Source organism: Muscardinus avellanarius (genome assembly GCF_963383645.1).
Source record: "Muscardinus avellanarius genome assembly, chromosome: 6".
NCBI classification, from domain to species: Eukaryota; Metazoa; Chordata; class Mammalia; order Rodentia; family Gliridae; genus Muscardinus; species Muscardinus avellanarius.
The window spans coordinates 92849055-93137412 of NC_137791.1; the positions used below are offsets into that span (position 1 = coordinate 92849055).

Sequence of the window (288358 nt, forward strand, 5' to 3'; positions counted from 1 at the left end):
CTCCTAAAAGTTTATAGTCTTAAGATTTATATTTAGGTCTTTTATCTAGTTTGAGTTAATACTTGTATGTGGGATTAGGTAAGGGTCCAATTTTATTCTTTTCCATGTAATTATTATTTTTCAACAATATTTAGTTAAAAGATTATTATTTCCACCACCAAATCTTCGTGGAAACCTTGTCAAAAATAACTTGACAATATAGGGAAGAAGTTAGCTCTAGGCTTGTATTTAACTCCAATGGTCTATATATCTGCCTTTAGAACAGTACTACACTGTTTCAATTATTGTAGCTTTATATGGTTTGAAATCAGAAAATATACATCTTCTAGCTTTGTTTTTGCTTCGAGATTGTTTTGGGTATCTAGAGTCCATATTCCATATCAGGATAGATTTTTTTCTGAAAAATAAATATATGATAGTTTCACCTAAAAAAAAGAAAAAAATATTCTCTGGTAAGAAAGAAAGCAAAAAGAAATATTGAAATGTTATCTTTAAGTCATCAAAAGCTTGGTATCAGACAAATGAAACTGTTATGTGAGATTATCATTTTTAATTTTGGATAAATTGCTATAATACTAGATGTCAACCACTAAGCCAAGCATGGGAGGGAGGGATGGGGAGAGAATGGGGTGGGGATCGGGTGGGGGCTGACTGGGCGATGTGTGCATGTATGTCTACAAAAGTTTGTATCCCACTATGATGTATGAATACAGTGCACCAATAAAATAAAATTTAAAAAAAAAAAGAGATTGTAAGAAATGGGCTCACATGATTATGGAGGCTGAGAAATCCCAAGATCTGCAGAGGGCCAGGTAAAGGCCGAAGAGTACTGATGGGGTCATTCCAGTCTGAGAGCAGACCGATGTCCCAGCTCGAGCGGTGAGGCCCCTGAAGCTCCCTTTTATGCAGTCTTCTATCAAGTCCCATTGTAACCTCATGCAGAAGCACCCTCAGAGACACACTCAGAGTAACACTGACCCAGATATCCTGAGCACCCCATGGCCCAGCCAAGAGTAGCTATGACAGTGTCCACAGCCCCTGCCAGGCTACAAGCTCCCCAAGGCTACCTACTATTTCTTTCTCACTCTCAGACATAATCCCAGAACCTGACATCAAAGTCCATCACATAGTAAATAAATGGTACACAAATATTTGCTGAATGAGTGAGGTATGGTCCCTAGGGGGCTTCCTCACTGCTGCAAAACTGCCAAGCCCCCTGTTGGCCCCAGTCAGGACCACGCTCACCTGAGTGTGAAATGGCACTCACACCGTAAGCTACCTCACAAATTCCAAGGTCTAAAGATGGCCTGGCCAGTCCCCACCAGGAAGAGTGATGTACAAGGAAGAAGCAGACGCCAAAAACCAAGGGAAGGCATTCAGGAACATAGGTGAGTCTATAGTCATCCAACAGAAATATCATGCAAACCATGTGAGCATCTTGAACTTTCTAGTAGTAGCCATGATTTTAAAAAAGTAAGAAGCAGCGGGCATGGTGGCTCATGCTTATAGTCCCAGCATTTGGGAGTCTGAGACAGGAGGATCGTGGTTCACAGACCGCCTCAGCTACTTAGTGAGGCCCTTAGCAACTCAGTGAGACCCTGTTTCAAATATAAAGAATTTAAAATAGGGCTGTGGGTGTCACTCGGAGGTAGAATGCCCCAGGATTCCATCCCCGGTGCCACAAAAAAATAAAATAAGCAAATGAAATTCATTGTAATCATGTTTTATATTTTAGAAATGAAATTACAATGGCTTAATATAATTGTTATTTCAACATATACTGTTGTGTATACTGAAAATGATTAATGAGATAGCTGCTCACCTTCTTTTTTTTCTTTTACTTTTTCTTTTTTTTTTTTTTTTGTAGTAAGACTTTGAAATTCCCATCACACCCCATCTCACTCAGTAGCCATGAGGCTAATGAGCACAGGCTCAAGGCCGGCAGCAGGATCCTGAACACTTGCCAGCAAGGACAGGTGGCATCTTCTGAAGCCCTGGTCATTGAACGAGACTGACTTGAAATTCCACAGGAGTAAGTGTCTTTGTTCCCACGTCTTCTCTAATTTGAGAAAAACCAGAACTAGCGTCACCAGTACCTGATGTCTAGAGAGCCAGATGAGGTGGGAACTCAGCCTCTACCCTGCTTTTACTGCTGGTGAGACCTGGGGCAAGTCACTCCGTCTGTGAGTGCAGGTGTCCTCACAAATGATACCGGACATTGCTGGGAGACTCTCCTGTGTGCACAGCGAAGCCTGTGCTGCTGGCTTCCTGCATGGGACCCTTCGGGATTCCAGGCCAAACTCATTAGACCTGGCACTAAATCAGGGTCCTACCACTGGACTGAGCCCAGGGTCATTCTACCTCTGAACTACACCCCAACCCCTTTTTATTTTAAAAGAGGATCTCCCTAAGTTCCTGAGCAGCTGGCTAAGTTGCCAAGGCTGGCCTCAAACCAGCAATTGTCCTGTCTTAGATTACTAAGTGCTAGGATTACAGACATATGCCTATAAGGATCGTGTGCCTAATCCTTTAAGTAGATCTCAAGGGAGTTCCACTCCTCCAGGACTTCCTGGATCCATGAAGAAGGCTAGTCCACCAGAGGCCACCATACAGTGGAAGCCATGATGGCCATCTGTGGAGGGAGCTGGTGATGTTTTCCAGACCTTGACGTGGGTTTACACACCAGCCAGACACAAAAAATTTCACACAGAGCAAATGTGTGTATGTCAGCACATAGAATCCACAGTGCTCTCTTTAACAGGGCCAAATTCTCTCTCTCTCTCTCTCTCTCTCTCTCTCTCTCTCTCTCTCTCTCTCTCTCTCTCTCTCTCTCTCTCTCTCTCTCTCTCTCTCTCTCTCTCTCTCTCTCTCTCTCTCAAGCACGCACTCACGCACGCGCGTGTGCCATTTGGAATGATCCCAGTGCTCAAAGGGAAGGAGACCCGGACACGTACAGATTCTGGCATCTCCATGGAATGATGTGAGGGTTGGCCATGCTAAGAAGACAGCCCTCACAGCTACTTCAGATCCTCTGTCTGTGGTGTGAGTTCCCACCTCCTGCTCACCTTCAAGTTCTAAGAGCATCTTCTGAATGCCATAGATATTTAGAAATCTACCATGTTCTCTGAGTGTGTAATTGTACATTGCTTTCCTATTGCCCCTGACACTCACCTCTCCCAAATGTTATTAACTCCGTGTCCCCATTCATGATCTGTCAGCCTCTCTCTCTTAGAATGTTAACAGAGGAAGAAGAAATATGCCCAAATGGCCTTTTGGCCGCCATTGTGTTTGTGGAAATCTGTTAGTAATGCACCTAAAGCTTTCTCTCCTGTCATGGGCACCAGCTGGCAACGAGGGCTGGCGTTGCATTTGCCAGCGTCGCTGTGGTTTTATGCTACAGAATAAAGCCTGGCTGTTCCCTCCTCTCTCAGAGTAAAGGAGGAGTTAAACTTGTACATTATCTGCATGATACGAAAGTAGGCAAGGTGCTTCCTGCTGCAGGAGGACAGTGGAGGACAGCCCCTGAATCAGGCTCCGCTTCAGGGTTCATGCTGGGTGGTGAGGAGGATTGCTGGGGAGGACAGACTCCAGAAAGCAGCTGCAAGAGAGAAGACAGGGAGGAAAGAAAGAAGGTAGAGAAAAGGTTTTAAAAAAAAGAAAAGAAAAAGAGGCTAGCTCGGAGACATGCTTGCTGAATGCCTGTGTGGTAAACATGAAGATGAGCTCCCAGGCCCAGGCGTCCACCAGGAAGGACCTGCTGCCCAGCTGCAGGGCTGTGACCCGAGAGGGCCCCCAGATGCCAGCTCAGGGTCTGCCCCTGCTCAGGAGCTCACCCTTCCCAGGGCAGCCACACCTAGTGACTGAAAGGCAGGGATGTGAAGGGTTGGCCACCTCTGCGCTTTGTGGGACAAGGCAGACAGGCAAACCCCGCAGCTCTCCTGGGGCTCGCCGAGCTTCACAGGCCTACTCGCCTGCCCTTTCTTCCCGTCCTGTGAGCTGATTCCCTAATAAACGTCTTGCACATGTGCCCCAAATTTTACCTCAGCATCAGCTTCCCAAGACCCAAATTTCTTTCTTTCTTTCTTTCTTTCTTTTCTTTTTTGGTGGTACTGGGGGTGGAACCCAGAGGCTTTCTACCTCCGGGCTATACTCCCAGAGACCCATTTTATATTTTATTTGGAAACAGGGACTCACTAAGTTGCTGAGAGCCTCACTAAGTAGCTGAGGCTGGCTTCGAACCTGTGCAATCCTCCTGTCTCAGCCTCCCAAGTACAGGGATTACAAGCGTGCGCCACCACGCCCGGCTTCCCAAGACCCAAATTTCAATGGCCTAAACTTCAATTATCCTGGGTACTCCACGTGCACAAATCCTTTTAACTTGTGCTTTTGTGTGATATAGGCATAGATTCTGATAGAGATAGAGACAGTGATGGTGATAAAGACAGAAATGTTGTTAGTCCTCTCCTGGTGAATTTTCTGTTGCTAAACAGAATATCTGAGACTCAGTAGTTAGTAGAGAAAAAGAATTTTCTCCAATATTCCTTCCAATTCTGGGGGCCTGGAAAATCCAAGGTCGGAAGGCTGTGTATGGCGAGGGCCTCCTTGCTTGTGATCTTGAGTCCAGAGCAAGTGTGCTGGAGAGAGCTGCCTTTAGAACTAAGCCACCCCTCAAGAATCCATCACTCCATTAATCTATGGATGGATTGATTCATTCAGGAGGATCTCTAGGACCCAGTCACCCCTCTAAAATCCTACCTCCACATACCATTATCAATATAACTCTAGGACTTAGGTTTCCAGTACACAAATTCCAGGAAACAAACGCTGAAACCATAGCAAGTCCCTTCGTATGACTGAAGAAACTAAGACTGTGAGAGGTTGGGTACCTTGGTGTCGGGTCCCTGAGTACCAGAACCAGGGTTTAGCTGGGCCGATGCAGCTCCCCTTCTTCTGCACCCCGCACCCTGGGCTGGCTGATCAGGAGGCCCTGGGGATGAACTGTCGATGACCTGAAAGGCACCAGAAAGTCAAGAGGAGCAAGTCTCTAAGAGAACAGCGAAGGTCAGAGAAAACCTCACGCTGAGCTTCCAGTGAGATTTCGGGGTTTCTTGGAGGATCCCCTGACTGGAAAATACTCCCCCTACCTGGCCAATTGCTGACCACAATCCTCTTCCAAAGTTGGAGAGGAGCATTCTCACACTCAATGCTGCAAAAAACAACCACATCACTCCCTATATTGTCTGCATTAGAAGGCGGCACCGGGGCTCCGGTCTGAGCTCCCACCACCCTCTGCCCATCTGCCTACTCCTGGGCTGCCCTAGATTCCTCCCGATAAACCAGCTCCTTCAGAGTGACCAAGTGTGTTTATATTTTGCAAGACAATTCAGGAAGGAGACGAAGTTTAACCCAAGCCCTGGGGCTCTATTAGGGGGGAATCTGTTAAGGCAGGAGGGTCATGATGCTTGCTGTTGCTTTATAGATTTGTGTTTGCAAACCCAGCATACACCCCAAACTGCTTATTTCCTCCTAGTTATGTTGTCCATAATTGGGATAAAGTAGATAATGGCGCTTCAGTAATTGTCTAGTGGCAAAAATAGCAATTCTTTACACAGGCCTGGTTAACACAGATATTTCCTAAAAGCCAAAACAGAATTCTTCATTAAGCAGCATCATTAAGTACTAGACTGTAAAATACAATACACAATTAAGGAAAGTTTTTAATAAAAATAAAGTGATTTGAAATCTAATTTCACCAGTTTCTTTAGTAAGAGTATGTTCGAGGTCTGGCTTCCCCTGGGCTTGTAGAGCCCCGACTATCACCCTGTCACACTGCAAAGGTGTCTTGGTATGCATGTGAGTTGCACCAGCCCTGGTGTTTGCAAGTCTCAATCCTTTGTCCAGGGAAGGGATCTGGAATACGCCACCTCCAAATATGCCACTGTGTGTGTGTGTGTGTGTGTGTGTGTGTGTGTGTGTGTGTGATACTGGGGATGGAACCCAGGGCATTCTACCTGTGAGCTACACCTCCAGCCCTATTTTTTTGTTCTTTTTTTTGAAACAGGGTCTCACTGAGTTGCAAAGGGCCTCACTAAGTAGCTGAAGCTGCCTGCGAACCGCGATCCTCCTGACTCAGCCTCCCAAATATTGGAACTACAAGTGTGCACCACCACGCCCGGCACCACTTTAGCATAAGATTATTTGGTGCTGAAGAGATGAGAATGAGTAGATACAGTAAGAGTTTTCTGTGGACCCTTTATCTGCCTAAAATCAAGGGCATTCCTCTTTGGGAAGGTGCCCATCCCATCCACATACCAGGAGAAGAGAACATTCTTATCACTGAGACTGAGAGTCAACATCCAGACAAGTTTGCATAAACAGAACTCATTGAAATAACTTCTCTTATATTAGTTCCTCATACATTTTCTCATCACTTCCCTGCCAATTCTCATCACTTATGGTGTAGCCTTCCCCCATTCCTAAAATTCTATATAAGAGAGCCAGGCATGGCGGCACACGCTTGTAATCCCTACACTTGGGAGGTGGAGACAGGAGGATCGCACAGGTTCAAAGCCAGCCTCGCTGGCTAAGGAGACCCTGTTTCCAAATAATATATTATATATTATATATTATATATTATATATTATATATTATATATTATGTTATAATATATATATATATTAGGAGTCTGGGAGTGTAGCCCAAAGGTAGAAGGGTTTCCAGGAACCCCAGTACCACCAAAAAAGAAATTGTATATAAGACCTGGAGTCTTACCACTTCTTTGGCTTTTAATTCTTTTTCATAAACACCCATACATATAAAATATTAATAATATTGGGTTTGGGACATAGCAAGGGTTGTAGAACGCCTAGCATGTGAATGGCCCTGGGTACCACACGCAGCACCACAGGAAGAATAAATAAATAAAATTGTATGCCTTGTGTCATCCTGTTAGTCTGCCTATTCTTAGATTAATTGCAGGCCCTCAAGTACTAAATAAAAAAGGTAGAAGCTGGATACAGGGACTTATGTCTATAATTCCAGTCCTATGGAAGCTGAGACAAGAGGATCATAGGTTTGAGGCCAGCACACGGTCACTGGGGGAGACCCTGTTTCAGAATAAAAATTTTTAAAGGACTGGAGGAATAGCTCAGAGATAGAAAGCCCCTAGGTTCACTCTCTAGTATAAAAAAGAAAAGAGAGAGAAAGACTTTCCTCCCTTACATCTACTGTAGGTATCTTTCCTCCCAAATCAGAGAGTCTTTTGATTACTATTGACAGTATCCCTCTGTCCTGGGGCTCAGGATTCATTCTACCTAACAATGTACACCCTCCTTGTTCTCTGCTTCGAAAGAAAACACCTTCTGAGTGTCCTGGCTGCAGAAAGGAAAACCCCATAATCCCTGCATGGCTACAGGGGTGCAGATGACAGAGGGGACAGCAACCGGAATCGGGAGGTTTGGCTTCTCTCCTGACCCCACTCTGTGACCTTGGCAAGAACAAATCTGAAGGAAATTTTATATTTCCTTGCAGAGAGAAGGCAGTGGAAAGGGGACAGCACAGGAGGGAAGGCGGCCAAGAGAGGGGTTCTGGCACCAGCTCCTCAGCTCACTCTCAGTCACCCTGAGCCCCACCTCACCCCTCCAAGTCTCCACTCCCCTATCTGCACAGAGGGAAGGGAAGTGTCTAGATCCTGGCTTTCGGAGGGTGGTCCACAGCTCGCAACCTCAGTAGCAGACGACTATGGAATTTAGTGGAAATGCAAGTCCCTACTAAACCAGATCTTGGGATGCAGCCCAGAAACCTGTGTTTTAACAAACTCTCCAGGGGATCCTCGCTCACATTTGAGAAGCACCAGCCTCAATAATCTCTTAGGTTTTTCCCAGATTAAAAAGCTTCTAACTCGCCGGGCGTGGTGGCGCACGCTTGTAATCCCCGGGCTTGGGAGGCAGAGACAGGAGGATCGCGCTGGTTTGGAGCCAGCCTCACTGGTTTAAGAGACCCTGTTTCCACATAAAGTTAAAAACTAGGTCTGGGAGTGTAGCCCGTAGGAGTGTAGCCCGGAGGTAGAAGGGCTTCCAGGAACCCCAGTACCACCAAAAAAAAAAAAAAAAAAAAAAGCTTCTAACTCAATTTGCCCCAACCTTCGGTCTCTTCTCCACCCTCCCGCCCCACTCTGTCTCAGTCCCTCTCTCCCTCTCTCTTTGTCTTTCTCTCTTCTTCCTTTAAAAATAAAAAATATAAAACAAAAATTCTCCCAAACTTCTTTCCTCTCTACAGATTGCTAACTTGAAGGAACTTAGAATTTGTACTTAGTCATATCCATGACAACCTCAACAAAGCCATTAAGATGCTTTTGTTCTTTAATACACCTGTTCCTTCTCTTAAAAGTACTGTCTTCCTTTCTCAGCCATGAATCTAATCTTATCTAAGGATACCTTAAAAGCATTACACTATTACATAATTATAGTTCCAATCAGCAGTGCAAAGGATGTCATTTCATTCTTACCACCTAACTGATCCTCTATGCTGACTCTCATGCAGACCGACGCTCAGGAGGGAACTAAGCCTCAGCTTCTGAGCCTTCGCCAAAGAATGGGTCTAAAGAATGGGTCTCTGGGGTGTTCGATCCACCTTTACAGACTTCACACGCTAGCCACTGACCTTACATCCACAACTGACCGCCACCCAGACCAACTCAGTCCATGTCGGTCTGACTCTACAGCCAGCTCCAGGGTTGACCAATAAAATCCTGAGGCCATGGACACTCTAGTTGATTCAGAGATGGGCATGTGATCTTTCAAAACAAGTGAGACATTGAAGTTTCTGGGGTATAAACGTGAGATGTTTCTTATTGATCTGGAACCTGAAATAATGAAACATAGCATGTCACAGCTGTTTTAATAGCAGGAATAAAACGTGTCTGAGAAAAAGTAACCTTGACAAAGAAGAAAGAGAGAAAAACTGGAACCAGGTGACAGTGTTTCTGAGTCTGTATACAATCATGCCTGAAACCAGGTACCCTGTGGACCGTTGATACAGCATTTAGTAGGCGACTGGTCAGTGTCTATTTTGTCAGGCCTCATTTATGAGTTTATAATGTTGATTCAGAATAAAACACAATCCCAATCATAGATCAGAGACTTTAGGATCCGGGCGTGGTAGGCCACACTCATAATCCCAGTACTTGGGGAGGCTGAGACAGGAGGATTGCAAGCTTTTGGCCAGCCTCGGCAACTTAGTGAGGCCCTCTGTAACTTAGTGAGAGCCTTTTTCAAAGTAAATAATAAAAAGGGCTGAGGGTGTAGCTTGACGATAGAATGCTCCTAGGCTTAACCCCCAGTACCCCAAAAAAATTAAAAAGAAAGAAAGAGACCGTAGGTCAATAGTCTATGTCTACTTCCTTACAGATGCAAAAACTAAAACTGGGCGAGATAAAGTGGCTTAGCTAAGTGTCACACGACTAATTCTTCACAGAGACAAGACAAGGGCCTTTGTCTTCTGGCAGACTTTCTTCGTCTACATCATGCTGGGTCTGAAATTCTGATCATGCTGGTCATTGTTAGTGGCTGCTATCTGGCTTTTTATTGCAAAGTCAATAGTCTCAATGCAAGTGTTAAATTAACATTGTACTTAGTGTCGATGAGAGCAAATTAAGCGGCCTCGAGCTAACAAAAATCGCCTCTCCCTGGTTTTTCTTTCCTGCTCTTCTTCCCTTCCCTTCAAAACTCACACTTGTCCAGGATACCCCCCAGCAAATGGCAGTTCAGAAAAACCTCAGCAGCTAAACTCCAGTCGGAGCAAAACCCTGTTCTTAGCCACCGTAACAAAGCAGTTGAAAATGCTGTGCATTCAGGTCACAAAAGGTATGATTTCTGCCTGAGATTGTCCGATAACAGAAATGAATAATGGTTCTTTGCCTGAAAATACATATTGATTGCTGGCTGTGAATTTCACCATGGATAATGCTGAAGTCACCATCCTTCAAGTGTGTGTGAATTGAAGTTGCTATTGCCTAATCCTTGCAGGGTGATTTGTGGCAAGAGACAAGACAGGGCAGGAGAAATGTCTATACCCAGGTCAGGTTGGACATTCTCCAGCCAATTTTCCATGCTAGATTATTTGAACTTCACGTCTAAGGTCCCAGTTTATGGCACAAAGGACAGATTGATTGCCTATATTTGACGAAGATGAAAGCACCTCCATATTCTTTAATCTTTGGAAGAACTGAATTCTTCAAAGATCACCCCATATCTCCAGCACCAGCCGCTCTCTGATGGAGACCTGGCCAAGGCTGTGCACACTTCCTGCTTGCTGCCAATGGCACCGGATGGAAGGCGGCACATACGCCAAGTGTCATCATCTCTCCCCACACTGACCAAACCATCCTAGCTCCCCAAAGGCAGAAATGTCTGTTTCACTTTCTGATGCTTAAAACCACCAAGCATCACTAGCCAAGGTCACCACCAGTATACGTTTAAACTCTGCAAAAGGTTAGTTGGTTAGTCGTTGCTAGTTAATAGAAGAGGACAGTCTGGCTGAGCCTCAGCTCCAGGCCACACTGAACCTCTAGCAACTGGGATATTGGGGTCTGTCGACCTCAGAAATTCTAAGACCAAGCCAGGCGTGGTGGCGCATGCTTGCAATCCCCGCGCTTGGGAGGCAGAGACAGGAGGATCTATCGCATAGGTTCGAAGCCCACCATGCTGGCCTAAGAGACCCTGTTTCCAAAAGTAAAAAAAAAAAAAAAAAAAAAGTATAAAATTGGTCTGGGAGTGTAGCCCGTGGGAGTGTAGCCAGAGGTAGAAGGGCTTCCAGGAACCCGAGTACCACACACAAAAGAAGAAGAAGAAGAAGAAGAAGAAGAAGAAGAAGAAGAAGAAGAAGAAGGAGGAGGAGGAGGAGGAGGAGGAGGAGGAGGAGGAGGAGGAGGAGGAGGAGGAGGAGGAAGAAAAAAAAGAAATTCTAAAACCAAAAGCTGCTCAAAGGGTAGAATTCAAAAAGCACCTAAAAGTTTCCCCTAGCCCCAAACACTTCCCCAGCAGTCTATCATAATACCTAAAATGTCACCATTAAAGATATATTTTATTCGCATTCAATCAAATTGGCTCTTATAAAATCCATATTGAAAACTATATAGATTCACTGAGAGGGCCAGATATTATCCCTCCGGCTTACCACAGATACCTTCTGACTTGCCAGACACTGAACACAGTGTTTTAGGAGCATCAAAAACATCCCGGCTGGGGAGGGGCACCAAGGGCAGGAAGAGAGTCATAGATGGGAGGAGGTGCAGAAAGGCCCTCCAGGAGCCACTTCCTGAGCTTGCCAAGGGTAGGGTCAAGGAAAACACCCGCAGGGGCAATGAGAGAATTCAGTCCCAGGGAAATGTGCCAGAGCAGAGCGATATGACTGTGCACCCATTCCTGGAAGCAGACTGGGTTTCTGACACCTTTCCAGACCCAGGACTCCCATCATCAGTGCCGCCGGGAAACAGGACCAGCGAGTAGCCACACTGGAGGAACAGAGGACCTAAAATAAGAAATGTAATAGTCAGGATAACTGAGTGTCGTTAAGAAGATTTTTGGTGCTTTATATAGTTCAGCAAGACAAATCAGCCGACTTTACCTACTTTGTTTAAGAGTATAAAATATCGCCATTAGACCTGCACACAAAAAAAGTCCCCTTGGCTCTACCAATGCTTCACCACTGTCACTTGCTCTTGCTTTGCCCTGACGACTTAATCATCTTCCTCTCTCTGACTTGATCATCTTTCTTCGTCTCCCAAGTTAGAGAAAGTCGATAGTCCTGTGATCCTTGGGCCATGTGCGTAATCCTGGCCTCCTTTTCATCTCTCCTCAGGAAGGTCTCTGCTGACAGATTCTTCCCATCCTTGCCCAGAGCTCCGTATTCACCGACTTTCTATTCAGGCTGGTTTGATGTAGCTTTTCTAGATCAAAGTGATACTATAAGCTCTCCTCCTACTCTTTATCTGTATCTATTTTACTTCCTCCAAGTTTTGCTACTAATAGAACCAATTTTTCTCTTGTGTTTTAGAATGCCCAGACCTCTCAGAAGTTCTAGCATGCCTTCACCACTGGTGCCTGCAAAATCCTGCCTGGGGACCAATCTCCAAACTCTTTCTTCTCAAGATTTAAATGTATGCATCTCGTTATCATTATCATTATGGTTCTTCAGAACCATCCCAGGGTAAATACTATTCCTCTTCCTTTCTGAGAAAAACGCCACTTTCTCTTGGTCTTGTCTGTTTTGCTTTCTGCTATATGTTGAAATATTAACTTTCTACCCCCAGCTATCACCCCATCATAAATTCTCCCTCTTATAATACTTCTTAAACTTCTAAATCCACACCCAACTCTCCCAAGTAAAAGAATATCTCAATCCTCTCCCCAGGCAGAAAGTGCAAAGGGCATGTCTAAAGTGACAGACACAGCAGACGATGCTGGGAAGGAGGTAGTTCTCTTTCTGCCAACTCTGATGGATTTTCTCCTCCGCCTTCCTCTATGTCTGAGACTGAGCAGCCTGGTAGGAAGAGAACAGACAGAGCTGTGGAGGCAGACAGATCTAGGTATCTGTATTGGTCAGCTTCATGTCACTATAATGAAATATCATGGGCTTCTTATTAAGTAAAGAGAGGTTTATTTTGGCTCTTGTTTCTGGAGGTTCCAGAGCAGATTGAGCAGTCCCATTGGTTTGGGCCTCTGACAAGGGCAGCATCATAATATGAGACAGCTGGAGGCCGCTCACACACCACAAGCCAGGGAGCAGAGAGGAAAAGCAGGGTCCCACATTCTCTTTTGAGGATACACTGCCCCAAAGACCTAGGGAGCTCCCACTAGGCCCCACCTCTTAAAGGGCCATGGCACCTCCCAATAGCACGAGCCTGGGCCTAAACCTTTAACACAGTCTTTTGGGGGACACTACCAACACTCAAATATAGCAGTGTCCTTACAGTGTCTACCACCAAATCTCTACAGTAGTGTGGTTTGTTGACAACACAGTGGATTCTGCATAGAGAATCGCGTTTCCACCTTCAAGGCCAGGAATCTTTGAGCCAATCTCCGGTCCCAAGAGTCCAGCCTGGTAAATAGGAGCTGTGTATGTGGAACGAACATGCAACAGAGATAACTAAAGATAATATTAAATGATAGCAGACACCATGGAGATGGAGGTGGGAGATGAGATATGCCAAAAAAAAAAAATCCCTAGGAGTCAAAAAAGAATGAGAGATAAGGGTAAAGAAGGATGCTCATGACCACCCCAGGAAAAAAAAGGAAGAGACAAAGTACCAGGGACTCTGCTGTTTGTTTCTCTGGTCCTTTTTAAAGAGGGATACTTCTACTTTTTCAAAGGAATGGCTCTACAATATTCATATGGGCATCTTTAGTCATAAACTGTGTTTTATGTCAACGTTTATGTATGTTTTATGTCAACGGCAAAAGGGAGCTTTTGTCAAAAAGCAACAAGACAAGCCGGGCATGGTGGTGCACGCTTGTAATCTCAGCATTTGGGAGGCTGGGACAGGAGGATTGCAGGTTTTGGACAGTCTCAGCTACCTAGTGAGGCCCTTTGCAACTCGGTGAGACCCTGCTTCAAAATAAAGAATAAAATATAGGGCTGGGGTGTAGCTTGGAGGTAGAAAGTTCCTGGGTTCCATCCCCAGTACCACAAAAAAAAAGCAACAAGACTTTTAAACTTTCCCTATTAGGTGCAGGGAGAAGAGAAGAGAGAAGTGGGAGAAGGGATTAAGTACCTGGATGAACATCAAAGAGACAAATTCAAGCATGAAATTATAAAAATGAAGAGGCCTCTCACCATAGGTCTGAACAGGAGTACACCTGAGGAAAGGTCCTTCCAGTCCTCTCAAAAGAAGTAGAAGAAAATTGAGCTCCTATTTTAGCCTTAATGTTGTAAATTGTGTATAATTTTACACTCCCAAATTTTTGTTCTTTGTTTGTATGGGTGAAGGAGTCTGTAAAAATTTACAGAGGGGAATTTATACATTATTTGAAACTAGAAGCCCCATATAGTTATTTATATATCTACATATATATCTACATATATATATATATATATATATATATATATATATATTTTTTTTTTTTTTTTTTTTTTTTTTTTTGCAGTACTGGGAATGGAACCCCAGAGCATTCGACCTCCGACTACACACCCAGCCCTATTTTTTATTCTTGATTTTGAAGCAGGGTCTCAGTGAGTTGAAGAGGGCCTCACTTAAGTAGCTGAGGCTGTCCACAAACCTGTGATCCTCCGGTCTCAGCCTCCCAAATGCAGGGATTACAAGCATGTACCACCCTGCCCGGCTTTTTTTTTTTTTTTTTTTTTTTAGCATGGTTTCTCTAGGTTTCTGAGAGTCTTGCTAAACTGGTGAAGCTGGCCTCAAACCTGTGATCCTCCTGTCTCAGTCTCCTAAATAGCAAATTATAGGCATAGGCCATCACACTTGGTGAATACTTTTTTGAACTCTACCCTTTCTCCTCTCCCTCCTCCCACTGCAGTGCCCTGCCCTGGGATTTTTTTTTTTTTTCCAATTGCACTTCTCTCTTTTAACTAAAAAATGTCTCTTCTTTCTAGTTCTGCAGCTTAACAATTTCTCAGCTCAGCAAAACACTAAATCCTGTCTTCCTTAGAAAGAGACAAGAATGGGAGAAGCTATGATTACTGCTTTTTAATGTAATATATTCTAGCATATCTGTTCTTTCCAACTTTTTACTGAACCTATACAAATTTGTAATCAGAAAAAAGCCATTTTTCCTTTTTTCCAATAAAATATAAAGCATCTTTAAAATGTACTTTAAAAGAGTTGTACCCAGATTTTAGAATTTTTATAAACAAGTATAATTTTAATAAAAATCTCAAGCACTAACACAATAATTTTAAATGTTGTTTCAGAAAAAAAAATTAACTTCTATTCCCATAGTTTCATAAGAGAAGAGACATTTGGACAACTCCAAGTAAGGTACAGCTGGGATGTGGCTCATTGATAGAGCTCTTGCCTCGCATGTGTGAGACCCTGAGTTCCATTCCCAAGCACCAAAAGAAAAAAATAAGGTAAACATAATCTCATAATACAGCAAAATGTTTAAGTAGAATAATTTGGCTTGCAAAACCTTTCTAAGTTGGCCGGGTGTGGTGGCGCACACTTGTAATCCCCGCGCTTGGGAGGCTGAGACAGGAAGATCACACAGGTTCGAAGCCAGCCTCAGCTACTTAGTGAGGCTCTCAGCAACTTAGTGAGACCCTGTTTCCAAATAAAGTATAAAATAGGTCTGGGAGTATCGCCCGAAGGTAGAAAGCCCCTGGATTCCACCCCCAGTACCACCAAAAAAAAAAAAAAACTTTCTAAGTTGTGCTTATGTGTTCACCGTATGGTAGTGTGAGATTCTCTGGGAATGAGAGCTGCCCTGATCACAGTCTTTGAGAGCCACCAGCTCACACATGGTCAAAAAGCCAAGAATGGGGTAAAGGTTGGCGAATGGATGCAGGAAAATGACTGGAGCCAGGAGTCCTCAGACAATGATCCAGTAGTGTGCTTTTTCCAATCACATCATCAAAGGAAGCTAGAGCCATGAGGAAAAGATCTAAAGCTGTGGGCTCCAGTCTCGGGCTTACCCAGAGGGGACCTACTCTTTTATTTTTATATATTTACTGGAAATTGAACCCAGGGGCATTTTATCCCTGAGCCACAGCCACCTCCCCAGTTCCCCAATCCATTGGGGGGGGGGGCAGGGTCTCACTAAGTAACTGAGACCTACGATCCTCCTGTCTCAGCCTCCCATGTACTGGGATTCACAGGCATGCACCACCACACCCAGCTGGTCCTAATCATAATTAAACAAATGCTGGGATTCCACTGAATCAGCTTTGTCCGAGACACATGTATATTCCAGACTGGCTGAGAGTTTGGGCCAATTCTTTAAATATTGATTCAACATCTTTTAGTGAGAGTATAGAGAAATGAGCTGGCTTCTCTTGACAAGAATTATACAACTCTTTATGTTTAGAACAAGAGACAATTACACACACCTATCATTAGCATACTATTTAAACTTACTTGTAATCACCGTTCATTTCACTGATTTTCCATTATTCTTAACTACAAAACACTATCCACTCACACCCCGTCCCTCAGAGTCAATGCAATAGAAGCAGCTTACGTAGCTCTTTTCAGTGTGCTTTTATTGTGTTTGGTTTTGTCTTTCTGTTAACAAAGCATGCTCTCTCTTCTGAAATGTGTGCTCTTATTTAGAATGCGCAAGATTTTCCAAACCAGATATGTCTGAGCAGACATTAAAGGGCTTAAATTTTATGATAAAATAAATCATTTGTTCTCAGTAAGCAGGAATAAGCAATGCAGTGCTGGGTTTCAGGATTTCAGCTGACTGCATCTGGCAATCCCAGGCCACCATTGGCTGGCCGGCCAGGGCTGGGGCAGCCTGAGCCGCACACAAGCTGGAGCCATCAAACATTCGGACAGAACTGGCCACCGCCATCCAAGAGGGCTCTGCTTTCATTTCTGTTTCCACGTGATGGCCTCTACTTCATTAGGACTAGGAGGAATGTATAGTTTGGTGCTCTTGAAAAAAGTAGCAGGTGGAAAGTTGAGTTTAAAAAGTACCACATTTCAAACTTATTCCAGCCTCCCTAGGAAGTAGCTCCACTGACCTGCTTCATAGCCAGATCTACAAAATTCACTTGACTAAAGGATTTGACTTTCACAGAAAGTCCATAGAAAGGCCACGAAAGAATAAACATGTGCATCGGGGTACGCCAGAGGGTTACAATACATCTTTGTAAAATGAAGAGCATCTTTAGAGTCTCACCTAGTTATTGATTACCAACCTGTTTCTCAACAGCACCGCCCAGCCCAAACTGATGTTAGTTGTTTTACTGTTGAAGGTCAGCTTTGATTGCTGCCAGATAGAGGAGGGAAAGGGAGAGGGAAGGGAAGGACGACACCAGCTGATGTTTGCCTGCTTATCCTCTCTCTTCCCCAGGGCCAAGTATGGAGAGATGGGCCTCGTCCCCTCTTCTCCACCACTTGTGCCTTCTCAGTGGGCAAGTTGCTCCCTGTGCAAAACACGTGCCACTCGCCAGTCTCTTCCCCTTCCCCTCACCAGTCTATGCCCAGTTCATTGTGTACAGAGATCTCTGGGGAAGAGAGAGGATAAGCAGGCAAACATCAGCTGGTGTCGTCCTTCCCTTCCCTCTCCCTTTCCCTCCTCTATCTGGCAGCAATCATTTGTTGTGCCAAGGAGGAGCCCGGCTCCCCTGACTGGCTGGCAGCACACTCATCTGGACGGGAGCTCGGGGCCAATGGAACTTGGCACTCCCCGGAACTGCCCTAAGAACCTCTTCCAACAATCCAGCCCACTGAATGCGGAAGGTGTGGAGATAATGACTATTTCCTGAATGCCACGCTGTTTAAACAGCCCTGCTGTGGAGTTTGGAGAAATCCAGGATGTTTTGCATCCCAGGTGCTGTAGGAGCTGCCTGGCTAAACTCAACACACCCCGCAGGCACCGAGAGCAGGTGGTGGTGGCCAGATTGCTGGCGGCCGGGGTGGTGGTTGTTTTTCTTGTCCCCACAGTTGGCAGGGGACGCAGGCTTCAGTGCCATCACGGCTTCCCTGACACCAGAGCATAGGAACACTCCACGCTGCTCGAAAGCCCTTTCCGAGGCAGAATGAGGCCCCAAACTGCAGGCTGCCTGCCACTCAGGGGCTTCCCCAGTTGATCCCTGTTTTCAAGCATTTCGACATGCAAAAGACCCACTCGAGCTAGCTCAAGAGAAGGGGTGTGTGTGTGTGTGTGTGTGTGTGTGTGTGTACACTCACATGCATGTGAGTGTGCCTGCAGGTATTGTTGAAAGAACACAAGAGAAGAAATGGCTGAGGTGTGAAAGAACCAGAAATCCACCAAGAATCACCTGAGGCTCCCTCAATCTCACAGAACCACACAGCTCCTTCATCTCCAGTTCCCTCATGAACTCAGTGCCCTCCTCAACTATTTCCTCACATGTTGGCTTTGGCCATTTGCCTGTTAGGCTCTGTCACCTTCTTGAAAAGACCTCTCCTGGTCCCTCCCACAATTTATTCTATCTGTCCCAGTCATACCCTCTCAAATGGCTGTTTCACTCATTCCCCTGAAACTCTCTTATGCATTTACTTGCCCATTCCCCACCGTATTGTAAACTCCCTGAGGGCAGGACTTTGTCTTGTACATAACCATAACCATGGACCCTGGAACAGCATGAAACAGACAGTAAAGGCTCTAGGTAAAGGCATGATGCTTCTACTCCTGCCTTCTATGATGAAATAGCTGTGCTTCTCGGATAAGTTCCAGAAGACATCATCTGATTGGCTCTCCAGCCAGCAAATGGACTTGTGCCTTTAGTGTGAGCCATTGTTCTTGGTTCGACAGCCAGGTCAAGGAGAGGGGTCCTCAGCGGCCCTTTCCAAGGGTTCTGGGAGGCGCTGGGTCTCTCAAGGGATCTATGGACAAAGGAGACACGGAAACGTGCCTCAGAGGGGACCTGTCAGTCTTCACAGAGCTGCTTCTCACCACATATGTATGCACAGGTGTGTTCCTGCACGTCCACTGCCCCACTCACCATCGAGATACCTGGCTCACATGAAGTGCTCAAAATTCCTCTAGGTCACCTGTAGTTCCTGTTTTCAGATCTCACCTCAAGCAGTTCCTCTCTTTCAGAAAGGCTCACCCTGAGTTAATCCAACCCCCACTGTCAACCCAGAGATGTGAAAGCATTATTTCAGGATTCAGTCTAGATTTTATCTCTGCCAAGATTCTGCCATTCTGAATTTGATACTCCTTTCCCCAAACTCAGGCACCACCTTGTGCCAAGACATCCTGCTGCCTCGGCATCTATGTGTTGAGACCCCACTCCACATAGTTAATCGGCAAGGACGCCCCGAGAAGGAGGTATCGTCTCTGGCTAAAGTACCCCCCACTTTTAGATACCCTTCACTATTATTTCTTTTAACTTTCTACACGAATTGCTCCAGTGATGTGAAATTAGGACTATAAAAAGAAACTGAGTCCGTGGAGATAAACTTTCTAATAATTTGTTTAAACGTCCTTGGCTCTGCTCAACAATAATGAGAGACTGGCCAGAATTCAGGTACTGTGATAAGCACCCCAGCTGCAGCAATCACAAATGGCCTCCGACCTTCATCGTTAACTCTGGCAAATCCTGCCAAGAGACAGAGAAAAACCTTGTGTGTGACCTTAAAGAAACAACTTAGCTGCCCGAATACAATAGACCCAAAGAAAAAGACTGTTAACTTTTACCTCAGTATGAGCACTCCAGGAGACAGAAAAAATGGCCACATAGTTAGAAATGAATATGACAAAATAAAGGACAGACATTCTAAATATATATATGTATGAAGGAAAAGAAATACCGTAAGAGTGGGAGGAGCATTTTTGCATGAGGAAGAGCTTATCATAAGAAAGTCCCAACTGGGAAAGAAAGGAATTAGAAAGTTAGAAGCAGGTTGCAGAGAGTTTGTGACAGGGAAGTAAATTATTAAAGATAAGTGGATTTTTTTAATAGGCTTGTTGTTTAAAGAAGAGTGCTCAGCAGTTAAGAAAATACATCTGACAATTAGAACTAAAAACCATGTGGTGTTGTTTGTGGTATTTTGTCTGCCAAATTGTGTTGTGAGTATGCTTAAGCTTTCAGATTCAGAAGATAAGATGCCAATACCTGAATTACCAAATCTCCCCACACTTGTTATATAAACTGAGCCCAAAAGATGGAAAGTTCCAGGAAGGGTTAAAAGAAGATTTCCCTGAGAAGCTCCCAAGCCTCGACTATCCTGGGAGGCTGCCACCTGGAGCTGCTTATCTGCAAGACCTTGGAGAGAAACAGAAGTTAATTCTTCAAAGGCCAACAGCCAGCTGAAAGACACCCGCCCCCCTTTCTCTTAACTTTACTGGTGAAGTGTATAAATTTCTTGGGTTTTCATAATAAAGTGTCATTGGCTCAAGAAGCCTTTGTCCACTTCAGGTTTCTTTTCCAAAACGTCGTAACTAAAAAACTTGAGGAATTCATAGAGGGAAAGGAACCGCTGCAGATAAGGATCTGCAGAACGCCGCCTGCCTTTTGACCCATCTTTTTGAGGCCCCCCGACCGCTAGTGGACTTGCCCCCCACAGGACTGAACCCCGCCGGTAACAACCTTGGTTAAACATCCAGGGACTCACCCTCAGCTTCTTTTCAAGAAAGGGTAAGAATCAGATAATAAAATGCCACACAGAGACAGGAGCATTGATAACTCAAAGTTTTATTCACAGCAGGGCAGAGCTGAAGCGCTATGGCTACAGCAGGTGCAGGAGGCTGCATGGAGTGTGTTCACACGGAGGGCACAGGTCCTGGATGACCGCTGCAGCAGCAAGAATGGCACAGAGGGATGCGGCAGGCTGATGAGAATAAATGTTGCCCCCTTGGTGATCAAAGAAACCAGCTCTACCCAAAAGCAGCTTGTTGCTAGACTCGACCTGAGGCCAGTGGTTCTCAGTCTTAGCTGCACGTTAATATCGCCTAAGGCCCTTTGGGGAAATGTCCAATGTCCTTGGAGAAAACTGAAGTGCATTCTGTGAAGTGAAAGAAGCCAATCTTTGAAGGCTATATACTGTATGATCCCAGCTCTATAACATTCTAGAAAAGGCAAACCATGGGGACAGCAAAAGGATTACAAGTTGACAAGGCTTAGTGGGGAAGGTGAATAAACAGGAGGGACTTTAGGGTAATGAAACTGCTCCACTTGGTACTGTAATGACACAAGTCACTACATACGTATCCAAACACAAAGAGAGTAGGACACCAAGATTGAGCCCTGCTATAATCTGTGGACTCTGGGTGATGAGGCATCAACGCAGGATCATCAATTATAACCAGTGTTCCACTCTGCTGAGGGATGTTAATAATGAGGGAGACTGTGCAAGTGTGGGGCCAGGGGTATATGGGAACTCTTTGTACACTTTGCTTAATCTGACAGTGAGTTTTAAAGTGTTAAGACTAAAGTCTATAAATATATCTCCATGTCCAGAGCCCACCTCAAGATTGTGACTAAATTACTCTGGCACGGGACTTAGAACTATATCAGGACTCATACCATAAGAAAAAGACAAGACCTTTGGTTCCAAAGGGACCTGAGCATAAATCCCAACTCCACTATCCACCAGCATCACTACCACTACCTCTGTGCAATTTCTTTCTTTCTTTCTTTCTTTCTTTCTTTCTTTCTTTCTTTCTTTCTCTCTCTCTCTCTCTCTCTCTTTCTTTCTTTCTTTCTTTCTTCTTTCTTTCTTTCCCTAAATACAGGGGAATGAAGCCAGGGGCATTCAACTTCTGAGTTATACTCCAAGCCCTTTTTTATATATTATTTTATTTTATTTTATTTTGCAGTACTGGGAATGGAACCCAGGAGCATTCTACCTTCGAGCTACACCCCTGGCCCTATTTTTTTACTCTTTATTTTGAAACAGGTTCTCACTGAATTCCAAAGGGCCTCACTAAGTAACAGAGGCTGTCCGTTAACCATGATTCTCCTGCCTCTGCCTCCCAAGTACTGGGATTACAAGTGTGTGCCACCACACCCAGCTTTATTTTTTTTATTTTAAAACAGAGTCTCCCTTAATTCCTGAAGGTCTAAGTTGCTCAGGCTGGCCTTGAACCTGCAATCCTCCTGCCTCAACCTCCCGATTACTGGGATTACAGACATGCATTGCCGTGCCTGGCTTCTTTTTAATTCACTTAAAATCTCTAAGTCTTGGACTGGAGGATGTAGCTGAATGGAAGAGCACTTGCCTAGCATGTGCTAAGGCCCTGGGTACAATCCCCAACACTGCATTGAATAAATAAGTAAATAAATTTGAGTCTTTCCATATAAGGACAGTGTCAATAACCCCTAACCCACATGATTACTGTAAAAACTAGAAAAAAAAAAACATAAAATTCCTCTTATATAATAAACCCTCAATGAAATAGCCTATAGGTATTAATTCCTTCCCACAACCCATTTGCAGGGTAATGTTTAACGCTCTATCTGAAACATGAAGGACAGTGTTGCCTACACAACAGAATATCTGTGCCTTAAGAAAGAGGACCGTTTGTCCTTGTTGTGGCCACCTCAGCCCTGCATATAGAAAAATCATTTGGCAGGCATACGTGCCTACTCACCTCTGAAATTAGTATCTCTAGACTCCCAGCTTTTCACGGAGGCCCTAGCTTCTTAATAAGTAACATCCATGTCAGCAAATCTGCCACAAGTCAACTGACATAGAAGTCAGAACTGTGCTTCAAGACAAATGTGTCTACAGGAAGCTGTGGGTGGCAAAGGCACCATGAAAACATCACACGAACATGGGCCAGACGTGTATCCCATTTTTCCGGCACATTAGTATATGAAGGGCAGGAGCATCACTATGCACAAAAGATGAGGAGAAATAACTTTGCAAATTTTTATTAGCAAAATGATAGTATTCAGCTTCTAAATTTCAAGAAGCCAGTGCTTCTTAGCTTTGCCACTGTACTTGAGCCTCTTCCCACTCAAAACTGGAGCTAAGTCAAAAATGCCATACAGTGAGGCTGAGAGCTTGCAGAGTCTGGCCTGAGTCAAGTTTGTGTGTGAGATAAGTGGGTTGCAGTTATAGTCTGAGCCACGAAAAACAGGAAATCACAAATTCTAATTAGGATAATTATTTGGCAACCTAATTTAGACTTGCAAAAATGTTGATGAGCCTAAGTCCCTGCTCTAACATACAAGATGAGGGGGAAAAATTCCAATGTGGAAGTCAGCAAATTAAATTGCTAAAAACTATTGCAGGACAAACACAAAAAAGTATATTCAAGACACTCGTTCAAGAATTGACCTGTTGATTTTTCTGATCTGTAAACATTACCGAGTATTTGTTCATTATCCTTGAGGATAAGGGTTAGAAGACTACAGCCCGTGAGTCAAACACATCTCCACCACCTGTTTTAAAAACTGTAAATAAAAGCATTATTGGAACACAGCCATGCTCCTGTTTACATAGCATCTGTGGCTGCTCCCATATTCCCTCAGCAGAGTTGTATAGTTACGAGGCAGTTTGGCCCACAAAATTGAAAATATTTACTATCCAGACCTATACAAAAAGTTCATGGAGCCCTACTCTATAGAAACATGGCACAATATCATCTTCCTGTCATAAGTACTTAATTTAAACCTGATAGCTTGAGTAAAAATGTATTAAAATATGTGTTTAAGTCAGACATAGTGGTGCGTACCAGTATTCCCGATCTTGGGAGGCTGAAAGAGGAGTATCTCAGGTAAGGCCAGCCTCAGCAACTTAGCGAGGCCCTCCACAACTTACTGAGACACTATTTAAAAGTAAAATAAAAACGGGCCAGGGGTATAACTCAGAGATAGAATGCCCCTAGGTTCTCCAGCAACACACACACACACACACACACACACACACACACACACACACACTGCGTTTAAGTAAAGTGTGATAGCACAAGCCTATAATTGCAGTCTTGGGAGGTTGAGACAGGAAGATCAAAGGTTCAAGGCCAGTCTCAGAAATTTAGTGAGGCCTTCAGCCACTTAGATACCCTGTTATTTTTTGTTTGTGGTACTGGAGCTTGAACTCATTCTATCCCTGAGCTATAGCCCCAGCCATATTTTATTCTGCTTTTTTTTTTTTTTTTTTTTTGGTGGTACTAGGGGTGGAAACCAGAGGCTTTCTGTCTCCGGGCTATACTCCCAGACCTATTTTATATTTTATTTGGAAACAGGGTCTCACTAAGTTGCTGAGAGCCTCACCACGCCCGGCTTTATTCTGCATTTTGAAACAGGGTCTCAGCCAGATGTGGTGGTGGACGCTTGTAATCCCCGCATTTGGGAGGCTGAGAAAGGAGGATCACAGTTCGTGGGCAGCCTCAGCTATTTAGTGAGGCCCTCTGTAACTTAGCGAGACCCGGTTTCAAAATAAAGAATAAAAAATAGGGCAGGGGGTGTAGCTCAGAGGTCGAATGCTCCCGAGTTCCATCCCCAGACCTGCAAAAAAAAAAAAAAAAGGAAAGAAACAGGGTCTCACTAAGTTGCAAAGGGCCTGAGGCTAGCTACGAACCTGCAATCCTCTTGTTTCAACTTCTCAAGTACAGGATCACAAGTGTGTGCCCCACATCCAGCTGAGACTCTGTTTCAAAATAAAAAAATAAAATAGGACTAGGGGTATAACTTGGCAGCAGAACTCCACTGGGTTCTATCCACAGTAACACACACACACATACACACGCACACACACAAATACATATATATATATGTTTAAAAATTCATTCTTTATATGGAGTACATGGAATAGAAATAATGTGTTTATTATTTGCTACATACCATTTGGGGAAAATTACTAAATAGCTTATACTTCTAAATATTTATTTTATATGCACAAGAGTTACACTAAAAGTAAAGATTTCTTTTCAGTCTTTATTAGTAATCACTTGGTGCTTAGTTATTTTCCCCTGTCAGAGAAACTTAGAAAAGGAATACAATTCATATTATTTCTGTCTTAGTTTTTGCGCAGATTAAATGTAAAAGGAAATGGAAGTGGTGTGTTTAATTCAACTCAGCACTTTCTAACAGAGATGAAATAGTGTCAATTACATGCACTGCAGTTGTTTTAAAGCAAACTGAAACATAAAGTATACTCAATTTAATTAAAGCATAAAAATGAAATGAGGTATCAATAGTAAAAGAGTGAGAACAGCAGTATTGGTATGGTAATCTTATTTATGCATCTCGATTTACTGCATCCGAAATCGTGTGGGTTTTAAAAAGTCATTAATGGGAATCTAGTTAAAATAAAGCAACAGAGGAGAGGAAAAAATGCTTTAAATAAGTGACATTTTTCTTCTTTGCATTTAGCCATCTTCTAGAGAAGGGGCTGTTAAATTTCTAAATCAGTTTTTAATCAAAGTTTAGTGGTACAATATTTAATTGAAAACAACAGCAGATGTTCTTTATCAAAACATCTCTCATAATGGTTGAAGGTCTAAGGAGTTATTTAATGAGGTAATTGTTGGCCTATGGATACAACAGCAATTTCGTCTGTGCTTGGGACACTAAAGCACACCGGTTTGGAAGCTGCCTGGGCTTCTGTTGGCTTCTTATCTGTCTGCTTCTTATCGCCTGTGTGGTCCAGGCAAAGGTGGGTGTTCCATATACTGTAGAGGCTTTGCCCTTAATTAGACCTAGGTGTGAAGAAGAAAAGCAAAGGAAAGCTAACCAGTAGGAAATGTATAGAGAAATCATTTGTCCAATCAATCACTTAGGATGGCTTTGGTGAGTGCTACCGATACAGCTGTGCTAAATCAGCTTTTAAAGTGAGCCATTATTCTTGCGATCTCTCAGTCTGGTCATCAGGCACCAAGGAGAATGTGCCGAGAAGGTGCCAGACCTGAGGGTTACAGACTCTTCCAGCAGAGAGGGCTGCTCTGAGCCCCAAAGATGAGCCAGAATGCTCCGGCCAGAGCGGAATGCCTTTGCCCTTTAGGAAGAGTTTTTGCATCTTGTAGACCCTGCATGGTATTTATTTGTTTATTTATTTATTTTGCGGGTCTGGGATGGAACACAGGAGCATTCTACCTCTGAGCTACAACCCCTGCCCTATTTTTTTTTATTCTTTATTTTGAAACAGGGTCTCACCGAGTTGCAGAGGGCCTCACTAAGTAGCTGAGGCTATCCGCGAACCGCGATCCTCCGGTCTCAGCCTCCCAAATGCTGGGATTACAAGTGTGTGCCACCACGCCGGGCTCCTACATGGTATTTAAATAGATGGTTAAAAAAAAAAATAGGAAATAGGACAGCCAGGTTTCAAATGGGCTCAGTCATGGGGTTTATTTTTTCTTCTGCACTAAAAGCCCCCAGGAAAAGAAAAGGAACTTGACCCAGAGTATGTCCAGCACAGAGGATAGACTGAGAAAGGCTAGATGCTGGGATTTGAGGGGCTCAGAGGAAGGGAGGGAGGAAGAGAGGGAGGGAGGGAGGGGAAGGAAAGGAAAGGAAGATGGAAGGGAGGAAGAGAGGGAGACACAGCTACAGAGGTGGGAGAGCACAGCCTGGTGTGCGGACATGAAGGTGGCGGACCTGTCAAGAGACAAGCAAGAACAGTACAAGCTTCCACCAAACCCCTGCGGCCTGGGGGAAAAGGCGAAAAAGGCGTGGCTTCCTGCGCAGTCTCCGCGGTGGGCGTGGCGTCAGACAGGGTTCCAGGCTTGGCTGGAGTTCTGAAGCTAGACGATTCCCAGAAGGGAAAAGGGCAGAGGAGGCAGGGTTCCGGTGGTAAAGAAAACAGGACTTTGGGGTGAGGTGCGCGATTCCTACGACAGATCCAAAGGCTTAGTTTCTCCGGAGAATTCCAGACAGAAGAAATAGCACTTGAGAACTCTAGAGAGGATGGCTTTCAGGAACTGGAAGGCACTCCACTGGGCATATCAGGAAGGTCAAGGGAGAAGGCTTGAGCAATGCAGAATAGGTCTCTAAAGGCTTTATTTTAAAAAATGTAAAAAGCCAGGTGCAGTGGTGCATACTACAATTCCAGTAACTGGAGAGACTAAGTCAGGAGGATTGCAAGTCCAAGGCCACCCTCGGCAACTTAGCGAGATCCTGTTTCAAAATAAAAAAGGTTGCGGGTGTAGCGCAAAGGTAGAGGGCCCCTGGGTTAGATCCCCAGTATGGAAAGAGAGAGTAAGAGAGAAAGAAAAAGAGAGAGAGAGAGAAAGAAAGGAAGGAAGGAAGCTGTAAGAAGCCTGCCATTCTTCTCATCAATCTGGGAATGGTAAATCAACAGTATTTATCTGGGTATTATCTGAATCAAGCAAAGATATAGAGATAAATCTCCAGACAAAAAGAACTTTTATTTGGGGATAAATACAAAAGTGTGCAATTCCAATTTGGGACATACATGCACAGCCAGAGTGGACTCAGGTATGTCCGAAGAACAAAACAGAGAGTGGGGTTTTACTGAGACAGAAATCTACGCAGGTTATTGTGCAAAAACTTTTGTTGGCACTTGCAGTGGACTGCAGAAGCTGGCAAGCTCTGACTGACCAGTAGCAGCAGTTACCACATGAAGCTAGTCTTAAAGTCATGGCTTCATCAGTTGCTAAGTAAAATCAGTATTAAAGTCATAGGTCTTAAAGTTTCACTGGGTTGGTCTTAGGAAATAGTTTCTGGAGCCAACTTCAGTGACCTCAGTGTTTCCCCTCTAACCCCTCAACTTCATAGTGGAGTATCAAGAATGATTTAACTTTGCATAATAATGTTTTTATTATAAAAACTGGACTGAATGGGGTAGGAATTGGGGAAGGGCTAATTGAATGATGTGTGCATGTATGCCTCTACCAACTTGTACTCCATTCAGATGTATGACTACAATGCACCAATAAAAAATTTTTTAAAAGCCGGGTGTGGTGGCGCACGCTTGTAATCCCAGCATTCGGGAGGCTGAGACTGAAAGATCGCAGTTCACGGACAGCCTCAGCTACTTAGTGAGGCCCTCTGCAACTCAGTAAGACCCGGTTTCAAAATAAAGAATTAATAAAATAGGGCAGGGGGTGTAGCTCGGAGGTCAAATGCCCCTGGGTTCCATCCCCAGACCCTCAAAAAATATTTTTTTTAAGTAAAGCACAAATCAAAAATAAATAAATAATCCGGGTGTGGTGGTGCATGCTAGTAATCCCAGCATTCGGGAGGCTGAGACCAGAGGATCGCGGTTCGCTGACAGCCTCAGCTACTTTGTGAGAACGTCTGCAACTCAGTGAGACCCGGTTTCAAAATAAAGAATAGCCGGATGTGGTGGCACACACTTGTAATCCCCGCGCTTGGGAGGTGGAGACAGGAGGATCACACAGGTTCGAAGCCAGCCTTGCTGGCTTAAGAGACCCTGTTTCCAAATACAAATATAAAATAGGTCTGAGAGTGTAGCCCACAGGTAGAAGGGCTTCCAGGAACCCCAGTACCACTAAAAATAAATAAATAAATAAACAAACAAACAAACAAACTCTGAACTGGCCAGAACTGCCTTAAGAAGCCCAGCTTGAGAATTTCATGTGTTCACAATGAAATTCTACTCAGCAATAAAGAAGAACAAAGTTGTGCCATATGCAGGAAAGTGGATGGACCTGGCGAACGTGTTAAGTGAGATTAGCCAGTCACAGAAAGTGAAGGCTCGTGTGTTTTCTCTCATATGTGGAAACTAGGCAGTAATCAGGATCCCAGAGGGACTCCAGATGATGGAAGAGAAACTTCAGTGGAGCCAGGGAGGTGGTCTAGGGAGGGCGGTGATGGGGAGAGATAATTGAGGAATCGCTTCCATTGATGTGTTATACATAGGTAAGAATACTAAGGTCAATCTCAATATCCGGCATGGGGAAGGGGAGGGAGGGAGGGAGCCGGGGAAAAGCCCGCCAAGGGCTGTGCGCTTGTATGTCACTACCACAATGATTTACATGATGCTGTGAGACTATAATGCACCAATAAAAGTATATTTAGAAAAAAAAGAATTTCACGTGGTCATTTTGACTCTAAGCTGTTACACCTAGAAATAGCTTCGATCTGCTCCTGAGTGAGCTGCTTTCCAGAAACACTATTAATTTAGAATCATACACTAAGCACTATTGCTATAGAACTGGTAATAATGAGATGGAAAAGGATTTAGCAAGGTGGTTTCTGAGAGGCACACAACGTTAGAAAGTGTCACTTTGCGAGGTCAGTCAGTTTCCTGGCCTGGTCCGTGTTCATCACCCCATTTCATGGCTAAAGAGGTAGAAGATTTGCCAAGGCAGTGTAAATGCCACCACTGAGCCCCTCCTAGCACCCACTGAAGGCCTCCCAGGACACGTGAATGGGTCGGTGTCCCATTTTAGGGGCCGTTCAGGCCTCCGTGAGACTCCCTGACTATATGCTAACTTGCCTAAATTAGCATAAATTTAGATGGATTCCTAAAACCATGCCACACACAGGACATCAGGGATGACACTGAGGCCCAAGGAGTGACTAGTTCTGTCTTCCTGGAGCTGTGTCTTCTCTCTCCCCTCTTGAACATCTCATCCCCAAATCACATGCCTACAGTAGGAGAAACCTGCCCGCCCCTGAAGACCTTGGCATTTAAGTCAATGACGTCTCTATGGAGACTTCACTTGGGCTTCTGGGACCAGAGACTAAGTAACACAGGGAAAATACGTCACCTCTGAACCTGGGGAACGTTGAAAGATGTTATTTCTTAATAAAGCATAATATATATGCTTTATTAAATAATGACCTGTGAGGATGCCACTGAGCAAAAATCTAAAAGAAGGACTTAAAGTGTTCCAGGGTTCTCTCTATTCTAGCACGTCAGCGTTTTTCTTTAAAAGCAAGCATTTCTGTAACCACTGGCACTAGGAGACGCCTCTGCCAAGGGTGGGAGCGTGGTGTTAAGGGCATGAGACTTGATCGTGTGAAAATTGTCAGAATCCAAATGGAGTCCCTTGTGTGAAGTCCTAATTAAAAAATAAAATCAGAAAGCCAGGCAGTTGTGAAGGAGGGGATCTCATGAGCACATGTCTGATAAGAAGAACCATCACAAAGGACTCTGCCAGCCCCACAACCTTACGCAAAGACCACAGCAGACCTACACGAAAATGCTTCTGCAAGGACATCTGCCAACAACTAACAGTTTAATCTTGGACTGATACCACCCTGTTATTGTTCCTTATAGCCAAGGATTATTTTTTCAAAATATCATATGCAATCCTCCTCAAGCTGCCTTTTAAAGCTTTCCCCTTGCTCAACTTCCTTGAATAGCTCACACTTAAGTGTGGCAAGTATATTCTCATTGGAATGCTCATCTATTCCCAAATCAAGAGTCCCAAAGAAAAACATATTCCCAAATAAATTCCTTAGAAAGCCTCCCTTTGCTTGCAATTTAGGGTGACTATAGCTATAGACTAACAATACTAGAATTAGCTTGTTATTCACCTACCAGACCGACACACCAGCCAGGTAGCTCTCCTGACAGGACAGATAACCACATCTCTGTTCTTCTCATATCCCTGAATCTCTTTTTTAAAAAGTGAATCTACAGCATCAGTGAAAGGAATGTTATTATTGCAGCACTTTAGCAAAGTTTAAAACACACAGTGTCAATGAAGGAACGTTAAGACCTGACCCTTCCAACTCGTCATCTGCTCAGAAGGGATAGGAAGGATGCTTTCAGCACAAAACAGTCACGAACTTTCAAAGGCACCAAAGAAACCTTTTCCTGCACACTTTCACTCAAAGTTTCTGGCCGAATCACTGAAAATCCACCCTGGTTTGTTGCTATCCAGGCTTCTTACAAAAAAGCAAGAGATGGTTTTTATTTTTTTATTTTTCTGCTTTGCCAAGGTGAATTATGGCATCAGGCAACTGGGAGATTAATACAGGGCACTGCATCATTTACTACCAAATGAACATATTCTTTCTCCATCTCAAAAGAAGGATGAAGCCTAATTATGGAGTAACCTGATGACATTCTTTTTCTACTTGTTGTCACAAAAAAAAAAGCTTTCCAATTTATCTGATAGGGGAATGTAAATGTAAAACTCTGTGTTAATTCAAAGTGTAAAATAATGAATTTTGAGCCAGGAAATGAAGCTCTGAGAGGTTTAACAGCCTCACATGCTATTTGCAATAGAGTGAAGGTTAGAGTTTAAACTCTAAATTTTCTTTGCAACCGCATATATTTGGGAGTTGGCTATTATGCAGTGACCTTCTGAAATCATCCTGATGTGAAAGGCTGTCATATATTGGAGCAAATACAAGGCAGACTGCAAAACAACCTCCTCAGTGATCCCCGACAGTTCTTCAGGTTGTTCTGTGCCCTGACGTCCTAAGACTGGGGCCAGAGCCACGGCTCCAGTGCCATTTAGCTTCACATGACCTCCAGAGAGTCCTTCAAGTTCTTTAATATTGAATTTTATAGGCTATTAATGCCTTTTCAATTATATCATTAGCTATTTCCCTGCATAGGGTAACTCTTTTAAAAGAGCAGATACAGAATACTGATAAGAAGTCAGCTTCTGTCCTTTATTACACAATGAGATTTTATCATTAAGGGATTTTGAAATAGGGAAAGAACAAACATCAAGGGCTTGCTCCGAGTCCAAAGCTCTGCCCTGTCTTTAAAACAATGCGATGTAATCACAAGATCACAAGAGAGACACCCCCCCCAGCCCCTCAAAAACTGTCCCAAAGGACAGACTAATTCCAGCTGGCCACTTCCCGTAACACAAACCCCTTTTAGCAGAAGCTTCCCCCACACCACCCCCCATTCAAATAATCTCAGGGGTTCTCCACTTCCTCTCAGAGCTACCCACTTTGGGAGGGGTACAAAGACTACTTTCTCAAGACCCCTTGTTCATCCCTGCTCCTCTGTTTAGGATGTCCTGATGCCCAGGGCAGCCTTAAGTCACGTCTACTGTCCCAGCATACTCATGCACAGCATCCCTTTCACTCACAGAAGTGTCCAGGGGTGGACACCGACACAGTGTTGGCATGGGGGTGGGGAGTGCTGTTCCTGTGTGGCACCAGGTAGGGAGGACGCTATCACTCAGCCCTCCCTCCACCTGCTAGACTCTGATGCAGGCTGGATCCACCTTGCAGGAGCAAAGGTGCCTTTCTCACCGTGCAAAGCCACCACTACTTGCTAAGTCTTGGACCCTCTCTGCTATATCCTCTGCAGTAGGGTGCTTTTTTTTTTTTTAATAGGGTTTAAGTTCCTGAGGGTCTTGCTAAGTTTTTGAGGCTCATCTTAAACTCTCAAGTTCTGGAATTATAGGTGTGAGCCAACACATATATCTAAGGATGCTTTTTGCTACTTCCTATAAAAGCACTACATAGGCTAACATTGGCCCCCACGGAGTGAAAATTACTTCCCTTCTTTGAGTTTACTCCTATTTGAATTTATTCCCATCTTATCTCTCTAATGATCTTCATACCACAAACCTAATCTGGCCTCTCCCCTGCGTTTCTCAGTAGCTCACTGTCATGTACCTATCAGATCCAATCCAAAGTCCTGGGCCTGGTGTGCAAGGGCCATGGACACTGGCATCACAGGAGGAGGAGGAGGAAGAGGAGGAGGAGGAGGAGGAGGAGGAGGAGGAGGAGGAGGAGGAGGAGGGAAGAAACAAGGTGATGATGACAGGTAACTACTTTAATAGACCATTAAATCGAACTTCTTTCCTCTTGCCTAAAAATGGCACTAGAAACCATACCCAAACACTCCAGGGGCCATGTGTTCCTATATTCTAAAAAAGAGCAAGAATTGGACCAGAATGCACCTTAGTGTTACATGTCCCTGTCACAATCAACCCAACCACACACAGTGTCTCTCCCTCCTATAAAGGCAGGTTGGGGATAAATGAGAGCCCAGTCAAGAGTGAGAGGACGTCTCCTCCCCTCCCATGCTTCCCTCACCTGCTGCCAGCCCCAAAAATATGTATGAGAAGGAAGGAGCCAGGAGATTTGTGATGCTTACAAGAAAAGAAGGTAAGCATCACATTCTCCAGATAGACATCTGCTGGAGAAGCAGGCTTGCACCTGCCCTGGTGCTGGTCAGGCTTAGATAATACATGCTGCAGGGCTCCCTGGGAGTCCCATGGGCACCAGGCAGTTTGCTGGCCTGAGAGGGCTTGGCATCACTCCAACAAGAAAGATGTTCACCAAGGACAAGGATCCATCAGTAAAGGCTTCTGAGAGTGCTATGGGTCTAGGTGGATGAATATGAGCTGATATAGGGTAGACAAGATGAAGCCAGGGGGCAAATCTCTCAGGTGCTGTTGCCCTCAGCCAAAGATACCAGGAACACACCAACAGTTGAATAGGCCACGCTTATTAGTCATAACAAGGGAGCCTGGACACCATGTTGAACCATGGGGTGAATTGTAAGGAAGACAGAACCTAGTATATGGTTTGGACTTTGGCTGAGTGCTTTTGGGGAAGACCTAAGGAATCAGGATATTGCTATCAGAAAACAGAGACAGCTGGGTGTGGTGGTGCACACTTGTAATCCCCGTGCTTGGGAGGCGGAGACAGGAGGATCGCGCAGGTGTTAAGTCAGCCACGCTGGCTTAAGAGAACCTGTTTCCACAAAAAAAAAAAGTATAAAATAGGTCTGCTTCCAGGAACCCCAGTACCACTTAAAAAAGAAAGAAAGAAAGAACAGAGACAATCCCATGACTGAGAACAGGAGTTCCCTTTATCTAAAGGTTTTGCTTTCTATAATTTCCAATACCTCAGCCAACCAAAATATGAAAATATTAAATGAGACATTCCAGAAATAGCCAGGTGTGGTGGCAGATGCCTATAATCCTAGTACTTGAGAGGTTAAGACGGAAGGATCACAACTTCAAGGCCAGGCTCAGCAACTTAGCAAGACCCAGTTACAAAATAAAATAGGGCTGTGGCTGGCCCAAAAATAATTTCCATAAATAACTAAGTCAAAGTCTTAATTAACTATTATTGTAGTATAGTGTTACATAACTGTTCTATTATTAGTTATTGTTGCTAAGTTCTTACTTTACATAAATAGTCATTGAACTTTATCATAGAAATGCATACATAGGGAAAAAAACATGGTAATATATAGGGCTTGGTACTATCCAAAATTTCAGGCATTCACTGAGGATCCTGGTAGACTGCATTCTCTGTGGATAAGAGGTGGGGTGGGGTTACTGCATCTCAGGCAGATTGGAGCAAAGTAAAGGCATAATGGGTAACAGCAGCTTATTTAGTGAGGGAGGCAGGTGCTTGATGTTTTGTGGGTGGCACAGTGACCTTGTCTAAACTGAATGTTCTGTGAGATTGTTTATGTCCAACAGGAGAACAGCATGGCTTAGCTGTAAGCATCAGATGTGTTTACAATAATACCAAAGTCTAGCTGTTAATGTCAGGTCAATTTTCAATAACACTGTGGTCTGGCTGTGATGTTGGATCAGTTCCTGGACATCAGGGGCTGCCTTTGTCCTCTTTCATGTGCCAGTGAAGAGGCACCAATGATCCTTCAAAGGATCAATAGCTGGACTCGCTAAGAGGACTCGTCTTTAGAGACCTGCCTCACACCAATTACCCACAACTAGTCAGATTAACCAGAAAAACAGCAACAACCAATTGTGAGATGATGATAAGTACCCAGATTTATAAAGAGACTCAGCACTTCCTCCCCTCCCCCAGTTCTCCTCAGCCCTAGCCTTGAGAGTAGACAGGGTAAGGTGGAGATGCCAGAAGAGGGAGGGAGCCTGGTATGTGGCAGTAATTCCAGTACTCAGGAGGCTGAGACAGAAAGATCACAGGTTCCATGTCAGTTTCATCAGTGTAGTGAGACTCTCAGCAATCTAGCAAGACCCTGTTTCAAAACAAAACAAAAATTAAAAGAGCTGGGGGTGTAGCTTGGAGGTAGAATTCCCCTGAGTTCAATCCCCAGTTAAGGGGAGGAGGGGAGGAGGAGGAGGAGGAGGAGGAGGAGGAGGAGGAGGAGGAAGAGGAGGAGGAGGAGGAGAAGAAGAAAACAACAAACTTTCTCAATTCTACCTCCCTAAAGTTAATAGACAATCAGTGGTAACTTAAACAACAGAAATTTACTTCCTCCCAATTCTGAAGACTAAAAATCTATACCAAGGTGCCCAGAGTCCTAGTCTCCTTGGAAGGCCATAAGGGAAAGATCTGCCCCAGGGTTCTCTTTCCTTGGTTTGCAGATAGATACCCTCTTGCTGTCCCTTCACCCGGCCATCCCTTTGGACACACACAAACTACTGACTGATTCCAGAAGAAATAGGAAACATGAATCGACCTGTTTGGGGCTGAACTTGTGTTCCTTGCTCCCCTGAGTTCGTTTTCTATTGAAGCCCTAATCCTTAGTACCTCAACATAAGACTGCATGTGGAGAGAGTCTTTAAAAAAGATGATGAAGTTAAAATGAGACATTAAGATGAGGTCCGAAAGCCAGGCGTGGTGGTACACACTTGTAATCTCAGCATTTGGGAGGCTGAGACCAGAGGATCGCAGTTGGTGGACAGCCTCAGCTATTTAGTGAGGCCCTCTGCAACTTAGTGAGACCCTGTTTCAAACAAAAAATAAATAAAGAAAGAATAGGGAAGTATATCGGAAGATCGCAGAGGCTGGCAGCGGCCGAATAGGACATATATTCCTCTGAGAAATCCCGGACAACAGATTTTGGTTTAATATCTGATTGGAACAACAAACAAAGACATGCCCAGCCATGATTTCCTATCTAAAATAGAACAGAGAAGAGATGGACCAAGATGGCGGCAGCAGCGGCAGTGGTGGCCAGTATTCAGGAGAGGCAAACAGATCCAATCCAATTCACCTTGAATTTTTTAAGAAATCTCCCCAAAAGTAGACTGCTCCTGCCCCACATGCTCAGAACTCTGGACAACAGACTGTATAAGAAAAAGGTTTGTGGAGACAAACCAAGTTGGCGCGGCCACTATTCGAGAGAGGCAGAAAGATCCAATCTAATCCACCTTGAAATTTTGAAGAAATCTCCCCGAAAGTAGACTGCTCCTGCTGTACATCCTCAGGAATGCTGGACAACATGCTATGTAAGAAAAATGTCCGAGGCGAGTTGGAGGGAGCCCCACCCACATGGCCAGGCCAGCTCGCTGCTGCACCGGGCATCTGGGAGACCTCAGCATTCATGGCTGCTGCGCTCCTCTGCAATGCGCTGGGGGCGGAGGTGTGCTTGGAGCAGGATCCCGCTCTCCGTGGTGAGGCTGTGGGCCTCCGCTTTCAATGGGAAGATAAAATCCATTGCTGCTAGGGAATCGGGCTCCCAGCTTCTGTAAATGACATGTGCTGTTTTCTCCTACTAAAATAAATATATATATATATATATATATATATATATATATATATATATATATATATGGAAGAAAAAATGGGAACCTCTGTAGACGTCCTGCCCACGGTGATGGGGACCGGAGCCAGCTGCACAGTCAGGCTGGGTCTGGAGCCAGCAAGGCCGGGTCCGGAGCCTGTTGCACAGCAGGGCTGGGACCGGGGCCTGCTCCACAGCAAAGGGGCAGCAGGTCCCCACAACCATGCGACCAGGAAGCACTAGAAGCTGCTGCTACCTCATCTCTCAGCAGATTCCCAGATCCAAGTGATCTCTATTAAAAAAAAATTGGTTGTGAGTGGATCATCTTGTCAAAGTTACTCACCTTCTGGCTTTCAGAATTTCAGTAAGTGGGAATCAGTGTGGAAATTAAAAGAAGGACTTCCAAGGAAGAAAGAAACTGTAATTGATCACATGTGGAGAAATAGAAGCTCTAATACATTATTGGTGGGATTGCAAATTAATGCAACCACTTTGGAAAACAGTATGGAAGATCCTCAGAAGAAGGAAAATGAACTTACCATATGATCCAGCAATACCACCTCTGGGTATCTAGCAAAAAGAATGAAAATCAAAATACTAAACTAATGCATGAGCAACCATGTTCATAGCTGTGCAATTCACCATTACCAAACTATGAACCAGCCAAGATGTCCTTCAGCAGACTAGTGGATTACAAAACTATAGGATGTGTATACACAATGAAATTTTGCCCAGCCATAAAGAACAAAATTATGGAATTAGAGTGAAATGTCACAAAAAAATAAGAAATGAGATGCTTTCCTTAATGTGTAAAAACTAGGGAGAAATGGGTAACAGAAGGAACTCTGGATGAAGAAGAAATCCTGTAGAGGAGCAATTAAGGTGACCTATCTGAGGGGGTGGGAGGGGGGAAGAGGGAAGCTCTCTAAAGCACATAATGTACTTAAACATATCAGAGTTACTCAGGAAACCAAGCATGGGAAGGAGGGAGGGGGAGGGAAAGGGTTAGCGATTGGGTAGGGGCTGACTGGGTGATGCATGCATGTATATTTCCACATATTTTTATACCATTAAGATATATGACTACAACACACCAATAAAAAACTATTTTAAAAAATTTAAAAAATTAAAATTAAAAAATAAAGAATAAAGACAAGGCAGGGGGTATGGCTCAGAGGTAGAATGCCCTGGGTTCCATCCCAAGTACCGCAAAAAAAAAAAAAAAAAAATAGATAGGGTCCTAAACTAATATGACTGTGTCCTGCTGAAGATCACTGAAGAAAGGGGAGGAGACTGCAAGATGTGTGCACACAGAGGAAAGGCCTGTGAGCACACAGGGAGAAGGCGGCCTCTGAAGGCCAGCCAGAGAGGCCATAGGAGCAAACCAGCCTGTCCTGCCTTGATCTTGGAGTTCTCACCTCCAGAACTGACAAGAAAAGTTTCTTGGGGAAAGAAATTAACCAGATTATGTAGATGCATGTACAAATATGTAACAAGAAATCCCACTATTGTATGTCATCACAGCTCACTGAAGAGAGGAAGGAAGGAAGGAAGGAAGGAAGGAAGGAAGGAAGGAAGGAAGGAAGGAAGGAAGGAAGGACTATCAGGTTATGGGGTGGCTGTATTCATTGGCTAGAGCTGCTATAACAAAATACTACAGACAGGGTGGCTTTAACATTAGAAATTTATCTTGTGTACCATGTCCAGCTGAGACCCTATTTCAAAATAAAAAATATAAAGGGCCAGGCTTGGTGATGCATGCCTGTAATCTGAGTGGAAGCTGAGACAGGAGGATAGCAGATTTGAAACCAGCCTCGGCAATTTTGGGAGACACTCTCAGCAACCTAGCGAGAACTTTTTCCAAACACATAGAAATAAAAGGGGTTAGGATGTAGCTCACAGGTAGAATGCCCCTGGTGCCAATCCCCAGTGTCTGTCTGTCTGTCTGTCTGTCTGTCTCTCTCTCTCTCTCATCACTGAAGAAAGATCACTCTGAAAGAGAGAGAAAGAGAGAGAGAGAGAGAAAGAGAGAGAGAGAGAGAGAGAGCGCGAGCAGATGAAGGGGGAAGGAGGAGGAGGAGAAAAGGAGGAAGAGGAGGAGGTCTGATATGCCTGGAGATAAAGTTCAATGGCAGAGTGCCCTGGGTTCCATCCCCACACCACAAAATTAATTAACTATCTAATTATATGTACCATATTAATCAAATAAAATGCATCCTTAGTGCTTATCCCAATAGATGCATAAAACGCATGTGATAAAATGTAATGAAAGTCTCATGATTTAAAACGCTCACCAAAATGGAAAGAGAAAGGAATTTACTCAACTTGCTAAGGCTGTTTATGCAAACCCTGTACTTAACTGCTACTCAGTGGAGAAAAACTAAAGCCTTCCCTCTGAGGTGGAGACGGCAAGGACGTCCCCTCTCACCTCTGGCAGCTAGAGCGCAGTGAGCAGATCTGGAAGATCAGGAGGGACCTGCGGGGAAATTAGGTAAGCCCTCCGGAAAGAAAATTCAGGGACTCCCACCCAGCGCAGTCAGAGAACCATAGCGCTATTGGGAAGCTTAACTCAGGTGGCCTCCAGCCGTCAAGCGTTGTCTACAATGCCGCTTTCAGTACACACCTGCCTGATTTAGGCAACAATGGAAGACTTTCTAATAATGCAACAAGAGCACAGACACACTAAGTGGTATCTGGAGAAGCGACCATGGCCTGCTCCAGTGCACAGGAAGAAGACAGCTTCCACGCTGAATAAAGCGCAGGGGAAACTCACAGTGCTTTTCCACTCTGGGAAGTGGCCCATCCCAGATCCTTTCTTTGAAACATAACCCCTTTATCAGAGCCTTCTCTTAAACTGTACCCCACTTCCCTGCATAATCCTCTTATACATCCCTATTCGTGCTTTCTGTTTGAAATATTTTTCTTGGGAGACAAGAACTGAAGAAGAGAGATCACCACCCTATAATATTTATCGCTAGGAGAGATTATCACCCTATAACATCACCACTTCTATTCGACATACTCCTGGAGAAACTAATCGGCTCAATTAAGCAAGAAAAGGAAATAAAAGGCACCAGTTTAAACAGGAAGAAATAAAATCATGATGTGACTCAGTGACAGGGTCTGGTGCCCACATCCAGGCGATTTAGCTGCTCCATTTCCCTCCCTTTCCTCCATTCTCTGGATAACCACATCTCTTCCCGTGCTCAAGTCCTCTAGCTGACACTATCACAGAGGAGGCAGAGGGGGCGCTGTTGCTGCGTTTGCTTGTTGGACAGTGAGGGGTCCCAAAAGGAAGGACTCGAGGGTCTTACATGCTTGCATTCTCCCTGGGGGCTGCAATGTCGGTATCCACACACACTCTGCACACACACACACACACACACACACACACACACACACACACACCCCATGTGCATGCACAGACATTTGCAGAGCATGTGGGCTTCCTTTGAGCATCAGGATAAGCATTTCTATTGGCCATCTTCCCACCCTGTTCTCCTCCTGCATGCACCAACCCCAAATGGCATGTCCTCAAATCCTTGTCTCATGGCGGCTTCTGAAGCACCTTAAACTATAACAGATAGTCGAAGCAGTTGGTGGAATCAATTTACTGGATCCTGGCCAACAAAACGATAAAACTGAAATAGTGTAGAGGCAACACCCGGCATTCATGTTGTTTCCTTACATTCCTAGGTCATGTAAACTGTATTTCTTACTGCAGAGAAACAGCAGAAATATTTAGGAAAACTCTGATCTAAAGAATTTTATTGTTTTTAAAGGAATTGTCCTGTAAACACATATCATTTTTTAAAAGGTGCCATAGCCAGGGGTGGTGACGCACATTTGTAATCCCAGTACTTGGGAGGCTGAGACAAGAGGACTGAAAATTTGTGACCAGCCTCAGCTACTTAGCAAGACCCTATTTCAAAATAAAGAATAAAAAAAAATAGGGCTGGGTGTAGCTCAGAGATAGAATGACCCTGGGTTTAATCCTCAGTACTGCCAAAAATAAAATAAAATAAAATAAAATAAAATGCAGCACACACACATACCTATAGTTAGAGTACTTGGAAGACTGAGACAAGAGGATCGAGGGTTAAAGGCCAACTTAGCAAAAGCCTGTTTCAAAGTGAAAATGTTTAAAAAGAGCTGGGGGTATAGCTTAAAGGTAAAATGCCCCTGGGTCCAAGCCCCAGGACCAAATTTAAAAAAAATAATAATAATAATCTCATCTTTAAAAGGTACCACTTTTCTAGACTATGCTAAAGAAAATCCAAAAAGCAATGTCAGGCTTTCTGAATAGGAGGGTGTCTGCTTCCCCCAAAAAACTTTGTAATTATTTAATTTTTTTAAAGTTTACAGTAATAATCCTAGGAAGACTACTGAGAGTGATTCCTGTGCATTGCTGATGGCAAACAGAACTTCCATCTTTGAGCTAGCAATCTTCAGCTCTATCACCAAAATAAAGCCACAAAAGACCTAACATGTGACACTCGGAATGATACATTCTGCAACTAAAGCCTTCCCTCTGAGGTGGAGATGGCAAGGATGTCCCCTCACCTCTGGCAGCTGGAGAGCAGTGAGCAGATCTGGGAGGAAAAGCCTGTGAAGTTGCATGAGCAGAGCGCGTCATAGCATGGTTCAAAACTCCCATGGGAACGCCAGTGAAAACTGAGGGTCCTTTAGGCTCCTCCGTGGCACCTCCACGGACTAGCTGGGATCCCTGCGACCCCAGCCCTGCTCAGCTGGCCAGAGAGGTTTATGTACTTAAGACACGGACACAGTTCTTCCGTGGAAAGCACAGGATTCTGTGCAATGTGAGAAGGTGACACAAGGTTATGAGGATCTGAAAGGAAAAGCGATGGGCAAAGATTTGTCCTTTCAACCTGTAGCCCAAGACCACACTGGGCCTGTGACTAATGGAGACTTAAAACCCATTTCCCATCCTTACCCCCTTCTTTTTTTTTTTTTTTTTTCCCCAGTACTGGGAATGGAAGCCAAGAGCATTCAAGCTCTGAGCTACATCCCCAGCCCTATTTTTGATCCTTTATTTTGAAACAGAGTCTCACTAAGTTGCAGACGCCCTCCCTAACTAGATGAGGCTGTCCGCAAACCGAGATCCTCTGGTCTCAGCCTCCCAAATGCTGGGATTACAAGCGTGCGCCACCACGCCCGGCTTCCTATCCCCTTTCTTAAAGGCTATTCTTAAAAAAAGGCTTCCCAACACAAAAAATAAGAAATCAGATGCTCTCCCTAATATGAGAAAGCTAGGGAGAAATGGGTCATAGGAGGAACTCTAGATGGAGATTCTATAGATGAGCAAATAAAGAGACCTATCTGAGGGGATAGAAGGGGGAAAGAAGGAAATTCTCTAATGCATATGGTATACTTTAACAAACATATCAATCACTGAGCCAAACCTGAGGAGGGAGGGGCAGGGAATGGGGCTGGAACTGGGTAAGGGCTAATTGGGTGATGTGTGCATGTATGTCTCCACCATCTTGTACCCCATTAAGATGTATGACTACAATGCACCAATAAAATTTTTAAAAAATATAAGACACAGACACAATAAGTTTCCCAAACCAGAGGGGGGGGGGGAGTACCCAGGTGCTCCTGGTGCACAGAGAATTCAATCAATTAAACATCAGGCCATCTCCAAGTCGTCCTTAGGGTTAAAAAGTATACATTTCAAATGGGGTGTGAATTGGACAGGGGCTAAATGGGCGAGGTGCACATTATGTCCACACAAGTTTTTTTTTTTTTTTTACCCCATTATGATGTATGAATACAATGCACCAATAAAAAAAAATTTTTTAAGTATACATTTCAGCCCTGCGTGGTGGCGCAAGCTTGTAATCCTAGCTTTCGGGAGGCTTAGATTAGAGGATTGTGGTTTGCCAGACGGCTAGTGAGGCCCTCTGCAACTTAGTGAAACCCTGTCTAAAAATAAATAATAAAAAAATAGGGCAGGGGGTGTAGCTCAGAGGTTGAATACTCCTGGGTTCCATCCCCAGACCCCGCAGGCTTGTAATCCCAGCATTCGGGGAGGCGGAGTTCGGAGGATCGAGGTTCTCAGACAGCCTCCGCTACTTGGGGAGGCCCTTGGCAACTCAAGGAGACCCTGTTTCCAAAATAAAAAGACTAGGGAGCACCGAGCACCGTCTGAATGCATGCCATTTTCAACGTGATCCACATAAAAATAAGTAAAACTGCCTTCCCTCGAGATGAAAAAAATAATACATAGACTAAAAACTAGGGCTAGGGGTATAGCTCCCAGATACAGTGCCCCTGGGTTCCAGCCCCGGTACCAAAATTTAAAAAAAAAAAAAAAAAAAAAAAAAAAAGTGTGCACTGCTGGGCTGGAGGCGGGGTGGGCGGGGCGCGGGCGGGCTCCAGGCTCCAGGCTCCAGGCTCCGGCCCGCGCCCCGCTCACTCGCGCCCCGCCGCCGCCCGCATGGAGCGCCCGCCGCTGCGCGCCCTGGCCCTCGGCGCCGCGGGGCTGCTGCTGCTGCTGCTGCTGCCGCCGTCCGCGCCGACCGCGCCGGACGCCTGCGGGCCCTGCCTGCCGGCCGCCTGCCCGCCGCTGCCCGCGCAGGGCTGCCCGCTGGGCGAGACGCGCGACTGGTGCGGCTGCTGCCCCGAGTGCGCCCGCGGCGAGGGCGAGCCGTGCGGGGCGGGGCGCGCGGGCCGCGGCCACTGCGCGGCGGGGCTGGAGTGCGTGAAGAGCCGCCGGCGGCGCAAGGGCAAGGCGGGCGCGGCGGGCGCGGGCGGCGTGTGCGAGTGCAAGAGCCGCCACCCCGTGTGCGGCAGCGACGGCGCCACCTACGCCAACCCGTGCCGGCTGCGCGCCGCCAGCCTGCGCGCCCTGGCCCGCGGCGAGAAGGCGCTCTCCGCGGTCAGCAAGGGCACCTGCGAGCAAGGTGGGCACCGCGCCGGCGCCGCGCTCCTCCCCCGGGGTGGCTCTCGGCTTGGGTGCGCGTGCCCAAAGGGCGAGCGCTCGCACCACTGGGTGCAGACGGGGAGAAAAGGTTTCCCGGACCTCGGGCTCCCCCGCCCACTGTGCGCACCCAGCTGGGGCGAACAGCTGGCAAATCCCAAGCAAACACCGCGCCCCCGCTCTTTGGGGACCCAGAAAGGTCTTTTTTTTTTTTTCCTTCTTCGTTCTTGGCTTAGGTGTGTAGGGAGGTGACCTAGAGAAAAAAGGGGGGTTTGTCGGTTAGAACAAAGTAAGAACTTTTAGAAAGTTGTTTGTCCTTCTAACTGGGTAGATGGAAAGACTTTTTAAAAATTGGGTTTCATAGTTCTTAATATTCACTTACTGGGGCTTAGCAATTTTCAAACAGTAATCAAGCTGGGTAGTTAACTTGTGGGTAAACATAAAACACAAACTCTGAAAAAAATTCATTTTAGGATGTAGTTTCTGTTGTAAACCTTAGGGCCATTTTGCTTTCCTTTCGGGTTCTTTTTGGTACACAGTTTGTGGCCAGGATACACTGTTCAACAAGATACTTTTGAGATTATGCTTGTTTATTTCATACAAGTCCAGGCTTGCCATAAATACAGTGGGAAAGAGTCTAGATTTGCACACACACATACGAAGGGGGGGAGAAAGTTTTAACTCTAATGCCTGAAATAACTTTTTCCATGGGCAGTGTTTTCAAAGGAAGGTTAGAAATGCAGTGTTGGCAACTCCTGTCTTGCTCTCAGCCAAGGTAGAAGAGGGACGGACGGGAAACAGTTCTACTGAGAAGACAGAAGCCATTGCTCTTGCTCTCTTTAACACAGTCCACTCTTCCTCCAAAACTTCTAAATAATACTTCACTAGAACTTTTCCCGTAAGCCTTTATACTAATAGGTTATATGCTATTAATTTCAAAGTTTGCTATAGAAGTCTTATATAGTGTAACTCCATGTTAGCTATTTATGGTTTTACTAACTGAAGGTTAGAAAATCACAACTCCAAATAATTCATATATATGTTTCCAAAAGAAACAGCTGTTTGTTCCTTTGGATCTCATTTATCAGTTAACCTCGCCAAAAGAGAAATGTGCAGTGTTTAAGAATTCGTTCCAGATATTGAGATTTTCTCCTGGACACACCAAGGGAAAATTTCCCCCATAGTCTTTCATGATAACTGGTACTTGCCTTAGAACAGAAGTTTGTATTCAAGTGCTTTTGTCATTTTCTAATTCATAGGTGGTCTTATCCCCTTTTCTTTCCTGTTAACTTACTTCTCTCAATACTCACGTGGCATAATGGTAAAATATGAAGCCTGATGGTCATACAGAATTATTATCATGGACACCTCTCTCCCCAACACCTCTCCAGACCATAAACCTCCCGAGAGCATGAACCTGGATTTTCCTAATGTTGGAAAAATATTAGAAGAAATAGCATCTAGAGCTGGGTGTGTTGGCGCACACTTGTAATCCCAGCATTTGGGAAGCTGAGACCGGAGGGTTGTGGTTTGCGGACAGCCTCAGCTACTTAGTGAGGCCCTTTGCAACTCAGTGAGATCCTGTTTCAAAATAAAGAATAAAAAATAGAGCAGGGAGTAGCTTGGAGGTCGAATGCCCCTGGGTTCAATCCCCAGACCCACACACAAAAAAAAAGCATCTAAAACTGAAAACCTTAACAGAGATTAGCCTTTCTTTCCAATTTAAACAGAGGTGTGAGATTTAGTTTCTGAAAGGGATTACAAGAAAATACCCAGAGAGAACAGAAGAGATTATGAGGTCCACCAGAGTGCCTTTTCACAGCAGAAACTAATGGTATAAAAACCAGGTCTTCTGCTATATTTATTCTGGTCCCTGAACATGCTTTGACACTTGTAGAAACAAACTGAACAGAGCATCATTTACTTCTCTACCACTTAGTACTAGGGCTTTGCAAAGAATAGGAAATACATTTTCTAACTTCTTCCGGCCATTTCTGTCCTCAACAGAAACTTGGATTATGCTTGTGTATTGAAGGGGAGAGAACTTGTAGGACTCAACCATGATGGTATGATTTAGTCTGCATTCTGGTCTTTTGGTCTCATGAACATAAATTTAATGAGCAGCTAGCGGGTGTTGACACTGTGCTAGGGGCTGTGTAGACAGGAATGCACAAAATGAATCTGGTCTTGCTGATTAAAAAAGTATACATATAGCTGGGCGTGGTGGCGCACACTTGTAATCCCCGTGCTTGGGAGGCAGAGACAGGAGGATCTCACAGGTTCAAAGCCAGCCTCAGCTACTTAGTGAGGCTCTCAGCAACTCAGTGAGACCCTGTTTCCAAATAAAGTATAAAATAGGTCTCCTAGTATAGCTCGGAGGTAGAAAGCCCCTGGGTTCCACCCCCAGTACCACCACCAAAAAAAAAGTATACATATAGAGTTAGAGACGTGGCTTGGTGATAAAGTACTTACCTAGCAGACACAGGGCCCTGGGTCAACCCCCCAGAACCACAAATAATAACAATAATAATAATAATAATAATAATAATAAATAAGTAGATAAATGAAAAAGCATGAGTATATCCAGGCACAGTGGCTCATGCCTGTAATCCTGACTATGGGGGAGGCTGAGATAGGATCACAAGTTTGAGGCCAACCTGGGCAACTTAGTGAGACCCTGTTTCTAAAACAAGAAGGGCTGCCGGGCGCGGGGGCGCACACTTATAATCCTTGTGCTTGTGAGGCTGAGACAGGAGGATTGCATAGGCTCAAAACCAGCCTCAGCTACTTAGTGAGGCTCTCAGCAACTTAGTGAGACCCTGTTTCCAAATAAAATATAAAATAGGTCTGGGAGTATAGCCTGGAGGTAGAAAGCCTCTGAGTTCTACCCCCAGTACCACCAAATAAATAAATAAATAAAAATAAAAAATATTTAGCTCAATAAAAATATGTAGCTCAATGGTAGAGCACTTCTGGGTTCAATTCTAGTACCAGTAAAAAGAAAGAGAAAAAAAGTAGGAGCACAATTTGCAAATTCCCAGAGCACTTTCCCTGGATCCCTGGAGCTGCTCTTGGTCTACTTCTTTACCTAGATCAACACTTCTCTCCTTCTGGAGAAATCTTGTTCTGTTTGTTTTCTGTACCTCTGCAACAGAATCAAAGCCATCTGCTTGGAAGATAATGAGCTACTCATCCATCTTAAAACTGTCATCATGAATTTAGTATCTTTAGATCTTCTTGAGGTCCCAGAAGTCATGAGTAACTAGAGGAAGGGACTTCAATTTAACAAAAAGAAGCTGGTATAGTGACTTTGAGATGTATAATAAAATCTCCCTGTGGGAAGAGAGTGTGGTTCTCCTGTATTCCAAATCTTGGTCACACCTTTTATTCATGATCCATTAAATCTAAGGTCATTAACAATCCCATTTCTGTTATTTTGATCTTTTTAGGTACCAATTTCCTCTTTTTTCTCCAAATTAATTTTTACTTATGGGACCAGGTCATTTCTAAGGGTCTTCCTTCTTAAGGAAGTACCTTTAAGACCAAGAATAAGCTACCTATCAGGGCACAGGGGAGGTCTTCACAATATCCCTTCACTCTATTACTTGGGCCCCTTCTCTCCAGCCTCCCTGACACTCCAACCACAATATACTTGTGCACCTTTGTAGACACTGTCCTTTAGCCTGGAATCCCTAACCCCCCCACACACACACCAGTCTCTCTCTCTCTCTCTCTCTCTCTCTCTCTCTCTCTCTCTCTCTCTCTCACTCACAAACACACACACACACACACCCCTGACCCTTCCAGCCTTTGAACTTCTTGCTAGTTTCCAGGATCTTGTCACTTTCCTCGTGAGTCCCCCTGGCCTCCCCCTACCCCAGCATGAGGTCCTTGTTCTCCTACCACTTGATCAACCTCTAGCTGTTGCCACAACAAGTACTTACTGGACACTTGCTATGTCTATATAGGCAAGGGGCACCATCACAAGGGGTGAAGACCATGCACTCCACAACTGGACTCCCTAGCCATAACGCTACCATACACAAACCATGGCTTCATCCTCCTGGGAAGTGGGGATTCCAACCACACTATAGGTTGGTGCAAAGATTATGTGTCATGAAGACTGTCCATAGAAAACACTTGATAAATATTAACTGTTTTCATTATTTGACCAGAAAATAAGTCTCACAAAGGTAAGGAGTTTATTCCCTTGTAGATCACCAAGGGCCCAGACCAGTGCCTGGTGTGTAAAATATGCTTTCATGTCAGATGAATGAATAAATGAATGAATGAATGAATGAATGAATGAATGAATATATTATTTGGCCAGCACTCTTTTAGTTTCAGAGTACGCAGCCTTGAATAAAATAAACAAGGTCCCTTTCTCAGGGAGTATGAGCTTCAGACAGAAACAAATACATAGGTAGTTTCATGTAATTGTATATACAGAGTGCACAGCAGGTTTCTAGGGTGGAAGCTGGGTGAACAAGCAGTGCTTGGTGGGCAGAGGAGCCATGCCAAGGGTGAGGACCCATGAGGACGTCAGCAAGGGAGGAGCAAGGCCATGGCTTCGAGGTGAGCGAGCCCCACTGGTGTAGACCTTTCCCACTGTCTCAAAAGGGCCCTGAGAGTGTCTGTCCTCCCCGCTGGACTGTGAGCATTGTAAGAGGGACTCCATCCTGTAAGTCCTCACAGATTCCGTGGCTGGCTAATCATGGGCACTTTGTCAATATTTGTTGATCAAACAAAGGAATCCTCTTAAGAATGCGCCTTCCCATCTGAGATGCGGGCACCGGACTCTCCTGATACTGGTTCTTTCCTCCCTGCATCCGTCTTTGGCCTTCCTAAAGTCTAGGCCAGGGTTGTCATTGGATCATCTTCTGTCCTTGGCCATCCTGAACTCTGATATTAGATGGCCACTCCTCCTCACAAATCTCAACATTCCTGCATTCCACTGCTGGCTTGAAATAGGTTCAAAGGCTGCTTTGTGAGTGGGAAAAGCTTCAATAAAAATCTTGATTTTGAGAAACCCATTTCAGCTCATGAATTTTAAACATTTGTTCCTTGAGAAGTTCACTTCAGACTCACTTTTAAGGTTGATAATATAACCTTTCAATATCTATATTCTATTATTATCTTTCAGTGAATCTATGAACTTCATTAAACATTAAAAAGGGGTTCCAAAATTAAATGAAACTGTCTGATTCATCTTGGGGGAGGGCAAGTCAATGCAGCGATTTGCTAATTGATCATACCAGCAAAACCGGTGGGAGCCTAGAGGGGAAGACCCAGCTCTGCAGAGGAAGAGCCAGGGCTGACTTTTGGGGAAGTGATGGCCTGGCTGAGGCAGGGCCAAAAAGGAACTGGCTGGAGAAGAGCTAGCGAGGAGGCTGGAGTGGAGCAGGCAGGAAAAGGAAAGTGAGTGTGGTACATATACACAATGGAGCACTATCCAGCCTTCAAAAAGGAAATCCTGCCATTCATGACAACATGGATGAACCTGGAAAACAGTAAGTGGAATGAACCAGCCACGGAAAGACAAATACCATGTGATCTCATATCGTAGAACCTAAAAAAGTCAAACTCATAGGAGCAGGAAGGAAACTGGAAATTAACAGAGGTTGGAGTGGGAGAAACTGGGAAGATGTTGATCACAGGACACAGATTTCAGTTAGGAGGGAAAAGCTCAAGAGATCTGTTGTTACTTCATGGAGACTATAGTTAATAACAATATATTGTATGCTTGAAAATTGCTTTAAGTGTTCTCAACACACACACACACACACTCACACACACTCACACACACACACACACACACTCACACACACACACACACACTCACACACACACACACTCACACACACACACACACACACACACACGTGTAAGTACGTGAAGAAACTTGTATGCTACCTTGCCTGACTTAGCTGTCCTGCAGTGAATACATATATAAAAACGTCATGTTGTATACCATAAATATACACTATATTTATTTGTCAATTAAAAATAAACTTTTTTGTGGTACCAGGGGTTGAGCCCAGGGGCATTCTATGTCTGCACTACACCACTGGCCCTATTTTATTTTTTATTTTGAAGCAGGGTCTCACCAAGTTGTCACACAGTGGCCTCAAACCTGAAATCCTCCTGCCCCAGAAATTTTTTTAAAGAAGGGAGGTAAGCCTGTGATTCCACAGGACTGCCTGCAGGCAAGAGGGCAGAGGGGCAGCTACACACTGCATAGAGCCCGGTGAGGGAGGGCCTCCAGGCTATGAGTGGATGGAGTCGTCAGAAGAAGAGCAGGGGTGGCCACTAAGTGACTGGATCTATGCTTTGGGGAAACCTCTGTTGGCCACCTCTGGGGAAGGGAGCAAGACTGCAGTCAGAGACTCCTTACTCTGGAGGTATTCCCATAACCCCAGCAGGAGATTGCCAGGCTCCTTTTCAAGACCTTCAAAGTCTCAGATCCTACAAACATTGCTAAAGCCAGGCATGGTCGTACATGCCTGTAATCCCAGTACTTGGAGGGATTACAGTGACCTATCGAGACCCTCAGCAATTTAGTGAGACCCTGTTTCAAAATAAAAAGGGCTAGAAGTATAGCTCAGAGGCAGCATGCCCCTGGGCTTAATCCCCAGTACCAAAATAAAAGCATTGCCAAATCCAGTTCCTAGCCTGCTCTGGCAAGCTGTTCCTTGGGGGAGTGAGAAGCTGTTCTTACAAAATGACTGCTCACCGAGTACCCTGCCTCCAAGTCACAACCACTTGTGTCCATTTGAGGAAGTTCTCCACCCTTGCTCCATCCTCACTCAGCTTGCAGATCAGAAAGAGAAAAACACACACAACACAAAATAAGTTAGTTGGGCACTTGTAATCCCAGTACATGAGAGGCTGTGACGGGAGGATCCCGGGTCACAGCCAGCCTCAGCAATTTGTGAGGCCCTCTGCAACTTAGATTCGGTTTCATAATAAATAATAAAATAGGGCTTTCAGTGCAGCTTGGAGGTTCAATCCCCAGTACCACAAAAAAAAAAAAAAAAAAGCTAATGTTTCTTCATAATTTCAGAATTAGTTATTACAATTCCTCAAAGAAGTAAAATCCAAAAGCCTGGAATTAGTCACAAGGTACATTTGGATTGTGCACTAGAAAGAACTTTCCAGTAAAAACTGTCAGATACTCTTAACAGGGCCTTCTGGGAGGCAGAAGACTTTCATCAGAAGGCTGAGAAGTAACCTCAGAGAGAGGGCGGCAAGCCTGGGAGGATTTATTTATAACTTTCAGTTTTTGGTACCGTATTGCTCAGGGACGATAGGATGAAGCTGAGCAGGCATTTACTGACATCCTTAAATAAGATTTCCATCCTGTCCCTCCAGCCTGCCCTTGGGCGCCACTGTAGACTTGCCTTGTAGAAGATGGCCTTATAAGGCTCTCTTTTGGATAGTCAACGACAGAGTACCCTTGGGTAGAATCCAAGGCCAGCGGCCTCCCTCACTGTAGGTCCCTCCTCCCTGCAGATGAGATCGGCATTTCCTTTCTCTCCCTCCAGCTGCCCCACGCATGGTCTGACCTCAGCTGGACTTTTAACTGTAGGACAGACAACATCTTGTTCTAACTGGTGAAAAAGGAACCCCAAGTTATTGTCAAAAAAAGAAAGTTGTTAGGCCAGGAGCTACAGCGAGTGTGGTTTTCTTTGCAATCTGAGAGTGGCACAATTAGCTTTGAAAGGGAAGGAGACTTAGGTGTATATAAGTTAATGAGTTTATTTAGTTACGTGGTGAGTCTGAACTCTTTGTGAGTGCAAGTGGGGTGAGGGAATACTCAAAATTTCTATGAAAATCCCCCCCAAACTAATTCTACATGAATTTTCCAGGTCAATAAAGGCTACACTACTACAACCACCACCACCAGGCCTCTGAGAAAATGTGAGACGATCAGGAGAGGAAAGCCAGGGTTAATAAAGCGTGTGTAGGGGGAGCATTGTTTACTTAAAATTTATGGGTTAAAAAGCTGAACTCTAGCAAGGCATGATGGTGCACACCCAAAATCCAAGAACTTGGGAGGCTAAGAGAGGAGAATCGCAAAATTGAGGTCAACCTCAGCAATTTAGCAGAACCCTCAGCAAACTAGCAAGACCCTGTTTCCAAAGGGGGAAAATAAATTTTAAGGGGATTGGGTTGTGTTCGGAGGTAGAAAGCCTCCAGATTCAGTCCCCATACCAAAAAGAAAGGAAGAAAGCAAGCAAGCAAGCTGAATTGTGTTTTATCCCAAGTTAGAAAGGCAAGATGGTGTGGCCACTTTTCATTCTTAGCTCATTTGTACTGTTTTTTGTACTGGGATTTCTTTTTGTCTCTTCCTCTTTGGTACTGGGGATCGAAACCATGGCATTGGACTTGCAAGGTAAGAGTTTTGCCTTACATTGTCTGAATGTAAATGTTTCCAGTCTTTGAAAAGGCTGATTTGTTGAATTGCTTTGCCGTCCCACAGAGGAAAGCAGGGTGAGGTTAACTGGAAACAGCTGGAGCTGACCAGTGAGCCCCACCCCTGAACGGCCCCACCAGGCAGAAGGTGAATGGGGAGGAGCACCACCCAGGAAAGCCAGGGAGAGGTGGCCGTTTCCCAGAGCAGGACAGGGTTGCAGAGAAGTTTTGCATCTGAAAAATAAGAAGGTTCAGACCAGGTAAAACAGACAGAGTGACCCGGTGTGGACAAAGCACCATTCATGTGGGATGAAGTTACCCACAGTGTCGACAAGACCGAGGGCAGGCAGACAGGTTCAGAGAAGGGTTAGCCACTATGCAGAAGCAACTCTGACAAAATCAGGGTAAAATATAGAATGAACGAAGGTGTGCTGTCGTCTGCCTGCGAAGGATTATTGCCAAGGTCAAATTACCTAACAGACATGAAAGCCCTATGCCAACTGTACTGAAAAATACCTGTAGAGTGTTACTGTGAACAAGACCGTAAGCCCCTCGGGGGCTAGGCGGCATCTACATGATACCCTGTAGGGACTGATAATGGTGACTAATGTTTGCACAGTACTCTGCTGTGCTTTAGGGTTTATGAAGGGTCTGGCAGATGTTCCCTCACGTCAGATGCTACAACACAACTGGGACTTATCCCAGCTTCAAAATAAGGAAACTGCAGGTCAGCCATCACACAGCCAGACAATAGCAGTTCTTATACTTAAATTCAGGTATTCTAATAGAGCTTTGCCAGTCGGTATGCTGCGGAAACTGGTAGTGTTGGTTCTTTGTGATGTCTTCCTCTTCTATAAATCAGAATTTTTTTTTTTTTTTTGGTGGCACCCAGGGGCTTTCTACCTCCAGGCTATACTACCAGACCTATTTTTATATTTTATTTGGAAACAGGGTCTCACTAAGTTGCTGAGAGCCTCACTAAGTAGCTGAGGCTGGCCTTGAACCTGTGCGATCCTCCCATCTCAGCCTCCCAAGTGTGGGGATTACAAGTGTGTGCCACCATGCCCGGCTAGAAATTATTTTTAAATAAAAGGTTTAAGCCAGGCATGTTGGTGCACACCTGTAATCTCAGTATTTTGGGAGACTGAGACAGGAAGATTGCATGTTTGAGACCAACTTCAGCAACTTAGCAAGACCCCTGAATCAAAACCAAAAAATAAATAAATAAAAAAGGGCTAAGGGTGTTACTCGGAGGTAGAGTGCCTCTGGGATCTACCTCTAGTAGCAGATTAGCAGAGAGAGAGAGAGAGAGAGAGAGAGAGAGAGAGAGAGAGAGAGAGAGAGAAGGAATTCAGAAGAGTCAAACCCTTGAGTGTGAACGTTTTTGGAATACCTTAATGAATTCATTTGGTGTGTATTTTCTTTCTGATGAATTAACAAAAGGGATACGACACCGTCATGTCTACATGGGTCTAAAAGAGATCTTTCAATTAAATAGGAATTTTGTACAATAACAAAGTACATGTCAGAGTTTAATTGGCTTTTCATGGCACATGTGGTGTGCCTTTTTATACATGTCATATTGCATTCAGTGGGAGACGGTACTGCTCAAATGAGTGTGTCCAATGGAGATCGACGTGATGTGACTTTTTTCATACAGTTCTCTGAGACCTGTCTAACATCATGCCTTCCAGAGCAGACTGGAAACCTTAGAGCTCACCTGCTTACAATCAGAAGATGCTGGCAGGGTCGGTATGCTGGGGCAGTCAGTGTGCATGTTGCCCCCGTCTTGCGGAGCATAATGCTTCTGTATGCTGTTTGATCACTTGCCAAGCCTTCCCAGTAACTCCTAGCTGGAGAGGAGAGAGATCACTGTCAGTGTGCTCAAGTATTCACTTTCACCTGAGGTTTTAACCCTGAGTATTGTCCCTGACCCCTGACCCCAGCACTACACCATAGTCAATTTTTCCACCTTGAATACTTAAGGTATGGTCCATGGTAGGGCTGCTCTATTGAAGAAATTTGCATATTTTTTGTTTGTTTGAACTGAAGCCTATTTTTGTTAACCACGTGACAACTTGCAAAAGAAGGAAAATGCATGTAGGGGTTTGAGAACTCAAAGATAATCTACTTGGACTTTCTAAGAGGGGAAAAAAGAGTTCTTTAATATTCTAACAGGCAGAGACGCAGCTGCCTCCAGTCACCGTGCCCTTTCAAGATGTTTGTCTTAAAGAAGGGCCATCCCCAGCTTCACGGAGGCTGGCCTCCCCCCTGGGTGAGGAAGGCTCAGGGACATTTCATTGGTGCCACCAGAGATGGCACCAGTGGCTAAGTGGTAGGATCCAGAAGGCTTTAGATCTCACATCTCTTCTGCTTTCCTGTAGTTTGACCCTAAGCAAGAAGGAAAAAATTATCAAGAAATAGCTCTCCCAGAACTTTCAGAAGGTATTGAAAGAGACCACACAAAAAATGAGGCTTCAGGATTCTGTCAGGGTAGCGCAAGTCCACAGGATGCAAAGCCCGCTCCTTCTCCATGGGCGCCTTCAGAACTTTGTGCTCAGGGATCCAAAACTGAATTTCAATAGCGACTTCAGCAATTACACGGCAACCCTGGCTTCCGAAGGACCCCCATCAGGAAGCCATCAGAGCTTTGGGTAGAGAATGAAATGCATACGCAGCACCCCTGCTCTGAGTTAGAGAAGAGTTGAGGGATCTGCCCAGCAGGCCACTTATTAGAGATGCTTAGCCCAGCCGGAGAGGGCAGCAAGGGCAAAGATCAAGACGCTGCCAGATATTTGACAGACCAGGACTTCGGAGCCAAAGGCCGCTCTCTGCCAGGTGTGTCTCAGATTAGAGGCTCAGAGCAGGAGGGAAAAGTGGATCTGAATTTGCTCTTTCTGCCCCACAGAGCCTTTGGTTCACTAGAAAATGAGTGACAGGGCAGGACAGGGCTCTCCAGACCCAGCGGAGGTGGCAGTGAGCCGCCCCTCCCTCATCCCTGCCTCCTGAGCTACTGCTCTCAGCTGAGGCCCCATGTCCCCCACCCTGCCAGGCTTTATCATTGCATGCTGCCCCTTTTTCCTGTCAGGCTGAGCTCAAAGAATTGTAGTTTTCTTTCTGTACCCACCAATCCCTCCTTAGGTACAGAGCTGGGCCAGCAGCTGTATAAACAGTGAGATTTGCTCAGTGTACTCCTTGCTCCATCTCCAGACTCATGAGCGGCTCCTGATGCCCCCTTTAGAGCGCAGATAAGCAAAAACATGGCATGCCACCTCTGAACGGCACCAACTAGGTCTTGGCATACAGGAGAGGCTGTTGCCGCTTCTCTCCTTGACACTAACTCAGAATGCAGTTTATTAAGATGTCTTAGGATCCTAATCTACTTTATACAGCAGGATAAGGCCAAAGGATAGAAGAGGAAGCCTCCACCTTATGGCAACCACAGGTTCCATGGTTCTCCAAGGCTGATCCCAGGCCGACTCTGCCAATTGCCTTCGCTTTTTTTTTTTTTTTTTGGTGGTATTGGGGTTATACTCCCAGACCTGTTTTATACTTTACTTGGAAACAGGGTCTCACTAAGTTGCTGAGAGCCTCACTAAGTAGCCTAGGCTGGCTTCGAACCTGTGCGACCCTCCTATCTCAGCCTCCCAAGTACTGGGATTACAAGTGTGCGCCACCACGCTCGGTTTGCCTTTGCTTCTTGTGCCTGCAGCCAAGACTTGTGGGGGACATCAAGTGTGGTGGTTCAGGATGTGTACTTTAGAGTCAGATCACCTGGTTCAAATCCCCATTCTGCCACTTAATTACTTATAAGACCCTGATGTCCTTCATTCATGGTTTTCCTGCCTGCAAAACAGGTGTAATAATTATGTCTACCACTTAGAGTTAGTGAGAAGCAAGATAAAACACTAAAAAAAAATGGTACCTGGTATGAAGCAAGGTCTCATTTATTTCATTTCTATTTCATTGGTATTACCATTATAAAACCTAGTAGAGTTAGTTTGTAAATATGTTTTCTGTGTCACATCCATGTCTTACCTTGACCAGTCCAAGCACAATACTGCCTTGGGTGTCTCCAGGTTAGAGCTGAAAGCTGTGGTGGTGTGGTCTGCAAAACAGAGTTGCAGGTGATGTTCTTAGAACTAAATTCCTAGAAACTTCCCCCTTGCTCTGCATGGATCCTAGGACAGGGAGTCCCGCCCATCTCCTGAGATATGAGTGCAGTGCAGACAGTCCAAGGGGAGCCATTTGGGTACTGAACCAAGGGTGTGGCTTGCTTTGCAGCATAGAATATTTACACCTGTAAGTTCAATGTCACATACGTTCTAATGGCACCTGTCATTATCCAATGATTTTGGATTCAGAGATCACTCACCTTCAGTAATTATTGGCCTATCTCCTCTCTGCTTACTCCATCAGTATTTTATATGTAAGAGATGTTCAACAATTTTTGTGGGTTGGTACATTTAAAACAAAATTAAAGAGCCAGGCATGGTGGCGCATGCTTGTAATCCCAGCAATTGGAAGGCTGAGAACAGCAGATCGTAGTTCAAGGACAGCCTCAGCTACTTAGTGAGGCCCTTTTCAATTCAGTGAGAACCTGTTTCAAAATAAAGACTAAAGAGTAAGGCTGGGGGTGTAACTTGGACATAGAATGTCTCTGGGTTCCATCCCCAATACCACAAAAAAAAAAAAAAGAAAAATTAAAGTATTGCCTCCAAAAAGGAATGTGAACCAGAATTATAGTTTGGGAAAAGAAGAGTATAATTAATGCTCAGTAGGTATATGTTGGGTTTTATCTTTGGCTTTTAGGGTCTTATTGATAGAAATAACAATTCCTTTGCTGCAACTCATGTGTCTGTTCATTGGCTTTGATGTGTAGCCTTGACTTATCAGGAACTTGTTTCAAAACATTTAACTATAAATGGCCTTAGATTTAGGAGGTACCCACTTAGGCTTGTTCTCTGTATCTGAGAGATAGTAACATCCATCTCTCAGGATAGGAAGGGAGAGCAAAATTAAAAAGGGCAGAGAGAGGAGGTTTAAGAAAATGGATTACAACTAGATGCAGTGGTACATGCCTGGAATCCTAGTACTTGGGATACTAAGATAGGAGGATCACAGATTTGAGGTCAGCCTCAGCAACTTAGCAAGACTGTTTAAAAGTAAAAAAACTAATAATAATTGAGCAGGCGTGGTGGCACACGCTTGTAATCCCCGCGCTTGGGAGGCAGAGACAGAAGGATCCTACAGGTTTGAAGCCAGTCTCGCTGGCTTTAAGAGACCCTGTTTCCAAATAAAAATATAAAAAATAGGTCTGGGAGTGTAGCTCGCAGATAGAAGGGCTTCCAGGAACCCTAGTACCACCAAAAAAAAAAAAAAAAAAACAACTAATAATAATTGAAAGGGCTGGACACTATCTCAGAGGCAGAATACCCCTTGGGTTCAATGAAGAGAGAGAGAGAGAGAGAGAGAGAGAGAGAGAGAGAGAGAGAGAGAGAGAGAGAGAAGTGGAGGGATGGGAGAGGGGAGAGAAGAGAAGGAGGGAGGGAGGAAGGATGGATTACTTTCGACATTTACCCGCATCAGCTAGTTTGAGTAAAATTTGGCTGAATATTGGGACTAACAACTCCCCAGGTGCTAGGCACTTGATGACCTTCTAAAACAGTTTTTCTCCACCTGGGCTGTACGTCAGAACCGCCAGGGGAGTTTTGCAGAGTGCTACTGCCCGAGTTCCACTCCAGCATGCTGATTTCATAGGTCTGCATGTGACCTGGGCAGCAGGGCTTCTAAACACTTTCCAGATGATTTAATATCCATCCCATGTTCAGAACTACTGTTCTAAAAAGATTTCAGGGCCCTTAGGGGGGTGGAGTTTCTCACTCCCTTGGGATAATTCTAAGAACAACCGGCCAATGCTTGCTCAGGAGTCCACTGTAGGAAAGAGAACACACTACTGCTTCATCTCCGCAAGCAGCATGGTGGTTTGGCTACTTTTTACCTCCACTGATACTTCAGTATTTTTATCTGGATCAGATGAAATGGAAATATGTTTACATCTTTCATTGTTGTTGGTATTCTGAAAGGTTTGAGTATCATAACACTTTAAGAAACCTATTTACCCAAAGCTGGGCATGGTGGTACGACTGTAATCCCAATACTTGGGAGGCTGAGATAGGAGGATCACAGGTTCCTGGACAGCCTCAACAATGTAGCTAGACTCTCAGCAATCTACTTAGACCTTGTTTCAAAACAAAAAAATAAGCCAGGCATGGTGGCACACACTTGTAATCCCAGTACTTGGGAGGCTGAGATAGGAGGATCACAGGCTCGTGACCAGCCGCAGCTACTTAGTGAGGCCTCTGCAACTTAGTGAGGCCCTGTTTCAAAATAAAGAATAAAAAAATAGGGCTGGGAGTGTAGCTTGGAGGTAGAATGCCCCTGGGTTCAATCCCCAGTACTGAAAAAACAAACAAATAAATAAATAAAATTTTAAAAAGCTGGGAGTGTAGCTCAGAGGTAGAATGCCCCTGGGTTCAATCTTCAGTACTGTAAAACTAAACAAACAAATAAATAAATAAAAATTTAAAAAGATGGGAGTGTAACTTGGAGGCAGAATGTCCCTGGGTTCAGTCCTTAGTAACATACACACACACAGACACACACACACTCACACACACACTTCTACTAAAGCCACATGATCAAAAAAAATTTTTTTTTACGGTACTGGCGATGGTACCCAGGGGCATTCTACCTCCCAGCTACACCCCCAGCCCTATTTTTCATTCTTTATTTTGAAACAGTCTCGCTAAGTTGCAGAGGGCCTCCTAAGTAGCTGAGGCTGGTCTTGAACCTTCAGTCCTCCTATTTCAGCCTTCTAAGGACCGGGATTATAAGCGAGCACCACCATGCCCAGCTGTTCCATTCAATTTTACCATCTCCCCTAGTCATTTCCCAGGCAGTGGGTATGATATTCTATCAAACACATGGCGTGTGACCTTGGGAGATTTACTTAGCCTCTCTGGGAATCAGTTTTCTCATTAGCACTGGTCTCACAGCCAACAGCACCAGAACCAGGCCTGAACGATGCTCTTCTGACATGTGTTTTCTGTGATGTATAAGGCACATCACAGCCTTCTTGTTCACAGAAACACTAGACAGTAACAACACAACACTCAGGCCATTTTAGACATCTGCAGACCAACTAAGTAGAGTGCAGAAGGAGCACCTGATCACAGTGTGAGAGCTGAAGAAGGTGGAAAGCCATCCTCAGCTGGGAAGCTGCACATTGAGCCACTCAGATATTTTGCTACTCTGTGCATCTCTGCAAATGATTTTATTTGCAATTACTGATCAGTTATAGCAAATAGGGGAATTTACAAATGTGCCACCTGCAAATGAGGAGTTGTTGTATTTGGAAATGGCCAGGAAATTAGCAACTTCATTAGGGCACTTCCAAGAACTCTGAAGACAGAACCCATGGGTGAGTTGTGTTTTTTGTATGTCCAAAGGCATGCAGCAGAGGTCTGGGCATAGAGCAGGTCTTAAGGAAGTAATTCTTGGACTGACTCTTGATCCAATTTGACAAACACATATGCTATCCCTGTTATGAGTATCCCAGCACAAGGATTTGTTGGTTGATTGGTTGGTGGGTTGGTTGGTGTGGTACCGGGCATTCTACCTCTGAGCTATACTTCCAGCCCTTTTTATTTTCAAACAGGGTCTCACTGAGTTTCTGAAGGCCTCACTAAGTTGCTGAGGCTGACCCTGAATCTGTACTCCTTCTGTGTCAGTCTCCCAAGGACTGGGATTATACAAGCTGGTTTTCCCCAGTACCACCCTGCAAACAAAACTTGGACCCCACAGGACATTTCCTGGGGGCAACAGGGAGAGTTTCTCTACCAGTCTTTCCACTAGCAAGCTCAGGAAACAAGGTGACCTTGGATTCCAAGTGTATGTTTTTCACAATTTCCCTTCATTCACATCCACTGCCTGATTTTTGTGAATGTACTAAGTGCCATAAGGAAACTCGGTCTGATGAAAATGATACTGGCCCCTCTCTAAGCAGCCTAAAAGCTATGGTCTGTCCTGGTGGCTTGTGAAGTATAAAAGGGCAGAAGAGGCAGTTAGACTCGAAATAAGAGAACCCCTGTGTAAATCAAGCCAATAGCAAAGGAGCAAGGAATGCAGGTACACACACGTGCTACACACACATTCTCATGTTCCCCTGAACCCTTTATTTTTCATCATTGGGAGCATATTTTCTACTAAGAGGAAAAAATAAACAAGGGTACAGTCACATTTGTGGCCTATGAATACATTATAATTTGATTACAAATTGTAGGTGCTTATAAACAATGGAACTATGGCTAGATGTGTAGTATATCAATGAGTTAGTTTTTACTTAGCCCAGTATGACATTCAGGAATGGATTTGAGTGAATCTTATTTTTGTTTGCTCAGAATTGAGCTAAGAAGAGAAAATTGGTTCAAAAGAATCATAAAGTGTTTAATAACCTTCATATATGCTAACGGGGAAAAATACATGCAGTAAAGCCATATCTCTACCTACTCTTTGGCAAAGGGTTTGCAAAAAGCAAAAGTTTAAATAGGTGCAGTGTGGCCTGTCAAGACAATGAGAGCACTGTCTTCCAGTTAGATTTCAACAACTAATTGCTAATGTTTCACTTTTTAGATAAATCACAATGAATTTTAGATTCTAGACTTAAATATCCTTATTAACTTAATTTTAACTGTCATACAGCTTCTATCTGTCCTGAGAAAGTAAGATAATGGAACTTCATTTTCACTAAAGATCTTCTTTGTTATAAAAAGCTAACATTGTGGAAATTTGTGCAATTTGTTGAAATGAAAGACAATCATTGTTAATATTTTTATGGTATATCAGTCTAGTCTTTTTCAAGGCATATATGGCATGACTATTTTGGTCATGCTATTCACATATTTTTAAATCTTGTTATTAATTTATAATTAACATTTCCATCTATTTAAAATAAGAGAGATATTTTATAAATTTTATTTATAAGTATGCATAATCCTCTAAGTGAACCATCATTTACTCTAGTTTTTCTCTCATAATAAGCTTTTAATTTCACATCTTTCAACCTAAACATCTATCTTCTGTGTGTCTCTTTAGAATAGATTACAAATTGGAATAACCTGATTCAAAGATAGGAATGTTTCTTTAAAATGTTGATATGTAGCCGGGCATGGTGGTGCATGCTTGTAATCCCCGCGCTTGGGAGGCTGAGACAGGAGGATCGCACAGGTTTGAAGCCAGCCTCAGCTACTTAGGCTCTCAGCAACTTAGTGAGACCCTGTTTCTAATAAAATATAAAATAGGTCTGGGAGTATAGCCTGGAGGTAGAAAGCCTCTGGGTTCCACCCCCAGTGCCACCAAATAAATAAATAAATAAATAAATAAATAAAATGTTGATATGTTTTGACACTGGTGATTTTAGTTTAAAAATCAACTTCCAAACAATTTAGACACATTTTCCCCAAAAAACAAAGGGCCAAAATTAAAACTTCTAGTACCCACTAGAAATTACTTTTTACGTGCTCGGATTTGTTTTGTGACTGTCTGTCTTAAACAGCAATCCCGGAGGGTTATACCTACATTCCTGTTCCTATTGATAAAACGTGCAATTATTGGCCAAAATCCAAGGTCCCTGCCATCAGTTACCCTGTGCGTCCACGATTGGCAGGCACTGGCAGTTTCTCACTCAGATAGCATAGTGTTCTTCCGGCAAGAGTATAAAGGATACCTGTTTGCTAAAATAGTTTTCTTCTGTTCAAATCAAATTTGGCCAAATATTTCAAAATCATAGAAAGATGGAAAGAATGTTCTTTTGTATATAATTGAATTGAGGTTCATAAAAAATATCTGCACCCCTAGTAAAGTGGCTTAAAATTGTCTATTCTGATGGCAGCCAATGCTGTGAGACATAAACAGTAAAGACTTGATGAAATGTATAGTTTTTGTATTTAATTTTTTTATTTCTTCTTGTTGGAGGGTTACTTGGATTAAATCCAGGGGCTACACTCTGATTTACCTGTGAGCTCCACTCCCAGCCCTTTTTATTTTATTTTTTATATTGAAACAGGGTCTCACTAAGTTGCTGATGATTTGAGTTGCTGAGGCTGGCCTTGAACCTAGAATCATTCTGTCTCAGCCTCCCAAGTACTGCGATTATAAGCATGCACAGTTTGTCTTTAATATTTTTTCACAGAGGAAAAAGCAGTCTAGTATTCTACTTGACTGCAGTCCATGGTATGTAATAGTCCTCTCTTGCTTTCCAAAGTTTTCAGTAACCTAGAAGTTTCAGTAACTGCAATTTGAAAATATCAAATAAAAAAATGTGGGAATAAACAACTAAGTTTTAAAAAAATTTTATTACAGTATATTGTTATACTTCTGTATTTTACTAGTTATTGTTGTTCATCTTTTACCATGCCTAATTTGTAAGTTTAACTTTATCATAGGCATATATGTATAGGAAACACATAGTAAATATATAAGGCTCGGTACCGTCTATAGTTCCAGGCATCGAGGGGCGGGGGTTGTAACATATTACCTGTGGATAAAGGGGGGGACCAGTGTATATCCAATTGATTTTCAGCACCTCCTTAAATCCAAGTTCCATTCATAATACTCAGTCCATGGTTCACCTCTTGTGACATCTCTACCTCTCAGAGCCTGTGGCCTGCTCCAATATTAAAATGATTAGAGAATCTACAACATTGTACTGTGCATGTCTTTGAACTCTCCTTGGGTCCTTAAAGAGACTGGAAAAGCTTTACTTCTCAAGTCCTTTAATCTCCAGCACATTTAGCAACAATAGTCCTTTGTAAGGCAGTCAACAGAGCTGAGAATGTATGTATAAAATGGAGACACTTCATGCACTTTGAAGGTAGACTATTTACCATATTAGACTGAAAGAGCACAGTATATTTTATTGGAATTTTCACGTACTTGGATCCCCATATCACCTTTTTAACCTTCCCAAGGACCCTATGGTAAAGTCTTACCCCACAGTATAAACTAGGCCACAAGATTCAGAGTGTTTGAGAGCCCAGGCAGAGCCTTATTCAGTGGCAATGGAGTAAAGCTGGAGCAAGTGTGCAGGCAAGGTGATGTGTGCCCAGGATGCACACACATACCTACACACGCACCCACATGCACCCACACACGCACCCTCATGTACACCCACACGTGCACCCATGCTTCAGTCCAAAGAAGCCAAACTTGAGTGTCAGAGCCTCTTCTTACTCTCTGCATTTCAACTTCTGTTCCCGACCTTGTACATGGGTAATTCTGTATTTCTACCATCTCCAGTCACTCTTGATTATTACCAGTATGGAAATGCATACACCTGTGTTTATTTTGTTAAATCATGTATGTGCTTTAGGAAGAAATATCTAGAGAATCTACAGCTGTTGTTTGATAAATTAAAATCATTTAAATTCAGTTGTTGGCATGGCAGTTATCTTATATGACATGATAGACTTGTTCTCCAGGTCACCATGATCAGCTTGGCTAATTACAGGTGATCCAACTCCCAAAGGGCAAACACTGCCTAGACCTGTTAGCTTTGCAGAATGGAATAACAAGTGTAACATCCGATTTTTTAAGAAAAATGCAAAATAAATTAGAACAGGTAATCAGATAAATCACTTCTTTGACGTGTGTTTTCTAAAAATAAAACCTATATCGCTAAAGGGCACAAGAACTTTGTGAATAACAAATTGGGTTCTCAATCAGTTTGAATAAAATTGAGTTATCTGGGGAGATTTTTTCATCCTGCGTGGGTGTGTGTGTGCGCACGTGCCCATGAGCGCATGCGTGCACATTTTACCTCTAAAGGGTGAGAACATGACCCACTGCATCCTTAAAACCAACAGATGCATCATACAGACTAGAAAGCCTAACTTTGGACACTGCCAAAGAAAGTAGGAAGTAGTTTTCTCACTAATAGGTGACATTTATCTCAGACTCAAGAAATCCTTAGGTAGACAAAGTGAAAGAATATGTCACGGCAATTTTCCAAATCAGTTGTATAATTATATTTTGGTTTATAAATACTTCTAGGTGCCTAAGTCTGTACCTGATGTCTAGGTGCAGGAAATGGGTATAGAATAGCACCTTTGATCTGCTATGGACTTATTGAACTTAGGAACTGGTTATATTTGGGGAAGGGGGAAAGAGTCATCACCAAAAATGGCAGTAGCTGGTCTATCAGCAAGGAATGTGTTTGGCTGCAAATAATAGGGTTCATGGTGGCAGCAGCTTGCCCAAAAGGGGGGTTATTTGCTTGCAGAACAGTGGTCCCGTGGTCGACGGCCCCTGGTCTGGGTTTAGCTGCTCAACAATGGTATCAAGAGCACAGTTCTTTCTGTCTTTCTGCTTTGTCTCCTTTGCATGTTGGCTTTTGTATTCCTACCTAGAGGTTGCAAGAAGGCACGTCCAATTGAGCCCTACAGAGACAAAACAGGGAGATGGCTAGTGCCAGCCATGCATCCCATTCTGTCAAGAGAGCATATGTTTCCTAGAAGCCTGCCACTTTGCGAATTTCGGCCTCATTTCGTTGGCCACAAGAGGGTCATCTGTCAACCCCAAGCAGCAAGAGAGACTGAGGAGAGAGGCGGTGGGGACTGAGGCAGAGCCAGCCTGCCAGTGTGCCCTGGCAGGCAGTATTTCCTCTTTTGGACTTTACATTTTAAACACCATTTTGCTTTAGAGAGCAGAGACCCCAGCAGATTTTACTGAACTAGAAGCATTCACTTTTGAAAAACATGACAAATATGTCACGGAACAGTGTTGGGGGGGGGGCTGGAAAATTTCATAGCAATGCATGTCATACCAAAATTCAAACTGGGTATGGTGGTGCATGCTTATAATCCCAGTACTTGGAGGTACTGGGATGAGAAAGGAAGATCACAGACTCGAAACAAACCTCAATAAGTAGTCAGATTCTCATCAACCTAGAGAGACCCTGTTCCAAAATAAAAATAAAATAGGGCTGGAGGTATAACTCAGGTGGAACTGAGTTCCATCACCAGTACCATAAAAAAATCAGTAGGAAGAAGTCCTATCTAAAAGATGTCAAAGATCTTCAGAGAAACTAGACATGGTGATACTCAGTGGTAATCCCAGTACTTGGGAGGCTGAGACAGGAGGATCACAGGTTCATGGTCATCCTCAGCAACTTAGTGAGGCCCTGCTTCAAACTTAAAAAATAAGATAGGGCTGGTGGTGTAGCTCAGAGGTAATATGCCCCTGGGTTCAATCCCACATACCACACACACAAAAGAAATGATGTTCAGAGAGAGACCATTTTGACAGAAATGACAGATTGCTCCTCATGGAAATGATTGCTAATGGATTTGAAAGTTTCTGCCTGTTTTACTTTCATATGTGGAAAGGGATGGTATAAAAATTAACTCCAGCCAGGCGTGGTGGCACACGCTTGTAATCCCCGCTCTTGGGAGGCAGAGACAGGAGGATCACGCAGATTCGAAGCCAGCCTTGCTGGCTTAAAAGACCCTGTTCCCAAACAAAAGTATAAAATAGGTCTGGGAATGTAGCTCAGAGGTAGAAGGGTTTCCAGGAACTCCAATACCACCACCAAAAAAAAAATTAACTCCAAAAATGAGAAGTGCTTTTTATTGTTTGCAAATTTATGCTGTAAAAAAATGCTTAGAAAACAAGCATACTGCCGGGCGTGGTGGCGCACGCTTGTAATCCCCGCGCTTGGGAGGCGGAGACAGGAGGATCGCGCAGGTTCGAAGCCAGCCGTGCTGGCGTAAGAGACCCTGTTTCAAAAATATAAAATAGGTCTGGGAGTGTAGCCCGGAGGAAGAAGGGCTTCCAGGAACCCCAGTACCACCAAAAAAAAAAAAAGAAAACAAGCATACTTTGAGTTTTCATAAACTTCCATTCATCCGTAGGCCTAAGTATGGTGAATTTTGAATTGTTGTAGTGTTTTATGGTTATTTAAATCATAGATATGGCATAGATTAATATTTAGGAGAATATGGGGTTCAATTCCCTACCCCTCCACTTAATGCATGACCTTGGAGAGGATAGTTCTCTGGAACTCCATTTGGTCATCTGTAAAATGAAAACAATATTTCCTACCCAAAGGGTTGGTGATAGCTTAACTTTATATGAAGCTGGCCCACAGTAGGACCTCGTGATCTATTTATGGATTTATCCATAGTAGTAGTGGCTAAGGCTTCTGGAACAGCCCTTAACTGCAGCATGGTACTGTCAGCCCAATTCTTCTGTCCTTTTTTGTAGGCTCTAGAGACATGTGCTGAAGGAGGAAGGCAGAAAGAGAGAGGGGGTAGGAGTGATTTGGGGAATTGTGTAAAAGAAACAAGAGCTGTGCTGTTCTTGCCTAAACTAGTCTGAAACTTTTTTGGTTTTATATATTTACAAACCTATAAATGTGGGATTCTAAGCAATTTATATTGCCAGACTCTTCAAATTATAGCAACAATGTTATAAAAAAAAAAAAACACCAAACTTCAAAGAAGAGTGTGAGCCCTGACTCTACAAAGATTAAATGTGAGTACAGTACTCAGTCTTTCCATCCCTACATTTCTTTCTCCTATACATCGAGCCAGCAGAGCTGCACTGAAGGGCTAGGATTGGGATTATGAAAGGAAACAAACTATTATGTTTGAAAACCTTTGAGGGAATAACGCCCTGTAAGTACATTGTTTACTCATTTTGACCTTACTAATTACAATGGCAACAACTCAGCAATACGCAAGATTAGCTAGCTGTCTTGTGAACAGATTAAATGTTTACTTTAAAATAGGCCCCACCAGCCAGGTCTGGTGGTACACACTTGTGATCCCAGCATTGAGGAGGCTAAGACAAGAAGATCATTGTTCACGGACAGCCTCAGCTACTTAGTGAGGCCTTTGCAACTCAGTGAGACCCTATTTCAAAATAAAGAATTAAAAAATAGGGCTGGGGGTGTAGCTCAGAGGTAGAATGGCCCTGGGTTCCATCTCTAGTACCGCAAAAAAAAAAAAAAAAAAAAAAAAGGCCCCAGGTAGGTCTGAACCACACCTTCCCTTTGAATCACCACCAGCAAGTGGAGCCTGGTGACTGCTATGCCATCATGCTAGCCTGGACCAAACAGTTAGTAAGGAAATCTGCTACACACTTATACATAGTAAAATTCAAGATACTTTTAAGATCAGCCTCCACTTGAGAAAGGCTGCTCCCCTCCTGCCCTTCATCAGCTGGATAATCAGGAGTTGGCAGCATCCTCCCATCTGGAAGCTCCTGTTGCATATTGGCCTGGAAAGGTATAAGGATGTTCTTTTATGTTATCCATCAATCACAGTAATGAGTACAAGAAAGCATCCTATCATCCTGCCAGAAGGTGGAGAACAGAGAACGACTCAGCCTTCCCTTAAGTGCGGAGGACAGGTGCTCTATGGGGATGCAGGCACGGCACAAACTCCACCCTCCAGGGGTGGCTAGTTCTGACGACCTTTCTGAATTTGGTCGCATCATAAAGACAGACAGAGCCACTTATAGTGGGGATGACAGCCCTGGAGGAAGAGAGCCATAGGTAGTTGTTGTTTAATGGGTCTCGAGTTTCAGTTTTGCAAGATGAGAAGATTTCTGGAAATTGGTTATTCAACAGCGTGAATGTCTGGATGCTCCTCAATTTATGATGGGGTCACTTTCATCATAAACTACTGTGAGTTGAAATGCAGTTAATAAACTAACTTATTAATATCACCACATAATAATGCAGTGCCCTGGTGGGGGTCGGTTGTTTCCCTGGTGATGGAGTGGCTGCCTGGGAACTGCTGCTGCCCAGCCCCACCAGAATCACACTGCATAACTCCAGCCCAGGAAAGGTCAAAATTTAAAGGTCAGTGTCGAGTTCCATTGAGAACACATGGCTTTCAGCTGAAAGATCGCAAGTCAAACTTAAATTGGGAACCATTTGCATTTAACACTACTGAGCTCTACATTGAAAATCAGGTGAAGCCCCGCATGGTAGCATATGCCCATAATCCTAGTACTTGGTAGAGGATTGTAGGTTCAAGGCCAGCCTCAGCAACTTGGCAAAACCGTTTCCAAATAAAAAGGGCTAAGGGTAAAAAGTTGAGAGGTAGAATGCCTCTGGGTTCAATGTTCAGCAACACACACACACACACACACACACACACACACACACACACACACATTTGAGATGGAAGCTGGGGAATGCTTACCTAGCATGCACAAGACCCTGAGTTAAATCCCCAGCACCACAAAAAGAAAAAGGAAAAGGAGTTGGTAAATTTTATTTTACCTCAGTTTTTGTACTTGTTCACCCCTGCCCCCTCCCTGTGGGATTTAACCCAGGGCATCACCCATGCTAGGAAAAGGCTCTACCGCTAAGCTATAACCCCAGCATTTTTTATCTTATTTTGAGACAAGGTCTTACTAAGTTGCCCAGCTGGCCTCAGACCTGCAATCCTGCTGCTTCTGCTTCCCAGTAGCTGGTATTCAGGTCATGGCTTTACCACAGTTTTTAAAATTTAAAAGACAAAAACATAAAGCCACTAGATACCAGGACCCTGTGGGCAAATTTATTATACAAAAAGCGAAGAGCTTTCCCCACAAAAGCTAAAGCACAAATACTAGGGCACCCACCTGTGAGGCCTTGCCTGGAGGATGTCTGCAGCCGGGGAAGAAAAGGGTAGAAAGTAACGAGGTGAGGATGGATCTGACCAGACACATCCCTCCAGATACTCACACGTGTGCTTAGTGTGTGGTTAGCGTGAGGGGCCCAGGCTGGGCCCCAGAAGCTGGAACGGTCTGGACCCCACTGACTTTCAAAATTGACCAGCCCTGGCTCCCTTCCAAGACAAGGTTTCTCCCCAGAGGAAAACTGCTATGAGTAGAATCAAACTTGAGCCGGACAGAGACAGTAGAGATGAAGGAACGAGAAGACCAGATAAAAGTTGGGGAGAGAAACTAGATTAGGAAATCAAAGAAGAAAGCAGTTCACTGTTTTTTTAATGCTGAATGTTGACTACAGAAAATGAAACTCGGAGGATTTGCATAAAGGTCTGCTGGATAACGCCTTCAAAAAGTACGGGAAAGCTAATTTTACATAAAAATAAGCACAGAGGATAAAAATCAAATCCACCAGAAAGAAAGCCTGGATAAAGAAAGAAAAGAGCATCCTACCAACAGATAAAAATAACCTACTGTTTTAAAGAAAAGAAGCTAAAAGACATTACAAAAATATCAGTCATGAGTGACAACATAAACTAGAAGTAGGAGAACTCAAAAATGAGGTGAAGAGCTCATAAAATAACTAAAATCAAAAGACATAATTGTGTCAGAAATGAAGGCGAAACCACAAGAAACGCGCAAGAGCCGGTGAGCACAGCAGGTGATCCCTGACAGGAGGCAGAAGTGAACTGGGCACAGGGAGCACTTAAGAATCTGAGAGAGGAGAGCGGCAGGTGTCAGGCCAATGCGTGGTAATTTAGTGAGACCCTGATCCAAATAAAAAATAAAATAGAGCTGGGGTGTAGGTCAGTGATAGAACCTCTCTGGGTTCAATTTCCAGAACCAAAATAAAATTTTTTTAAGAAAAGATCCAATATAGGAAAATTGTTAATTTTTAATGAAAGAATAAAGCAGTTATTGAGGATATGCAAAGAAGATTTAGTATACAAATAATAGAAGAAACTGAAGAAGAAAAGAAAGCAAAACAACCAGTAAAAACTATAATTCTAAAAATCTTTCCTAAAATATAAGAAAAATTTAAAACTACAATTTTTTTTTGTTGGTGGTACTGGAGTTCCTGGAAACCCTTCTACCTCCGGGCTACACTCCCAGACCTATTTTTTGTATTTTTTTATTTGGAAACAGGGTCTCTTAAGTCAGCAAGGCTGGCTTCGAACCAGCGTGATCCTCCTGTTTCCACCTCCTAAGCTCGGGGATTACAAGCATGTGCCACCACGCCCGGCTAGAACTACATTTTGAAAGAGGAGATATTATATCTAAGAATATGAATCTAGAATAGCAGATACAGAATTGCATTCTAATAAAATTGCCATGCTTAAAGAGGAAAAAATACTGTAGATATCAGAGTTAAAAAGTACAAATGAGCCGAGTGTGGTGGTGCACACCTGTAGTCTCAGTACTTGGGATGGTAAGACAGGAAGATCTCAGTTTCAAAGCCAGCCTCAGCAACTTAGTGAGACTCTCATCAACCTAGCAGGATCCTGTTTCAAACACACATACACACACACACACACACACACACACACACGCACGCACGCACGCACACAGGCACACACAGGCACGCACAGGCTGCGTATAGCTCGAAAGTAGACTGCCCCGGATTCAGTCCCCAGTGCCACACACAAAAAATGTGCAAATGACTTATAAAGGGGAAAATTTAAATGGGCATCAGACCTTTTCATAATAGCTCTCTAGAGGAAATTGAGCAGCTATTGGCTAATTGAGGTAGTCTAGGTTTGTGTGCAAGCTGTTCTGTGGGCAGTGCCCTGTGAATGGTGGGAACAAGAATTGCTACAAGTAACCAGAAGAAGCAGCCATCTAGTCAGCTTCAAAGAGGAGGTGGAGTGTCTTCAACTTGAAGAGATTTTGGAAAACTGTTACACAGCTAATATGTTGAAGAGGTTAGGCCTGACAGATGGGTGCTTGTGCACCAGGATTCTCCTTCAACATGGCACAAGACAACACTTCAGAAAGTCTGTGCCAACAAACTATAGGAACAATCACACCAAATTCACAAAAGAGCCATTGAAAATGCTCATCAACACTTTTGACCAAGCCCCTTACCCAGATTATTCTATTAAACAAAAGCTTGCTATGGAAATCAATATCAAAGACACAAGAATCCAGATTTGGTTTCAGAATCAAAGAGCTAGGCACTAATTCCTAATAGAACCTAAGAAGGCTTCAGAATCTAGCCAAGGCCAAGAACAAGATGACAGTCAAGAACAGATGAAAGGTGAAGTCAGAGAAGCCGGAGCTGCACCAGCTATAGCCTACCCAGCCTCGGGTGCTCCTCCAGTCATTTACCAACAACCCTTACCCTGGGATCGACTCCAGAGAACTCCTATCCAAGGAAATCGAGGCTCCCAAGTCAAGAGTCCAGATTTGATTCCAAAATAGAAGATCTAGATTCCATATCCAGAGAAAAAGAGAACCTGATGAGACATTAGAAAAGGACCAGGGACAAAATATTGAAGCCACATCAAAAAGCATGAACTTCTGAGTCCACAGTTGTCAGTCCCTTATAATAATAATAAATAAAATTTTAAGGGTCTGGGAATGTAGCTCAGTGATAGAGTGACTCTGGGTTCAATTCAAAGTACCATGAAAACTAAATTTTAAAAAGGACTGGGTGTTGATGGGGTTGCAAATTAGTACAACCACTTTTGAAAACAGTATGGTGGATCCTCAGAAGAATGGGAATTAACTTAGCATATAATCCAGCAATTACCACTTCTGGGTATCTTCCCAAAGGAATGGAAACCAAACTAATGCATGCATATCTATGCTTGTAGCCACAAAGTTCACAATTGACAAACTATGAAACTAGCCAAGATGTCCATCAACAGATGAATGGATTATAAAACTATGGGATCTCTACACAATGGAATCTTACTCAGCCATAAAGAAAAACAAAATTATGTAATTTGCAGGGAAATGGATAGAACTAGAAAACATTATGCTAAGTCAGAATAGTCAGTCACAAAAACATAAGAAATCGGATGTTCTCCCTAATATGTGGAAGCTAGGGAGAAAAACAGGTCATCAGAGGAACTCTAGGTGAAGAAGGAGAAACCATAGATGAGCAAATAAGGCGACCTGAAGGGAATGGGAGGAGGAAAGAGAGAAATCCCCTAATGTACATGATGTACATTCACAATCATATTAAAGTCAATCACTAAGCCAACATGAGAAGGAGGTATGGGGGGAATGGAATAGAAAATGGTTAAAGGCTGCCGGGCGTGGTGGCACATGCTTGTAATCCCTGCGCTTGGGAGGCTGAGACAGGAGAATTGCACATGTTCAAAGCCAGCCTCAGCTACTTAGTGAGGCTCTCAGCAACTTAGTGAGACCCTGTTTCCATATAAAATATAAAATAGGTCTGGGAGTGTCGCCTGGAGGTAGAAAGCCCCTGGGTTCCACCCTCAGTACCACCAAAACAAAAATGGTTAAGGGCTAAATGAGTAATGTGTGCATGTATAACTCTACCACCTTTTACCCCATTAAGATGTATGACTACAGTGCACCAATAAAAATAAAAAAGAAGTTACATGATATATAAACAGGTGACATCCTCAAAATGGTCAACTACCAGTAATATTGAATTCACTGCATACCATCCTTTGTGACTGTATTTTTTTTCTTTATTTAAAAAAAAATCAATCTTTTTTGAGCTGGACATAGTGGCACACACTCGTAATCCCAGTACTTTGGAGGCTGAGACAGAAGGATCGCAGGTTTACAGACAGCCTCAGCTACTTAGTGAGGCCCTTTACACCTTAATGGGACCATGTTTCAAAATAAAGAATAAAAATAGCACTAGCAATGTAGCTCGGAAGTAAAATGCCCCTGGGTTCAGTCCCCATTACCACACACACACAAAAAAATCTTTTTTTGGCTAAAAGGATTTTTTTTTCCACTATTGGAATTCTAGTGTTACTTTGTTCTATGAACCTACCACATACTGCTATTAAATCAATTGTGTACAGTTCAGTGACGTCATTAGAGAAGGTGAGCAGTATACTTGAATTTTGCATGTCAGTAAACACATTGAAAAGCCAGCCTCTGAGTTGGTTGGTAATTAAGACAAAAGTGATGACGTGTAACTGAGCAAAAATTAGAGCAAAATTAACTGTTCATAACACCCCCATCTTCCTTTATTTGGTGGTACTGGGGTTCCTGGAAGCCCTTCTACCTCCAGACTACACTCCCAGACCAATTTTTATATTTTATTTGGAAACAGGGTTTCTTAAGCCAGCGCGGCTGCCTTCGAACCTGCGCGATCCTCCTGTCTCCACTTCCCAAGTGCGGGGATTACAAGCGTGTGCCACCACGCCCAGCTTTATTCCTTACTTTTAAACAGGGTCTCACTGAGTTGCAAGGGCCTCTCACTAAGTAGCTGAGGCTAACTAAGAACCCGAATCCTCCTGTCTCAGCCTCCCAAATGCTGGGATTACAAGGGTGCGCCAGCACACCCAGCACACCCCCATTTTCTTTGGTACTAAGGATAGAACCTAGGGACATTCTACCTCCAAACTTCACCCCGCCCTTTTATTTTTTTTTATTTTGAATTGATCTCTGTAAGTTGCTGCGGCTAACCTCAAGCTTGCAATCCTCTTGTCTCAGCTCCCCAAGTATTGGGATTACAAGCCTGGGCCACCATACCTGTGTCTTCTCCCTTTTTTTTTTTTTTTTTTTTTTTTTGTGTGTGTGTGTGTGTGTGTGTGTGTGTGTGGTTCTGGGGATAGAACCCAGGGGTATTCGACCTCCGAGCTACACTCCCTGCCCTATTTTTTATTCTTTATTTTGAAACAGGGTTTCACTAAGTTGTGGAAGTCCTCACCAAGTACCTGAGGCTGTCCACGAACCACAATCCTCCAGTCTCAGCCCCCCAAATGCTGGGATTACAAGCATGCGCCACCACACCTGGCTTTCTTTTCTTGTTTCGGAAAGGAATTTTTCTTATGTTGCCCAGACCAGCTTTGAGCTCCTGGGCTCAAGCAAACCTACTGCCTCAATCTCTGGAATAGCTAGAACCACCCATGCTTGACTTATATTTTAGTTAATTAATTTCAGATTTTTAAATAGCATATACAGTGGATTGTAGGGTATGTTTTATCTTAATGTATTAAACCACCTTAAAAATAAATTCTACAAAATGTACTTCACATAGTCGTGACAGATTAGCGTCAGTTTGCCTGTTCACATCAAAAGAAAAACAAATTCCGGATGGATTAGAACTCCAAATGTAAAAAAGAAATAAATAAAACACTGATTCAAGACGATTGAGGAAATAATTGCAAAAAAAGTAAAAATAACAAAATATGATGACCCAGAAAACAGAAAGGAAAAGACTGACAGACTAAACTCTTCACATGTTCATTCAGTACGTGTTTGTACTGAGCGCGTACTACATGCCAGGCACTCTTCTCAGTGCTGGGGACACACAATATACTAAGGAACATCACCGCTGCCGGGGCTTACATGCCGCATGCCAACCAGTACTGCAGACAAAACCGGAGACAGTGACCGCCTGGAGAAATTATTGGCAACATGCATGATAAACAAGGACTAAATACCAGTAACAAACAAGGGCCCATATAAACTGATAAGTATTACAATAGAAAAATGAGCAAAAACTACAAAGTGAATACAATAAAAGGAGGTGGCCCACACTTGTAATCCCCGCATTTGGGAGGCTGAGACAGGAGGATCTGGGTTCACGGACAGCCTCAGTTACTTAGGCTCTTTGCAACTCAGAAAGACCCTGTTTCAAAATAAAGAATAAAAAATAGGGCTGAAGGTATAGCTCAGAGGTAGAAAGACCCTGGGTTCCACCCCCAGTACTGCAAAAAATAAAATAAAAAGAGGAACAACTTCAGATGAACCGCCGATAAACATGCCAAGAGCTGCTCAGCCTCGTGAATAGTCCTGAAATGCAATCAGAAGAGTAGTCAGCCAGTGTTTCCGCCCTTTGGTTTGACCTAATTTTGGAAAATTCCTAACTCCCACTGCTGTGAAAAGTGTGAGAAAACCATCACCCTCGCGCACTCTTGCCATGGCCGGGATTCCTAACAAGCTTCTTGTAAATAATCTAGCGGTCTCTGTGAACAGTAAACATTCTCATACCCTTGGGGGTTGACCCGCAATCTCATTTCTGGGAACTTATCACAGAAACAAAAGCACTAATATGTAAGAACATATGAGTAAGAATATTTATTGTAGCATAGTTTATATGCAGAAAAAAAAATGGAGCATTCTGAATGTTCTTTTAGAAATATAGCCGTGTTATGTAACATTTTGCAGCTACCAAAATGAATGAATTTCATCTACATGCATTGGCCTAATACAATCAATATGATATATTGTTTAGTGAGAAAAGGCTATTGTCAGGGTAATGTGCTTAACATTTTTAATGAAAATTAAAAACCATGCACAATTAATATGTTATTAGGGGTAGGATTGTTGTGGAATTAAAGTGAGTACTTTACTATCTTTTTACACACTTGCCTATTATTTGAGTTGTTAAAATGAGCTTGTAACTTTTGTTATTTTCTTTAAAGACCAACAAAAGTATTTTAAAAGGACACTGTACTATTGCATCATTGATACTCCCTTATGTGACATCATAAAAGCTGCTGAAAATATAAAAAAAAAAAAACTTTCTCTACCTTCTTTTTATTTCCTCTACTTTCTTTTAATAGCCAAAAATGTAACTGGAAGTTAAAGCGATTTGTAAATCTGGAATGACTCTGAAGTGATATTCAGCTTTACTTCCTCTGCCCATCTCCTTACATGACCTGAGTCCAAAGACTTCATACCAGACAGCTCGCTGAGTGCCGGAAGAGCTCTCAGACCACAGCTGGGACCCACACTGTGGAGAGGAAGCTTCCAGAACACTCTTTACAAACTCAGGCTTAGCCTCAGAAAGGCCGTTTATACTGTAACTGCTATCCCTTGGGCTGATTCTTATGTTCATTTGGATATAGAGACAAAGAATTTGAGAGGATTCTGGACCTGACAGGCCCTCTGGGGTCACTGCTTCAACTTTCCCATCTAGGAGATGAAATATCTGAGGACCAACTAGAAAATAGTGAGAACTGGAACCAAAACCCACCTGCCCTGCCAGCCTGCCAGTGCGCTTTCTGACGCTCTCCCTCTCAGACTTGCCCTGGCATCACCTAGTCGGCTCCTAATGTGTCTTTTACCCTCCATCTGAAGTCTGTTGGATGCAAACTCCTCTCATAAATTCCTAGTGTAAACTCATTTATCAATGTCCATGGATCAGGAAGGCAAAGCAATTTGATTGCAACCCCGAGGTTGGAGCATTTTAGAGCCAAGATGAAACTGCATAGTTCCTTATTTTGCACCTGGACCTGGAACTTCCACTTTTCCCTCTCTGGATCCAGGCTCCATGCTGGGCTTTGATTTAAAAATGAGGCCCCACAGAATCAGGAGCTAAGAGGAGTCCCCCATACACCTCCCAAAACTGTAAATATTCAGAAGTGAAGCTCTGCGGCCACCAGGAAGCTCAGGTTCTGCGTCAGCCTCTGCTTGTGTTTGGGCTAGGGGAAAATCCCTGGGTGGTAGCTGATGCTTCCCCGCCTTGTGGTTGCTGCACAAGGTCCAAGCATTCCTCCCGGCCTGATAGGGGGGTCACACCACACACCAAGAAGGACGTGACTAATAAAGAATGTGACTTCACAGACTGCAAGTCCAGACAGCTTCTGATAAACACTTAAGCACAGGTCAGGAATGTTTTCCTTTGTGAGGGGAAAAATATGCGGTCTCTGGTGTGAGTGGGAGAGGGAGAGGGGACCAGATCTAAACACTGGCTTCCTCCCTCATAACTCTTCAGGATTTTAGCAGCAGTCATTTTTAATAACCAGGAAGGCTTTCACCCTTACAGCCCAAAGTTGAATATGGACCAAAAGAGAGGAGGGATAGGATTGGTGAAAAGCTGGCAATTCCAAAGTGATGACCAAGCAAGGTTAAAAGTATCATGGGGGACGTTGGGGGCAGCCCTCCACCCAGAGGCCAGGAATTTTCCAGGCCTCTTTCTTTGGGTACCCGGGTTGGGATCCTCACTTCCTGTGCTGACTGACAAAAGGGGAGGAAATGGGCCTTGGCTCTGGGAGAGGAAAGGTGAGATGGGCCTGATGGCCTCTCTCAGCATTCTCGCCCCACCCCGCCGGGGATTCCAGGAACACTGGGACCAGAGGAGGGTATGAAGAGTGGAGGTGACATTGAGATGCCCTGATGGCAGAAAGGAAGGGACAGAGAGTTTTTGTAACCAAAAGCCCTTTCATTGGTGGCACTGACCTAATGTCTTCTAGCACTTTCCTTCCCATTGTCTATTTGGTGTGTCTTCTCACATTTCCTGGGCCAGTCTGTGTTGAGAGGAAGGGGCTATGGGCAAGACTGGAATTCCCTCTGGTCAATTCTAAGTAAAAGTGAGAAAAATCAATGTCACTCAGAAAGCTCCCCCTAAATGGCAGGAAGGGGGAGCATCAGTATTGGAAGATAAAATTTTGATATGACCTTTTACTAAAGGATAGATTTTATAGATTTTTCTAAATCTTTCTTGTGTGTAAAATTGAGATTCTTTTGAATATATTAGCTTCGGTGATTTCAGCCATTACTCCATAGCCTAGAGCACTTGGGACCAGGGTGGGTGGAATGGAATGAATGGTGTCAGTTCCCTTCTTTAGGCAGGTGGAGAAATTATCTCATTTTGAAATCATAAGAATGCTCAGTGGTGCATGGTGGTGCATGCCTGTAATCCCAGTACTTGTGAGGCTGAGACAAGAGGATCACAGGTTCAAGGACAGCCTCAGCATCATAGTGAGATTCTCAGCAACCCAGCAAAACCCTATTCAGAACAAACACACACACACACACACACACACACACACACACACACACACACACACACACTTAAAAGGGCTGGTGATGTAGCTTGGAGGTAGATTCCCCATGGGTTCAATCTCCAGTACCACAACAAAAAAAGGAGGAAGAGAAGGCCTACACTCAGTTTTAGATGTTTATATTACATTAGATTTCCATTTCTGTAACAAATAGTTCATATGAGATAATCAGCTCATAAAGAGGACAAGGTTGTTTGGGCTCACAGTTTTAGCTCCTGTTGCCTGTGGTGAGGCAGGATGTCACAGCAGGGAATGTGTGGAGGAGAAAAGTCACTCACCTCATGACTGGGACGCAAAAGAGCAAGGTGCTGGGCTCCTGGCACACCATTCAAGGCACACGCCTAGGAATAGAACGAAGAAGAGGGGAGGCCATTACTCAAGGCTCCACCTCTTAACATTTCCACAACCTCCCAGGAGTGCCTTAAACTGGGGGACCAGGCCTTTAACCAACAACTACAAACTATAGCATCTTTCTTTCTTTCTCTCTTTCTTTCTTTCTTCTTTCTTTCTGGAACTGGGGATGGAACCCAGGGCCATTCTACCTCTATGCTACACCCCCAGCCCTGTTTTTCATTCTTTATTTTGAAACAGTGTCTCACTGAGTTGCAAAGAGTCTAAGTATCTGAGACTGTCCTCAAACTGCCATCCTTCTATCTCAGCCTCCCAAATGCTGGGATTACAAGCATGTGCCACTACACCCAGCTTAGCAACATTTCTTGCTTTTGCAACTAAGATAAGATATATTTATTATGAAAACCTAGTCTTTAGAAAGCACATTTGCTTCTTTCATTATTGTAGTCATTCATTCATTCATTCATTCATTCATTCAAGCATCCACCAAGCCCCCACGGTCCACTCTGAGGGGATGGAAAGAGCTGGGCCACAAGGGTGTTACTCAGAAAACTAGCCAGTGGTGGTAGCACACACCTGTGAGCCAGCTACTCAGGAGGCTAAGACGGGAGGGTTGCAAGTTCAAGGCTAGCCTGTGCAACTTAATGAGACTCTGTCTCATAATAAAAAGGAGTATAGTGTGGGGTAGGGCACCTCTGGATTCAATCAGAAGGAAGGGAGGGAGGGAGGAGGAAGGAAGGCTGTTACTCAGCAAACTCTGGGGAACACGGTCAAGATGAAAGTGCTAGAGTCAGACCTACCCAGGAATCCTGGCTTTGTGGCTGCTGCTCTCTGCGGCTCTGTCAAGTTATTTAACCTCTCAGGGCCTCCCCTTCCTCATCCGTAACATGGGGTTAGCAAGCACAGCTGCCTCGTTGGGTTCTTGTAAGGATTCGCTGAGACACTGTATGGAAGAGCCTGAGCTGTGTCTGGGATGGAGTAAGCTCAGCAAACCGTAGTAGAGACAGTATTCATGATGGTGGTCAGGGCCGTGGTGATTTTACTGTTCATAGTTATAATTTTTAATGCAGTTGGTCGGAAAAGTGCTAGGAGGTGTCAGCAGTCGGGAGGTTTCTGGACAAGAGGCACCTGGGAAGATTCCACATGGAACTAAATTTGCTAGCTTTCCTTCCCTGAGCTCTATTTTTTTTTTTCTTAAATTACATCTTAATGGAGAAATTCCCTTCCCTTTGCATTTATTTTCTATTGCATTCCTAAGGACCGAAGCTTCAGTACAGAATTAATCTGAAGGCTCCATCCCAGCCTTGGAGTGCCAGAGTAATTATTCTGTCAATTATTTGACTTTTTAAAGTATGCCTACCTTGAAGAACCTCTGCAAAGGAGGAATGTGTTAATGTGTAACATGGAGATAAGCAAGGCACTGCTCTTTTTATTATTATTCTTTTTTTCATGGCTGTTCAGCTGGAAAACTGAAATGGTTCTATTTGCATCTCATCAAGCAGTGTTGAGAAGTGGGGGAGAAAGGGCTTTCACTAATGAAGTACATGGAAAATTTTAGCAACACGGAAATGCAACAAACCACCTGCAATTTGTTGAGGGTTTTTTTTTTTTAACAAAAAAGAAATCACAAGACAATGTGAGCTGCTTGAAAAAAAAATGATAATATTTAACAAGAAGACAGCAAAGAGGAATACAATTGAGTCGGGCCAAGTAGGTGCATGTGTTGTTTGCAAGTGGAATGACAGCCCCTCAATGCAGAGACAGCACCTTGCTTTCATAGACTTAATGGGAAGCATTAACCATCAGCACTGGAGAACCACATTCAGGACACACAAAGAATGAGCCCCTGCAGCAGGAGGCCTGGAGTCCAGAAGATCAGTGACCCCAGTGGGCAGGAGCAGCTCCGCCCCGGGGGGCGGCTCTCAGCTCAGGGAGGTGGGGGTGGCCGATCTCGTCCTCTCCTGCCCTAACCACTTGGCTGGGAACTTTCCATTGTTAGAGAAACTTAGTTGTCATCCAGGTGCGTTTCTAGAATGCCTGACTGCGCTGAGGGCTCTGTGGGCTCTGGAGTGGCCAGCCCCCCCGGGACACAGTCTGCATTAAAAGCAAAGATCAAAGGGCCATAGCGGAGCCAATTTTTTAACTCTGAAACCTACAACTGAACGGGAAATACATATTTGTAATGCTGGCCCATCAAGGGTAACAATGTCATGAGGAAGAAAAATCAGTCATTAGAAATTAAACTGTTAAGCTGAACATGGTGGCACTTGCCTGTAATCCTAGTCCTTGGGAGGCTGAGACAGGAGGATCGCAGCTTCGAGGACAAGTCGTGAAAGTCTCATCAATCTAGTGAGACCCTGTTTCAAAATAAAAAGAAAATAGAGCTGGGGTATAAGTCAGAGGTAGAGCGCCCCTGGGTTCAAACTCCAATACCACACACACACACACACACACACACACACACACACACACACACACACACGATCTTAGAGGCAGGAGTGTAGCTCCGTGGTAGAGTACTTGCCTAGCATACATGAGGCCCTAGGTTCAACCCCTCATCACACAAAAGTAAAAAACAAAACACAAAGTGCCAAGAGTGAAGCTCTTGGAATCGGGAGGAGTTGTGGCCAAGACTGAGAAGATAAAGCGCAAACGCGGCGTCCCTGCCGTGGCTCCATCAACGTACACATGGGGTACTTGCTCCTCGGTCCACCGTTGAGGCAGAGTTTCAGATCACCCAGGACGTGCTCGGGTACAGAGGCTAGGAGCCTGGGTTCTAGAAACACAGTGCTTAGATTCTGACCCCAGATCTACCTGAGCCTTGTGACTTTGGGCAAGTTATCAAGCTCCCGGCCTCAGATTTCTCCTCTGTGAAATGGGAGGCAGCCTGACTACACAGGGATGTTGAGAAGGTCGGCTGGTCACGCAGGGGAGCAGTCAGCGGTCAGGTATTGTGTAGGTGGTTGTTACATGCGCACTGGTTGTGGAGGGAGCAGGAGTCATCTGAGGGGCTGGGCTGGGGGAAAAAGTATCATGAAACAGGATAATAGAAGAGGATGATTATAAGGAACCATGTCAGGCAGTCCAGCTTCCCCCTTAACCAGGGAAAAAATCCTATAGGGTTTGGGGTTTGTTTGTTTGTTTGTTTTAGTGCTGGGGATTGAACCTGGGGTGTTCTACCACTGAACTATACTCCCAGCTCTTTTTATTTTTTATTTTGGAAGAGGGTCTCACTAAGTTCCTGAGGATCTGTTTAGGCGGCTGACTGGCCTTGAATCTGGACTCCTCCTGTCTCAGCCTCCCAAATACTAGGATTATAGGTATACACCATCATGCCCAGCTCTTACAGATTTATTTTTTGGGGTGCTACTGGGGGTGGAACCTAGAGGCTTTCTACTTCCGAGCTATCCTCCCAGACCTATTCTTAATATTTTTTATTTGGAAACAGGGAATCACTAAGTTACTGAGAGCCTCACTCAGTAGCTGAGGTTGGCTTCGAACCTGTGCGATCCTCCAGTCTCAGCCTCCCAAATGCTGGGATTACAAGCGTGTGCCACCATGCCCGACTTCGGCTAGCATTTTTAAGTAATTACTTTGGAATCATAAATAACAGTTGGCATCTGCTGGGTGCTCAGTGTGTGCCAGGCAGCATGGAAAGGCTGCACACACATCACAGTTTTCCCACAGGCCCAAGGGCCATTTCCCCATTTCATAGGTGTATCACTGAGGTTCAAAATGTTAAGTAAATTGACCAGAGTCGCCTTGGATTTAAACCCGGATCTGTTTGAATCGAGAGATCATGTTAGCACAGCAATTTCTTTTCCTTTACATTTTATTTTTTATTACATTTCTAAAGACTGGCGCTTCGGTGTAGAATTCAATGAAAGGGCACACACCCAGCATTTGCCTCGGATCTAGACAGCCAGAGTAATTCCTCTGTCAGTTATTTGGCTGGTTAATATGTACTTACCTGGAAGAACTTGTGCAAAGGGAGGACTGTTTTGACATGTTCTGTGGCCTCATGAAGCAAATATCTACTATCCTTAAATATAGGCCTTATTCTGCTTTGTTTCTTCCACTTAAATCCAGAACACTGTTCTTTTGAAAAGTATTTTAATCCTGATCTCAAATGAATCATTTTCCAATATTAGCGAGGTTAGTTGTTTAATGATAAGATTAAGTAATACAAAGGTTCTCTTAGGAGTCAATCCATCATTTGACTGGATTTGACTGAAATTGTGAATAAAATGAAGGATACATATGTCCCTGACAACTCTCAGCTGTCACTCATCATATACACGACTGCATTTCAAGAAAGTCTGCTTTGTATGTTGTGTGTGGTACTGGGGATTGAACCCAGGGGTTTTGCCACTAAACTACATCCCTGAAGCTCCTGCTGAGATGCCCAGGCTGGCCTCCTGAGTATCTGGGATTACAGGTGAACCCCACTAAGAAAGTCTGCTTTAGTGTTTTGTTTTGTTTTTTGGTCGTGTGTGTGTGTGTGTGTGTGTGTGTGTGTGTGTGTGTGTGTTGTTTATTTTTTCCAGTACTGGGGATGGAACCCAGGGACATTCTACCTCCAAGCTACACACTAGCCCTACTTTCTATTCTTTATTTTGAAACAGGGTCTCACTAAGTAGCTGAGACTATCCACAAACCATGATCATTCTGTCTCAGCCTCCCAAATGCTGGGATTACAAGCGTGCACCAACACACCAGGATTAGTATTTGTTTTTTGAGAAGGGGTCTCACTCCTGACCCCAAGCACTCCTCCTGCCTCAGCCTCTGGAGCAGCTGGGACTGCAGGCATGACCTTAAACACGAAGTGATTCTTGATCTTGATGTTTCCCTCTGGAGTAACTAAAATCAAGACATCCTAGCCCCAAACATGACATTATTTCAGATGTAGAAGTTATTTCTCAGGGATCTCCCCACCCAGGCTTTCCTTTTTGAGCTAAACACCTCTAGCACTTTCTTGGTCAACATATTCACTGCTATAATCCAAAAAAGACTGACCACACAACTTAAAGGAAGAAAGACGTATCTGCTCACAGTTTTAGGAGATTTGGGGGTTCAACCCAGGTGAGGCTGGAGTCAGTGGAGCTCAAGGCAAGGCAGCAGGAAGTAGAGAGTTTCCTGCAAAGCTCTGCTATCACATCATGGAAGCAAGAGAGAGCTCATGTGGGGAGGAACTATATAATCCCAAAGGCCACACGCCAAAGACTCCTCCTTGGCAACCAAGACCTGCTTCCCACATTGCTGCCTTGTTTCCATGAGGGCTAAGAGGACATTCTAAATCCACAGCGTTACAAGCACCTTCTATCTTGGTGTTCCACTGGTAGCATCCTTTAATGTGTCCGTTTCACTCTTAGCCTCTTGATCAGGACCCAGTACTGCAGGACTGGTCAGATCAGGACAGAGCACAGTAGAGCCCTGTGCTAACTCTAATGCACACCAAGAAGGCTCTTAGCCTCGTCGGTGTCAGGGAAGGTCCATAGTTAAGTAATAAAGGCAAGTGACAAGTGGGAGCCAAGGGAAGAACTGCTAAAACTGTTTCAGAGCGAGCAGTCCATGGTAGAGGCTTCGCAGTGTTGTACTGTTGGTATTTCAATTGAGAAATCCTCCTTATATTGGTTCTAATAAAGACTTCTGTGATGGACTTAAATGTTTATATTTTCCCCTAATTGATATATTCAAGACTTTGTCCCCCTCCCACACACCATCTGGTGTTATTTGTATGTGGGGCCTTGGAGAGATGACTGGATCATCAGGGTGGATACTTCCTAAATAAGATGAGTGGCCTTATAAGACAAGACACCTGAGAGATCATCTCTCTCTCTCTCTTTCTCTCTCACTCTTTCTCCCCTTATCCCTTTCCCATATGAGGATACAGCAATAAGGCAACTCTCTACAAGCTTAAGAAGTGAACCCTCACGAGTACCCAGCCATGCTAGCTGCTAGCACCCTGAGCTTGAGCTTCTCTGCCTCTGGTCTAAATGAGAAATGAATTCTTTTAAGACATCCAGCACATGGTGTTTGTTATAGTAGCCCAGGCTAACACATGATCCTTGGTATTCAAGATTTTTTTTTTTTTAATTGGTGGTACTGGGGATGGAATCCTTCTACCTCCGGGCTACACTCCCAGACCTATTATACATACATATATATATATATATATATATATATATATATATATATATATATATATTGGTGGGGGAGGGTGGTGGTGGTGATACTGGGGTTCCTGGAAACCCTTCTACCTCTGGGCTACATTCCCAGATCTATTTTTTATATACTTTTTTTTTTATTTGGAAACAGGGTCTTTTAAATTCTCAGGTAGATGATCTGAAAATGAAAAGCTGTTTCTTCTTTTCAAGATAGGACCCATTTTTAGCTATAAAGCAAATCCATATCACAGACAACCTTGAGTAGAAAAGGAGATAAAGATATTGAGATACTCAAGTGGTTCCTTTATGACCCACCTTACACTGCCTTATGTTTTCCCCATAATTGATACATTAAAGACCCTATGTAATGGTGTTTGCATGTAGGGCTTTTGAGAGAATTTGCAAACTATCAAATTTATGCTTTTTTTTCAGTTGTGAAAATTATTTGCACCTGTCAAATTCTCTCTCTCTCTCTCCTCCCTCTCTCTCTCTCTCTCTCTCTCTCTCTCTCTCTCTCTCTCTCTCCCTCCTGCACTGACCTTTTCTCTCCTTTAGAGGCATTTGGTTATTTTTCTATGTTTTTGCTTCACTGAAGCTTAGTGTGCTTTTTATGGCTTTATGGTTACCTTGCAGAAATCTCATTAGAAAAGCACTTTAATATATCATTTGGCAAGCAGACATCTGACAACGTTCTAGTTCATTGGTTAGGAAACCTCCCCAAGCTCAGAAGAACAGACATTCCTTTGTGAATGGGGAAGCTTTGATCACTCCTGCAGGGTCCAGGATTTTTTTAATGCATTTTAGAAAGGGGAGAAGGAACTATCCAACACCTAGCAAAATAAAAATAACACTGATTAAGAAACCAATGAAACATTTGTGAAAAAGAAATGTGCTTTAGTTACTACTATTCTGTGATAGCTCCTGAGCCCTTTGAAGACAGGGTTCATATTAGAAAATGGGCCTCCTTTTAAGGGTAAGAGGTTAGTTAAGCAGCCTCACACCAGATCACAGATCACACTGGGATGATCCTAATGAGGGCAGACTCTTCAAAGCTGTATCCATTCTACTGTGAATAAATGGACTAGAGTCTTATTTGTGGCTCTTTAATTTTCAACTCTGAATTTGCAAACTATCAAATTCCTTCAAAGTCATGATGTGCAGCAAAGGCTGTGAGTAATAGGATTGCTTATTTTGAAAGGACGATGCCCTTTAGCAAAGCTCTAAGCTTTGGAAATGTGATCAGCCAAGGGTCCGGTCAGAGGATTTTCCCCACATGACACTGTTTCTTGTTGGTTTCAACCAGATTGAATATCTCTCCTGCAAAGCACAGCTCTACCCTGAGGGTGCATGGTGCATCTCAAGTGGATATAATGCTGTATTGTTCTAACTCAGATTATGCCAAATGCAGTATAATCTAAATTCTTGACGCATGACAGTATTTGGGAGCCGGTCACTGGTTGGATTTTTGTGTTTTGCTGAAACTTTTGAGAGTTATATCTTTTTTCCTTTTAATTGAAAGACTGAAAAGAATTGAGCTATCAGAAAAGGTGTTTAAAAGTGAGCTCAGTTGTTAGATGGGGTCAGTAGGACAGAGGCAAGGGGTATACGAAGGAAGGGCCTTTGTCCAGGTCTACAAGGTAGACGAAAAGAATCCTGCAAAGTGGCCTCACCCCAACCTGAGACTGGAGAGCCAACTTGAGCGCTCCAGGTAGGAAGGAGGAAAATGAGCCTGTAGGACCCAAACTTGCCTGAAGAGAAGCACAGTCCAGGTTCCATGGTAGTTATTTTTACTTTTTAAACACCTTCACAGGCAGGTAAGAATGGGAAAGGAATGAAGATGGCTTAGTTCTTTTTAGCTGATAACATAATACCACACACCACATAATTTATGAAGAAAAACGGTTGTTTGGGCCCATGGTTCTGGTTGGTGATGCCCTTCTTGCTTGCAGAGTTCTGGTGAAGAACAGGGCAGCCCATGGAAAGAGACAGGGAGCACATGAGAGACCTGAAAAACTGGCTTTTATGCAGACCCACTCCCCACGTCATAGGAGAATGGACGATTCCGTGAAGGGTCTAGAGGAGTGCCCAGTGGAGGAAGAGGGGAACACAACTCAGGACCAGCGGGGACCTTGGCTCGTGTTACACGAATTCTTTGTGAGCCAGACAGACATAAATAGATATTGCTTGCTTCCCTAAAGGGAAATGTGGGCCATCTCCTGAGAAAGACACATTTGGGGGATGCATGGCTCTTCCTTTATTGCCGGAGCCAGCCGGCTAGAGTACGGATTCTGAAGTGAGGCGTGAGGATGGAGAATTTTAAATTCTAACGCGGGGGAGCTGCCAGCCTACTATCTCTACGGGTCGACCCCTGTTTGTGGGTCAATATTTCCTATGGGTCGATGACTATGCCTGGGTCAGTATTCTGTATTACGCAGACGCTCCTGGCCAACGCAGCTTCTGGGTCAATCTCATCTTTATTGCGCCGACACCAACTTTGTTTTTCCAGAGGTATTTATACACAGCTACAGGTCAATCAACATTCTCATGCTACCACCACCGGAATACAATACAGACCAATACAAAACACACACATTACAGATAGGCCTATCAGTACCCTAGTGTCATCACCACCTGATCCTCTCTCAGACCTCTTTGAACTTTCCATAACCCCAAACCTTGTTGACTCTGGGCGAAGGACAATCAGCTGAGTCAGAGACACCAATCTAGGGGAAGGCCTTAATGACTCCCAACAATTCCTCTTTTTTTACTATATTCTAAGAAGACTGTGCCTATCTTAGGTTGTTTCCTTCAGGTATCAAGGATTACCCGTCCTTGGATAATACAGAGCTAAGCTGTATATCCTGTCTTACGTTTCCTTGTCCCAAGGAAATCTTACCCGTCATTGACTACCAGTCTCTTAAATGGGGTACCCTTCAAAGGTAAATTGTGCACTTCTGCTGAATAAATGTTCTTACTTTGTCCTGAGACCACACTCTGTCCCGAGTCTCTAACAAACAAGGTATTGGGAATATTAGTAAGATAGGCATTTCAGTAAGACATTTTCTCCAATGAACACAATGATTTTTACATGTTGAATCAGTTTTACAGAGTAAACAAGTTATTAGTGGGCTAACATTTTTTTATTTTTCCCTGGGTAACCAGGGTCCCACAAGACCAAACCTTCAATAGCACAATTACTTATCAGTCTTTGTCCAAAATAATCAAAAGTATCAATTCCAAAATAATACTATCAGTCTTTGTACTATCAATTTTCTTTCCAAAATATTAGTCTCTGTACTTGTCCAAAATATCACGGGTGTCAACTACAGACATCCCATCTTCCCGACATTTTTACCAGTTCTTTGTCCAGCATAACCAAAAGTTTCCGCAATGGGTGTAAAATTCTCGACATTTTTAACAGTTCTTTGTTCAACATAACCAAAAGTTTCTGCAATGGGTGCAAAATTCAAAGCAAGAAGTCCCAGCAATCGTGAGTTGTTACTGAAGACAGCGATCTCCCACTGCTCCTAAATAGCTGGACGAAGTATGGGATAATCTGGAACATAAGCCCGTGTTTCAGTTACCAGCATTAATCCGAGAGTCTTCTATCTTTCAGTCATTAGCATTAATCCGAGAGTCCTCTATCTTCGCTTGATCCATATGTCGCACAAGCCGCTCAGGTATCCACCGTGCATTATCTTCATCCTGTGAAAAAACACAAACATGCCCTCTTCCCCATATTAGTATGGGGTCGGAACCTTTTCAAATTCCTGTGCAAGGATCTTTCCATTTTACTAGAGCAAAATTGTTTTGGGGGGATGGATGCCAATATGTATCTGCTGCTGTGTGACCAGTTTTGTCAGCATTCAAAAAATTAATAACACCTTCTTGACCCAGTTTTGTTGGCATTTAAGAACTCTAATAACACTTCCTTAACCATCAGGGTCTTCAGTATCCGGGAAAACTCTAAATCCCCTAGTATCTTCTCCATTTTTTGCAGCCCAATTTATCGCTGCTTGAAGCGGCGAAATTAAAGAAAACAACTCATCTCTATGGTACTGAGCAGCAGTTTCTTCCTTAGGAAGCTTAACACAAAGCATATCTTCTAACATATATGCAAAAAACAAAACACTAATTTTTTGACCCATTGTATATTACATTTTTTGACCCATTAGATTTTTACAACTCTTACGTTAGGAACTAATCTTCTGACCTATTTATATTACTATTTATACGTTAGGCGCCTTCATTTTCTATTAGTTTCTTTCTTCATTTTCTGTCTTAGTTTCTTTCTTCATTTGCCAGCTTAGTTTCTTTTGCTCAAAGCTTTACTTTAGTGACCGATTATATATTACAAAATTCCCACGTTTCACCGCTACCAAAAATCTTTTGAGTGCACTCCTTTTTTATTCAGCGGTGTCCTTCACGTTATCCTCAGTTTCAGAATTTGTCCCCGTATGGGCCACCACCTGCCGGAGCCAGCTGGCAAGAGTACAGGCTCTGAAGTGAGGTGTGAGGATGAAGAGTTTTAAACCCTAACGTGGGGGAGCCGCCATCCTATCTCTACTGGTCGACCCCTGTTCATGGGCCAAAATTTCCTATGGGTCGATGACTATGCCTGGGTCAGTATTTTCTATTGTGCGGACACTCCTGGCCAATGCAACTTCTGGGTCAATCTCGTCTTTATTGTGTCGACACCGACTTTGTTTTTCCAGAGGTATTTATACACAGCTACAAGTCAATCAACATTCTCATGCTACCACCACCGGAATACAATACAGACCAATACAAAACACACACATTACAGATAAGCCTATCAGTACCCTCGTATCATCACCACCTGATCTTCTCTCAGACCTCTTTGAACTTTCCATAACCCCAAACCTTGTTGACTCTGGGAAAAGGACAATCAGCTGAGTCAGAGACACCAATCTAGAGGAAGACCTTAATGGCTCTCAGCACTTTATAGGAAACTTTGTAAATGGAGAGCATGAGAGGTGCACAGGGAGGTGTCCCCTGATGAGCATGAGCATGATCTTTTGACCACGGAGCACAGAGCAGGTGGCAGTGGTCTGATTTTTAGAACCTTCAGGTTGACATTATCTGCCTGATGGATAGCTCTTGGACTCTACCCATATCTTTTGTCTTTGAACAATATCTTTCTCTAGATGTCTTTTTATCAGTCTAAAAATATATTCTGTAAGCTGACGAGGTATATAGGCACTAAGTAACTGAACTTGTACTACTCTAAGATTATTGGACCTTTTAAGAATTCAGGCCTGGAGGAAAACAGACCTGGGAAGAGCAGGTGAGGGTGTTCATGGAGTCTTTAGACTTAAAGCTACAGTCAGTCCCTCTTTCCTTCCCTGTTTGTCTCCTTTCTACCTATTTCTTTTATTTCTTCTATCGCACCTCATCCAGATAATCCACTAACCCATTAAGGAATGGATGAATCCATTCATGAGGACTGAGCCCTAGTCATTTCTTAAAGGTCCCACCTGATCCTACTTATTTTTCAGAGGCAAGCAATTGGGAGACTGGCTTGTTCCTGTTAGGATAGTGGCTGTGTGATCCAATGGCCTTGGGCAAGTTACTAAGCCCTCAGATACCCGCCCTATCCTTACCTTTGGGTAAAAGGGGTCACTATAGCTCCCAGAAACCCCACCAGACTCTGCCTACGACTGGCTCATCACCTAGCCAGTTGCTGTGTGATCATGAAATCTTAAAGAATACCTTAAAAAGGCCCATCCTAATCTGACCTCATGAGCCACGGACCCTGGTGAGCTTGGACAGTTCTAGGGCATTCTTTATAACCACCTCCTTCTCTGATCCAGGGTTTCCAATCCTCAACTGGGGGAAAGTGGGTTAAACAAGCTCTCCACAGCAGACCCAAAGCCTTGAGGCCAGAGTGGACCTGCTTTCCTGAGTATCCTGTACTCCCTAGCCAGGTATGGTGCAGCCACAACAAGGTAGCTCCCTAGGAGCTGCTATAACATTGATGGTGGCCAGCCTCTTGGGCTGGGCTGATCACCTGACTGGGGGCCTAGTGGCTCAGCACACGCTGTTAGAGGACTCCATCTACACAGAGACTGCCCAGCAGAAAATAGCCTGTCTTCCTTGTCTGTATTGTACCACAGCAAGTGCCGGGGAGCTAGGTTGCTTTGCTTAGTCTATGCTCAAGGGATGGAGAACAAGCTAGAAATACAGGCTGACAGCAAACATTTGTCAGCAGAGATGAAGGAAGGAAAGAGATGCACTGGGTCTGAAGGCCCTGAGCGGGATACTCACTGAGCCTCCTCTTCTTGCACATGGCAGGGCACTCCCGATGTGATAGGATGTGTGTGCCCAGCGGCAGCATGGAATGGACTGTTAGACTACAATCAGCTTTCCCAGAGCACTAGCAGGAAGAGCATTCTTTATAAATACCATGCTAGTATTTTGTGCCCTCCAAATATATCAAAAGAGGGCCTTAGATGGGACCTGGAGTAAAACACAGATGGCCATCGCTTTTGCCCAAAATATATTCATGCAACCAACTCGCACACATTGACCCTTGACACTTTATTAATGGGCAGGGGGGTGAGGGATGGGGATAGGGGTTCAGAGCAGAAGAAATAGGAACTATTCTATAATAGACATGTGTGGAGAAAGCTCATCTTCATATCAACTGGCCTTTTAATTAGCAGCAAGAGTGATCACATTTGTTTTTCAGGGTTAATCAATCAGGGTTAACCAATCAAATAGTGTCTAGTGCTCCTCACACCTCCCTTTAATTTGTGAATGGGTTCAAGTTGTCTTAGATATTCAAAAGAGAAGACAAAGGTTTTCTTATTTAAGCTTTTGGTTTTGCATTTTGCATGTGTGATTTGACAGGGACCACGGTTGAAACCAGCAGTGAGAGATTGAGAATGATCTGTCATTCTAAATGTGGCCTGGGGTGTCTGCCTCATGTAACTGAAGGATAATACAGAGGAGTGATTTGGGACTGACTTCTCCTCCCTCTAGCTAATCTTTTTAAACGGCTTGCACTTTTTTTTCTATCCCCAAAGGGATTTGTTAAATGTGATTTTTTTGGGCAGGAAATGTACTGTTTCAATTTGTTAGCCATAAGAAAAATGCATAGATAAACAGAATCTGTGTTAATATAATGAGACAATTTTTTTTAGTTAGGGATTTGAGGAGGCACAATAGAGGAAACAGTAAAGTTCCATCAAACATGAAAAAAACATGAAATGAGTTCTTTGGCTTTTGTTTTATTTAAACCAGCCTCTTTATAAAATTACTGTGTGTGTGTGTGTGTGTGTGTGTGTGTGTGTGTGTGTGTTAATAGGGATTGAACCCAGAGCCATTCTACCTCAGAGCTACATCTCCAGCTCTTTTTGTTGTTTTGTTTTGAAACAGAGTCTCACTGTGTCTAAGGCCGTCATTGAACCTACTCTCGTCCTCTCTCCATCTCCCAAGTACTAGGATTACAGGCTTGTGCCAGCATCTCCAGCTAAATTAATAAGAAAACATAGTATGATTGTCCCAGTCAACACGTCCTACTCTAGGAGGATTTCTAGAAAAAAGAGGAAAAGACTCACTGAGCATTCTCACAGGAAACCTGCAGAGAACCATGCTACCATCTAGAAAGATAGAATCCTCTGTATTGCCGCCCCTCGGTTTCCACAGGGGATTGCTTCCAGGCTACCCCACAGATACCAAAATCACAGATGCTCAAGTCCCTAAAATAAGATGATGTCATATCTTTACATCACCTACGCAATCCACCCGCATACTTTAAACCATCTCTAGATGACTTATAATACCTAACACACTGTAAGTGCTCCGCGAATAGTTGCTATGTTGCATTGTCGGGCATGACCAGGATTAAAGTCTCTGTGTGTTCAGTACAGATGCAGATTTTCTTCCAAACACTTCTATCTGCAGTTGGTTGAATTCACCCCAGGACACAAAAGCTGACTATAACTGGAAGTTCTCACTGTGAGCTGTGCTTATTGACTATCTTTATTCTTCTGTGAGCATCTTGCTGTCCCACAAATGGTCCAGGACCCCAAGTGGGCAGCCGGGCTTCCCCAACAATGTGAAGGTCTTCACTGGTCAAGTCTGGGGGTCTCAGTGACTGTCTTAGAACAGTGTGAGGGGAGAGCTAAGATCTCCCTTCTGCTAGTGCCTGGAAACATCCGGGGGCAAGCTTGAGAGTGCGCGCCTGGTGGAGCCACGCTGGGGTGCAGTCCCCCAGCTCAGACTCTCTGGAGGCCTGGAGAAGGGGCTCAGATCATTTTTCAGTTCTGCCCTGAAGGCTTCCTTATAGCCTTCCCATTTCTCTGTGTCCTCAGGATGACCTGTGTCCAAATGTGGTCGTGAGAGCCTCTGAGAATTGGCTTTCAGTGGAAAAAAGTAGTAAGTTAAGGAACAACTGACGACAGAGCACGATGCAGTTTTTCATCAGTGCTGAGGGCATGCGTGGATTTCTAAATTTAAGCATAACCTATTCCTGTCTCCTTGTCCTGTTGACATCTAATGTTTTCTCTCGTGTCCCTCAGGGCCTTCAGCTAGTCCCACTCCTGGTTTACTCTGAGATCATGACAGTCAGGTACATGCACCATGAAAACGCAACCTTCTGTGTTCCTTGTCCCTTCTTTTGATACTTTTTTTCCCTTCTTCATGTAGAAAATGATATATTCTTCATTTCTCCCAATCACGTGCTACTGAATAGAAAGTATGTCTGCCATATTTTCTGCTGCCCTTACTGATGTATCTCAAGGCCCCTCTCCTCTGCTGTTAGCTCATTTCTGGCTTCCATTTGGCCCTGTTCCTTGGTTTTCATGCCCATACATCTTTTCTGTAGGGAGAATTTGATAGTGAACTGGTGATTTGGTCCACTTTCTCACTGTGGTGATCCAACACTGGACACAGAGCCTGGCTGTAGGTCATCATGGCATGATGGTGGGGAGAATAGAGCAAGAGGAGAGAGCAAGGGACGTATATAATCCCTAGTGCCACGCCCCAGGGGCCCACCTCTGAGCATGGATGCTTCCAGATGCCCAAAGTTATTTTATTTTCAGACCATAATAACTAGTGACATCAGTCCTTTAGGATTTATCCTTTCAAATCCTCAGGGTTTTTTGTTTGTTTGTTTTGTTTTTGCAGTACTGAGAGCTCAGGTATTTTTTAAAGTCTACCTCTTTTGAAACTTCAAATCTCCCCAAGTGAATGACTCCCAAACTTCTTGGGATTGTTAATACCTCTCCTTATGCATGGTTTAAAGTACATAAACTTCCTTCCCCATCTTGTAAATTCTTCAGGAAGAAGAGAGCAACTTTTTTATACTTTACTTTTTAATTAGATTTTATGTTTAAGCTTTGAGCAGGTTTGAGGTGGCATAAGCTCAGTGCTCTGTTGGACAAGTACTCGAAGGTTGTAAAAAAGAAATCACTGCTTTAAATCTTGAGCCGGGCGTGGTGGTGCACACTTGTAATCCCCGCGCTTGGGAGGCTGAGATAGGAGGATCGCACAGGTTCAAAGTCAGCCTCAGCTACTTAGTGAGGCTCTCAGCAACTTAGTGAGACCCTGTTTCCAAATAACATATAAAATAGGGCTGGGAGTATAGCCCGGAGGTAGAAAGCCTGTAGGTTCCACCCCCAGTACCACAAAAATAAATAAATAAATAAATAAATCTTGGAATAAGATCATTTTAAACTTTTTTGGTACTAGGAATTAACCCTAGGGCATTCTATTTCTAAGCTCTACCCCTGGCTCTTTTTTATTTTTTTAGTTTGGAACAGGGTCTTGCTAAGTTGCTGAGGGTCTCACTAATTTGCTAAGACCAGCCTCAAACCTGTGATCCTTCTGTCTCAGCCTCCCAAGTACTAGGATTACAGACACAAAACACCACACAGGGCTCTTTTCTTTGTTGTGATTTAAAAAAAAAAAAACATAGTAGAAATTTACTCTCTTAAAGCATTAAGTGCACAGCACAGTACTTATCTATATTCACATTATTGGCCAAAAAAATTGTAGAACTTTTTCATCTTGCATGACGGGAACTCTATACCCATTGAACAGCAAACCAACTTCTCCAGGTCCCTTTTACCCAGACACCATTATACTTTCTGCTTCTGTGAACTTGTCTACTTTAGATACCTCAGATAGGGAATTTTTCAGTATTCACTATTACATGACTGGCCTCTTTCCCTTAGTATAATGTCCTTCTGGTTCATCTGTGTTATGTCATGGCAGGTTAATTTCCCTTACTAGTTCTCAAAGTATAAACACAAAACTAACAAGGGAAAAAAAGTTCCTCGTGTTTTATATGGACTGCTTAGGGTTCCCGATGCTCACAATGAAGGCTTGTGCATCGGGAATCCTGGTGAGATACGTTTTAGTTCTTTTTCATGTAATGAGGACGGTGATAAAAAAAAGATTCTAGATGGCAGGTACAAAGGACATGTTTTTAAAAGCCCCTTAAAATATATAATATCATCATGCAGATGTCTCTTTGGAGTCATCATAACCATCCTAACTCAATAAATACCCACCCATGAGGATCCTGTATAGCTGTGTTGTTGACACTTTGTTTTGTTTTGTTCTTGTTTTTACTGTAACTCTTGGGGAAAGGACTTTACAACCAAAACCAGACAATAAAAAAGTCTTCCTTACCTGGACAAATAGATTGTGATTTCTAATTAGAGAAGAACTCCGATGATAGAGAAAGTTTAAAGATGCTGTATTCGTTATTTAGTGCTATCTAATAAATTAGCCCAAACCTTTGCAGCCAAAACAACAATAAACACTTAATTATCTCACACAGATTCTTCTATGGGTTGGAAATTTTGGAGTTGCCTTGCTTGGTGGTTCTGGTTTGTGGTATCTGATGAGACTGTGGTCAAGAGGTCAGCAGGGACTCGGGTCTACTTCCAGACTGGCTCACTCATGTGGCTGCTGTCAGAGGACTTAGATCTCATCACATGGACTTTCCATTGCGCTGTTTGAGCATCCTAACAGCATGGCCACTCTTCTCCCAGAGCAAGTAACCCAAGAAAAAGCAAGAAAGGTGCCACAGTTCCTTTTATGACCCAGTCTCAAGAGTCACACATAGTCATCCCATCATACTCTATCCAAGTGAGTCACTAGAATGAGTAAGTCACTAAGTCCACACTCAAGGGGAGCAGAAGTAGGCTTCATCTAAAGGAGAGAATTGAAGCCAGGTGTAGTGGTGCACGCTTATACTCCCAGAGCTTGGGAGGCTGAGACAGGAGGATCGCACAGGTTCGAAGCCAGCCTCAGCTACTTAGTGAGGCTCTCAGCAACTTAGTGAGACCCTGTTTCCAAATAAAGTATAAAATAGGTCTGGGGGTATAGCCCAGAGGTAGAAAATCCCCTGGGTTCCACCCCCAGTATCACACAAAAAAATAAAGAAAAAAAGAAAGAAAGAAAAAAAAGAAAGAAAGAAAGAAAGAAAGAAAGAAAGAAATTGTTAAAAAGTCAATAGGAGACCAGTACAACAGAAAGGATGAGTAAGATGTTGAACATATACTCACTCCAGTGATGAGGATGAAGGAAGAGAGGGAGAGTGTGTAGAATGTGGGCACAAACTCCTGTCCATGGCTGATGTGGGGATAGGGTGGAGAGGCAGGATGTCAGGGGACCAACTGGCCATCCAACCATGATAAGTCAGCTAGGAGCTATGGAGCAGAGAGAGAAAATAGAAGATCTAGCAGTCTCACTCCTGGGCATTTACCCCAAAGATCTGAAATCAGTATGTCAAAGACGTATCTGCACTCTTAAGTTCACAGCAGCACTATTGACAAAAGTCATGTTACAGAATCAACCTAAGTTCCCAGCAGTGGATGAGTGAGTAAAGAAAATGTGGTACATACTCATGATGGAATACTATTCAGTCTTTAAAAAAAAAGAAAATTTAATCATTTGCAACAGCATAGATGGCATTGGAGATCATGTAAGTGAGATAAGCCAGGCACAGAGAGACAAATACATTGTCTTAGTTATATGTAGAATCATAACAATCCAACTCAAAGAAGCAAAAAGTAGGACAATGGTTACTAGTGGCTAGGGTGGGTAGGGGCTCCTGCTGTGGAATGGGGAGAGAATAGTTAAAGAATTCAAAGTCTCAGTTGGCAAGGCCTGGTGTCACATACTTGTAATGTCAGTACTTTTGAGACCTAGACAGGAGGATCACAGGTTCAAGGCCAGCCTCAGGAACTTAGGCTATCTGCAACATAGACCCTGTCTCAAACTAAAAAAATAAAATAGGGCTGGGGGTCTAGCTCAGAGATAGAATGCCCTGGGTTCCATCCCCAATAGTCACACACACACACACACACACACACACACACACACACACAACCCTCAATTAATCAAGAGGATTGTTTTTTTTTTGTTGTTTTTTGTCTTTTGCTTTGAGTATATTGCACAACATGGTGAATATAACAAATAATAACATCTTGTATATTTCACAATCACTAAGAGACTAAATTTCAAATGTTCTCACCACACACACACACACACACACACACACACACATACACACACACAATTATTTGAGGTGACAAATACGTTGATTGGCTTTGCTTGATTATTCCACGTTGTGTTCACAAATCATAATGTCATTTTGTGCCCCATGAGGATATCCAACAATAGTTTGTCAGTTTACAGTTAAGACACACAGGAAGGGAGTAAATCATTGAAAGATTATGCCAGAGATTTCCTGAGCCCCAGGCCTGCCAGAAAAGTAATACCATGAGGTCAATGGCTTTGACTTGAGCCAGGGTGGATGCTCTAGGTTATCAGACCTTCATTTGCTGCTGCTGAAACTGAGCAGGGCCATCACACCGCCTTTTCCACTGGAAACCTCTGCCAACTCCACAGACCGCTGGCTTAGAACCCAAATCTGCCTCTCTGTGAGCGCTGACATCTCTGCCTCTGAAGCTGCCCTTGTGCTCGGCTGCTGGCAATTTCAGTACTCCACAGTAACAGTGGGCCCTCGAAAGTCCAGGGTCCTAAGGCTTCTCTTATAGGTGGAATCTAGAGAGGGAAAAAAGAAAGATATTAAGAAAGGAAGATGAAAGCCAGGCGTGGTGGCTCACGCTTGTAATCCCTGCGCTTGGGAGGCTGAGACAGGAGGATGGCACAGGTTTGAAGCCAGCCTCAGCTACTTAGTGAGGTGCTCAGCAACTTAGTGAAACCCCTTTTCCAAATAAAATATTAAATAGGTCTGGGAGTGTATCCCAGAGGTAGAAAACTTCTGTGTTCCACCCCCAGTACCACAAAAAAATAAAGGAAGAGAGAAAGAGGAGAGATAGAGAAAGGAAAGGAGGGAGGTGGGAGGGAGGGAGGAAGGAAAGAAGGAAGGAAGGAAGATGGAAGCGGGGGTGGGGTATCTTGAACCTAGAAGGGAGACCAGCAGAGCAGAGGAAGGGGACTAGGAGAGGGAGGGAGGAGGGAAAATAATAATAGCTGGGCATGATGCTGCATGCGTATAGTCCCAGTACTTGGGAGGTTGAGACAGGAGGATCTTAGGTTTGAAGCCAGTGTGTGGTAACTCCTCAAGACCCTGTTTCAACATATAGAATAAAATAGGGCTAGTGGTGTAGCTCAGAGGTAGAATGCCCCTGGTTTCAATCCCCAGTACCACAGATAGAATGAGAATGAGAATGAGAATGAGAATGAGAATGAGAATGAGAGGAAGGAGGAGGAGGAAGAGGAGGAGGAGGAAGAGGAGGAGGAGGAGGAGAAGGAGAAAGAAAAATTCTATTCTGGGCACTTAAAAACAAAAAGAGCATGCTCTCTTCTCTTTTCATTGTGGAGTTAGACGTTAGAGTCTGGGTATGACATCTGTGTTTTCTCCAGAGCTCCTTTCCAAATCCAAACTCTTGTTTGCTCTGTAGGCTGCCCTCCTAACCTCCATAGCCTGGGTTTATTTGTCCTGATGGATGAGTCAAGAGTCCCGAACTCATCTGTCCTGCTCCAGCTCTCTTGGCAGAGAACACAGGAAGATGGGTTTTTGCTTATGCATGTGTTTTGGGAGGAACTGTTTTCTTTGTTTTTCTGTTTCAGCCATCAGCCTCGGGTGAACCCACACCTGGGACCCTAACAGTCCTGTGTGGGCTGAGGCCACAAGGGGGGTTCGCCCAGGGCTGTTTGTGGTGTCTCTGAATTCCACTGCAGCCTGCAGTTTTCCAATTGGAGACTCAGAGGAATTGGGAAATTACTTGCCAAGAGCCAGTCTTATCTTATTTGTCCATGTTTCATTCATGCAAATTGGAAATATTCCCACGACTGTCTGCTGACCATCTGCCTGGGAAACGTAGTTGTGGGTGTATAATGGCTTTTCTCAGCACCTTTCTAATCTCCCAGCTCCGCACTGGTTAGAGGGGAGCCAGCTGACTGAGGACAAGTCTTTGCTGGGTCATTAATCACGTGCAAGGGCACTGCGTTCACAAAGCTCCCTGGGTCCTTTTTTGCCATTACCTAGGAATGCGTAACCCTCAGGCCTCATCTATCAAATGAGTAGACAGGCTGGATCTTAGGGCCCTTCTAAGTCTAAAGTTCATTGGCTATTCGATAATTTAAGAGTGTGAAAATATTAACAGAGAAGATTTTTTTTCTCAGAAGAGGAGAATCTGTACACTCTCTTGTAGCCCAGCCACTAGCAAAGCCCTGTCCCTTAGGGAAAGCTTTCCCTCTACATTACAAAATCAGCAATTTTTTTAATGTTGGGAAATAGACTGTAAATTGATGTTCTTCACTCAAAACCTTGTATAATTTTTTTAAACATTGTTGTATAACTGGGGATTAATGCTTTGCTGGTTGTTACTTTTTTTTTGGGGGGGGGGGATACTGGTGACTGAGCCCAGGGGCATTCTACCTCTGAGCTACACTCCCAGCCCTTACTTTTTATTTAAAATAGGGTCTTGCTAGGTTGCCAAGAGTCTTGCTCAATTGCTGCAGCTGACCTTGAACCTTCAGTCCGCCTGTCTCAGCCTCCCAAGTACTAGGAATAAAGTTGAGCCCTAGTCATTACTTTTAAATTCATCTTTTCCGATATAGTATGATTGTTCATCACCATAGACTTGCTCTTCTGCACTTTTAAACAGTTGCCCTGGCCGGGCGTGGTGCGCCTGCTTATAATCCCAATACATGGGAGGCTGAGAAAAGAGGGTCACAGGTTGGCGGCCAGCCTCAGCTACTTAGTGAAGCTCTCTGCAACTTAGTGAGACCCTGTTTTAAAATAGAGAATAAAAATAAATGGGTCTGGGGATGTAGCTTGGTGGTAGAATACTCCTAGGTTCCATCCCCTATATCAATAATAATAATAATAATAATAATAATTAATAATAAATATAATAAATAGTTGCCTTAGCTGAGTGTGGTGGCACATACTTGTAATCCCAGTACTTGGGAGGCTGAGACAGGAGGAACACAGGTTCAAGGATAGCTTTAGCAAGTAGTGAGACTCTCATTAACCTAATGAGACCCTGTTTCAAAATAAAAATAAAAATAAGCTGGGCGTGGTGGCGCACACTTGTAATCCCCACGCTTGGGAGGCGGAGACAGGAGGATTCTGCAGGTTCGAAGGCAGCCTTGCTGGCTTAAGAAACCCTGTTTCCAAATAAAAATATAAAAATAGGTCTGGGAGTGTAGCCCAGAGGTAGAAGGGTTCCTAGGAACCCCAGTACTACAAGAAAGAAAGAAAGAAAGAAAGAAAGAAAGAAAGAAAGAAAGAAAGAAAGAAAGAAAGAAAGAAAGAAAGAAAATTTAAAAATAGGGCTGGAGGTGTAGCTCAGTGGTAGAAAACCTCTGGGTTCAATCCCTAGTACAAATAAGTAAATAAATAAATTATTTGCCACAAAATTCACTGTGGTTTTTTCCACCAAAAGTCTGATCAGTAACCTCCAATTTTTACATCTTTTAAATAAACTAATAAAGGGATGTTTCTTGACAGATTCAGTCTTCATTTGCCTCTTAGGATTGACCTAAATTTTTAAATGGGATTGCTGCTTTTTAAAAATAGGTCTTAACCTCTGAACTATATTAATATAATTATGTGTAAACATATAGACTTAGCAACTCTGTTTTATTGCTGTAGCTGTGTAGCTGAGTCAGTAGCCTTGGAAGGACTTGCCCAAACATTGACCTATCTGTAGCTCCTAACAGCAAAAAAATTTTAAATAGGTCACAATTAATCAAAACTCTGTATTTTACCCTTTCCCAAATGCTAAAGCATGCTGTAGTAGTCTCTAAAATTGCAGGCGTCCTCACTAGCTCTGTCTAGGACTGTGCAGAACCCCCACCCCGGTCATTTTAATGATCAACGGCAAGAAAAGCCAGTTTCTTGGAGTAGATGCTACACTCCTGCTGTTTAGACCTTTGTAGGAAAACGCTGAGCCTGGTGCGTATTTTGTTAGTGATGTAGTCTCACTCAACTATTCAGCAGCCTGTGGATCACCCACTTAGCATTAGGCCTGGGGACACAGGAAAGAACTAGAGAACCAGATTGGCTGTTCCTTATCAGCATCAGTCTATGGAGTATGCAGACAATAGCGCACTGTGAAAAAATGCCAGGTAAGGGCAAATGAGCCACGTGTGGTGGTGCACGCCTGTAAAATCTCAGTCATTGGGAGGCTGAGAGAGACCTGAGGATTGCCGATCCGAGGCCAACCTCAGTGATTTAATGAAGCTCTCAGCAACTTAGCCAGATCCTATTTCAAAATAAAAATAAAGTAAAATGGGGCCAGAGGTGTAGCTCAGAGGTAGAATGCTCCTGGGTTCAATCCCAAGTACCAACAAAAGTAAATAAATAAATAAATAAATAAATAAATAAATAGCCAGGTACAGTGATGGATGCCTGTAATTCCAGTATTTAGGAAACTGAGATGGGAGGACCACAGTCTTAAGGACAGCCTCAGCAACTTAGACTCTATTTCAAAAAGTGAAAAAGTTTAACGGTGTAGCCTGGAAGTAGAACTCCCATAGGTTTAATCCCAGTACAAAAAAAAAAGAAAATAAAAGATGTTAAAATAAATAAATAAATAAAGGAGGTCGGGCATGGTGACGCACGCTTGTAATCCCGGCGCTTGGGAGGCTGAGACAAGAGGATCGCACAGGTTCGAAGCCAGCCTCGGCTACTTAGTGAGGCTCTCAGCAACTTAGTGAGACCCTGTTTCCAAATAAAATATAAAATAGGTCTGGGAGTGTAGTCCGGAGGTAGAAAAGCCCCTGGGTTCCACCCCCAATACCACCAAAATAAAATAAATAAATAAATAAATAAACAGGGTTGGGTATGGCTCAGAGGTAGAATGCTCCTGGGTTCAACTCCTAGTACCTCCCTAAAAAAAAAAGAGTAAAGATAGCTGGGTGTGGTGGTGCACACTTGTAATTCCAGTACTGGGGAGGCTGAGACAGGAGGATTGCAGGTTCACAGCCAACCTCAGCAATTTAGTGAGACCCTGTTTTCTCAAGATGAAGATAACACATATCTAAACGTAACACATATCTAATGCCAGAGAGAACATATTTTCCCTAATGTAAGGATTGCTGGACTCTGCCTGGCAGAGTTCTTTAAGCCTTAACATTGACTTTTAAAGTTTCCATAGGATTTCTGCCATCAAAGGTAATGTTTATGAATATAGCATCCTCTTCATGATTTGAAAGACAAAACACAAAGCATGTTTTCAACTACTGATTTTCACATTAAACATTAATTGAGATCATTAAAATCTCTTTTTTTTAAAAAAAAAGCTAGAGTTCCTAGATTGTTTTATTCTAAATTGTAGGTAGGACTTGAGCCATTTGGTAGGGTTAAAAATATGCCTGGGCCAGGTATGGTGATGCACAACCAGAATCCCAGTGCTTGGGAGGCTGAGACAGGGGGATCACAGGTTCAAGGCCGGTCTCAGCAGGTAGTTAGACTCTCATCAACCCAGCAAGACTCTGTTTCAAAATAAAAAATAAAATAGGGCTAGGGGATGTCGCTCAGAGGTAGAATGCCCCTGGGTCCAAACCCCAGAACCAATAAATAAATAAATAAATAAATAAATAAGCCGCCTAGAATTTAGAATAAGGAGGATGTTTACCACCTATCCGGGGTTGCTAGTCCAAACTACTTACCCAGAATTAGTTAATTAACACCCGTGAAACATTTCAGGCCACTGTGTGAATGGTAAACCATGATTCTAGCAATTATGTTTGACCTTTTCTCCAAAAACGTTAATTTTTTTCTCTTGTTTTTCTTTCCATCTTGATAAGTATATAATTGCTTATATATTTATCTTTCTATACTTCTTGGACTGAAATCCTGTGTAGAAGTTCAATCCCCTCATCTCTCTGTCCCTCCCGCCACCCAGCACAGCACTTAATTATTGGCAGACCGAATGATCCATTCCATGTTTCCAGCTGCCTAATGCACACATGCTGAGAGGTGTCTTTGTTGGTATCACTGGGGGCCTCCCTCGACTTTAACAGCACTTTCCACAGGAAATGTCCCCTTAGTAAATTCAACCAGATAGTAGAAGGTAAAGCCGTATCTATAGGGATGGACATTAACGTCAATGATGAATATATGACACATTTTTCTCCTTATAGCCTCCAGTTATTAGGAATTGAATCTCTGGCTAGCCCAATTTTATATACGATGATCAGTATTTCTAGGAAGATCTCTTCTTTGGTCATTTTCCAAGCATGTTACATGCCATTTGGGGATGGCCTTTCTAGTGCTGACACTGGGATATTTATGGAATTGCTCTTCCTTATTAGGTAGGTTCAAATGCTGCTTGCGGAAGGAAGGAAGGAAGGAAGGAAGGAAGGAAGGAAGGAAGGAAGGAAGTCCTCACAGAGGCCACCCTCCCACAGATGTGTGGGCAGAAACATGTGGACAGGTTACATGCGCACGGACGTCACACTGTCCCAAGGCTCTTGTTCTTGTTTTCTCTGAGTTAACTTTGAGTTTTCTTCTCTTTGAGTGGCAGATCAGCTGATCTACAGGCTCAAGGACCATTATCCTTTCCGGTGGACTGGATACGCCCGTCTGCCTTTGCGCTTCCTCCTTGTTCACACACAGCTGATGCTCGTGAACAGCATGATCTCCATGTTTGGTCTGCGAGCTTTGCCCAGTTCAGAGATTCATTCCTAAAAGGGTCACACATTTTGCTAAAGAGACTCCCTGACAATGTTGCCAAAAGGCAAGGACTGAGGAGGTGTGTGCTGCCGCTCTAAGGTCAGCTTCAGTAGTATTGAGGACATTTTCTTCTCCGTGTTTATAAAAGTTTCCTACTTTTATGTATGGCTGTGCTGACGAGGCACCGTACTTGTTTTTTTGTTTGTTTGTTTTTGTGGGTCTGGGGATGGAACCCAGGGGCATTTGACCTCCGAGCTACACCCCCTGCCCTATTTTTTATTCTTTATTTTGAAACGGTGGCGCACTCTTGTAATCCCAGCTTTCGGGAGACCGAGACTGGAGGATCACAGTTTACAGACAGCCTCAGCTACTTAGTGAGGCCCTCTGCAACTCAGTGAGACCCGGTTTCAAAATAAAGAATAAAAAATAGGGCAGGGGGTGTAGCTCAGAGGTCAAATGCCCCTGGGTTCCACCCCCAAACCCGCAAAAAAAAAAAAAGAATAGGATCTCTGAGGTCAAAGCTGATGGTTGCTCTGAAAAACATGTGGAGGGAAATGAAGTTTCTAGGAGGCCTACAAATGCAAAAGCACCAAAGCAAAAGATGCCTGGGCCTATAAATACCAATAAGAGCAGCAAAGTATGTTTCCCTGCCCTTGAAACCCCTTCATCTAGAACAGCCATGCCCCCGGTGTGTTGGCATCGCTTTGCTTTACCTGACTCTTCTTTGTCATAACTCATACCCAACAGGATGGGCTTCATGATATCCCCCAGCCCAAAAAGAGTGAGTGCGATTTGCCTCACGAAATGATAAATACACAGTCCTATGCAAAGTCCACCAGTTCCCACTCGATCGATCCTCCTGCCCTGGGATCAGAGAGACATAACTATTTCCCTGCTTGCCAGAGTAGTAAAATTTGGCATTTCTGATCTTCATTGAACAACCTAGTTTTTCCAACACCAGATTGTCCACTGCACTCACATCTAATACACTCTATAGTATGAGTTTCCTTCCAACACTCAGAAAAATAATCTTCTAATGGTGCTGGAGCCCAAAGTAAAGTTGCAGAGGTCCACCAAGCATGCATACAGTAGCATACTCACAAGTACCCAAGACACACACACACACACACACACACACACACACACACACGGCCCACAAGAGGGAAAGAAGGCCATTCTGGCCCAGGTTAAGCCTTCAAACAGCAGCAAAAACATAGAAAATGGGTGAAGAAATACTAAGTCCTACCAGGAAAATGGAAGAAAATCTGAAAACACTCAGCAAAGAGGAAACAGAAGATGTGACTTGAGGCAAATAACTGAGCTTTGGGGTCTGTGGAAATCACAAAAGGATACAGAAAATAACCAGAGACGACAGGCTGGGAAAGGAAAACCACTGAGAACAGGGGGAGCTCAGTTACCCAGGGCTGATTCATGTCTGGGGTTGTCTGCCAAGGAGACCAGGCGCGGGAACCCTGAGCACTCTACATGCAAGCCAGCCTGGCGCCCCAGGGTAAAAATCGCCAAGTACAGAGGCCAGATGCCAGCAAGCGTTCAGCACGCCCGAGCTGTTCCACGGAAGGCTGCAGGGTGGTTCTCACACATGGATCCTTTCATTTCATCCTGCTCCTTGCCCTCACAAAGCCAGATCAACTGTGTCCTAGCAGAGAGAGGCGACCCAACCAGGTCTGAGCACAGGAGAGTCCAGTAGTCAAAAGGAAGAGCCCCACCTCTGTACAGTCCCTCTAAGGGCTGAATTAGGATGGCCAGGAGGAGAGCAGAAGTGGGTGGGCTGTGGCGGAACCAGCTGCTCTGCCTCCTTTTTCATTGTCATGAAGAAAAGACTCAGAAGAACAGACTCAGGCTTCCAGCAAAGGAGAAGTAGAGGCAGCTGCTGAGCCCCTGTGGCTCCATCGCAACCAGCAAGAAAGTGCCCTAGTCATCGTCGTCATCAGATGTCAGCATCCTTCCCCCCAGGACCAGTGCACTGGGTTTTCCCCACTGGCCTTGAGAACTAGTCCTTCCTGAGTGGTGCCCAGATCTGGCTCCCCCAAATGGGACCATATCCTGTGCCATTGTCTCTCCAAATGTCCCCTCTCCTCCTAACTTTCCAGCTGCCTGTCTTTTTCCTCTACTGGGTGTGTCCTACCCTAAAGCCATGTTTTAATTGAGGGCTTCTGCCGGGCGTGGTGGCGCACGCTTGTAATCCCCGCGCTTGGGAGGCAGAGACAGGAGGATCGCGCTGGTTCGAAGCCAGCCACGTGTGCTGGCTTAAGAGACCCTGTTTCCAAATAAAAATATAAAATAGGTCTGGGAGTGTAGTCCGGAGGTAGAAGGGTTTCCAGGAACCCCAGTACCACCAAAATAATAATAATAATAATAATAATAATAATAATAATAATAATAGAGGGCTTCTACCTAGGGAGCTTCTTAAAGCTGCCAGTTCCAAAGCCCACACCCAGACCAAGGAGAAACTGGTTGTGTGGCCCAGCCAGAGGTCTCTTTAACACTCCCAGGTGAGTCCAAGGTACAGCCAGGATTAGCATCCAGGCTTAAGATCCTGCAGGCCTGTCCCCAGGTGGCTGGGACTTGTCCTGTTGACTCTGGGCATCTGCCTGCCTGTTATTTCTGCAAATGCCCCTCTGCCACGTCTTTCCCAACATGAATAATAACCTTCCAAAAGGAAAATAGTCTCTGTTTGGTAACTCCTCCTCTAAGTGTACACCACACTGTCAAACCCCAGAGGCTGGGGATTTCAAGCTCTCAGCCTGGCACTGAGGATTTGCTGGGAATATCTTGCAAATAGTGGTGCTAAAGGCTTTTCCAGTTCTCAGGGAGCCAAAGAACTTCAGTCTTCTACTAAAGCCCTGGTATAGGTCTCTCCCTGATCCTCCAGGAATCCAGGCCTCAGCCTTCTTGAGTTCTACAAATTGTTCCAGGTTCATCAAGTCCAACCCTTCTGAAGTTGAGTGCTACTGGGGATTCCCTTACATCCTGCCTCCCCCAGGGGCAGGGGCCTGGAACATATATTTCTTTCCTTCTTTCTTCCTTTCTCTTTTTGTACTGGGAATTGAACCCAGGAGCAATCCACTCTGAGCTATACCCCCAGAGTTTCTAAGGAACCCGAACCTGAGATCCTCTTAGCTCAGCCTCCCCAGTCCTGTGATTACAGGTGTGCGCCACACCCAGCCAGGATGCCCATTCCTAACCAGACTGCAGCCCTTGTTAGCATAGGGACTGTGCTCTGAGGCTGGGAGAGCCTCCCTGCTCAGGAAGACATCCCCCTTACAGTTGCTAAGGAAGCCCTGCCCTGTCCTGCCAGTGCCAGGAGCCGGGAGTGTCTGTAGGATGTGTGTATACGATGTGTGTATGGGGGGCAGGGACAGACTCAGATGCAGAGTCCTGGTGGAAATCACTGCCTAAGCTTCTAGGAATCCAAAAACCAGGTGTGACTTTCCATATGGTTTGGCAACTAGTATCCTCCATTGGAAACTCCCCACCCAGTTCAGTGCTGTGGAATAGGAAAAAGTGCCTGGAAATGTTAATGCCAACGTGGGTTGAAACTGAGTCATAGTCCAGCCAGGACAGGCCCAGGACTTACAGGGGAAAAAAAAAATATTTCCGAGGCTACATTGACATAAACAAGAAAAGTGCAGGTAGCTAGGGCGTTTCCCTTCTGGAAGGCATTAATTTCTTTGTTTAATGATTCTGGGAATTAAACATGTGGAGGGGTCACTCTGCCTTTGTGCTACACCCCCTCCCCTATTTTCATTTTTATTTTGATACTACCCTTGATCGTAGCCAAAAAACCGAGATACAATATTTTTTTTTATTTGAAACAGGGTCTCATTAACTTCATGAGTCTGTCCTCAAAACTGTGATCCTCCTGACTCAGCCTCCCAAGTACTGGGATTTCAGGTGTTCACCACCATACTTGGCCTAAAGTAAATTCTTTCATGTCCTCAAATCAAATCTAGCCCACAAATTCAACTTTTGTGGGCACGAGTCAGCCAGGTGGAATGATGGTGGTTTGGGGATTCCAACCTCTGTGGAGCTCTGCCAAATAAATTAGCTCATCCCTTGGTGGTGTTGCTGGCAGGACCCTTGTTGACTCACCTACCACAAGCCTCCCAGTGATCGCAGCACCTTGCACATCTGGAACATGCTTTTCTTTTCCTAATGCAGGATCCCTCCAAGGATGGTCAGAATCCCCTGTGGGTGATGACCATATGCACCCTTAGTCAGTACCCCACTGTTTTGTGCTAGATCCACCCAAGAAAGGAGCAAAGAGTAAGAAAACATCATCAGCTGAGCATCACAATGTATACCTGTATTCCCAGTACTTGGGAAGCTGAGACAGGAGGATCTCAAGTTCAAGGACAGCCTCAGCAACTTAGCAATACCCTTAGTAAACTAGCAAGACCATGTTTCAGAACAAAAAATAAGAAGGGCCGAGAGTAGAGCCGGGCATGGTGGTGCACACTTGTAATCCCAGCACTTGAGAGGCTGAGACAGGAGGATTGCACAGGTTCAAAGCCAGCCTCAGCTACTTAGTGAGGCTCTCGGCAACTCAGTGAGACCCTATTTCCAAATAAAGTGTAAGAAAGGTCTGGGAGTATAGCCAGGAGGTAGAAAAGCCCCTGGGTTCCACCCCCAGTACCACCAAAAAGAAGGGGGATCAAGAGTGTGGTTCACAGGTAGAATGCCCCTGGAGTTTAGTTCTCAGTACAAAAAAAAAAAAAAAAAAAGCCTCATCAAGTAAGATTTGCTTTTAACAAGCAACTTTCCATTTGTGTTCTGTGGTTAGTTCAAACCTCTGGTAATAAGTTTGACCTATTGCAAGATTCACAGTTTGAAGGAAGACATCTGAACTATGTCGACTTGAGAAAATATAGGCTAACACACTCTATCAAGCATCCAAGATTGGAGCCAAAATGGGACACCAGGAGTCGGCCAGGAAATGCAGCTCACCAGGGCTGCGTGCCCCGTCACCAGGGCTGCGTGGTGTTGGACCATCAACACGCAGGTGCACTGCCCTGCACATAGGAGGCTGGAGGCCGAGCAGTGACTCAACCATCCGTGTCAGGCTGTGGTGGGATTGCTGAGTGGTCAGCACTGAGGAGGTTCTCTTTAGAAAGAGACAGCCAAAACTACCTTCCTTGCACAAGAAGGAACCATGTGGTTCCCAGCACCTCTAGACCAGGTCCAACCCCTCCAATCCAGTGCCTTCCTCAGACTGGCAGCCGCTTCTGCCCCTGTTCTTCATCCAGCTGGTTACTGGGTAGTGTTAGTTCCTCCTGAATACTCTTGCCTCCCTTTGCTCTCTGTTCTGACTGTTGCGATCTTAAGTCCCTTACTCCCCACCAGGTCCCACTTCTGCTGCCAAGACATGCAAAACCACCTCCTGAGCTGGGACTAGGTTGCTAGGTTGCTCCCACTTTCAGGCCGGCGCTGACTGTAGGGTGACGTCAAAGGCAACGGCACATGAGTACCGGATGCTCACCCTGTGCCAGGTGCCGGGCCGAGTGCTGGATCGTGTTTAATCCTTCTGACAACCTAGTGATTTAGAGATCATTAGATTATTAGCCCACTTCACAAAGGAATAGCTGGGAGAAATGAAATAACTCAGGCAATATTGCATAACTCAGAAGTGACAGAACAGAATCCCTGATTCCAAAGTCCATGGTGCTCCAAACTGGCTATAGTCTATAATGTTCCAGCCATTCGTTCATGGTCCACCCTACCCCAACAGATTATTTCTAGGGAAGAGGAAGCAGTTTCACACATTTTTGTCCCAGTGTTTGGTAAGGTCCAATCATCGTAAACTATAGGTCTTTCATTCAGACTAAAATGTAAATGATCAGAAGCAGCTAATATAAACATATAAATTTTTCCGGGTGTGGTGGCGCACGCTTGTAATCCCCGCGCTTGGGAGGCTGAGACAGGAGGATGGCCCAGGTTCAAAGCCAGCCTCGGCTACTTAGTGAGGCTCTCGGCAACTTAGTGAGACCCTGTTTCCAAATAAAGTATAAAATAGGTTTGGGAGTACAGCCCGGAGGTAGGAAGCCCCTGGGCTCCACCCCCAGTACCACAAAAAATAAAATAAATTAACATATTAATTTTCCTTAAACTGAAATTCTGGCCTCTGCTGCTTAAGGCTTGGTACTTTCACCTCCTCCCCCGGTACTCCGCTGGTACCTTAGAGGCTATGTCTGGACCCCCATCCCGAGGTCCAGCTGCTTCGTCACACCACTTCTGGAAGTTCCCCCAAATGCCTTGGCAGATGGCTCTGCTCCTTAATTAGCTGTACAGTGGCTGCTTCCCCCTTATTTAATATCAGGAAGCTTCTACTTGTTTCATCCCCTTCCCCCTCTTGGCCATAGTGCCTTCCTACTATTCTTTTCCCATTTTGTACTTTTGTTCAGTCCTTCCCCCTTCAATGTGTTATCAGAACCCCATCTTAATCAAAGGACATTTGCCAAGTTGTCTGATCTCCTCGGCTCCATACGAGGCACCTGGAATCTTCCTCAGACACTCCGCTCCCCTTATTAGGTATGAATGCGCGTACCCCGAACTACTCCACGGCCCAGCACCATCCGGAGCCAAATATGGTTTGCAAATCTGCCTTAACTCAGCTGCATTGGCCACATTAATAAGTACTCGGTGAACACCACAATGCCAATAATATAACCCAAGGTGATGCAAAACCCTTTATTTTTGGTGAGGATAATTTGGCGAGCCTCTCTCCCCACTAGACTGATGCTTGTCATTGATATTTGCATCGAGTGATATATATCCAAATTAATTTGCATGCCCTGATCACATACTAATTGGTTGGCTGGTGGGCAGTAGCCCAGAATCATTACTTATGGCAAGAGAAAGCCAAAGGGAAGATTAAATAAAATTATGATGAATCATCTGCCAGTTAATAGATAGAAGCAGCTATCATGCCACTTTGGCCGTCTTCTCCACTCTCTTTGGCAAATCATGGTCGATTCTGAAGTTGCTGCTGTCCCTGCCCTCTGCACACACACAGTCTGGGGTCTCCCAACTTCCAGTGGACACGGAGAACACCTGATCCCACAGACCCTGGCTCAGTTTTGACTCCACCGGAACACTGGCATCCTCAGTGAGCCCAGCCCGGGAAAACATTAAAGAACAATCGTACTCCAAGCTGTGTGGCGAGAACTCTGAGCCCAACAGAACTTCAAAGAAGAATAAAGCGGGAACTGGAGCTATTAAAAAGTGTCGAGGAGAGATGAAACTTCAGTCTTAAAACTTCCAAGAGAGCCAGGCATGCTGGCACACCTGTAATTCCAGTACTTGGGATACTGAGACAGTAGGTAGGTTTGAGGTCAACCTTAGCATCTTACTGAGACCCTGAACAACTTACCGTGTTTCAAAATAAAAGAATAAAATGGTGCTGAGGTGTAGCTCAGTGGTAGAATGACCCCTGGGTTCAATTCCCAGTACCAAAAAAAAAAAGGCTCAGTGGCTTGTCCAAGGTCTTTTGGCAAGATCGGGAGCCAAGTGCTCTGTCCCCAGAAGAGCTTTGTCTCTTTTTTTAAATAGTACCCTGGTGATGACATCTCAGGTCATGGCGGGGAAGTTCTTTGTGCTCTACAAGAGGCTAGGAAATTGTTCACATACTTCTTTAACATTATTCTTCCCTGTGCTTTTTATAGGATAATGAATTTTAACTCTGTCCCCTCTGTTCTATCTTTATCTAAAGTCAGTTGCATGAATTTCCTGGTCAAATCCCAAACTAATTCCATTTCACGTTCTTTCTTCGTGTCGTTTGTGTTTTGTGAGAAGTACTATCCTCAGACTCTTCGGAGCCATCAAGTCCTAATGTTTCGAATCTAAATCCATCTCCAGTACATGGATACACCTAGATTAAAGTTATATATTCCTAAAGTGTTCTGGCAGTCTGTGGGCAATTTGTCTAGAACACAAAGGGGCTCAGGAGGAGGGTTCAGGTTTGGGTAGAAATTCTGTAGGACACTTCTGACTCCTTCTAAGTACTTTTAAGGAGATACGGACTCATTAAGTTCAATTTTAGTTTGTGTTACTAGGGATAGAACCCAAGGGCATTCTACCTTTGAGCTGTTTTATTCTTTCTTTTGAAACAGGGTCTCACTAAGTTTCAGAGAGCCTCACAAGGGCGCTGAAGCTGGCCGTGAACCTGTGATCCTCCTGTCTCAGCCTCCCAATGACTGGAATTACAGGCATAAGCCACCATGTCTGACTTGAAATTTAGTTGGTTTTCTTTTTTTTTTTTTTTCCAAACCTAAAACTTTCTTCCTTGCTACAACTTTGCTTAAAATCTGGTTGTTTTTCTTCATTTTATTTTTCCTTTTTTCTCCTTTTCTACCTCTTCCTTCCCTTATTTCTTCTTCTTTTCCTTCAGTGAATCACTAAAAAGAAGAGACTATCTATAGTTATTGGTCAGGAGTTATTGAAGAATAGTGCAATAAGCTAGGCATGATGACACACATCTGTAATTTCAGTACTTGAGAGGCCAAGACAAGAGGACCACAAGTTTGAGACCAGCCTCAGCAACTTAGTGAGACTCTCAGAAACCTAGTGAGACCTTGTTTCAAAATAAAAAGGGCTGGGGCGGTATCTCTGAGTTAGAACACCCCTGGATTTAATTCCCACTAGCACAAAAAAGCAGAATGAGGCAGGCAGGAGAAAATGAACTTGGACAGTAGACATTGACTACTGGGGAAAATTTGAAGAATCAGAAAAGATTGAAAGAAACCAGACATAGTGGAAAATACCTGTTAAACCAATACTTGAGAGGCTGAGACAGGAAGATTGCAGGTTCAAGGCCAGCCTCGGCAATCTAGAGAGACTCTGTTTCAAAATAAATAATAAAATAGGACTAGGGATGTAGCTCAGAGGTAGAATGTCCCAGGGCTCAACCCCCAATACCAATAAATAAATAAATAAATAAATAAATAAATAAATAAATAAAAGGGCTGGTGGTATGGCTCAGAGATAGAATATCCTGGTTTCAATGCCTAGCTGATAAGAGAGAGAAAGAGAATTAACTGAGTTGTATACAGTAAGAGATGAAAATAAAAGAGCCTCTTTTGGGGATGGTAGAAGGCAGGGAAAGCCTTGGGGTGAACTTTTCCTCACGCCAGCCTGCACTGTGGACAGCGTGGTTATTTTCTGGAGTTGCCTGCGTAACTAAGGGACCAAGAGGGCAGAGGACATCATTCTATAGACAGGATGTTTGCTAGACAGATGTTAGAGCTGCCTAAAACCCTTAATGGAACAAGGGCAAGATAAATAAATAATTAGACCTAACTTCATGTCTGTCGCTACACATTTAGAATGCCTGTGACTTGTCTTCATCAGAATCCAAACACTGAGCTTGATTTAGGTGGCGCCATCCTGAATCTCAACTGGGCCTTGACCACTGACTTTCTGCTCAGAGCAAGTTAAAAATGCCTTTATCCTTAGGAACTGAAATAAATTCTAGATCTGCTTTGGCTTCCTTGGAAGAAAAAGTAGTAGGGAGAGTTAGAAGTCATTTGGTAAAGTGTCATCGAGCTGAGTGCTCTGTTGAGGCAGGATAGAACCTTCTGGAACTGAGTTGCAGGGCCAACATGTGTTTGGAGATGATTTGGGGCCTCGGTTTGGAGCTGGGGGAGCTGCAGCATCACTGTGCTCGCCCTCCTAGCGCTGGTGACATCCTCACTACCTCTCCCTTCCACATAAGACTTGTCCTCTTGGTGTTTCTGGGTTGCCATTAAGTCAGTCTCCATTTGGTAGTGTATCATCACTCACCTCTCTCTAGTGCCGCCTTGTTTCGCCTCCACCAAGAGTCTCCCCCATCCTCCATCCCCTCTGCTTATGCTGCGGAAATGTCCAGACCAGGTGAATGAGTGGCCAGGCAGAGCCTAGCAGGTAGGTGTCCCACTTGGTATCAGCTCTGAACAAAACAAGTGGGAGAATGCCAAGCTCATGGATTCACCCGACACAGAAAGTCTAGTTGGGGCCAGTTCACCTCTACTTACTCTACAAGGTCTACTGATCCCCTCGGGATTTGTCTATCAGTATTTGATTGACTTTTCTTTGCAAGAAGGTGTGTGTCAAAACCTAAATGAGCCTGGCATGGTGGCGCACCCTTGTAAACCCTTAGGAGGCTGAGACAGGAGGATCGCAGTTCAAGGACAGCCTCAGCTACTTAGTGAGGCCTTCTGTAACTTAGTGAGACCCTGTTTCAAAATAAAGAATAAAAATTAGGTCTGAGGGTGTAGCTGGGAGGTAGAATGCCCTGGGTTCAATCTTCACTAAAAGAAGCTGGGCACAGTAGGGCACACCTATAATCCCAGTACTTGGGAGGCTAAAACAGAAGTATCAAAGGTTGAAGGCCAGTCTCTTCAACTTAAGGAGACTCTGTTCCAAAATAAAAAGTAAAAGGGCTGAGAGTGTAGCTTAGAAGCTCAGTGTAGAATTCCCCTGGGTTCCTTCCCCATTACAAAAACAAAAGGTACCTAAATGCCATTTTCCAGAGTAGAACTTTTCAATTTAGATACTGTTTGTTAAACTTTCATTGTGTTATAGCGTCCAACCTTTGTTCAAATGTTTGTTGGGGGTGGGGGTACTGAGGATGGAACTCAGGGGCATTCTACTTCTAAACTACACCACCCAGCCCTGTTTTTTATTCTTTATTTTGAAACAGGGTCTCACTGAGTTGCAAAGGGCCTCACTAGCTGAGGTTGTCCAAGAATGGTGATCCTCCTGTCTCAGGCTTCCAAATGCTGGGATTACAAGCGTGCACCACCACACCTGGCTGTTCAAAGATATTTGAAAAGCAAGTGATTTTTTTAAGTGTTGTGCATCAAACTGGTCCAGTGGCCCCCCCTTCTGACGATCCATCCCATCACCCCATAGGAGCCAGAGAATAATACAGACCTGAACGGTGTCGAGTCTTGTAGAACCCTAGAGAGAGACCGATAGTGAGATCATTCGTGCTTTTAGAATCATCTAAATACTGACTTGGCCCATTTGCTTAAAGTTTTATATGTATCCCAAGGGTTGGAAGAGAGAAAGGAAAATTCATAACATGATTTGTCCTAATCTTGAACTCCCACAGTGCTGGCTCTTATTCAAAGTATTCCTGGCTTTAAATGTTTACTTAATTCCTGAAGGAAAAAAATAAGAATTCTTGCTCCTCCTGGAATGTTCTGTTTCTTGGAATAATGTTGGGAGGGAGGTAGATGTAGTAGGTCTTTCCTCTATCCAGTGCTTCAGTTTTAGCATAAGTAGTCTCTAAATTACACCATGGTTCTTGGTATAAGGATAGATTCACAGACCCATACAATGGAATAGAGTCCAGAAGGGGCCCACACATATATGATCAATGGATTTACCCCAAGGTATTCATTGAAATTCAGTAGGCAAAAAGATGATCTTTTCAACAAATGGTGCTAAAGCAATCAATGTCCTTTTCGGGAGAGGAGAAACCCTGACCTCTGCCTCAAATCACATGCAGAAATTAATTTAAGATAGACCAGTGACCTGAACGTAGGAAAGATCTTATATGCAGTGCAGTGCTTATGAAAGAGAGCAAGAGGTTTTTACAGTACTGGGCTGGGCAAAAGTTTACTAAACAGGACACTAAAAACAAACCATGAAGAAAAATGAGCTACATTAAAACTAAAAACATCCACTTAAAAATTATGTCACAGAGCTGGGCGTAGTGGTGCATGCTTGTAATCCCAGAATTTGGGAGGCTGATACAGGAGGATTGCGGTTTGAGGACAGCCTCAACTACTTAGTGAGGCTCTTTGCAACTCAGTGAGACCGTGTTTCAAAATAAATAATAAAAATATAGGGCTAGGGGGTGTAGCTCAATAGTAGAATGCCCCTGGGTTCCATCCCTAATACCAGGGGAATGGGTCCCGGGTTCCATCACCAGCATCTCAAAAGAAAATAGTTTGTCTTTGAGGCCCTGCAGCAGGCCAGGCTGGCGCTCTCCGTGTGCACTCCAGCAGCAGCTGCCCTTCACCAAGACCAAGGCTCTGGGCAGACAGACGCAGGTTAAAACAAGTTGGCTTTTCAGTTGGGCGCAGCTGTGCATGCCTATAATCCCAGTATTAGGGAGGCTGAGACAGGAAGAGTGCAGGTTCAAAACCCACATCAGCAACTTAGCAAGACACTGTTTCGAAATAAAAAATAATAAAGGTCTGGGGGCATAACTCAGAGGTAGAATGCCTCTCTGTTCAGTCCCCAGTAGCAAAAAAATAAGAAATAAATAAACATGGGGTTTTGTAAGGCTAAGGCACTTCGATCTTCACAATAAAACTGTCTTGCCTCCCTCGTGTAGCTTTGAGAAGTGAGAGGCCGCTTTGTTCTTAAGCCCCTCCCCACACCCAAGTCTCCAGACCCGGGTGTATTCTTCCCAGAACAATCCCTCGAGATCCCCCGAGCTCTGAGGTCAGGCTGCCAAGCCTGTGTGTGGGCAGGACGAAGCTGCTGGGCCCTCGGGGAAGTGGGTGAAAGTAGTTCAAAGCCCAGCAGAGCCGGGTCGGTGGGTTGTGCGGTTGTGGGGTACCCCAGCCCTCAAAAGTCTCACGATCCTGGAGAAAGCCCCGAATTAGGTGCGGTGCAGCCGGCCCTCTGCAGGGCTCTGTATCGGTGCATCCAGACTAGGAAACATCTGAGACAGAGCCAGAAACATCCATAACTACAGCGCAGCCTCGCTCCCCGCCACATCCACACTGGCAGCAGAGAAGCCAAGATATGGGCTTCCTATTCAGACCTATAGCTTGGAGGGAAGGAAGTACAAAATATATTTAGAGCCTTCAAAGCTTTGTTTTACACGTGCTTACAAAGAGAAAAAATAAAAATATCCTGAGGGATTAAAATAAAAACAGCTTCTAGTACTTTAGATGGGTGGGAAAGTCTTACATGCTGGGTCATTTCCTTTCTGTTTCAAGGAATTAATATGTGCTGGAAATAGCCTGTTGCAGAGGGGGGGGCTTTGTGTCCCTTGAATGATGATTATGCCAGAAGGACTTTCCAGGCTCAAAGGAGAGGGTGTCCCTTTCCCGGGACCCTGATGCCAACGACCCTGCCTTAGATATCTGACTCGGTTGGAAGACCCCCCACCCCCAGCAGCGGAGATTTAAAAGTGACCAGGAATCATTAAGTCATTCATCTGAGAAGCGGTGCAGAACACTGGGGAAGGCAGGTCCAGTCTGGAGGAACACGCTGCCCCTCGCAGGGAGCTCGGGCCCTGAAGACGCGTCCCCTCCCTTGGGGACCGTCCTGTGTCTCCGCAGAGGGCCCCAGTGGCTGAACGCTGGCGTTCAGAACTAGCAGAATAAAATGTAGTCACTCCAGTAAAAAGCAGGAGTGCAGGCCTCTCCCAGGCTGAAGCTGGCCCTGCTGGTGGAAGGCTCTGTCAGCAGCTGTTGTCTCCAAAAGTGTGTTTCAAGAGCTGAGCAAAGACTCATGAAGGGGGGTGGGGGGGTGCCACCTCCAGGGAAGGAGTAAGGGGTTAAAGTTCTGAGCCTGTCCTGTGATGTGTGTGTGTGTGTGTGTGCGTGTGCGTGTGTGTTATTGGGGATTGACCTCAGGGATGTTCTACCTCTGAGCTATGCCTCCAGCCCTTTTTATATTTTTATTTTGAGACAAGGTCTGGCTACGTTGATAAGGCTGGCCTCAAACTTAGGATCCTCCTGTCTCAGCCTCCCAAGTACTGGGAACAGGCATGCACCCCTGTGCCCGGCTCTGTAGTATCTTAGTTACAGCAGGAATCAGCAAATTTCTTCTGTAAAGGACCAAATAACCAATACATTAGGCTGCAGGTCTCAGTTGTATTTGCCTGATCCAAAGGCAGGCCACCGTCCTGCGTGGTCTCATACCTGCTGACTCTATTCAGACAGTACCATGGGGGCAGGTAAAAGGGTGGTCAGTGAGCTTTGCTAGCTGGCCTCCCCAGCCTGGACTGGAGGAGACTTCTACTGTCCTTCTTGACAGCCAGGCCCTTCTGTTCAAGATTCCCCACCCAATCCCCCAAAAGAGTGTCATTATCATCATCGCCACCTCTGCCCTCCTCCTCCTCCTCCTCCTCCTCCTCTTCCTCTCCTCCTCCTCCTCCTCTTCCTCCTCCTCCTCTTCCTCCTCCTCCTCTTCCTCCTCCTCCTCTTCCTCATCTCCTTCTCTTCCTCCTCTCCTCTTCCTCCTCCTCCTTCTCCTTCTCCTCCTCCTTCTCTTCCTTCTCTCCTCCTCCTCCTCCTCTTCCTCCTCCTCCTCTCCTCCTCCTCTTCCTCCAGACTGAACCCAGGCCCTTGCCTATGGGAGGTGAGCACTGTACCACTGACCTAGACCCCCAGCCACTTTTCCTCTTTCTTTCTACCAAGGGCTCGCCAGTCCTCCACTCTGTGCTGCCTTCCATCTCCAGTCTGGGTGCTCAGCACACTTGCAAATAAACTTTTTTATTTGTTTTCCTTCTTTCATTACCCAAGAAGTGGGCGTTGGTCATCCCCCTCTCTCAAACAAGTAGTACTGGTAAACAAATGAAAAACAATTAAACATTTTGGAACGAAAATTTCCTTGTATTAATGGAAAAGTCCCAGATAAATGCAAAACAGCTGGGAAATTAAAACTCATTTAAGCATGGTTTGAGAAGGAAGAACATTTTGTGAACAGCAGACTTTTCTTCCTAATTGCTTTCGTTGGCTTGCTTGTTTCTATTCTTCCTTTCCCAAGGTGGAGACTACCATCCTGCCGGTGGCAGGAGAAGCCAGTCTGGGCTTTGAACTTGCTTCAGATACTCCACAGAGGGGTGGCTGCTCAAGCACCATCCCGTATTTATTTCCTAGGATGCTGAATAGCGTTAAGGGCGATTAATAAATGGGCTTGGCTTTGTGCCCTCTCCTGTAGGTCCTTCCATAGTGACGCCTCCCAAGGACATCTGGAACGTCACGGGAGCCCAGGTGTACTTGAGCTGTGAGGTCATCGGAATCCCCACCCCTGTCCTCATCTGGAACAAGGTCAGTGGCACAGAGCTCTGGCACGGCACAAGGCTGGTGATAACTGGAACCTCAGCCTGGTCTTGGGGCAACCGCAGCCTCCTCCCTGGCTCTCGTGCCAGTTTTTACTGACCTCCAAGATAGTTTAGCCCCTGTCCCGCTGTTGTTGGCAATGCTTTACAGGGAACCTGAGAAACTGGAAGAACAGTAACGCAGAACACCCAAATCCATCCTGTGTGTGGGGGGGTGCATGTGTGTATACATGGGTGTGCATGTGTGTGTGTGATTGCATGTGGCTGTGTGTGCACATGTGTTTGGGGGGATTGATTGCGTGTGTTTATGGCCCCCAGGGATACAGTGTTAAGATTAACGGTTAGATTAACATTGTGCATTCAAGCCGGGCACAGTGACACACCTGTAATCCCAGTACTTGGGAGGCTGAGACAAAAGAATCACAAGTTCAAGGTCAGCCTCAGAAACTTAGACTCTCAGCAACTTAGTGAGACCCTGTTTCAAAATAAAATATAAAAAGGTCTGAGAGTAGCTGGGCATGGTACAAGCCTGCAGTCCCAGTACTTGGGGGGCTGAGACAGGAAGATCACAAGTTGGTGGCCAGCCTCACCTACTTAGTGAGGCCCTCTGCAATTTAGATACTGTTTCAAAATTAAAATATAAACCAGGCTTGATGGCGCACACTTATAATCCCAGCATTCCCGAGGCTGAGACAGGAGGATCTCAGTTTGCAGCCAGCCTCAGCTACTTTGTGAGGTCCTTTGCATTTCAGTGAGACCCTGTTTCAAAATATAAAAAAAATAAAATAATAGAGCCAGGGGTATAGCTCGGAGGTAGAATGCCCCTGAATTCTATCCCCAGTACAAAAAAAAAAAAAATTTAAGAAATAAAACTGGGTGTGGTAGCACACGCTTGTAAACCCAGTACTTGGGAGGCTGAGACAGGAGGTCACAGGTTTGTGGCCAGCCTTAGCTACTTAGTAAGGCCCTCCATAACTTAGACCTTGTTTCAAAATAAAGATTTTTTTTAAATGGGGCTGGGGATGTAGCTCAGTGGTAAAATGCCCCTGGGTTCAACCCCCAGTACTACAAAAATAATTAATTAAAAAATAAAAATAGGAGCTGGGCGTGGTGGTGCACACTTATAATCCCCACGCTTGGGAGGCTGAGACAGGAGCATCGCACAGGTTCAAAGCCAGCCGCAGCTACTGAGTGAGGCTCTCAGCAACTTAGTGAGACCCTGTTTCCAAATAAAGTATAAAATAGGTCTGGGGGTATAGCCCGGAGGTAGAAAAGCCCCTGGATTTCACCCCCAGTACCACAAAAATAAATAAATAAGTAAATAAGGAAAATAAAAAGGGCTAGGGACGTAACTTAGAGATGGAATGCCCTGGAATTCAATCTCCAGAATGAAAAAGAAGAAGGAATGAGGGAGGGGAAGAGTCTGACCTCCCCTCTTTCTGCCCAAAACGTTTTCCCCAACTACGTGCCATGCATCGGTCTCCTGGCTTGAGACTGAGGCCCTCGGCATCTGGCTGGTCCTTTGGGTCGTGTCTGCAGAGACCTGCTCACATGTCACAGGAGGAGGTCAGAGGCCTGGCTAAAGGTAAAGAGGCCGGTACTGTAGCCTTCTCCCGTGAGCATGGACTATCTGTATCAGATCCCCTACAGGCTAGAACAGGCCGTGTGAGTTTCAGGGCAATGGGAGGGAGATGGAAGGAGTGGGGTGGGATCTATCCCCCAGGTGCCAAGGCCATGGGACCCTAAGTTAGGGCCAAAGTAAACCACTCCAGAGCACAGCAGTAAAATGGAACAACAGAGGAATATCCAAGGAAAAATGGTCTCCTCTCTGAAGGTTGCTGAATGCTGGCCCCCAGTGGAAAAGCATGGTATTCTTTTAGTAAGACAGCTGTGAAATGACTTTCCACATGGAAAAGTAAAGAATGTGAGTTCCTCAGCCAGGCTGGCTGGGCTCTTTGGAAGCCAGAATTTCTCAGCCTTGGCACACCGCTGATCATTCCTCGCCATGGGGGGAGGAGGGTGCCTGTGCCTCAGAGGATGGTTAGCAGCGGGCCTGGCCGCTCCCCACCAGACACAACAGCACCCGCCTTCTGCCCCCCTCCCCTCCGGGGGAATCAGAAATGTCTGCAGACACACACCTGTAATCCCTGTACTTGGGAGGCTGAGACAGGAGGCTCACACATTCAAGGACAGCCTCAACAAGTAGTGAGACTCTCATCAACCTAGTGAGACCCCGTTTCAAAAATACAAATAAAATAGGAGTAGGGGTATATAGGAGGTAGAATGCCCCTGGGTTCAATCTCCAGTAACACACACACACACGCCTGTGGATGTTGCCAGATGTTTGGGGGGCATCACTCCAGATTAAAGACCACTGTTGTGGGCTGGGGATTTAGATCAGTAGTTGAGAACTAGTCCAGCATATACACTACCCCGGGCTCAATCCCCAGCACTGAAGAAAAAAAAAAATAAGAGGAAAGCCTCAGTTTTTCCCTTTTTACGATAAAAGTAACATATAATTAGTGTGAAGATTAAACAAATTAAGGCAGGTAAAAACACTTGGCTCATCACTGAATAAATACTGATTACTGTTTCTGGGCATTTTTTCCTTTGAGTGGCATGGTGTGTGTGTGTGTGTGTGTGTGTGTGTGTGTGTGTGTGTGTTACTGGGGATTAAAACCAGGGGCTTTCTACCTCTGAGCTACACCCCCAGCCCTACTTTATTTTTTATTTGGAAACAAGGTCTCACTAACTTGCAAAGGGCCTCAGTAAATTGCTGAGGCTAGCCTCAAACCTGCAATCCTCCTGCTTCACCTCCCACGTACTGGGATTACAAGCATGTGCCACCATGTCTGGCAAAAAAAAAAAAAAAAAAAAAAAAAAATTTAAGGCTTAGGAGTGTGGCTGGGAGGTAGAATGCACCTGGGTTTATTCCCCAGAGCCATACCTCTTGTAATCCAGTCCTTAGGAGGCTGAGACAGAAGGATTGCAGTTTCAAGGCCAGCCTCAGCAATTTAGCAAGACCCTAAGCCACTTAGACCATGTTTCAAATTTTTAAAAAGGGGAGAAGCTGGGGTTTGGCTCAGAGGTAAAATACCTCTGGGTTCAGTCCCTCCTCCCCACCCCAAAAAAAGGTGGGGACGTAGCTCAGTGTTGGAGTGCTTGCCTAGCATGCTCTAGGTCCTGGGTTTAATCCCCAGCACCACCAAAAACAAAAGAAAATAAAAACAAAAAAGACCCCAGAGAAAAGAAAGAGCTGCTCTGATTTGCATCTTGGAAACCTTCCACGAGAGCGCCGGACAGGCCTGATCACCTGCCGGCCTCTGGCGCCCCCCTGTGGCCGCAGAGATGATGCCGTCGTGGAAAAACCACCTGGTTTGAGTTGTCTGGGCACAGATACCAGAAAATGCGTGGGGCTGGAGGGGAGCAGAGACGCCAGCTGTACTGCAGCTGGCCTTTGCAGTGGGAGCGTCTGTTAAAGGGGGCGTGAGAATGAGCCTCGACAAAATCAACCATGTTTCTCAGGGGTAGCTTTTGAGAGCAGAAGCGCAGCCCCGAGTGCTCCTCCCCTTCGCTGGGAGCTGCGGCTCCCCCTGGCTTCTTTGGAAGTTACTGGTTTGCCCTGGGGTTGGAGCGTTGGAGAGGCATCGTTGCCAAGGAGCGCCCATAAAAGGCTCTGTTGCGGTTCCCTACTGTTCCCTAGGGAGATTTGCACAAGAGAGGCCAGGGTGACCCGTGTCCTGGGGTGTCCAACCTTACTGGCAATTCTTGGCAGAGAATACTGTCTTCGGTCGCCGCCCCACCGCACCCCAGCTAAAGTGCACACACGCCAGAGGACGATTTGCTTTGGTATTCTTTTCTGTTAAGCTTCTGGATCTTTGTGGGGCAGATACCACGGCCTCCCCGAGAACACCGGGACAGCCAGCAAAGGGGGCAGGGTGAAGGGAAGGGACAGGGTGGGGCGCGGAAAGGCAGGAACAAAAACATAGTTTTCCACAGACTTGCTAGCAAGGAGCAGAAGCCCAGCTGCGCAGCCTCACGCTGCCCTCTGCCTGCGTAATGTGACTGCCTCCTGCCCGTCCTAGAGCGATGGCTTTCCAGGTGTGACCCGCCAGTGAGCCCTGGGATTGGCACAGGGATCACAACCAACATGTTCATTCAAAAATGAGAAGTAGAAGCCGGGCGTGGTGGTGCACGCTTGTAATCACAGCATTCGGGAGGCTGAGATCGGAGGATCGCAGTTCGTGGACAGCCTCAGCTACTACTTAGGCCCTCTGCAACCCAGTGAGACCCGGTTTCAAAATAAAGAATAAAAAAATAGGGCTGGGGGTGTAGCTCGAAGGTAGAATGACCCTGGGTTCCATCCCCAGTACCAAAAAAACCAAACAAACAAACAAAAGAAGAAGAAGAAGAAGAAGAAGAAGAAGAAGAAGAAGAAGAAGAAGAACAGGAGATATATTAAGGCCTCATTTTCATCATTTATCAAAGTATTATTTCATAAAACTTTTGTAAATTTCAGATCACAGTGCAAAATGTACTTCTTGGTAGCTGGGTGCACGCCTGTAATCCTCATTACTTGGGAGGTTGAGACAGGAGGATCACAGGTTTGAGGTCAGCCTCTGCAACTTAGCAAGACCCAAAAACAAGAGGGTTGGGGGGTTTGGGGGCTGTGAGTATAGCTCAGAGGCAGCATGGCCCTGAGTCCATCCCCTGTGCTTTCCCCAAACGTACTTCTTCCCCCGAGCTATAGCAAACACTTGGAATGTTCCTGATCTAGATAATCAAATGGACCATTCCTTTCTCTCTGCTCGCCTGGAAGGAGACGGTTAAGAATACAAGCATGGGCCACCACGCCTGGCTTGGAATTTTTTCTTACCTAATGCTTATTTATAATTACAGGACTCAGGAAGACTCTGTTTTAAGCAAAGTACAACCAGAGAGGCTGCAGTGACTCCACGGCCTCCCTCTGGTTTTTGCCTAGTCGGCCCTCTAGGGGGCAGTGACTGACGCCGAGGCACTTTTTCCTGCCCTACAAACTTCCCACATTTGGATTTGAGGCACTTTCAGCCCACTGGTTAGCGGCAGGATTGTCTAAGAAGGCACTCTTCTCATCCCCCACACCCCCACAATACTGGGGATTGAACATGGGGTTCCTCTGCCTCTGAGCTATACTCGCAGCCTTTTTTATTGTTTGGGGTTTGTGGTTTTGTTTTTTGTTTGTTTTGAAACCATCTCACTAACTTACTGCACACTGGCCTCAGAACCTGGGATCCTCCTATCTCAGGCTCCCAAGTACTGGGATTAAAGACGTGTGCTACCATGCCTGGCTCTTTAAAAAAAAAAAAAAAAAAACTGGCCGGGCGTGGTGGCGCACACTTGTAATCCCTGCGCTTGGGAGGCTGAGACAGGAGGATCTCACAGGTTCGAAGCCAGCCTCAGCTACTTAGTGAGGCTCTCAGCAACTTAGTGAGACCCTGTTTCCAAATAAAAGATAAAATAGGTCTGGGAGTATAACTCGGTGGTAGAAAGCCTCTGGGTTCCACCCCAGTAACACACATACACACACACACACACACACACACACACACACACATCTGGTAAAATGCACACTTATGAACATTTAAACTCTTCTTACTCAAGTAAGGGAGAGTTAGCCATGTAAGAATTTGTCACGTAAAAATTATTGTTTTGTTTGTTTGTTTGTTTTTGTTTTTGTTGTTGTTGTTGTTTTTGCGGGTCTGTTGTTGATGTTTTGCGGGTCAAATGACCCAGGGACATTTGACCTCCGAGCTACACCCCCTGCCCTATTTTTTATTCTTTATTTTGAAACCGGGTCTCACTGAATTGCAGAGGCCTCACTAAGTAGCTGAGGCTGTCCGCGAACCACGATCCTCCAGTCTCAGCCTCCCGAATGCTGGGATTACAAGCGTACGCCACCACGCCCGGCACGTAAAAATTATTGGCCTTTCTGGTTTCCCCACCACCACCACAATACTGGGGATGGAACCCAGGGGCATTCGACCCCTGAGCTACACCCCCAGCTTTTCTTTTAATTCTTTATTTTGAAACAGAGTCTCACTGAGTTGCAAAGGGCCGAAGTAGCTGAGGCTGGCTGCGTATCTGTTATCCCCCAGGTACAGCCTCCCAAGTACTGAGATCACAAGCGAGTGCCACCACACCTGGCACTCTATGCTATGTTTTCTACATGGTGTATAACTTTTTGTAATATGTTAATTAAAATATATCATGAGTCTTGCTAAATATTATATTGATTGATTGATTGATTGATTGTGGTACTGGGGATTGAACCCAGGGGCATTCTACCTCTAAGATATGCCTCCAACCCTTTTTTAATTTTTTTTTTGAAACAAAAATCTTGCTCAATTCCTGAGGGTCTGGTTAAGTTGCTAAGGCTGGTCTCAAACCCGAAAGCCTCCTGTCCTAGCCTCAAGTACTGGGATTTGAGGTGTGTGCCACTACGCCTGGCTAAAAATTATATTTAATTAGAGCAACTTCTCTATGTAGAGTGGGTTGGGTTAATTAGCACAAAATGCTTTTTACTAAAAGCTACATCATCTTTTTTATTGCTTATTCTTTTTATAAATTTTTATTGGTACGTTGTAGTCATACACCTTGTAATGTATGTCCAAGAGCTACATAATCTAAGGACCAACCTCTTCGTTGCTAAGATTTTGTATTTTTTTTATTGGTGCATTATACTCATACATCTTGATGGAGTACAAGATGGTAGGCATTCTGCTTTGCTCATACATAAAACCTTTATAGGATTCTGAAATTTAGTAAATAAAGGTCAAAGTCATATTACTTTAACTATTAAATCAAATTACTACTTGTCCCAAAATATGAAGGCCCATTCTTTGTACATGTGTGGTGCTGGGAATCAAAACCAGGGCATCCCGAATGCTGGGCAGTCGCTCTATCACGGAGCTACATCCCCAGCCCCGAGGCCCATTTTTAAATTACTATTTCAAGAGCTATACAAACATATATTGTTTCTGCCGGCTACCTGAGGAACTGAAGGGAAACCATGCCTGCTCCCTGTTCTGTCTCCATGTTATTTGTGTGAAAAGGACAGGAAGTTACATGGTTTCCTCGCAGTAATGGTGGCAATGCAGGGACATTGCGGTAAAAAACAAATCACAGAAACGATCTCTCTGAAATTGTAAGTCCTTCTAATTACAAAAGCAACAATAAGAAACATCAACTTGGCTCTTAAGAGGCCTAGGACAGAATGAACAAACATTGCTTCCTGTAGCCTTTGATTTTTTAAAAAGCCTATTGTCATAAGCCTTAAAAAGTTGGTTTGTTTGTTTGTTTTTTATTCTGAAACCAGTCGCTAAATGTGTATTTCAAGTGCACCTTTTTCTAATGTGTACTTGTGTTTTTCAAAGCTTACGTAATGAGCTAAGTTTGACCTTTGAAGTGAGAAGGGAAATAAGGATTGATTCATTATCTTAAACCAAGAAGACTGGATTTTTGGTTTTTTGTTGGTGTTTGTGTTATGGTCCTGGAGATCGAACCCAATGGTGTTCAACCTCTGAGCTATACCTCAAGCCCTCCCCCCTTTTTTCTTACCTTTGAAACAAGGTCTAAGTTGCTGAGGCTCTGAACCTGTGGCCTGTGATCCTTCTGTCTCAGGCTACCAAATACTGGGATTACAGGCAAGCACCACCACAGCCTGCTTGGATTTCTTCTTAATCCATCCCCTGCATTTCATCATGACGGGCACAGGAACAGGTGGCAAGTTTTGTCACAGAGAACAGTAACAGCAGCATGTATGTGGCAGTTTGGTTTTTGTTTGTTTGGGGTTTATTTGCAGGTCTGGAAATGGACCCAGGTGCATTCGACCTCCAAGCTACACCCCCTGCCCAATTTTTTAGTTTGAAACGGGGTCTCACTAAGTTGCGGAGGGCCTCACTAAGTAGCTGAGGCTGTTTGCGAACCGTGATCCTTAGGTCCCAGCCTCCCAAATGCTGGGATTACAAGCCTGTGCCACCACGCCCAGCTTTTGCAGTTGTTTTTGACCTTGGTCTTCTGTAAATCATTAGATGAATCCTTAATCCTCAGAAGAAAGTAACAGAATTGGCTTTGGACTCAACCCACTATTTTCTGTGTGTGTGTGTGTGTGTGTGTGTGTGTGTGTGTGTGTGTGTGGTGCTGGGGATGGAATCAAGGCTTTTTACCTTCAGGCTACACTCCCAGACCTATTTTATATTCTATTTGGAAACAGGGTCTCACTAAGTTGCTGAGAGCCTAAGTAGCTGAGGCTGCCTTCGAACCTGTGCGATCCTCCTGTCTCACTGATGAAGCTGTTACAGGAAGAGACCCAGGGTCCCAAGCATCAAACTAGCGCATGGCAGGGCAGGTAACAAAGTCCTGCAGTGAGAGTTTCCCAGGGCAGGAGTGAATGACAGTGTGAGTAGCAGGACAGGCTGGCTGCATGTGATCCTCAAGCCTGCAGAAGAACCTGTCACTAAAACATACAGTCATTTAAAACATGCCGGGCGTGGTGGCACACGCTTGTAATCCCCTCGCTTGGGAGGCGGAGACAGGAGGATCGCGCAGGTTCCTAGCCAGCTGTGCTGGCTTAAGAGACCCTGTTTCCAAATAAAAATATAAAATGGGTCTGGGAGTGTAGCCCGGAGGTAGAAGTGCTTCCAGGAACCCCAGTACCAACAACAACAACAAAAAACCAAAAAAAAAAAAAAAAAAAACGTAGTAGGCAACTGGCATGTAGTAGGCAACTGGCAGGGGAGAGGCCCCATATTTTATAAATATTCAGGAAAAGAAAACATGAGTAAATTGCTGGGTTTAACCAGAGTCAGATGACCGTCTCATGAAGTTCTAAGAATGTGGCCATTTCCAGGCTGATGTTTTGGTGCAGAGAAATGAGGCTTTCCTTTTGCTTTTGCAGATAAAAAGAGGTCAGTATGGAGTTCAAAGGACAGAACTCTTGCCTGGTGACAGGGACAACCTGGCCATCCAGACCCGGGGTGGCCCAGAAAAGCATGAAGTAACTGGCTGGGTGCTGGTGAGTTCCAAGAGCTGGCAAGAATTTCTTTATGATCGCACAGGAAGACCTGGCAGAGGTGCCCAATGGCCTGCCGGCCTAGAAGTACTTGTTCTTCCCCATCTCTTTGGAATAGTCCTTCCAGGGGGTTGCTGCTCCCCTTTCAGATGGAACTAAATCAAGAGATGCAGTTGATGGGATGTCTTAGACACAACCAATGAGCTGAAAACTTTCTCCATTGTTCAAATGACTCTAGCATTGTTTTGCTAATATTTTACTTGACCTTTGAGATCATGGTCATTACTTAGATCATATTCCCACCAGGGTACCCCTCAAACTGATGTGTGTACCTACCCAGTTTTTAATTTACATGATATTTGACAAGTTGTCCATGACGTTTCTTGAGGGTATGAACAGCAGACCTTGTCTCCCAGAGCAGGACTGTTAAACTGCTTCTAGAAGTACCTTCACTATGAATCCTTTGTCACCTGAGGAAATAATGACCTAGTAGTAGGAACCACTGAAAAAGAAGAGACCAGAGAAGCACTAAAGGTCCTTTTCCTTCGCAGGTATCTCCCCTAAGTAAGGAAGATGCTGGGGAGTATGAGTGCCACGCCTCCAATTCCCAAGGACAGGCTTCAGCATCAGCAAAAATCACAGTGGTTGATGGCTTACATGAAATTCCAGTGAAAAAAGGTATGTAATAAACCTCACAGACACTCAAAAAACCAAAGAAAGTATCTGCCACAGCTACGGATGAAATTCTTGTAACATCAGGAACCCACAAAAGCATAAAGTACGGCATTAGAATGTAGCTCCTGGCCGGGCGTGGTGGTGCACGCTTGTAATCCCCACGCTTGGAAGGCGGAGACAGGAGGAGCGCGCTGGTTCAAAGCCAGCCTCGCTGGCTCAAGAGACCCTGTTTCCAAATAAAAAATATAAAAATAGGTCTGGGAGTATAACCCAGAGGTAGAAAGGCTTCCAGGAACCCCAGTACCACCAAAAAAAAAAAAAAAAAAAAATGTAGCTCCTACGGTTCTGAGTATTGAGATGGTTGTTTATAGGCCTGTTATTACTTAGAGGCTCATCCTATCTTACACAGGAGAGTCAAATCCCAAACTTGAGTGGTATAACTTGCATTTCCCATAACTTTCAATCTATATGGCATTCTCCTTGTGTTGTGACTATTATATTAAGTTCCCATTTAAAAGTAAATGATGGCTGGCAATTTGGTTCTTCACTTTGATCTTGTGTGTGTGTGTGTGTGTGTGTGTGTGTGTGTGTGTGTGTGTGTCTGGGGATGGAACCCAGGGGCATTCGACCTCCGAGCTACAGCCCTGCCCTACTTTTTATTCTTTATTTTGAAACAGGGTCTCACTGAGTTGCAGAAGGCCTCACTGAGTAGCTGAGGCTGTTCGCGAACCACGATCCTCCGGGTCTCAGCCTCCCGAATGCTGGGGTTACAAGCGTGTGCCACCACGCCCGGCTTTCACTTTGATCTTTTAAGGGGGAAAGTCAGAGAGTACACTGGCAAATATCCAATTCTATCACTGCCAAGAAGCTTCCTCTGAAAAACCGTTCAGACAGTGTCACAGCAACGCTACTTTACATTTAGATAGTTCTATCAGTGATGGCTGAGTGGCATTCCCTCACGCCAAGTAAGAATGAACTTCACTGTCAGCATTTGTCAGACCATTCCACTATGCAGACCAGTGAGCTGTGGCACAAAAATGTATCAAGTCAAGTCAGGTTCTCTTCAGCCAAGACGTGAAAAGCAAGGGAGGCGATGAAACAGACGGTGCATTTTGAGCCGCCGTTCTACCAGTAATACTCCTCTGCATTAAACTTCAAATGAGAGCTAGAAGTGGGGCGTGGTGGTGCACACTTGTAAACCCAGCAGTTGGAAGGCTGAGGCAGGAGGATCGTGGTTCAAAGACAGCCTCAGCTACTTAGTGAGGCCCTTTGCAACTCAATGAGACCCTGTTTCAAAATAAAGAATAAAAACAGGATTAGGGGTGTAGCTGGAGGCAGAATGCTCCTGGGTTCCATTTCCAGTAACACACACAAGAAAAAGAGAGCTGGACCACAAAGTTCCTCAACCTCTCTTCCAGGCCTATGTAAAGGACCAATAGAGCAAACTTGCCTTCCATACCTAAGTTCAAATTCCACAGAGAACTTATACATTACGCATATAGCCTTCATCTCCATGTTTTTTTTTGTAAGAGATGGGGGGTCTCACTGTGTTGCCCAGCCTGGCATCAAAGTCTTGGATCCAAACGATCCTGCTGCCTCAGACTCTCAAGTAGCTGGGACTACAGGTGGTCACCACCAGGCCCTGCCCTTTCTCCCCTTTGTTTTAACATCTTTATTTATTTGGAAATACTAATCTCCCGAGAATTAGAAAGTCATCTGTGTGCACATAAGTAACTAATTTTTTTTTCTCTTTTTAACAGGTGAAGATGCTAAGCTATAAACCTGAGAATATATTAATCAACAATAGCTGAAAGTAGTCATGGTTAGCTACAACCCCTCTTCTTGCCTAATAACAAGTTTCTTTTACTCCAATCCACTAACACTTTGTTATATTCACTGGTTTTATGCAGAGAAATATAAATTAAAGACAATACATCAAGACTATCTACAAAAATTTATTGTTTATTTACAGAAGAAAAGGCATGCCTATCAATAAACAAAACAAATAAAATACCTTTACTGCAACTCAGTCATTTTGTCTTTTTTGTTTTTTTTAAACCATATTATAGAAACAAGACAAAGATCCTCCCCCTTCCTCCAGTCCTGGGGACTGAACCCAGAGATGCTTTACCACCGAGCTACATCTTCAGCCCATTTTATTATTTTTTAAATTTTGACACAGCATCTCACTAAGTTGCAGGTGCTGGCCTTGAACTTGTGTGTGCCACCACACCTGGCAGGATAGATGTTTACAAGCGTCTTGTTGAGAAGCTCTCACAAGAGCTACACACTCATCATTCGAGGTGCAATACTCATAGACATAAGTTCTTGAAACAACAGTTTGCAGGCATAAGGCATTCGCACCAAAGAAATCTGAAAAGAAAAAAACACAGGTTATTAGCAGAACTGTAGAGAAGTGACCCCACTTCTCTACTAGAGAAAAAAGGTAGCATTTTGGCCCTGTAGATGAAGGAATGAGCACCCCAAGTGCTCGCTCATCCTGCCAACTTGCTTCCTAGTGTTTCTCCTACAGAATTTAGTATTTCATACTTTCTGCCAGACATAACTCATAATCAATTAAAAGATTTAAGAAAGACTCCCTATTTAAAATTCTCTGTGCAAGGTTCGAAGTCAGCCTTGGCTACTCAGTGGGGCTCTCAGCAACTCAGTGAGACCCTGTTTCCAAATAAAGCATAAAATAGACCTGAGAGTATAGCCCAGAGGTAGAAAAGCCCCTGGGTTCCACTCTCAGTACCACAAAAATAAATAAATAAATAAATAAATAAATAAGTAAATAAATAAATAAAATTCCCTGTGCAAAGCCTCATTATTTGAAAAACATGAAGAGCTTAGAGAAATTATCACAATTTTTTTTTTTTTTTTTTTTTTTTTGGTGGTAGTGGACGTCTAACCCAGAGGCTTTCTACCTCAGGGCTATACTCCCAGACCTATTTAATATTTTATTTGGAAATGGTCTCACTAAGTTGCTGAGAGCCTCACTAAGTAGCTGAAGCTGGCTTTGAACTTGTGCGATCCTCCTGTCTCAGCCTCCAAAGTACAGGGATTACAAGCGTGCGCCACCACACCCGGCACAAATTAATTTTTGAAAAAACATAATAATAAAATAGGGCTGAGGGTACAGCTCAGAAGCAGAATGCCTCTGAGTTCAATCCTCACTGCCACAAAAATTAAAACTAGGAATTATAAATTTCAGTTACCAAAACTGAAAATGCCAACCTGTTCCCCCACACTAAATCTGCCTGGATCATTAAACCAACACAATTACATCCTTTAAAAATATATATATAAAGCCTATACACACCTGGGTTTTATTGCGGCAGCCTCTACATTCGTATGTATGGGTCCTGGTGTTAGCAATTGCCATTATTCCACAAAGATTACAGACATGAACCTGATATGGGTCTGATGCCTCAAACAACCTCTCTCTTAAAAACTGGGCCGCTCCATGGGCAATCTGACAATCTCGTTCCATTTCTCCAAAACGCAGGCCACCATCACTATTAAGAGGGAAAAAAAGATTATTTTGTAATTATTAACATAAACATCACTTTGCCCAATAGCAAAAGCAAATAATAATAATATAGGAGAACCAGGCTAAATTTTATGCCCTAGCCTTCTCTCTGTTTGGTGGGAAGGGGAAACATCTACTAATCACTGATGTACATTAGAAGGTCCCAAATGGAGTAGACCTATGTTAAGATTCTCAAGTATAGCATATAATTTTCCTGATTCAATACATGAAATAGATTAAAGCTCACTGAGCTATCGTTTAACTATCTAGAATTCAACTCCATACACAAAAGTGAATTAAAAAATCAATCTAAAGCAGTCAAGCCTGAAACAATAAGTGCATATTGGCAAATGAAACAGAACAGGTAAATGACTGCAGTTTTTCCTCAACACAGAAGTGAAATATTGTTCAGAGATCCACACACAAGCAAAGATGGTTTTCTTTCTTTTTCACATGTGTATGGCACTGGGGATTGAAGCCAGGGGTGTTCTACCTCTAAGCTATATCACAGCCCTGTTTTATTTTGAAACACAGGGTCTTGTTAAATTGCCTAGCCTATAACCTGTGACCCTCCTATCTTGGCCTCCCAAGTACTGGGATTACAGGTATGTGCCTGCGATGGCTTTCTTAATAGGCATGGTGGTACACACCTATAATCCCAGTATTTGGGAAGATGAAGGATGAGACAGATCACAGGTTTGAGACCAGCCTCAGCAATTTAGGGAGACTCTGTTACAAAATAAAAAATAAAATAGGGCTAGTGGTGTTGGTCAAAGGTAGACTGCTCCTGGGTTCAATCCCCAGCACCAAGAATTAGACAACCAATTCATTCATTATTTTGAAAACTTGGCAAATAGAGGGAAAGTATCAAGCAATTATCCTGCCTTACAATAGGAACTTCGTCACCATGTAACTATTTAAAGAAATAAAGTTTTAGTCCAGCCAATACATGAACAAGGAATAATAAATGCTTGAATTTTATCTGTTTGCAGTTCCCATTTAATCAAGGGCTTTAAGCAATGATCATCAGTAGATACTAAAATCATAAAAAAAAAAAAAGCTAGATGCCAGAAGTATATAATACTACCTAGGAAGCAATACTATCAAAAAACCTCAAACTCTAAATGTCAAGTCTGTAAGTCTAAGTAGCTATTTGCAGAAAAACAGGAAAGCACAGCCCAGAGATGCAATTAGCAAAATCCAGACTATGAGAAATGCTCCAGGACAAACAATCCTGTTTCTTCAATGAATTGCGACAAAAAAAAAAGTCAAAGGACAATCTATAGATTTCTAGAAAAGGACTTGAGACATATCTAGTGCAAAGCATTGCCCTTCTTGTATTCTGATTAAAACCAACAAATCGCTGGGCGTGGTGGCGCACGCTTGTAATCCCTGCGCTTGGGAGGCGGAGACAGGAGGATTGTGCTGTTTTGAAGCCAGCCTCGCTGGCTTAAGAGATCCTGTTTCCAAATAAAAGTATAAAATAGGTCTGAGAGTGTAGCCCAGAGGTAGAAGGTTTTCCAGGAACCCCAGTACCACCAAAACAACAACAACAACAACAACAAATCTTTCAAAAAAAATATTAGGGAATAATCACAAGTCCAAACCCTGGATATTTAATATTAAGGAGGCAGTGTGGTATACCAATCTTTTTTGGGGGGGTGGAGTGGGGTGGGTCTGAGGATAGAACCCAGGGGCATTAGACCTCCAAGCTATACTCCCTGCCCTGCCCTATTTTGTACTTTTTTTTTTTTTTTTGGTGGTACTGGAGTTCCTAGAAACCCTTCTACCTCTGAGCTACACTCCCAGACCTATTATATATATATATATATTTTTTAAATTTGGAAACAGGGTCTCAAGCCAGTGAGGCTGGCTTCGAACTTGCATGATCTTCCTGTCTCCGCCTCCCAAGCGCCGGGATTACAAGCTTGCGCCACCACGCCCGGCCTATTTTGTATTCTTTATTTTGAAATTGGTCTAAGTTGCAAAGGGCTACACTAAGTAGCTGAGGCTGTCCGTGAACCACGATCCTCCTGTCTCAGCCTCCCAAATGCTGGGATTACAAGCGTGCGCCACCACGCCCGGTGGCCATACCAATCACTCTGGCCCTCCTGAGGGGCAAAAGCACTTTGATAATAACACAGGCAATGTAGTATTTGCTTCTTTCACTGTGCTGATATTTGTGTTGAAGGCGTAAACGTGAATAAGTGGAACCAAATTTTGCCAGCAGTTGTATTTACCACTCCAGACAAGAAAAGTGAGTTTGACTCAAGAATGTCCTTAATGAAGTAGTAATAACGATGACTATATCCTGACCCTCGAGTATACATCTTTTTAATATTCTGGACACAAAGGAAATCATCTCCATAAAGCCCTTGCTACAGAATGGGCATGGTTGTGTGAGTGGCCAAGCCTCGCATGGCTCTGACAGCCACTCTTCTCATGGACACCGCTTCGACCTGAGAGCCAGATGACACCAACTATGGGGAGTCATCAACATTAACACCAACCGTGACATTCACACCTAGCTATCTGGCAGGCAAAAAATGAAAGAAAGTGAACAAAACAAAATTTTCACCCCAAAGAAAACAATTTTAAGTATCTGTTGAAAATTAATAAAAAGTATCATTATTATTATTTTTAAAAATCTGACCTTCCAAGCAATACTTGGAATTTTAGAAAACTGTCCACCATCATGGGCTTGAGATCCTTCCAATAAACTGTCCAATAACATCAGTGTTTAATCATCGTTTAATAATCAGTGTTTAATAATCATGTTTAACAAACACGATTATATATGTTCAACAAATTATAATGCTACAAATTATGTATCTGTAAGAGATATATTCAAAGTGCAAGATAAATCAATGGATCTTAACATAATACATATAAAAGGTATACTGATGTGTCTTGTTATTTATTTATTGTGGTACTAGGGATTAAACCCAAAATCATTCTACCTCCAAGATACACTCCCAGCCCTATTTTATTTTTATTTGGAAACAGGGTCTCACTACGTTTATGAGATTCTCACTACATGCTGAGGTTGTCCTCAAACCTTCGATCCTCCTGTCTTAGCCTCCCAAGTACTGGGATTACAGATGTGTGCCACAACACCTGGCTCTGATACAGTTCTAAGATTCTACATTATACTTAATTTTTTAAAAAAACTATAATTTGTTGTTTCAGTGACATCAAAGAAAAATATCCATAATTACCAAAAAAAAATCAAAATATTCCTCCCTTTTCCAAGCACTTTTATGTTTGAGGTCAGACTTTCCTCATACACTTAAATATACTTAAACATAACAAATGTTAATAGGCACTATCCTAGAACCTGTGATCCTCCTGTTTTAGCCTACCAAATGCTGGGATTATAGGCATATGCTACCCACTTAGCCTGGCCCAGCTATCTTTTAATATATATCAGCTCATAAAAGAAAGTTGAAAAAATGTAACACTTGTCACTTAATTTGTTTGGAAAATATGTTTATTTTCATTAAACATGTTATTTGTGTTACCATGTAATGGGTTTATTAGGGTATTTAATAAATTATTATTCTAAATCTATCACTTTTAATTTCTAATATGATAAATACTCATACATACAACTCATATGAATAAAGCTTTCTGGGGTCCTGGGATCAAAAAATTTGAGAACTGAGCCGAGCATGGTGGCACACACTTTTAATTCCAGTACTTGGGAGGCTGAGATAGGAGGATTGCAGGTTTGGGGCCAGCCTCAGCTATTTACTGAGACCCTCTGCAACTTAGTGAGACCCTGTTTCAAAATTTAAAAAAAAAAAAAAAATGGGGCTGGGGATGTATCTTGGTGGTAGATTGCCCCTAGTTCAATACCCAATACAAAAACAATTTGAGAACATACTTTTATCAATATAATTTAAATATTTACAGAATAAATTATATTATGATGTTTAGGATTTGCTCAAAGATAACCACAGGTGCTGGGCGCAGTGGTGAATGCTTGTTCCCAGCATTTGGGAAGCTGAGAGAGGAGGATAGAGGCCAGCCTCAGCTACTTAGTAAGGCCCTTTGTAACTCAGTGAGACGTTGTTTCAAAATAAAGAATAAAAAAAGAAAAAATAGGGCTTGGGGCATAACTCAAAGGTAGAATGCCTCTGGGTTCCATCCCCAGTATAGGTTATAGCAAGTGGGGAGATGGATATGGCAAACAAGATTGGCACAGGGGCATTCAATATACCACTATGCCTATTTTATGTTCTTTTTTCAAATAAAAGGCTAATAAATAATAACGCTGATGATGGAGCTCTCTTACCGAGATCGACCCTCCATGGGCTGTCTATTAAGGATCTGAATTGGTCCCCTAGCACGAGAATGAATTTTGTCATCCACCATATGCTTCAAACGTTGGTAATAAGTGGGGCCAATAAAAATTTGTGATGTGATTTTTCGACCAGTGAAGCCATTGTAGAGGACCTGAAACAGACACAGATATTTTGAACCACAGCACTAAAAGTAATAAATTCAAAGAAGAGGTATGCATATACTCTATAATTCCATTTGTATACAAATAAGACAAAACCATCTATGTTAGCAGTCAAGAGTGGTCGGTGAGGGTGTGGGTGAGGGTGAAACCTGGGAGGAGGACTGGGGACAAGGGGCTCCGGGTGCTCTACATCTCGGTATTTGTCATGAAGATGTAATTACTTTGTGAAAATTCAACAAGCAAGTGCTGCATTCATGATTTCTGTACATATCTGAAGAAAATGTTACACTTCGATAAAAGGTTTTACTTTTTAAGGATAAAATCACACATATAAAAATTACCTTCTTAAAAAAATCACTACTGTAAGAGCAAATATACCTCATTTCCTCTGAGATGGTAGCCGTAATCAGATAAAAGATTAGAAATCTTCTGCACATTAACAGCATCATTAAATGGAGTAGCATCGCCAATTTCACCCTTATTAGCTGATACCTTTGAAATAAAAGTATTCATTAAAATGCTGCTTCATTCTGTTCCCTTTGGATATTTTATGTCAACAAAAATACATTCATTTAAAAAGACCCTTTTTATATAAAGGGAAAGATATTGAACTTAAAATCTATGTTATAGAAAGATGTGAAATACCATAGTTCATTTAATTAGTCTCTTACACAGGATATTTATAGTAAATTAATTTACCAAAATAATTAAAACTCAATAATAAGCCTTCAAATATAAATCTATCCATGGGATCAAGTACAGAAAAGAGTGAGTTCCCAAATATTTCTGATGGCTCAAGGGAAATGACACCGTAAACACCCTAAACCGAGCCATCCATGCATTAGGCTATGTCCATTCTACCTTAACAAGATACTTGAAAACACAAAATCTCCCCTGAAAGACTCATATATAGCTTATAATACAGCTACAAAATTACTACATTAATATTGAACTATCCACCAGTGAATTAACTCTTCATCAGTAGAATAAGGTAATTATATATTTATGCAAAGACTATATGCAGTACATCAAAAATTCTGTCTTTACAGAATAAAATAAGACATCCTTAAATCCTATTTTATTCTATCTTCAAACAGGGTCTCGCTAAGTTGCTAAAGGCCTCACCAAGTTGCTGAGGCTAGAGGTGAACATGTGCTTCTCCTGGTTTAGCTCCCCAAGTACTGGTGTGCCACCAGACCCCAATCCTCCTATCTCAGCCTCTCAAGTAATGGTATTACAAGCATACACCACAAAGCCCAGCTAGAATTTGTATTTCTGAAAACAATCTCTTACCTTCCCTTGAAGACATTCAATCAAGTGACCAATTGTCATACGAGAGGGGATGGCATGGGGATTTATGATGATATCAGGGGTGATACCTTCACAGGTGAAAGGCATATCCTATTAGGGAAAATTTTAAGATTTAGAAACGCTGAGATTTCTTACTGTTAGCTACAAAACTAGAAACTGACAGCACCCCCAATCACACTCTTCTACGTGCTACATTCTATTCAGGGTGGTATGTTCATATTCAATGCTAAAATTAAAGGTTGATTGAGAAAAACTGATTTAATACAACGCTTAACAAAAGTTTGGGTTAGAAGTGAGGGAGATCAAAGCCACATACCTCTTGTCTGTACTGAATACCACAAGTACCCTTCTGACCATGTCGACTAGCAAATTTGTCTCCAATCTGTGGAATTCTAACTGAGCGCACCTGAATTCACATAAAAATAGGTTAAATAAAGTGGGTTCAGTTCCTAAAACCAGCTCTATGGAATGGATAAAGCTATACTCACCCTTATTTTACAAAACTTATATCCTTCCTGGTTGAGAGTTATCATAACCTGATCCACAATGCCTGTCTCACTGGTTCTGAGGAAGGTGCTGCAGTCTCTCTTGGTATAGCGCCGGTTAGTGCTCTCCAATTCATCTTCATTTTCAGGCAAGGTGACCGTCTTGCCTATAATAACATCATCTCCTGATACACGAACCCCTGGAGCTATCAAGCCATCATCGTCCAGCTTGTCATAAATGGCATGCCTCATACCTAGGAGACACACATGGAATTTTCTAAAATGATACTCCCAAATATATATAAAAGAACTGAAAATGTCACAAAATCGCCAGCAAATATTAAAAACCACACACATGAATCAGTAAAAAGTTCACAGGAATCTCTAACACCATGAATCATGTTTAATAATAAAATATGCCCTCATTCCAAATATTACAAACTATTCTGAACTCTATAATACCACAGTTTGTTTGTTTTGGTGGTACTGGGGATGAAACCCAGAGGCTTTCTACCTCCAGGCTATACTCCCAGACCTATTTTATATTTTATTTGGAAACAGGGTCTCACTAAGTTGCTGAGGCTGGCTTCAAACCTGTACAATCCTCCTGTCTTAGCCTCCCAAAGCGTGTGCCACCGTGCCACAGTTTAAAAAAAAAAAAAAAGTTTATAAGGAAAAAGAACACTGGACTGAGCAGTAGAAAACCAGATTTTTCCCATGACATGGAAAAAAAATCTATTGCACAGCTATGACTTTAAGTATTACCTATATGCCCTCTGCAGATAATTTTTTTAATAACAAAATTAAAAACTGTGTAATCTCAACTCTACATGGAAATACCTAATGGCAATGGGGTAATAGAAGCAAACCTAAGGAAACACATTCTGCCTTCATGAAATGCTATTAGGAGTCACAACTATAGCACAGATACTCTGTTCCCTGAGCCATCCCATCTATCCCACTGTATATAAAAATAACAACTAGAAAGTTTGAGTTTTCTATCAGAAAAAATGCTAGCCAGGTTTGGTGGCACACACCTGTAATCCCAGTACTTGGGAAACTGAGACAGGAGGATCACAGATTTGAGGACAGCCTCAGCAAGTAGTGACTCTCATCAACCTAAAGAGACCCGGTTTTAAAATAAAAATAAGGCTAGGGGTGTAACTCAGAGGCAGAATGCCCTTGGGTTCAATCCCTAGTACCACATTAAAAAAAAAAAATAAAAACCTAAGTATCCTCTCATTTATTTTTTAAACGTTTACATAGGAACACCACAGTTTGGGGGTGAAAGTGGGGTTCTCATGCGAATGTACAAACTGAAGAACAAGTATAGGCACAGCACGAGTGACAAGGTCAAGAGGTGCGCCCCATGAGATTACAGCCGCTCGGATTTTCGGGAAGGTCTGTAGCAAGAACATGAGTGGACAGTACGAAGACATGTTCTTAAATGTGAGCCCCCAAAATAACATGAAAACATACTACTATATTATGAAATAAGAGAGGTGAGTGGCACAACCTGGCAAAATTACTCAGGAAACCACAGCGAAACTAACCTTGAACCTCATCACTGGCCGTGCGGCTGACTTACCCTGGCATGTTTCCCGTGTGGGCTTCTCAAACACTTCCTCTTGATCAAATCCTTTTTTAGACTCTTGTTCTTTGTATGAGCGATAGAACACAGACCTGAAAAGCACACAGGTCTAAACTGTAACTCCTATTTTCTTTCAATAAAAGGGCTTAAAATATCCCAACAATTTTTCATTTAGTTGATATCTGAAGACAATTGAAACCATGAATCAGGGACAGAAGTAACTTTATTAGGGGTCAGTGTTAAGTCTTAATGGGTTATACATGTTAACATTTGACTCAAAATCTTTTTTGTGTGCATATGTGTGGTGCTGGGAATTGAACCCAGGGGCATTCTACCCCTGAGCTACATAACAACCCCAGTCCAATTTTTTATTTTTATTTTGAAGTAGTCTCAATAGGTTGAGAGCCTCACTACTTGCTGAGGCTGTCCTCAAACCTATAATCCTCCTGTCTCAACCTCCCAAGTACTGAGATTAAAGGTATGTGTCACCATGCCCAGCTTTGACCCATAATCTTAAAACACCTGGAATTAGATGAGATTAGGAAGGACTCAGAGTCAGTGAGTCCAACCTCGTACCAATCAAGAATTCCTTTCATAACAACCCAGCATCTGCTTGAACATTTCCAGCGAAAAAAATTTTTATATTAAACCACAATGTCTACCCTCTGATCCTGGTGCCATCCTCTGAATCCAAACAGGAAGGAAAAAAAATTCCATCCTCAACTCTAAACTCCTGATTTTTTAAACAACCTTCATATGCCATGGATTTGAGATCAATCCTTTTGCAATAAAACAATCAAGATGAAGCATAAGAGAAAAAAGTGAAAAGAAACCACCATAATTTTAACAGAAGGTATTGATGGGTTAAAAAAAAAATCATGGGCCAGCTGTGGTGGCACACGCTTGTAATCCCGCGTTTGGGAGGCTGAGACAGGAGGATCGCGGTTCATGGACAGCCTCAGCTACTTAGTGAGGCCCTTTGCAAGTAGTGAGACCCTGTTTCAAAATAAAAAATAAAAAACAGGGCTGGGGTGTAGCTTGGAGGTACAATGCCCCCTGGGTTCCACCCCTAGTACCGCCAAAAAAAAAAAACCCAAAAAACACAAAAAAACATTATGGGCTTATTTGTATTTCTTCTTTAGATATTTACATAATATCTAAATACAAATTGTATATAAGCTTGAAAATGAAAAGACCCAAATCAAAATATTAGCTTCTGAACATTCAGAGATATACAAGAGGCAGTGTCTTCAGACATCTGTGGCCATCAACCAAGCCTTTTGCTTTTTAGAATGGGACACAGTCAAACCTATTGTAACTTTAATTAAAAAATAACATTTCCACTGCATGTGTGTTCTGACAAATTTTATAAGAAGTTAACCTGAAAAAGCCCCGGTCTACAGCTGAACGATTCATGATAACAGAGTCTTCTTGATTATATCCAGTATATGAGGCGATGGCCACAATTGAGTTGATACCTGCAATGAATTTAAAAGCATACATTTAATCATCATCTTGAAAACAAAGAAAAACTGCCCTGTCTTTCAGGTCCATTACATTCCACAAAGTTTGCCCTATCTGCTTAGTTTTTTATTCCAGGGAAACTGTCAACTCCTCCTGGGAAAGCAGTCTGTAAGGTGACTACTCTGCTGTCTAGATGTTTCATGCAAGCAAATCCTAAAACACAATGTACACACAAGTCTATTTATTTTATATTATAGTCATATTTAAATTGCCTCTCCAAACCAAGTTTCATGACTTTTACACAACAAACCTGTGCCTCAAACAAGATAAGTGTTTTTTTTAACATGGAACTAATTAAATAATTTATCTATGGCTCCAACTAATAAGCGACAGTCAAGCCCCAGCTTTTTTCCTCTGATTTCCAGATTTAGGTTTGAAATAAGAACTACCCTATTCCTCTCACCCTATACCACCAAAAATGACACTGTTATTTCCTACCACAAATTAATTCTTGGTTACTGCTGCCAAAACTACTTTTGATGAGACCAATAAAGTATTAAAGAAAAATATCAAGAGCAAATTATAAGATAGTAAACTGCAATAGTAGAAAACAGTCAATATAAGTGTTTTCCTTTTTTTGTGTGTGGGGTACTGGAGATTGAACCCAGGGTGTTCTAGCTCCGAGCTATATCCCCAGCCCTATTTTTTATTCTATTATTTTGAAACAGGGTCTCACTAAGTAGCAGAGGGCTCACTAAGTAGCTGAGGATGACTGCAAACCTGTGATCATCCTGTCTCAGTCTCCCAAGTACTGGGATTACAAGCATCTGCCACCATGCCTGGCTTTAAGTGTTTTGTTTTGTTTTTAATAGTACTAGGGGTAGAACCCACGAACATTCTACCTCGGAGCTACACCCCCAGACCTATTTTTTATTCTTTATTTTGAAGCAGTGTCTTACTGAGTTGCAAAGGGCCTCATTAAGTAGCTGAGGCTGTCCATGAACCCAAATCCTCCTGTGTTAGCCTCCCAAATGCTGGATTATAAGCGTGCACCACCACACCCGGTTTATAAGTGGGCTTTCAATGAAGACGACTGACATATTAATGTGTGAATCATCAGATTTTCTTTTTGCAGTACTGGGGATAGAACCCAAAGGCATTCTACATCCGCGCTATACCCCCAGCCCTATTTTTCATTCTTTATTTTGAAACAGGGTCTCACTGAGTTGCAAAGAGCTTCAATATGTAGCTGAGGCTGTCCGCAAACCATGACCTCCAGTCTCAGCCTCCCAAATGCTGGGATTACAAGTGTGTGCCACCATACCTGGCTCCTATTTTATATTACATTTGGAAACAGGGTCTCACTAAGTTGCTGAGAGCCTCACTAAGTACCTGAGGCTGACTTCAAACCTGTGTGAACCTCCTGTTTCAACCTCCAAAGAACTGGGATTACAAGTGTGCATCACTACATCCGGCTTACTTATTTTGAAACAGGGTCTCACTGAGTTGCAAAGGGCCTAAGACAGGATCCTCCTGTTTCAGCCTCCCAAATGCTGGGATTACAAGCATGTGCCACCATGCCCAGCTAAATTCCAAGCTTTATTAATAAAACTAATAATGGACACTACCCATGCTCAAAACCAAAATTTCATCAACACAATAAGACATTAGTGTCAAAGAACTATACAGTCTCCTTTACTATCCAACATTCGCATACCCTTCAGACTGCTCTGAACTGCTTCACCTCCTGCCCAGGCTCACTGACAATCTTCCATTAACTCCTGTCATCCTTCTCAGCAGCTACTTCTCATCTCCTCTCCTGATTTCTCTTCCTGCTTCCTAAAGTTCTGTCTCTGGTCTTTTCTCATTCTGAATTCTCCCTAAGCAATTTCACAGTAATCTACAATTAATGTTAATACATAAAAATTTTCACATCTGTAGACTTGACCTTTCTCAAACAACATTTGCAACTCCCTGATGAAAGATCACTTCTTAGTTTTCAGTAGGAACTCAAAATCAACGTGCACAAAACAATTTGTTTTACCTCAAAAACCTCTTCTTCCAACATGCTCCCAATCTTGTCTGCTGGGGATTGAACACAGGGCCTCATGCACGCTAGGCAAGTGTTCTACTAATCTTTGGGCCAAGTGCCAACCCTCAATCTTTTTTTTTTTTTTTTTTTTTTTTTGGTGTCACTGGGGCACTATACCTCTAAGCTACAACCCCAGCCCTTTTGATTTTTTATTTGAAACAAGGTTCCCCTTGGTTGCTCAGAGTCTTGGTAAGTTGCTGAAGTTGGTCTTGAACCTGTGATCCTTCTGTCTCAGCCTCCCAAGTACTGGGATGATAGGTGTGCACCACCATGCCCACCTGATTTTTTTTTTTTGGTGGCACTGGAGATTGAACCCAGGAGTATTCTACCTCTGAGCTATACCCTCAGCCCTATTTTATTTTTTTATTTTGAAACAAGTCTCGTTAGGTTGATGAGAAGTTAGGTCCATGAGAATCTCACTACTTGCTGAAGCCATCCCCCAACCTGAGATCCTCCTTTCTCAGCCTTCCAAGTACTAGGATTACAGACATATGACACCACACCCACCTTGCTCCCAATCTTTTTAATAATACCTCTCTGTCCTCAGTCACTCAAGCTACAAATATCAATGATATTTCCAAACCTTTCCTCATCATTTCCAGCCAATCACCAAATCCTCCCAAGTCCTTTTCGTTTCGTTTTTGTTTTTGTGGTACTGGGGTTCCTGGAAGCCCTTCTACCTCCGGGCTACACTCCCAGACACCTATTTTGTATTTTTATTTGGAAACAGGGTCTCTTAAGCCAGCACACGCGCCTGGCTTCAAACCTGCGCGATCCTCCTGTCTCTGCCTCCCAAGCGCGGGGATTACAAGCGTGCGCCACCACGCCCGGCCTCCCAAGTCCTTTTCGAAGGGTGATTCCTTTGTCATCCTTTTTCACCTTTCAGACGTCATCATTTTGCACTTGGACTCTTGCAAAAATCTCTAAATTATCTCCCTGTGAATACCAGATCATACTCCTAAGACAAATTTCTAATATTGCCTCCCTGCTCAAGAAGGTTCGACAGATCTTCATTCTCAAAATAATATTCAACCTGCTCCAGCTCTCTCCACACTCTGACACCAAGCTCCCCTCCCACATATTTACACTCCAGCCACACTAAATTGACATGACCTCTAACTATTTGCACATCTCATGCCTACAGGCATCTGGGCCTTTGCTCAAACTGTCTCTCAAATTCAAATATGCACTTCACCAACATCACGCCAGTCTAAAATGCCACCTCCTCCATAAATTGGCTCTATACTTCCAACTGGCATCAATTTTGTCCCTGCTTCCAAAGGACTTTGAATCTCCATAATACTTTCCACAGCCCACCGTTTATTATGTTCATGCTCTCCACAGCAGTATAAATTCCATGAGACTAGGCACTATGTTGAATGCAGTTTTTTAACCACCCTAAGCACTGAGTGAAGTGGCTCGACCATGGCAAATCTTAAGGCAGAACAACACAACATACCTGCTGGCAGCTCTCTAAACCGCAGATACTCCATAGACCGTGTAGTCACAAGTGGTTTTTGAGGATAATAAAGAACATGAGCCAATGTGTCCATACGAACATGGAAGTTGGTGATGTACACTCCCATAGCCTGCTTACCCATAGCAGACTGATATGTGTTTCTAGGGGACTAAATGTAGAAATGAACATTAGAATCAATGAAAAATTACTATCTCTAAAGGAGAAGACTAACATGAATCAGAAAAATGATTAACTAAAAGAGAAGTTCCTGACTTTTTTTCAATTAGGACTCTTCGTAATGAAACACAAGAGCAAGGGTGTCAAATTGCTGGTCCTGTAGTGCACAGCCTTTTCAGCAAGTCTTTTCCCTTAAGATTACAGACTAACTTCTAAATTTTTTAACTTTCCCTAATTCCTTGCAAACCGAAAGATAAAAAGTGCTACCAACCTGGTTATGATCAGGAAAAGGAATAATCGATGCACAGACCCCCAGGATCATTGATGGATGAATCTCACAGTGGGTGTATGTGGAACAATAAGCCACTTCTTTCTCCTGTAAATCATCTGGGGTCATTGCAAGCATCACTGTTTCTTCTTCTAGGGTATCAATATATTCTACTACCCCACTGGCCACAAGATCCTGCCAACTTAAAAAGAAATCCACTCAATTTCCTGAAACAGTTTAACTAATACAGCCTCCTACTTGACAGTAACTATTCACATATTTGTTAACAGTGAAAAAATAAACTATTGAAAAATACTACAAACTACCATCCCCTAACTATTACTAGTTTGTTTGGCTTTTTCTTCAAGAAACTGCAATTACAGAGACGGGGGAAAGAGTATATAATACACAGAAAAAGATCTGGTAGAAAAACATATCCAACCATTTCTTATGAAGAGGAATGTATAAACTAAGGGCTTTTACTTTTTAAATTTTATATTAATTTCTTAATATTAAAAACTATATATGTTCCTAAAAATTTGTTTAAATAAGTTCAAAGCTGGGCGCAGTGGCACATGCCTGTAATCCCAGTATTTAGGAGGCTGAGACAGAAGGACTGCAGGTTCAAAGTCAACTTCAGCAACTCAGGAAGACCCTGTTTACAAATAAAAATGAAAATAGGGCTGGGTGTGGTTACACACGTTTGTAATCCCAGTACCCGGGAGGCTGAGACAGGAGGCTCACAGGTTTAAGGACAGCCTCAGCAAGTTTATGGGGATTCTCATAAACCTAGCAAGATGTTATTTCAAAAGAAAAATAAAGCCAGGCAATATGGCGCACGCTTGTAATCCCTGCGCTTAGGAGGCGGAGACAGGAAGATCGCGCAGATTTGAAGCCAGCTGCACTGGCTTAAGACACCATTTCCAAATTAAAAGTATAAAATGGGTCTGGGAGTGTAGCCCGGAGGTAAAAGGGTTTCCAGGAACCCCAGTACCACCAAAAAAATAAAAATAAAAATAAAAATAAAATAGAACTGGGGATACAGCTTGAAGGTAAAATGGCCAAGTTGAATCCCCATTACCAAAAAAAATAATAATAATAAAAAAATAAATAAAATAGGGCAGGGGTATAGCATGGAAGATGCCTGGGTTCCACCCTAAAAAATAAAGTTCATTATTTTATTAAATTTCTTATTATTCCTATTATTACATGTATTATTTACTATACACATTATATGTGTTATTTCTTCTTGCTATTATTAGAGTTTTACATATCACAAATATTTATTTATTTATTTATTTTTGGTGGTACTGGGGTTCCTGGAAGCCCTTCTACATTCAGGCTACACTCCCAGACCTATTTTTATATTTTTATTTGGAAACAGGGTCTCTTAAGCCAGCAAGGCTGGCTCCGAACGAGTGTAATCTTCCTGTCTCCGCCTCCCAAGCACGGGGATTACAAGCGTGTGCCACCACGCCCGGCACTACATCCCAAATACTTTAATGCTTAAATATAACCCTTCAACTCCCCTACATGATAACAAATACTAAGAAAACAAAATGTGATTGCTAATGGTAGAGTTTCTTTTTAAGGCAATGAAAACATTCTGGAATTAGATTACCGGTGATGGTTGCACAATCTTGTGAATATACTAAAAGCCACTTAACTGAATACTTCTTAAAAATGGTGAATTTCATAATCTGTGAACTCTACTTGAGTTTTTGAATGCACATAATTTTCTCAGTAAATGTTTTACCTATAATTGTTATATTCTCTCTCTTTCAATTGGTCAATATGTCTCTTCTTCAAAAGTAGCTTTTGTTTTTCGACAATTAGAAGTGGCCTACAAATACGACCTGCATCCGTATAGATTCGAATCTCCCTCTCTCGAATATCTCTGATCATAGAAACCTACAAAAAAAAGATAAAACAATCTCAAAAACTTTTATTTTTTTCTGTATTATTACAACTTAGCTAAGGAGGGGGAAAAAAGCAGGCTCTAGGCAGGTACACTGGTGTGCACCTGTAGTACCAGCACTCAGGAGGCCAAGGCAGAAGGATCACTTGAGCCTGGGAATTCAAGACCAACCTGAGCAATATAGTGAGACTCCTATTTCAATAAAATAAAATAAAACTACTAAATTTCCAGAGAAGCCACTTATCAAATAAAATGGACAAATCTTAGTTACTATCGTTCAGTCTACTAAAAACTTAGGCATAATTTTAAACTCTATAAATAAGAAACCCTAACTTTGGTAATTATAGAACTGAACAACATCTGGACATAATGCCATACAAGTTAATATAAGTTTAAGAAAATATACTTTGCCCTATAGTCTTTCAATAACCCTGTATCTCTCTGCCTTGACTAAACTTTCCCACTCATAAGCCTGACTTTTCATACTTAACTGTTAAAGAAATGGTCTAGCTACACTGTATAGTAGATACTAGCTACATAGGACTGTTGAGCACTTGAAATGTCATTCTGAATAGAGATGTGCTATAAGTATATATTACAAAAAGGATTTGAAATAATACCAAAAAAGGTAAATATAGCTCATTAGAATGTTTATATTGACAAGCTGTTAAAATTATAATATTTTGGATATACCAGGGCAAGTAAAACATATCACTAAAATTATTTTCTTTTTCTTTTTTTTTTTTTTTTTTTTGGTGGTACTGGGGGTGGAACCCAGGGGCTTTCTACCTCTGAGTTAGATGCCCAGACCTATTTTACATTTTATTTGGGAACAGGGTCTCACCAAGTTGCTTGGAGCCTAAGTAGCTGAGGCTGGCTTTGAACCTGTGCGATCCTCCTATCTCAGCTTCCCAATCGCTGGGATTACAAGCGTGTGCCACCACGCCCGGCAGTATTTTCATTTTTTAAATTTGACTACTAAAACTTTTTCTTTCTCCCTTTCTTTCTTTCTCTCCTTCTCCCTTTCTTTCTTTCTTTCTTTCTTTCTTTCTTCTTTTCTTTTTTTTTTTTAGTTGTTGCAGTATTGGAGATTGAATCCAGGACATTCTACCTCAGAGCTACACCCCCAGCCCTATTTTTTATTCTTTATTTTGAAACAAGGTCTCACTAACTTACAGAGAAAGGCCTCACTAAGTAGCTAAAGCTGGCCTTGAACCTGTAATCTTCCTGTTTCAGCCTTCCAAGTGCTGGGTTTGCAAGCATGTGCTACCACATCTGGCTCTGGATCCTTTTACTAAAGAAAGGATTGTATTTACTTAAGAAAGGGAAAGCTGTGTTAGTTTAAAAACCATGGAAAATCATAAAAGCTTGACTGAAAATACCAAGTTCTTCTATAAAATTAGAGTTAAAAGCAATGAATTAGAAAATGTTCCACATTCCTAGCCCATTTCCTATTCTTACAAAGCAATCTAAGGGTCAGGCATGGTGACCCACCCCTTTAATGCCAGTACTTGGGAGGCTAAATAGGATCCCAAGTTCAAGATCAGCTTCAGCAATTTAGAAAAACTCTTAGCAACCCAGAGAGACCTGTTTCAAAAGAAAAAATTAAAAAAGGGGCTGGGGGTGTAGCTCAGAGGCAGCATGTCCCTGGGTTTAATCCCCATTACTACAAAAATAAAGAAAACAATCAGGAGAAATCACTAAATGTGAAGAAAAATGCCAAAAGGTGGCATTCTAAAGTTCAACAAAAGATACAGCTTTTAAATGCAATTTGAATTCTTAAAGAACTGACATTTTGAATCAAATATAGCTTTGCCATCTTATTAACATGGCATAAATTGAGCTTTGCCTCCTCAGAGGTCAAATGGTATCTTGAGATCCAGAGGAAACAGGCATTCTTCAGAAGATGTAAAGAAGACTGTTGATGAGAAAGCCTATGTAATAGATTCAACAAGTTAGAAGTGGTGAAAGAAGGATCTCTAATTATCAAAAAATACAAAGAATAGGTACTAACCACCTGAAAAATATACACAATTCTCCCACATGGAGAAATATCACTCAATATATTAAAATGTCTAGTTTATGTTCCACAAATATTTACAGAATGTCTACTATATGTAAGGCATTATGCTTAAAGCTATAAAACTAAAGTCATATTAAGACATATTCTCTGCCTCTAAGAAGCTAATACTGTAGTGAGTGAGGCAGGCATATAAATCAATAGTTACTACAGGGTATAATGCTTCTGAGATATTTAAATAACACGTGAGATAGAGTCACAAAGGTCTGAGAAGAGTGCAAAAGGCCTTCGAGCCAAATCTACCCTTATCTGCTACCCTTTTTACAAATAAAATTAAGATTTTTAGACAAGGCATATGATTAATGAATTATTTAGATAATTAGTTATTGAATTAGCTAAGAGCATTTACTTCTTTAATTAGCTAAGCTTAGACACAAGACCCTTGGATTCAATCTCCAGCATATCTACCTACCTACCTACCTAAGTCTATCTCCCCCACCCCACAAACACATAAAATCCTTACCTCAGATACAATGATGTCCATCTGACGTCGCAATTTCCTTAGGGTATTCATAAGTTGTTCAGGATCTTTATGTATTCCAACCCAGCAGCCATTAACAAAAATCTTGGTTGCACTAAAACGAAAAATAAAAAGCATTTGCACTTGCTCATTCTATGCTAAGCTATAAAGATTAACAGTAATTTGAAAAGAAAACTCCTAGCAGAGCATAGTGGTGCATGCTTTTGGGAGGCTGAGACAGAAGGATCCAGGTTCATGGCCAGCCTCAGTTATTTAGTGAGGCTCTTTGCAACTCAGTGAGAACCTGTTTCAAAATAAAGAATAAAAAATAGAGCTGGGGATGTGGCTTGGAGATAGAATGTCCCTGGGTTCCATCCCCAGTACCACAGGAAGGAAGGAAGGAAGGAAGGAAGGAAGGAAGGAAGGAAGGAAGGAAGGAAGGAAGGAAGGAAGGAGAGAAAGGAAGAAAGAAAGCTCCTTCCATACATACTCAGCAATAGCAGCAGGAGAAATTTCTTCTAAATTTTCCATACTCCATTCTTCTAAAAACTCTAGAATTGGAGAAGGTTGAGATCCAACTGAAATATAAGCCATCAGGGCTAAATTCTTCACAAGTCCTACAGCATGGCCCTAAGAAATAAACCAAATAATTACACTGATTTTGTGCATGTCTATAAAAATTATTCTCCATAAACATTCTTCCTCCAATTTAAGATTTACTCGTATTTTCAAGAACAAGAATATAAATAATAGCTTAGCTCTAAACCACAATGTATAATTAAATTCTTAATAGTGATTATCCCTACATAAATATTCTATTTTTTTTTTTTCAGTACTAGGAATGGAACCCAGGGGCATTCTACCTCTGAGCTATACCCTCAGCCCTATTTTTTATTCTTTATTTTGAACAGGGTCTCACTGAGTTGCAAAGAGCCTCACTAAAGAGCTGAGGCTGTCCATGAACCATGATCCTCCTGTCACAGCCTCCCAAATGCTGAGATGACAAGCATGTGATTATCCCTACATAATTACCAGAAGACTTTCTGATCTGAACATAAATTCTAATGTATTACCTCTGGAGTCTCAGCAGGACACACCATTCCCCACAACGTATTATGCAACTGTCTTGGTTTTGCAAGCTTGCCATCTCTCCCAATAGGAGAATTTAAACGACGCAGGTGAGACAGAGTAGATGCAAAAGTCAGGCGGTTTAACACCTACAAAAAATAACAAATCATTAAAAGTTTAGGCAAATTTGTGATTCACACTATCATACTGAAACGATGTCATATTTTTATATATGATCCAATGAGCAAACTGTTCCCATCCCTCCTCTTTCTAACCTTTCTTTGAATAATCTAGCTCACCCCTATAACTGAACTATTCCTTATTATATTGTTGACAAATATGTAATTTACAACTCTAAGATACCACATAAACATTTTATGGTCTGTCTCCAAACATGGACATTAGTTCTACAGGACAAAGATTTTCTTATCTTGTTCTCAGTTGTATTTCAGCACCTAGAATAGTACTTGTTATACATTAGCAATTGAATAAGTGTTAAATACTACCAACTCACAACCCACTGACCACAGGAAACATTAATAATCCACCCCAGTACTTTTCCCAAGCTGAAGCCTCTCAATCTAAGACAGATGCAAATATCCATTACTAATACTTATAAGACATTCAAATTTGTGAAACCAGCATCACAAAACCAAGTATACTCAATAAATCCTTATGGAGTTAAATGGAACTATAAGTGTAATTTTGCTATCAGCAATCTTCTAGAATTTCTTAAGAGCATCTAGGTTTCTAAGAAATCAGAAACTTGAATTTGGTGTCTGAATGCTACATCAGTCGAGTAATGCCACAAAATTCCATAACACTAGGTAAATACACTAGAGGTTATCAATCTTATATAAAAATCAAACATTTTATTCTTTTATTTTAAAACAAGGTCTCACTAAGATGCAGAAGGCCTCACTAAGTTGCTGAGACCTACAATCCTCCTGTCTCAGCCTTCCCAGTCCTGGGATTAAAAGCATGTGCCACCATGCTCAGCCAATATGGAGTTTTTAAAAAGACAAAAATTTAGCCAGGCGTCGTGGCGCACACTTGTAAGCCCAGCATTTGGGAAGCTGAGACTGGAGGATCGCAGTTCACAGCCTCAATTACTTAGTGAGGCCCTTTGCAAGTCAGTGAAACCCTGTTTCAAAATAAAGAATAAAAAATAGGGCAGGAGGTGTAGCTCAGAGGTTGAATGCCCCTGGGTTCCATCCCCAGACCCACAAAATAAAAACCAAAAATTTCACTAACAGACTATTTCAACTCCTAAGCAGTTAGCCTAATTTATTAACTATCTTGAGTTTCCAAACTGCAAGCCAAAAATTTTAAAGTCTCTCATACTAGTGCTAGTCACTAATTAAAAAAAAAAAAATCATTTCCCTAATTCAAAAGCCCCCAGTTATTTTACATTTTACCAAGAAAAGAAAAATCGAAATAACTTACATTCAATAAATGACTCTACTAGTCCTAAAACATTTTTTCTTTGAATACTACAATCACAGTTAACAACCCTACCTGAGATACTCCAGCTCTGGCTTGATGAGCTTTCTTTTGGTCACCCCAGTTTCCAGTAGCTAAAGAATATTTCAGGCCATCGGATATGATTCTTGTTTTAATTGCCAATTCCAAGTTAAAATCCTTTCCTCGGTCAATAAACTTCTGTGCGTAGATTCGTACTTCCTTCAGCAAATTCTTAAACATACTGACAAATAAAAGGGTATTGTTTTAAACAGGTAAAAGTCTACAACATGTGTTCTCAACAAACAACTAACCGAATGGGGTGTGTGTATGTGTATGTGTGTACAATACATGCACATATGGGGCAGAGAAACAGTTAGAAAACGTGTCAAAAGAGGCTCCTTAGTGAGGCAATAACCAAAAAAGGCTGACTAATACTAATCTACAACACACTAGCAAAACACTGCTAATATTAATTATCCCTTTGGAGGCTGGCCCAGGTTCACGGCCAAACTCAGCTACTAAGTGAGACTCCCCGTAATTTAATGAGACCCTACTTCAAAATAAAGAATAAAAAAAAAATAGGGATGGGAATATAGCTCGGAGGTAGAACACCCCTGGGTTCAATTCCCTTTACCACAAAAAAATAAATAAAAAATACAAAAGCAAGCCGGGCTTGGTGGCGCATGCTTGTAATCCCCGCACTTGGGAGGCAGAGACAGGAGGATCGCGCAGGTTCAAAGCCAGCTGTGCTGGCTTAAGAGACCCTGTTTCCAAATAAAAACAAAATAAACAAAATAAAAACAAAAGCAAAACTAATAAATTTCCAAAAGCCGGGCATGGTGGTACAGAGTTGTAAATCCCAGCATTTGGGAGACTGAGACAGGAGGATCACTGTTCATAGACAGCCTCAGCTACTTAGGTCCTTTGCAACTCAGTGAGAACCTGTTTCAAAATAAAGAATAAAAAAATAGGCTGAGAGTGTAGTTAGGAAGTAGAATGCCCCTGGGTTCCATCCTTAGTACTGCAAAAGAAATAAAATAAAAAAGACTAAAAAACATTTTGTAGAAAGCTACCAGAGAAGCAGGGCAGGGTGGCGCATGCCTGTAATCTCAGTACTTGGAAGGCTGAGCAGGAGGATTGCAGGTTTGAGGACAGCCTTAGGAACTTAGTGAAACCCTGTTTCAAACTAAAAAATAAGATAGGGCTGTGGGTGCAGCTCAGATGTAGAATGACCCTGGGTTCCATCCCCAGAATAAATTGTGTTCATGAACATTAGTAGCCATGAATCATAATGAAATCGGGACAAGGAACAAAGAGAAAACAGAAAATTTCAGGTATAGCTAATATGGGTACCAAGATGGTCTAGCACTCTCATGTGTAACCACTAATCTAAAGTGAATCTCCTAAGGCAGAGTGGTACATACTTCTAATCCCAGTACGTGGGAGGCTGAGACAGGAAGATCAGATTCAAGGACAGCCTCAGCATCTTAGCGAGGCCTTCAGCAACTTAGCAAGACCTTGTTTCAAAATAAAAAATAAAACAGGAAGCCAGGCGTGGTGGTGCACACTTATAATCCCAGCATTTGAGAGGCTGAGATAGGAAGATCACAGTTCATGGCCAGCCTCAGCTACCCAGTGAGGACCTTTGCAACTCAGTGAGACCCTGTTTCCAAATAAAATATAAAATAGGTCAGGGTAGCCTGGAGGTAGAAGGCCCCTGAGTTCCATCTTTAGTACCACAAAAAAATAAATTAAATAAATAAAATAATTAATTAATTAAATTAAATAGGGCTGGGGCTGTAACTGGGTGGTAGAATGCCCCTCCCTGGGTTCAATCTCCAGTACTGCAATAAATAAATTAAGTAAATATCCCTACTTGAACAATTTAATTTTGCAATTTCTTACCCTCTAAATAAGAATGCAAGTAGTGGTCCAGCAAGATCCAATCTCTTGTTTCCATAGTGATCTCTGTCATCTAGTTCTCTTCTACCCAAAGCTGCCAGAAGTAATCTATGAACCATATACCTTAAAAAAAAAAAAAAAAAAGAAGGAAAGAACTGAAAAGGAAAACCCTTGGTTTTGGCTTTTTTTTCCTTTAATGTATATAAAAAACAAAAATTTTTATATCTTCAGTTTAAGGAAAATACGTTAACTCAATTATATCTTGGTAAAGAACTAAAAACAAAATTTAACATACCCCAAGAAATAGGCTTTTTTGGTCTCACAAAAATCACTGACACCAACATGAGGGAGCATTTCTTTTTGTAAGACTTCTTTTGCATATTTAATTCTTTTTTCCTTAGTAACACCAGGCTTTGCCCCTCTTGAACCAATGAAATTCAATGCAACATTCTGTTCTTGGATGACAAAAGCTTCATCAAGAGAAGGTTTAACCTATCAAATGATTTACATAAAGTTATTTTCATACATATTTTTTATATTTTCACTTTATTTTTTGGCGGGGTTGGGGACAGAAACCAGAGACTTGTGCATGCTATGCAAGCACTCTACCACTGAGCTACATCCCCAGCATATTTTCACTTTAAATTAAATCAACTATCACTTAACAAACCATATATTCCTATGAACCCAATCAAATGTATAAATATTTTTGGAAAAAATCAAAGAATCACAAAATCGTAGGACCAAAACACCGCAAAGATCTAAAGATTTGTCAACATTAACTCATAAACACAAGCAATTTTACTTCTTAGAGAAATAAAGTAATTCCACTATAGAGAGAAATGTGAGGCATGTGTTCTTTTAATCAATAGAAAAATAAAGTTCCTTATAGGTATCTCAAAAAAATTCAGAGAAATTCTGTGGTCCTATTAAATTTACTGAACTGCAAATGAACAAATGCCAGATTATTTTCAGTCTTGGTATTAAGCCCTTTTTTTTCCCTTCCCAGTAATGGGGCTGAACCCCAGGCCTCACACATGCTAGAAAAGTACTCTACTGCTGAGCCACATCCCCATTCATCTTATTTTTGCATCAGAATCTCAATAAAGTGCCCAGGCTAGCCTCGAACCTGCAATCCAAGTAGCTGGGTAGTCAGGTGTGTGCCATCACACTTGGCCAAGAGATTTTTTTAACTTATAAGTAAAACCATTCAATATTGTGTAAAGGCAACGAATTTAAAAGTGTACAACTAAAGAGCTCTGTATTCCGTACCGGCCACTATTTGTGGCCTTTCAGCTGCCATGCAATTAGTTTCCTCATCTACAAGAGGGTTAGAAAAATAAACTTAATGTCCCATTCTAATTCTAACATTCTGAATTTCCAACTTTACACAATAATGAGGATGAGAAATCAGAGATGGCATTCAGTAAATTTGGCATCTTCAAAGTGCTCCTTAATTTTATCACATGTACTAAAACGCCCTTCTTGTTTTTGACTTCCAATGTCTTTTTAACACAATTATGACACCAAAGATCAGAAGAGGACACATGGCTGGGCATGCTAACACACACCTATAATCCTAGCTAATCAGGAGGCTGAGATAGGAGAATCAAGCTCACAGCCAGCCTGAGCAACATGGTGAGGCCAGTTTCAAAATAAAATTTTATTTAAAAAGGGGCTTATGAAGTAGCTCAGTGGTAGTGTTCCCAGGTTTAATTCTCAGTACTAAAAGAAAAAAAAAAAGTCCTCCAAATTGTAACAAAACATCATGTGACTCTTAATGCAGTGTCCTGGAAAAACATGTTTCTGTATTTTTCCTGCCAAAATGCATAAATTGAATCTAGTCAGGAAGTATCTCAGTTCCAAATTGAAGAAAATTCTACAAAATAAATGGCCTATCCTCTTTAAAATTTTTGGTATTATAAAAGACAAAGGCAGGCCAAGGAAAGAGTTTTTAAAACTAAAAAGATGTCACCAGGCATGGTGGCGCACGCTTGTAATCCCAGCACTTGGGAGGCTGAGACAGGAGGATCGCACAGGTTTGAAGTCAGCCTCAGCTACTTAGTGAGGCTCTTGGAGCAACTTAGTGAGAGTCTGTTTCCAAATAAAGTATAAACTAGGTGTGTGAGTATAGCCCAGAGGTAGAAAAACCCCTAGTTTCCATTCCCAGTACCACCAAAAAAAAAAAAAAAAACTAAAAAGATGTAAAAACAAAATGGAATGAATGATCCTAAATTCGTTTCTTAGAAAAAAATATGCTACTAAAGACATTATCAGGATAAATGGAAAAAAATCTGAATAAGATCTGCAATTGACAATATTATAAATTTCACGATTTTAATAATTATACTGCAATTATGTAAGTGAATGCCTTGGTCCTTTGAAAGCATATGCTGAAGTGTTTATGAGGAAAGCAGCATGATGGCTGGACTTTAATTTCAAATGGTCCAAAAAAAGTAACATGTGAAAGCCAGGCATGGTGGTGCACACTTGTAAACCAATCATTTGGGAGGCTGAAACAGGAGGAACAAGGTTCGCAGACAGCCTCAGCTACTTGGTGAGGCCCTTTGCAACTCAGTGAGACCCTGCTTCAAAATAAAGAATAAAAAATAGGGCTCCGGGGTGTAGCTAGAAGGTAGAATGCCCCTGGGTTCCATCCTCTGTACCACACACACAAAAAAAAGTAACAAATAAGCCGGGCATGGTGAAACACGCTTGTAATCCCAGTACTTTCCCAAAACTTTCTTTCTCATTTTCCCTTTAACTAAATTGCACCAGATTTGTGTGCTTTTACAATTCTGTTTACTGTATCTTCATGCTGCTGCCACTCAACTCTGGTTGCCTCTAGTTTTCATGTCTATTTTACACAGAACTTTCAGAAGAGAAGCGTAGGCAGGGCTGAATGCTTTCACTACACAGTAAATGGCATGAGACTGTAACAGCTAAATTGCTCTTCAGAGAAGCTTTCTGCTACTATATGTTACGGTTAACAACAATAAGTACCTCTAAATCTCTTACAAAACACTAAGAATACATTTAGCTTTCACATTACCATTTCCATCATCTCTGGATCTTCAAAATCGTAAATAATGTGTTCCAAGATATCTCTGTCAGACACAAAACCTAATGCTCTGAACACAATAATGATAGGAACTTCTTGCTTGATATATGGTAGAGTTGCCACAATGCGCTGACCAATAGCACTCTTTTTTGCACCCTAGAAAAACAATCGTCATTAGAACATTAATATGCAAGAGATCAGAGTACCATAAAAACATCAAGAGAGCCATTAAATATATATATATATATATATATATGTTCATTGTAGGCATTTCAAAAGAAGCATGCCTTCTCATACTGACAAAGCTCCTATTTTTCAAAACCACTGGAACAGATTTACTAATTTTACAGACAGCCTAATCACTTACACTAGACAGAACTTCAACTGTCTTCCAACTGCCTGCCAGGAATCTCTAAAAATTATCAAATACTCCATTTGGAAATGACTTTTGCCTACCTAAGAATATAAACACGATTGATACCTTGCCATCCCCACCCCACAGGGACTGGGGGAGATTCTAGAAGAAATAGATGAAGGGTAAAGAGAGAATGAACACGAATAGACAAATATGAAAAAAAAAAAAAGCCAAGCACAAAATAAAAATTAGATATTAAATCAGAGCGGGTCTGTGAGGCTTCTCCTTGTTCAAATGTTTCAGCTTGGCAGCTTCTTATAAGCTTCTTTTTTCCAATTTCTTCTTCTTTAACTGTACACACATAGAGTAAGTTTTCCGCCTTACACTGTCATATCTAGCTACTGAGTTTTAGTCCTTTTTGCCACTTCATTTGCTCTTCCTTCTCTTGGCCTCATAACTCTACAGAATCATGATTCCTCTAGTAACAATTTGTCACACTCTTCCACTTGAGGCTTCCTTCCATAAAAAGTTTATTCCAACTCCTTTGTTCAGTAACAAGTTATCATAAATTACACCAAAGCTTCACCTTAATCTTTTTCCTGCACATTCAACCCTCCTATTTTCAACAACTATGTGGTTGTTTCTACTTTAATGTCAGTATTCCAGTCTATTGTTTCTTTTATAAAAAAAAAAAAAAACTCATTTCAGAGCAGGTGGAATATTCAAAAATAATGCTTACATCATGAACCTGTAATCCAAAATCTTTCTAAAATTAAACTCACTATTCTCTCTCCAAAATCAATTCTTGGAACTTTTCTAAATCACTATTCTTTCAAAATCTCAGGATAGAAATCATGAAATCCTAATTGGTTTATCCTCTTACTATAGCAAACTATTAAGTTCTGATGATTTTCCTTTCTCTGCCTCTAATTCATTCATTTTGTCCAGAGTTGAAAAAAAAAAAAAACACTCCCTAATAAGCTGTCCTTTTCATGGCCCTTCATAAACCAGGCAATTCTCTTCAACAAAGACTGTCCAGCACAATCACTTAGGGACTTATTCCAAATACTTGTAGCTAGGCCTCATTCACCACCACCACCATCCCCTTCATTTATTGGTTCAGCACCTGCAGAGGCAGGGGCTATTTTTTGTACTTTAAATTATCTTACATTTATTGATGTATTGATGTGGACTTCTAGTTAAGAACTCCTAATCCAGAGCCATTGTAATTATCTACTTCTCAGTTACTATTTAACCTATTTTATTCAGCTGGGTCAAAGATATTTTCTAAGGTAATTCCCTCCTCCACCAAAAATACCCTTCCAGTTTCTCTCTGCTTATCTATAAATCCATACTACCTTAAAAATTTTAACTCAAGACCTAACTTTTTTTGTTTTTGTTTTTGGCAGTACTGAGAATTGAACCCACCGAGGTATACCAAACTCTATTTCTCTATTTTTTATTCTTTATTTTGAAACAGGGTCTCACTAAGTTGCAGAGGGCCTCACTAAGTAGCTAAGGCTGCCTGAAAACCTCGATCCTTCTGTCTCAGCCTCCCAAGTTCTAGGATTATAAGTGAGCACCTTTACGCTGAATCTAAAGTCCTAAATTTTTATGGGCCACATCATTCTAGTAATCTCATCCTCCTCCTAAGTTTCTACAGATCTGCTTATATAATAGGTGTAATTTGGCCTCTGCAGTGTTAGTAACATTTAATTTTATTCTCAATAAAACCATTACTCTCATTGGGGGAGAGAAGTAGGTACTGAATCAAAGGGTCTATCTCCAGCTCTTTTAATTAATTGATTAATTTAGTGGTGCCAGGGATTGAGCCCAGAGGCATTTCACCTCCGATCAACACCCCTAGCCCTTTCAGCAACCTAGAAAGACCCTATTTCAAAACAAAACAAAATAAAATAAAATAGGGCTGGGTGCATAACTCAAGAGGTAAAATGTTCTTGAGTTCCATTCATCCCCTAAACCAAAAAAGAATTTAAAAGGGGGGGAGGGTGCTGGACATAGCTCGGAGGTAGAATATCCCTGAGTTCAATCCCCAGTAACAAAAAGAGAAAAGAAAAAAGATTAAAAAAAAATTAAACAATCTGGAGCTAGGCATGGTGGCACATATCTAATCCCAGTACTTGGAAGGCTGAAACAGGAGGATCGCAGGTTCTAGGACAGCATCAGCTACTTAGTAAGGCCCTCTGCAACTTAGTGAGACTGTTTCAAAAATAAGAATAAAGCCGGGCATGGTGGCACACACTTGTAATCCCAGCGCTTGGGAGGCTGAGACAGGAGGATTGCACAGGTTCGGAGCCAGCCTCAGCTACTTAGTGAGGCTCTCAGCAACTTAGTGAGAACCTGTTCCCAAATAAAGTATAAAAACAGGTCTGGGAGTGTAGCTGGGAGGTAGAAAATCCCCTGGGTTCCACCCCAGTACCACAGAAAGAAAGAAAGAAAGAAAGAAAGAGAGAGAGAGAGAGAGAGAGAGAGAGAGAGAAAGAAAGAAAGAAAGAAGAGGGGAGGGGAGGGGAAGGGAGGGGAAGGGAGGGGAAGGGAGGGGAAGGGAAGGGAAGGGAAGGGAAAGGAAAGGAAAGGAAAGGAAGGGAGGGAGGGAGGAAGGGCGGGTGGTATAACTCAGAGATAGAATAACCCTGAGTTCTCCAGTACAGCTTTAAAAAGTTTTTTTTAATAACATAATTGGTACAGTAAATATTCAAACATGTTATCATTAGAGTTCATTACCATATGAACATGTCTTTGACAGGCAAGTTCTAAAATACCCAATGATCCCTGCCTCCTACTGTATTACCCTTGTATAATTCCCTACTAAAGATAGGCTGAAAATACCCAGGTGTGGAGGCACACACTTGTAATCCCAGTACATGGGAAGTTGAAACAAGAAGGATCACAGGTTCGCAGTCAGCCTCAGCTACTTAGTGAGGCCCTCTGCAACTTAGTGAGACCCTGTTTCAAAATAAAGAATAAAAGCCAGGCATGGTGGCGCACGCTTATAATCCCAGCATTTGGAAGGCTGAGACAGGAGGATCATGGTTCAAGAACAGACTCAGGAACTTAGTGAGGCCCTTTGCAGCTCAGTGTGACCCTATTTTAAAATAAAGAATAAAAAATAGGGCTGGGAGTGTAGCTCAGAGGTAGAATGCCCCTGGGTTCCATTTCCAGTACCGCAATAAATAAATAAATAAAATTTAAAAATAAAAAATAGGGCTGGAGGTGTTACTCAAGAGGTAGAATGCCCCTGGGTTCAATCTCCAGTACTGAAGAAAAAAAATAGAGAGAGGCTGAAGATACTGACTTTTGTCTAATAAAAAAAAAAAAAAAGAAAAGAAAAAAAGAAATGTGGTAGGGGCCGGGGGTGTAACTCAATGATAGAGCACATACTTTTCACATACAAGACCTAGGTTCAATCCCCAGCACCACAAAAAAGAAGTGGCAGCTTCTGTGATTTAAAGTTATAAAAGGAAAGTTTCCATTTTGCTTGTATACTCTCTCTCTGGGGCTCTTGTTGCATACAGCCTCTGAAGAAGCAATCTTCCATGCCTTCAGCTGCAGAATGGAGAGGCCCACATGGCAAGGAACTGAGAGAGGCGTCCAACCAACAGCCAGCAATGACCTGAAATGCCTAGTCCAACAGTCAGTGAACAACTCAACTCTGCCAGCAACCTGTGTAAATGAGCCTTGAAATGAGTGCAGGCCACACAAACATGTGGACTGTAGCCTCAGCCAGACAACCCAGCCAAGGGGACCCAGACTCCTGACTCACAGAAACTATGAAATAATAAATGTTCTACAGAGTAACCCGTCACATGGCAATAGGTAAATAAAAAAGCCTAACATATGACACCAACAACATGATCCAGAAGTTTTCTGACTAAGAATGCCATGTGGAAAATTACAAAACCAGGTGCAAAGGAATAAACAAATTACATCTTATCCCAGCCACACATACCTGTCCTCCTCTTGCTAGCATGCTAACCCATATAGTACTGGTTGGTCGGGAAGAATTCTCCAGACATGATCTGCACTCTCCTGTGTAGGCATATTTAGAATCCTTTTTGGCAAACACATAGACTGTGTTTGTTGCCATTTTCTCTTGAGCAATCAGAACCTACATGGACAATAATAGCCATAGCCATGAAAAACAAATGGTCAGTTGAGTAAGAAGAGTAAAATCTGCACCTAAATTTAATTTGATTGCATACGTTCAATAAAAAGAAATTATATTCTGCATAAATGCTTCATAAAAATATATAAGCTCTAACAAGTGACCAAATTGGTATTATATTCAGCCACAAAGTGTTTACAAAAGTTTAACTGTCACACCCTTAATAATTTAACTGTCATTTTCACATTATCCCGTGTGAACATTTACTTTTTTAATTTCAACTTCAATGATTTAAATTAATTATAAAGCCAGGTGTGGTGGCGCACGCTTGTAATCCCAGCATTCAGGAGGCTGAGACCGGAGGGTCGCGGTTCACAGACAGCCTCAGCTACTTAGTGAGGCCCTCTGCAACTTAGTGAGACCCTGTTTCAAACATAAAGAATAATAGGGCAGAGGGTGTAGCTCAGAGGTCAAATGTCCCTGGGTTCCAACCCCAAACCCGCAAAAAATAAATAAATAAATAAATAAATAAAGATAAAAAATTAATTATAATTATTTAATGTCCTAAAATAATGTTGGTATACCTTTTCTGATCCATTAATAATGAAATAGCCACCAGGATCCAAGGGGCATTCATTTAACTGACAGAGATCACGATCTGTTAAGCCATTCAACAGGCAGTAAGTAGAACGCAGCATAATTGGAATCTTTCCTATAAAAGTTTTCTGATGCTGAGTCTGAAGCTGTTCTTCGCCTTCCTTAATGACTGTTTTTGTTATATCAACATACAGTGGCGCAGAATACCTTTGAAAATAGAAATAGGTCACAGTTTAGCAACAGTAGGGTATTTGCTAAAGTGTAAACCCTCAAAGAACACTACATTTTCTGAATTCTATTGCAAAATCACTTGCTTATAAGGAAAATTTTTTTCTTACGTGAGATTTCTTAGTCTGGCTTCATTCGGCATCATTGCTGAAGGTGCGCCATCCCTTTCCCAATGGGTAGGCTTAGAGAGGTAAATTTGTTCAAACTTCAGCAAATATCTCGGCTGAAAATTAAACCAAAACACATAAAAGTGTAAGTGATAATCCATAAAAGTTTTAATAATCCCCCTGTAATTGACATTAACATTTTAAGTCGGAGCAGCTCTGAAAACTGGGACATATTATTCAATTGTACTGACATGAGGACTCTCCAGTGTCAACACCCACCCTGCATATATGTGAAGTTTTACACCTAAATGCTTTAAGGCAGAAGACCAAATTAAAAGAAAAAAAATTTTAATATGCCCAAGTAAGTTAAAATTGCACTCAACATCTGCTCTAAGTTTGTATCAAACTGCCAAATCTAATTATATTAATAACCTACACAGTTTCATATACCTTCTCGTTGGTTAGGATCAAAAGTATGAAGTGATCCAAGAACAAAGAGACAAATTCAGACAATTATAACTGCTCAAATATAATCAATAAAAGTCACGCATGGTGGCACGTGCCTGTAATCCTAGTGCTTGGGAGGCTGAGAAAGAAGGATCACAAGTTTGAAGCCAGCTTCAGCAACCTAGTGCGACCCCATTTCCAAACAAAAATAAAAAAGGACTAGGGATATAATTTAGAGGTAAAATGCCCCTGGGTTCAATTCTCAGTACTGCAAAGAAAAAAGTCTAATCAACAAATTATCAGGAAAACTAAACCTAGTTCTTTCAACTCTGCTTGACTATAACACAGCCCACAACAACAACAACAAAAAAGGATAAAAAGAAGTAAACATCTATTCACTGCTATGTAATAAAGCAAGATCCAAGAGTAGAAATTATCAAGATAAATGGATACTGGATTTCTCTCTAAATCAAATTTCACAGAAGATAGTAGTAAGCAGACACTTATCGAAGGGAAAATTATTGACCCCCAAGTCTCTCAAGCTGGAGTAGGTCAAAGGTAAAGAGAACTGGTAGTAATAATGAACCAAGAGGAAGGCAACCTCGTATTTCCTCCATCATTCTAATCTAGGAAATTACAGTACACTGAGGCGCTCCAAGATCCTCATCTGCCTCCAGCCTCTTTCCCTTCCAAGTAAACACCTTTTCAAAATGACTTTTCTAAAATAATTCTTTATGCACATTTTTAATAAGCTCTCAACAATACCTCATGACACCCAAAACTTTTGACAATCTGGCTCTATTTTATATTCTAATAAAACCTATCTAAAACTGATACAAGCAAGGAGAGGTGACACATACCTATCATCCCGGCTATTCAAGAGGCTGAGGCAGGAGGGTAAGTCCAAGGCCAGCCCTGGCAACTGAGAGAATCTGTCTCAATATAAAAGGAGCCAGGGATATAACTCAGAAGGGCAACTGCCTGGGATATACATGGCCCTCCCTGGGTTCAATCCCAAGCACCACCCCCAGGCCAAATCAATCTTTTTCTTTTAAAAGGCGATTTATATGAGGCTACCATAGCAAAACGCAGAATTATGTAAAACAACATGACATTTCTGGCTCACTTCTCATGATTCATATCTGAGTACCCTTTGCCAACTATTAAACACCTACTATCTGAATAATACTCGGGGTTTTGGATTACTTACAAAAACTCATGCCTCCATTAGTAAGAATCAATCAGGAGCTGATTGAAGATTCCACCAAGTACACTGCTAAAAACTCCAGCCAGGCGTGGTGGCGCACGCTTGTAATCCCGGCGGTCTCACAGGTTCCAAGCCAGCCTCAGCTACTTAGTGAGGCTCTCAGTAACTTAGTGAGACCCTGTTTCCAAATAAAGTATAAAACAGATCTGGAAGTATAGCCCGGAGGTAGAAAATACCCTGGGTTTCACTCCCAGTACCACACACAAAAAAAACCTCTCAACCTCCCCTACCCCCGCCATTCTAGGAATCAAACCCAGGAGCGCTCTACCAACAGTCACATCCCCAGACCAACCTACCTATTTATTATTTATTATTTATTTATTTTGTGGTACTGGTGATGGAATCCCATTTCATCCCACCTTTGAGCAACATCATTAGCTCTATTTTTTTTTTTCCAGTGCTGGGGATGGAACCCAGGGGTACTCAAACTCCACACTACACCTTCAGCCCTATTTTTTTATTCTTTATTTTGAAACAGGGTCTCACTGAGTTGCAGTCGGCCTCATCAAGTAGCTGAAGCCGCCTGTGAACCACGATCCTCCTGTCTCAGCCTCCCAAACGCTGGGATTACAGGCGTGCACCACCACACCCAGCTTTCTATTTTATTTTGGAACAGGATCTTGCTAAGTAGCTGAAGACCTCACTGAGTTGCTGAGGCTGACCTCAAACCTGTGATCCTCCTGTCTCAGCCTCCCCACCCTACGACTACTATTGATTTTTAACCCTTGCGGCAGGCAACAGAAGGGGTGACATTTCAAGCCAATTCTTGGAATAAGGGTCTTACCGGCTCTTCCACTTCTCCACTAGCATGCTGAGCTTCAGCTTGCAGGTCAATAGGGGGAGCATCTTCCACGATTCTTTGAACAGACATCTGAATGAACTCATCAAAGGAATCCAGCTGCTGTCTAACCAAGCCCTTCTCATCAAAATAGGAACTAGAAAAATATTTAAGTTCATAATCAGTTGAAACTCAGTTTGTTTTCTAGCGTATTTCCCCATTTTTAACATAATTCAATTCAACAAATTCTCACATGCCAACCACTTTCTGCCAATCACTGCATAAGATACTATGAGGTATGTAAAAAAGGAATAAGGCCAGCAGTTATTTTCTTTAAAGACCTTATTATTAAGTTTGGGGCAAAGAAACTTAAAACACAATGTTAAGAATTGTAAAGGAAACTCTGATGTACAAATGTCTTTTTTTATTTATTTATTTTTATTTTTGTGATACTAGAGGTGGAACCCGGGGCCTTTGCTACCTCCGGGCTGTACTCCCAGACCTATTTCATACTTTATTTGGAAACAGGGTCTCACTAAGTTGCTGAGAGCCTCACTAAGTACCTGAGGCTGGCTTCGAACCTGTGTGATCATCCTGTCTCAGCCTCCCAAGCACTGGGATTATAAGTGTGCGCCACCATGCCTGGCCAAATGTCTTTTTTTTTAAGTTTTTTATTTTGGTTCAATCCCCTAGGGACTAAACCCAGGGGCCTCCAAACTCCAGGTTACATACACAGCTCTTTTTATTTTTTACACTTATTATTTATATTAGGATCTTAATTAGTTGCTGAGACTGCAATTCTGTCTCAGCTTCCCAAGTATTCAGACTACAAAAGTGCACCAACATGCCTGCCTTACAAATATCTCTTATGGGCAATTTCATTCAACCTTTTTGAAACACTTCTTGAAAAAACTGTTGAAAGAAAATGGATAGTGAAAGCAGGTGTGGTGTCACACATCAATAATCACAGTTCTTGGGAGGCCGAGACAAGAGGATTGAAGCTTTGTGGCCAGCCTCAGCAATGTAGTGAGGCCTTCAGAGGTAGAACACTCCCCGTCTATCCCCAGTAACCTACCCCCCAAAAAGGACAGTGAAAGATAACAAAATTTTAACTTGAATAAGTGTGGGGGGGGATGATGACAGCTAAAATAGAAAATATATGAAAGTGTTCATTTTAGGTTAAAAATTATTAGTTCTTGGTCAGGCCTGGTAACACACACTTGTAATCCCAGTACTTGGGAGGCTGAGACAGGAGTATCACAGGTTTGTGGCCAGCCTCAACTACTTAGTGAGGCCCTCCACAACTGAGACCCTGTTTCAAAATAAAGAATTAAAAATAGGCCTGGGGGTGTAGCTCAGAGGTAAAATGCCCCTGGGTTCAATTTCTAGTACCTAAAAAAAAAAAAAAAAAAAATTAGTTCTAGAGGTACGGGTATTACTCAGTGGAAGAGCATGAGCTTACTCATGCTAAGTCCTAGAATAGAATCCCAGTACCAAAACAAAGACCATTAATTACTTTAAATATGTTAAGAGAGAGATAAAAGTAAGTCATTTAAGTGAAAAATGGAGCATAAATGAGAACTGAAAGCTAAGTGTACAGATACAGAAATTACAAGATGAAAATCCTAGAAAAGAAAATCCTAGTGTTCACAAGGAACAGACATTTGTTCAGGTGAGGGAAGGGGGAAGAAATACTTAGTAAGACACAAATAGATATAAATGCAAAGGGCAGCTCAGCAGATCACTCCCCCACTACCACCCAGGAAAGTCGCACTCACATGTAAAAAACACATGGACATTATTGCCTAATATAAATTGTAATGGTTTTTATGAAAAACTTAAAATGAGGAGTTTTTATGAAACTATATGCTTCATTACTCCAGGAAAATGAACCCTAACTACTTTCCCTAAAATCATTAGAATGGTACTCCACTGGAATGTTATGCTTCAGAGCTAAAAATGTAGATAAGTAGTAAAGCACTTGTCTCACACGGACAAGGCCCTGGGTTCAATCTGTAGCACCACCACCAAAAAATAAAATAAAATAAATAAATTTCATCTAGCCAGGCGCAGTGGCATGTGCCTATAAGTTCTAGCTATTTGGGAAGCTGATAATAAGAAGGGAAGCTTGAGCCAGGAGTCTGGGGCCAGACTAGGCAATATAGATATAGACCTCTATTCATTTAAAAAGAAAGAAAGAAGGAAAGAAGGAAAGAAGGAAAGAAGGAAAGAAGGAAAGAAAGTCATACACAGTGGCACACCCAGATAAACCCAGCTACTCAGGAAGTTGAGGGAGAGGGGTCTCAAATCTGAAGCCAGTCTCGGCTACTTAATGAGACCCTGCCTCAAAATAAAAAGGCCTAGGCATGTAGCTCAGTGGTAAAGTATTTGTCTAGCATGTACAAGACTTTGGAATTAATCCCCAGTACTACAATAAAAAAAAAGAAAACATAAATTTTCGTCTGACAATAAGAAAGCACCTGAAGTCAACTAAAATTTTAAAAATCAATAATTTTTTTTAAAAAAGGGCTAGGGATAGAGCTCAGAAGAATGCCCGAGTTCAATCCCTAGTACCAAATTAAGAGAAAAAGAAAAAAGAGTATGTGTGTGTGTACAGAGAGAAAAGACAAAAGAAAGTAGTATACAGTTAATATCTAAGAAACCCAGGTGAAGTGTATAAATGAATTATTCATGTAACTCTCCTGTAAGTCTGAAATACTTTAAAAATAAAAGCTAAATAAATAATTTTTAAAAACTATCACATAGCATATTCATGGAAAACATCTACCTCAGGAACAAAATAAGTAAGAAATCTTAGATTTTATAGCATTTGGAGGCGAGGGAGTACTAGGCATTCTATCTTCGAGCTACATAGGAACCCGAGCCTTTTCTTATTTTTTTATTTGGAAACAAGGTCTTGCTAAGTTGACGAGATTCTCACTAAGTTGCTGAGGCTGTCCTAAAACCTGCGATCTTTCTGTCCTGCCTCACAAGTACTAGGACTAGAGGTGTATGCCGCCACACCAGGGTACAGGGGCATTTATTTATTTACTTATTTATTTTTGTGTGTGGTATTAGAGATGGAACCCAGGGGCTTTCTACCTCCAGGCTATACTCCCAGACCTATTCTCTATTTTATTTGGAAACAGGGTCTTACTAAGTTCTGAGAGCCTCACTAAGTATCTGAGGCTGGCTTCGAACCTGTGAGAGCCTCCTGTCTCAGCCTCCCAAACTCTGGGAATACAAACGTGTGTCACCACTCCCAGCTGGTAGAGGGGCTTTTAAAGCATATTCAGTTTGATCTAAAAAGTTACCTGATTACAATCCAGCATGCTTCTTGCCACAAATCTGGGGTGATTTCATCATCTTCCTCATCATATTGCATATCTGCAATAACAAAAATGTACTCATTTGAATATGTCACTAGGTAACACCTTCCTTTTATGATTTAATCTCTGCTGAATAAAAAGTAATCCCTTTACCACACTTTTCTAAAATTTTCAGTGATTTACTTTAACAAAATAATGTCAAGGTCACATAGGTATTCTCCCCACATACAGAGATTTGATTACAAAGGTTCAATTTATGTTGTATAAATTTGTAAGTTCTCCATCTTTTCCAGAAAGTTCCTGTAATTTTCATCTATAGCTAATACTAATGGTAACTAGGAGAAAGCTATACACAGTGCTCTAACCAATAAACTCCTTCGGTGGCTGCAGGCTGGGATCAAGGAAATGAGGAAGAACCAGAAAAGGGTTCCAATAGATGAACAATATCCTAAGGTAGGGCGCTATATAACAGTGACATTTCATATACCCACAGGTATTTGGCACATTCAAGAAAGAATGAAAAATAATGTTACTAAAGAATGGAGGGTGAAATGACAAGTGGGGTAAAAAGAGTTTGCTCTATACCCAAAGACTTGAGGGACCATTCTAAGATTTTAGTGGGGATACAACTAGGTCACTGTGGCTGGTGTGAAGAGTGGCTTGGAGAGATTAAACTAGAAGCACACACACTAGAAGTATTCTCGCCAAAAGAGGTAGTAGCATGAACCAGAACTGTGGCAGTGGGGATAGGAAAAAGCAACCATAATTGATGTAATGAGAAGAAAGAATCATCAGGATTTGGTAGCTGATTAGATATGGGGGCAAAAGACAAGAATCAAATATGATGCCCGGCCAGTCATGGTGGTACATGCTCACAGTTCCAGTACATGGGAGACTGAAAACAGAAAGATCTCAAGTTCTAAGCCAAACTCAGCAACTAAAGTGAGCCTCTAAGCAACTTATCAAGACTGTTTCAAATATAAAAAGGGCTCGGGGTGTAGCTCATTTTTACTGGGTTCAGTCCCCAGTAAAAATAAACAAATTAATTTAAAAAAATAAATGATGACCAGAAGTTGGACAAAAAGGTGCAGTCCCAGCTACTCGGGAGGCTAAGGTGGGAGGATCACTGAGGTTAGGTGTTTGGGGGCAGATCTTGCCTCAAAAATTAAAGAAAACAAAAAAATAGAGGCCATGTTGGCACGCACCTATAATCCCAGTACTTGGGAGCCTGAGACAGGAGGACTAAGGTTCAAGGCCAGTATGATAACTAAGGAGACACTATTTCAAAATAAAAAGGACTGGTGTTACAGTTTCAGAGGTAGAATGTCTCTGAGTTCAATCTCCAGTACCAAAACATAAATAAGTAAAAGAAACAAACAAAAATATTGATGCCCTGGCTTCTGGATTCCATAACCAGAAAGGAGGGTGGTAGCATTCACTGAGATAGAAAACAGAAGGCAGAGTTGGAAGGGCAAAGGACAAAACACAGTGAGTCTGGACAAGGATGAATGTGAAGAGTGTGGGTGATGCCCATTTGTCTAGCAGCAGTTAGTATGCAAGACATTTGAATTGGAAATACATATTCAAACGTTACCCACATGAAAACAGTAACTGAACACCTGAACTGGATATATATTCAGAAGTTACCCATATGTAAGAAGTAACTGAAGTCATGGAAAATGAATGAATCATTATATACTCTTTGTTTTTTAACTACTATCTTAGCTGAAAGAAAATTCAAAAATGTTTTTTATAGCTTATTTATTTTTGGGTACTGGGAAAATGAACCCAGAGGCATTTTGCCTTAGAGCTACTCCTCAAGCCCTTTTTAATTTTGAAGCAGGGTCTGGCTAAATTGCTGAGGCTGGCCTAGAACCTGTGATCTTTCTGTCTCAGCTTTCTGAATGTTGGGATTACAGATATACATGTGTCACATGCTAGCTAAACTTGTTTTTGGGTAGGTAATATATTATCATCACTCACAAGCCAAAAAATAGAGAAGTATTAGTTTGATGTCTCAGGTTGGTGTCTCATTTTTATCATCTGTCCAGTTAGAACCCTTCCACGGTATACTGGTAATTACTGTTCTTAACATTAGGTGTTTTTTTTTTTTTTAATTTTTGGTGGCACTGGAGATTGAACCCATAGGCATTCTACCTCTGAGCTAAACCCCCAGCCCAATTTATTTGTTTATTTATTGGAAACAGTGTCTTACTAAGTTGCAGAGGGCCTTGCTAAGGCTTTTAACCTGTGATCTTCCTGTCTCAGCCTCACAAGTACTGGGATTACAAACATATGCCACTGTGCCCAACTGTTCTTAGATTATTTATTTGTTTGTTTATTTATTGTGGTACTAGGGATGGAATCCAGGAGCATTTGACCTCTGAGCTACACCCTGAGCCCTATTATTTCTTCTTTAGTTTGAAACAGGGTCTCACTGAGTTGCAAAGGGCCTCAATAAGCAGTAGCTAGTATTACAAGCCTGAGCCACCACGCCCAGCCTATTATTTATTTTTACATGCATATTTAAGCAAATGCAAATTGGGTTATAGTTTCCTTTATAATAAAGTAAAAATTGAACTTTTCTACAATGTCCTTGCAAAATATCCTAGATCTACTAAATATCTAGGATATTTTCATATCAGTACGTAGAGTATCCTCATTCTTTCCCTCACAGCTACTTGGACTATATGGATGTACCATAACTTAAGTTGTCTCTTACTGATGAATATTTATTTCCAGTCTTTTCTGGTTCAAACTGTGATGCAGTGACTAATCTCATTCATATTATTTTACCCAAATGTGTTTGTAGAATAAATTCCTGGATAAGAATTGTCAGCTCAAGGCCGGGCATGGTGGCGCACGCTTGTAATCCCCGCGCTTGGGAGGCGGAGACAGGAGGATCACGAAGGTTCGAAGCCAGCCACGCTGGCGTAAGAGACCTGTTTCAAAAATATAAAATAGGTCTGGGAGTGTAGCCCGGAGGTAGAAGGGCTTCCAGGAACCCCAGTACCACCAAAAAAAAAAAAAAAAAAAAAAGAATTGTCAGCTCAAATTTTTAAATAGAAGATATAAGACTGAGCCGGGCATGGTGGCGCATGCTTGTAATCCCCGCACTTGGGAGGCGGAGACAGGAGGATCACAAAGGTTTGAAGCCAGCCGCGCTGGCTTAAGAGACCCTATTTCCAAATTAAAAAAAAAAAAAAGCATAAAATAGGTCTGGGAGTGTAGCCCGGAGGTAGAAGGGTTTCCAGGAACCTCAGTACCACCAAAAAAAAAAAAAAAACAGATATAAGACTGAGAATGTTAAACAGATTTTATTTTATTTTATTGTGGTGCTGGAGATGAAATCCAGGGGCCTTCTACCTCCAGGCTACACTCCCAGACCTATTTTATATTTTATTTGAAAACAGGGTCTAAGTTGCTGAGAGCCTAAGTAGCTGAGGCTGGCTTCGAACCTGTGCGTTCCTCCTGTTTCAGCCTCCCAAGTACTGGGGTTAAGCAGCTTTTAAACTTAAAGCTTTAGCTTTTATTTTCTCCCTGAGGTAGCTCAAAGAATAAGAAGAAATGTGAGAGATGGCCAAGGAATTGGGAGCTCAAAGAAAATGAAGTTTGATGTGGAAAAGGGAATATGGAGGGCCAGGCATGGTGGCTCACGCTTATAATCCCCGAGCTTGGGAGGCGGAGACAGGAGGGTCGGGCAGGTTTGAAGCCAGCGCACTGGCTTAAGAGACCCTGTTTCCAAAAATAAAATAGGTCTGGGAGTGTAGCCCGGAGGTAGAACGGCTTCCAGGAACCCCAGTACCACCAAAAAAAGAAAGAAAGAAAGAAAAGCGAATAGGGAGCCTGTGTGTGTGTGTGTGTGTGTGTGTGTGTGTGTGTGTGTGTATATAACTGGGAGTTGAGCCCAGGCGCATTCTACCTCTGACCTACACCCCCTTTATTTTACTCTCTATTCAGAAACAGGGTTTCAGTAAGTCGAGGGGGGCCTCAGTAAGTAGCTGAGGCTGGCCATGAACCTGCAATCCTCCTGTCTCAGCCTCCCAAGTACTGGGATTACAAGCGTGAGCCACCATGCCCACCTGCGAGCTTTTAAAATACATGAGCCGGGTGTGGTGGCTCACGCTTGTAATCCCGGCGCTTGGGAGGCTGAGACAGGAGGATCGCGCAGGTTCGAAGCCAGCCTCAGCTACTTAGTGAGGCTCTCAGCAACTTAGTGAGACCCTGTTTCCAAATAAAATATAAAATGGGTCTGGGAGTATAGCTCGGAGGTAGAAAGCCTCTGGGTTCCACCCCCCAGTACCACTAAAAAAATAAAATAAAATACATGAAAATATACTAAATATGACTAAGAATTCTGTACGTAAAAACTAATAAGACATATTGGTCCTCTTCAGAGGAAAGCATACAATCTGAGAAATGTGTCATTTTGTGGGAAGAGGAAATAGTGTGTGAGGTTCTGTATATTGAACCCTGGAAATGCTCAACTACTGAGCCACAACCCCATCCTTATTAATTTTGTCTTAGTTTTTAAAAGTTTCGATAAATTACCGGGGCTGGCCTCGAATCTGCGATCGTCCTATGTCAGCCTCCTAAATACTGGGATTACAGAAGCCCACCACGGCGCCCAGTTTAGAAAACTTAAAGGCCATCTTTTAAGGCAATTTACTTAGACAAGACAGCATAAAGAAATGCCAAACTAAACTAGCATTCCCCCTCCAATACGCTTTGCCCCTTGAGTATTTCTAGACCCTAGCACAATGTCTGGCACAAAGTCGATGCTCAAAAGTCGAGCTATGCCACAAATCGATTGTGAACTAAGTAAATTTTTTTAAAGGGGCCCTTTGTTTCTAAGTCTAAACAAGGAAACTGGTCTTAAGGTTCTGCGCACATACAACACGGGAAGGTGGAGTCATCTAACAGAAGGAGACGGAGAAGAGATCACTAACAGAAGGAGACGGAGAAGAGATCACTAGTCAACCTGCCTGGGAACGCTACCCCCACGTTCCCGGGCCCTGCGCCTCTCCGAAACCCAGCTCGGCTCCCGGGACCAGAGGCGGGGAGCGCGACCCCGGCTCCGCGCGGCGGGCGAGGCCCCTGGCGTCGATCCATCCCGCCCCCCACAACCCCTGCCTAAATGGGTCGCCGCGGAGTATGTGTCGAGTGGTCACCTACCCTCGTCTGCGTCATACATCTTGGCAAAGGTTTCAGGGGCTCTTAGCTCTTGAGATCACAGACAGAGGAGCACGGCAGCCGCCGGATCCGGGGGACTCGCGGAGCGGCTTCCGTCTCCGGCGTTCCCAGAATCCTCTGCGTCTCACACCGGAGACCGCCGGCCCGGGCGCCGAGTGGGAACTGCGCCTGCGCGAACGGCGGGGTACGGCCGCACCGGGGCCGCTGCGCATGCGTAAAGAGTCGCCGGCAGCAGATTGAAAGGATAATGCCTAAGCACAAGGTTGTGGACCTGCACGCGAGTGTTTGAGTGTTTTGGGGGGGGGGGTGTGATCCTGTGCTATCATCTGAATGTGTCCCCCAAAATTCATGTGTTGAAAATTTCAACAGCAAATTCATGTTAATGGAACTCGGAGGTGGGACCTTTGGGTGCCATTAGGGTTAGAGTTCATGATGGTGAGGTTTTTTTGGTCTGCTTTTTAGTGTAGTTGTACAAACATTGGCACCTGAAAAATAATCAATTTTTCAGATTTATTAATGAAAGGTTGTGGCCACGAATTCGCGGCACCCAGTGCCTTATTTTTCGCACTTGTAAAGACCAAATGTGATTTACTAGGGGTGATCTGTGTCACGCTGAAGCCTGGAAGTGGCCAAGCCTAGAGTACTCACGACCCTCCTCCGCCCACCTAGCGCCGCCTGGACCCATAGGGCGGCCTCGGCGCCGCTTTAAATAGGCTCCCAGGGCTCGAGCTTTCATCGCGAGAACTCACGGGCTGGCCGCGGGGCGACCGACCAATGACAGCTCCCGGGGCCGCGGGCTTTCCGCTCCGGTTTGACGGGCCCGGGAGCGCATGCGCACACGGAGCCCCGCCCGCCGCCGGGGCCGCGTTCCCCATGCTGCCCGCACACCTGGCGCGGAGGCTGCCGCGGCGCTTCCTTCGCGGATCCGCGTTTACTGTAGCGTGCCATGGCTTCCGGGAGTCTCTCCTGCAGAGGAGGTGCGCGGCCGCCTCCTTCCATCACCCATCCTTCTTGGGCCGTGGGCTTTCTCATGGCCCCAAGGCGTCTGGAGACGATGGAGACATTGACTTGGAGGAGCGTTTCTTGTTCCCCGAGTACGTCCCGAAGCCCGCGCCCAGCAGCGAGGAGCAGGTGCGAGAGCTGCTGCAGCGGCAGCAGGAGGAGGAGCGACAGCGGCTGCGGCGCCGGGAGGAGCGGCTGCAGCAGAAACTGCTGGCGGGCCGCCGGGCGCGCCTGGTCGTGGAGCTGCCGGACCCGACGGTGCCGCCCAGCGGCCTGAACTGCTCGGGCTGCGGGGCCGAGCTGCACTCCCAGGACCCCGGCCTGCCCGGCTACCTGCCCAGCGAGAAGTTTCCCAGAGCCGACCAGGAGGACGGCGGGCGGGCGCGGCTCGTGTGCCAGCGCTGCTGGCTGCTGGTGCACCACCGGCGCGCCCTGCGCCTGCAGGTGAGCCGCGAGCAGTACCTGGAGCTGGTGAGCGCCGCGCTGCGGCGGCCAGGACCCGCCCTGGTCCTCTACATGGTGGACCTGCTGGATCTCCCCGACGCCCTGCTGCCCGACTTGCCCGCGCTGGTGGGCCCCAAGCAGCTCATGGTGCTGGGGAACAAAGTGGACCTGCTGCCCCAGGACGCGCCCGACTACCGGCGGCGGATCCGGGACAGGCTGTGGGACGACTGTGTCCGCGCCGGGCTCCTGCCCGCCCCTGGCCACCAAGGGCCACTGCACTGTGGCGGAGAAGAGCCACAGAACCAGAAGGGGAGTTCGAATCCGCCGCCTGGCTCCCGCGCGGTGGTCAGGGACGTGCGGCTAATCAGCGCCAAGACCGGCTATGGAATAGAGGAATTGATCTCCGCACTTCAGCGCTCCTGGCGCTACCGCGGCGACGTCTACCTGGTGGGCGCCACCAACACGGGGAAGTCCACCCTCTTTAACACACTCCTGGAGTCTGATTATTGCACTGCCAAGGGCGCCGAGGCCATCGACAGGGCTACCATCTCCCCTTGGCCAGGTAAGGCTTACCTAGGAGGACCGCTTGCTGATTGGACGTCTGCTTGTGGCTCGGGCACTTAGTACGTCTTTCCTTACGGTGCACTCTGGGCTGCCTGGAGCCGTCCTTTTAAAAATTCTCTCCCTACTTTGGTCACACTTCTTTGTCAGTGTAGTGCATAGATACTGAGGGTGAATTCTAATTTTCTAACAGAAATGTTCACTGAAAGCTTTTATGTTCCAGGCACTGGACCCTGTAGATTCACCAGGCAGCAAAGTTCCTGCCCTCTAGATTTCCCTTGCAGCTTGCTTCGTTATATGTCTTTGGTATTGGGATTGAACTCAGGGGCATACTACCTCCAACCTACACTCCCCAACCTTTTTATTTTTTGTTTTGAAACAGGGTCTTACTAAATTGATGAGGCATCAACCTGCGATCTTCCTGTCTCAGCCAAGTATGGGTATTACAAGCATGTGCCACCAATGCCCAGTTGCATTTTACTTTCTCAGTCTCCCTCAGTCTTACACTTCACATTAGTTTATTTCTGAGACCATTATGTTATACAAATAAGACATTTGAATAATTCATTAATGCAATATGGCATCTCGCTTTTTTTTTAGAAGAATATCAGTTTTGTGACGTTAAGAAACTTCTAGAGCCGGGCATGGGTGGTATACACTTGTAATCCCAGCATTTGGGAGGCTGAGACAGGACGATCACAGTTTGAGGACAGCCTCAGATGCTTAGTGAGGCCTTTTGCAACTCAGTAAGAGCCTGTTTCAAAATAAAGAATAAAAACAAATAGGGCTGGGGGTGTAGCTCAGAGCTAGAATGTCCCCAGGTTCCATCTCCAGCACAGCAAAAAGAAAAGAAAGAAAGAAAGAATCTAGAATTGGGAAATGGGTCTTTCTGTGACACTCTGTATTTAAGTTAACAAATCAACTCCATTTGTCCCATTGAAACCAGAGTTTACCTTTGGCTAGGTGTTCTTTGTCCTGTGCTGTGGTTGAGTTCTACACAGAATTGTCTACAACCATACCATTCTGAATACCCCCAGTCTCATCCCAGTGACACACAGAGTTGTTTTTTTCTGGATAGTAGTGTGAAAATGGGAATAAATCAGACTTGCAGATTCAGATTCAGATCCTTGGGTTAGCCCGTGAGCCAATCTCTAAGCTTATTTCTTTGTACAGTGGGAATAATTTGGTAGAGGGTTGTCATGAAGGTTAAGGGAGATAAGTCACATTAGCCAACAGTGTAGAGCCTCAGAAATGCTCGTTTATCTCTCCTTGTTCCCTTTTCTAGAAACTTATTTATTCTTTGACATTTCAGGTACTACATTAAATCTTCTGAAGTTTCCTATTTGCAACCCAACCCCTTACAGAATGTTTAAAAGACAAGAAAGACTTAAAAAAGATGCAGCTACAGTGGAAGAAGATCTTAGTGAACAAGAACAAAACCAACTCAATCTCTTTAAAAAGCACGGTTATGTAGTAGGTAAGCATCCTTTGAGTGTATGTGGTAGGCAGTCATGCTCTTTGGGAGAACCCTTATTGTTCTATGCTAAAATTTTTTGCTGAAGCCGGGCATGGTGGCGCACGCTTGTAATCCCAGCATATGGGAGGCTGAGACCAGAGGATCGCAGTTTGCAGACCGCCTCAGCTACTTAGTGAGGCCCTCCGCAACTTAGTGAGACCCTGTTTCAAAATAAAAACTAAAAAAAATTGGGCAGGGGATGTAGCTCGGAGGTCAAATGCCCCTGGGTTCCAGACCCATACACACACACACACACACACACACACACACACAATTTTTAATTTTTTTGTTGAAGCTACGGGTGGTAGCACACACTTTTAATCCCAGTACCTGGGAGGCTGAAACAGGAAGCTGACAGGTTTAAAGACAGCCTCAACAACGTAGCAAGACCCTGTTTCAAAATAAAGAATTTTTGAGGGGTGTATCTTGGAGATAAAATGCCTCTGGATTCCACCTCCAGTACAAAAAAAAACTTTGTAGAGAGCCAACAGTACAGCTGTCTTGGGCCAGCCAGATTCTGTGCGAAGACACTTCCTCCCTCATTCTGGAACAGAGGCCCTTTGAAGGCAAAGCTCCCTGTTTGGAAATCTAGATCAATACAGGTGGTAAAGGTTGTTGGCTCCACACAGCAACTTTATGTTAGGTTGTTCCTCTCCCATTGTTATCTCTTTTTGGCCTTGCTTTACTAATAACTGCTTGGTTTTCAGTACCACCTGCCCCTTTGCACATGGCCAGCCACACAGTCATTATAAGAGTCTGACTCTCTTTACCTTTGAAAAAAATAAAAGCACAGGTAACATTGCAGTCTCACTGCCATAAGTCACAAGTCTTGGTGACTTGTTTGAGACAAACATAAAAATTATCTGTCTGGAGTCAAAAGCATCAAAGTAGCAACTAATAATCTCAATATAATCTGTTCTAGGAAGAGTTGGAAGAACATTCTCGTATTCAAAAGAACAAAAGAACAAAGCTGCTTTTGAATTTGATGCTGATTCACTTTCCTTTGACATGGGAAATGAACCTGTTCCTGTGCACAAATCCACCAAACGAGTAGAATTGACTCCACAAGATGTGAAAGATGCCCACTGGTTTTATGACACCCCTGGAATTACAAAAGAAAATTGTGTATGTATTTGCTTCTTTTTAGAAACATTAACTTTCACGTGCAGAAGTGCTGTCTTAAAATTGGCAGAAAGCAAAAAGGTATAGTTTGATTTTAGATTCAGTTCTGATTCATTCAGAAATGCAGTTCAGGGATGAACCTATATGCCAGCAAATCTATTCGTTTGGTAGACTTTGCTGCAGGCAGTCTACTTGTATTATCATTGAGGTTGTCACCTTAATTGGGAAAACACTTAGAGGATCCTAGATTGTGTGTGTGTGTGTGTGTGTGTGTGTTTGTGTGTGTGTGTGTGTATTAGAGAGATAGACACAGAAAAGCAGAGGATTGAATCCAGAGGCATTCCACATCTGAGCTAAAACTTCAGCCCAATTTTATTTCTTACTTGGATTGGATACAGGGTCCCACTAAGTTATGAAGAGCCTCGCTGAGTTGTCGAGGTTGGCTTCAAACCTGCCTCCCAAGTACTGGATTTACAAGTGTGCACCGCCATGCCCAGCTAGGATCCTAGATTTTGAAGTTGGAAGAAATCATAAATGTCCAGCTCCCTATTCCATGTCTGAATTCTTTCTATAACCTAGCTATCATGAGGTCATTCAGCTTGAACTTGAGGAAGGAGTGACTCGTGATTATGTGAAGCAGTGTCACACAACCTCCCAAGTAGCCCATTTGGTCTCTGATCTGCTCTTTAAATTGTGCTGAACAGTCCAAAGTCTCCCTATAACTTGTATCTGTTGTGCTTCAAAGCTGTAAGGAAGGAATATAATACCTATTTCCCTTGCTAGACCTTAACATATTTTAAAGTGCCTTCAGATGAGCATAACTTAGAATAAGATTAATTCACCTGCCATGCCTTTGTGAATTATTTTAATCCAATTTGAGGATCTCATGGTTATCTTTGATTTTGTCCTTTTTTTTTTTTTTTTTTTTTTGGTAGTACTGGGGATTGAACTCAGGGGCATTCTACCTCTGAGCTACCTCCAGCCCTATTTTTTTGTTGTTTATTTTGGTTTGGTTTTTGTGGTATTTTGGTTTGGTTTGGTTTTTGTGGCAATGGGAATTGAATCCAGAAGGATTCTACCTCCAAGCTACACTCCCAGTCTGATTTTCTTATTTGGAAACAGGGTCTCACTAGGTTGCTGAGAGCCTCACTAAATTGCTGAGGCTCGCCAGGAACCTGCTGGCAAGTGTGTGCTGCCAAACCCAGCTTTTGTTCTTTATTTTGAAACAGGGTCTCAGTAAACTGTGGAAGGCCACACTAAGTAGCTGAGGCTGGCCGCGAACCTGTGATCTTACTGTCTAATCTCCCAAGTACTGGGATTAAAAGTATGCACCACCACACCTGGCTGATTTTAAGGGTTTGTGTTTGTTTGTTTGTGTGAGTCTGGGGGTGGAACCCAGGGGCATTCGGCCTCCAAGCTACACCCCCTGCCCTATATTTTATTCTTTATTTTGAAACCGGTTCTCACTAAGTAGCTGAGGCTGTCTGCAAACCCAGATCCTCCGGTCTCAGCCTCCCGAATGCTGGGAGCATTCCAGTTAAGCATTCCCTTAACTGGAATGCTTTCTGATAATGTTCTGTCACTTTCATGTCACCAAATAATGCTTCCCTTTCAGACTCAGTTTAGGTCAGAGATAGCCATAACTTTATTTTTATTTTATTTTTTATTGATGCATTATGATCTCACATCACAATGTAGCCATAACTTAAGTTATACATGCTGTTGTGAAATAGTTGGGTCAGAAAGGTAAGGATTGGCAAAATATTCTTTTTTTTTTTTCTTTTTTTTTTTTTTTTTTTTAATTGGTGCACTGTATTCATACATCATAGTAGGATACATACTTTTGTAGACATACATGCACACTTTTCCCAGTCAGCCCCCACCCAATCCCCACCCCATTCTCTCCCTATCCCTCCCTCCCATGCTTGGCTTAGTAGTTGACATCTAGTATTATGGCAATTTATCTAAAATTAAAAATGATAATCTCACATAACAGTTTCATTTGTCTGATACCAAGCTTTTGATGACTTAAAGATAACATTTCAATATTTCTTTTTGCTTTCTTTCTTACCAGAGAATATTTTTTTCTATTTTTTAGGTGAAACTATCATATATTTGTTTTTTTTTTTTAATTTTATTTTATTGGTGCACTGTATTCATACATCATAGTGGGATACAAACTTTTGTAGACATACATGCACACATCGCCCAGTCAGCCCCCACCCGATCCCCACCCCATTCTCTCCCCATCCCTCCTTCCCATGCTTGGCTTAGTGGTTGACATCTAGTATTATAGCAATTTATCCAAAATTAAAAATGATAATCTCACATAACAGTTTCATTTGTCTGATACCAAGCGTTTGATGATTTAAAGATAACATTTCAATATTTCTTTTTGCTTTCTTTCTTACCAGAGCATATTTTTTTCTGTTTTTTTAGGTGAAACTATCATATATTTATATATTTATTTTTCAGAAAAAAAATCTATCCTAATATGGAATATGAATTCTAGATACCCAAAACGATCTTGAAAAAGAACAAAGCTAGCAGATATATATTTTCTGATTTCAAACCATATAAAGCTACAATAATTGAAACAGTGTAGTACTGTTCTAAAGGCAGATATATAGACCATTGGAGTTAAATACAAGCCTAGAGCTAACTTCTTCCCTATATTGTCAAGTTATTTTTGACAAGGTTTCCACGAAGATTTGGTGGTGGAAATAATAATCTTTTAACTAAATATTGTTGAAAAATAATAATTACATGGAAAAGAATAAAATTGGACCCTTACCTAATCCCACATACAAGTATTAACTCAAACTAGATAAAAGACCTAAATATAAATCTTAAGACTATAAACTTTTAGGAGAAAATCTGGGTCATAAAACCTCACAACATTGAAATTGGCAGTGATTTCTTGGATATGATTTCAATGGCACAGGCAACAGAAGAATATACAAACTCCCTAAAAAATAAAAGAAAATATTGTATATCCAAAGACAATGTAAACAGAGTTAAAAGTTACTAATAGAATTGGATAAAATATTTCCAAATGCTATATTTGAAGGTATATTAATATTCCAACTAGAAATCCTAAAAATTAACAACAATAAAGGCAAACAATACAATTTAGAGATAGGTAAAAGACTAACATAAATAATGAATCTCCACAGATAACCAATCTTAGTTGTCTGTTGGATGGAAACTCTTGTTTCTCTGGTTCTGGTGAGTGTTACCTATTTCTTCTTTGTAGTTAATCTCTTTGAGTATTTTCTCTAGCGCTGGTTTTGAAGACATAAATTCCTTCAGTTTCTGTTTGTCATGGAAGCTTCTTATTTCTCCATCTAATTTGATAGAAAGTTTTGCTGGATAGGAAATTTTTGGCTGGAAGTTGTTTTCTTTCAGAGTTTGGAATATGTTATTCCAAGCCCTTCTGGCTCTCATGACTTGGTTTGGGAAGTCTGGAGTGATTCTAATTGGTTTGCCTCTGAATGTCACTTGGCCCTTTGTTTTTGTTGCCTTTAAGATTCTCTGCTTGGCTTCCACATTGGTCATTTTGACAATTATATGGCGTGGGGATCCTCTTCTCGGATCCTGTCTAAAGGGAGTTCTATAAGTTTCCTGGATCTGTGTATCAACCTCTTGCTCTATATTTGGAAAATTTTCTGCTATTACTTCCTTGAAGAGATTGTTGATCCCTTTGGTATCACTTTCTTTTCCCTCCTCTATTCCAATTATTCTTAGGTTAGCTCTCTTAAGATGGGCCCATATTTCTTCAATGTCAGATTCCTGCTGTTGGATATCTTTTTCTAGATTAGAAACTATGCATTCATTTTTGGATTGCTCATCTTCTAAGAGCGAGATTCTGTTCTCCATGTGGTCTAATCGGTTGTTTGTGCTTTGAATTGAGGCCTTTACTTCATTAATTGCATCCTTTATCTCTTTTTGGCTCTCTCTGAGTTCTTTTCGAAGCACCTCTATTATTTGTACAGTTATTTTCCTGATTTGATCTTCTAGAAATCTCTGATTTTCTGTTTTATCAGGTTCTGGTGTTGTGGGGTTGTGCACATTCATTACTTCAGTGTTATTCCTCTTTCCCATGATTTCGGAGGTTTGTGCCTTCTCTGGGTTCTTCCCTTGGGTCACTATGGCTTCACTTAAGGTGCTCTGGATCTCGAGTCTGTATTATCTCAGACCCCACTACTCCTTTACTGGGTTGTATCACAGAGTCTCCGACCCAGGGAGTCGATAGAGGCTGCTTTAAACTATGGGGGGTGCCAGGTTGCAGGTTCTCCTATGGTGTGATATCTCTGCCACCACCACTCCCTCACTGGGTCAAGTCCCAGGAGGCACAATACTGGGATTTCTCCTCTGTGGCCCGCAATTTGACTCACTGTTCTTGAGTACGTAGATGTAGCTGTACTGGACTCAGTGAATTCACTGCTGCTGCCACCGCCGGTGGCAATATGGCGCCTCTGCCACGCCCTCGGCCATGAGGCTGGCGTATTTTTTCTTCTCTGGTTTTGATTTCCACTCTGAATCCCTGCAGCGTGTGCTGAGCTCAGCCACTGGGAGCTTTAAATGCTGTCTGCGCCGAAAGATCCCGCCTGGCTGTTCCGCAGTGGCTCACCTCGGCTTGCTGTAGCCGTCCGTTGAGTTCGCCGCTGCCGCCGGCAGTATGGCGCTGCTGCCGCGTCCTCGGGCGCGTGTGTCTCCTCTGTGGCCCTGAGCTCTGTTCTCAGTCCACTTTCTCTCTGGAGCCTGGTGGTTTTTTTGTTTTTCTGGTGATGGTGTTTTCTGGCTATGAAAGGCGCTCTTTTTGTGGTAATGGAGATTGGTTGTTAGCGGGACTCTTAAGCCCCGCTTTTCTCGGTCGCCATCTTCCCGGAAGTCACTATCATCGGCAAAATATTCTAAAACAGCAGAATGAGACCTTGAAGTTTTTCCTTTTTTTTTTTTTTTTTTTTTTTTTGATGTGATTCTAGAGATTAAAGCTATGATCTCTCTACCTCTGAGCTAGACCTTCAGCCCTATTAAAGAATAAAATATAGGGCAGGGGGTGTAGCTCAGAGGTCAAATGCCCCTGGGTTCCATCCCCAGACCTTTTTTATGAAACAGGGTCTCACTAGGTTGCTAAGGCTCTCCTCAAACCTGGAATCCTTCTGTCTCAGCCTCACACCCAAGCACTGGGATTATAGGCATGCACCACCACACCTGGCGTGCTCCCCCCCCCTTTTTTTTTAAGTAGTACTGAGGATAGAACCAGGGCTTTCCTCACTAGAATGACTAGGCAAGCACTCCACAACTGAGCTACACTCCTTTCCCTCTTTTCTAATATTTGTTCCCTTAAATGTTACCAGAATCATGTGCTTCCTGTCTTTCCTTTTCTGTTTTCTCTAGACTCCCTGAGAAATCTTCATTCATGCTGGATATGGTATTACATACCTGTAATCCCAGCTACTTTTGAGGCCAAGGCAGGAGGATCAAAAGTTCCAGGCCAGCCTGGGAAACTTACCAAGACTGTCTCAAGATCAAAAAAATAAATAAATAGTAATAGCTAAGAGCTGGGATGTAGCTCATGGTAGGGCACTGCTTATCCTATGCAAGGGCCTTGGGTCAATCCCCAGTGCCTCGCCAAAAAAAAAGAATTTTGTGGGGGGGGGGTACTGAGACCAGGGGCATTCTACCACCAAGCTACATTCCCACCTCCTTTTTTTATATATATATATTCTCTGTTTTGAAACAGGGTCTCACTAAGTTTCAGAGGACCTCACTAAATAGCTGAGGCTGGCCGCAAGCCTGCAATCCTCCCTCTTATCTCAGCCTCCCAAGTACTGGGGTTACTGCACGTACCACCATGCTCAGCACACTTTTTATTTTTTATTTTTTGCAGTACTGGAGATGGAACCCAGGGGCATTCTACCTCCAGCTATACCCCCAGCCCTATTTTTTATTTATTTTGAAACAGGGTCTCACTGAATTGCAAAAGACCTCACTATGTACCTGAAGCTGTCCATGAACCACGATCCTCCTGTCTCGGCCTCCCGAATGCTAGATTACAAGCATGTGCCACCATGCCCGGCTATACCTTCATTTTTATAAGCCAGAGAATTCATAAACTTAAGTTCAGAATTTAGAAAAGAAGTTCTTCAAGCTCTTGACCTACGCCTCGAGTAGGATGACCTTTTTTGCATCTAATGTGTATATACTTAGCACTAGGGCATGCAGTCCCATATTCCATTATGTTAAGCTGGAAACTACTGCTCCCCAGAATCCCTGAGCAGAGGTTTTCTTCCTTGGTATTGAGCCAGCAGTGTTTCCATATTCATAACAATTTTGACCTTTGGGGGATACTGCTGACATAGAAAAATCTTATATTTTACTGCAACTCAAAGTTCAGTCATAAAGTAAATGCAACCACCAACTAAACAGACTAATTTAGACACAATGAATGTATGGAAGTTTTTGTTTCTTTGTTTTATGTTGCAGTACTGGGGATAGAACCCAGGGGCATTCTACCTCCGAGTGACACCCCCAGCCCTATTTTTTTAATTCTTTATTTTGTAACAGGGTCTCACTGAGTTGCAAAGGCCCTCACTAAGTAGCTGAGGCTTTTCACGAACCGCTGTATGGAAGTGTTATGTGTAGCTAACTCTGACATAATTTGGTTTATTGTGAAGTCCGAACTATTTTTTCATCACTTTATTTTTACAGGTAAATAACAAAATAACAATATCTTCAGTGAAAATAATTCTCAAAAAAATCTGCCATTTGCTTTACAGATCTTAAACCTTCTAACAGAAAAAGAAGTAAATAGTGTTTTGCCAACACATTCCATTGTTCCAAGAACTTTTGTGCTTAAACCAGGAATGGTTCTATTTTTGGGTGCTATTGGCCGCATAGATTTCCTGCAGGTAAGGAAAGTCTGTACCATTAAAAAATGACTAAGGGCTGGGATGTAGACCAGTGGCAAAGTGCTTGCCATGCATGCCCAAGGGCAAGGATTCAGTCCCCAGCTCTGGAAAAAACAGAGAAAAGAAAAGGTGACTCTTAGGAAGCACTTTAAGGAAGTAGATTTATGAACAAGATTGACAAGATGTTGATATAACTACATGACAATTGTATGCAGTTTCTTACAGTGTTTGAAAATTTCCATAATAAAATTTTTTAAAAAAAGAATAGCCAAAAAGAAAAAAAAATTTTTTAAGCCAGACATGATAGTGCCTGTAATTCCACTGCTTGGAAGGCTGAGACAGGAAGATTGCAGGTTCAAAGACAGTCTTAGCAATGTAGCAAGACTCTCAGCAACCCAGCAAGACCCTATTTAAATTTTTTAAAAAATAGCTGGGTGTGGTGGCAGACATTTGTAATCCCAGCATTTGGGAGGCTGAGACAGGAGGATCACGGTTCACGGACAGCCTCAGCTACTTAGTGAGGCCCTTTGCAACTCAGTGAAACTCTGTTTCAAAATAAAGAATAAAAAATAGGGCTGGGGGTGTAGCTCAGAGGTAGAATCCCCCTGGGTTCCATCCCCAGTACCAGGAAAAAAAAAGAAAATAATAAAAGAACTGGGGTATATCTCGAGTAGAATGCCTTTGGGTTCAATCCGCAGTACCAGGAAAAAAAATAAAAATAAGGCCAGTGTGGTGGCACACATTTGTAATCAATACTTGGGAGGCTGAGACAGGAGGCTGAGGACAGCCTCAAGCAAGTAGTGAGACTCTCATCAACCTAGTGAGATCCTGTTTCTAGATAAAAATAAAATAAAATAGGGCTGGGAGTGTAGCCCGGAGGTAGATTTCCTCTCAGTTCAATCCCCAGTACCACAAAAATAAATAAATAAATAAATAAATAAATAAATAAATAAATAGGTACTAGATTTTTAAAACCTACTATCAGTGGGATATTAAGTGCCTCATGTAAGTTAATATTTAAGATAAGATACTTCTCTTTTCTGGTGGCATTGTTTTACATGGAAATCATAAAGTTCAAACCTGCAGATTCAAGGTTAATATGCACTGAATCAGTTCTATCATTATATCATTCTGGGTATTTTCAAGTGCCAATAGAATTAGTCTTCATTTTGCCAAAGTCAAGAAAAAAAAGGAAACTGTAACATGGATATATCTAGCAACTGCAATTTACAAGCCACTGCAATAGCATATTTCTTAGGTTTTGTGTTTGATTATACTTTGTTGCAAATTTAGCATTATATACATAGAGCCCTTTTATATTTCATTAAATCCCATGCTGTGAGGTACTGGGAATGGAACCCAGAAGCATTCTACCTCCAAGCTATACCCCAGCCCTATTTCTATTCTTTATTTTTGAAATAGCCTCACTAAGTAGCTGAGGCTGGCCGGGGACCTGCAATCCTCCTGTCTCTGCCTCCCAAGTACTGGGATTACAAGCATGCAGCGCCACGCCTGGCTCCATCGAGGAACATTTTAAACCTAATTTTAATAGTATCCACAGTGGCTAGGCATGGCGTTACACACTTATAATTCCAGTACTTGGGAAATTGAGATAGGATCGCAGGTTCAAGGATAGCCTCAGCAAAGAGTGAGACTCGCATCTACCTAGTGAGATTCTGTTTCAAGATAAAAATAAAAAATAGGGCTGGGGATGTAACGTTGATGTAGAATGCCCCTGAATTCATTCCCTAGTACAAAAAAAATAGAATCCATAATGGCTGAGTGTGGTGGCACACACTTGTATTCCCAGTACTTGGGAGGCTGAGATAGCAGGATCAGAGATTCGAGGACAGCCTCAGCAAGTAGTAAGACTGTCATCAACCTAGCAAGACCCTGTTTCAAAAAAAAAAAAAAAAAAATTATGGCTGGGGATGTAGCTTAAAGGTAGAATGACCCCGGTCTCAATCCCAGTACCACAGATACACACACAAAATGTAGTATCCACAAGCCAGGCGGTGTGGCACACACCTGTAATTCCAGACTCGGGAAACTCAGGCAGGAGGTCACAGGTTGGAGGCCAGCCTCCGCAACTTAGCAAGGCGCTGTTTCAAAATAAAAAAGTTAAAAGTCCCTGGGGTGTAGCCTGGATATAGTATGCAACTGAGTCCAATTCACAGCACAGATAAATAGGTGGATGATAGATAGATAGATGGATAAACAGGCAGATGGATGGATGGATGCATGCATGCATGCATTCAACAGAATTCTAAAATACCAGCCGGGCGTGGTGGCGCACACTTGTATTCCCAGCATTCTGGAGGCTGAGACCTGGAGGATCACGGTTCAAGGACAGCCTCAACTACTTAGTGAGGCCCTCTGCAACTCAGTGAGACCCGGTTTCAAAATAAAGAATAAAAAATAGGTCAGGGGGTGTAGCTCGGAGGTCAAATGCCCCTGAGTTCTATCCCAAGACCCGCAAAAAAAAAAAAAAAAAAAAATTAAAATACCTACTTTTGTTTTGGGGTGTTTTGTTTTGTTTTCAGTGCTGGGAATGGAACTCAGAGGCATTTTACCTCTAAGCTACACCCCTAGCTCTGTATTTTCTTCTTTATTTTGAATCAGGGTCTCACTACATTGTAGAGGCCTCACTGAAGTAGCTGAGACTGAGAATGAACCTGAGATCCTCCTGTCTCAACCTCCCAAATCCTGGGATTACAAGCACGCACCACCACGCCCAGCTGAAATGCCTACTTTTGTACTAAGCTACCATATCAGTTCTTGGAAAGAGAGCTTGATTTGGTTTCTCACTTTGTATTGTTCCTTGTAATGTGTCCAAGTTTTTCACTGTGTAATATATCTTCTTTCTTAAGGGAAATCAGTCAGCTTGGTTTACAGTTGTGGCTTCCAACTTCCTTCCTGTGCATATTACTTCCTTAGACAAGGCAGATGCTGTGTATCAGAAGCACGCAGGCCATGTGTTACTCCAGGTAAGGTAACATGGCTTGACAGTTGCGTGGTTATGGTTGGTATATACTGTGATGTCCCGTGAGCCTGCTAGGAAAGGCTGTATTGGACAGAACCATCTGTTGGATGTATGCCAGTGTCCCCTCACCTCGTTCTCCTTGAAAAGTCTGTCTACAAAGTGAAATGGAGGCTGTGAAAAGGGATATTGAAGCCAAGTATGATGGCACATACCTGTGATCCCAGTACTTGGGAGGCTGAGACAGGAGGATAGCAGAATTGAGGTCAGCCCATGATAGCTTAGTAATAATTCTAAATACATAAAAAGGGCTGGGGGTGATCAGTGGTAAAATGCCCTGGGTTCAATCCCCATTAACACCTCCTCACCCCACCAAAGAAAGGTAAATTGAAGCTGGGCGTGATGGTGCACACTTGTATTCCCCGCATTCGGGAGGCTGAGACCGGAGGATCGTGGTTCGCGAACAGCCTCAGCTACTTAGGCCCTCTGCAACTCAGTGAGACCCGGTTTCAAAATAAAGAATAAAAAATAGGGCAGGGGTTGTAGTTCGGAGGTCGAATGCCCCTGGGTTCCATCCCCAGACCTGGGGGGAAAAAAAGGTAAATGGGCATTGACTTGGACTGATCCTAGAAAAGCCAGGGAGCTTTCTGGTGTTTTTTCTAGGCTATACTGTTCAGTTTTGTAGCTGTCTGCTATATGTAGCTATCTAAATTTAAAAACAGTAATTATTTTATTTTTTTATTTATTTTTTTATTTTGGTGGTACTGGGGTTCATGGAAGCCCTTCTACCTCTGGGCTACACTCCCAGACCTATTTTTATATTTTCATTTTGGAAACAGGGTCTCCTAAGCCAGCGCGCGGCTGGCTTCGAACCTGCGCGATCCTCCTGTCTCTGCCTCCCAAGCGCGGGGATTACAAGCGTGCGCCACCACGCCCGGCCTAAAAACAGTAGTTAAAAATCTAAAATATGGAGCCGGGAGTGGTGGCACATGCTTGTAATTCCAGCGCTTGGGGAGGCTGAGACAGGATCGCACAGGTTCAAAGCCAGCCTCAGCTACTTAGTGAGGCTCTCAGCAACTTGGTGAGACCCTGTTTCCAAATAAAATATAAAATAGGCCTGGGAGTATAACCTGGAGGTAGAAAAGCCCCTAGGTTCCACCCCCATTACCACACACAAAAAAAAAATCAAAAATATGGTTCCTTAATCACACTAGCCACTTTTCAAGTGCCAGTGGTCACATTGTTGCAGAAAGTTCCATTGAACAGGGCTGAGTGAGCCAGTTACAGGTATCGTCAGGATGGGAGGCTGCAGGCAGCCTCTGAGTAGAGGCCACAGGTGATGCTAAACTCCTACACTGCGCAGGTGGGCTCCTCACAGCAAAGAACCATGGGGGCTCCGGGCATGGTGATGAATGGCAGGGGATCATAAGCTCAAGGTCAGCCAGGGCAACTTAGTGAAACCCTGTCTCAAAAATAAAACATCTAAAGGGTTCGAGATATAGCTCAGTGATAGAAGACTATGGGGTCCAATCCCCAGGAGAGAAAAGAGATTATTGGCGCAAGACTGCTTGAATTCCAATGCCCCCTCTGCTCTACCACTGAACAAGCTGTGTGACCTTGAGCAAACTCCCCTATCTTGTGTGTTGACCCTACCTGCTGAGGTTGTGGGGAGGATTAATTGCCACAGAGGTAAGAGTTTGCGGTGATGAGATTGAGACACACCTGTTGCAAAAACACCAGCGGCATCCAGTGCTGTGGTAGTTGGTGCCAGAATTCTTGTACCTGAAAATAAGTCAAAAATAAAAAATAAAAGATAAAAGGGCTGGGGGTGTAGCTAGGAGGTAGAATGCCTCTGGGTTCAATCCCCAGTACTACAAAAAGCAAAACAAAACAAACTTCAGTTCTCAAATTACATTTGTTCACTTTTCAGGTAAAACAATAGTTACGGGTTGAAATACAGTCAAACTTGCAGAAAATAAAACTTCTTTAGTTTGTGTAACATGATTCTCATAAACTGTAGCTCTACGCACATGCTCTGTGTAGTTTTTGGAACAGACATCACTGATACGTTCTAAAGCAACAGCCCCATTCTTCTCTCCCAGCATGACACAGTTTCCGGGGCTCTGCTGGAGACTTTTTGCTTCTTGCTTTTCTTAGCATTTCCCCAATCAAAACCAGTTCTGCCTCCTAATTATCTCTGAATCCAACCTGGTGGTTCAAGCTACAATCTACTTTCCTTGGGTTATTTTTTAAATCCTTAGGCCTAAGCCAGGCAGGGTGGCGCACATTTGTAATCCAGCATTTGGGAGGCTGAGACAGGAGAATCGCACAGATTCAAAACCAGCCTCAGCTACTTAGTGAGGCTCTCAGCAACTTAGTGAGACAGTTTCCAAATAAAATAGAAAATAGGCCTGGGAGTATAGCCTGGCGGTAGAAAAGCCCCTGGGTTCCACCCCCAGTACCACAAAAAAGTAAAAAAATAAAATCCTTAGGCCTCAGCCAGGCAGGGTGGCGCACATTTGTAATCCAGCATTTGGGAGGCTGAGACAGGAGGATTGTTGGTTCACAGGCAGCCTCAGCTACTTAGTGAGGCCCTTTGCAACTTAGTGAGACCTTGTTTCAAAATAAAAAAATAGGACTGGGGGTATAGCTCAAGCTCAGAAGTAGGATGCCCCTGAGTTCAATCCTCAGCACCGTGTACTGCATAACAGTACACGCCTGCAATCCCAATACTTGGGAAGCTGAGACCAGAGTATCATGGGTTCAAGGACAGCCTCAGCAATGTAGCAAGACTCTCAGTAACCTAGCAAGACAATTTCAAAACAAAAAAATAAAAAGGTCTGGGAGTGTAGCTTAAGGTAGAATGCCTCTGGGTTCCATCCCTAGATGAGGGGGGAAAAAACAACCTTAGATATTTTCTCAACTTTTCATTTTTGGGGCCCTCCACCTACAAATATATCTCCACAGACACTGGAGCAGAGGTGTCCAAACTGGGCTTTATTTTCCTCCTGGTGGTCAATTGGCAATGCACGGAGATATTTTTAGTTTTTGTAACTTGTGAGATGTTCTTGGCATATACTAAGTAGAGACCAAAGACACTGCTAAACTTATTATAATACACAGGCTAGCCTCCCATGACAAAGAGTTACTCAGCCCAAAATGTCCATGGTGTTGAGGTTGAGAAACCCTGTAGAGTGATCGTTCCTAATTATGAAGCAGGTCACATTATTCTTTTTTATTATTACCTCTGTCCTCTGTTTTGCTTTTAATTCCTTGGCAGTTCTGCATTATAGAGAGAAGGGTAAACTCCTGCTGACAGCTTCATCAGTAATCCCTTCCACACCCCCATACACACTCACCACACACAGGCACCAAACAGACTCCGCACGGTTCCCTGAACCCTTCATCCTGTTTTGGTCCAAGCCTGGGCTGACCGGGACTACCTTTCTCCACATGCTGCTCATGTATTACTTTATTAATGCTTTCCTTGACCAAAACATATTCATTACTCCTTCCACAACTGTAGTAGTACCTCATAGATGCCCCTTCTACATCTGTACCTTGTTTATATGTTGAATCTCCAGTTCTGAACACAGGAAAGATTTATTAATGAAAGGAAGAATAAATTATTCTTCAGGTACTTACAGCTCGTGGAAACATCTGGACACATAGAAGCTGGATCTTAAGAGTTTTATATGGGGTCCTTGATTTATAAAGGGGCAAGGATTAATCTCATGGCCACACCTGTAAGGTATTTGGAAGTACCTTGCTTTAGTTGCCCAACATTAGTCCATGCAAAGTCCTAAGGAGGAGTATGCAAACCACAGAAATAAAGCAGTTCTCTTACCAGAGGGTTACTACCAGGTGCATGTCCAACACATGGCCGTTAGCTCTGGGATCTGTAAGCTTCATCTCATCCCAGAGGTCCCAACATTTGAATATTCAAATTCACAACATTTGAGCTAAGCATGATGGCACACACCTGTAATGCCACCATTTGAGAGGCTGAGAGAGGAGGATCACAGATTCAAGGCCAGCCTTAGCCAACTCAGTGAGACCCTGTTTCAGAAAAAAATAAAAAGGGCTGGAGGTGGAGCTCGGAAGTAGAATGCCCCTAAGCCAGGCATGGTGCTGCATACTTTAACTCTGGTACTTGGGAGGCTGAGACAAGAGAATCACACGTTCACAGCCAGCCTCAGCTACTTAGTGAGGCCCTCTGCAACTTAATGAGACCCTGTTTCAAAATAAAGAATAATAAAAAAAAAAAAAATAGGGCTGGGGGTGTAGCTCAGTGGTTGAATGCCCATGGTTTCAATCCCCAGTACTACAAAAAAAAAGTAGATTACTCCAGAATTCCATCCCCAGTACCAGAATATTCATAAAACATGAATGTTTGAAAGGATTTCATTGTCTGTCTCCTTACAGAATTATCAGTAATTTACCTAATATGGTTACATGGAATTTAATTTGCACTTCCAAACATGCTCATGTTATTTCATGAAAGGTTCCCATGGGTGGAGAAGAACGAATGGCAGAATTCCCTCCTCTTGTTGCTGAAGACATTACATTAGAAGAAGGACTTGAGGGGTCTGAAGCAGTGGCTGACATCAAGTTTTCCTCTGCAGGTAATTTTATACCAAGCACTGTGTGCGCGCGTGTGTGTGTTGGAGGGGGGTTGTCTGGGGATGGAACCCAGGGGCATCTGACCTCCAAGCTACACTCCCTACCTTATTTTTTATTCTTTATTTTGAAACAGGGTCTCACTAATTTGCAGAGGGCCTAAGTAGCTGAGGCTGTCCAAGAACCGCAATCCTCTGGACTCAGCCTCCTGAATGCTGGGATTACAAGTATGCGCCACCATGCCCGCTCTACACCAAGCATGTGTTTTGTTTTTTTTTTTGGGGGGGGGGTCTTTTTGTAACTGGGGATTGAACCCAAAGCTCTGCACTTGCAAAGGAGGCGCTTTGCCACTGAGCTACATCCCAGCCCATACACCAAGCACTTTATAAAAAGCAAATAAAGAAGCTTTATTGAGTTGAGTGTATTTTTATTTATAGACTTGTGCCTTATTTTAATGTATACACACTAGTTTATTCAGAAAATGCATCCTAGCCTGAAAATAGCTTTGTATTTTTCACAAATGTGTTGTATGCTTTTTATTTTTATTTATTTTTTATTTGTGAGAAGTTTGGGGTTTGTTTGTTTTTGTAGTACTGGAGATTGAACTTGGGGGTATGGGCATTCTACCTCTGAGCTACACCCTGCCCTATTTTATTTGTTTTTGCTCTATTTTTTATTTTGAAACAGGATCTCACTAAGTGGCAGAGGACCTCACTAAGTTGCTGAGGCTGGCAGCAAACCTCTGACCCTCCTGTCTCAGCCTCACAAGTACTGGGGTACAAGGGTGCGCCACCACGCTTGGCTCATTGTATGCCTTTTATAAAATACAGTGAGCAACTTAGTGATACCCTGTTTCAAAATAAAGAATAAAAAATAGGGCAGGGGGGTGTAAGCTTGGAGGTTGAATGCCCCTGGGTTCCATCCCCAGACATGGGGGGAAAAAAAATACAGTGGCTGGGCATAGTAGCATACACTTGTAATCCCATTACTTGCGAGGCTAAAACTAGAGGATCACAGGTTCAAGACCAACCTCAGCAACTTAGGCCCTGTTTCAAAATAAAAAATAAAATAAGGGCCAGGTAGAATGCCCCTGGATTCAACCCCCAATACCTCAAAAAATAAAAACAGAGTGAAAGGGCACGGTGTCCTTCTTTGCTCTGTTTTCAGCTTAGGTTTGGGTTCCTAGTAAGACAGTTGCTAACGGCATTTTATATTCTATCACGTGCCTCATAGGTTGGGTTGCGGTGACACCTCGTGTTAAGGACAGACTACATCTCCGAGGCTACACGCCTCGAGGAACCGTGTTGACAGTCCGGCCCCCTCTCCTGCCATACATTGTCAACGTTAAAGGAGAGCGCATCAAGAAAAGTGCGGCCTATAAAACCAAGAAGCCGCCTTCCCTGGTTTACAATCTGCAAAGAAGAAAATCCCGATAGAGTCTGAAACTCACCTGATTCACACTGGATATGAATTATATTCAATGTGGCAATATATATTGAAATTTTATTAAATATAGCTGTAATAAAACCCCATCTCTACCTTTTTTAAAGATCTTATAAGTTGACTTTTTTTAACTATTTAGGACTGTGCCTCTTGGTAATGTACTGAGCTTATGAATACAATTTATTTTTATGGAGTATATATATGTAAATATATATCACATAAAAAGCAGGACTACTATATTCATGTTTTTATTGAGACCAGATGTCATTTCTTTCTTGTTTTTGCTTTTGAACCCAGGGGCATTCTACCTCTAGCCTTTTCTCTTTTCTTTTTTTTTTTTTTTTCTTTTTTTTTTGTGGGATACTGAGAGGATGGAACCCAGGGGCATTCTACGTCCGAGCTACACCTCTAGCCCCATTGTATTTTTTATTTTGAAACAGGGTCTTACTGAGTTGCAGAGGGCTTCACAAAGTTGTTGACGCTGGCAGCGAACCTGTGATCTTCCTGTCTCAGCCTCCCAAGTACTGGAATTACAAGCTATGTCATCACATCCAGCTACCTCCAGCTCTTTTGTTTTTTATTTTATTTTATTTAAAATATTGTGTTAGGCAGGCGTGGTGGCGCAAGCTTGTAATCCCCACACTTGGGAGGCTGAGACAAGAGGATCACACGGGTTTGAAGCCAGCCTCAGCTACTTAGTGAGGCTCTCAGCAACTTAGTGAGACCCTGTTTCCAAATAAAATATAAAAATGGTCTGGGAGTATAGCCCAGAGGTAGAAAGCCTCTGGGTTCCACCCCAATACCACCAAAAAATAAAAAAATAAAACTATTGTGTTAAGACGGGCGTGGTGGCGCACACTTGTAATCCCCACATTTTGGAGGCTGAGACAGGAGGATCGCACAAGTTCAAAGCCAGCCTCAGCTACTTAGTGAGGCTCTCAGCAACTTAGTGAGACCCTGTTTCCAAATAAAATATAAAATAGGTCTGGGAGTATAGGCCAGAGGTAGAAAGACCCTGGGTTCTACCCCCAGTACCACCAAAAAAATATAATTAAAACTATTGTGCTTTTTTAATTTTATTTATATGTTGAACATACTGAAAATGGTATATATTTGGACTGTGCTTGTTGCCCTCTCCCCCCACCATGTTCCCCCCCCCCCCAACAATGAATGTCCAGGTTAACCATGTTCTTTTTTTTTTTTTTTTTTTTTGCAGGTCTGGGAATGGAACCCAGGGGCATTTGACCTCTGAGCTACACCCCCTGCCCTATTTTTTTATTCATTATTTTGAAACCGGGTCTCACTGAGTTGCAGGGGGCCTCACTAAGTAGCTGAGGCTGTCCGCGAACCGCGATCCTCCAGGTCTCAGCCTCCCGAATGCTGGGATTACAAGCGTGCGCCACCACGCCCGGCTTAACCATGTTCTATTCATACTTTTACACATATTTGGATGTAGCTCCTCCATTAATCAACCTCAGCCTTCTTCCTTTCCTATCCTTCCATTCTAGCTTTGCTGAGATTTCCCTCCATTATCTGGAGTCCCTCTGGTATCCCCAAGGCTCCCTAGTTTGGGCATATTAGAGAAAACATATGTCCCTTCTTTGTGCATGGCTGATCTCATTTAACATAATATTCTCCACATCCTCCATCTTCTTGGAAATGGTATGAGTTTGTTCTTTATGGCTGAATAGAATTCCATTGTGTGTATTTCCCATAATTTTGCAATCCATTCATCTGTTGATGGAGATCTAGGTTGGTTCCAAATTTTGGCTATTACAAATTGTGCTGCTATGAACATAGGTATGCATATGTTGCTATAGTTCTCTGATTTCAACCCCTTTGGAAAAATACCCAGGAGTGGTATAGCTGGATCATATGGTGGATCTATTCCCAGTTTTCTAAGGAATCTCCACACTCATCTCCATAGTGGCTGAACTAGTTTTCACCCCCACCAGTAGTGTAAAAGAGTTCCTCTTTCCCCACATCCTCGCCAGCATTTGTTATTATTTGATTTCTTTATGCTTGCCACTCTGATTGGGGTTAGATGGAATCTCAGTGTAGTTTTGATTTGCATCTCCCTGATGGCTAGTGATGTTGAACATCTTTTTATGTATCTGTTGGCCATTTGTATCTCTTCTTTTGTGTGTGGTATTAGGGATTGAATCCAGGACCTCAAACATGCTAGGCAAGTATGGTGCCACTGAAATAGATCTCCAGCCCTTATTTTGAAGCAAATTCGTGCTAAGTTGCTGACCTGGCCCTGAACCTGCAATCCTCCTGTCTCAGCCTCCCAGGTACTGGAATTACAGGTGCCACCACCTCACTCAGTTGTCATTTCCCTTGTTTCAAGTCTGTAGTTGAGAGGGCAGTTTAGCAGTGAGCATATGAAAAAATGGCAGGAAATTCTTCTCCAAAATACACTGGCTTTGCTCCACATGGTCATCCAAAGACCTGCCTAGTGGACAATCCCGGTGCCTCCATTTCCATGTCTAAGGTGCCACTCAAGTTGTTACACTTTCCCAGCAAGTTGAGGAGGGGAAAAGATTAGAGCGCAGGCAGCTTCCCTACGTAAAAGCTCACATGGTCCATTCATTGGTCAGCAGTCACGTGGCCACACCTACCCATCCAGAAACAGAAATGAGGTCTTTATCACAGGAAGGGGGAGAATAGATAACAGAGAACAAGTAGAAATTTAACCCCCATAATTTAAAAGTGCCTAAAACATCTGGGTGTGGTGGTGCATGCTTGTATACCCAGTACTTTGGAGGCTGAGACAGGAGGATCGCAGGTTCAAAGGCAGCCTCAGCTATTTAGTGAGGCCCCATGCAACTCAGACCCTGTTTCAAAATAAAGAATAAAACCCAGGCGGGGTGGCGCACACTTATAATCCCAGCATTTGGGAGACTGAGACAGGAGGATCATGGTTCACAGACAGCCTTGGCTACTTAGTCCCTTTGCAACCCAGTGAGACCCTGTTTCAAAAATAATAAGAAATAGGGCTGGGGGTGTAGCTCAAGTTAGAATGCCCCTGGTTCCATACCTTGTACTATAAATAGGAAGGAAGAAAAGAAAAAATATAGGGTTGGGGTGTAGCTCAGAGGTAGAATGCCCCTGGGTTCCATCTCCAGTACCACAAAAAAGTGCCTAAAAATCTTAATTAAAAAAGGATTCGGGCTTTATCCTAGTATCTAAGGTCTGTTCTGCAACTAAGAAGGTACTTTAACCATTTATTAACATAGCTTGTACATAACTGCATAGCACTTTGCCCATCAGAAGTCTTTACCATTTGTTATTCTTGAGTAAATAGTACTTTAGCTGTGTGCAGTGAACATGTGGTACATGAAGTACCAGATCCTAAAGTTGAGATAAACGCTAGTGGGATAAGAAGCTGGGCTCAAATGCCAGTAGATCAATGAATCCCGAATAGACCCTTGTTCTCACACAGTATGTGGGAGCTCCTAATGTTTTTCATACTCTGTGTCTTCTCCCCATCCCCTTCCCTCCTTACCAAGACCTTTTAGACTATAATGGAGGGAGGGAGGGAGAGAGAGAGAGAGATACTAGAGGTTAGATCCAGGGGATTTTACCTCTGAATGACACACCCAGTCCTTTTATTTCAAAAACAAGGGCTGAGGACCTTGTTAAAGTGCTGAGTCTGGCCTCACACCTGCAATCCTCTCTCAGCCCCCCAAGTACTAGGATTACCGGCATGCCCCACCATGGTTTATAATAGGGAATTTAAGATGCAAGACATAACTTTGTAGATCCTACTTTCTAGTGTTCCAGAATGATTTCTTGACGCCGGGCATAGTGGCGCACGCTTGTAATCCCCGCGCTTAGAAGGCAGAGACAGGAGGATCACGCAAGTTCGAAGCCAGCTATGCTGGCTTAAGAAACCCTGTTTCCAAATAAAAATATTAAAAAAATAGGTCTGGGGAGTGTAGCCCGGAGATAAAAGGGCTTCCAGGAACCCCAGTACCACACACAAAAAAAATTTCTTGAGCCAGGCATGGTGGCGCACACTTGTAATCCCTGCTCTTGGGAGGCTGAGACAGGAGGATCACACAGGTTCGAAGCCAGTCTCAGCTACTTAGTGAGGCTCTCAGCAACTTAGTGAGACCCTGTTTCTAGATAAACTATAAAATAGGTCTGGAAGTATACCCCAGAGGTAGAAAGCCTCTGGGTTCCACCCCAGTATTACCAAAAATTTAAAAAAAAAAAAAGAACAAAATGATATCTTATGGCTGGAGATGTATCTCCATGGTAGAACACTTGCCATTGAGGCTCTGGGTTCAGTACCCAGCACCACGTACTCACAAAGAGTTCTGTTGCTATCTTGAGGAAGAAAGGTCTGGTATAAAACTGAATTTCAGTATGTCTGGTATCCCTTCTTCCAGAAATAATACCAATAGCAACTACCCCTGCCGGGTTATTTAACAGCCAGCCACAAAGGACCCCCAGCATTCCCAAATGCACCTCTAGAGGGCAGCAGCTTTTCAAAATTGATTCCTGGATTTTTTGGGGGTGGGGGGGAATGAAATTGCATGACTTTTTTTAAACTTTTTTTTATATATATATACTAGGAGTTGGACCCAGGGGCATTCTAACTCTGAGCTACACCTCCTGCTCTATTTTTATTCTTTATTTTGAAACAGAGTCTCACCAAGTTGCAGAGGGCCTCACTGAATAGCTGAGGCTGGGCATGAACCTGTGATCTTCCTGTCTTAAGAGGCTAAGACAGGAGGATTGCAGTTCAATGCCAGCCTCAGTAACTTAATGAAGCTGTCAGCAACTCAGTGAGAACCTGTTTCCAAATAAAAAAATAAAGCTGGGCGTGTTGACTCACACTTGTACTCCCAGTACTTGGGAGGCTGAGACAGGAGAATCACAGGTTCAAAGCCAGCCTCAGCAATTTAGGCTGTCAGCAACTTATTAAGACCTTGTTTCCAAATAATAAAAAGGGCTGGAGATGCAGCTTGGAGGTGGAATGCCCCTTGGTTCAATCCCTAGAACCACAAAAATAAATGAATGAATAAATAAAATAGGGCTTGGGTTGTGGCTTGGAGGTAGAATGCTCCAGGCTTCAAGCCCCTGCGACACACACACGCAAAACACTTCTGTTTTTAGCTGTGCGTGATGGTGTGCACCTGGAGTCCCAATACTTGGGAGACTGAAACAGGAGGATCACAGGTTTGAGGATAACCTTAGCAACTTAGCAAGGCACTCAGCAATTTAGTGAGACCCTGTTTCCAAACTAAAATAAGCTAGTTTTGTGAGTTTGACTTAAAATTCCGCATATGAGCCAGTATGGTGGTGCATACTTGTAATCCCAGTACTTGGGAGGCTGAGACAGGAGGATCCCACGTTTAAGGACAGCCTCAGCAAGTAGTGAGACTCAGCAACCTAGTGAGATCCTGTTTTAAAAATAATAATAGGGTTGGGATACTGTAGCTTGGAGGTAGAACGCCCATCCAGTACCACACACACACACAAAATCCACGTATAAGTGAGATCATATGGTCTTTTTCTGTGTATGTAGCTTATTTCACTGAGCATGACAACTTAGGTTCATAATGTAAGTGACAAATTTCCTGATTAAAACGCTCTTTTTTGTGTGTGGTACTGAGGATGGAACCCAGGAGCCTTCTACCTCTGGGCTACACCCTTGACCTATTTTATTTCCTTCTTGGAAACAGAGTCTCACTAAATTGCTAAGAACCTCACTAAATTGCTAAGGCTAGCTTTAAACCAGCAATCCTCCTGTCTCAGTGACCCAAGTACTGAAGTTACAAGTGTGAGCCACCACACCCAGATTTAACTGTGTGTGTGTGTGTGTGTGTGTGTGTGTGTGTGTGTGTGGCACTGGGAATCGAACACAGAGGCATTATACCTCCAACCTACACCTCAGCCCTAATTTTTTTGTTTTTTGTTTGTTTGTTTGTTTGTTTGCGGTACTGGGGGTAGAACCCTAGGACATTCTACCTCTAAGCTACACCCCCAGCCTGATTTTTTATTCCTTATTTTGAAACAGGGTCTCACTAAGTTGCAGAGGACTCACTAGGTAGCTAAGGCTGGCTGCGAACTGTGATCTTCCTGTCTCAGACGCCCAAATGCTGGGGTTACAAGCGTGCACCACCATGCCGGCTTTAAAAATGATTTTTTAAACTCATGAATCTAAGAAATAAAAAGGTTTATAATGACAATGCATGACAAAAGAATGATAAAGATATATATAAGTATGTATAAGTATATATGTATAAGTATAATCATAGGTTTAAATACTGATGATTTTTTTTTTTTTTTGGGTGGTACTGGGGTTCCTGGAAGCTCTTCTACCTCCAGGCTACACTCCCAGACCTATTTTTGTATTTTTATTTGGAAACAGGGTCTCTTAAGCCAGTGCGGCTGGCTTCGAACCTGCAAGATCCTCCTGTCTCTACCTCCCAAGCACGGGGATTACAAGCGTGCGCCACCACGCCCGGCCTGATTTTTTTAAAAAGAAGAAAACTAAATATAAAATAGGTCTGGGAGTGTAGCCTGGAGGTAGAAGGGTTTCCAGGAACCCCAGTACCAACCAAAAGAATAAATAATTAATTAATTAATTAAAAAAATAAAAAGAAGAAAACTAAAAAATTGGTTACATTTTTAAGAAAAGGAACAAGAGAAAAAGGAAGTGATTACTGTTGTAAAAACAGACATACAGACCAAGGCAACAACATAGAGAGCCTAGAAATAAATCCCTGTATATATGGTCAAACAGCTGGCCGGCTGGCTCGAGGAGGCGGTGCCGGGGTTGCAGGGTCAGCACCTTGCTGCAGCTGCCGTCCTCCTCGCTCTCTGAAGACTCAGAACCGGCTTCAGGAGGAGGTGCTGCCTGGCCCTGCGGCCGCTGCAATCCAAAAAATACCATTCACTTAAAAAATTGAAAATAAGAGTTCACAATTTCGAATTTAGGACTCAATCTTTAGAGTTTAAAAAAAAATACATTGAACTTGGCATCTGCAGAGAAAAACAGTGAAATCCTCACCATGACAACTTGTGAATGTGTATTTTTATTTTATTTTATTTATTGGTACTGGGGATTGAACACAGATACATTCTATCTCTGAACCAGCTCTTTTTATTTTATTTTATTTTATGGTACTGGGGATTGAAGCCAGGGGCAATCTATCTCCAAGCTATACCCCCACCCTTTTTTAAATATTTATTTATTTTGAAACAGGGTCTCTCTAGGTTGATGAGAGTCTCTCTACTTGCTGAAGCTGTCCTCAAACCTGCAGTCCTCCTGTCTCAGCCTCCCAAGTACTAGAATTATAGGTATGTGCCACCATACCTGGTTCAGAGTCAGTTTTAAAATATCCATATTCTCAGGACTCTACCACTAAAATTCAGTGGTTCTGTTTATAAAGCTTGACTTTGGCATGCCTCACGGTGTCCCAGGATAACTTGCGTTGGCTTATCTTTATCTCTGTGGATCTTCACTTTCTCATCTGTAAAATGAGCTACACTTGATTTTTGTGAAAGGTTCTTAGTCTTTCCCTTTCCATGAATCAATGTAAAAGCAGGCAGGAAAAAAAAAAAAAAGTTAGCAAAGGATAGTTACAATACCTCAAACAAAAAAGATTTTCCACCAGGCATGGTGGCACTTGCTTGTAATCCCACCACGTGGGAGGCTGAGTTCGGAGGATCGCAGGTTCATGGGCAGCCTCAGTTATTTAGTGAGGACCTCCACAACTTAGTGAGACCCTGTTTCAAAATAAAGAATAAAAATAGGTATGGGAGTGTAGTTAGGAGGTAGAATGCTCCTAGGTGTCATACTCAGTGCCAGAAAAAAAATAATGCTCCATTCCTAGACTTGGTGGAGGACTTCTGCTGGGATCTGGTACTAATTTACCCCATATTCCTGCAACCTAATGCATCCTGGGATCGCTCTTGGACAGTCCAAGAAAGTTCTGTTCCCATGTTAGTTTCTGAGCTTCCGCGGTTTGCTGGTACTTCTTATCCACTCATCCCAGGATGGAGAATCAGTCATTTACACTGTGGCAGGGTCCAGGAGTTGGTGAGCCCTGGTGGCCAGGTAAGGAAGAGGAATGAATGTCAAGATGTCAGGACAACCCCTCACTTACACAGAGGTTGTTTGGAGTAGCTAGAAAACAAGGTTCTCAGCCCTGTGGTGCCGAGCATGTCGCCTCTATTCTATTAGTGACATGCAGTTTTAAACTTCTATGAGATACTGAGTTACAGGTTATTTTGAAAAGTTAGACCTAATCTCTCTGCTTTTTCCCTTCTCTAGTAAAACTAACACCATGCCAGGTATTGTGGTGCACACCTGTGATCCCAGTACTTGGGAGGCTGAGACAAGAGGATCACAGGCTTGAGACCTGCCTCAGCAACTTAGCGAGGCTCAGAGCAATTTAGCAAGACCTGTTTTCAGAGCCGGGCATGGTGGCGCATGCTTGTAATCCCAGCATTTGGGAGACTGAGACAAGAGGATTGCAGTTTGCAGATAGCCTTAGCTAATACTTAGTCCATTTGCAACTCAGTGAGACCCCATTTCAAAATAAAGAACCAAAAATCGGCCGGGTGTGGTGGCGCACGCTTGTAATCCCCGAGCTTGGGAGGCAGAGACAGGAGGATCATGCAGGTTCGAAGCCAGCCGCGCTGGCGTAAGAGACCCTGTTTCAAAAATATAAAATAGGTCTGGGAGTGTAGCCCGGAGGTAGAAGGGCTTCCAGGAACCCCAGTACCACCCCAAAAAAAGAAAAAGAAGAACAAAAAATCGGGCTGGTGGCATAACTCAGAGATAGAATGCCCCTGGTTTTCATCCCCATTATGGCAAAAAAAAAAAAAAACAGAAAACATGTTTTCAAATAAAAAATAGAATAGGGCTGGAGTGTAGTCCAGAGGTAGAATGCCACTGGGTTCAGTCCCCAGTACCCCCTGCACACACACACCATAACACCATCTTTTCAAAGTTACTGAAACAAACTGAAGTTGTAAGACATTTTGCATTTTTATTCAGTGTAAATGCCAAACTCCACCCATCACCAGAGCTTTACTGTGGAGTTCCCCAGAGTCTAAATTTATGTTACTTTAGATACTCACTTCCATGACAACCAAGGAGAAGTAGAGGACAGATGCAATCTCGTGTGCCCATGTTTCCTGGTTGTTCGAACAGTTCTTGCAAAATGGGGCCGGGGCCGGTTTCCTGCGGATGGCTAACTCGGAGCTGCAGCTGTGCCGGCTCTGACTGGGTAGGTCTCGCTCAGGAGGCGCCCAGCGCTGAGCGGGCTGTTCCGTAGACAGCCTCTCACCACTTACCCTGGCTTGCCTCCCGCTTGGCACTGGGCTGTGGAGCAACAGAATCATTTCCATTCTTTCTTGGGCTGTTCCATTTTCTCTTGGCTGCTGTCCTCCTCCTGGGGGATTGCTTTCTCTCAACTGTCAAAGAATAACGCTTAAACATTAAAAACAAGACTCCCGACTCATGTGGATGGAACAGATAGCACCTCTGCCTGCTCTTGATGTCTCTCCCTCAGGTTAGCTGTCCCATTAATGGAATGGGAGAGGACGGGTTCGGGATGACTATTTTAGCATCATGCTGGAATGTGCCTCACCTTTTCCCCTCCTGTCACCATTACTCGTAGCCAGCTGGGCAACACAGTGACACCATGTCTCTTAGTAAAAAAGAGCTTCAGCCTGGTGCATTGATGCACACCTGTAGTCTCAATATTTGAGAGGCGAAAACAGGAGGATTGCAGGTTCGAGGCCAGACTCAGCAAATGAATGTGGCCCTCAGCAACTTAGTGAGACTCTTGTTTCAAAATAAAAATATAAAAAAATTAAAAAGGGCTTGGGATGTAGCTCAGAGAAGAATGCTCCTGAGTTCAACCCACAATACCAAAACAAAACAAAACAAAAAAAAGGAGTTTCAGGTATGGTAGTGCACACCAGTACCTGAGAGACTGAGACAGGAGAATCACAGGTTTGAGGACAGCCTCACCAGTGTGGAGAGTTTCTCAACAACCTAGTGAGACTGTGTTTCTTAAAAAAAAAAAAAAAAAAAAAAAAAAAAAAAAAACTTTATAAAGGGGGCTGGGCCATAGCTTGGTGGTAGAATGCCTCTGGGTTCAATCGCCAGTACCCACAAATTTTACATTCAAAACATACACTTAGACCATTTAGATCATCCTGAAAACATGATTCTATAAACAGAATCACCCCTCAGAATGCCCCCCTGCTTCAATTCCCAGGTTCCTATTTTTCAAAAGCTTCCTTTTACTTCCCAAAGAGTTCTCGGAACTTACCTCCTTGGTAGTCAGACTAGTGAAAGGAATTTATTTGACCTTAATAGCCTCCTTGATAGATGCAATATAGGTGTGAAGCTTAATCACAGACATTGTTGTAACTTCTGTCCAGTAGCTGTGGTGAATCTGAGAAAACAGGCTAAGAAGAAGAAAAAAGATGTGCTAGAAGCTGGGCGTGGTAGCACATGCTTGTAATCCCAGTACTTGGGAGGCTGAGACAGGAAGATCAAAGGTTCGCAGACAGCCTTAGCTACTTAGTGAGGCCCTGTGCAACTTAGTAAAGAATAAAAACTTGGGCTGGGGGTGTAGCTTGGAGGTAGAATGCCCCTGAGTTCCATCCTCAGTACCACAAGGAAAATTAAAAAAAAAAAAAAAATGTGCTAGAGAACACACCATTACATGTAAGGGGATTTTAAAAGCTAAGGACTACCAACATCCTGCCCACACTTTCAGTAAACCTTTGGAAAATAACAGGCATTCAGCCGGGCGTGGTGGCGCACGCTGGTAATCCCCACACTTGGGAGGCGGAGACAGGAGGATTGTGCAGGTTCAAAGCCAGCCTTGCTGGCTTAAGAGACCCTGTATCCAAATAAAAATATAAAATAGGTCTGGGAGTGTAGCCTGGAAGTAGAAGGGTTTCCAGGAATCCCAGTACCACCAAAAAAATAAATAAATAAAAATAACAGGCATTCAAGCTGGGTATGGTGGCTCATACCTGTAATCCCAGTATTTGGGAGGCTGAGACAAGAAGACTAGTTTTGAAGCCAGCCTCAGCAAGTAGTGAGACTCTCAGCAACCTAGTAAGACTATTTAAAATTAATAATAATAATATTAATAATAATAATGGCTCAGAGGTAGAATGCCCAAGTTCAATCCCCAGTAAAACACACACACACACACACACACACACACACACACACAGCATTCAGTGCATGAATGACTGACTGAATTAGTTGGGGAAGGGGAATAGCTGGTTGACTGGTTTTTGCCCTCGCTGGAAAACAGCTAAAGAGCAGATTTAAATTTTCTTGACAAGCCAGGCGTGGTGGCGCACACTTGTAATCCCAGCATTTGGGAGGCTGAGACTGGAGGATCGTGGTTCACGGTCAGCCTCAGCTACTTAGGCCCTCTGCAACTCAGTGAGACCCGGTTTCAAAATAAAGAATAAAAAATAGGGCAGGGGGTGTAGCTCAGAGGTCGAATGCCCAGACCCGCAAAATAAATAAATAAATAAATAAATAACTTTTCTTAGCAGCATTTACATCAACCCCCTTCCTATTTTATAATAAATAACTTTTCTTAGCAGCATTTACATCAAGGCAGCCCTTCATCAGACTTGTATTTAAGTCTACTAGTAGTTACTACATTAATATGATACCATATATATTTTCTTTGTGCTTTTTTTGAATATTGAGCAGAACATTCAATGAGCCAGGGACTGTTTTGGTGTTGGTGGTGGTAGTTTGAGGAAGGGGAGAGTTCTGTTGTTTATGGTGGTTTGGGGTAGTAGGGATTGAACTCAGAGGCATTCTACATCTGGGCCACAATCCTCAGCCCTTTTTAATTTCTATTTTTGAAAAGAGTCTCATGAGCCAGGTGTGGTGTCGCATGCTTGCAATCCCAGTACTTGGGAGGCTGAGACAAGAGGATCACAGGTTGGCGGCCAGCCTCAGCTACTTAGTGAGGCCCTCTCCAACTGAGTGAGACCCTGTTTCAAAATAAAGAATTAAAAATACAGCTAGGGATATAGCTCAGAGGTAGAATGCCTGGGTTCAACCCCTAGTACCACAAAAGAAAGAAAGAAAGAAAGAAAGAAAGAAAGAAAGAAAGAAAGAAAGAAAGAAAGAAAGAAAGAAAGAAAGAAGAGAGAAAGAAAGTGAAAAAAGAAAGAACAAACGAACGAAAGAACGAACAAAAGAAAGAAAGAAAGAAAGGAAAGAAAGAAAGAAAGAGAGAGAGAGAGGGAGGGAGGGAGGGAGGGAGGGGATCTCGCTAAGATTCTGAGGGACTTCCACACCTACTGAAGCAGGCCTTGAATCTATAATCCATGTCTGGCATTCCAAGTACTGGGATTACAGGATGCAGCACCAAGCCTGGCCAGGCATTGTTTATACAAATGCTTGTAATCTCAGAATTTGTGAGGCTGAGGAAATAGAACTGCAGGTTCAAGGCCAACCTCAGCAACTTAAGTGAGGCCCCTTGATAACTTAGATTCTGTTTCAAACTTAAAAAGTAAAACAGGGCTGGGAGTTTCAGCTCAGGGGTAGAATCCCTCTATGCCCAACCAAAGTACTTTACATATATCCTTGAGTCCTTACAAAAACCGTACAAGAGAGACTACTATTTGCATTTGTAGATAAGAAAATGGAGGCACAAGTAGCTTGTCCAGGATCACACAACAAGCAAGTGAGGACCTGTGATTCAGGCGTAAGCAGTCTTGTTCCTGGATCCATTGGGGTAGTTTTACTTAAAAGTAAAAGACTTTTTTAGCCGGGAGGCTGAGACCGGAGGGTCACGGTTCGCGGACAGCCTCAGCTACTTACTGAGGCCCTCTGCAACTTAGTGAGACCCTGTTTCAAAATAAAGAATAAAAAGTAGGGCAGGGGCTGTAGCTTGGAGGTCGAATGTCCCCGGGTTCCATCCCCAAACACACACACACACACACACACACACACACACACACAAAGTCAAAGACTTTGTGTGTGTGTGTGTGGTGTTAGGGGGTTGAACCCAGGGGCTGGCATTCTACCTCTGAGCTACATCCCCAGCCCTAATTTTTACTTTTAGTTTGCAACAGTCTTGCTTGGTTGATGAGAATGTCACAACTTGTTGAATTTGTCTTCAAACCTGCAATCCTCCTGTCTAAACCTCCCAAGTACTGGGACTACAAGTGTGTGTTACCACGTCTGCTTTTATGCTTGTGTGTGTGTGTGTGTGTGTGTGTGTGTGTGTGTGTGTGGCTGCTATTTGTTTCTTTTTAAACAGTGTCTCACTAAATTGCTGAGATGGGCTTCAAACCTGCAACCCTTCTGTCTTAGCTTCCCAAGTACTTGGATTAGGGGCCTGGGCCACCACACTTGGCAGTAAAAGACTTTTTTCTTTTGATATATAGTTCTGTAAATTTTAACACATGCAGCATAGGTTCATTGGCCATAATCCAAATACATCATAGTTGTTGGGCATAGTGGCACATACCCGCAATGCTAGTACTTTGAAGGGTCAAGACAGGAGGATCGCAGATTTGAAGCCAGCATCAGCAACTTAGTGAAACTCTCAGCAACTTAATGAGACTCTGTTTCTAAATTTAAAAAAAAATTAAAATAGGGCTGGGGTAGTAGTTCAGAGGCAGAATGTCCCTGGGTTCAATCCCCAGTGTTATCAAACAAAAACAACAACAACAAAAAAAACATATTCCTATCAGTATCCATGTTTTTAACTACTGCACAATATTTCCTTTATGTACTAAAACCCACCAGTCTAAAGATAAGAACTTTCCAAGGCCGGAAGGAAATGACAGCACCTCAAAGGAAGGAAAGCCACTTTGAAGCCACCTTGGAAGTCGTGTTAACTGCCGCTCCATTCTCCTTCTGGCTTCCTTTGAATCCTACCAGATACAATTCCACCTGAGCGCATTTCTCAGCGCGGTATGCCGTCTAACCTCAGCAATGCTGTCCAAACCTAAAGCAAGCATCCTGGCCAGATTTCCATTCTGCCACCCCACCTCAGAGAGCTGAACTGCCCGTGCTTTCCTGGTTAGCTGAGAATCCTTCACACTGCTAGTGAGCTTGCCAAGTACCACGGACAGATCACAGCGTGCGTGGAGATCCTGACCCACAATTCTGGGAGGCGTGTATTTGAGACACAGGACATTTGGAACACAAACATCCAAACAATTACACCATTAAACTATCATAGAAAGGAGACTACAATTATTAATCGTAGTTCTACTAATGAAATCATAGAACTGCTACTCCTGTTTACTTGCAAATCAAATAGCTACAAATACAAAATTGTTATTTGGCCCCAATCTTTGTGTGTGTGTGTGTGTGTGTGTGTGTGTGTGTGTGCATGTCACTAGGGATTGGATACAGGGGCATTCTATATCTGAGCTATACCCCCAACCCTATTTTATTTTTATTTTGAGACAGGGTCTTGCTAGGTTGATGAGTCTCACTACTTGCTGAGGCTGCCCTCAAACCTGCTATCCTCCTGTCTCAGCCTCCCAGGTACTAGGATTACAAGTGTGGGCCACCAAGCCCGGCTGGCCCCAATTTGCCTTTCCTACTGCATAGCTTTCATACCATTTCCTGTTCTTGTAATATCTTTCATTAAAACAGGCCTCTAGTTGCCTAATTGAAAGCTATTGTCACCAGTTTCTCTCAACAGTTAGCACCTGCCCTAAAAATATTTCCCATTTTTTTTGTGTGTGTGTGTGTGTGTGGTACTGAGGGTAGAACCCAGGGGCTTTTCTACCTCCAGGATATACTCCCAGACCTATTTTATACTTTATTTGGAAACAGGGTCTCTCAGTAAGTTGTTGAGAGCCTCACTAAGTAGCCGAGGCTGGCTTGAAACCTGTGCGATCCTCCTGTCTCAGCCTCCCAAGCACTGGGATTACAAGCATGCGCCACCACATCCCACTTTTCCCCCTATTTCTGACCTTAAACTATATGGTGAACAGGAAGGCAAATGAGAGAAATGGGAATTGCTTTATATGTGTGTGTGGTACTGGGAATGAAACACAATGCATTCTACCTCCGAGCTACACCCCCAGCCCGATTTTTTAATTCTTTATTTTGAAACAAGGTCTCACTGAGTTCCAAAGGGCCTCATTAAGTAGCTGAGGCTGTCCGTGAACCGTGATCCTCCCGTGTCAGCCTCCTAAATGCTGAGATTACAAGCACATGCCACGACACCCAGCTATTGCTTTTTTAAAAAAAAATATTAGATAGCTGGACACGGTGGTGCAGGTTTATAATCCCCAGGCTTGGGAGGCTGAGACAGAAGAATCGCAGAGGTTCGAAGCCAGCCTCAGCTACTTAATGAGGCTCTCAGCAACTTAGTGAGACCCTGTTTCCAAATAAAATTTAAATAGGTCTGGGAGTATAGCCCGGAGGTAGAAAGCCTCTGGGTTCTACCCCCAGTACCACCAAAATAAAATAAAAATAAAAATATATTAGATAATAGATGTATTTTTATTGAAACAAAGAAAATGTCTTCATTTGATAAATTAAGCTTTATATAAAGCTAATTCTAAGAAATGTGTTAAAATTTTTCAGCATGAGAACTTTGACAAGAGACTGTTCAACAAAGAACAATGTGTAACTGACCCACTTACTAACTCCCCCACTGGACATGGAGTAAGTCACTTCTAGGTACAGTTGTTCGTTTGTTAGTTGAAAATGCTTTTTTTTAATTAATGGGATTTGAGAACATAATTAGGATTGTATCCATATCTGTCACAGAATAACAAATCACCCCAAACTTAATGACTTTCACCATGCAATTATTTGCTCCTCTTCATTTCTTTTTTTTTTTTTTTTTTTTTTTGAGGGGAGGATTGAACCCAGAGTTGTTCTACCTCTAAGATGCACCCCAACCCTATTTTGTATTTTCAAACAGGATCTAAACTGCAGAGCCTGGCAGCAAACCTCTCATTTCAGACTCCCAAATGCTGGGATTACAGGTATGTACAACTATGCTCAGTTTATTTTTAATTTTTATTTTTCGTGGTACTGCAGATCAAGCCCAGGGGTCTACCTCTGAGCTACATCCCCACCCTTATTTTCAGTTTTCACTTTAAAAACAAGGTCTCACTAGGCTGATAACTCTGACCTTGAACTTTGCCATACTCCTGTCTCAGGCTCCGAATTACTGGGATTACAAGCATGCCCCACCATGCCTGGCTGCAAATAACTTTGTAATGCACCCAAAGGTCCAATACATTGAGGACGTTGAGGAAAATACAAGACACTCTATGTTCTTATGACCTGTATAATAAAGTGAATCCAGTGTAAGTTTGTACGTTTAATGTTAGCTTAAATTGACCTCGTGCAGCTGCTATATGGCTGAGTACTGCTGACTTCATTGTAACTCCTTTAGGGGTGTGTGGTACTAGGCACTAAACCTAAGTCTGGAACATACTAGTCAGGCACTCTGCTACTGAGCCACAGCTCCAACCCTGAGCCAGTCTTGTTAAATTGCGAGGCTGGCCTCAAACCTGTAATGTTGTGGTTCAGCCTCCTAAATAGCATATTAATCTGATAGATTTCAATGAAAACAAAGGGCAAAAACCCTCTCAGATTTATTCTAATCTCCACACCCAGCCCAAGCAGTGCTTATCCTAGCACAGAAAGGAACATTATATTCTCTATGTGGTGGAGAATGTAATGAGTGCAGAAATGACTTTCTGTATCTCAATAGTATCTTTTGGAGGGGGCATTCCTATAATCCCGGTACTTGGGAGGTTAAGATAAAAATCTCAGGTCTGAGGGGAGCCTTAGCAGTTGAGATCCTCTTTTGAAAAGGGGAAGGTGCCAGGCATGGTGCACACGCTTGTAATCCCAGCATTTGGGAAGCTGAGAGGAGGATCGCAGTTCACAGACAGCCTCAGCTGCTACTAGTGGGACCCTTTGCAACTCAGTGAGACCCTGTTTCAAAGAAAAGAATTTTTTAAAAAATGAAGCTGGGGTGTAGGTTGGAGGTAGAATGCTCCTGGGTTCCATCCCCAGTACTGCCAAATAAATTTTTTTTAATTATAAAATCATCTGAGTTGCGCACCTGTAATCCCAGTACTTGGGAGGCTGACACAGGAGGATCTAGGTTTGAGTCAGTATCAGCAACTTAATAAGGTTCTCAGCAACTTAGACCCTGTTTCCAAAAAACTAAATAAATATTGGGACCTGGAGAATGCCCTGAGGCCCAATCCCCAACACACACACACACACACACACACACACACACACACACACACACCACACACACACACACACACACACACACACACACACACACTGCTGTGATCTTTCAGCAGGTCACATGGGCAAACAATCTCAGAAATTATACTTGCAAATCTGGAAAATAATAAACATAGGCATCATGCTTTTTAAAACTTTATTTCAACATAACTATGCTTATAGAAATATACTCATATTGGTTAATAGAATGCATTTAACTTATCCTACACAATTTCAACCAAAATCTTGGTACATGGTTTAAGATTTTAAAAAGGATCTGCAATCTGCCCTATTACAAATGTATATAAAAGATCCTCCATCAAATGATGCTAAAGAAGGCAGCAAGAACCTTGAGAAATATACCTTTGGTTTGCCTCAGAAAAATAACACGTATTGCACTGTAAAGTTTAAAAAATTGGTGCAACAAAACATTGTTGTAATGTTACAATGCCAGTTTAGAAAGTTCAGTAACTAATGCATATGGAAGAGGGTGGCAGAGTGCCTACATACACACACATGGAACTGTAAAAGCTATCTGATTCAGTTAATATTTCATGTAGACTGTAAATCTACACAAACCAAGATTCAGAAAATTTTTAAAATCTGAATTAACACTATCAGCTTACTTCATCTGCTGAGGTTAACAGGAAAACTCAGCACACTAGCTTTTAAGTTTTTCTGACCGCAAAGAATATTAAGTTTCTTCCCCAGCTTTTCAGTCCAGAAGTGACAGTCTACTATAGGCAAGGTACTCCTTCCACTGTCAACATTCATGGGGTGACATGCGATGAGGTCAACTTGGGTTTTAATTTTTATCAACACTCATAAAATAGTCCCCAAAGTAAAATACCACACGCCTTTAGAAGTGATTCTAAAGGGAGGGGGAAGACAAAAACAAAACGGCCCTTCTTGGAAGACTAGATTAAAACATCTTGCCACAGTTATAAGTCTTATCAAAATAATGTAGCCCCTTATGAATGATGCATCAATAAAAAAGTAGCCCCAAATATGAAGCAGCTCTGAAAACGAGGAAAAAAAAATATAACTTAAAATATCTTGAAAACCAATGTGAATACAGGTTCAAAAAATAATTAAAAGATACATTTCCATAAGGCTACCTAGGATTAGGCTTATAATGTATTCTAGTATTTCAAGTTTATCACTAGTTACTAAAAATCAATTTACAAGTAACATGTTCATTTTTGTTCTTTTATCAAAAGGGAAAAGTCTATTTTTAATTCTATTGGGGGTGGGGAGACTAGAAAAGATTAAAACAGTCCCATGCAAATATCACATTTTTCAAATGGAAGAACTCCCAACTGGACCAGAAGTTCCAATTACTAATATACTTTTCATTGAAACAATTTTTATTAAGTACAAATACATGGCATTAAGGTTCAGGACCTAATATAGGCCTGATTATCAAGTCCTTGTTTTCTGGAAGAAAGGCCTCAAGTCCCAGTCAATTTCCAGTAACAATGTTTTTACAGATCAATTCAATAGGGGTTTTAATTTCCTTCATATTTATGTTTTAGCATTCTAGTCTTAAAGACTAGGTTAGAAACTGGTCAATTTCTGAGAAGGCAAAATTTCTTTCTTTTGCAGTATGAAAGAATCCACAAAGACCTCTTCCCTAAGCAGATTCCAAATCTCCAATCTTTGCTTAAGATGAATCTTTTTCAATATGTCAAAAGTAACTTAGGTAAAATGTGCTTATTAACATTAAAACTAGTTGTTAGACTTAACTAGCTTTATAATTTAAAACATAAATATTTGCAGCTTGATCAATCCTGCTGACAATGATTGTCGGAGCCTAGAATTCAACATCAAATCTCATGCACACACACAAACACACACCATTCTCACACGACTTACTTATGTCTTGAGAGAATCTTCTGCTTCTTTAAATCTTTGGCCTCCCAGTCAATTCCAAGTTTAAACAACTTTTAACTCAAACTTCACTCACATTTTTAAGACATTTTCCACTCATACATTAATGCTTATCCTAATCTTTCATGTTCTACTGCCAAAATCTGAAGCCTGCCTCAAAGTTCACCAGGTAAAAAGAGAGAAACAAAATATGAAGGGGTCATTTCAAAACAGAACATGGGAGCTGAGAATTCAAGACTCCCTACGGGGTCTATACTTTATTTTACTGCAATAACAGCTCCTAACATGAAAGAAAGAAAGAAAAAAAAACTATGTTGGATTCTTTATACTCTCTGGCAACTGGCCAAAGAACCTACAAAACAATTTTGGAGTACACACCCTTTGTCATACAAAGTGCCCCATAGGAACACCAGATAGCTGCAATTCAGTTGAGGCCTCATCTGTACAAAGCAGCTGTCACGAGGACAGCCAGGATACCCACTAGTTTGTGGAGATCCCTGAGAAAGTATGACTTGCAAGATCTGGACTGTATGCAAGTTCACCAGCCTTTTTCACTGTGTCATCATAGGAAGTTGCAGCTGGCTTGCCAGAACTCATACCACCTCAGTCTAGATTTGCCTTGTAGCAGTTATGGCTTTGGAATCTCACAAGTGATACTCTGTACAACTTGAAGGAATAATTATGTTTCATAATTCCAGACTTGCAGGTTCCAAGTCTTACTTAGTTCTTTATTCAGCTGAGTAGCCACAAGGACACCAAACATCTCTCTGTAAGAAAAGGTTTTCCTCACGGGTAACATTACACTTTAATTGTAACGTTAACTGTAATATAGTTGTACCAGAACAGGCAAAATATAAAAATGAAATTAAAAACAAAAATAGCTGGTTGGAATTTTGAGATAAAAATTTGTTCAAAATGGAACCTAGTGGCTTATTTATTGCAAAATCCAAAGATAGCTGTGAATTTACTATACTCATTCAATAAATAATTTATATGAAATACAGATTCTGGCATAGATATAAGATATGAAAATGGATTGAACCTGCATGTTTCATTTGCTCACAAACTTGCACACACTACTCTTCTGCAAAAAAGACAACTGCAGCAAAGAAAAACTGCCCTTTTGCAAACAAGCCTAAAAAGCATCCCTCCAAAGAGGCCAAAATAAACATGCATATATATGTATAAAGTGTTACTGTTCAACACAAATGCTATTTCTAGAAAAAATTTAACTGCATAGGTTAAAAAAAAAACAATGTGCAACATCTTAAGCCATTAAAGCACCAAAAAAAAAAAAAACCACACACACACACACACACACACACCAAAAAAAATCACTGTTTTTATGCACACACAAAAATAATGATCAAAACTCAGGAAGTAAATACCTGGACTGATACTTTGTCCACTGCTGAGAATTTTTCTTCAATTTAAATGTCTTTTTTCATCTCTAAAGAAATCTTAAAGTGCTAACTTTATATAAAGCAGGCAAAAATTTCAAGTAATTTGCTATTAAGCCAATTTTTATAGAGCTAAACAAACTAAAAAGTCAACTAAAGTGATCCAGAAGATAGACATGGAGAAAATCTGACAAGGTGTAGCTGGTCAAAGCAAAACAATGCTATTATATCATCTTGGCCTTCCCATTTCAACTGATCGCTTAAACTAAAAGATTTAGGTATCTGCTGGTTTTAGTATACTAACTCCCTTGGGTTTGCTAAAATTTATACATCAACAGGTATACATAAAGTCCTAAGAAAAAGAATGCCACTTAAAAATCAACATTGGACATTAATTAAAGCAATCTTAAACAGCTGTCTACTACTATAAACAAATATAAAATTTAAAAGCTCTTGCAAACTAAAAACTGCAACTGCATCCAAAGTTTAATTACTCCTGCCCTTTAGCTGCTTTTTCGAGGAAGTATACATTAACCAAATGGCGATTGAGGTGTTTGCTATAATCTTTTTCCTTTCTAAAAGAACGATCACAGAAGATACATACAAAATCCCCCTCAGTTACCCTGACTGCCAATGCTTCCTTTGCATTTTTTGTGCTAGTGTCTTGTGGAACTGGACGAGCCCCGTGCAACCCAGAATCATCACTGCCCTCTGACATGTTGTCACTTAGGTCGCTCCCATCGTGACTGTGAATGCCTTCATCTTCATCAATTTCCTGAGACTCACTCACTGCCACAGTGACAGGGGGAGAAGCCGGGGCAGTTTTGGACACTGCTTCACATTCTTCTCCTGGCGAGGGAAGAAGCAATGGTGAAACTGGTTCTTCAACTGCCAAGTCTTTACCAAGGAGATTCTCTGTTGTGTTCTGATCAGTATCGATTTCCATTTCGGTTGAATCAGTCTGATATTTATCATCTAAAATTTCACCCTCTGGTATATTCAACTTTTGTCCAGAAGATGAACCACTGGTAGATTCCTTGGTAGCAGCAACATCACCTAGATTTTCACCTTCTTCTGCTGCTCCTATTTTTTGAAGAGGGCCTTCTTTATTTCCTTCACCTTCAGGGAACGGTTTTTGGTCTTTTGACTCTTCTTGTACATTTTCCTTTGGCAGTGGTGATGGTGATGCTGAGAGATCCTGTGTACTTGTACTTTCCTTTAAAACCTGGCTATCTTTAACCGGCACTAAACCAACTTCAATAAGGACTTGTTCCTTCTGTGCCATTTCACTCTGTATGTTGGACTTTTCCTTTCTATTATCTTTTCGAGGAGAAGCCTTTTGAGTAATTGGCTCTTTGTCAAGAGGAAGATCTATGGGAGGCGGCGGCTCCACCTGAGCAGGCTCCAAGGATACAGCAGGCTGGGTGGGAGGCGGGGGCTCCATCTGAGCAGGCTCCTCGTGAACAACCTCCAGGTGGGCGGGGTCCATAGGAGGTGGCCGCTCCTCAGGATCAGTCTCCATGGGGGCAGATTCTATTTGAACAGGCCCCTCTGGAACAGCCTCGGGAACAGGCTCCATCTGAGCAGGCTCCTTCTGAACAGGTTCCTTTTGAGACGGCTCCTTCTGAGCAGGCTTACTGGTTTTTTTACTTGATTTATTTTTAGGAGTTTTCTTCTTTGTGCTTCTTTTCACATAGGTATTTTGCTTTTTATTCTCCTCCACTTTGCTTTCACCCTTTGGCATTTCCTGACTATTTCTGGATCTGTTTTCTACCTTCTTTTTCTTTTTCGCCACAGGTTCCTCATCATTCACGGGATCATGAGAGGAATGGGCTTCAGCTTCCATCTTCCTTTTACTTTTCTTATTTTTGCAAGATTTTTCTGAATTATTTCTTGTATGCACATCAGTCTCTTTAGTTTCTGTTGCTGACTTGCGAGTTCTAGTAGTCACTTGGATCACTGAGACATTGCTGTAAGGTTTTTTCTCTTTTGAAACATTATCTTTTTTCTCCACTTTTACAGACTTCTCACTTTTCTTTCCAGCAACATCCCCCTTTATTTTTGTTTGCTCTGTTTCTGCTTTTTCATTGGTAATATTATTATCAGGCAAATTAGCCTCTCTCTTTTTGGTTTTCTTTAGTTTCACTTTTGAGACATCCATTGTTTTACTGGGACAAGTAGGATGCTTGGATTTGAAATGGTATTGTAGATTACATTTCTTGGAAGCTGCATAGTCACACACAGGGCAATTGAACTGCCGTGGGTTCACATGAAGCTCAACGTGTTTTTTAAAGTTGCTTCTATCTGCTGTTTTATAATCACAGTGAGGGCAATTAAGAGGTTTAGGCCCATTGTGAACCTGTCTTGCATGGCGAGTTACTTCATGTTGATTAGAGGCCACATAACTGCACTGATCACATTTAAATGGTTTCTCACCTGAAGGTAAACAAGAAGTGTTAGCAGACATAGATTAAGACATAAAGAATAAAATATACTTAAAAGGAATTGTATAAAGTAACCACAAAGACTATTGAAAAGATTATCATGCACCTTACATTTACCATGTCTGTATAGCTTTTCTCTAAATCTTAACACTGTTTCTCAAACTCATAAAGGAATAATTATCTCAGCCAACTGTCATCTTCAAAAAATTTTATAGTGCTATTAAAAAACAAAGATTCATCAGGAAACAGAATTATTGGCAAAGTATAGCTGGGCTCTGGATGTTAATTTTGGGGCAAGGCTGCTAACAAAATATTTTTAAAAGTTTTCAATTAAGGTAAATTAAATGTACATCAGAGTAGAATATAAATTCCCATCCATTATAAATAAATTTAGGGAAATATTTTCCCCCGGGCAATACCCCAGGTCGTGAGTACATGGTTTTCAACTCTGCCTTGGCCTAAGGGAGCAAAGAGAGCCAGAAGCTTTCTGATAAAATACTGACAAAAGCTGAGGCAAGCCTTGCTGAGAACCCAGAGGCATTCTACCTCCAAGTTATACCCCCAGCCCAGTTTTACTTCTTATTTGGAAACAAGGTCTCACCAAGTTGCAAAGAGCCTCGCCAAGTTGCCGAGGCTGGCTTCAAACCTGTGATCCTCCTGTTTCAGCCTCCCAAGTACTGGGATTACAAGCGTGCGCCACCACGCCCAGCTCAGAGCAATCTTAAAGCAAATAAATAGCCAAGATAATTATTCAGAAAACTTTTTCCTGTCAATTTTTCTATAAAATGGGCATCTAAACTGTAATACATGAGAAACAGACAAATAGATACAGTATGCAACATAAGCAAACAGTCATAATCACAGATACATACAAAACCAGAGCCACCCCCAGACCCAGGCATAAGAATAACACATTCTACCTGAATACATACCCATCTAGATCACACTCTAGTAAATATTATCAAATGGTATCCATACCCCACTGGTCCAATGGAATGCATAGTAGAGAAATGGAAATTGACATTTATGAAAATTCATCTCTCAAACATTCTCAAGTTATTACCAAATTTTACTGAAGTTTTTCATAAAGCAAAATTCAAACAAGTAAAACCATGTAGATGTTAAACTTTACTGATTAGAAGGTGGTGATAATATTCTCACAATCACAAAACAAACACTTATCCAGGTCAGATTAGATATGTAGCAATTTTTTTTTCAGGAGTGAGTGGGAGGAGTTGAACATTCACCATGAGCATTTTACTCAAGACTTTTTTACCTTTTATTTTAAAACATGTCTCACTAAGTTGCTTGACACTGGCTTCCTCCTATCTCAGCCTCCCAATTACTGGGATGACCATGCCTGGCAGACAATATCAGAAACAACATGCTGCTGTAGATACTATTCTATACTTGGTCCTACAGTGTCCTCTCCAATAAATGATCTAAAAGGAGACAAACATTTGCTTATTATGTATAGATACATAGTGGAGAAATTAAGCACAGTGGCTAAGAAGTTCCTCCAAAGTTAAGACTCTCTGAAAGACAAAATATGGATTTTGCAATTTGCTTATGGAACACCTTGAGCAAAGTACTGAAACCTCTCTACTGCTCAATTTCTTCATATATAAAATATTCCCTAAGTGTTGTGAGTTATAAATAATCTGATCCATACAAAGTAGTTACATGGAACAGAAAGCATGCATTCAATATGATAACTGGTAGCTTCTCACTTTTGGAACCAACTAGTAATTTTTAGTATGAGTAAATAACAAGGAAAAAGATTCAAGTATTTACCTTGTCTTTCCTATTTTAAGCCCTACCTCTGAGTAAATAGTATCCAGTGAATGGGGTTTTCACTTCAAGAAAACATTTGTGCTCATAAAAAAGAATTTAACTAAAATGTCATTACCCTAGTTAATAAGAATTTCTACACAGCAAGCATCAATCCAGGTATAAGCCTCCATACTTATGAAATGGTTAAACAAAGGACAAGAAATTTTGTTTAAAATTTGATAGCATGAAGCTGGGCATGGTGGCACATGCTTGTAATCCCAGGATTTGGGAGGCTGAGAGCAGAGGACCACAGTTCACAGACAGCCTCAGCTACTTAGTGAGGCTCTCCACAACTTAGTGAGACCCTGTTTCAAAATAAAGAATTAAAAAAAATAGGGCAGGGAGTGTAGCTCGGAGGTAGAATGCCCCTGGGTTCCATCCCCAGTGTCAAAAAATAAAAAATTGGGGATAGGAGATAAGGGTGTAGCTTAGATGCAGAATGCCCCTGGGTCCCATCCCTGTATCGCAAAAAAAAAAAAAAAAAAAAAGAAAAGCACAGCCAGAAACAGTAGTGTATAATCACACATACTGGGAAGGCTGAGGCAGTAAGATCACAACGTTGAGGCCACCCCAAGCAACACCGCAAGACCCTGTCTCAAAGATCTTACTAGGTGGTGGTGGGTACTGAACCAAGAGGCATTCTACCTCTGAGCTATACCCCACAAGCCTTTTTATTTTGAAATAGGATCTAAGTTTCTGAGTTTTGCCTCAAACCTGTGATCCTCCAGTTTCAACCTCCCAAGTACTAGAATTACAGGGATGTGCCACCACGCCTGGCTCTTAATTTTAAAAATTGGGGAAAAAAAAAAAAGAAAAATACCAGGTATGGTGATGTATGCCTATAATCCCAGTACCTGGGAGAATATGAAACGGGAAGACTTATGTTCAAGACCAGCCTCAGCAACTTAGCAAGAATCTCGCCAACCTATTGAGAGTTTATTTCAAAACAAAAAAAAAATTTAAAAAAGGGCCGTGGGTGTAGCTTAAGAGTAGCATGCCTCTGGGTTCAATTCCGAGTACCACATACAGAAACAAACAAAAAGATTCTTTTTCTGTGCTAGGGATTGAATCCAGGGTACTCTACCATTGAGCTACATCCTCAGCCCTTTTTATTTCTAAGAATGAACAAAGTTGCTCAGGTTAGACTCAAACTTGCCATCCTCCTGCCTCAGCCTCCTGAGCAGTTGGGTCAACAGGTCTATACGACTGGGACTGGCCTGAGACAGAGAGATTTTTAAAAAATATTTACTCAGCTTGTAATCCCTATGCTTGGGAGGTGGAGACAGAAGAATCGTGCAGGTTCGAAGCCAGCCAGCGCTGGCTTAAGAGACCCTGTTTCCAAATAAAAATATAAAAAACAGGTCTGGAGTGTAGCCCGGAGGTAGAAGGGCTTCCAGGAACCCCAGTACCACACACACACAAAAAAAAAATTAGCAAGCAGCCAACCATTGTAGCACATGCTCCTAATCCCAGTACTTGAGGCTAAGACAGGAAGATTGCAACCAGCCTTAGCTACTTATGCCCTTCACAATTTAATAAAGCCCTGTTTCAAAATAATAAAAACAGGACTGCTTGCTTCAACAGCACATGGAACAATACAGAGAATATTAGCATGCGCAAGGATGACAGACGAATTTTTGAAATGTTCCATATTTTTCCCCCTGGTAGTGGGGATAGAACCCAGGGAAATTCTACTTCTGAGCTACACCCTCAAGCATATATTTTTTAAAATTCTTTATTTTGAAAAAGGGTCTCAGCCGGGTGTGGTGGCGCTTGGGAGGCTGAGACAGGAGGATCATGCAGGTTTGAAGCCAGCCACAGCTACTTAGTGAGGCTCTAAGCAACTTAGTGAGACCCTGTTTCCAAATAAAATATAAAATGGGTCTGGGAGTATAGCCCAGAGGTAGAAAGCCTCTGGGTTCCACCCCCACTATCTCACACACACACACACACACACACACACACACACACCCCAAAAATAAATAAATAAATAAATAAAAAATAAAGAAAAGAAAAAGAAAAAGGGTCTCACTGAGTTGCACAGCTCCTCACGAAGCTGAAGCTGTCCTTGAACGTAGATCCTCCTGTCTCAACCTCCCAAATGCTGGAATTGTAGGCGTGCACCACCCCACCCAGCTCAAGTGTTCCATATTTCTAAGAAATGACATAAAATTTATGCAAGTAAAGAAATATTCTAAAGCTGGGCGTGGTGGCACACTTGCGATCCCAGCATTTGGGAGGCTGAGACTGGAGGATCATGGTTCACGGACAACCTCAGCTACTTAGTGATGCCCTCTGCAACTTAGTGAGACCCTGTTTCAAAATAAAGAATAAAAAATAGGGCAGGGGATGTAGCTCAGAGGTCAAATGCCCCTGGGTTCCAGTCCCAGACCTACAAAAAAAAAAAAAAAAAAAAATTACAGAAAAGAAAAAAAAAAAAAAAAAAAAAAAGCCAGGCGTGGTGACACATATACTTGTAATCCCAGTACTTGAGAGGCTAAGACAGGAGGATCACAGGTTCAAGGTCAGCCACACCTTTGACAGATTCTATTTCAAAATAAGAAATAAAAGTAGGCTAGGGATGTAGCTCAGAGGTAGAATGCCTCTGAGTTCAATTCCCAGTACAAAAAAAAAAAAAAAAAAAAAAAAAATTCTAGGCATGGTGGCACACACCTGTAATCCCAGTACTTGGGAGGCTGAGACAGGAGGATCACAGGTTCAAAGCTAGTCTTGGCAACCTAGCAAAACCTGGTTTCCAAATTAAAAAAAAAAAATTGGGTTGGGGTATAGCTTGGAGGTAAAATACCTCTCAGTTTAATTCCTAGTACCACAAAAAAAATTTTTGAAAAAAAACAAAACAAAACAAAACAAAACACAATAATAAGCCAGGTGTGGTAGCGCACACTTGTAATCCCAGTACTTTGGAGGCTGAGACAGGAGGATTATAGGTTTGAAATAACCCTTCACAATCTAGCAAGGTCCTCTGCAACTTAGTGCATCCATTTACAAATAAGAAATAAAATTGGTCTGGGAGTTTAGCTTGGAGGTGGAATGCCTCTGGGTTTAATCCCCAGTGCCACAAAAATAAAAAATAAATAAGAGAAAAACAAACAAAAAAGAATACTACAGGAGCTAAGGGGATAGTATAGCTCAGTGGTAGCATGCAAGAAGCCCCGGGTTCATCCCCAGCATCACAAAAAAAGCACTAAAAAAACAAAAACAAAACCCCAAACAACAAAAAATTATGAGATATCTTTGCAGTTGTTCAAATAAATAAAAATCTATAATTACACCTAACTTTTATTACTGACTTAAGGCAAAAATGTACAACAATATAAAGTGAATCATATATATAATAAAAATATTTCTAGTAGTCACATTACAAGATAAAGAAAACAGGTCGCTGGGTGTAGTGGCGAACGCTTTTAATCCCAGCATTCAGGAGGCTGAGACCTGGAGGTTCGCGGTTCAAGGACAGCCTCAGCTACTTAGTGAGGCCCTCTGCAACTCAGTGAGACCCGGTTTCAAAATAAAGAATAAAAAATAGGGCAGGGGGTGTAGCTCGGAGGTCAAATGCCCCTGGGTTAAAAAAATAAAAAAAAAAAAAAACAGGTAAAATTAATTTTATTGCTTGTTTAACCCAATATATCTAATTATGACATGTATTCAATATTCTAAAATGTATTAAATATGTTTGTTATACATATTAGATATAACTTATTAAATATATCTACTAAAATCTTTTATTTTTCCTATAACTTAATATATACTATGCATTTAATAAAACTCAATTCAAAAGAGCTGTTTATCACAAGTGTAATAGCCACTGGCAGCTACCCAAATGGACTGTACATATCTACAGTACTTAGTAAATTAGAGGAGGTAAGTCTACAATGACTTTTGACAAACATCAAAAAATGTAGCTTACTTTCCATACATAAACATACATTCTAAATCCAAAAGGAGAATACTCTGCTCAGAAGTGCTGCTTCACCCAAAGTCATTAGGACCAGAGTAGAAATTTTCTATTTAAGAACACTTAAATTAAGATTTAGCCGGGCGTGGTGGTGCATGCTTGTAATCCCAGCATTCGGGAGGCTGAGACCAGAGGATTGCGGTTCGCGGACAGCCTCAGCTGCTTAGTGAGGCCCTCCGCAACTCAGTGAGACCCGGTTCCAAAAAAATAAAAAAATAGCACAGGGGGTGTAGCTCAGAGGTCAAATGCCCTCGGGTTCCATCCCCAGACCCCGAAAAAAAAAAAAAATTAAGATTTAACTGGGTATTGTGATGCAAGCCTGTAATCCCAGAGATGAGGGAGGCTGCATCAAGAGGATGGCAAATTTGAAGCCAGCCTCAGCAATTTAGTGAGACAGACGTTCTCAAAATAAAGAATGAAAGGACTTGGGATGCAGCTCAGTAGCAGAACACCCCTGGGTTTATTCCTCAATGCCACAAAATAAATAAATAAATAAACAAACAAATAAATGCCTTAACATTTACTTTTTAAATTTGGCCACTTACATATTCTTAATAGGGATCAACTCTCCACAGTGATCATGATTGTTTCAGTTTCTACAAATGGATCAATCTCCTACTTATTACACTCTGCACTTTGTTATCGGTTAATAAATTGATACCCTAGATTATTCTTTTAAGTTTAACTTGAAAATAAGTTCTCAAAAACTCCAACAAAACACATTTTTTTAGAACCCAGGGGCTTTCTACTTCTGAGCTATATCCCCTGCCCTATTCTATTTTTATTTTAAAACAGGATATTACTAGGTTGCTGAGAGTCTATGTTCTGAGGCTGTTCTCAAACCTCAAACCCAAATGTTGAAACCTGAGAAGGACAACCCCCTGACACCTGGCAATCACACACTATGAAGGTCAGCATTAGATGTTGGGGGGATGTGAGAAGGGTAATTTCTACTGAAGTCACAGAATTATGAAGATTTGATAAAAAAAAAAAAACCCTACCTCAGAAAGAGTGCACAAAATTTACATTGAATTTTAAGGAATTTCACCTATGGAATGTTACTGATTCCCACTTAAATTTAGCTACACACGAATAGGACACTGACCACCTCATATAATTTCTAAATTTATATTGAAAATATGCCATAGATGACTCAATTGGAGGTCTAAATTAATTTCTTTGTAATGGTATTTTACAACAAAAAAGAAAAACCCCAAAATACCAAAATTAAAATAACGGCAATTTAATGAAACTGGTTGAAAACTTTGTTTCATACCAACCTGAATGAGTGCGCATATGTCTAGTTAGATGAGTCTTCTGAGAACTTGAATAAGGACAAAGTTCACATTTATAAGGGCGCTCTCCTGCAAAATTATAATAATGAACAGTGTTTAAATGTAACAAAAGACAATGTAACAAATTAAGTACTGAACATGTTTTAGCAAAGATTTTCTTTTTCCTGTTCCTAGCAAAATAGTCAATTTATCATATATTAGAAACGTTCCTAGCAAAATAGTCAATTTATCATATATTAGAAACGTAAATAGTTTATTTCAGAATTTATGTAACTACATTATCTCAACTTTGTGGACAAAAACAGTACCACTGGCTTTCTGAATTCTTTTTAATTTTCAGTGATGTTACATATATTATTACATTAAGAATTAAGCTGTGCTGGGCATGGTGGCGCACACTTGTAATCCCAGTACTTGGGAGGCTGAGACAGGAGGATTGCGTAGGTTCAAAGCCAGCCTCAGCTACTTAGTGAGGCTCTCAGCAATTTAGTGAGACCCTGTTTCCAAATAAAAAATATAAAATAGGTCTGGAAGTTCCATCCTCAGCACCAAAAAAAAAAAAAAAAAAAAAAAAAAAACTTAGGCTGTGCTAGATACAGTGGTGTATTCCTGTAATTCCAGCTACTTAGGAGGCTAAAGTACAGCAAGTTCCAAGGCCAGACACCAAGCAATTTAGGTATCTCCTGCCTCAAAATTAAAAATAAAAGGACTAGGAATATAGCTCAGTGGTAGTGTCCCTGGGTTCAATGAATCCCCAGTATCCATTCACCACCAAAATGCACATTATTAGACATAAGAGAAATACAAATCAATATATAGGCACCTACCTATAAGCCCAATATGTGGGAGGATGAAAACAGGAAGATCACAGGCTTGAGGCCATCTTCACCAACTTAGCCAAGCCCTTGGCAACTTAACTCTGAGGTAGAGTGCCCCTGGGTTCAATCCCCAGTCCCCCCCCCCACACACACACACACACTATTGTCAAGGTGTGATGGCACTTGCCTGTAATTCCACCTCTCAGGAGGCTGAGGCAAGAGGATGGCAAGTTGAATGCCAGCCTAAGCAACTTAGGTGGACTTTGACTCAAAATAAAACTGGGGGTAGAGCTCAGTGACAGTGCTTGCCTAGCATGCTGGAGGACCTTGTTCTATCCCCAGGACTATCAGAAAAAAAGACCAAATGTACTTAATATTGACATGTAAAGATATTCTCACAGAACATTAAAAACTATGTGATTACAAAGTCACAGTAGAAATATCAACCTTAAAGGATAAATAAGAAATGAATGATAGTTATATACATAAAATCAATTACATAGACACCTAAAGCTGGGATACAGGTCAGTGGTAGAGCCTTTGTCTAGCATGTGGGAAGCCATGGTTCACCCCACCACCACCACACATGCACAAAATAAATCAGAAAAGGCAGGGCATGGCAGCACATGCTTGTAATCCCAGTATTGGGGAGGCTGAGACAGGAGGATCTCAGGTTCAAAGCGAGCCTCAGCTATTCAGTGAGACTCACACCAATTTATTGAGCCCGTTTCAAAATAAAGAATAAAAAAATAGGGCTGGGGGTGTAGCTCAGAGGTAGAATGTCCCTGGGTTCAATCCCCAGTACTAAAAATTAAAAAAAGAAAATTAAAAATACATACCAACTGTGAAATTTTCCCTTCTCTCCACTTTTTCTCTCCTAAACCTGCTCAAATCAACAAAGTTATTGTTGAGAGTCATCTTTTGTTTTGGGGAACTGTTAAAATTGCTTAGTGACAGCCAAGTGTGGTAATGCACACCTACTAATCCCAGTAATTTGAGAGGCTGAGACAGGAGGATTGCAGGTTCAAAAACAGCCTCAAAAAATAGTGAGATTCTCATCAACCTACTAAAACTGTTTCACAATACAAATCTAAAATTAGGGCTGGTAGCCTGGTTTGGTGGCACATGCTTGTATGGGACTACAAGCCAACTGGGAGTACTTGGGAGGCTGAGATAGAAGGATAGCAAATTCGAAGCCAGCCTGAGCTACTCAGTGAGACCCTTTCAAAATAAAGAACAAAAAAACGTGCCTGGGGTATAGCTCACATGTAGAATGCCCCTGGGTTCCCAGGTCCTGCAAAATAAATAAAAATAAAAAATAAAAACAGGGCTGAAGGTGTAGCTCAGAGATAGAACACACTGGGTTAAAATCCCCAGCATCAGGGGATTAAAAAAAAAACTGGTCAAAAAATTAGTCAGTCATGGTGGCATATGCCTGTAATTCCAGCCTTGTAATTCCAGCAATTGGGAGACTGAGACAAGAGGAACTCAGATTTGAGGACAGCCTCAACAACTTAATGAAACTCTCAGGAACCTAATGAGACTGTTTCAAAATAAAAAAGGCTGGAGTAATCTTGGAGAAAAAAATGCCCCTAGGTTCACTTCCCAGTATCAGCACCCCCAAAAAATAATAACAATTCAGTAAGAGACACTGGGGTGCTGGTAAAATTCTATGTTGGCCTGCATGGTGGTTATATGTATTCATGAAAATTCATCACAGTGTACAAGTCATGTACTGGGCTGAGGCACAGCTCAGTGATATCAGCATTTGTGTAATATACAAGAGGCCCTCAGATTTCTAGCACTGAGGGGGGAAAAAAAGCTCTGTACTAAACACAGGTCATAGTTATTACCTCAATGATCTTTTTTTTTTTTTTGGCGGGTCTGGGGATGGAATCCAGGGGCATTCGACCCCCAAGCTACACCCCCTGCCCTATTTTTTTATTCTTTATTTTGAAACGGTCTCACTGAGTTGCAAGGGGCCTCACTAAGTAGCTGAGGCGGTCCTTGAACCGCAATCCTCTGGTCTCAGCCTCCCAAATGCTGAGATTACAAGCGTAAGCCACCATGCCCAGCTCTCTCAAGGATCTTAATTATTGGGTGTTTTGTTGTGGTACTGAAGACTGAACCCAGGGACACTCTACCTCTAAGCTACACGCCCAGTCCTTATACTTTCCATTTTGAAATGGTATTGATAAGCCACCCTGGAAGCCTTTGATCTTCCTTCCCATCCCAGCCTCCCAAGTCCTGAGATGATAGGCATGAGCCTTTGTGTCAGGCTTGGGTTTTCTTCTTTTCAAGACATGGTCTTCCTACATCGCCCAAGCTGGCCTGGATCTCCTAGGCTCAAGTGATTAGCCTCACCCTTCTGAGTAACTGGGACTACATGTGCACTCTACTATACCTGGCTTGGCAATCTTAAATATTGTTATTTTAATTTTTCTTTCTAATTTTTCATTGTACTGGGGATTAACCCAGGGACATTCTACCTCCAAACTACACTGCAGCCCTTTAAAATTTTTTTAAATTTTGAAACAGGGTCTTGCTAATAAGTTGCTGAGGCTAGGCTTGCAATCCTCCTTTCTTGGCCTCCCAAGTATTGGTATAACAGGCATGCACCACAAACCCAAGCAGGCACTAAAGTTTTAGAAAAACTGTTAAACGAATATGAAGTATTTATGGATAATGTATACAAAAGTATCTATGTTTAAGATATTGTATATGAGATTATTCTAACAGTTTATCTAATACAAACCAGTGATTATTGGATAGGATTGCCAACTTCCATATTTCTGTAATGTTTGAACTTTATTTATTTATTTATTGGTGGTACTGGGGTTCCTGGAAGCCCTTCTACCTCCGGGCTACACTCCCAGACCTATTTTTACATTTTTAGTTGGAAACAGGGTCTCCTAAGCCAGAGCACGCGGCTGGCTTCAAACCTGTGCAATCCTCCTGTCTCTGCCTCCCAAGCACGAGGATTACAAGCGTGCACCACCACGCCCGGCCCTGAACTTTATTTTGAATTAACTAGTGGCAAAGCATGGAGATAATCACAGGTTATGTGAAATTCCAAAGGAGTTGGACATTTTTACTGGACTAGCTCTTAAAGCTTTTAACACATTTTCTGGGGCTTAGAAATCTTACAGCTAAAGTCTTTCTTGTAATTGGATTCCTCTGCAAGTTTCATTTTATACACACACACACTCTCTCTTATTGCGGTACTGGGATGAAAACCAGGGGCATTCTACCTCTGAGCTACAGCCCCTGCCCTATATTTTAGTCATTTTTAAAAACAGGGTCTTACTAAGTAGCTGAGGTTGTCCATCAACCTCAGCAACCTCAGCGGAGATCCTCCAGTCTCCGCCTCCCAAATGCTGGGATTACATGTGTGGGCCACCATAGGTGCGCGCACGTGCGTGCGTGCGTGCGTGTGTGTGTGTGTGTGTTAGTGCTACTGGGGGTGGAATCCAGGGGCTTTTCTACATCTGGGCTATACTCCCAGACCTATTTTATACTTTTATTTGGAAACAGGTTCTCACTAAGTTGCTAAGAGCCTCACGAAGTAGCTGAGGCTGGCTCAAACCTATGCAATCCCCATCTCAGCCTCCCAAGCGCTGGGATTACAAGCGTGGTGAGGCTAGCCACAAACTGATCTTTCTGTATCAGCCTCCCAAATGATGGGATTACAAGAGTGTGCCACCACACCCGGCCAAGTTTCATTATTTAAACCTACCACTTAGCAGGGGAACATGGTAGCACATGCTAGTTATCCCAGTACTTAGGAGGCTGAGATTGGAGATCACAGATTCGAGGCCAGTCTTAGCAACTTAGTAAGGCCCTGTTTCAAAACAGAAGAATAAAATAGGGCTGGGGGTACACCTCAGAGGTAGAATGCCCCTGGGTTCCATCTCCAGTCCCCCCAAACAAATCTACCACTTAAAGTGGCATCAATTCCTCTCCCCACTTTACTTGTGGGATTCCATCCCAAGGAGTGTTAACTCCTGCCAACATCCTACAGCCCCCTTCCATCTGTCACCCAGGAGTATAATACCAACCAGGTATAGTGGCGCACACCTGTAGTCCTAGTACTTGGGAGGCAGACAGGAAGATCACAGATTCAAGGACAGCCTCAGCAAGTAGTAAGACTCATCAACTTAGTGAGAGCTTGTTTCAAAATAAAAATAAAATAGGGCTGTGAGTGTAGCTCAGAGATGGAATGCACCTGGGTTCAATCCCCAGTACCAAAGAAACAAATAAATGAACAAACAAAAAAGAAACAAGCTCAATACTAGATTACTCTTTGTTTTGTTCAGACAAGTCATCAGGCACAAATGTACCAATTTGTACAGGAAACTGTACTAGAAGGGTGAAAATTAAACAGCCAGAGTGGTTGGTACACACCTGCAATCCCAACTACTTGGAAGGCTAATACAGGGGGTTCCCAAGTTTGAAGCCAATTGGGGTAATCGGTGAGATCCTGTCTCAAAATAAGAAATGAAAAGATCTAGGGATATAGTTCCATGGTAGAATATACCTGGTTTTGATCCTCAGTGCCTCAAAAAAAAAGAAAAAAGAAAAGAAATTGCCATGCATGGTGGCACTAATAATCCCAGTACTTAGGAGCCTGATTAAAAAAAAATGAAGGCCAGCCTTACCAACTGATTTCAAAATTAAAAGGGATGGGGGTTGTATCTTGGGAGGCATAATTAATGCCTTTGTGCTCAATTCCTACTACCAAATAAAAAAGAAAAAAAAACTGAACAAATGGGGGAAAATGTGAAAATTAACTACCAAGAGTCCAACACTATTTCTTTTATCATCATCATCATTTTTGGTGGTACTGGGAATAGAACCCAGGGGCATTCTACCCCTAAGCTACATCCCCAGCTCTATTTTATTTATTTTGAAATAGGGTCTAAGTTGCAGATGGCCTCACTAAGTTGCTAAGGCTGGCCTTGAACCTGTTATTCTCTCGTCTCAGCCTCTCAATAAGGGAATTACTACCATGCACCACCAAATCTGGCTCTCTAACATCTTTAAAAAAAAAAAAAAAAAAAAAAGACCTCTTACCGGGCATGGTGGCTAACGCTTGTAATCCCCACGCTTGGGAGGGTGAGACAGGAGGATTGCATAGGTTCGAAGCCAGCCTCAGCTACTTAGTGAGGCTCTCAGCTACTTAAGTGAGACTCTGTTTCCAAATAAAATATAAAATGGATCTGGGAGTATAGCCCAGAGGCAGAAAGCCTCTGGGTTCCACCTCCAGTACCACCAAAAAAAAAAAAAAAAGCAAAAAATAAAAAGGCTTGGGGTGCTGGATGTGGTGACACAGACTTATAATCCCAGTACTTGAGAGGCTGAGACAAAAGGACTGCAGTTCACAGACAGCCTGAGCTACTTAGCCAGGCTCTCCACAACTTAGTGAGACCTTGTTTCAAAATAAAGAATAAAATATAGGGCTGGGGTATAGCTCAGAGGTAGAATACCCCTGGGCTTAATCCCCAGTACCAAAAAAAATAAAGAGCTAGTAATGTAGTGTTAAAGAGCTTGCCTAGCATGAAGGAGGACCTTGGTTCAACTTCCAGGACCAAACAAGAGGCGTTAGGGAGAAATGGGAAATGACTGCCAATAAATAGCAGCTTCTTTTCAAAGTGATGAGAATGTCCTAAAACTGATTGTGGTGATGGCTGAACAGCTCTGAATACACTAAAAACCACTGAACTGCACATTTCACTTATTTTGATGGTACTGGAGATCGAATCCAGAAGTGTTCTACCACTGACCTAAACCCTCTCCCTATTTAGTGTGTGTGTGTGTGTGTGTGTGTGTGTGTGTGTGTGTAGTGTTCAGGATTGAAACCCAAAGGCAGTTGACCTCCAAGCTACATCCCGGGTCCACTTTATTTAATTTGTGTGTGTATGTGGTAGGGGGTACTGAGGATGGAACTCAATGTCATTCCACCATCAAGGTACACCCTCAGCCCTTTTTTATTCTTTTATTTTGAAACAAGGTCTCATAAATTGCAGAGGCCCCCACTTAAGTTGCTGAGGTTTGCTTCCATGTGATCCTCCTGTCTCGGCCTCCCAAGTACTGGAATTAAAGTATGCAGCACCACACTCGGCTTTATTTACTTATTATTTTTATTTGGAAACATGGTCTCACCAAGTAGCTGATGCTGGCTGCAAACCTCTGGTCCTCCTGTCTCAGCCTCCCAAGTACTGGAATTATAGGCATATGTCCTTACACCCTTTTATTTTTGTTAATTTGAAAAAGCGTTTTTCTCACTAGGTTGCTGAGAGTCTCACTATGTTGCTGAGGCTGTCCTCAAAACTGTGATCCTACTGTCTAAGCCTCCCATGTACAGGAATCACAAGCATGAACCACCAAAGCCAGATTGAATTACACTTTTAAAATTAACATATTACGCCCGGCGTGGTGTAAAAATTACACTTTTAAAAGTGTAAAAATTACACTTTTAAAATTAACATATTACGCGGACAGCCTCAGCTACTTCGTGAGGCCCTCTGCAACTCAGTAAGACTCGATTTCAAAATAAAGAATAAAAAATAGGGCAGGGGGTGTAGCTCGGAGGTCAAATGCCCCTGGATTCCATCTCCAGACCCGCAAAACTAAATAAATAAATAAAAATAAATTAACGTATTACATGATAATGAATATACCTCAACAAGATTTTTTTTTTGGGGGGTGGTACTTGGGTTCCTGGAAACCCTTCTACCTCCGGGCTACACTCCCAGACCTTTTTTTTATATATATTTGGAAACAGGGTCTCTTAAGCCAGCATGGATCCCAAGCATGGGGATTACAAGCGTGCCCCACCACACCTGGCTAACAAGATGTTATTTTTTAAAAATTAATAACAAATATGCCAGGTATGACAAAATATGGACAACTCTTTAGTGTAGATGATGGCTACATGCCTCACAGCATTTTCTTTACTTCTGAGATGTTTGAAACTTTTCATGAGAAAAACTAAGCAAGTTTCAACAATTCTTGGTGCCAGAGATCAAATCCTGGGCCTCAGGCATACTAAGCACCTGCTGTATTACTGCGCTATGCTCCCAACCCCTCAACTCTTGATAGATTTGTGCTTATGGACTAGAAACATCCTTTTCAACCTGTATGCACTGGAATATAGTGAATACACAACTGTTTCTTATCTGAAAAACAATTCTATTTTCCATGTGCATGTCTGCTTTCTTAGGAAAATGGTTTTAACTAGTGATAATTTCACCCGTCTTTTAAAATCTAACTTCTACGCCGGGCCTGATGGTCCACGCTTGTAATCTCAGTACTTGAGAGGCTAAGGCAGGAGGATTGAGGTTCCCTGCCAGTCTCAGCAACTTAGTGAGACTTGTTTCAAAATAAAAAATAAAATAGAGCTAGGGAAGGGATGGCTCTGGCTCAGGGGTAGAATGCCCCTGGTTTCTGTCCCCAGCACTACCAAAAAAAAAAAAAAAAAACCTAACTTCTCACATTTCTATATTTTTGGGGAAAAGACAAGCTGTTCCATTCAGGAACCAACACTACAAATCAAATGATTTAAAGCTAGACTTTTTTTTATTAAATGGAACTATACAAGGTTAATTACTGGGGTCTTCCTTTTTATATAAGCCCTCAATTCCTGTAATAAACTACACTACTTCTCAGCCATGTTCTCTATCACCAAACTTAAAAAGCAGTCTAATTTTGGGAAATGGTCTACCCTAGGTTTTTATTTTTATTTTTCTGTGGTACTGGGGATGGAACCTAGGGGCATTCTATCCCTAAGTTACATCCCCAGCCCTATTTTTGATTCTTTATTTTGAAACAGGGTCTCACTGAGTTATAAAAGGTCTCACTATAAGTAGCTGAGGTTGTCCGTAAACCATGATTCTCCTGTCTCAGCCTTCCAAATGCTAGGATTACAAGCATGAGCCACCACTCCTAGCTAACCTCTAGGTTTTTAGAATATATACTTTAAGAGTCCAGTGCACACATCTATAATCCCAGTACTTGGGAGGCCAAGATAGGAGGATCACAGATTCATGGCCAGTCTCAGCAACTTAGCAAGGCCATTTCAAAATAAAATACAAAATAGAACTGGGGTTATAGCTCAGAGGCAATGCACCCCGGGGTTCAATCCCCAGTAACACATATGAATGCTTTACCAAGGGCACTGGTAAGATTTCTTATGCCTAGTTCTCCAAATAACACTTACTGTTGTTCTATATGTTACTTTAATTATCCAGCCATATAAACTTTTATCCCATCTTAAAAAAAAAAAAAATAGGGCGCAAGAGGTTAAATATCTTGTCCAAGATCACAAGGAGAGCTAATGGTGGAAGTTGGGATTTGAACCCTTTTCCCAAGCACTATTTATTGAACTACTGATTTAGCAATCAGATGTTGAGAGCCAAACCCATGGGCCTAGAAAGCTTTCCTTACCTGTATGAGTCCGAACATGCTGGACATAATTGTTTTTTCTGTCTGAAAAGTAGTTGCATTTGCCACATGTGTACACTTTCCTTGGAAAATGGTTTCTCAAGTGTTTCCTCCAGTGATACTCGCTCACTGTTGTGTAAGTGCAAATGATGCACTTGTAGACCCGCTCATTATCTCCAGCTCTGGTGTGGTGCTTCAGGTGTGCCGTGTAATGATCATACCGGTTGGTGTTGTAACCACAGCGGTCACAGCGGATGGGGCCCTTAGAGAAGTCTCCCTCTTCTGCAGTGGAAGAGCCAGACTCCCTGGCTTTTGCTTGCTTCTCTGCACTTTCTTCCACAAAAAGTTTCTTGGCACTATGAACTCTGATGTGATGCACAAACTGTTCCTCAGATTCTGCTTCATACTGGCATGGCTTGCAGCGGAAGGGTTTGGTCTTCAAGTTCTTGCATTTGTCCTCTGCTCCAGGTGCTTCAGGAGGAAGATCTTTATTTGAGCTGTAAATTTCTGGGGCAGCTGATGGTTCAAATACAGGCTGTGGCTCTACGGCATTGAGTTCCAAACTCCTCAGTTCCATGTTTTCCAGTCCATTAGGTTCACCTTTTATTTCAGGAGATTCCTCAAGTCCTTCTCCCTCACTATCTGAAAAGTTATTATCCCCAACAGGCATCAATTCTGCCATCTGTCTTTCTTCACCAACCAGGTAATCACAGCAGCTGCCATTTACTTCCCCAGTTAAGGCCACGTTTGCTAGCATGATAAGCTGAGGTGCAGCCAGTTCAGCTTTGGAGAGGTCATGCAGGTCATACATGTCGTTGGTTAAGGCCATGCCAAGGCTGCCACTGCCAGTGAACAGCCCTCCTCCTCCAGAAGACTGCCCCATCACCTGGGTAGCCATGACTGTATTCTGAATTAAGAACATACACACAAACACACACACAAAAAAAGAAAAGTACCAGTTTAAGTGCAACTCTTACTTGCCTAAAACCAAAGCATTATTCTAATCCTTCATGAATTAAAAAACATTCCCCAAAACAACCTTTAAAACTAAACAAAAAACTAAACACCACCGGGTGTGGTGGCTCACAATTGTAATCCCAGTACTTGGGAGGCTGAGACAGAAGAATTGCAGGTTTGCAGCCAGCCTCAGCTACTTGGTGAGGTTCTCTCTCCAGCTTGGTGAGAGCCTGTTTCAAAAGTAAAGAATAAAAAATCGAGCTGGGGGGGGGGTGTAGCTTGAAGGTAGTATGCCCCTGGGTTTAACCTCCAGCACCACATGCACTAAAAAGCTTTGTCAATTCCTAATTCTCTTTGTTGCACGCACTTGTACATGCACTTTTTCCTGAAAAAATTTCTACCAATTGTTTGTCATAATGTATTCATCAGACCAGGCAAGGTAGCAGACCTGTAATCCCAGCTACTGAAGGAGGAGGATAGCAAGTTCCAAACCAGCCTGGGCAACTTATCGAGATCCTGTCTCAAAATAAAAAAGGGCTAGAAATATAACTCACTAGGTAGAGTACTTGCCTAACAAGAGTGCCCAAAAGAAAAAAAATTGTTAAACTTAACACAGGGGTTGTAAGTAAGCCATTGTCCTTCCAATTCTCGTGGTCTGAATGAGAAAGCCAAGAAATTCACAAGCCATTTTGTGTACATGTTAAGTACACAAGTCTGGAAGGCAGCTAACAACTGGTTAACTGAACTGAATGTCATACGAACTAAACAAAGAAAAAAACTGTTGCGAAAAAAGTACCACTTTGTCTCTTCTAATTTTGATGACTTCCCAAATTTAAAAGTCAAAAAAAAGCATGAGCCCCTTTCCCTGTGTAAAGAGAAGTTTATTATAAACTTCCAGATGAATGTAAACAATCTTTTTCAAGCCCCCTAAAAAAAAACTGTACAACTCAACACGACAATCAGCAACTTTCTTGCACTGTGCTTGACTTGGCCTACTTGCCTACTGGAAGCCATTACAAGATCACCTTCTGGAAAACAAGTTGGGTTTCTAAATGGTCTTAGCCAAGACACCTTCCAATCGAAAGAGGTTCTTTCTACTCTCAAACTTAGCGTCCTCTTGCAAATTAGAAAAAGTGACAAGTACTAAAAAATAAAGTTAATCTGAAAATACAAAAAGCAACCAGTTCCACCCAAGTGGATAAAACACAAACCCGTTTGGTTACATGCACTAACAAAAGTTGGAATCGAATGCCATCACAGAAATCAGGGCGAAAGCCGTCCCGGGGCTGAACAGTCCAAACTCTACGGGCCTGTATCCCCACATCGACTTTCCTAAAACCCCTACCGACCCCAACCACCGCCCTTAAAGGTATTTTAACATTCGTCAGGAGGATCGTCCCGGCACCGCCTGGAAGCCCAACGTGTTGCACGAAACTCCTACGTGCTGCTGCCACCGGCGCCTGCCTCGGCGGCCGCATTCCTCACTGAAATAGGCATTCGGCCATTTTCTCAAAATACCAAACACAAAGCAGCTAGCTCTCTGCAAACTCGGGCGCTCTCGCTTCCTCTCGGCCCGGCCGGCTCCCTGCGCACGCTCACCCGGCGGCTCGCCGGAGTCACCCCACAGTCGGCCCGGGGCTCGGGCGGAGCGACGAGCGCGGCGGGCCGGGAGCGGGCGCAGGGCGCCGGGCCGCGCCAGGGGGGCCCACGCGGCGCCGCCCCGCGCCCCGGAAGTCTGCGCGCGGCTCCGGGCCCGCGGCGGCCGCGGGATCGCTGTCCAGCCCGCGCCCCGGGCTGACTCAACGCGCCGCCGCGCTCAACGGCGCCTTCCGGGGCTGGGGGAGGGGGCGGCGGGCGCGGCGCGGCCGGGGGCTCCGGACCCGCGCCCGGGCAGCCCCGCGCCGGCGCCGCGCTCGACTCCGCGGGGAGGGGGCCCGCCGGCGCCCCTCCCGCCGGCGCCCCCGGCCCGGGCCCGGGCCCCGCGGTGAAACCCGAGCCGCTCGGCCGCCCGCCCCCGCCCGGCGCCGCCGAGCCGCAGTATCTGCAGATCAGCCCTGGACAGCGCCTCGCCCGCGTCCTCCGCGCCCTCCCCCCGCCCGCCCGCCCGCCGCGCTCACCGCCGCCGGGGCGAGGGGACGCGGCCCGCGCCGCCGCCGCGACGCCGACTACTTTTCTTTGTTGCTGGAGTTTCGGGGGAGGGGAGGGGGAAGGCGGAAAAGTTGGGCGCGGGGGCCGTCGAGGCCCGCCGAGGCCCGCCAAGGCCCGAGGTCCGGGCTGCAGAGCGCGCTCAGGCCGTCGGCCCAAGCCCCGCCGTCCCGGCCGCCCGCGGGGTCTGGGGCCCGGGGCCTCGGCGGCGCGGAGTCTGCTGCGGCGCCGCGAGCTCGAGGGAGCCGCACATTCCAGCACAGGACGCTGCGCCGCGCACCAGCCCGCGCCGCCGCCGCCCGCCCCGGACACGCCCCTCGCCGCCCGCGCGCGCCCGGACACGCCCCCTCGCCGCCCGCGCGCGCCCCGGACACGCCCCCTGCGCGGCGGCGCGCCGGGCCCCGGAGCGCGCCCCGCCCTCGGAGCGGCGCGGGGGCGCGCCCAGGGGAGCCGCACCTCATCCGCCCGCCCCTCACTCCTGCCCCGAGGTCAGAAAAGAGGCGGGCCCCGCGCCCCTTCTCCATTTCTTTTATAAACAAACAACAAAAGTTACCCCCAGTCCGGGCGAGCAAGCCGGAGAATAGAGCTGTTAAAAGAAAAATGTGCAGGCTTTGACCGGTTCCCTTTAGAGCTATTGTCCCCGGCCTCTTCAAGTCTAAAGCGCACCAAAATACCCTTCAGACTCTTTTCAAGTCTCCACCCATCGCTTCCCTTAACTAATTGAGCTTCGTTTTTAAGCTTCCAGAGTATAAATGCCCTTCAAATTTCAAACTCTAAGCGGGGGGCAGAAATGCAATCCGTGTGTGATTTACGAGAAGAGAATGTTTGAAAAGGGTAGTTAAGGACCAGGAGCGGCCGGGGAGAAGGAGGACTGAGCGGACAGGTCCCTCGTCCTCGCAAATAGCGGGTCGTTTGCTGAGCCTGGAAAGCAGGATTTCGTATTACTCTCAGATTACTGAGGGTTGGAGAGCCTGGGGAAGACGCCGGGGCTGCTGACTCCGGCGTTGTGAAGCTGGATAATCGTGCCTAATGCCTGCCCTGTAGTGATAGTTTTTCAAAAGCGAGACACTGTGCGTCCCTTTCCTTCTGTTCTCACCTGGCATGCCTTAGCCTGCCTCCCTAAAATGAGTGTGTGTGTGGGGGGGGGGTAGGTTCTTTTGTTGTTTTGTTTTTTGTTGTGTTTTTGCCATACTGGGGATTGAACCTAGGGCTTGCAAGGCAAGCACTCTATCTACACCCCCAGTTTATACTTTCATTTTTCTGTTTTTGTTTATGTATTTTCAAACAGGCTTTTGCTAAATTGCCCAGGCTGGCATCAACTTGCCATCTTCCTGCCTTAGCTTCCCCAGTAGCTGAGGTCACAGGCTGCACCACCAGCCAGGTTTAACGTAGGGCACACGCGGGCGTGTGTGTGTACGTGTGTGTACTAGAGACTGAACCCAAGATTCTATCTCTGAGCTACTCACCCAGCCCTTTCAACTTATTTATTTATTTATTTATTTATTTATTTATTTATTTATTTATTATTTTGAGACAGGATCTGGCTAAATTGTTGAGGGTCTTTCTAGGTTGCTGAGGTTGGCCTCCAATCTGTAATCCTTCTATCTCAGCCTTCCTAATACTGAGATTACAAGCGGGGATGGTGGCGCACGCTTGTAATCCCAACATTTAGGAGGCTGAGACTGGAGGATGGAGGTTCTCGGGCAGCCTCAGCTACTTAGTGAGGCCCTCCGTAACTTAGTGAGACCCTGTTTCAAAATAAAGAATAAAAAATAGGGCAGGAGGTGTAGCTCAGAGGTCGAATACCCCTGGGTTCCATCCCTAGACCCACAAAAAAATAAAATAAAATACTAGGATTACAGGTGTGCAGCACCATCCCTAGATTACATGGCGTTTTTAGATGTTGTAGCCCAGGGTACAATTCTAGCCCCTACTAAAATTGTCAAAGACAAGAATTGTTTCTTTTGCCTGTTGTGTTCACAAAAGCAAAAATGAAACATTTCTTTTTAAATTGACTAGATAAATGTCTTCCATTCATTTCCTCAGTCTGACCAGTTGCTGGAAATGTCTTATTAATTGACAATTTATCCCCATGTATTGTGATGCAAATAGAAGAATGCCATATAGGCAGCTGCATTCATTTGAAATTAGCAGATGCCCTTGTTCAAGGGATGGCATATTGGGGGTGACCCAAATTACCATGCCATAGAGGCCACAGGTCAAATTCAAGGCCAGATTACAAATCAATAGATTTCCTTAAGGGAAGTTGGCGGTATGAATTTGAATTCTTAATTGTTTTCAAGAAGCCATATTTTTACTGCCTCCAAAATTTATGATTACTCGGCATGATAAAGACTTTGAAATGTGAATCAGTTCTGCTTTTATTGTATGGGTTCTCTGTTACATATTGAATTCATCAGTTCTTAAATTTTTAATTATCATATGTTCTTAATTATATTTTTCTCTAGAGATTTATTTCAAAAGTTTGGTAAAATACTGTTTTTGAGATTCCATGTGCTTTATATTCATAACCATGTTTTTTTTTTTTTTTAAAGAGCTGAATTTAGCCAGGCCTGGTAGTGCATGCTTGTAATCCCAGTACTTGGGAGGTTGAGGCAAGAAGATGCAGGTTCAAGGACAGCCTCAACTGCTTAGAGAGCCCCCACCCCCGTAATTTAGTGAAAACCTGTTTCAAAATGAAGAATAAAAATCCTGGGGATGTAGCTCAGGTAGAATCCCTAGTAGCATAAACAATAAAATATAAAGAAAGAGCTGAATTTGACTGAACCCACAATAATGTTATACTAAAGTTCAATAATCAGCTTTTAAAGTTATGTCTAAGCCAGATATGGTGGTACATTCTTTGTAATCCTAGTTCTTGTGAGGTTGAGACAGGAAGATTGCAGGTTTCAGGACAGTCTCAACAAGTAGTGAGATTCTTCATCAATCTAGCAAGACCCTGTTAGAAAATAAAAATGAAGCTGGTGGCATAGCTCAGAGGTAGAATGTCTCTGGATTCAATACCTGGTACCACAAGAAGAAAAAAATAGTTGGGTGCAACGTTTCCATTCTGTTGTTAAAGGATTTTCTGAGGAGCCAGGTGTGGTGGCACAAGTGTGTAATCCCAGAATTTAGTGGCTGAGACAGAAGGATCCTGGTTCTTATACAGCTTCAGCCTCCTAGTGAGGCCCTTTGCAATTCAGTGAGAGCCTGTTTCAAAATAAAGAATAAAAAATAGAACTAGGGGTGGGGTGTAGCTCAGAAGTAGAATCCCCCCTGGGTTCCATCCCCAGTACCGCAAAAAAGAAAAAAAAAAAAACAAAGATTTCTGTCTGTCCTCTGCTATTACCAGGCAAAGAGAAACCATTGATCTGTGAAGGACTAAAGTTTGAAGTTGGGCACCTTTCTCCCCTCCTCTCTGCAGTACCTGTCACCTCTTTGCCTCCTCAAGAATCATCTCCCAAGATAACTAACTGATCCTGCAGGAAAACACCTTTGGCTCTGAAACTTTTTTCTCTAAATCATCATAATTTTGATTTCTCGTTTAGTTAAAAGTTAATTTAAGGTGGCTTAAGTGGCACGTGCCTGTTATTTCATGGGAACATAGAATCGATGTTTTTTTGTATGTGTGTGGTACTAGGGATAGAACCCAGGGGGCTTCTATCTCCAGGCTATACTCCCAGATTTATTTATTTTATTTTGTTTTTTGGTGGTACTGAGGTTCCTGGAAGCCCTTCTACCTCTGGGCTACACTCCCAGACCTATTTTATATTTCTTTTTTATTTGGAAACAGGGTCTCTTAAGCCAGCGCGGCTGGCTTTGAACCTGCATGATCCTCCTGTCTCAGCCTCCCAAGCTCGGGGATTACAAGCTTGCGCCACCACGCCTGGCTATTTTATTTATTTGCAAACAGAGTCTCACTAAGTTGCTGAGAGCCTAAGTAGCTGAGGCTGCTTTGAACCTGCAACCCTCCTGTTTCAGCCTCCCAAATACTGGAATTTCAAGTATGTGCCACCACACTTGGCTTTAATTAGATCTTTTCTATCAGAGGAATAGGTTGACTTAAGCTCCATTTTGTAGAACTGCCATTGTGTAACCTTGTATGTGCTTGTATTTTTTTGTAAAAAGAGAATTTCCTAGTCAGGTATGGTGGAGAATGCTTGTAATCCCCGAGCTTGGGAGACTGAGATAGGAGGCTCACAGGACAGCCTAAGCAGGTAGTGAGACCCTCATCAACCTAGTGAAACCCTGTTTCCAAAATAAAAAATATATTAGCTCAAAGGTAGAATGCCTCTGCGCCCCTGGGTTCAATGCCCAGCAAAACACACACACACACACACACACACACACACACACACACACACACACACACAGCATTTCCTAGAAATTGTGAGTGCCTATCCCTCCCTCAGGATCTCCTTCAGCCAATAACGTAAAATTGTGAGGCCAAACTTCCACAAAGCCTAGAAGTCCTGCACTGGAAATAAAATACCCAGACATTTTCCACCACACTTGACTTCACTAGTGGCAGGATCCCTTTTTGCAAAAAGTAAAATTTGCCTTGCTGAGCTGCTTCCAAATATGTGTCTTTTCTTACAACACCATGGTAATGCATTTTTAACATCCCAGCTGCTCAGGAAACAGAGTCAGGAGAATCCCAAGTTCCAGGCCAGCTGTGCAATTTAGTGAACTCTGTCTCAAAATAAACAATAAAAAGCCTGGCATGGTGGTAAATGCTTGTAATCCCAGGCTTGAGAGGCTGAGACAGGAGGATCGCACAGGTTCAAAGCCAGCCTCAGCTACTTAGTGAGGCTCTCAGCAACTTAGTAAGACCCTGTTTCCAAATAAAGTATAAAAAATAGATCTAGAGCCGGGCGTGGTGGTGCATGCTTGTAATCCCAGCATTCTGGAGGCTGAGACAGGAGGATTGTGGTTCGCGGACAGCCTCAGCTCCTTAGTGGGGCCCTCCGCAAATTAGTGAGACCCTGTTTCAAAATAAAGAATAAAAAATAGGGTAGGAGATGTTGCTCAGAGATCGAATGCCCCTGGGTTCCATCCCCAGACCCACGCACACACACACACAAAAAAATTGGTCTGGGAGTATAGCCCGGAGGTAGAAAAGCCCCTAGGTTCCACCCCAATAAAAAAAAATAATAAAAATAAACAGTAAAAATGGTCGGGAAATAACAGCTTGGTAATTGGGGCCCATGCCTGTAATCCCAGTACCTAGGAGGCTGAGACAGGAGGATCGCAGGGTCACAGACAGCCTCAGCTCCTTAGTAAGGTTCTCTGTAATTTAGTGAGACCTTATTTCAATATTAAAGAATAGGCCGAACATGGTGGTGCACGCTTGTAATCCCAGCATTCTGGAGGCAGAGACCAGAGGATCGCAGGTTCGTGGACAGCCTCAGCTACTTAGCAAGGCCCTTCACAACTCTGTAAGACCCGGTTTCAAAATATAAAAAGACTAAAAAATAGAACTGGGGGTTGTAGCTCAGAGGTGGAATGCCCCTGGGTTCTATACTCAGTACTTAAAAAAAAAAATTAAAGAATAAAAAATAGGTCTGGGGGTGTAGCTTGGAGATAGAATGTCCCTGGGTTTCATCCCCAGTACCACACAAATAAGGGAGGGATGCTGGGGAGCCAGGCATGATGGCATACGCTTGTAAATCCCAGTACTTGATAGATAGGAGAATCACAGGTTCGAAGACAGCCTCAGCAATTAGTGAGATTCTCATCAACCTAGTGAGACCCTGTTTCAAAATAAAATAAAATAGGACCGGGAGCCGGGCATGGTGGCACACACTTATAACCCCAGTACTTTAGAGGCTGAGATGGTAGGATCACAGGTTCGAGACTAGCCTGAGCTACTTAGTGGGGCTCTCCACAACTTAGTAAGACCCTCTTTCAAAATAAAGTATAAAAAATAGGTCTGCGGGTGTTTCTCAGGGGTGGAAAGCTCCTGGGCACAATCCATAATACCTAAAAGAAAAAAAATAGAACTCCAGATACAGCTCAGAGGCAAAATGCCCCTGGGTTCAATACCTAATATCACACACACACACACACACACACACACACACACACACAGATAAAAGAGTCATTTGCTTTTTTTTTTTAATTGGGGATTGAACCCAGTGACGTTCTACCTCTGAGCTATAAACCAGATCTTTCCATATTCTATTTTGAAAGTCTCTCCAAATTGCTGAAGCTGTCCTCGAACCTGCAACCCTCCTGTCTAAGCCTCTCAAATACTAGGATTACAGGCATGTGCCACCACACCCATTAAAATCAGTTAAAGTTGTTGCTAACAGCCCCGCATGGTGGTGCACGCTTATAATCCCAGTACTTGGGGAGGCTGAGACAGGAAGATGTCAGGTTTGTGGATAGCCTGAGCTACTTAGTGAGGTCCTCTGCAACTTAGTGTGATCTGTTTCAAAATAAAGAATAAAAAATAGGGCTGGGGATGTAGCTCTGAGGAAGAATACCCCTGAGTTCCATTCCCAGTAAGGCAAAAAAAAAAAAAATGTTGCTAACATGTTTCTCTTCCAGGAGAGATGGAGAGGCTGGCTCTTCTGAAAGGTAAAGAGGCAGGAAAGGATGCAGGAAGGTGAGCCAAACCAAGACGGCAAAGGAGCTGGAGTTGGAGTAAAAGGAGACTGAAGGTGAAGAGCCCGGAACCACTATGGGACAGACACCTTTTGTGAATGGGGATGGCTTGTTCCAATGAAATTTAAAAAGCAGTGATGAAGTCTCTCAGAGAAGAACAAACATCCGCTCTATAATCCAACCAGAATTGTGGCTGTGACAGTCAAAGCTTAACCGAATCAAGTACGTGATCTGGAGGAAGATGTCTAAATTCCTGTATTGTGCTCAGAAAGAATGTCTTTCTAGGGGAGTCTAGTCTGCATACAATCTGGAAAAAGGGAAAATAGAAGGGGGGGGTGGCACTATTCACTTAAAAATGCCTATAGAGGATTGAGACACTAAATCTGGCAGACAGAAATGCATAATCTAGGTTTAGGATGAGGACAATTTACTGGGATTTTCCCTGGTTTAGAAAAGATGTCAATATTACTTATCTCCCCTGACATTAGGTCCATGCCTATCAAGTAACATAATGGTTAATATAACCTCCCAATCCTTTGAGTCGAAGCCACAATTAAGTCCTTTATAAACTGGTATTGTAAAGTACGCGTCTTCATAATGGGATGCACGGTCCGGTCTCAAGGCCTTTGCAGATGCAATTAAGTTAAAGATCTTGACATGAGGAGATCATCCTGGATTATCTGGGTGTATCTTAAAACCCAGAGACAACTGTTCCTATCAGAGACACACAGAGGAGACGGCAAGGCTGTTTCATTCAGCAGAAACTTATTAAGCACTTTCTCTCTTGAAGATGAAAGGATGGTGTAGGGATGGAAGAAAACGTTGAAGAAACAATTCTACGCTGGGCCTGGTGGTGCGTGCGTATAATCCCAGTACTTCGGAGGCTGAGACAGGAGGATTGAAGATTCACAGCCAGCCTTAGCCACTTAGTAGCTGCAATTTAGTGAAACCCTGTTTCCAAATCAAAATAAAATAAGGCTGGGAAAGGTGTAGGTCATGGTGAGAATTCCCCTGGGTTCAATCGCCAATACTGAAAGAGTTCTATATGCATATAAATCCAGTGAAATATAAATAAGTTCTGTGAACTATACTAATGACAATTGTTTTGATCGTATACTATTACTATATAAGATGCTATCATTAGGAAAACTGGGCATGATGGAGCACACCTGTAAAAAAAAAAAAAAAACGAAAGAAGACGCTCTCATTGGGGAAATGTGCATAATAGGGGACTCAGGGCCACTCTATATTATCTGTATAACCTCCTGTGAATCTGTAATTATGTGTGTGTGTGTGTGTGTGTGTGTGTGTGTGTGTGTGTGTTACTGGGAATCGAAACCAGGAATATTCTACCTCTAAGCTATACCCCCAACCTACTTTTTATTTTTTGTTTTCAAACAGGGTCTTGTCAGGTTGCTGAGAGTCTAACTATGTTGATAAGGCTGTCTTCAAAACAAAGATCCTCCTGACTCAGCCTCCCAAGTACTGGGATTACAGGCTTGCACCAGTATCCCAGGTTCTATAATCATTTTATTTATTTATTTATTTATTTATTTATTTATTTATTATTTTTGCGGTACTGGGGATGAAACCCAGGAGTATTCAACCTTCGAACTACACCCCCAGTCCTATTTTTTATTCTTCATTTTGAAACAGGATCTCACTGAGTTTCAAAGGGCCTCACTAAGTAGTAGGTGAGGCTGTCCTCCAACCGCGATCTGCCTGTCTCTATAATAATTTTAAAACAAAAATTTTAGCCAGGCGTGGTGGCACTCGGGAGGGGGAGGATCACGGTTTGCGGACAGCTTCAGCTACTTAGTGAGGCCCTCTGCAACTCAGTGAGACCCGGTTTCAAAATAAATAAAAAATAGGGCAGGGGGTGTAGTATGGAGGTCAAATTCCCCTGGGTTCCATCCCCAGACCCACCACAAAAAAAAAAAAAAAAAAAAAAAAAAAATATATATATATATATATATATATATATATATATATATATATATTGAGTCAGTACTGCTCTAGAATGTTCTTTTTTCCTGTGGAAAATCATAAAAGGGGCTGAGTAGCCTCTTGCCCTGAAATCTTAACCTTACCTTCTGTAATTACAATAAAATCAGTACAATAGGCAGTCACTGTGGTACATGAGTGTGATTCCAGCCACTCAGGAGGCTGAGGCAGGAGGATCATGACTTTAAGACCAGATTGTCTAAAAATAAAATTTTAAAAAGGGCTGACAATGTTACTCAGTAATAAAGCTTTGCCTAGCATTCAAGAAGCCCTAGATCCAATCCCCAGTACCAAGAAAATAAACAAATAAATAAAACTCTCCTGTGGACACCAAAATCTGAGGATGCCCAAGTCCCTTCTATAAAATGGTTATAGTATCGAGCCGGGCGTGGTGGCGCACACTTGTAATCCCAGCATTTGGGAGACTGAGACAGGAGGATCTTGGTTCGAGGACAGCTATTTAGTCAGGCCCTTTGCAACTCAGTGAGACCCTGATTCCAAATAAAGAATCAAAAAAGGGCTGGGGGTGTAGCTTGGAGGTATAATGCCCCTGGGTTCCATCCCTAGTACTGCAAAAAGAAAAAAAAAAGATGTAGTATTTATCTATAACATACATATATCCTTTTAAATATTTTTTTTTTTTGGTGGTACTGGGGGTGGAACCCAGGGGCTTTCTACCTCCAGGCTATACTCCCAGACCTTTTTTTTTAATATTTTATTTGGAAACAGGGTCTCACTAAGTAGCTGAGGCTGGCCTTGAACCCGTGGGATCCTCCTGTCTCAGCCTCCCAAGCGTGGGGATTACAAGCGTGCGCCACCACACCCGGCTCTTTTAAATACTTTAAATCAACTCTAGATTACTCATAATATCTTATGCTACAAGTAAATAGTTGTTATACGCTACTGCATAGACAATAATTAAAAGGAAAAAAAATCTATTGACATTTTTTTCCCTAAATATTTCCACCCACTGTTGGTTGAATTCCGAGCATCTGGAGGGCCAACTGTGTAGCTCTGGGAAGCAAAGAAATTCATGAAAGAAAGTACTAGCTGAATCAGACAGATTTGGGTAGAATCCTGGCTCTTCCCTGTAAGAGTCATATTTTAAGCAGGGTATGCCCCTGTGTTCAATCCCCAGCACCTAAATAAATAAACATACAGTTCTATATAACAGTTCTCATAGTCAGGCAATGGTAGCGCATGCCTGTAATCCCAGTACTTGAGAGGCTGAGACAGAAGGATTGCAGGTTCAAGGCCAGCTTCAGCAACTTAGTAAGGCCCTGTTTCAAACAAAAAGTAAAATAGGACCTAATGCTATCATCCAAATTACTCTGGAGGCTGAGGCAGGAGAATTGCAAATTTGAAGCCAGCCTGATCAACTTAGTGAGACCCAGGACAAGGGATGTAGCTCAGTGGTAGAGCATTTGGCCTGAGCATGCGCAAGGCCCTGGGTACAATCCCCAGTGCTGTCAAAAAGAAAAAAAAAGTCATACCTTAGGCTAGCCCTTAACTTCTCTCAGACTCAGTTGTTTTTGTTGTTTGTTTTGGTGCTAGGGATTGAACCCAGGGCCTGCCCCAAATTAAGCATTCTCTGACACTGACCTATCCCCCAGTCCCCAGAGTCGCAGTTTCTGAATCTGAAGAATCAGAATACTAATGCCAGCCTGACAACACAGAGGCGTGGACCCTGATCATGGAGGAAGGACACCTGGCACGTGTATAGTGCATGCGGAGAGCTCAGTGATGTCAGTTCTTAGCCTTTTACCTCCATGCTTCTCTGGTCCAATTAGGTCTTGATGAGAGAAGAGGCGGGCAAATGATAATTGGGGTCATCTGTCTTAGAGGCTGCTGCTATGTATTGAAAAGCACATTACTAGCCAGGATTGGTGGCACGCACTTGTAGTCCCAGTACTTGTGGGTGGTTGAGACAGGAGGATCACAGGTTCAATGCCAGCCTCAGCAATTTAGTGAGATCATCGCAGTCCCCAGTACAAAAAAAAAAAAAAAATGTGTATTGCTATTCACAGGTGCTGAATTTTATTTACAGCTTACTATGGCTGTGATGTAACTATTGATGATGACCATTAACCTCCCAAAAGATCACCCAAAAAAACCTTGTTGATCAAGGAAAGCCAGGTTTATTAGAGTGACACTACAAGAGAGAATGGTACCTTGGCAGAATCTTAGCAGCCAGGGAAGGGTTGTTTTTAAATTTAATTTAAGGCTGTGTGTGTGTGTGTGTGTGTGTGTTTTACTGGGAACTGAACCCAGGAACCTTTTACCTACGAGCAACACCCCCAGCCCTATTTTTTATTTTTATTTTGAAACAGGATCTCACTAGGTTGATGAGTCTCACTACTTGCTGAGGCTGTCCTCAAACCTGCAGTCCTCCTGTCTCAGTCTGTCAAGTACTGTGATTGCAGGCACGCACCACCATGCCTGGTGAGAAGAATATTTATAGGGGTCTAGGCCTACATTGGATGACTTTTAGGACAGGCCTGACAAGACGGGGAGCTGGATTGGAATGGACAAAAATTACAATAATGTAGGATTCATGAGCACAGCAAAGCAAGAGTCATGAAACAGGATTTTGGGAGTTTTTCGTCTTTGAGGGTTTTTTTTTTGTTTGTTTGTTTTTTGGTAGTACTAGGGATGGAACTCAGGAACATTCTACCTCCAAGATACACTCACCAGCCCTCTTTTTTATTCTTTATTTTGAAACGATCTCACTGAGCTACAAAGGACCTCACTAAGTAACTGAGGCTGGCTGCGAACCATGATCCTCCTGTCTCAGCCTCCCGAATGCTGGGATTACAAGCGTGTGCCACCATGCCCAGCTATGAAGCAGGCTTTGGGGGTTGTATATGGGGTGGGCAGGTAGAGGGGATAAAATTCATAGCCACACATATGCTTGGCAAGCGCCCTACCACTAAGCTAGACTCCCAGCTCCCCCTCCTTTTTTGAGGGGGTGGTGGTAGTACTAGAGACAGAATTCAGGGTCATTTTACTTTCAAGATATACCCCCAAATCTATTTTATTCTTTTATTTGGAAACAGGGTCTCACTAGGTTGCGGAGGGACTAAGTTGCTGAGGCTGGCTTCGAACCTGTGATCCTCCTGTCTCAGCCTCCCAAGTACTGGGATTAAGAGTAAGCGCCACCATACCTGCCTGGCCTCAAGCTTTTGATCCTCTTGCCCTAGCCTTTCAAGTACCTGGGATTAGAGGTGTTTTCCACAATGTTCATCTAAGAACATGATTTTATTTATTATCAGTATAAAATGTGGGGGGTTCTCGGATGAAACCCAGGGGTGTTTTACCTCCAAGCTACATCCCCACCCCTATTTTATTTTTTAATTTGAAACAGGGTCTCGCTAAATTGCTGTCAGCCTCACTAAATTGCTGAGGCTGGCTTCAAATTTGCAACCTTCCTGTCTCAGCCTCCAAGTATTGGGATTACAGGTGTATGCCACCATGCCTGGCTAGATTGTGATTTCAGAGTCAAGAGATCTGAGAAAGCACCCCAGAGGAGCCTTCTTTTTCTTACCTATAGAGTAGGGCTGCTGATTCCTCAGAAATATGGTAGAATTAAGACACATCTGTACAGGCCCTGGCCCACAACCATGACTCAGATATGTTAGTTTCTTTCTCTGATATTGCCTGAAATTTTAATCCTTTATTGAAAGATTGCTGAGTGTGGAGGTGGAAATGGTTTATGGAGACAGGCTGGAGGGCAGCAGCATTGCTTGAGCCAAGATTTCTTCTTCCCCTCCTTTATCCCCTGAATTCCCCAGCTTCAGCTTTGCTATTTCTTCCTCCTCCTCTTCTCCTTTTTTTTTTTTTTTTTCAGTACTGGAGATTGAACCCAGGAGCATTCTACATCTGAGCTATACCCCCAGTTCTAGTTTTTATTTATTTTTTTTTTTGGTTTTTTGTTTTTAGTGGTTTTTTTTTTTTTTTTTTTTTTTGTGGTACTGGGGTTCCTGGAAACCCTTCTACCTCTGGGCTACACTCCCAGACCTACTTTATATTTTTATTTGGAAACAGGGTCTCTTAAGCCAGTGCGGCTGGCTTCGAACCAGCGCGATCTTCCTGTCTCCGCCTCCCAAGCACGGGGATTACAAGCGTGTGCCACCATGCCCGGCTTTATTCTTTATTTTGAAACCGAAGGGTCTTACTAAGCTGCAGAGGGCCTCACTAAGTATCTGAGACTGGCCACAAATTCGGATCCTCCTGTCTCAGCCTCTCAAGTACTGGGATGACAAGCGTGCATCACTATACCCGACTCCTCCTTCTTTTTACTAAGGATTGGACCCATGGGGGTTCTACCTCTAAGCTACACCCTCAACCTTATTTTATTTTTCATTTTGAAACAGAGTCTCAAAATAGGCTGCCTTTGTCAGAAATAAATTTATATGGCATGATAAGAAAATACACACATTTGAAAGTAGCTCAGCAAGGCAAGTTTACTTTATGCAAAAAAGGAATTCTGCCACCAGTAAAGTTAGGCAGGCAAGAACAGCATGGCGGAAAACTGCTGGGTATTTTATTTTCTGTGTGAGGCTCCTGTCCTACTATTGATAGGCACTTAGCCATACAATCTTCACACCATCAGCTGAAGGGAATGCCCAGGGAGGGTTTGGCATTTGCAATTCTCAGGAGATGGAAACTAACAGAAAAAGAACATAAGCACACATGATGTTACAACATGGTGGTTTTACAAAAGATAATTAAGTGTGGTGGTGCACACCTATGATCCCAGTACTTGGGAGGCTGAGACAGGAGGATTAGGGTTCATGGCCAGCCTCAGCTACTTAGGCCCTCTGCAACTTAGTGAGACCTTGTTTCAAAATAAACAATAAAAAATAGGACTGAGGGTGTATCTCAGAGGTAGAATGCCTCTTTGTTCAATCCCCAGTATCTCAAAAAAAAAAAAAAAAAAAGGAAACTTAAGTTATCTATTCTTTGGATAGAAAAGATCTAATTAGCCAGGCATAGTGGCACATGCTTATAATCCCAATTCTTGGGAGGCTGTGACAGGAGGATCGCAGGTTTGAGGACAGCTTCAGCAAGTAATGAGACTCTCATCAACCTAGTGAGACGTTTTGCTTCTTTTTTTTTTTTTTTTTTTTTTTTTTTTTGTACTGGGGATGGAACCCAGGGGCTTTCTACATCCAGGCTACACTCCCAAACCTACACTGTTTGGAAACAGGGTTTCACTGAGATGCTGAGAGCCTCACTAAGTATCTGAGGCTGGCTTCGAACCTGCGCAATCCTCCTGTCTCAGCCTCCTAAGTACTGGGATTACAAGTGTGCGCCACCACACCCGGCCTGACCTTTTTTCAAAATAAAAATAAAATAAGGCTAGGGTGTAGCTTAGAGGTAGAATACCCTGAGTTCAATCCCCAGTGACACACACACACAAAGATCTAATTATATTCTCACACCTTGAACCTGCTATCCTCCTATCTCTCAAGTACTAGGATTACAGGCGTGTACCAGCATATTTAGTGCAGCCTTGCAATATTAAGAATCACTTTGACAGCCAGGTGTGGTGGCACATGCTGGTGATCCCAGTTCTTGGGAGGCTGAGACGGGAGGATCGCGGTTTGCGGCCAGCCTCAGCTACTTAGTGAGACCCTCTGCAACTTAGTGAGAGCCTGTTTCAGATTAAAGAATAAAAAAATAGGGCTGGTGGTGTAGCTTGGGTTCAATCCCCAGTATTGAAAAAAAAAAAAAAAGAATCACTTTGACCGCAGCAGGGCAGGCTAGGGATCTGGCTGAGATCTGAGCTGCCAATACCTCCTAACGCCAGGTGGTCACAAATAGTAGAAAGGAAAATCGTGATGTCTGTGTGGGCCGACCCTCTCCAGCTCCCTCAGCCACTGGTGTAGCCTGCCGCCTTTGGCACTGTTTGCTGTTACTGAGGCCAGGGTCTCCTTTGTGGCAGGCAGCCTCCCAGGGTAATTGACAGCAACAGGGCTTGGGCAAGGGAGAATGGCCACCGAACAGACATCAAAGGCAATTATCAGCCAAACCTGGCTTGCTGTGAATGGGGGCAGTCACTCAGAATGTCATTCTGAAGATCAATTCCTTAGATTAAAAAATGTTGGTAGTCACCAAGGTAAAAATGAAACTCCAGGGCTTTCTATGAAAAAGATTTTTTTTTTTTTTTTGCATACCAGGTACTGGTATGGACCTAAAGCATACCAGTACCTGCTTCCTGGGGTTGGTTATTTCCTGATTTGCAATACACTCCTCCCCAGTACCTCAAACACTGTTTGATTACATTCTGAAGTGGTCACATCTGTTTTCCATTCCCACAGTAAGTACATGCATTCCTTCCTGCCAGCTGGCAGCAAATAGTGATACAGCACCTACTATGCACAAGGCCTCGTTTCAGTAAGATGACAATTTGATGGTGGATGTGGACAGGGGAGCACATGAATGCAAACCAGAGCTCTTGCCTTAATTATTTGTTACCTTTGTCAATTTATTTTTGTCAGTATTGGCCCCAGGCCATCAGGAAAATTCCTTTCCAGGTGGCCATAAAATCTAATCGGATGTTTCAATGGAACCAGAGAATTAAGCTTCTCTTAATTTTCTCTTCCTTCATATTGGGAAATAGCCAGGTATGGTAGTGCACACTTGTAATCCCAGCATTTGGGAGGCTGAGATAGGTTTGCAGCCAGCCTTAGCTACTTAGTGAGGCCCTTTGCAACTCAGTGAGACCCTGTTTCAAAATATAGAATAAAAAATAGGGCTGGGGGCATAGCTTGGAGGTAGAATGCTCCTGGGCTCTGTCCCCAGTACCAAAAAAAAAAGAGAAAATGGGAAATAGATGGCCATGGGATGCATGCCTATAACCCCAGTACTTGGAAGGCTGCCTCAGCAATTTAGCAAGACTCAGGCAACACAGTGAGACCCTGTTTGAAAACAAAACATAAAAAGGGCTTGGGGTGGGGCTCAGAGGTAGAATGCCTCTGGAGTCAATCCCTAGTATCAAAAAAAAGGTGGGGTGGGGTGGTGGTGGAAGCTAGGTGTGGTGGTACAGGTTTGTTTTTTGTTTTTGTTTTTTTTTTCTGGTACTGGGAATGGAACCCAGGGGTATTCTACCTCTGAGAAAACATGCCTAGCTCCAGTGGCACACATTTGTAATCCCAGCATTTGGGAGGCTGAAACAGGAGGATCGCTGTTCAAGGACAGCCTCAGCTATTTAGTGAGGCCCTTTTCAACTCAGTGAGACCCTGTTTCAAAAATAAAAAATAAAAAAATAGGGCTGGGGGTATGGTTCAGAGGTAGAATGCCCCTGGGTTCCATCCCCAGTACCGCAAAAAAAAAAAAAAAAAAAAAAAAAAGTGAGGGAGAGATATATACCAAACTCAAATGGTCATTGTTTTTTTTTTTTTTAATTTTTCACATATATATGTGTATATATGTTTATATAATTAAATATATCTACCTGTAATATATTTTAGTATGTGTGTATATACATGTATATATATACAATATATATGTAGTGTGTGTGTGTGTGTGTGTGTGTGTGTGTGTGTGTACTAGGAATTGAACCAAGGGACATTCTATTCCCAAACAATACCCCCAGCCCTATTTTTAATTTAATTAATTTATTTATTTGTGGTACTGAAAATTGAACCCAGGAGCATTTTACCTCTGAGCTATACCCCCAGCCCTATTTTTCATTACTTATTTTCTTTTTCTTGTGGTACTGGGGATGGAACTCAGGGGCATTCTACCTCTGAGCTGCAATCCCAGCCCTATTTTTTATTCTTTATTTTGAAACAGGGTCTCACTGAGTCACAAAGGGCCTCACTAAGTAGCTGAGGCTGGCCGCAAACTGTGATCCTACTGTCTCAGCCTCCCGAATGCTGGGATTACAAGTGTGCGCCACCTCGCCCAGCTTATTCTTTATTTTAAAACAGTGTTTCAGGCCCCAGGCCGAACTGCGCATAGCACGCCAGACCCCTGGAGAAACCGGGCCCAGTAAGACGCTGGGTTCTGGGCAGGGGTCGCGCGCGGGGCACGCCAGCTGGGGCCCGGGTCGCGGGACTCTGGGCCCCAGGCCGAACTGCGCGTAGCACTCCAGACCCCTGGAGAAACCGGGCCCAGAATAGAAAAAGATAAAGAAAAATATCAGAGAGGAGGTAAGAAAGCCGTTATGGATGCCAGGACACTGGAGATGCAGACAAAACTTATCTAAATGCACTGGAACTTATGGAAAAATTCGCCGTGAAAGAGGACTGCTATTTCTCTATATTGTTAAGAATCTCAGACATCACCTGTAAGGAGAGAGTTTAGCGGAGACCAAGGAGAAATGCGGTGTTGAAAGAGTTCTCCGCGATGGTGGTGGAGAGTTGTATTCAGGAGAAGCAAAAAGCGGATCTTACCAACTTTATTTTTTTGGAGAAATTACACCAAATGTCGAATGCTACCATCACGCATGCTTAGGAACACTGGACAACATTCAGAGTGGATAAAGAGAAAAAGAGCCTGGGAAGTATTTGAAACGGTGGAGGCAGTGGCAATGCCAGTGGCCAATACTCAGGGGAGGCAGAGATCTGATAAATTACACCTGGAACCTTTGAAATAATAACCATGGAGACAGTGATCGGAACCTGCTGAGGGGTTAGGCGGGCGCCGGGGCCAGTGGCCGACATCGGAGCTTGCTGTGAGGCAAGGCCACTACTGAGGCCTCCGTGGCTGGGATTGGAACCTACCGAGGGGTTAGACTGATGCTGGGGCCAGCGAGGCCGGCATTGGAGCCTACCATGAGGCAAGGCTTGTGCTGGGGCCTCCGAGGTCGGGTCCGGAAACTGCTGAGGGGTTAGGCCGGTGCTGGGGCCAGCGAGGCCGGCATCGGAGCCTGCCGTGAGGCAAGGCCGGTACTGGGGCCTCCGAGGCCAGGATAATAGCCTGCCGAGGGGTTAGGCCTGTGCTGGGGTCAGCGAGGCCGGCATCGGAGCCTGCCGTGAGGCAAGGCCAGTGCTGGGGCCTCCGAGGACGGGACCGGAGCCTGCTGAGGGGTTAGGCCGGTGCTGGGGCCAGCGAGGCCGGCATCGGAGCCTGCTGTGAGACATGACCAGTGCTGGGGCCTCCGAGGCCGGGATCGGAGCCTGCCGAGGGGTTAGGCGGGCGCCGGGGCCAGTGGCCGACATCGGAGCTTGCTGTGAGGCAAGGCCACTACTGAGGCCTCCGTGGCCGGGATTGGAACCTGCCGAGGGGTTAGACTGATGCTGGGGCCAGCGAGGCCGGCATTGGAGCCTGCCATGAGGCAAGGCTTGTGCTGGGGCCTCCGAGGTCGGGTCCGGAAACTGCTGAGGGGTTAGGCTGGTGCTGGGGCCAGCGAGGCTGGCATCGGAGCCTGCCGTGAGGCAAGGCCGGTACTGGGGCCTCCGAGGCCAGGATAATAGCCTGCCGAGGGGTTAGACCAGTGCTGGGGTCAGCGAGGCCGGCATCGGAGCCTGCCGTGAGGCAAGGCCAGTGCTGGGGCCTCCGAGGACGGGAACAGAGCCTGCTGAGGGGTTAGGCCGGTGCTGGGGCCAGCGAGGCCGGCATCGGAGCCTGCCGTGAGGCATGACCAGTGCTGGGGCCTCCGAGGCTGGGATCGGAGCCTGCCGAGGGGTTAGGCCGGTGCTGGGGCCAGCGAGGCCGGCATCGGAGCCTGCCGTGAGGCAAGGCCGATACTGGGGCCTCCTAGGCCAGGATAAGAGCCTGCTGAGGGGTTAGGCCAGTGCTGGAGCCAGTGAGGCTGGCATCGCAGCCTGCTGTGAGGCATGGCCGGTGCTGGGACCTCCGAGGCTAGTATCGGAGCCAGCCGAGGGGTTAGGCTGGTGCTGGGGCTAGCGAGGCCAGCACCGGAGCCTGCCATGAGGCAAGGCCGGTACTGGGGCCTCCGAGGCCAGGATAACAACCTGCCGAAGGGCTAGACCGGTGCTGGGGCCAGCAAGGCTGGCATAGGAGCCTGCCGTGAGGCGAGGCCAGCATCGGAGCCTGCCGTGAGACATGGCCAGTGCTGGGGCCTCCTAACCCGGGAATGGAACCTGCCGAGGGGTTAGGCCGTTGCTGGGGCCAACGAGGCCGGCATTGGAGCCTGCCGTGAGGCTAGGCCGGTGCTGGGGCCTCCGAGGCCGGGATTGGAATCCTGCCAAGGGGTTAGACCGGTGCAGGGGCCAATGGCCAGCATCGGAGCCTGGCGTGAGGCAAGTTCACTCCTGCAGCCTCCAAGGCCGGGACCAAAGCCAGCTTAAGGGTTAGACCGGTGCAGGGGCCAGCGAGACCAGAACTGGGGCCTCCCATGAGGCAAGGCCGCTGCTTGAGCCAGCGAGGCCTGGATCAGTCCACTGAGTAGCCAGGCCACTACTGGGACCATCAAGAGTGGGATCGGTACTTGCAACGCAGCATGCACAGAGAAATATCGCAGAAAATATAAATCAGACGCTTCTCTTAATCAGCAATAACTAGGAGGAAAAGGGCAACAGGAAGAGGTTGAGCTATAGAAAGGGCCCTATAGTGAAGCAACTAATGTGACCAATCAGAGGGTATGTAATACTGGAGGACGGAGCCTCTTTAAAATGCAGGAGGTACATAAACAAATGTATCAAAGTAAATCACCAAAGAAGCATGGGATGGAGGGAGGGGGAGGGAATGGGATGGGGGCTGGAGGAGGGCTAATTGGATGATGTGTGCTTGTATATCCTCTCAAGTCTTGTACTCCAATGTGATTGAAATATGACTACAATGCACCAATTTAAAAAATAAATTAATAAAAAAAGAAATAAAAAAATAAAAATAAAAATAAAACAGTGTTTCACTAAGTTATGGAGGGCCTCACTAAAGTAGCTGAGGCTGGCCGCGAACCTTTGATCCTCCTGTCTCAGCCTCCCAAGTATTAGGAGTACAGCTGTGCGCCACTGCACCCAGCTTTTATTTTTAATTTGAAGCAGGATCTCCCTAGGTTGACGAAAGGCTCACTTGCTGAAGCTGTTCTTGAACCTGCAATCCTCCTGTCTCTGGCTTTCAAGTACTAAGATTACAGGTGTGCAGGACCATGCCTTGCCCTATTTTCCTTTGCCCTATTTTCCTTTATTATTATTATTATTATTATTACTATTATTATTTATTATTATTATTATTATTATTATTATTATTAGTGTGTGTGTGTGGTACTGAGGATGGAACCCAGGGACATTCTACCTCTGAATTATACCCCTAGCCCTATTTTATTATTTTTATTTTGAAACAGGGTCTTACTAAGTTGCAGAGGGCCTCACTAAATTGCTGAGGCTGGCCACGAACCTGTGATCCTCCTGCCTTAGCCTCTCAACCACCACACCTAGCTCCTATTTTTCTTTTATTTGGAAACAGGGTCTCACAAAATTGCTGAGAGCCTTGCCACACCGCCAAGAATGGCTTCAAACCTGTGATCTACCTGCGTCAGCCTCCCAACTACTGGGATTACAGGCATTGGCCACCACAGTCCACTATATTTATATTTTAATGTATATATACTTCTCACCTTTTTTTTTTTTTTAGCACCGAGGATTGAACCTAGAGGCATTCTACCTCCAAGCTAAGCACCCCTGCCCAATTTTATTTTTTATTTGGAAACAGGGTCTCATTAGGTTTCTGAGAGCCTCGCTAAATTGTCAAGGCTGACTTTGAACCTGTGATCCTCCTGTCTCAGCCTCCCAAGTACTGAGATTACAAGTGTGTACCACCATGCCTGGCCTTCAACTTTTTTTTTATATAATACACATATATATGCTGGATGTGGTGGTGCATGCTGGTAATCCCAGCATTCGGGAGGCTGAGAGAGGACGATTGTTATTCGCAGACAGCCTCAGCTATTTAGTGAGGATCTCTGTAACTTAGTGAGACCCTGTTTCAAAATAAATAATAAAAAAATAGGGCAGGGGGTGTAGCTTGGAGGTTGAATGCCATTGGGTTCCATCCCAAGACCCTAAAAAAAAAAAAAATACAGATATATAAAAGCAGATGTGGTGGCCCATGCCAGTAATCCTAGTACTTGGGAGGCTGAGACAAGAGAATTGCAGATTTGAGGACAGCTTCAGCAAGTAGTGAGACTCTCATCAACCTAGCAAGACCTCGTTTCCAAATAAGAAATAAAATCAGGCTGGGGGTGCAGCTTGAAGATAGGATTCCTCTGGATTCAATTCCCTGAATCATAAAAAAATTTATAATACACACATATATCCCTAAAATTGAGATTTTGTACCTTGTTGTTTTATTTTTATTTTATTTATTTATTTATTTATTTATTTATTTATTTATTTATTTTGGTGGTACTAGGGGTAGAACCCAGAGGCTTTCAACCTCTGGGCTATACTCTCAGACCTGTTTTATATTTTTTATTTGGAAACAGGGTCTCACTAAGTTGCTGAGAAACCTCACTAAGTAGCTGAGGCTGGCTTCGAACCTGCGTGATCCTCCTGTCTCAGCCTCCCAAGCACGCCCGGCTCCTTGTTGTTTTATAACTCACACTTTTATTTAACAATATACCCTAAAGGGCTTTTTTTTGGCGGGGGCAGGGGGGAGGTACTAAGGCTTGAACCCAGGGCATTCTTCCACCAAGCTACACCCCAGCCCCTTTTTGGTGGTACTGGAGATGGAATCCTTCTAACTCTAGGCTACACTCCCAGACCTATTTTATATTTTTTTAAATTTGGAAACAGGGTCTCTTAAGCCAGCAAGGCTGGCTTCAAACCTGCCCATGTGCCACCACACCCAGCCCCAGCCCCTTTTTAAATTTTTTTTTTTAAACAGGGTCTCACTAAGTTGTTGAGGGTCTCACTACATTGCTGAGCCAGGCCTTGAACCTGAGTTCCCACATCTCAGCCTCCTATTTACTCAAATTACAGGCACATGCCATAGCACCCAGCTGCCCTTTCCTTCTTTTCTCTTTCTTTTTTTTTCTTTCTTTCTTTCTCTCTTTCTTTCTTTCTTTCTTTCTTTCTTTCTTTCTTTCTTTCTTTCTTTTTTTTTTGTGGTACTGTGGGTGAAACCCAGGAGCCTTCTACTTCCAGGCTACACTCCCAGACCTATTTTATATTTTATTTGGAAACAGGGTCTCACTAAGTTGTTGAGAGCCTCATTAAGTAGCTGAGGCTGGCTTCGAACCTCCATGATCCTCCTGTCTCAGCCTCCCATGTGCAGGGATGACAAGCCTGCACCACCACGCCCAGCTTATTTTTAATTATTTATTTTTATTTTTTGTGTTACCAGGGATTGAGTCCAAGGGCATTCCACCTCTGAGCTTCACCAGCCCTATTTTATTTTTTATTTGGAGACAGGGTCTCACTAAATTGCTGAGGCTGGCTTCAAACCTGCAATCTTCCTGTCTCAGCCTCCCAAGTATTGAGATTACACACACGCGCCACCACACTCAACACTGTTTCAAAATAAAAAATAAAATAGGCCGGGCGTGGTGGCGCACGCTTGTAATCCCTGCGCTTGGGAGGCTGAAACAGGAGGATCGCACAGGTTCTAAGCCAGCCTCAGCTACTTAGTGAGGCTCTCAGCAACTTAGTGAGACCCTGTTTCCAAATAAAGTATAAAAAAATAGGTCTGGGAGTATAGCCCGGAGGTAGAAAGCCTCTGGGTTCCACCCCCAGTACCACCAAAAAAAAAAAAAAAAAAAAAAAAAAGAAAGAAAGAAAGCTCAGAGGTAGAATGCCTCTGGGTTCAATCCCCAGCACTACCAAGATCTTTTTTAAACAATGAATATGTAAATTTGTGGCATTTTTTCCTATAACATGTCACTAGATAAAATTAAACATGATATTATTTGCCACCCTTTCTGTCTATTGTCACTTTCTTTTTATGACTGCGCAAACTCCAGAATGCAGAGACTTTGTCTCCTAGGTTCTCGCATCTGGAACGTCGCCCGGTACATTGATATTTGTTAAATGAATGATTGAATAAACAAGTAACATTTTTATTTTTAAAAAGTTTATTCTGGCTCATAAAAATATTTTACTTACTCCTTTACTTACTTACTTTATGTTTAGTATTGGGGATTGAGCTCAGGGGCATCTACCTTCCAGCTACACCTTCAGGTCTTTTAATTTTTTATTTGAATTAGAGTCTCACAGCCAGGTGTGGTGGCACACACCTGTAATCCCAGTACTTGGGAGCCTGGGACAGGAGGATCCTAGATTCAAGGCCAACCTCAGCAACTTAGTGAGACTCTTATTTAAAATAAAAAAAATACGCTGGGCTTGGTGGTGCATGCCTGTAATTCCAGTACTTGGGAGGCTGAGGTGGGAGGATCTCAGGTTCAAAGGCAGCCTCAGCAATTTAGTGAGACTGTCAGCAACCTGGCGAGACCCTGTTTCCAAATAAAAAATAAAATAGGGCTGAGTATGTAGCTCAGAGGTAGAATGCCTCTGGGTTCAATCCCCAGTACTATAAAGAAATTAATAAAGTAATTCAGTCTCCAGTGCCAGAAAGAAAGAAAGAAAGAAAGAAAGAGAGAGAGAAAAGAAAACTGGGCATGTTGGTCCATGCCTGTTATCTTAGTATTTGGGAGGCTGAGATAGGAGGATCTCAGGTTTGAAGCTAGCCTCAGCAATTTGCTGAGGCTGTCAGCAACTTAAGGAGACCTATTTCCAATAAATAAATAAATAAATAAATAAAAATAGGGCTGGGGGTGTAGCTTCCCCTAGCCCCTACCCTCCCCCCACACATACAAAAACAAACAAACAAACAAAACAAAATAAAACAAAACAAAAATAAAACCACCAAGCAGGTCATGGTGGTGTATGCCTATAGTTCCAGCACTTGGGAGGCTGAGAAAGGATTGCAGGTTCAAAGCCAGCCTCAGTAACCGGGTATGGTGATGCACACTTGTAATCCCAGTATTTGGGAGGCTGAGCCTCAGCTACTTAGTGAGGCCTTCCTCAGCTTAGTGAGACTGTTTCCAAATAAAGAATATAAAATAGGGCTGATGGTGTAGCTCAAAGTATAAGGCCCCTGGGTTCAATCCCCTATACTGAAAACAATAAAAATAAAAAACTGGCCTCAGCAACTTAGCAAGACTCTATTTCAAAATAAAAAATAATAAGCCAGGTGTGGTGGCGCACACTTTTAATCCCAGTGCTTGGGAGGCTGAGACAGGAGGTCGCACAGGTTTGAAGCCAGCCTCAGCTATTTAGTGAGGCTTTCAGCAACTTAGTGAGACCCTGTTTCCAAATAAAATATAAAATAGGTCTGGGAGTATATCCCGGAGTTAGAAAGCCTCTGAGTTTCATCCCCAGTACCACACCAAAATAAATAAATAAATAAATAAAATAAACCAGGTATACTGGTACACACTTGTGATCCCAGTACTTGGGAGACTGAGACAGGAGGATTGCAAGTTCGTGGCCAGCCTCAGCAATTTGTGAGGCTCTCCAAAACTTAGTGAGACCCTGTTTCAAAATAAAGAATAAAATTGGACTGGGGATATAGCTTGGAGGTAGAATGCCCCTTGGTTCCTTCCCCAGTACCAAAATAAAATAAAATAAAATAAAATAAAATAAAATAAAATAAAATAAAATAGAGCTGGGGGTACAGCTAAGAAGTAGAATACCTTTGAGTTCAATCTCCACCCCTCACTGCATCAAAACAAACAAACAAAATAGGGCTGTGGGTGTAACTCAGAGTCATAATGTGCCTAGGTTCAATCCCCAGTATCTAAACAAACAAGCTATTCTGGGGCTAGAGGTGTAGCTCAGGGGGAGAGAAAGTGTTAAATTGGACCTGGTGGTGCATCCCTGTAATCCCAATACTTGGGAACCTGAGACAAGAGAGCACAGGGTGCAAGGCCAGCCTTAGCAACTTAGGGAGGCCCCGTTTCCAAACAAAAAAGAAAATAGGGCTGGGGGTATACCCTGGAGGTAGAACACACTGGCTTCCATCCCTAACACTGCCATCACCAAAAAAGTGTGTCTAGCCTTTACTACCTGAAAAACAGACAAATGTGTTCTAGTAAAGTTAGCTAGAACAACCTGAAATCTAATTCTTCTCCGGAAGTCATAATCAATCTTCCCATCACTGGAATTCAAAAAACTTTGTTTCTTTTTTAGTGCTGTGGATGCATCTCAGGGCTGTGGATGTGTGATGTGCCTGCTCTCCCTTGAGCCACAACCCCAGCTGAGGAATTGAAAGAACTGTGAGCACCTGAAATATCCAGAGAAACCTATGGCTGGAGTATGGGCAGAGAGTTTTAATGTCTCAGTGAAGCCAGGTGTGGTGGTACACACCTGTAATCCAGAATTTGGGGAGGCTGAGTCAGAATAATCACAGGTTGGGAGGCCAGTGCAGTGTAATTCAGTGAGACCTTGTTTCAGAATAAAAAATAAAATAGAAAGGGGGTGTAGCTCTGAGGTAGACTGTCCCTGGGTTTAATCAGTAGTATCATACAGAAGAGAAGGAAGGTGGGAAGGAGGGAGGGAGGGAGGAAAGAAGGAAGGGAGGAAGGAAGGAAATAAAATAAGCTGCGCATAGTATTGAATACCTATAACCCCAGTACTCGAAAGGCTGAGACAGGAGGATTGCAGGTTTGAGGCCAACCTCAGCAACTTAATGAGACTGTTTCTAAATAAGAAAAATGAAAAGCCTGGAGTTGTAGCTTGAAGATAGAATGTCCCTGAGTTCAATTCCCAGTACTGAAATAATAATAACAGTAATGATAACAATAATAACATTGTACTTGGCATGCAGCTCAGAGGTAGAATGCCACTGGGTGCAAAACCCAGCACCACACACACCGCCCCGTAATGACATGCTCCATTATGTATGTGCTAGCGCCTACTATTTGCCTGAACACATGGCCTTCTCTGTGCCTGGCTCACAATCCTTCTCTGAGTACAGATGTCGTTGAACTATGGCACTTACAGGCTGCAGGGAGCTGAAGTTGTAGCTTCTTAAGGATATGTCTATAGCTTTCTCTAAGCAAGAGACAGAAGGATGTTCCTCCTTCATTCCTTGCATGGAGTCAGTGAAGCTCAGAGCAATGTGCAGAGATCAGAGGGGGAGGGACTCAGCAGGACTCCTGCTAGGAACTGTGGCTGTTCCGTGTTGGTAGGTCATTGTTGCATATAGCTGTGCATGGCCTTACAAAGCCAAGTTTGAAAAGAAAGAAAAAAAGCTGGGTGTAGTGGTGCATGCTTGTAATCCCAGCATTTAGGAGGCCGAGACAGGAGGATCGCGGTACAAGGCCAGCCTCGGCTACTAGTGAAGACCTTTGCGACTCAGGGAAACCCTGTTTCAAAATAAAGAATAAAAAATAGGGCTGGGGTGTAGCTTGGGGGGTAGAATGCCCCTGGGTTTTATCCTTAGTAACACACACACACACACACACACACACACACACACACACAAAAAAAAAAAAAAAAAAGTAAGAGAAGAGCTCTTTAGAGATAAGAAGCTTTTACTTCATATTAACAAGTGTTCCCTGCAGACATTCTCACGGTTCTGTGAGAGTCAAAGTCATCCACACAGGACCCTGTCTTGGGTTCCTATCTGAAGTGTAACAGTTTGGGAGGTTGCCATGGGTACTTGTTCTTAGCTAGCTTAGAAAAACTAGCCAGAACTGCACAAAGCTTAAGCAAAGTTTTGTTGTTACAGGTAGAAAAAGGGGAGCAGAGCAATTAAAGCCCACACCAGGGGCAAAGCAGTGGAGTGCCTTGAAAGTAAGACACTGAGGTTTCTAAACACATAACATGTTTTATAAGAATTTATTATCTTTTTTCTCCCATCCTGCTTAGCCAATAGTCATCTTTTCCCACCAAAAGCAGGTGCAGGCCTACCAGTTCTCTCTGCTTTGTAAGCCTTTTCATTTCATTTTTCTTTTCTTTTCTTTTCTTTTATGGTACTGGAGACAAAATTCTGAGGCATTCTACCTCCTAGCTACACCCCCAGCTTTATTTTGTATTCTTTATTTTGAAACTGGTCTCACTGAGTTGCAGAGGGACTCACTAAGTAGCTGAGGCTGTCTGCAAACTGCAATCTTCCTGTCTCAGACTCCCAAATGCTGGGATTACAAGCATGTGTCAACACGCCCGGCTGTGTAAGCCCACCCTTCCTTCCTTCCTTCCTTCCTTCCTTCCTTCCTTCCTTCCTTCCTTCCTTTTCTTTCTTTTGTGGGTTTGGGGATGGAACCCAGAGGCATTTTACCTCCAAGCTACACCCCCTGCCCTATTTTTTATTCTTTTTGTGTGTGTGTGGTACTGAGGATGGAACCCAGGGGCCTTCTACCTCCAGGCTACACTCCCAGACCTATTTTATATTTTATTTGGAAGCAGGGTCTCTTAAGCCAGATGAGGCTGGCTTCGAACCTGCGCGATCCTCCTATCTCAGCCTCCCAAGGCGGGGATTTCAAGCGTGTGCCACCACGCCCTACTTTTATTCTTTATTTTGAAACAGCATCTCACCGAGTTGTGGAGGGCCTCAGTAAGTAGCTGAGGCTGTCTACGAACCGTGATCCTCCGGTCAGCCTCCCAAATGCTGGGATTACAAGCGTGCACCATCACGCCCGGCTGTGTAAGCCTTTTCTGTTAGCCTTTTTGTTCATCCTCACAGGGACAGACAGTTCTGACATCACTGATCAAAATGTGTTACTTGGTTAGCAAGGTCAGGGGGCTGCATGGCAGAGGCCCACTTTGTTCTTTGTGTTATTTTATTCTTAAAGTATGTATCGTTCACCTGTGTCCTTGATGAGTCTCGCCTTTTCTTATCTCTGCCTGCTAGAAGTTTCTTACTATGTTGAAAACTTGTTTCATAATAAAGAAAAGAAAGACACGTGAATATAATTTTTTAAAGTATGGAGGTTTGGGGAGCTATAACTGTTTTGTGTCATTAATCATTAATATTAGGTTAATATAGCTTGCTTTTTATCTTTTAACTTTTGTCTAAACTGTTGTGAGAGTGTATAAGTGTAGGTGTCTGTGTTTTAACATTCAGTGTTCAGCTGGGCTAACAAGCCAACTTTTAGCTGACCAAGGTCAACCTTGGCTGCAGCTTTTGGCTGACAGCTTAGAGACAGAGAAAAGGATTTTATTGTTCTGCCTAAGTATGAAAGCTTGTTCTTATTAGCAATTGATACTGCCCTTAATAACAATCAATACAGGCTCTGCCAGGCGTGGTGGTGCACGCTTGTAATCCCCGTGCTTGGGAGGCTGAGACAGGAGGATTGCACTGGTTTGAAGCCAGCCTCAGCTGGCTTAAGAGACCCTGTTTCCAAATAAAATATAAAATAGCTCTGGGCGTGTAGCCTGGAGGTAGAAGGCCCCTGGGTTCCATCCCCAGTACCACCAAAAGAAAAAATAAATAAATAAAAAACAATCAATACAGGCTCAGTCCCCATCATTTAGAATCTGAAAATCAGCTAAGTGTAGTAGTACACACCTGTAATCCCAGAACATGGGATGCCAAGACAGGAAAATTATAGGTTCAAAGCCAGCCTCCGCAGCTTAGCTAAACCTTGTTTCCAAATAAAAAAGGGCTGAGGTATAATTCAAAGGTAGAATGCCTTTAGGTGAAATCCCCAACACCACAAAAAAGAAAAAAATCTGAAAATTAGGCTCAATACATTATAAAGACATGATGCTTAGTGTGTGTGTGTGTGTGTGTGTGTGTGTGTGTGTGTGTGTGTTACTGGGGACATTCTACCGCTAAGCTGCACTCCAGCACTTTTATTTTATTTTATTTTATTTTTTTGGTGGTACTGGGGTTCCTGGAAGCCCTTCTATCTCCGGGCTACACTCCCAGACCTATTTTTACTTTTTTTTTTAATTTTTAAATTTGGAAACAGGGTCTCCTAAGCCAGCACGCGCGGCTGGCTTCGAACCTGCGCAATCCTCCTGTCTCTGCCTCTCAAGCGCGGGGATTACAAGCGTGCGCCACCATGCCCGGCCAGCACTTTATTTTAAAACAGGGTCTTGCTACATTGCAGAGGGCTTTGCTAACTTGCTGAGGCTGGCCCTGTACCTGCAGTACTATCTCAGCTTCCCAAGTCCTGGGAGTACAAGTGTATGGCACTATGCCTGGCTTATTACTGTTTTTTTAGGGGCTGAGGTACAACTCAGTGGTAGAGGGTATGCCTAGCATGTATGAGGCCTTGGATTTGATCCCCAGCACCATAAGAAATGAAGCAATCAATATAATAATAATAAAGCAAAAGAATTTCAAGATAGTGGCAACATGCGGGGCCTGGTTTAACCATACTTTTTGCACACAAATGAAGCTATCCTTGAAGAAAATTATTATGATAAAATAGCGTGAAGTTAATACCAGAAAAACATTTGGCATTCTTATCCGGAAGAGATGGCCTGTGCCTGTAGTCCCAGCTACTCCCGAGGCTGAGGTGGGAGATACGTACACGGTGTTCAGGAAATGAAAAAGAGGAAGCAATCAGATCCCCACACCATGGAAAGGGAGCTAAAAGATTGTACACACAACTGCTGATACCTCTTGCAAGGGCAGTGGACACTGGGCCAAGGAGGATAGGAAGTTGGTGCGAGAGGGTTTCTTGTTTATTTTCTATATTTGTATATTGTTTGAACCATTTGTAATGAGTCTATAGTCATGTATTTTTAATTCAAGCAAATAACTCCAAAGAGCTCAGGTAAGAGTTTACTATTCATTTGATGCTTATATTTGGAGTCAGGAGGAAGACAAACCTTTGCTATTAGTTCTCTCTTTCTGCTTGAAAAATACATGAAAATGTAGTGGCTTAAGCTGGGCATGGTGGTGCACACTTTTAATCGCAGTACTGGGGAGGTTGAGACAGGAGGACTGTAGGTTTGTGGCCAGCCTCAGCAATTTGTGAGTCCCTTTGCAATTTAGTGAGAGCTTGTTTCAAAATAATGAAAAAGCCGGGTGTGATGGCGCACACTTGTAATCCCAGCATTTGGGAGGCTGAGACAGGAGGATCTTGGTTTGAGGACAGCCTCAGCTACTTAGGCCCTTTGCAACTCAGTGAGACCCTGTTTCAAAATAAAGAATAAAAAGTCAGGTGTGGTGGCATATGCTTGTAATCCCAGTACTTGGGAGGCTGAGACAGGAGGATCGTGCAGTTTCGAAGGCAGCCTCAGCTACTTAGTGAGACCTTGTTTCCAAACAAAATATAAAATAGGGCTGGGAGTGTAGCCCAGAGGTAGAAGGCCCTGGATTCTATCCCCAGTTCCACAAAAAATTAATTAATTAATTAATAATAAAAATAGGACTGGGGGTGTAGCTCAGAGGAAGAATGCCCCTGGGTTCCATCCCCAGTACTATAAAAACAAACAAAAACACAGAAATAAAAATAAAGAACAAAATAGAACTGTGGGAGTATCTCAGAGGTAGAATGTCCTTGGGTTCAATCCCCAAGACCGCAAAAGAAAAGAAAATGTAGTGGCTTAATTCAATAGTCAACATTATTTACTAGCTTAAGTGATTTCTGTGGGTGAGGAATCTAGGAATGTCTTAGCCAAATGCATCTGGCTTAGGTTTGCTCATAGAAATGTAGCTGGGGCTTCAGTCTCACCTGAAGGCTTGGCTGGGGCTAAAAGATCACTTGGCAGACAGCCTACTCACGTGGTAGCTGTCTGTTGGCAGAGGCCTCAGTTCCTCACCATGTGGACCTCTCATAGGACTCGCCCAAGAAAGCAAGTCAAACACTGCCAAGTTGCTGGGTGTGTTGGCACACACCTATAATCCCTGTACTTGGGAGACTGAGACAGGAGGATCACAGACTCCAAGACAGCCTCAGCAACTTAGCGAAGCTCTCCAACTTAGTGAGACACTGCTTCGAAATAAAATAGGGCGAGCTGGGCGTGGTGGCGCACACTTGTAATCCCCGTGCTTGGGAGGTGGAGACAGGAGGATCGTGCTGGTTCGAAGCCAGCCTCGCTGGCTTAAGAGACCCTGTTTCCAAATAAAAATATAAAGTAGGTCTGGGAGTGTAGCCCTGAGGTAGAAGGGTTTCCAGGAACCCCAGTACCACCAAAATAAAATAAAATAAAATAAAATAAAATAGGGCTGGGGGTTATAGCTCGGAGGTAGTTGCCAAGTCTTTTTTTTTTTTTTTTTTTTAGTACTGGGAATCGAACCCAGAGACAGTCTACTTCTGAACTACCCTCTAAGCCCTTTTTATTATTTTATTTATTTATTTATTTATTTATTGCTGGTCTGGAGATTGAACCCAGGGGCATTTGACCTCCGAGCTACACCCCCTGCCCTATTTTTTATTCTTTTTATTTTGAAACAGGGTCTTACTGAGTTGCAGAGGGCCTCACTAAGTACCTGAGGCTGTCCTTGAACCGAGATCCTCCGGTCTCAGCCTCCCCAATACTGGGATTTACAAGCACCACCACGCCCGGCTATTTTTTTAATTTTGAAACAGGGTCTCACTAAGCTGCTGAGGGTCTTACTAAATTGCTGATGCTGGCTGGCCTTAAAACTGCCATCTTCCAGTCTCAATCTCCCAAGTACTGGGATTACAGGCATGTACCACCATGCCTGGCCAAAGGCTGACATGTCTTTTATGACGTAGAGCAGGACTTGGTAGATTATAATCAGCCCAAAAGGCCATACCTACCCGCTGTTTATGTAAAGAAAGTTTAACATAAAGTTTTAGAAAAGAGCTCATTCTAGTGATGTTGGTTGATCCACTTATGGCTTGTTTAATGCTACAATGATAGGGTTGCAGCAGAGACCATGTAGTCTGCAAAGCTTAACATATTGGCTCTCTGGCCTTTTACAGGAAAACACTCGTCAAGCCCTGACCTAGTCTTGGCAGTGGCACACCGTTCCTTCCTTAGTATTTCTGTTGCTTGCACAGATGAACTCTGATATGATGTGGAAGAGGACGACCCAGAGGAGAACAGCAAGTCGCAGGGGTCATTTGAGGCTATCCGGGAGGCTGGCTACCTCGCACTTCTCCTCCTAGGGGCTCTTTAACGTCTCTATCATTATATTTAACACCACAAATAGTAATTATCTGCTCCTGGGTCAGCCTGCCCCACTATACTGCTAAGGTGCCCGAGGTGAGGCCTTGGCTGTATACTCCTCTACCATTGGCCTTAGTACTAGCACAGCAGCAGCCATAGCATGACTGGAGCAAGAGCTCAACCCACATGTGTGCATAAGGCCATCGTGCTTCTGACTGGGAGTGGCAGGAAAGGTACTGTGTGTGTGTGTGTGTGTGTGTGTGTGTGTGTGTGTGTTGCTGGGATTGAACCCAGGGGCATTCACTTTCAAGACATACCTCCAGCCCTAATTTACTTTTTATTTGGAAACAAGGTCTCATTGAGTTGCTGAATGTAAGGCTGAAAATAAAGTTTGGAGAAACTGTGAAGGAGGTAAAACACCAGCCAGGTTATTAACAAAGGCTTTAATCAAGAACCTGGAACCTTTGGGGAGTCAGCTGGTCATGGGGGAAGGGACTGACGAGCCATGTGTCTGGAGAGTCCCACATAGTCCTGATTGGCCGGCTGAGTCACGTGGTGGATCGGAAGTACCCATGTTTTATAGGCATGCTGATTCTCTTGCGACATCTGTAGTCTCGCGACCTCTGGAGTATATCTCGCGATGCCTGGAGTCTTGAGGCACCTAGATTCTTACAATATCTCCGCTTCTGGCTTCCAGGGTTCGGCCTTTGTCCCCGCCGAGGGTGTCATGTTGGGGGAGGGGAGGGACCTGACCTATCATCCCAGCCTTTTGGTGATAATGGGTGGAAACTGAGTCTATAACTCCTTCCAGCTGTCAGAGGGCATCATAGAGGGCCCCTTGGCTGGGAGAGGTTGAGTCCTTTGGAATTGGGCAGGTGGGAGTATGGCTACAGTGGAGTCAGATGTTACCCTGGACAGCTTGGTAATGCATGTTCGAATAGACTTTAACAAAAGAGGAGCTGCTGAAATCATGAGGCTGTTGTAATGAAGCCCTTTTTAGCCAAGTAAGAGGATGTCAGTTGGGGTCCCCCAGCAGTTTGGCTGCAGTAGGTGTGGTAAAGATCACTGTAAAAGACCCAGTCCACTGTGGTTAGAGATGTTTTGGTTGAAGCGACTTGTGGAGAACTTGATCCCCTGGATTAAGGGCCTTGACTGTCAGGTGTAGAGCTGTTTCTTCAGTCCCAGGTTGGGGAAGATATTGGTCAGCATATCCCCTAAGAAGGTGCCTGAGAAAAGACAAGTAAGGGAGATAGGAAGCCAAAGGAGGGGGGTCTGAAGGGAGAGTGTGATTAAGCAGGAAAAGGTGACCTACAGCAACTCAAAGGGGCTCATGAAGGTGGGGCTTCGAGGGGTGGCCCTCACATGGGCCAGAGCCAGTGGTAGGAGTTCAGACCACAATACCCACAGCTCCAGAGAAAGTTTTGTTAGATGGTTTTTAAGAACCCCATTCCTTTTTTCTTTTTTTAACCTTTCCTGATGACTGCGGTCAATATGGAATGTGGAGCTTTCAAGAAATACCAAGGGCTTGTGCCACCTGTTGAGTAACCTTAGAAATAAAAGCTGGTCCATTATCAGATTATAAGGAATTAGGGAGTCCAACCTGAGGGATGATATCCAAGCATAGAACATTGGCCACCGTGCTGGCTGTCTCTTCCTTTTTAAGCCTCTACCCAACCTGTTAGGGTGTTGACCAGGATAAGAAGATATTTTAGGTTTTTGTGAGATGGCATATGGGTGAAGTCAATTTGCCAGTCCTGTCCTGGCAAGTGTCCTCTCATTTGGTGGGAGAAAAGGAGGGGTGAAGGCCTCCTTGGGGAGAAACAGCAGCACAAGTAGAACAGCAGGCACTGACTTTACTAATCAGCTGTTGTAGGAAAGGAGAATAAAACAAGGGGTTTAGGAAATGTTTAAGCATAGTAGGTCCCATGTGTAGGGAATTATGTATTAGGCTAATGACCTTTTCGGCCTGAGCCTCAGGCAGAGCAATTTTGTCCTGTAAAAGAGGGCCTATAGTGCATGGCGATTGGCTTACCCACTACCTTGAGAGTTAACCTGGGCTGGCAAGGATGATTGAAGTTGAGGAATCCAGGAGCCATCAGTCTTCGGCCAGGCCAAGTAGGGCCAGAGGCAGGGCCTGGTCTGGAAGGGTGTTCCCCCTGTGTTGAGGCACCTGGGGTTCATTGCTTTTCCAAGGGCACTCTTCCAGTGGTCCTCCTGGCCGCACGCCTGGCATGCTCTGGTTGGTGGGTGTGGCCCTGCTGCACTTGAGGCAGGCTCCTGGAGGTAGTTGTCATTGCTGTCCTCCACCCATAGGTGGCGCTCCAGAGGGCTGAGCTGCCACCACCAGCCTCGGGGCAGCTACCAGGTCTTGAGCTTGCAAATCTGCCTTTTGGTGAAGTCGGAGTGTATGCTCCACCTCTGCCTGTTCCGTTGTAGAATTAAAAACTTATTTTTAATTTTTTTCTTTTTGTGTGTGTGGGTTTGGGTATGGAACCCAGGGGTATTTGACCTCCAAGCTACACCTCCTGCCCTATTTTTTTTTCCTTTATTTTGAAACAGGGTCTCACTAAGTTGCAGAGAGCCTCACTGAGTAGCTGAGGCTGTCTGTGAACCATAATCTTCCTGTCTCAGCCTCCCGAATGCTGGGGTTAAAGCATGCGCCACCACGCTTGGCTCTGTTGGGCTTTTCAAAGATGAAGGAACTCATCCACAAAGTGGATAAGGTCTCTGAGTGAGGCGGAGTCCACAACCAGCTGAGACATAAGGAGCTGTGGAGGAGGCTGTCTAGACCATGCCCCCCTGGTGGGAAATCACCAGAGTTCAGGCACAGGCCAAGGAGGCCCATTCAGGATCTCCTAGTCACTATGATCTTCAGGGTCTACCACAATGTGGGGGATGAGGCAAAGATCAAGGAGGTGCTGGGCACCAAGACACCATAAGCAAGTCCAGCAGCAATGCTTTCTGGTTTTAGGCAATCTTATGACTATGCTGAGTCTGTCATGTTCCATGGGCTCAGCCATAGTTAAGATAAAAGCAGGCCCAAAGGCAGTTAAAAAAAAAGTTAAAATAGAAAAATGAGTTCAGCATGGTGATGCACACCTGTAATCCTAGTGCTTGGGAGGCTGAGACAGGAGGATCAAGACCAATGATGACCTGAAGCTACTTAGCGAGACCCTTAAAATAATAAAATAATAAGAGAAAAATGCTGCCAGGCAGAAAAGGTTTTTGTATGGCAGTGTTTTTGTTCTTAATGACTGAATTATCCCACGGGGAAAAAGAAAGATGAGAACAAAAATCAGAAGGTTAAGCAAGTCACAGAGGGTTTGAGGAAGTTGCAAATGATTTGTAAAGGATAAGACAAAAAAATTCGTGGGTAGCCGGGTGTGGTGGTGCACGCTTGTAATCCCCACGCTTGGGAGGCTGAGACAGGAGGATCACACGGGTTTAAAGCCAGCCTCAGCTACTTAGTGAGGCTCTCAGCAACTTAATGAGACCCTGTTTCCAAATAAAATATAAAAAAGGCCTGGGGGTATAGCCCGGAGGTAGAAAGCCTCTGGATTCCACCCCCAGTACCACCAAAAAAAAAAAAAAAAAAAAAAATTGTGGGTGTAATAAGGTTGATTATAATTAAAAAGAATTATTTAAAAGTTTTCTAAGAGTTACATTTAATGCTTTGATTGAAACAACTAGGTTTTAAAAAAATATTGATCTGTTCTTGGTAAAAAAAATTTTTTTTAATTAGCCTAGAAAGAAAAAAATTTACATTTTATTAAGGCAATTTTTGTGTTTTCTTTAAAAAATAGTGTTTTTTTGCTCTAGGAAACAATTTACTAAGAACTAGCTTAAACAAAGATTTTGCATCTTTATCAAAATAATCTCTTGTGAGCTGGGTGTAATGGCTCATGCTTGTAATCCCAGCATTTGGGAAGCTGAGACAGGAGGATTGGGGTTTGCAGCCAGCTTCAGCTACTTAGTGAGGCCCTTTGCAACTCTGTGAGATCCTGTTTCAAAATAAAGAATTAAAAAAAAAAAAAAATAGGGCTAGGGGTATAGCTCAGAGGTAGAATGCCCCCGGGTTTCATCCCCTGTACAGAGGAAAAATATAATAATTGTTTGAGTTAACCTCATGGTTAACCCTTTGGTCACTGTGTCTTGGCAGAGACAGTATTTGAATATCTGTATTTTACAGCCAGTTAAATGACCACGTTATAACTCAAGATAAATCAACAACTACTAATTTTGGTTATTATAGTTTATTTAAAACCCTATATATCTGTGACTATGGATGTGTATACATCTGAGAGCAAAATAGACTGTGTATCTGAAGTTTATCTAAACGCCTCGTAAAATTTTATAAAATCAGATATGGGCAGATTTGAGGATAGCCTCAGTAAGTGGTGAGATTTCATCAAACTAGTGAGACCCCATTTTAAAATAAAAATAAAATAGGTCTAGGGTTGTAGTTTGAAGTTAGAATGCCCCTGGCTTCAATCCCTAGTTACACACACACACACACACACACACACACACACACACACACACAACACACACACACACAAAATTAGATATGAGTCTTATATGTATATAAGGTAACCAGATGAGCTAATAAAAAAACCCATGTCTCCTATGCAGTCTGCATGACCCTGAGTAGAGCAAATATAAATGGCAAACTTATAGCTACAGGTGGCTATCACAGAGAGAAATGTCTTTGAACAGCTGAATACTATTATCCACATACAGATCATTGGTACTTTCTTGCTCCCATGAAAAGACCAAGAGCTTGATTTTGAATGGTTGTGTTCATGGGTCAGATACAATGTGGTGGTGGACTGAATGGCCACTCAGATGCCTCAGTTATGAAGAGATGTATAATCCAAACATTGATGACTAGACTCTTGTTTCAGAGCTGAGAGCTAACTGTTGTAATACAGTAATATGTGTTCTCAATGGAAAATTGTACATTGTTGGTGGCTCTGATCCATAAAGTCAAAAAGGACTGAAAATCCAGGCATGGTGATGCATGCTTGTAATCCCAGTACTTGGGAGGTTGAGACAGGAGGATCATTCAGGTTCAAAGCCAGCCTCAGCTACTTAGTGAGGCCCTCCACAACTTAGTGGGTTCCTGTTTCCAAATAAAATATTAAAAAAAAAAAATTAGGTTGGGGATGTAGCCCAGAGGTAGAAGGTCCCTGGGTTCCATCCCCAGTACCACACACAAAAAAAGGGACTGAAAAATTATTATGTGTTTGATCCTATAACAAAGTCATAAACAAGTTGTGCTCCTCTAAACATTCATAGACACCAATCTGAAGTCTGTGAGCTTGGTGGCTACTTGTACATAATCAGAGATGTAGAGTTTTGGAATTGTCTGAATACAGTAGGACTGTTAATATCCTGAGAATAAGCTAGGCGTGGTGGCGCACGCTTGTAATCCCAGCATTCGGGAGGCTGAGACAGGAGGATCGCAGTTCACGGACAGCCTCAGCTACTTAGTGAGGCCCTTTGTAACTTAGTGAGACCCTGTTTCAAAATAAAAAATAGGGCAGGGGGTGTAGCTCGGAGTCAAATGCCCCTGGGTTCCTTCCCCACACCTAAAAAAAAAAAAAAAAAATTCTGAGAATAACACCTGGACCAGCACCCATGAATGTGGCAAGGAAATGGAGTAGCTGTTCCTGTTTGTAGGTGGTAGTTTTGATGGGCCTTGTGCCATTGTGTGGAGATGTATGATACAACTAGAAATGAGTGGAAGATTATGGGAAATATGATTTCACCAAGGAACAATGCTGGGATCACAACTATACGAAACACCATCTATGCAGTGGGAGGATTTGACGGCAATGAATTTATGATACGGTGTTAAGTCTGTAACCCCGCATCAAATGATTTTCCAGTTTTAACTAATTTGACCCTGTCCAACTAACAGGCTTAGTGATATAACTGTGCTTAGTAGATATAAAGTTGTGAATAAGAAGGACGGGGGGGGGGGTATAGATGTTGTGAACAGTAACACAGAGCTTTTGCATATTGCAAATTATTAGACATGCTGTACGTTTTGTATTTGCAAAGGAATGCAAGAATGAAGCTTTGTTTTGTGTGTTTTTAAGACTTCTTTGGTTCTTTTACTTTTTGGAAGTTGTTATTGTAAGAGCACAAACTAAGAACCAATGGAGCGTATCATTTCAAGAAGTCCCCTCCTCCTCTACATTGTTTTGCCAATTTGCATGTTAAATGACTCTTCCCTCAAATGTGTGTTTTGAGACAAAAGGGTAGAGTTTCAAGAGGTAGGCAGTTGGGATTTTTACCTCCTTTTTGTGTGTGGTCCTGGGGGTGGAACCCAGGGGCCATCTACCTTTGGGCTGCACCCCCAGACCTAGTTTATATTTTATTTGGAAACAGGGTCTCACTAGGTAGCTGAGACCCTCCCTAAGTAGCTGAGGCTGGCTTCAAACCCGTGCGATCCTCCTGTCTCGGCCTCCCTAAACCTGTCTCTCCTGAGGTTTTGTAGGTCCAGGACCAACAGACACCTAAAGGAGAAACAAGATACTTGATTTACAGGTGGTAGCCCTCCCAATATGTAAAAACAAAAGACAGATGTTGTGGATATTTTCCTATAATAAGCATATTATTAGCACTAATAAATATGATGATAGTAGTCAATATGCTAAATTGTATGTTATAGAAAGCCAGGCTTGGTGGCATATGCTTGTAATCTCAGTATTTGGGAGGCTGAGACAGGAGGATCACAGGTTTGAGGACAGCTTCAGCAAATAGACTCTCATCAACCTAGCAAGACACTGTTTCAAAGTAAAAATAAAACACAGGGCTGGGCTTGTAACTCAGAGTAGAATGCCCCTGGGTTCAATCCCCAGTGCCAAAATAAATAAATAAGTAGATAGATAGATAGATAGATAGATAAAAATAAACAAATTGTATGCTATCTTGTTTTTTGATTTTGGGGGGGCGGGTCTAGAGATGGAATCTAGGGGCATTCGACTTCCGAGCTACACCCTCTACCCTATTTTTTATTCTTTATTTTGAAACAGGGTCTCACTAAGTTGCAGAAGGCCTCACTAAGTAGCTGAAGCTGTCTGTGAACCGCAGTCCTCTGGTCTCAGCCTCCTGAATGCTGGGATTATAAGTGTGCGCCACCACGCCCAGCTGATTGTTTGTTTGTTGTTTGTTTGCTGGCTTCAAACCTATGATCCTTCTGTCTCATCCTCCCAAGCACTTGGATTACAGGGTGCACCACCACGCCCAGCTTGGTTTTTTTTTTTCTTTTTTCAGTACTGGAGATGGAACCCAGGGGCTTTCTACCTCTGAGCTACACCCCCAGCCATAGTTTGTATTCTTTATTTTGAAATAAATTTTCACTGAGTTGCAAAGGCCCTCACTAAGTAGCTGAGGCTGTCCTTGAACGCAAACCTCCGGTCTCAGCCTCCTGAATGCTGGGATTACAAGTGTGAGCCACCACGCCTAGCTTATCTGTTTTTAAAATGTAGAATGCTGGATGTGGTGGCACATGCCTATAATTCCAATATTTGGGATGCTGAGAAAGGAGGATCGCAGGTTGGTGGGCAGCCTCAGCTACTTAGTGCTGCCCTGTTTCAAAAATAAAATAGAATAAAAAATAGAGCTGTGAGTGTAGCTTGGAGGTAAAATGCCCATGGGTTCAATCCCCAGTAAAACACACACACACACACACACACACACACACACACACACACACACACACAATGTTATAGAAGGAATAAACAGATATTACTAGCCAGGCGGCATGGGAAAATAGATGAGCTTTATAAAGATTAATAATCCTAGCAAATGAACTTACTAAAAAGTCAGGTATAGATGATCCTTTCACTAATCTAACTGAATAATGATTCAGTAAGCAGAAGGGAAAAATGACATCTGTCCTGATATTTCTTATCATTGTTACTGGAATTATTTTGATAGGATGCTGTATAATTCTTTGCATATGAGATTAGTCTAGAGATTTATAGAGACAGTTATTACTAAACAGTCTTCCTTTCACTCATGATAACCTTTTTCTACTTGAAAACACATATAGCAAAAGTCAGTTTATGTTAGCAGAATTCGAGGAAAGAAAAGTGTACAATAGAAGAGGGGGAAATTGGGAGGCTGAGACAGGAGGATCGTGGTTCAAGGACAGCCTCAGCTACTTAGTGAGGCCCTTTGCTCCTCGGTGAGACCCTGTTTCAAAATAAAGATTAAAAACAGGGCTCAGAGTGGAATCCAGAGGCATTCTACCTACAAATTATAACCAATCACTTCTCTCTTTCTTTCTTTCTTTCTTTCTTTCCTTCCTTCCTTCCTTCCTTCCTTCCTTCTTTCTTTCTTTCTTTCTTTCTTTCTTTCTTTCTTTCTTTCTTTCTTTCTTTCTTCTTTCATTCTTTCTTTGCAGTACTGGGGATGGAACTCACGGGCATTCTACCTTATTTTTTATTCTGTATTTTGAAACAGGGTCTCACTGAGTTGCAGAGGGCCTCACTAAGTAGCTGAGGCTGGCTTAGAACCTATGCAAACCTCCTGTCTCAACCTCCCAAATGCTAGGATTACAAGCATGCGCCACCATACCTGGCTCCATTTTATTTTTTATTTTGAAACAGGGCCTCACTAAGATGCAGAGGCTGACTTCAAACCTAACATCCTCTTGTCTCAGCCGGGTTAGATTTGATCACACAAATGAAAGAAGGCAAAATAACACAGATATATAGAGGGAAAAAAGATTATTAGTCAGCTGGCTGGGTGGTGTGTGCATTTATGTATACACAAGTTTTTTTGCTTCATTATTGTACCAGTATTGGGAATGGCCTAGGAAGATTTGAGAAAGCTATGATTATGAATATATTTCAAAAATTGGGTGAGGGGCAAATCTGTGCAAGGACTTGGTTTCTGCCTAAAAACAGGCAACTATTCCAATGTAAATTAACCTAGCTAAAAGCAATTAACAAGTCAATAGGAGAGAACTAGGCCTTTCTCTAAAGACAGAGCTACATGATTGGATAAGCTAGCTAAGATGGTAGGAGGGGTCGACCTTCCTGAAAGGAGACACTTTGCCACACCTTGCTAAGGGAGGTGCCTTACAGGATAAGGGGAGGTGCCTTACAGGGACGGTACGTAAACAAGATGGAGGTCATGGTTATAAAAATTCCAGTCCACGTGCTGTATCTGGGGAGTGGTGAGTTGGCCCGGGCCACCTTCCCCCCCTCATACCATTTTGGCATGGGGCTGGAACTATTTTCTGTATTTCTATTTTCTGTATTTCTATGTTTTTAATAAACTTTAAATCTTCAACTGTCCAAGCTATGCATATTTATTCTTAGCTTAGGACAAGAACACGCAGTTTTTCTGTTTTTGGTCATTTTGGGTTTTGTTATGGGTTGGGAGAAAGTGTGTCCAGGACCCTCGCAGAGGTTCCCGGGGAACAGTTTCCCCACAACCCATATTCTCCCAATCCATAACAATTATGGTGTATAAATGTAATGCACCAATAAAAAATAAAAAAAGATCATTAGCCATAAGGAACAATATAGTATATTCTTTTCTTTTTTTTCTTTTTTCAGGCAGGGGTATCAGGGATTAAATTCAAGGGCATTTTACCTTTAAGCCTCGTACCCAGCCCTTCTTATTTATGGATGTATGTATTTATTTAGTGGTACTGGGGTGGAACTCAGGGCTTTTTCTACCTCTGGGCTATACTCCCAGACCTATTTTATATTTTATTTGGAAACGGGGTCTCACTAAGTTGCTGAGAGCCTCACTGGCTTCGAACCTATGCAATCTTCCTGTTTCAGCCTCCCAAGCGCTGGGATTACAAGTGTGCATCACCATGCCTGGCCTTATTTTTTATTTTAAAAGAGTCTTGCTAAACTACTAAGGCTGGCCTCAAACCTGCGATCCTCCTGTCTCAGCCTTCCAAGTACTGGGATTACAGGCATGTGCCACAACACTGGGCCATTATTTTTTTGAATAATTATCATAATATGCTTTTTTGTGTGTGTTTATGGTATTGGAGATGAACATAGGGTCTTGGGCATGATAGGCAAGTACTCTTCCAATAAGCTATATTCCCAGTCCTTTTTGTTTTTTACTTTGCCAAATTACTGCAGCTGGCCTCCAACTTGGGACCCTCTTGGCTCAGTGTCCCATGTCACTAGAATTACAGCTGTGAGCCATTGTGCTAAGCCATAAACTGCATTCTTATAAACCTGTATAAGAGTGATATAAACCCGTAATCTCAGTACTTAAGAGGCTGATACAGGAGGATTCCATGGTCCAAGCCAAGTGAGACCTTATATCCAAGTAAGAAATAAAATAGGAAGCCGGGCATGGTGGTACACGCTTGTAATCCTAGCATTTGAGAGGTTGAGACAGGAGGATCATGGTTCAAGGACAGCCTCAGCCACTTAGTGAGGCCCTTTGCAAGTCAGTGAGACCCTGTTTCAAAAGAAAGAATAAAAAATAGGACTGGAGGTGTAGCTCGGAGGTAAAAATGCCCCTGGGTTTCATCCCCAATACTGGGAAAAAAAAAAAAGAAGAAAATTGAGCCAGGCGTGGTGGCACACACTTGTAATCCCAAGCATTCAGGAGGCTGAGACCGTAGGATCAGGGTTCCTTGACAGCTTCAGCTACTATTAAGGCCCTCTGCAACTTAGTGTTTCAAAATAAAGAATACAAAATAGAGCAGGGGGTATAGCTCGGAGGTCGAATGCTCCTGAGTTCCATCCCCAGACCCACAAGAAGAAGAAGAAGAAGAAGAAGAAGAAGAAGAAGAAGAAGAAGGAGGAGGAGGAGGAGGAGGAGGAGGAGGAGGAGGAGGAGGAGGAGGAGGAGGAGGAGGAGGAGGAGAAGATTGGGTTAAGATAGAATGCCCCTGGGTTCCATCCCCAGGACCACAAAACAAACAAATAAGCCTGTGCATATACCAGGATCCTGTTGCCTGCAATGGGAGAAGCCCACCTGGAAGGAGAAACAGGGCGAGGAAGAGGTCTAAGTGGGTCTCAAGGCTTCCCTGGTACCAGACTGCAAAGTTACTGGGGTCCCATTTTCCAAATATCCCCTGCTCCTCTGCGTCTTCATGGGCCACACAGTCTCTTATAGAACACAGCAAAGGATTCTCCCCCTCCTCCTCTCTCTTTGTGGCACCAGGGATTGAACTCAGAGGCATTTTACCTCTGAGCGAAACTCAGTCTGATTTTCTCATTTGGAAACAATGTCTTACTCAGTTGCTGAGGGCCTTGCTAAGTTGTTGAGGCTTGCTTCAAACTTGTGATCCTCCTGTCTCAGCCTCCCAAGTACTGGTATTTCAAGCATGCTCCACCATATCAGACTTTTTCTTTTCTTTTTTATTGGTGCATTGAAGTCATACGTCTTAATGAGGTACAAGATGGCAGAAGCATCTTGATGGCAGATGCACATCACTCATTTAGCCCTTCCCCATTCCATCCTCTGTCCCTCCTTCTCATGTTTGGCTTAGTGACTGACTTCAATATGTTTGTGAATGTACGTGATGCACATGAGGAAATTTCCCTCTTCCCCTTTTCCATCCCCCTCAGTTGGGTCACCTTATTTGCTCATCTATGGTTTCTCCTTCATCTAGTATCTTTTCTTAACTCTTGAACAGAAACATTCCAGCCAGGTGCGGCGCACACCTGACAGGAGAATCTCAGGTTCACTGTCAGCCTCAGGAATTTAGTGATGCCCTCCATAACTTAGTGAGACCCTATTTTCAAATAAAAAATAAAATGAAAAGGGCTGAGGATTTCCTCAGAGGTGGTACATGCCTAGCCTGCTTGAGGCCCTAGGTTAATCCCTAGTTAGACTTTGGGTTAAAGTCATTCCCTCTTACATACTAGATATATATTTACATTTTACAAATGCAAATAGTATTTTTATTTCTATTTATTTGGGCTTTTTAGAACAAATACTGTATTTGAGAGGTAATTTCTGAAACACTAGTACGGAAATGGAAAAGTGAGACAGGGGCCGGGCGTGGTGGCGCACGCTTGTAATCCCCGCGCTTGGGAGGTGGAGACAGGAGGATCACGCAGGTTCGAAGCCAGTAAGAGACCCTGTTTCAAAAATATAAAATAGGTCTGGGAGTGTAGCCCGGAGGTAGAAATGCTTCCAGGAACCCCGGTACCACCAAAAAAAAAAAAAAAAAAAAAAAGAAAAAAAGAAAAGTGAGACAGGTAAGGAAATAAAGCCAATAAACGGTGTGTTTATGAAGCCAACTACTATAGTAAGCAACTATAGCTAAGACCAGTTCATAGACTAGTGAATAATAATAATATAATATATTTTTTGAGGTACTCAGGATTGAACCCAGGGGCATTCTACCTCTGAGCTACTTCCTCAGCCCTATTTTCTTCTTCTTCTTTTTTTATTTTCAGTTCTGGGGATGGAACCCAAGGGCATTCGACCTCCGAGCTACACCCCCTGCCCTATTTTTTATTCTTTATTTTGAAACAGAGTCTCACTGAGTTGCAAAGAGCCTCACTAACTAGCTGAGGCTGTCCACGAACTGTGATCCTCCAGTCTCAGCCTCCCAAATGCTGGGTATTTTATTCTTTATTTTGAAACAGGTTTTAAATAATTGTGGAGGGCCTCACAAATGTTGAGGCTGGCTGTGAATCTGCAATCCTCCTGTCTCAGCCTCCCAAGTACTGGGATTACAAGTGTATGTTATCACACCCAGCTCTAATTTTTTCTTTTTCTTTCTTTCTTTTTTCTTTTTTTGTACTGGGAATTGAACCCAGGGACTTCTACCTCTGAGCTACACCCCCAGCCCTATTTTTTTTTTCTTTATTTTTGAAATAGGGTCTCACTAAGTTACGAAAGGCCTCACTAAGTAGCTTAGGCTGTCCTTGAACTGCTATTCTCCTATCTCAGCCTCCCAAGTACTGGGATTACAAGTATGCATTACAATACCGGCTCTAGTTTTTTTTTTATTTTACTTTATTTTATCTCAATTTTAGGTGCTGGGGGTTGAACCCAGGGAGATTCAACCTCTGAACTACATCCCCCAACCTTATTTTACTTTTTAGTTTCAAACTAGGTCTCACTAGGTTGTAGAGGTGCTCACTAAGTTACCGAGGCTGGATACGAACCTGCAATCCTCCTGTCTCAGCCTCCCAAGTGCTGGGGTTATAAGCGTGCACCACCGCGCCATGATGCATATGGCTTTATACTATGGATAAATATTTTATTTTATAAATTCTAGTACTAAGATCCAGGCAAGTGGCATCCACCTGTAATTCCAGTACTTGGAAGGCTGAGACAGGAGGATGGCAGGTTCCAGGTGAAACTCAGCAACTTAGCAAGGCCCTCATGAACTCAAAATAAAAAATAAAACAGGGCTGGAGATCTGTCTTGGAGGTAGAATGGCTCTGGGTTCCACCCCCAGTACCACAATAAATTAAAAAAAAATTTTTTTTAAGCCTGTAACTAGGGCCAGGCGTGGTGGCACACACTTGTAATCCTAGCATTCGGGAGGCAGAGACTGAAGAATCGCCGTTTGCGGACAGCCTCAGCTACTTAGGCCCTTCGCAACTCGGTGAGACCCTGTTTCAAAAAATATAAAGACTAGAGCTGGGCATGGTGGCTTATGCTTGTAATCCCAGCATTCGGGAGGCTGAGACCAGAGGATCGCAGTTCGCGGACAGACTCAGGTACTTAGTGAGGCCCTCTGCAACTTAGTGAGACCCTGTTTCAAAATAAAAGAATAAAAAATGGGGCAGGGGGTGTAGCTCAGAGGTCAAATGCCCCTGGGTTCCATCCCCAAAAACTGCAAAAATAAAATAAAATAAAGACTAAAATATAGGACCGTGTGTGTGTGTGTGTGTGTGTGTGTGTGTGTGTGTGTGTGTAGCTTGCAGGTAGAATGCCCCTGAGTTCCTTCCATCTCCAGAACCAAAAAAAAAAAAAACAAAAAAAGTCTGTAACTAGCCGACATGGTGGCACACGCTTGTAATCCCAGCATTTGGGAAGCTGAGACAGGAAGATCATGGTTTGCGGCCAGCCTCTTAGTGAGGCCCTTGCAACTCAGTGAGACCCCATTTCAAAATAAAGAATAAAAAATAGGGCTGAGAGTGTCACTCTGAGGTAGAATGCCCCTGGATTCCATTCCCAGTACTGCAAAAAATGAAAAATAAAATAAAAAATAAAACGTCTGTAACAATTTATTTCAGAGAATTTCCAGTCTCTGCCTCCATCCATGATAAAACCTTTTACTCTTCTTGAAATCTACTTTTTATATTATCTTGGGAGAAAAAAAAAAAGAGGGAAATTTAAACTTGTTTTTTTATTTTAAAAAATCAATTTGTATCTAAATTGCCTTACAAGATTGTGAAACATTTAAATATAAACTGAGTTTGGTTTGATTACAAAACCTGCTAGAGCTTTCCCCTGGGGTGTATATTTCCTAAAGCAGCGCCATTGACACTGCAAAACACATTTCTGAGAGTTTGAAAATTTTACCATATGGGAAAAAAATGTTTTTTTTTTGTTTTGTTTTGTTTTTTTTCCAGTACTGGAGATGGAACCCAGGGGCATTTTACCTCAGAGCTATTTCCCCAGCCCTATTTTTTATTCTTTATTTTTATTTTACTTATTTATTTATTTTTGTGGTACTGGGGATGGAACCCAGGGGCATTCTACCTCCAAGCTACACCTATAGCTCTATTTTTTATTCTTCATTTTGAAACAAGGTCTCATTAAGTTGCAGAGGGCCTCACTAAGTAGCTGAAGCTGGCTGTGAACCTGGGATCCTCCTGTTTGGGCAAGGAATGAGGTTTTAAATTTTTTCCAAACTCTACTTTAGCCTTACTCAGATTGCCTTACTATAATCTTTTCTAACTCAATACTGGTCAAGACTGGAAGCTCGCTGGGTCTCGTGGTGTGTACCTGTAATCTCAGTACTTGGAAAGCTGAGACAGGAGGATTGCAGGTTCAAGGCCAGCCTCAGCAACATAGTGAGACCCTCAGCCGCTTAGCAAGACCCCATTTAAAAAAAAAAAAAAAAAGCCAGGCGTGGTGGCACACGCTTGTAATCCCCGCGCTCGGGAGGCAGAGACAGGAGGATCGGGCAGGTTCGAAGCCAGCCGTGTGCGCTGGCTTAGGAGACCCTGTTTCCAAATAAAAATATTAAAATAGGTCTGGGAGTGTAGCCCGGAGGTAGAAGGGCTTCCAGGAACCCCAGTACCACCAAAAAAAAAAAAAAAAAAAAAAAAAAAAAAAAAAAAAGCCAGGCATGGTGGTGATGCACCCTCATAATTTAGGAGGCTGAGACAGGAGGATCGCAGGTTCCCTGCCAGCCTCAGCTACTTAGTAAGGCTTCTGCAATTTAGTGAGATCTTGTTTCAAAATAATGAATAAAAAGCCCCTTGGGTGGTGCAGGCTTGCAATCCCAGCATTTGGGAGGCTGAGACAAGAGGATCACGGTTTGCAGACAGCCTTAGGTACTCTGAAACTTAGTAAGACCCTATTTCAAAATAAAGGATAAAAAATAGGGCTGGAAATCCGAGTATAGTGACGTATACTTGTAATCCCAGTGTAGTGACGTACGCTTGTAATCCCAGCATTCGGGAAGCTGAGACTGGAGGATCACGGTTCGTGGACAGCCTCAGCTACTTAATGAGGCCCTCTGCAACTCAGTGAGACCCTGTTTCAAAATAAAGAATAAAAAATAAGGCAGAGGGTGTGGCTTGGCGGTCAAATGGCCTTGGGTTCTATCCCCAGACCTGCAAAAAAAAAAAAAAAAAAATTATATATATGACTGGAGTGTAGCTCAGAGGTGGAATGCCCCTGGGTTCTATCCCCAGTACTGAAAAAGAAAAAGAAAAAAAAAGGGCTGGGTATGTAGCTTGAAGATAGAATGTCCCTGTATTTAATCTCCAGAAAAAAAGAAAGAAAAGACCAAGATCTAGAAGAATGAGTTTAAGTCATTAGTTAGGGGTGTAAAATGGTGCTAATAAAAAAAAAGAGAAACCCAAAGCTAACATTTATTGAGGTTTATAGAAGTCAGCATTAGTGCAGAAACTGTTCAAGATCCCCAGAGGATGCTTGAATCATTGAATCCTTAGAAAGCATTAAACTAGCTGGGCGTGCTGGCACAGGCTTGTAATCCCAGAGCTTGGGAGGCAGACACAGGAGGATCCCACAGGTTCGAAGCCCCTCTCTGGCTTAAGAGACCCTGTTTCCAAATAAAAATATAAAATAGGTCTGGGAGTGTAGCCCAGAGGTAGAAGGGTTCCATCCCCAGTACCACCAAAAAAAAAAAAAAAAGCATTAAACTAAATATACTGAACATACTATATTTTTAATACATTCATATTATATATCAGAAAGGTTTTTGCTTGTTTTTTTTTCTTCTTTTTTTGTGGTAGTGAAACGGGGTTTCTTGAGAAGAAACACGACATTTCCTTAAGATGAAACAGAGTTTCTTGAGAAGAAAGTCGGCATTTCCTTACCGGATTCATGTCTGCGGTGAGCGAAGAATGACACCCGCAGACCACAGGAAGGGGAGTAAAAGGCTTATTGGAAGCAACAGGGAATAGGAAAAAGTGGCCGAACACCCCTAAGGGCTGTCGGGGCTCTGATGTCCAGCAGCTGCCTTCAGGACAATACTTGAGGGTAGCCCAAGCCGAATGCCTTCAGTTGCAAGCTGCTTTCTCCCAGAGTCCACGCAATCTGCCAGAAAAGAAGTGCAGGTCACCCCTAGAGGCCCTGGTTGGCCTTGATGTCCAGCAGAGGCCTTCAGGTTACTACCCGAGTGTAGCCCGGGCCAAGTGCCTTCAATTGCACCCCCACCTTCTCTCAAAGCTAATGTGACCTGCAAAGAGAGAGAGAGAGAGAGAGAGAGAGAGAGAGAGAGAGAGAGAGAGAGAGAGAGAGAGAGAGAAGCTCCCCAACGAGGAGGGGTTCCCAGAGTGGGTAACCATCCTGGTGACTGGTCTAGGGGCTTATATATCTCTGCATGTCCTGTTACTTGGAGTCTGGGAGGCAATTCTTAAAATTTGCATAGGGTATTTGCATGTCCTTGAGGGGTCTCATTCTTTCAGTAGAGGTGACAGGCTTGCTCCAGGGATGTCTCCTGGGTTGTTGATTAGTAAACAGATGGTTTTGTGAAGCTTTGGTCATTCTTATCTCTGAACCTTGGAAGGGCTGGTCTCTTTTTAGGAGCCTTGGAAGTATTCGTTGATCCTCAGGAAATTAAGTTTTTTCTACCAAGGCCTCTTCCCTGCCTGCCTACTTCTCTTCTACCTCCTCAGTATTGGGGACTGAACGCAGGAGCATTTTACCTCCAAGATACACCCCAGCTCTGGTTTTTTTTATTCTTTTTTTTTTAATTATTATTTTGCGGTACTAAGGATGGAACCCAGGGCCATTCTACCTCCAAGCTACACCCCTGGCCCTAATTTTTATTCTTTATTTTGAAACAGGATCTCACTGAGTTGCAAAGGGCCTCACTAAGTAGCTGAGGCTGTCCTAGAACCATGATCCTCCTATCTCAGCCTCTCAAATGCTGGTGTTACAAAGGTGTGCCACCACGCCCGGCTTTTTATTTCTTTATTTTGAAACAGGGCCTCACTAAGTTGCAGAGGGCCTCACTAAGTAGGCTGTCCATGAACCATAATCCTCCTGTTTCAGCCTCCCAAGGACTGAGGTTACAAACATGGGCCACCACGTCCTGCTTACCTTTTCCTTTCTATTTTTGAACCTAGGGGTATTCTATCTTTGAGCTACACTACACACTTTTATTTTTTATTTTGAAACAAGGTCTCACTAAGTTGCTGAGAACCTGGCTAAATTGTTGAGGGTGGCCTTGAACCTTCCATCTTCCCAAGTGTCCAGTCCTGACTCAGCCTCCCAAGTATTACAGGCTCTCGCCATCACATCCTTCTCAGTCATAAAGTTTAATTTATAAATTAGGCAAAGTAATTCGGGCATGGTGGTGTATACTTGTAATCCCAGTACTTGGGAGGCTGAGATAGGAGGATCTCAGGTATAAGGACAGCCTTGGCAAATGCTGAGACTTTCATCAACCTAAGCAAGATCCTGTTTCAAAATAAAAAAATAGCCGGGCGTGGTGGCGCACGCTTATAATCCTTGCGCTTGGGAGGCTGAAACAGGAGGATTGCACAGGTTCAAAGCCAGCCTCAGCTACTTAGTGAGGCTCTCAGCAACTTAGTGAGACCCTGTTTCCAAATAAAATAGAAAAAAGGTCTGGGAGTGTAGCCTGGAGGTAGAAAGCCCCTGGGTTCTATCCCCAATGCCACCAAAAAACAACAGCAACAAAAACAACAACAACAACAAAAAACCAAAACAAACCAAACAAACAACAACAATATTATATATATATATATATATATATATATATATATATATATATATGGCTGAGGATGTAGCTTAGAGGTAGAAAGTCGTTGGTTCAATCCCTAGTGCCACAAAATAAAAATAAATAAATTAGGCAATAACTAATAATAAAATAAAGCAAGTCTCACAATATGCTATAATAAAAGTGTGTGAATGTGGTCTCTCTCTCTCTCAAAATATTATTCCCCTCCTTCATGTGATGAGGTGAGGTTAGGACGCCTATGTGATGAAAGGAAGAGAAGGTGGGGACACCAGCACGTTGGTACAGCATCTGCACTGCCACAATTGATGTGGTGACCATGACAACCTCCAAGGGACTAAGGGTGGTGGCGTATGAGGATATGTCGGACAAAGGGATGGTTTATGTCATGGTCAAGATGGCATGAGATTTTTGTCAAGTTACTAGGACAGTTTTTATTTCTGGAATTTTCCACTTAATATTGTGTCTGGCACTGGAGATTGGGCCCAGAGGATTCTACCTCTGAGCTCCACCTCCAGACCCGTGTGTGTGTGTGTGTGTGTGTGTGTGTGTGTGTGTGTGTGTGTGTGTATGTTACTGGGGATGGAACCCAAGGGCATTCTATCTTCGAGCTGCACATCCAGCTCTATTTTTTTTTTTTTTCAGTACTGAGGATGGAACCCAGGGGCGTTCTACCTCTGACCTACACCCCCCAGCCATTTATTTTTTATTCTTTCATTTTTGAAACAGGGTCTCACTGAGTCGCAAAGGGCCTCACTAAGTTGCAAAGGGCCTCACTAAGTAGCTGAGGCTGTCTGTGAATTGTGATCCTCCTGTCTCAGCCTCCCAAATGCTGAGATTACAAGCATACTCCACCACACCTGGCTTCTATTTTTTTTTTCTCTATTTTGAAACTGTCTCACTGAGTTGCAAAGGGCTTCACCAACTAGTAGCTGAGGCTGTCCGTGAACCACGACCCTTCTGTCTCAGCCTCCCGAATGCTGGGATTATAAGTGTGTGCCACCACTCCTGGCCCTCCAGACCCTTTTTTTATTTTATTTTTATTCTGAAATAACATCTCACTAAGTTATTATTCACTGGCTTTGAACCTGAAATCCTCCGAAATACTGAGATTGCAGGTGTGCGCCACCATACAGAACTTCACTTTCTTGTTTTTTTTTAATTTATTTTTTATTGGTGCAATGTATTCATACATCATAGTGGTATAAAGAAAATACTTTTGTAGACATACATGCACATCTCGCCCAGTTAGCCCCTACCACGATCCCCACCCCAGAACTTCACTTTCTTGAACACTCTTTTCAGTACTGCAAAGAAGGTGATGTGATCCCGGTCTTTTGCTGGCCGACTACCTCACCTAGGGCCCCACTGCCAAGGAAGAACAAAGCTTCAAAGAGGCTGAGGTGGACCAGCTGGCCAAATTTACCTCCTTGACCAGACCAGAATGGGAAAGAGGATGAAAACAAAGAATTTGGGATACAACCTAGAGCCCAACACTAAGGAACCTTGGAATTGACCCCTCTGTCTTCTCTTTGCTTAGAGATCCCTGGAGATGACTGGTGCCTCTGCATCTCCATTAGCCACTCGCACCGTAGAAAGACTCAAGTCAATGTCTGGTGAGAACTTCAGATTCCAGCAGCAGCTCTCTGCTGTTTCTCCTTCCTCACCAGCATTGCCTGGCGGGGAGTTTTCCCCAAATACTGTCCGAGAAAGCGGTGGAGTCCCAACCTGGAGGGTGATGGTGAAGGTCTGGCTGCCAGGCCACACCTCCATGGGAAAATGAAACTAAGATGAAGAGAGCAATTCCAAGAATAATTTTGGCACTGCATTTAAGACTGGAAAATAATTTTCCTTCTTATTTGGGCAAGGAAAATGCCCCATGGACAGTAAGAACCTGCAAGGCGGGGACCAGTCCAGAGCCCCTTTCCCTTTTTTGTTTGCCAGGCTCATGTCTGTAAAACAGCTGCACTATTTGCTAACTTCCTGAGTCTTATTCTCCATAGTTCATGGCAAAGCTGAAAATATGCACATCATTAAAATAGAAAAAATCGAGCCAAACAGAAAGGGAGTGAGAGAAGCTACAGTCTTTATAAGCACTAGAATTTAACTAAAATTCCAGCATCATCTATGACATAGTTTTTTTTTTTTGTAATGATAATTAAACCCAGAAGCATTCTACCCATTCTACCTCCAAGCTATACCTCCAACCCTATTTTATTTTTTGAAACAGGGTGTTACTAAGTTGCTGAGGCTAACGGTGAACCTAAGGTCCTCCTATTTCAGCCTCCCAAGTACTGGGATTACAAGTGTGTGCCACCACCCCAGCTTGACATAAATTTTTTGAATCTTGAGAATTTTATATTTTGTAATGTTAATGAATCATTTTTGGAAAAGCCTTTATTTTTATTTTGGAATACTCTTGGGTTAACTGGAAATATTTTTTTTCTTGTGGTCATTGTGTACAGTACAAAGGACAAACAAACAAACAAAACAAAACAAACAAACAAAAAAAACAGTCCTGTGCTAAAATGCCTTCCCTGTAAAGAGATTTAAGTGCTATAGAATCTCCATGAAATAGGGTCTTAGTAGGTTCATAAAAGTCTCACTACTTGCTGAGGCTGTCCTGAAACCTGCCATTCTCCTATCTCAGCCTTTCTTGTACTGGGATTA

General features: G+C 43.1%; 4 protein-coding genes across 5 annotated transcripts; 2 read left to right on the forward strand and 2 right to left on the reverse strand.

Annotated features, from left to right (window-relative positions):
• Positions 1-42422: 42422 nt before the first annotated feature.
• Positions 42423-129448, forward strand: IGFBP7 (insulin like growth factor binding protein 7; the record flags this gene model as incomplete). Its single annotated transcript, XM_080697062.1, has 5 exons — positions 42423-42888; positions 117614-117723; positions 126670-126786; positions 127335-127461; positions 129219-129448. 5 exons carry the CDS (start codon positions 42423-42425, stop codon positions 129236-129238), a joined length of 840 nt encoding a protein of 279 aa, XP_080553188.1. The 3' UTR covers positions 129239-129448.
• Positions 129449-129741: 293 nt separating this feature from the next.
• POLR2B (RNA polymerase II subunit B) lies at positions 129742-172686 on the reverse strand (the record flags this gene model as incomplete). 2 transcript variants are annotated; one of them, XM_080697569.1, is made up of 25 exons in its annotated part: positions 129742-129831; positions 130781-130976; positions 135288-135448; positions 135837-135950; positions 136752-136859; positions 137086-137175; positions 137258-137508; positions 138843-138937; positions 140227-140323; positions 143861-144029; positions 144309-144507; positions 146062-146216; positions 148767-148878; positions 149254-149393; positions 149837-149980; positions 151350-151536; positions 153201-153320; positions 153493-153689; positions 156250-156414; positions 160584-160742; positions 161324-161543; positions 161675-161787; positions 164170-164320; positions 167478-167550; positions 172668-172686. In XM_080697569.1, 25 exons carry the CDS (start codon positions 172684-172686, stop codon positions 129742-129744), a joined length of 3525 nt encoding a protein of 1174 aa, XP_080553695.1. The 2 variants fall into 2 exon arrangements, with proteins under 2 accessions (XP_080553695.1, XP_080553696.1); XM_080697570.1 differs by lacking the exons at positions 164170-164320; positions 172668-172686 and having other exon boundaries at positions 167478-167495.
• Positions 172687-173558: 872 nt separating this feature from the next.
• Positions 173559-193283, forward strand: NOA1 (nitric oxide associated 1; the record flags this gene model as incomplete). Its single annotated transcript, XM_080697959.1, has 7 exons — positions 173559-174693; positions 176005-176169; positions 177131-177333; positions 184116-184247; positions 187118-187234; positions 191732-191852; positions 193081-193283. 7 exons carry the CDS (start codon positions 173559-173561, stop codon positions 193281-193283), a joined length of 2076 nt encoding a protein of 691 aa, XP_080554085.1.
• Positions 193284-214333: 21050 nt separating this feature from the next.
• On the reverse strand, positions 214334-233558 carry REST (RE1 silencing transcription factor; the record flags this gene model as incomplete). Its single annotated transcript, XM_080697914.1, has 3 exons — positions 232655-233558; positions 223377-223460; positions 214334-216279 (listed from the first exon to the last, which is right to left on the reverse strand). Exons 1-3 carry the CDS (start codon positions 233547-233549, stop codon positions 214334-214336), a joined length of 2925 nt encoding a protein of 974 aa, XP_080554040.1. The 5' UTR covers positions 233550-233558.
• Positions 233559-288358: the final 54800 nt, after the last annotated feature.